This window comes from Gobio gobio, assembly GCF_949357685.1.
Source record: "Gobio gobio genome assembly, chromosome: 13".
Taxonomy (NCBI): Eukaryota; Metazoa; Chordata; class Actinopteri; order Cypriniformes; family Gobionidae; genus Gobio; species Gobio gobio.
Window position 1 is genome coordinate 25,095,279 of NC_137106.1, and position 286,789 is coordinate 25,382,067.

The following is a 286,789-nucleotide window of genomic DNA, read 5'->3' on the forward strand; positions in this document are numbered from 1 at the left end:
GTGTTCAAATACTTATTTGCAGCTGTATCATACAAATAAATTGTTAAAAAATCCTACATTGTGATTTCTGGATTTTATTTTTTAGATTATGTCTCTCACAGTGGACATGCACCTACAATGACAATTTCAGACCCCTCCATGATTTCTAAGTGGGAGAACTTGCAAAATAGCAGGGTGTTCAAATACTTATTTTCCTCACTGTATATATGACATAACATTATGACCCATTAAGTCCTGTAAGTTGCGAGGTGGGGCATCCACATGGATGGCATGGCAGGACCCAAGGTTTCCCAGCAGAACATTGCCCAAAGCATCACACTGCCTCCGCCCGGCTTGCCTTCTTCTTGCCCATTTTTCCTGCTTCTAACACATCAACTTTGAGGACAAAATATTAACTTGCTGCCTAATATATACCACCCACTAACAGGTGCCGTGATGAAGAGATAATCAGTGTAATGTTATGCCTAATAATCGGTGTGTGTATATATATATATATATATATATATATATATATATATATATATATATATATATATATATATATATATATACATACATACACATACATGATGAAGTGTCATCTAAAATAAATAAAATAATAATAATAAAATAAACTGACTAGAACCATTTTTTTTGCCATTAATATGGAGTCACATGCTTTATTTTGATGTATATTATTCTGTATTAGTGTAGGTCCATATGGTGAAAGTTTAGAAAATGTTTAGAAAGAGAATGAAAAGTTGCTTTGCCATCTCCTTTTTTATATATGATATGTCATCTGAGCTGTTGGACAGCTAATGCATTTGTACACGTCAACTAATTTGTTATATACGGTAACCAAGGTTCATAGGTTTGAATTCATCCTGTGTTATTTCCCAATTCCAAGTAAAAAATACCCATTGTGAAATGATGCCAATATTTCTCGCTCTGATACTCTGAAATAGGACAGACTTTCAGCAGGCAATTAATGATGCCATCCACACATCAGATTATCTTGAAACTTCATGGCAAGCTTTGATCTTCTAGAGGAGTTTGTAGTTTTCAAAACTTGATCACAAACAATAAAAAATCTTGAAGCCAGTAATTCATAATAACATGCCAAGAAAATCACCTAGTTTGTTTTCACATTCTCCGTCTGTCTCTTCCTCAGATGCATGGGAGGAGGCAGATGGCTGAATTAAAGGATGAAAGAAGGTTTAATTATGCAACTGAATACAAAAGGTGTGAGAGTCAATTTTAGATGTATATGTTTATTAAAGACCAGAAAAAAAACAGTATCAATATCAGTAGTACACTGTCCAATAAATCACAGACCTGTTAAACTAGGACATGTAGTATGTTTTCCAAACACTGTCTGGGACTGTTGTGGTCTCTTAATATAACACACACCTCCACATGAAACGCATATCTGCTAACAACACTTGGAACGCTTTGAAAGACGAAGTGTTTGTCGTTTATATTTAGTGCAGAAGACAAACCTGCCGGAGACTGTTGATATCTCCTAATGTAACACACACTTCCCCATCAAACACATATCAGCTGAAACACACTTGGAACGCTTTGAAAGACAAAGAGTATTTATCATTCTATTTAGAGCAGATGACAAACCTCTTTATCCTCATGTCTACTGATGCATCATGAGAAATAAATAGGCAACATACATCACATTTGTGCATGGCTACAAATCTTCTTCAAAGCACAAAGAACATGTTTGCACTGATTGTATTCAGTGTTTTCACAGCACCAGTGTCTACAAGGCCATCCATAGTCAGGGATGTAGATAAAACACATCGAATTCTAGCAAGCAAGGATTAAAACCTTGTATAGCTGTAAGGAAGCAGGACTGACAAGTGTATTTTATGTGACTGTGAGTAATTTGAAGTGGAAAGAAAGTAAATGGCTTGTGAAGGTTACTGTGCCCTTCATTGACAATACAAACACAGATTACTTGAGGGCAAAAAAAAACAGTGAGGTCCAAAACAGATGACTATATATATAGTTAAAGGGTTAGTTCACCCAACAATGAAAATTCTGTCATCAATTAAACACCCTCATGTCGTTCCAAACTCGTAAGACTTTAGTTTATCTTCGGAACACACGAGAATTAACCTTATTGGTTCTCGCAAAAGCTCAAATGTGCTCGTAACACATGAGAATGAACCTCATTGGTTCTCGCAAAAGCTCAAATGTGCTCGTAACACATGAGAATGAACCTCATTGGTTCTCGCAGAAGCTCGAATATGCTGCAGAACACACAAGAATGAACCTCATTAGTTCTCGCACGTCAATGATGCCTGAGCTTCCGTTTACCACAGCTGATGTGTGCATTGATGAATGTCTATATGTGAATAAAAGCAGGGTTGCCAACTTTTAAGGTCAGGTTGTGATTGGCACAAATATCGATTTCGATCTTGATTCAGTATCAATTCATATGTATATAGCCTACTGTACATCACAAAAAATAAGTTTGCCTTAGCATTATTTTAGCACTATTTTAAATGTTTCTTGGGTTAAATTATATGTGCTTGAATTCGTTAATATTCACTTTGAATATTGTGCTTGTATAAGTATCATTAAAAATATTAGGATGTAAGTTATTAACGTTTTAAAATTTCACATTTAAAGAAATTTAGTGTTTATTCAATCTAAATATTTATTCAAATGCAAAACCTAAAAATAAGTAAGCAGTTATGATCTGCAAATTCATTGAATCTGATTAGACCGTTAGCATGAGTGCAGGGGCGCAATGATATTAAGCAGCGGCTGAAAATAGTCCCCAGCGCTCCCTGTGTAAGCCGGTTGTCACGTTGGTTATGTTGACGGAAGTTAGCCTATTTTCAGGCGCTGTGTAATATCATTGCGCCGCTGAACTCATGGGACGGCTCAAAGCTCTTGATTATTACGCAGGAATGAGAGTATAGTTCCTAGCCATATCGGCCTAGAAAATCACAACTTTTCATTTTCCGTCGGTCTTAGTACGCAATGTAACTACATAAGAGTTAAGTTTTAAATAGGAAAAATATTGAAAGTCTTTGGTCATTTTTGAGCGAGAGGCTAACGGTCTAATCAGATTCAATGATCTATGCTAAGCTATGCTAAAAGTGCTACCGCCAGACCCGGAGATCGGCTGAATGGATTTCGGAAACGGTCAAACTCAACTGTTTAACTCTAGGGGAGTCGGAAAATGAGCCTATTTTCTAAAATAGTGGCGTGGTCCTTTAAAGCGGTATCAAGGGGACAAATCATATCATATGAATCCGGGTTGAAAAAACAAAGGAAAGCACGCTTGTCAGATATTGAAGCTTGTCTTAATCAACTTGAACATGTAGACTCCGCGGACCCTGACGTGCTCAAAGAGATTACAGCATTAAAGCTATAATTCAGTTCTTTCCAACAAAGTTAATAATATGCTATTAATAATAATAATAATAATAATAATAATAATAATATATAAATAAGCTCCCCTGATGCTGAGATTATTCAACCATTCTATTGACAATCAAGAATTTCCACAATCAATGTACAACGCCAACATTTAATAATTCTTAAAAAAGGGAAAGAGGAAATGGATCCAACATCATTCCGACCACAGCCCTTCTGAATTCAGATCTTAAAATTTTCATTAAGATCCCTGCAAACAGATTAAATAAATGTATAACAAAAATTATTTATTCTGATCAGACTGGTTTCATCCCAGGGTGCTTTTCTTTCTTTAATGTGAGACGCTTAATGAACATTCTATACTCAAAGCATGATTCTCTTTCGAATGCTGCCATCTTATCTCTGGACGCTGAAAAGGCATTTGACCAAATTGAATGGAATTATATTATTTCAGTGCTCCAGGAGTTTGACCTAGGAGAATCATACTCTCTATGGGTGAAAATGCTTTATGACAAACCCAGGGCCTCAGTGCTCACTAATTTTGATAAATCATCTCAATTCTCAATGCAGAGAGGCACTAGACAAGGGTGCCCACTTTCACCCTTTCTTTTTGCCATCGCTATAGAACCCCTCGTGGCTGCTATAAGAAATAACCCACTTATTTTATCTCCCAAGATATAAGGCCAGGTAGACCACCATTATATATCTCTATGCCGACGACATTATTCTTTATCTTGTCAATTCAGAACGGTCCATCCCACCCCTATTAGATTTTTTGGAGACTTTTGTAAATTTCTCTGGATACTCTGTAATTGGCAAAAGAGTGAATTCATGCCCGTAACTAACAATATTGATCCAGGCTTCATACAAAACCTACCTTTTAAAATCGCAACGGATAGTTTGAAATATCTGGGGGTCACTATATCAAAAAACTCTGAGGACATAGGCTATATAAATTTAACTACTTAGCTATGCTAGAGAGCTTGAAACGTAATATAGAAAGTTGGAGGACCTCCCTACTTTCTATGGTAGGGTGCATGAATGCAATCAAGAAGGTGACATTGCCCAGATTTCTATACCAATTTTTTTTTTTAAAAGCCTTGGATTCGATTGTATTGCCATTTGTGTGGGGCTTTAGAGCACAACGTATTTTTTAAACTATATGTATGTAATCCAAGGTCACCTTTAAGCCATCACTTATAGACGTATTTTTGTTCTGGTCGAGAGACTTGTACGTGGTCGGTAAATTCGCCGCATTCGCTCAACTAAAAGAGAAATTTTATCTTCCACCTTCACATTTTTTAGATATCTACAGCTGAGAAATTACGTTTGCATGTCTATCTCACACTTTGAACTACTCACAGACAAAAATGAAATATATAAATTACATTCTGCCTCTCCTGATGCCCCTAAATTGATTTCCCGTTTTATGGATGTCTTTACTAGTCAGCTCAATATATCTACCTAATATCTGAAAGATTCCTGGGAGAAGGTATTCAAATAATTGACAAGGACTGGATAGAGTCTATCAAGGTCATAAATACATGTTCAGTTAACTCAAGGCACCAACTAATTCAATATAAAGTACAGACTTAATTATTCTAGGGCTAAGCATAGCAAATTATACCTCTTCATCTCCTCCAACTGTAAGAAATGTGAATCTGCCGAAGGCTCCCTGGGACATCTCTTTTGGTCATGCCCGAAACTTTGAGTTTTGGAGTGAAATTATATATTCTTGTGACCTCTCCTCTCTCCCCAGCAATTGCTGTTTTCGGCTGGTCTGACTCTCTTCATGGCTTCGGCCATCAAATTCAAAAAGCTGTCCAATTTGGAATGGTGGTAGCCAAAAATTTTTTTTTGTCTAATATAAGGAAAATGGCATCAAAACCACTTTTTAAGTCTTGGCTGTCTGAACTCTCCACCACTTTGCATTTAGAGAGACTCAGACATTAACCTTTCTGGTAACATCGCTGGCTTCGAGGCTACCTGGAAACCCTTTCTTAATCATCTATTAAATATAAATGACAACAGGTTAAAGGTTTGACCCTTTTTATTGTTTGCATGATCGCATAATCACCATATTGCCCATGCACTGGCCTAGAAATATATGTATAACATGAATAAAATTTAAGGAACTGATGTAATTCAAAGGTTTTTTTTTTTCTTTCCTTTTTTCCCCCTTCTTGTCATTGTTTTTATGTACAGTTCTATGTTGTCTTAATGCCACACAAAAAAATCTTCATTTGTGTTCTCAAGATGAACAAAAGTCTTTACGGGTTTAAAAAGTATAATTAAATAAAAACAAGTACAATAAAAATAGGGTTGGGTACCGAAATCCGGTTCCAATATGGCACCGGTACTTATATATCCGGTATGTACCGGACCGAATCAGAACGCAGATTTCGGTTCCTCATTTCGGTGCCAAAATTCAAACGTGCTTTCGCGCTTTGGCTGCACCGAGCCAGAGACAGACGCTCAGCGCTCGTCACATCACATCTCATGACAACTATTCAGTGTTTTCAACGACATCATGTTTATTTCAGGTTTCAGACATTTAAATGTTCATAAGTAGGCTACTAGCAAAAAACACACACTGATGTCTATGAAAGCGGCAATGACAATCCTTTCAGACGGTTATAATTTGACTAACGTTACGTGTTTTATTCACATCAGATAAATGCACATTATATAGTAACTATATCGTTTACTCTATTCTTCTTCCAGTTCACTGGTCACTTACTTTCATGTATTTCGTGAGACGAGAATGAACTCAGTGTTGTAAATCCGACAGATCCGATTCTGAGGCGCAAACTAACATGGCGCCGCCCATTGCGCTTTATAGATCAACTAACACACATTGACTCACACATTTGAACATCAGATAAGAACACAGTTAAGAAGTTTGTGAATATTTTGAATAAAAAGAAAAAACGAAATAAACCCGATACAGCTGAGCTGTCAGTGCTATTGCGGCTGCTGTGTGTCATGTGAGAAACATGACGCGTCACCATGGAAACATTAAGGCGATGCGTTCAAAAATATTTAGCCAGAGAATATGATCATATTTCAAAATAAAGCTGAAGCTCGAAGCTGGTTTGTAGCAGAGCAAGAATACAGACGGCTGCTGTTATTACTGTAACTGTTTAGAGTTATATTAGGCTTGTTGTAGTTGGGTGGCTTAGGTTTTACTGTGAATTTGTAAATATGTCAATTATAATTTGTAAATAAGTAAATTGTGTTTTGTATTTATTTATATTCATACATTTAAGTATACATTAAACGTTTAATAAATGGTTCAATTTAAATAATAAATAAATAAATAAAAAGCCATTTAATGTCATCCACCTCGTTTGGTGGCCTTTTAAAAAAAAAAAAAGTACCGGTTCAGGCACCGTTTAGGCACCGGAACCGTTTTAAAAGTATCGGTTTGGCACCGGAATCGAAAAAAACCCAAACGATACCCAACCCTAAATAAAAATCAGTTTTACAATGTCTAGAAATAGTGAACAATCTTACATTTTTGCACATAAGCATTAAAACTTCTGTTTCTTTAGGCTAAAATAGGATTTTATATCACAGACCCCACTATATATGCAAACAGTACATTTTCAATCTTCAACATGAAAAATTAATGTGTATGATGCAAGACTTTGAAAAATGAAAATGAAAAATGCGGGGGAACCGGATGATGAGAGCATCATGGGAAAGTTTAAACAGACATCCTATTTTTCTTTAATGATATGAATCAGACCATCAATTCACACGAAGAAATACACATCTGTGTTTCTCTGTGAAGAAACTCTCCTGCTGATGACGTCTTGCAACCATGAAAGAGCCTTTCTGAACTGTTCAAAAATTCAAAATCTATTATTGAAGACTTTTACATTTTTCATACAGAAGGCGCCTAGAAAATGTTCATGTCTTTTCATCTGGGCCCATTATACTCACGTAGGCCTCTAAGCCACTTCTGACACATTTTAAATGCATAAAACATGCATGTCAGCATTCAGTCCTGACTCTGTTTCTAAAGAAATTGTTTTATTGGTTTGATGTAAACAATGCAGATTCTGTGCTTCAGGTATATTTTAATAAAGGAGCCTGCATGAGGAATCATCAGCTCATTATGGATGAAAACAACTCTATTGGGGAACTTGAGCTTCAGTCACAATCTGACTCCAAAGACAGTGTTTGTGATAAAGCGGATCGCAAACATGTGTCTGGTGACTGAAATAAGAAAAATTTTTTATTTGTTAATATTCTTCTAATAGAGTGGTGCAGGTATAACGTCCGTTTGTAGGCCAACCGGCAGTTAGCATCACACTGGTTCCCTCAACAAAAACCCAATAGGATTTTCCCATAGGCTTTTGGATTATCGCAAAAAAAACAAGCTCTGTGGTGATATTTACACGTTTTGTTTCCATCAAGATAATTTTCACAGTTGAGCACAACTTTTATGAAATTTGAAGCCTAAATGCAGTCGCCAGAAGTGAAAAGCTGAAGAACTACACCACGGTCAAACGACTTCAACATTTACCATCACTAAGCTTCAGTTATTCTTTTTTTCTTTTTAAATCCCAGAAAGTTTGAGCTAGACTAGTTTATAAAATCATAAATATAACGAGGCTGTAAAAGCGGACTGGGGTTACTTACTTACCTGTTCGGCGTCATGACGTTTAATCTCCCCGACGGGCGACGGCCTCTGTAGTCCCATTTAGCCACTTGTTCGCAACCGCGTTTTTCCAAGACACATAACAGCCCCTTAAGCTTAAACAAATCACGAGTGGGGTGATACTGATTTATTTTATGTCGTAGAATAAAACATGAAGGAGTTAAGCTTGTTTTCACCACAGACCTTATTTCAGCCATTTAACCAAAACCCATAAAAACACTCTATAAACTTATCAGTCTGAGATTTTTTTTTTTTTTTCAGTAAATAAAGCTCTGAATAGGAGCTTTCAGGAGCTGGTGGGCAACATAAAGACACTCAATTGGACCAGTATGTGAAACATGTTTCAACATGTAGGTTTACTAGCCAGAAAATGATCTGTGAAACTTTTGAGCAACAGGCTAAGTTAGTGTGTCAATGTCGCACAAAGTTCAACATTTATAGTCTCAAACAACACCACGGTGTCACTGGACTCTATTTAACAAAATCTCCACAGACGTCTAAAAATCCTCTCTGATCTAAAATAGACAGAATCTGCTTTCCAGAGGTGAGGTGTAATAAAGTAGGCCAAGGACTGCCACAGAAAATAGACTGAACACTGAAACTGGCCTGGATCAAATCAGGTCTATGAGAGAAAATTAAAAAAGGAGGTTAACTAGAATCTTCGAAGTCACGGGTGTCCCTGGGGAGTAATGTGAGGAGGAGCAGAGGAGGCCCCATGTGTGTGCACTGATAGGTGCAGGAACCTTAGTAGAGGTGGAGCGACCTCATCATTTTACCTCACTGGAACCACGCAAACGCCAGCTCGCTTATTTATCAGTCTGTCAATGTCAAAGAAAAGGTTTGTTTTAGCAACAGAGAATGTAATGCTTCAGTAACTCTGGTATTCAGGGAAGATCATGGGACTAAATCGTTAAAAACAAATTACAACCTAAAAATGTCTGAAGATACACCTTGTCTGTGAGCTTTTTATTTGGAACATAAATAATGCAACTTATTACAATGAACTGCACAACTACAAATTTAGTACTGTCGCACTGCCAATGCTGTTGGCGTCTGCATGATAAGTAACTTTTTATAAAAGCATCTGGTAAATGATTAATTATACATTTAAAGAAAGTCTTTGACAGTAGGTTTGGCCTGAGACACGATCACATGTTGGAAAATGTTTGCATCAGCTGCAGGTCTAGAGTGTCTTGGTGTTTTGTGTTCTGCAGTGTGAGTTTTCAGCTGTTGAGTGTAATGAGAACTGATGGCAAAAGCTTTGTAGTAAATCAGAAGAATCAGCTCGCAAGGAAAAAAAGGTTGGGGAAAACCCCATCCATACATTTAACACACTACTGTACTGTTCAAAAGATTTTGAAAAAAGATTATGCCCACCAAGGCTGCATTTATTTGATATACTAAAAACAGAAATATTGTGAAATATTATAGCAGTTTAAAATAACTGTTGTATTACGGCATGTCATTTATTCCAGTAAAATGTATTTTTTGATCAAATTAATGCATCATTGATATTCATTTTAAACTTAAAGGGTTAGTTAATTGTCTGGCTATCACCAGACCAAGCACAATCTTTTAAGATTGAAGACAAGACTGGGGAGTCTGCTCTGTATTTTCTACTGCGCAAGAGGCGTGATCAATGGGCATAGTTTAAATGACGTACGCAATGGAATAGTCCTTCAACCATTCAGACCAACGATCCATTGGATCTCTATCCGTCATCATGTTAAACCCGCTAATAGTGCGTAGTTTCAAACCTGTATGAATTTTGTTGTTCTGTTGAACACAAGATATTTTAAAATATGCTGGTACAGTGCATCCGGAAAGTATTCACAGCGCTTCACTTTTTCCACATTTTTATGTTACAGCCAGTAATCAAATGGTTGACAGTAGCCATTGACTTCCATAGTAGGAAAAAAACACTATGGAAGTCAATGGCTACCGTCAACTGCCTGGTTACCAACATTCTTTAAAATATTTTCTTGTGTGTTCAACAGAAGAAACTCGTACAGGTTTGGAACAACATGAGAGTAAGTGATGACAGAATTTTCATTTTTGGGTGAACTATCCCTTTAAGACTGAGTATGTCGCCCCCTGTGGGTGCTGATTGTCATCACACTGAACACAATACATGAATTATAATGCATTTTAAGCATTTATTTTCTGTCTTACGCACAAACAACAGGGAAATAGAATACCCTTATTTGACAAAAAGCTAACACACAAGTACACACAAGTTTCTGTCTTCTAAAAAAAATCATGAAAGTGCAAGACTGACTGTCCTGAATCAAAGCAAACTTGCGGCGTTTACTATGGTTAAAAATGTAAATGAAACCCGGCAGTCAGAATGAAAGAGCAGCACACACACATTTTACCTGTTACTGACAGGTACAGAAACATACGTTAGTATGTTTATTGCATGATATATAACGCTCTATATTACAGCTCTATTCACCCATTAGCATGATGACATTAATCAGATTTGTATTTGAATATAACTCCGATATGAAAACATTTGCACTGTAAACTAGTGTATCACTTCGGGAAATGAATTTTGTTGTGAAAGTAACTAGTACTAAAAGCATTTAAACAAATTCAGGATTGTGATGATTGAGAGAAAAAGTTTTGGATTTGAAACGCCAAAACATCTCTTATAATTGAATGTGTCAGACAGATGGTGGAAGGCTGCAGGCATGTCCAAAGTCCAAAACAATGTGAAAGAAATGAAAAGCACATTTTGAGTTTGATTCCCCCTTTTTAGTGAGCGATCATGGCACAAAAGCAATGTATGCATTAAAACAGCTTCTTGTTACACTTTGCAAAAGGAAAAACATCCTTCATCATATAAAACATCCTCAAAACTGGCTTACAGTCACACCCAGCACCACAGCACACATGCTATTCAGATTTTACAGAAACATTTACAACCTGCCTGACACAAGCAAAACCAAAACTAGTCCGTCCGTCCCATGTATTTCCTGAAGATAAACCACACAAATTATGAATTCCAACATGTTACACTTTTTGCTGAACCACATCAGTCTTCTGGCACAATATACACTTCAAAAGTCTGTAGGGTCGAAGGGAAAAATCATAGAGCGCTAATTACAACTTAATGCAATCTGAAATCTTCAGTGCACATGCACACACACAAAAACCCTTTAAATAGAAGAGCGTCTTGTTTAGTCTCTAAATGGAGGCAAAAAAACGTAACATCAGATCACTCATCAAAGCTGCTTCAAGTATAACAGGGTTGTATGAGGGAACGTGTGTAAGGCAAGAGATACACTTCTAACAGCTCCAAACTACACATCTAAAAAAACGACAAACTGGAACTGGGATTCTTCAGGAATCTTCTGTGTTTCATGGCTTGAATAATATGATGTGAAATTCAGATTGTTGATAAAGGATCTGTAAAGATACTAATGTCCTATTGAAATGAACAAAACAATGGTGAAACAGGAATTAGGGCTTAGATTTCACAAAATCTATGATGGAACGATGAAGGCTGAGATATCACTGATCTGCTGAGTATAAAGGCTATCCTTATGGACACGCGCACACACACACCCCCACAGACATTACAAACTCGGTCGCTCAGTGCCAGTTGGAGTGTGTATGCGTGTCCGCTGATGAGAGCTGAAGAGAACTGCTTTTCCATCCAGACGTGTCACAACAGCGCAGCATTGTGGAAGGACTGAGGAACGCAGATTAACTCCATTTATTCAGGGGGTTTATGGGGTTTCCATGGCAACGGTCCACAGGCACAGGCCTATTGACCCAGTAGATGGGAGGTGGGGGGAGGGAGAAGACTTAAGAACATAAGTAGTTAAAATTCTACAGTCATGTTTTGTATCTCTGCTTTGTATCTCAGACATTAAACTTAAGAGAAAAACAATCCATGCAGTTCAGCCTTACATAGAGAGTCTGCTGAGAAGGTCTGGATAATAGATTATTTCCTCATACTGATGTCATCATCCTTCAGAACGAATTTCTTCCTCAATGCTTCGGATATAAGAGAGGCAGAATCTTCCTCCCTCAGTGAGGTGCACCCACGGTTATATCTGAATAAAGTACACAATAACATTATTCACTAGATATTATCTATTATTAATAAAAAATAATTATAGTAATGATGATAATAATAATAATAAAGTTAGTAGCATGAACGTGAGTGCAACTTTGGACAGTTGGTGGTGCAAGAGGGATTGCGTCAGAGACTCTAAATTAGCTATGGTAACAGATCGGACTGTCCTCTATTTGTGAACCAAATGTCATAGCTTTCCTGTAAGCGTTTCTATGGGCTGCCATAAACTCAAGAGAAATAGTAGTAGTAATAATATAATATAACCCTTTCATATATAATAATGGTGTCAAATGATAAGGCCTTTACAGAAGAACGAAAACAATTCTAAACAACAGCGCACAACAAAAACCATCACATTTCTGCATAGTTAGTGTCATACTGGTGTTGAAACCGTGCTCACCTGTCCTTACTCATCTTCATGCGGTTCATGTCTTTCAGAATGTCCATGACATCAGCAAAGCTTGTCGATTTTGAAAGAGACACGGTGTCCTCCTCTGGCTCCCGAAAGTCCATAGTAGGGTGATCAAGATCAAAAGTTGCAGATGCTGTCATGGAAACTGGCGGCATAGGATCAGGCACCAGCTCTGACACATCCTCTTCATCCTCTTCCTCCTCCTCCTCCTCTTCCTCCTCCTCGGTGACATCACTAATGACAAAGGAGGCTGCGGGAGCAGGCTGGTAAGCAGCAGTCTCAAAAGGAGCCATGGAGAAGCCCACACTAGTGTCGTCAGGGGACAGCAGGTCAGGAGTGATGGGGTTCGAATCTAAAGAATTGGGTTCGAGTCAAAAATTGTATGAAGCACAACAGGTGTAAAGGACCTACATTCCTCTTAAGTATTAACTTGACAATGTAATAAAAATAGAACCCAATAGAAACTACATTATATAGAATAAAAGGAGCTTCAGTCAAAAACTCAACCTGATTCTGCAGCAACAATCTTGGCGATCTGGGCTCTGAGTCGACTCAGCTCATCTTGTAAAGCTGTGGAACGGTTTAGAGCGGTAACACCTGGTTTCCTCAGACCCTCGACTCGCCTGCCTTCTCGTCTAAAGTTGGGCACAGACGAGTTCCTGTGCATAACCAGCAGCGGTGTTGGCCTCCACTCATGCCTCAGGGGACGCGTGTCACTCCTGACAATCAGAAGAAAGCATTGGGATCAATTTTATTCATATTTTATCCACCTCTGGATCCTCAGATTAGAGGATCTACCAAATTCGGCTCTAAATCCTACGAAACACCATTAAAAAAAAAGCAGTCAAATAGGAAATCCAGTGCACTATATGAAGCTACATACACCGGCATGACAGACTTACCTCACTCTGGCATATGTCTCCTCCTCATCATCTGCAATCCAGGCAATATCTGCCAGCGTAGGCACCATTGGACCATCCAAAGAGCGCATTGGAGGAAGGCCAGGGAGTTCCTGTAGAAAACAAGCAGATAACAGCCATTCCTTTAGTTTTAACCCTTATCTATTCTGTCCTCTTTTACGGATTTCTTTTTTTCTTTTCTTTTTTTTATAAAAATGTTTCCTCAATAGTTCAAAACTTGGGGATTTATTTAGATATTCTATCTAAACAAAAACAAAAAAATTGACTTCATTTGATTAGTCTAAAGCCCTATTTGGACAGTAATTGTTTCTCACGTGGTGGTCCGTAAAAATAAATTTTGCATGCCACCTCAGTGATAAAACTTTTGGATGGTGATTTATTCACGGTGGAGTTTTGTGGGAACGCACTGCTCACGTGGTCAATAACATTATTGTATGCTGTAAATAAAATGTCATATGCTTGGTATAATAAGAATAAATGCATATTTAATTTAATAATAGGAAAATAATATCCTAATTATTTAAATCTGTTTAAAAATAGGAAGATATATAGACGCACATTATAGTTAAAATGGTTTTCTGTCTTGTATTTTATGTCAAAATAAAGGATGTCTTCCACATTGAAATGACCGGAAATAAGTTAATACAGCCTCTTATTTACATGACATAAACATAATGCTGCTTGGTTATTTTAACATATATAAAATTGCTGCTGTAATAACGGCCCCTTTCAAATGTTTACGTGCCTTCTTTTTATTTTTTTGAGCGGTGATTAAATATATTAAAAATACAATATAAAATACTTGAAATACATCATCTGAACAATGTTTTGAGGTGTGGTAACCATAGTATAAGCCGAATAATTGACTACAGGCCAGTGAAATATTGAAAAATAATGCACACCCTGGGTGTTATTTGTTAGGATTTTGTCCTTAAAACACCTTAGCTATATACAGTGGGGCAAAAAAGTATTTAGTCAGCCACCAATTGTGCAAGTTCTCCCACTTAAAAAGATGAGAGACGCCTGTAATTTTCATCATAGGTACACTTCAACTATGAGAGACAGAATGACTTAAATCCTGCAGTGCCAGACGTGTGCTTAAGCCAGTACATGTCCGGGCCCGTCTGAAGTTTACTAGAGAGCATTTGGATGATCCAGAAGAGGATTGGGAGAATATCATATGAAACCAAAATATAACTTTTTGGTAAAAACTCAACTTGTCATGTTTGGAGGAGAAAGAATGCTGAGTTGCATCCAAACAACACCATACCTACTGTGAAGCCTGGGGGGTGGAAACGGGACCAGGACGACTGATCCGTGTAAAGGAAAGAATGAATGGGGCCATGTATCGTGAGATTTTGAGTAAAAACCTCCTTCCATCAGCAAGGGCATTGAAGATGAAACGTGGCTGGGTCTTTCAGCATGACAATGATCCCAAACACACCGCCCGGGCAATGAAGGAGTGGCTTCGTAAGAAGCATTTCAAGGTCCTGGAGTGGCCTAGCCAGTCTCCAGATCTCAACCCCATAGAAAATCTTTGGAGGGAGTTGAAAATCCGTGTTACGCAGCAACAGCCCAAAACATCACTGCTCTAGAGGAGATCTGCATGGAGGAATGGGCCAAACTACCAGCAACAGTGTGTAAAAACCTTGTGGAGACTTACAGAAAACGTTTGACCTCTGTCATTGCCAACAAAGGGTATATAACAAAATGAGATGAACTTTTGTCATTGACCAAATACTTATTTTCCACCATCATTTGCAAATAAATTCTTTAAAAATCAGACAATGTGATTTTCTGGATTTTTTTTTCTCATTCTGTCTCTCATAGTTGAAGTGTACCTATGATGAACATTACAGGCCTCTCTCATCTTTTTAAGAGGGAGAACTAGCACAATTGGTGGCTGACAAAAACACTTTTTTGCCCCACTGTATTTCCTGAGCATAAAATCTAAATTTTTGTCCAACGGGTGGATGCATAGAACACTTCAGCCATCTACTGTCCATTACTGTCAAAGCATGACTTTGACTTGACATGAATTTATATTATATTTCTGTTTTCACCAGATGGCAGCAATCTGGCCCAAATAGGCTACATGATAAATTCTTGATTTACTTTGGCCTGGTTTCACAGACAGGGCTTAGATTAAGCCTTAATTCAATTAGTACATTTAAATAGCCTTTAAAAACATTCCTTAGAAAGAAAACATTACTGGTGTGTATCTTGAGACACAGCAATGACACTGACATATTTTAAGATGGCAAGTTGCTTTTGAGACAGCTTTTGTTGCTTTTAACAGCTCAAACATGCATTTTAGTCTGGGACTAGTTTAAGCCTGGTCTCTGAAAACAGGAGTTTATGTTTCAAATGATAGAAGAGTAGATTTAAATAAATGACAAATAACATCTAGATTTTTCGGTTTTAGTAAAAGATGATAAATTACATGTAAGTGAGTCCAAAAAGAAGAGAAAAATTGTTACTGCTTCAGGGAAATAACATTTCATAAAAATAAAATAAAAAGTTACACTGTTCTTTGTCAAAAATGTCTGCGAACAGCAAATGGGTAATTTCCCCCCACCCCCCAAAAGCTATGGAGGGCTAACTTACAACACTTCACTTTTCAATCTTTAACTCAACCACCTGATGATGCTTGTTTATATGAACTTTTATTCCCATACCTGGAAACAAGCCCTGGGACAGGGTTTAAGAGGCAGCGTAGAGCCGATTCGTCTCACCACACTACGAGTTGATCCATGTGGTTTATTTTGCCAAATAGGGATTACCTCCTGAAGAGCAAGTAAACAAAATAAGTACTTTAAAAATATATAAACACTGACAGAACATAAATAAAATAGCTCTTTTAGATGTTTGTTTACTTACTGCTTCGGTCTCCATTTTCCTGGGAGTGAAGAAAGAAAGCACCGGAGCCTTGGATTGTACAGTGGTGTTTTGATTATTATTATAGCACACTGAACATGTTCATCTGGAATGAGGGTTCCTTTGCCTTGAGAAAAAAAAAAAAAAACATCTATACTTTAAGTGCAACACTACTGTGAATGAAGATCAAGAGATCGTGTAAAATAGCACAGTGAATGATGTTTTTGCAGTTGCTGCAGACTGATTGCCTCCGTGTTAGTTTGTGTAAATCAAGTGAATAAAGTAAATAAAGAGTTGAGCAGTGCAAGCAAAGGAGTTTTATGACGCACAATCTCTATAACACATCTGATCTACATACGTAACGTGAACTTAAGTAACGTTAATCAAAGCAATAAATCAATAAGTAAATGAACAGATAAGTGAAATAATACAATTATAAACAAGAGTTAAAAAAGGGCAATTAAATGAACAGACGAGTATGGTTACTCTTGAAAAGAGTAACAGGGCAAATTGGGAAAATTAACAAATACAATAAAACCTAAATGTAAACAAATCAAAGGCGTCCTGTGACCCTCATTCCTTTTAGCATCACAGCTAACAAACGACCTCATAATGTACTGCTGCTAATTATGCATTCAGAAAACATGTAAGACATACCGTGTGTGATCAGATTAGTTCGGTTTATTTTTCTGCACTGGTGCAGAATACTGTGGTTTATGTGTCGTGAATGTCTGGGTTTCCCCTCTCCCTGATCCGTTAGCCGTGTAGCTGATAGCCCTGCGCGCCCCCGGCGAACTTTGCAAGCCGTGCATGAGTCGGAAGTGCGTGTGGTAACATCGTCCTGTGATTGGTTCGAATTCTGCATATATTACCTCATTATCCGGAGCTTTTAAATGCAAAATAAAAGTCCTCTTGCACACAAAGTTAAAATATACCGCGTTGAAACGAAATATATGTATATGTATATTCATGTAATTAGATTTTAGATTGTATATGCTTACACAATTAATTCTAAATACAGACGCATTTGGTTTATTTACATTACTATATACATAAAAATCAAATAAAAGTCACCTTGCAGATGGAAGTTAATATACTTGCTTGTCCATACTGCACTGAAACAAATGTAGATTTACAAATTCAAATATATAGAGGGAGATATTTTCAGCTGGGACATTCTGAAACGACATTTCGACTGTAATTGGGAATTTAAGTGAAAGTAAACGAGTTTAATCGTGCGATCCTGTGCTCTTATCTAATGACTGGTGACAGATTCACTGCAGAGGCATCAAAACACATGACAGCGCATCATGCGGAGCTTCCCGGTCAGATGGTAGTTATATGGGATCATTAAAGACCAAGGTAAGATGAATACACATATTTGGTGATTTGTAGATGTTTGTACCTCTAGTTTAGTGCCAAGTTTAGAGAAACACATAAAACACGAGCACAATGAGTGGTCCATCAGTGGATGCTGCTGAAGGATATTAATCGGGGCAGATTATAATGATCTATCAAGGATTCCGTAAATATATTGTTTATTAATATTGTATACATCTATTATTGTGGCTTATAGACATATAAGTGCGACATTGTGATGCATTTGGGGCCTGCAGCAGCACATATACAATATCAACAATCCACATCTTGTGCTGTGATCAGGGCCTGATTATTGCTTCGACATTAAATGACTGAATTCTAAAAGTAACTGTGAGCATCTGTTGTAGATGCTTTAAAAACAAATCTTTGATGAATTACATAACTACTGGACCTAGATATTTGTTGTAATATTGGGCTCAAGTAGGCCAATTTGCATGAATTTGCTAATATATGTCTTCTGTTAGAATGTATGCATTTCCTAAATATTAAATGGCTGTTTGTGGGCCGAAAGAGGTCGATTTGTTTCAGCTTTTTTGGCATGATTTTCTTTACAAAATTGCTGAAGCATATACATAGTAACTGGATTAAAATAATACAGAAAATTAAATATTAGTAAATAAAGAGATACGACGAATGGTACAACTTAATTAAAAATACATAATATAATACAATTATATAAAATGTATTATTTATAATACATTTCTGTGTGTGTGTGTGTGTGTGTGTGTGTGTGTGTGTGTGTGTGTGTGTGTGTGTGTGTGTGTGTGTGTGTACAAAACAATACTTGTGTATATGATCTTATTGTACATATAAAAAAAATGGTTTGTAAAATTTAAACCACCCATTACAGCACCCTCTTCCTCTCATATTGCAGGTTTCCTGTAGAGTACAGATAATGCTGATAAGGATGGAGAAAAGGAAGAGGAAGAATTCCAGATGCCGACACAGCAGTGGGCAATCGTTACATCACTGATTCCTGTACTGGAAAGGTTATCTTTTTGACTGGTCAGTTCTCAATCTCATCAGTGAGACCTCATGGACCACAGAGCTCAGAGAGACAGGAGCAGGGCCAGCTACTTTGGGAATGTTAAGAATAGGTAAGGTTTTGTTGGGACTAAATGAATAATCATTACTGTGTAGCTTAAGCTCAAAAAGAGACCTGTGTTATCTTATCTTTAGACTGGGATCAAAGCTGCCAACTGGAATATCTCAGCCTCCAGGCTTCATTACTGCCCAATGTTCCACTGGTGCTCAGAGTGTGCTGGGGAAGAGTGTTGGGCAGGAGTGTGTCAAAGGACATCACCAAATCCGAAACCCCAAACTAAGACAGTACTATCTAAAGGGTAAGAGGATGACCATCAACAATAATTGACAATTAGCTTCTGATTTATAAGGCAAATAACCTAACTTTTTTCAGTACTGCATAAAGGGTTTACACACATGAAATGTATTGAAAAATTAGTAAGGGTGGAAATTTTGGCTTTATCTCAGTCGGGCCTTGATCCTATGCAGTTTGCTTATAGATCAGGTAAAGGAGTGGAAGATGCCACTTGTACCCTATTAAATATGATTTTAAAACATTTGGAAGGCATGACAAATATTGTACGTTTGCTCTTTGTTGATTTTTCCTCTGCCTTTAATTGTGTTCAGCCCCATATTTTGGCTAAGAAACTTAGACTCAGCCATTGTGTGTTGGCTGGTGGATTTTTTTAACCAACAGAGTCCAAAGAGTGTGTTTTAATGGTGTGTTGTCTAATGCATTGTTATTGTCCACTGGGACACTTCAGGGTTGTGTTTTATCCCCTCTTTTGTTTTCTTTATACACTGATGATTGTCGGAGTGTTTTTGAGGGAAGACACATTGTTAAATTCGCAGACGACTCGGATGGGAATCATGGTCCAGTGGTTGATCATTTTATTCAATGTTGTGAGGATTCTTTTTGAGATATTAATGCTTCTAAAACAAAAGAGATGTCCATTGATTTCCGTAAGAAGAACTCTGTACCTGTGCTACCTGTTGTCATAAAGGGACATCAAGTAGATGTGGTCAAACAGTATAAATATTTAGGGACTGTACTTGATGATAAACAAAAAATTGAAGCAAATACTGATATTATTAGAGGAAAAGCTCTTCAGCGTATGTATTTTTTGAGGAAACTTCGAACTTTTAATATTGATGTTTCTTTTATGAGAATGTTTTATTGAATCTGTCTTAAGTTTCTCTATTATTTGCTGGTATGGTAATTTAAATGTCAGGAATAAGAGTAAGTTGACTAGTATTGTAAAAATGTGCAGCAAGATTGTTGGAACTGATCTAAGGACCATTACACAAATTTGTGAACATAGGGTGACTAGGAAGGGCCAGTTAGGCCTTTCTGACGTTGCCCACCCATTGTGCACTGAATTTCTACTGATCACCAAATCAGCATATTAGAATGATTTCTGAAGGATAATGTGACACTGAAGACTGGAGTAATGTTGCTGAAAAATCAGCTTTGCCATCACAGGAATAAATTACATTTAAAAATATATGAAATACAAAACATTTATTTTAAATTGTAACAAGATTTCACAATATTACTGTGTGTTTACTGATAAATCAATGCAGCCTTAGTGATATAGCAGTGTGAAGCCAATCTTGGAGTTTTTACACATGCATTGAAAATCACAACTGACATTATTTAAATTGGTGATGATTTTTATGAATAACATACTTGGATTCAACTGTGACTCGCAAACACACAAAGTTTAAAATGACAGTTCCTGCTTACTAAACATGTTCAGTGTGATTGTAGTTTAAACAGCTGAAGAAACAAACTGAGAAACCAACACATCTGCTCTCACTCTAGTTACTTGTTTGCAGTTTGAACTGTTTTTGCATCTATCTTCATAGAGGCAGCATTTCCAGTCAAAGATCCAACAATGAAGACTTTGGAGTCATGCAGAAACAATGAACATGGAGTGAGTAACGTTTTTAAGCTTATTTACACACTCAATCGGCCTTCAAGTTCCTGTTGATAAATTATAGAAGTCTCCATAAATATAACTGCCAACATTTTCATATCTTGCTGTCATATACTGATAACTTTAGAACAAAGGTCACTGAAACACCCCATGCTGTCTATTCGAGCTTTAAATATCTCTAATGAAACCATTTGAGTGGATATTTCAAGGAGAACATGGAAACTTTACAGCAAATATAATGGGAGAATTCCGACCGTGAAGGCTTTGGTAACTGAAATTTGCTTATTTAAAATGAATGATTAAACTAGGCTAATTTGATGACCCAGCCAAATGTTTTGTTCAATATCAAACTGTCTTTTCTCTCTTTTCTTCTCATCTCTTAAAGTTGATGTCATTTAGTTTCTTGTGTGCAGTAGGGAATATTGTTTGAATTGTATTCCACACCCTTGAAAATACAGTTTATTGTGTTCGTCATTATTCAAGCTTCACCAGATAAAAAGTGTTACAAGAACGTAAACAGTTTTCAGATTCTCAATTAGACTTTTCTGCCATTTGAAACAGAACTAACATTAGTTTTCTATTAAGCGTGCTGCTGGGTTTAAACAGTTTCAATATAAAAGATTGTCAAAGTGCTGAACATCGGGCTGTTGGTTTAAAGATAAAACTATGCAAATGATTAGATACCAGTGTAAGAACAACAGACTTTTGTGTGGAAAAGTCATATTTGCATGTCTGGAAACAGTCTGTAGCAAAGCAACAGGGAATGAAGAATTTGAGTTTGTACAATCATATATTACACTCTGAGCAGAGTTAATTGATTTGTGTAACATTTGTGGAAAAAAAAGTCCAGATTTCAGTTTATAGTGAGAATAAAATCACAAGTAGAGGGCAGAATTGTTTTTGCAGAGGTTTTATGTTGTCCCTATGTACTTTTAATTATACATATTAATCATAGTATATACTTAATTCGTATTATAATTGATTTTATTATACAATACCATTCAAAAGTTATGTTTTTGAAAGAAGTCAGTGAATTTTTTAATTTTTAGCCGTTTTTAATCACGTTATTTTAAAGAAAGTAGCAGTTAAACTCCTATTCATTTCGTTCATATAGATCTCTCAATTGGGAGACAAGCATGACAAAGAAAAATTAAAGCTGCGAGCAGCGATGACGGGCCCAAGCCGGTGGCACCGCCACGCCGGTGGCATCAGCATAACTGTGCACGGCAGGCAATATGCATTTAAACAGGATAATTTTTTTAAATCGCTCGAATATATGTCACATTTACCGCAGCAGCTGGTGCCACTATCACCACAAGCCACACCCATGATGTCATTTAAATGTAGATGATTTTTAATGTCATGGGATGAAATAGATCTCTTTCAAATATGTGAAAAGTTATCTTTTCCTGCTCAAAATGTTATAAGTCCAGAAGGCCAGTATTTAATTCAAGGTATTTGTATAGTTCTTTTTTTACTTATTCACAAGTGATAGTTATTTGTGATAGTCTATGATATGAAAGGGGTAAATTATCATCATCAAGAGAGAAAGGCACACACACAAACTCACAGGGTGAGAGAGAGACCCCACACACACACACACCCAGGGTGAGCCTGAGAGTGAGGGGGGAGGGGAAGGACTGAGAGAGAGGCAATCTGCACATTGAACAAGATTCACAAGATTTTAACAACAAAAATAAATAAAATCTAAATGGTGGGAGAAAGTTTTTTTTACTTCAATCTCTGAAAACATTATTTTGAATATATTTGAAATCACAGATGTTGGGTGATGAGAATTGTAACTCAAATATAATTTAGAAAACTAGTCCTGTCTGAATAGTGATATGTCAGTGAGATCAGCTCGGGCGCGCACACCGTCTATGGGTGATGTCACGTATTTTGCGAAATGCGCAGTTAGGTGATGTGTCGCCCTCCACACGTTGCGAAACAGACTCCGAAATGGGGAAATGTAAATTTGCGGACTCCTGGTTGGAGAAGGATGAGTTTAAACAATGACCGCAGGGTTTTTCTATGGTTTTTCCTGCATAGCGGCCGCCTCCGTCACATTTCGTGCCACCTCCGTCTGTCGACAAAACTCAAGACAGGCAGTCACTTGCTCAGATTAGGCATGTCGTGGTAATTAAATAATCATCAGAAATATATATTGTCACATGATCTTTCAGCAATCTTTATTAGTATTTTATGATTTGCTAGTACAAAGTCATCTAAAGCCATTCCATAGCTGAATGTCTTTCCTCCGCTGTAGCTGTCCATCATTCTCCGTTCAGCATTCAAACTGCGCGTCGTGTTTGGTTACAGTCAGTCAGCTGCTCGGTAAAGCTCACTCCAAGATGATATATTCCCGTTATAATACTTGATATGCAGATAAAATAATTTATCTTCCTGGAGTTTATCTAGCGGTTTCTGAACGATGTTGTGCTCCCTACCCGGGTGACAACACAAGGCATCACACGCACAATAACCGGAATTTAAAACTGTGAAGAAACCGACCGATATACATAGTAGACTAGGATTTGTGCGCTCAACGCTCATCGTTTCTTTATGCCGTGAACTTTTTAATGTGCACTCGCGGTGCACTGCGCCCTCTGACTCCATGTTGCTTTAAGCGCATCATTCTGCACCCGGGATGCGCATAAGCGCATTGTGCCACGCTTTCATATATTTTCATAGTTTTGTGCACTTAAAGATGATTAAAAAAAATCTTGTTCTCACGTATCTATCATATATTTGTTGCCCCTTTACAGAGCTGCACATTACGTTTACAATAAACTATAAATCTTGAAATGTTATATTATTTGTGTAGGCCCATATAATTATTTACATTCATATATAATTTAAATATAAATTGTTTTTTTTTATAAATGTATTTAATAAGAACACAAAGTAATTTGTACCTTTTCATTAACATTTTTAGATTTTATAAAATTAGTCCAGAGATGTTTTTTCAAGAATTACTTTTTGTAATTGCAATTTTTTTTAACTATCCACTCACCTAATTTAATATATATTTTTGTTATAGCTTATGATTATATATTTTTATTTTATTGCTCAACAGTAGTTCTCATCGCCGATGAGGTCTTTAAATATTTTGAGAAGGTCTTAAAAAAGTATAGTATAGTCATTCCGTTTCATGTTGACCGAGTTTGGTGGTACTTTAGTTGAGTATTTGTGCACATTTATGTGTGTGCGTGTGTGGTCAAACTGCAAACACAAAACAATTCACAATTATTATCTAGTAATGTTCACATCACCAAATACGTTTCTAAAACATTGTAACATCAGCTTTGTGTACTAAGCATTAAACTTTGTTTAACTAAATGCAACATATTTTACAGGCAATACAAACTGTAAATGTCTAAAACAAAACAAATATATAACATATAGGCGTTTAGGCGCTAATCGCAAATAGCGATCTTCATAGTGATACACAAACCATCACAAAATAACAACATAACACTACTCACCACGCTGGGAATATAATGTAAGATAATAGTTTTAGCTGGAATTATTAAATGTTCAAATCTTCATTTGAGATCAACATGGCTTTCTCACTCAGTTCTCTAAGTTCAGTTTGTTTTTCCCTGCACTTCTTCCTGCACGATCACATCACTTGCGCTCACCGGAACAACGTCCTTAAAGGGGCAGCACCCAACATCAGGGATTACCAGTCCACACACACACACACACACACACACACACACACACACACACACACACACACACACACACACACACACACACTCACACACACACACACACACACACACACACACACACACACACACACACACACACACACACACACACACACACACAGACAAATCCCTGAAGAGATGGAATGTTTTTTTTTTAATCCTGTTTCAAAACTAACACAATGCTGCCATCTTGTGTTCATTGAGGGGAGGGCACACACAGGCACAATACATTATACAAATAAATATTTATAAAATATATATATATATATATTCATCTGAAAAATAGTATAGTCATTTAAAATTAATCTAAGTTCAATTGCCAAACATACAATCTTAATTTAATTGAAATCAAAATATGATTTTACAAGATATGAGACAATTTCTGTTCCCCTTTTTTGTCCTTATTTAATCCCTCGCCATGGCAACACCGTTTGAGATATCCAAAATCCGTTCACATTTTAGCATCTTCCGTATCTTTGTTTCATGTTGACCGAGTTTGGTGGAGATTGAATAAATCGCCTACGAGGAGAACGTAAAAACTCAGACCCCGATTTAACCAAAAATTCACCTTAAAACCAAAATATCTGACTTCCTGTTGGTCGGAGCTAATGACTGTAAATTAGAAAGTTGTCCGGCTCAAAGAGAAGAATATATGTACCGAGTTTGGTGACTGAAGATAAAACTAACCCCCCCACTTTTGTCAAAAGGTGGCGCTAGAGAGGCCCTCATCCCCGCCCATTTCTGATGCTTTACCAATGTGTACTGACTGACATCTCTGATGTGTGTGTTGAGTTTCAAGCAGTTTCAAGCAATTTCAAGCATGCTAAGAGCCTCAAAACAGCCAAAAGATTATTAAACTTTGACACGTTGCCATGGCAACAGTATTTGAAATTTCAGGAATCCATTTCATACGTCTCTATCTGTCATGTTTTCACATTATACTGATGAAGTTTGAAGTAAATGGGGTGAAAATAAGATGGTGATTCAAAGCATTTTTGAAAGTGACACACTTCCTGCTGCCAGTTGGTGGCGCTATAACTTTGACTCACAAAAGTCATATCCATGTGATCGGCCTCTTACAACGAACACACAGCTGAAGTTTCATCCAAATCAGTCAATGTTTGCTGACGTTATAACACACTTCCTGTTTCCCTTTTCTCGCCATAAATTCGTTGCTTCGCCACGGCCAAACCATTTGAGATATCAAAAATCCGCTCGCAATTTAGCATCCTGGATATGTTCTCTTCATGCTGACCGAGTTTGGCGATGATCGAAACAATGGCCTCGGAGGAGTATATTAAATTCCAGAGCATGGGTTTTCCGAACAACCGATTATAGCTCACTTCCTGTTGGGCTGACGCATAACTTAGAGCACGAAAGTTGTTTGGCCCGATGAGGTCTATATGTGTACCGAGTTTCATACATGTACGTGCAAGTGTGTTTGATATATGGACCAAGTTTTCAGACCCCACTTAAGGGGGCGCTGTCGAGCCCCCCTGCCACGCCCGGGTACCAGCTTCAGCCCGGCTCTGATGGCCGCGCATTCCGACGCCTGTGCGAAGTTTCAAGAGTTTTCGAGCATGTTAAGTGCCCCAAAAGTACCCGAGAAGTCGAAAAAAAAAAAAAAAAAAAAAAAAGAATAATCTGAGGAAGAACAATAGGGCTCTGCGCCCTTTCAGGGCTTGGGCCCTAATAATCTATTACAGGAAGTTAGACTGTCCTCCTGGGATCCTATTTGCATGAATTATGCATCTTTGTGATTCGCTCATAGTTTCTGGGTGCTGTGAGTCCAGTCATCTGATGTCACAGGGCTATGAATAAGGAAATGAGTGGGTGTACAGCAGTATGGAAAGAAGGAAGGGAAGTGAAACTGCTGTCAGTGTGACAATGTCTTTCCTTATACACCACCTCAAACAGTTACCCAAGAACAAGGTCTCAACTTCTACGGCGACAGCTTCTGACCCACATCCAAGACAAGAGGATAGCTTTGATCCTGCACTTGATATTGGTGTTGTGGGAACTGCAACTCTTGTGTCTCCTTCCACAGATGCGGAATATGACAAACTGACGGTGAGAGAGTAATAAATTGTGTGTTTACAAACCATGGCGCTTAATGTGGCTTAGGGTGTAACCATAGTGAATACAGCTGGTCATTAATTCCTAGTTTAAGTTCTTTGTAATGCCAGTCAAACTGTAATGTAGTGACTCACAGTGGCTTCTCTTCCACTGTTTTGTGTGATGTTTATTCATCTCTGGTAGGACGTGGAGGCTGTTCCTTTACCTGATGGAAATGTGTGTCTATTGGCTCTTCCGTCTGAATGCTCTCAGGGGGAGGGACCAGCCGCAATGTCTTGCCTCAAACTGTTCTCCCGTTACATCACAGACAGAAAGGTGACAATGTTATGTTTATGTTATGCTTTTCTATATTCCCATATTCAACGTCATTTCTGACTTTCAGTTTTGCTCGTCTCTCTCTAGGGTGTGGTCTCTGGAATATTACTGGTAACATCCAATAAGATCTTCTTTGACCCTCAGAAGTCTCACCCACTTGTCCAGGAGAATGGCTGTGAAGAATATGTATTCTCCTGCTCTGTGGATGATCTTGCCTCAGTGTCCTTCTACACTGATATCTCTCACATTCACTTCAACAAGACCACATACAGGTGCTTTACTGTATATAATGTATATAATGTAATGTGTAATAGATAATGTGTGTTAGGGGTTGAACGACTTCAGATTTTGTAAGTTGAAATGTATGTGATAAAAGTTGAGTCGACGTCAACTAGTCACTGATGACGTCATTAACAAATAAGTCTGAACCTTGAGCTGAAACTCTAACACGGGTTATAACAGCTTATGGTTATCAGTTATTTTGTCTTTGGGTCGTTATATTTCTCATTGAATTCTCCTCGTTCAAACGTTCTAAATCAGATAAAGTAGCACAGTAAAGATTACATTTAAGCGATTGCATTAGTGAGAGTGCGATTGTGTGCATTACAATGCAGCAGAGTTTAGAACGGCATACATTGAGCTGTTTAAAACATACATTTACCCGATCAATTGTGAGCAATTGTATAATCAAACATATCTTTTGCGCTCTCGGATTATACATTTATTTGTCACTTTAACTGTTTGGAAACGGAGCGTAAAAGTGGACTTCAACGATTTCTTATCCTGTTGCACCCTCTATAGGCCATGATCAACGATTAGTGGCAGAGTATTAAAGACTAGTCTGTGCAACCCCTACTGTGTGTGTGTATATATGTATGTATGTATATATATATATATATATATATATATACATATACATATACATATACATATATATATATATATATATATATATATATATATATATATATATATATATATATATATATATATATATATATATATATATATATATATATATATATATTATATATATATATATTTGTATATGTATATATATGTATGTGTATATATATATATATATATATATATATATATATATATATATATATATATATATATATATATATATATATATATATATATATATATATATATATTATTTGTGACAATTTGTTGCAGACCCCTCAGCACCCCCTAGGCAACTACATTTTGGTTGTTAATTAAACAGTGCCTTCCCATCATTCACTGCACATACAGGACAGACACATTGATCTAATTTTTCTTCCAGATGTAACAGTTGTAAATCATCAAAAAACAAAACACACAGCCACGAGAAAACCCGTCAGTCAGCATTAGAGGCCATTCCCGCTCCCGTGTCCTCCATTTTACATGATCTGACAGTGACTCTGGATGCTGAAGAAGAGGATGAAGTAGTTGGAAAGACTGGGGACATGTCCGAAGCTGAGAGACAGCTGACTTTGGAGTCTGGGGGAATGCTAACAGCTGCTGCTGCAACTTTCTGTTGTGGAGGACCAGACAGTGTTCAGAGAGGAAACAAAGAACACACAGTCAAATCCGAACAGCAATCATATTTGGAAAGACAGCTGTTAGGTAATCAAGAATTTTACTCAAGAACATTGACATTTCACTTCTTGTACTGACAATTCTTCACTTGGTTCATCAACTTATTCATCTCTGTTCACTCATTAGGTCCTTGCACTTCTACATCTAGTAGTGGTATTAACGGATCTCTGATGTTTGTGAGAATTCGACAGAAACTACAGCATGGGAAGAAAAGGGCTTTCTCTAAACCTAAAATTCCTAAAAGAGACGCCTGGTTCACCATGCAGCAGGAAAGGTACTTAAGCCTTATGTAGACTATACACAGTCTGCTGGAAATGAACAGCGAAACGTTTTAATAATGTCCTGCTGATAATATCATAGCACAAGCTGCTTCATCTCACTTTCTTGTTCCTTCTCTCTTTCTGCCTGTGATTTTGTGCTGTAGGTCAGACGAGCTGTACGCTTACATGAGCCAGCATCGACCAGACCTGTGCATCCTGGAGGGAGGTGAGGAGGACGAAGCAGAGCGTGATGAAGAGGATTTTGTGCTTCTCGATGAGGAGGAAGAGGATGGGTCTCCACGAGGCCAGGCCGGGGAGGAATGGGAGGTCAGTTATTTACTAAATGTATGGCTTAAACAAATTTACATTACATTTAATTGTTTAGCAGATGCTTTTATCCAAAGTGACTTACAAATGAGGAGAGAAATAGAAGCAATCAGACAAACAAGGTAATATAAGTTATGCAAGTGCTGTAACAAGTCTCAGTTGACTAGCACAGAACACAGGGTTTTTTTTTATAAATAAAAATAAAACGAATGTAACAGTTAAGTTAGTTAAGTGCTGGTCTTAATTGGTCAGGATCTTCTGGAAGAGATGTGTCTTTAGACATTTTTTGAAAATGGCTACAGACTCGGCTGCTCGAATTGACATAGGCAGGTTGTTCCCCCAGGTGGGAACGGCCCAGGAAAAGGTCAGTGAGAGTGATTTCGTGCCTCTTTGGGATGGTACTACGAGGCGTTATTCACTTGCAGACTGCAAGCTTCTGGAGGGTGCGTAAGTCTGAACAAGCGGGTTTATTTGTTGTAGGCAAGCCAGTACAAACAGATGAAAATTAATTGAGAGAATACACAGGAATAACAATCGAACTGAAGTGAAACGAAAAAATGCATGTTTTGGTTATAATATGCAGTGGATGTTTCCCGCTCACTTTAATGATGCTAAAACACTTTGCATGTGTAAATGCAGACATGTTAATTCACTGGTTGAGCTCTTAAAAGAGAAGTCATGTTCATAGGCTTGTAGTGTTGCTTCTATCACAACCAGATCACTCACACCCTGCAACATCTCAGTCACAGTTAAAAGTCACTGTACTGTTTTAGGCAGTACATAAAGTATTGAATGAAAAGTGTTTCTGTTGCTTCATGAAAATGTCTGAAATATCTGTGTATTTGACAAATATTGCATCTAATCCACTTTATATCTGATAAAGTACGCAAACACACAAACAAAAACACAAGCATCACTACGGGAAGCAGAAAGTGTCTGATTTCAAGTCTCCATTTTAAACTCCTCCCCACCTGCAACTGGCAGATGTCGCCTGTCTGTGGAAGCCTAGTGTAGTTTAGCTCAGACACACCTAATGATTTCTGTAGGATTATGTGACTGAAGACTGGAGTAATGGCTACTGAAAATTCAGCTTTGCTTTCACAGGAATACATTACGTTTTAAAATATATTAAAACACAAAACAATAATAAATAAAAAAAATTAATAATAAAAAAAATCTTACCAAACCAACAGTAGTTCTTCATGTGTTCATATAATATGAATAAAACAAATGTTGAACATTCATAAGGTTTTCACACAGCTACATCTGTAAAACTACAATTTGGAAATTTCAGCTCAGTTATGTTTATTGGCAGTAGCCTAGTGTTGTTTTGGTGGCACTTCTTGTATACTGAACAGCTCTATTTTTTCTGTAGAGTGGAACATGGTCAACGTATCAAAAAAATAGCTTGTAGTTGTAATTTTTTGTGGAAAAATATTTATAAGTACTTGGATGAAGAGACCTCTCATGTCAATCTTTGTAATAAAAAATAAACACGCGCACGTAGCAGTGACGTAATCGCAGCATCGTGCGCGTCGCCGCGTTGGCTCCAGGGCAATTTATACTTCTGCGTCGAGTGCACGCAGAGGGTACGGCGTACCCTACGCATAGACGCGTTGGATACGCCGTACTCTGACCCTGTAGTCTGCAGCCAGCCCCTAGTGATAAAAGCCGCTCTCTCACTGCTGCTGATATTCCGACATGAATGTACAGATTCTACACAACAAGCTGCTTCTTCTTCGGCTGTTCTCTTGATTACACCAACATGCCCGAGGACACTGCCTACTAGCCATAGTTGCCATGTCCGCGTATAACACGCGACTTTGGGCTTCTTTTTTTGGCAAGTCGCGTTAAAAAATCACGAGTCGCGGGTTGCGGTTTTTTGGGCTTATTTTAAAAAATGTGGTTGCTTGTTAGGAAAATATAATAAGCAACTTCGTTTCTTTACATTTATGGTCGCTGTTTTGTCCAATACATTGACTGACACTGTCTTCTCACAGCTAATAGCCATTCAGTGCAACGATACAAGTGCTGTAGTAATCCGTCCTTTTATATCCCGCCTCCTTCTCCCCCTCATTGGAGAAAAATCGCGTTCAACGTGCAGGCATGTGACGTTATAAATGCACGTAATGATAGTCAGTAGACATAAATAGACGTATACATTTTTACAAACAATAGCACAAGCAGAGATGGAGAGGAAAGAGGGAGGAGAGGCACCTAATTTAATTAAAAAAATATTTTTGTGTATGTAATGTATTTAAAATTACAGGCTATTATAAAAAAACAAGTCTATTAATAATAACAGTAGGTATGGTTCGAATTTATTTTATTTTAAATATGTGGCTATATTGCAGCGCTCTACGTGCTTGTGTCCCAATGTGCACACTTTCCATCCTAAATAGTGTGACATTAGTAATTGTCAGTACTATTTAGGGCAGATAGTGTGCACAATGAGATGCAGGGCTTGTCTTTTTCACGGTTTGCAGTGTGTGTGTTCACTACTTACTGCCCCTAATATGTGTGCACTAACTCCGACTATGGGTTACCATAATTGGCCTCCATGTCACTCTTCACTCTCCAAACCTCTTCTGTTCACAGCTGATCGGAGGATATTGTGTGTCCTTTATTGGAATTTGATGATTTTTATAAAATCACATCTGTTTTTGCTTTTCAAACTCTGAGAGGTTTCAGTTTAATATGTTGCAGGCTCATTTATTGATAAAAAAATTATTTATTATAAATAATAAATAATATAATAATATTGGGCTTGTTTTGGGCTTGTTTTTGAAGCTGCGGTTGCTTATTTGTCTCGCGAGAGTTGGCAACACTGCTACTAGCGTCTGCATGTGGAATTGCACATTGACACAGACAACAGCGCAGAAGTATAAATGCTCACGACGGCGTCGGCTACGCGCGTAGCCGGCGTACACTACACTCGACGCAGAAGTATTAATTGGCCTTCCGGCCTCGCGCGTTCATATCTTTTAACAGTCTATGGTTCATACGTCTCAATTTTTCGCAACTTATTGAAAATGAATGACTTCGAGAAAATAGTAGCGGACCAAGTCCGTCGACACAGGTACCTCTATGATCCGAGTATGCGCGATAATACTGACATTCAAATGATTAAAAATGCATGGAACGATATCGCCGCTGCCACGGGAAAAGACGAAATGGATTGCCGTAAAGCGTGGAAGAATTTAAGAGACAAGTTTGTGAGGATCAAGAAGAGGGTCTACACAGGAAGCATTGATCCAAGTCCATACACGATCTTTACGGAGCTGGGATGGTTATGCCAATTTGTTAAACATCGGGAAAGAGGCCCAAATGAAAAGGTAAGAAACACTGTTTATTTTATTTTTCAATCGCTATTTACATTAATGCATGTATGCTGGCATCTTAGCTACCTGTTAGGCCTTTATTTTTGCCTCGAAGTCTACCATGTTGTCTTGTACCTTTTTTTCCCCCTGCATGATTAAAATGCGTGCAGCCATAGAGTCAGAGACGACACTTGTGAACCTCATTGTGCCTTACACTTTTTTCTCTTTCAGTAAATTCGTAATAGAAGTACAGACATTTTATTTCATTTTATTCTGTTTCGTTTTGGCTTTAATAATAAATTATTTCAAAATATATTGGTAGATTGTATACATGTTTGTTCAGTACGTTTACAACATGTCTTTAAAACCTGAATGTAATTATTGTTTCTTCATTAAGGATATATATAAAGTGGTATCCGTTGAGGAAAAACCGAAGACAAACAACTTCCCAACCTCTCCGCCATCAGGAACATCAGAGACTGTGACTTTTGGCAACCCTTCACCCCTGCCCCTCATGCAATCATTGCCACTTTCCCCCACACCATCCACTCTTCCACCCTGTCTGTCACCCAAACGCAGCTCCTCGCCCTGTTCAATTTCAGCTTACCCTACCCCAAGCATCTCATCCTGTTCTAATGCCTCACCATCTTCTACTGACTTGACGCCTAAGAGAATGTCTACCACTGAAGAAGCCTTACTAAAGATACTGGAGCAGCTGGACTGGGAGAGGGAAAGGGCCATGCAGCAGGACACTGAAGATTTCAGATTTGCTGCTGTGATTGCTGACATGTTGGCAAAAATTGATCCTCAGAAGAAGCCTGAGGTTAAATTTAAGATCCATCAAGTACTGTATGAAGCTGTGCAAAAATCCCAAACATAGACTGTATCATGTTTTCACTGAAATTTATTTATATTTTATGTAAGTTTATGTAGTACCTAAATGTATAGTGAATAAAAACTTCAAAATTCAACTGGAGTTTTACTTTATTCATATAAAAGTTATTGTAAAGCCGATTCTGTGTAAATGTAGAACTAAAATGTGAAGACAAAATGAACCCACAGGTCAAAGAATATTGTAGATTTTAATGCAATAGAGATAAATCCGATGCATCAGACACGGCACACTCTGAAAGCAATTTGGTTTAAACCTGTCCAGTGCTTCACATTATTAAACTAGAAACTACAGTAGATGAACATGCATTATTTATAGGTGTAGTTTAAAGTGGGTTTACTGGGGTGAACAGGAGTCGGTGAAATGGAAATATATTGAACTGTAGTGTATTTACACATGGCAGTGTTAAAAGTGTGTGTGAAGTTCATGGTTAATGGTTCTGTATATGTTTTAGTGTGTACATTCACTAGTGTTCAAAAGGGGGGTCAGAAAGAAGTCTAATGTTCACCAATTGCATAATTATTCCTGTCATCATCATCACGTGACCTACTAGTGTCAGTTACGTTGCTTCCCTGTCATTCACAAATCCTTTCCCCTGGCCTCATGGGATTGTAAAGTGTCCATCGTATGCACACTTTAGAATCTTGTTGACGGAAGTAGTAGGTCATCCGGGTAGGCCTACTCTTTTATGAAAACTGAATTTGGACATACTTCTTTTGTCACATACTGTTTTTTACTTACTTTATAGTAGGTAAGTCTGATTGGTTCCTGTTGCATCTGCAGCCAATGAACTTGCTGCTCAACATTTAAAGGTGTAGTAAATGATTTCTGAAAAGCATTGTTGATATTTGAAATCAAACAAACTTGCTCCTTTCATTTCTCCACCAAAATGCACGAACACGCAATGTAAGCGTGGATGTCTCTTTATCGTAGCAAAATAAAGTGAAGATGACACACAAAATGACAAGGAAGAACAATAAATGAACGTAGTACAAAAGCAGATACAAGCAAGAGTTCGTTGTTAGTCGCCAACAGCAGCACGCACTCAAAATCAGTGTTACTCGTGTAACAACAGCGCAACCTCTGCGTCTGTTTTCAGGCATTCCCACTTGGGTTTCTCCAGCGCTGGAAAGCTTTTCTAATATTAACGCAGGTCCTAAAGCTCTAGCCTGATCATAACCCTTCTTTTTCAAGTGATATTCCTCTGGCCATTTCTGTTTTGCCTCTCATCCATCTCTCTTCCAGCAGTCTTTCTTCAAATCTCCCTCTTGCTCACTCTCTCCTACCCCCATCATGAGTGGATACTCCCCCTACTGCTGATTGGCTACAAGTTTGTTGTGCCACTCAGTCTGATCCATTTTCAGCAGTGTTTTTCAGAAATCACTTACTGCACCTTTAAATAGCTGGTTAGTGTTCACTATAGCAGTTTGCAGCATTCTTTCAGAGTTCCTCTGAAACGCTCCACCTGTATAGATCTGCTACACGTAATTTTATATATGCTATTTGTGCAGCAGCAGTATGTCTTATTTGCTCACAGCAGCGTATTAGTGTATGTATTGGCAGTAGCAAGTTCCTGTGCTTGATCTGCAGAAGCAGCAATAATCTACAACAACAGCAATAATCAGCAGCAGCACAGCAGATCTGTGCTTTCAAGACCAAATACATTAAAATTGTCATATCCATTATTATGCTAAAAATCTTCAGTTTTTATGATAGAAAGGTCTTTGTAAATTTTTGATCAATTTAATGCATACTTGCTGAATAAAAGTATTAAAATCGTACTGACCCCAAACATTTGAACGTATGGGTGGGTGTTTGGGTTGGTGATTCATACACACATTGTTCCTGTACAGATGGTGACAGTGGAGGAGAGTGGGCTGAAAGCTTCTGTCTCTTCTGAACCAGATGGTTTGTGTAACATACTGAAGCAGAGTGTCATACTGGATGCGCAACAAGTTAGAGAGGTCAGTACACACACCCGCTTCAGATTCAGTATACACTTATGCATAGTCATTCTGGTGGCCCTGTGTGTTTAGTAAAATATGTTGTGCGTCTTCTCTCAGATCTCAAGAGAGCTGCCTCCACGTACGATCGCACGCACATGGCAGCTGTCCTACAGCACGGACAAACACGGGGCAAGTCTCAAGACTCTTTACAGGAAGCTGGCCGCTACCGACTCACCTGTGCTGATTCTCATCAAGGACCACAACCAGCAGGTCATGCATTATTTCATAGCTCTGATCACAGTGGACATCTGAGGGTCAAGGGTCACTGTTCATATGATTTAAATTCATTCATATAAATTGAAATATTCATTCCACTTGTAATTCTGACCTAAGTTGGACGTTTTGGTTTTTAAAAAGTGTATTGTTATTTGAGTGGTTTTAATTTCCCCTCAGATTTTTGGGAGCTTTCTCTCACATCCTCTGCATCCCAGTGATGTATTTTATGGCACTGGAGAGACCTTCCTGTTCCTGTCTCACCCACGCTTTAAGGTACACATAAAGACACATTTGAGCAAATGTATTTAGGTTTATAAGATCAAATTAAAATCTTAATAGGATTTTTTTTTTTTTTTACATTTAAGTGTTTCCGATGGACTGGAGAAAACTCTTTTTTCATCAAAGGGGATTTGGACTCTTTTGCCATTGGAGGAGGAAGGTACATATCATTCTGCAAGATGCCTTTATAATGCAGAGCTGCATATTTATTAAACCTTTTATTTTAGACTTGGTAAGATTAAAACTTTCAAATGTGATTTGTAAAAGTAAACTTTTATTTGTCTCTTCATTTCAGTGGTCACTTTGGTCTATGGGTGGATGAGAGGTTGCTCTTGGGCAGAAGCAGCCCCTGTCTCACCTTTAATAACTGCAGCCTGTCTGAGACAAACGACTTCACGATTCTGGAGTTAGAAGCCTGGACATTCGGCTGACATGTGCTGTAAATAATCCAAAACATCACGATTTAGTAGGAAATATGGCCATTAAAAAAACTAATCGTCCACAGTTTACTGACAACTGTAAATGAAGAGAGAGAGACCCTGCAAACTGTGTGAACTGCGAATATTCTTCTAAGGGGAAGTTGAAAGGAGTTTTGCACCAGTGGATGAAAGCTCACCTATCATCTTTACCACCATGATGAAAAAAGACTTCATCTTGTGATTAAGATGCATTTGGGTTCATTTCATAATTTAAATGAGTGCACTCAATGTTCATCATACAGGAAATAATGTTGTCTTAAGGTGAATTCTGGGACAGAATGGAGTACTATCTGCCTAAAAAAAAAAATCTAAACTGTACGTGTTTATACTAGTGAGGTCGATCATGGATTCCATATCATTACTGCAGCGCTGGTTACAGTGTGAATGTTATTGTGATGAGGAGCCTTTTTTATCCGTATTAATTTAGGACTCAACACAAGTAAGGTACGCCCTGACTAAATGGCACTGATTATAGCCTCACCTGCTGTTAGTGACCAAGGCATCAGCTATACACAGTGGCTTAGGCATTAGTTTGAACCCTCAGATACACTTTCACACATGGAAAAGATTTCTCATCGATCAAGCCAAAACACAACCAAGACTGAAATGACTTTGGGTTAAATTCCACATACATAAACATCACACAAACCTCAGTTGCATGTTGTCATGCCTTTCTTAGACATTCACATAACGTCTTAAGCACTCCTGTGTATGGGTTCCTAGCCTGTAGGAAAACTTTCTTTCTGTAAATAACTCTTACAATGGTGATAACATCAGTGATCAGTTCACAAAGATATCTGTACAAAAAATAGCTCTAAAAAGTGTTAACTTAAATTATAGTCATACAAGACCAATGCAATATTTATACATGCGAAAATGTGAAAAAAAACATTACTCAATCCTGAAAGTGTTCATTAACTTGTTACCTAATAAACATCAAATTAACAATAACACTGTTTTATTTATTAAAAAAGCACATTGTATCTATTTGACAATGGTAGAGAATTGCATTTACACAAGCCTGCAGTTACAGGGAAGTTGCACTACCATTCAAGTTTGGGGTTGATAAAAAAAAAATTGTATTCTCAAATTAATCAAAACTTAAATTTTTAATGCTACAAAAGATTTCTGTTGAACTTTCTACTAAAAGAATCCGTAAAAAAATTTAATTCCAAAATATTAGGCAGCACAATGGTTTTCAACTGTAATAAATCAAGCAACAAATCAGCATATTAGAATGATTTCTGTAAAATAATGCGACACAGAAGACTACTAAAAATGTATCATAGAAATTGATCAAATAAATTCAGCCATTGTGAGCATAAGAGATTTAAAAATCATTTAAAAACATGACAGACCTAAACTTTTGAACAGTAGTGCAAAAGTTAATTCAGCTTCAATTGCAACATATAGACAAGATTGAATACTATGCCAAATTACATTATAAATATATTCTAATGTTCCTTCCTGTTTCTACTTTGGTCTTCAGCTTAAATGTGGTTGAAAGAATCAGACATGAGTGCATGTGAGTTTTTTGCATCATATTTAATATTTAAAAGAGACAAAAAAAAGTGATGTTTCTAACCAACCATTATGCATCACCCTTAGAAAAAAGTGGATTTCAGTCGTGATATATTACAGCCCATGGCAGCTTTCCTGCAGCTGTGTAGTTGAGCTGAAATCCAAAGCTTTGCTTTGTGTGTATTTTAGCATAGTGCCAGTATTCTGTTGAGACAGAAAAGCAGGCGTTGCTTCCACAGACTTAAACAACAACATCAGGCCAGGCCTCACCCTGATTGGGCTTTCAGACAAGACCATCACAAACTGCCTAATTGCGGAAGCCACAGCCAGCATAATTCTATCTCCTACAGAACCATCTGGAATAAAAAAAATTATGCAGCAAAACAAGTGGCTTTGTATGTAATAAAACCAGTATAAAAGTTGTTTTATCAGATCAGTAATAATACATAATGCTGTTTTAGTTCATTAATCTGCGCAATAGATCAGACTAATGGCATTTGTCACTCAGGAAGTGTTAAATGTGTACATAAACGGCAAATTTCTATATAAAAATATATATGACTTAATTGAAATTGTGTATAGCTAACACCACACCCTGGTTTCATTGGGGAGACAAACCACACTTGTGACCGTAGTGACAATTTTTTATATTGTGCATTTTTACATGCGTCACACTAAGGACCATGTACAAGATATGGTCACCAGCTGCCTTCTGAATGAAGAAATTGCGTCCGCTCCTCCGCATACCGTTCCTCAAAGCAGACACGGGGGAGTAGAGCGGATATCAGCACTTCCTTTCTTTTCCCATGTATATACTCCCTTCAATTCTCTCTGATGTGCACTGATTTTTCTGGAGACAGTCTTTAATCAGTTTTATGATTCCAGGTAAGGTCTGGCCTTTTCAAGTCCTTCCTGCAGGAAGCGAATGTATGTGGAGGTTGAAGGATCCTCAAAACCTGCTGAGAAACTGAGAGTTGGTCCCTCTTCCTCAGGTTTCATGGATGTCTGGTCCAGGAAATTATTAGCATTGATGTGATGGACCTGGAGAAGTTACAGCATATTCAACAAAGCAATTTGATTAAGAGAGGTTGGCACAGACTAAATAAGCTGGATAAAACATTTTTTTATCTAAAGCAGACTCACCACAGTGCCATTGGGCAGCGCCACCATCATCTCCACTGGAAAAGTATACATTTCCAAATGCAAACGAGCCTTTTCACTCAAACCCAGATTCTTTTTATTACCCTAAATTAAGAAAAAGCACATAATTAGCACTGATACGCGTCTAAAATTATACGTTTTCATTTTGGCTTTACAATATACATCAGCTAAATAAAAAAAACAAGCTCTTCACCTGCAGATCCTCCAGCTCTTTGACTAGAGACCAGCTGCTGATGAAGCTCTGGTTGAGTAAGGCCAGAATGGGCGAACTCTCGAGGACTGTCTCCCGAAGAGTCCGCCCCGAACCTACCAGAGATGAGGAGAAACAGAAGTGTACAGAACGCAAATCAGTGAAACATCTAATATAGTTGAAAGAACTACTCTAGCTTTAAAACACACTCCGACCAATGATTAACACTTGTCAGAAGATCTACGTCATGCTGACTAGGAATGCAGCAAAAGGAAAATTCTAGACTGAAATTTAAAATGCTTTTTTTTTTTATATATCATTGTATTAATATTAGACTTCAATTTAATGCAGTCATTTTAATTATACTGAATTTTTTTTTTAAAGCATGCTAATAAAATAAAATAACCACAATTTTATTGAAAGTAACTGGACAGAAAATATATTAATATTAAATATCAATATATCATTCTTTATTCAGTTCTATGCAACAGAATCAGATTTAACATTTATTATTTGACCAATTATTATGTATAGTCCTACAAAGCTATTATTATCAGAGAGTAGCGGGGATTCATCTTCGGCAGACAAAATTTCTGTGCATCCCTAATGCTGACACTTAATTGCTGAATTTAGCTCTTCCAGCAGTATGTATGCTTTGGTATAGCTGACTATGGGTGTCTTACCTCAGCATGACTGGTCATCCAGGGCTCCCCAGAGCAGGATTGAGTGAACCAGCTTTTTCTCAGCATCAGCTCTGCTAAAGGCCTCACTGAATGGAAAATATGGCACCTTCCAAATAGAAGACCCATTGATGCGATTGACATGGAGTAAAAAAAAAAAACAATGCATGAATAGAACGTTCACAATTAGAAGCATTTGAAATATAGATGCACTCCTAAAAATAAAGGTTCTTTAGTGCCATCCATGAAACATTTCCATTGCACGAAAGGTTCTTTGTAGTGGAAAAAGGTTCTTTAGATTATTAAAATTTCACTCTAAGAAACAAAAGTGGTTATTTTACAAACTGTTCACTGAATGGTTCTTGACGGAACCCTTCTTCTATGACATTGGTTGGTATGAAAACCCCCTCTTGAAACGTTTATTTGTAATGTGAATTCATTTCAAGCTGACTTTAACCAAGCATTCATTCAGTATTGCTGCAGACTTTTAAGAACTGATTTCAGGGGTTTAAGTATACATTTGTAATTCAAAATGAGGTTCGGGATTTAGCACCTTTTTAAATGGGTACATTGTAACTTCCAAGTGCCTTGATGCTTCTTCTCTGCTCAGCTCGCCACTCCAGACAATCTCCTCAAACACAAACTGGATGGGCTCACCTCCCTCCCCTCGGCTGTCAAGCATGTTCCCTTGCTCGTCATAGATCACTGAGGGAGTGGAGGGTCCTGCTGCCTTGAGCTCCATCTGTAAACATATATGGCCCATTTACTTTATGCATCATGTTTTAGCTAATCATGCAAGCTGCAAAAATGCAGCAAAATGTCAGTGGAAGCAGTTTCAGCATTATGCATAATCAAGTCAAAACCCTGTTTTGTGCATAATCATCAGCTCTAACCTGAGGCAGGTATCCAATATCCACCTCCATGTTACTGCTCTCGCTGGCGCCATACAGCCACTCCATGTCCACATTCAGAGTTCTGCCATATAAAACACAGACTCAACTGGGTGTGCACGATAACGGTTAAGCTGATAATCCCATTTATTTTGCTCAAATGATAATTGCAATTATTAATTATATGAATGAACACACGCTTCATTGTTAAAAACTAAAACTGAGAAATAAATTCATAAAATTAATAATTTTCTCGTGTGGAGCAGTTACGATGGATAGATGCACTTTTATGGACTTCAAAAACGACCCATCAAGTCAATGCCATTATAAAGCTTGGATTAGCCAGAACTTTTTTAATATAATTTTATTCGTCTGAAAGAAGAATTTCATATACACCTAGGAAGGCTTGAGGGTGAGTAAAATTCTCATTTTTGGGTGAACTAACCCTTTAACATGAAAGCTTGTGGGGGCTTGTTACCAATGCAAAATAATGGAAAAGTCAAATGAAAAAAAAATTCTGGAAAAAAACCCAGCGGGCAAAATGCACATGCAATAATGTTTAATCAATTGAGAGAAACAGAAATGATGATCATGATTAACGCAGCCCTACACTCGACACCTGAAAAGTGATTATTCTTGCAGTTAGGAATAGCGGAGGGAAGACTGACTTGTCATTTGGGACGTAAAGGTGAAACTCTCGGATGTGAGAAGCATCTTTGGAGAGGATGATGTTACCAGCAAACTGCCCAGGAGAGAACCAGAATGGAAAGTTGGGAACATCATTTAGCTGGAACTCTGCATGGATTCTGTAATTAGTAACACAATACCATCAGAATCGGTTGGAGGCTTACAGGTAAAATAAAGTTAAAACAGAAATTACAAAGAAAATCCCATTTATTCTAGATGACTTAAAGCTTATTCTAGCATGGCAGCATATTTTTTTACTCACCTGAAAACAATGTCATAATAAAAGTCACTAGCAGCCCGTATACAAGCCACAGCTCCCTGTGGAGCGAAGCGGGATTTCACAAAGGGCCGCGGATGGAACATGCTCAGCAGAGAGTGGATCAGCACCTGCAGAGAAATTACACAATCACATCACCCATCTATAAACTACAGAGATTGAATCAATCTCCTTCTTGATCAAAATACCCTTCACAACCTCAGATCACCTATTATTCAACAATTTGGTTTGGATAAATCCAATTGATATTAAATTAAAATTGTTTAGAAGGTGTGAGCACCTAAAATCACTGAACTAATTTCAAAATGTTAAAAGGTATATTTGTACCTCTTTGCCTCGTGGAGTGGGAGGGTGATAACGGTTATTGGGAAGGTAGCCAGTGAAAATGTTCAGTTCGCTGGGAACAATCCACCAAGTGTCACCCAGGGCAGATTTACCACTGGGTGGCAGGAAGACCTTGAACTGACTGGCATAAAACGTGGATGAAGGAACGGCTGGACGTTTCCAGGACCGCAGCCCACTAAGAGAGCTGTGTGAAACCTGATGAGAAAGACACTGCACTGAATTTACCTTATAAAAACCCATTTTGAGAATGTACCTTGTAATGGGTCCTTTTTATATTTTATATATATATATATATTTTTTTTTTAATCATCAAATAAAATTTTTATAATAATTAAATTAATAAAAACATTTTAATAATTCCTTATTACTTTGAATTGTTCTTATCACTGGTAATATAAACACACACACACACACACACACACACATAATATCATAATCATAATATATATCATCTTTTTTAATTCATCCCTGTCTGTTTATATCATTGTTTAGTGACAAATGTATGAATAATGAAGTCTAATTACCCCTAGAAAGCCATCTTTGCTCTTAGTCATGCTTTCCAGCAGTAACGGTTGCATTTTAGCATGCAGGGTCAGCGTCTCTCCATTTGGGTCATGTGGTATCTCCTCTTCAAACTCTGGAGGAGGTGTCACACCTTCAGTCAACAGAGATGTACATCAGGCATTACAACGATGAAAAATGCATTTTTCATGCATGTTAACTTCAATAGACTATATCTGCCTGTGAAAGGATGCTAATCCTCTGCAAAAGAACAGACAGGGCAAATAATACCTGTGAGTTTTTCTGCAATAGGTTTGAATTCCTCTGGACTCAGGTAAAGGTCATGATCGGTATCCAGGGATGAGAAGAAAAAGAGTCCATCTGCTCCCAGAGCCTTCAATCCAGCCTCCTACAATAAATACAATCAAAACAGAAAAGAAACCTCAGCACCCTGCACTGTAAACCCTAACACTCAAAATAATTAATTGGTGTGAGTAGAGCCAACTCAAATTAACAAGTATTTTGAGCTTTCTTTTTCTTTCGAGTTCTTAAAAATGACTAATTAAGTAATCTGAATTGTTTAATTGTTTTAAGTTTTATGAACTTGTTTCTTTTCATTCAGACCAACTTAAATTTAACCAAAAACTGGACTGGGATTTCTATTTCCCAGCATGCTTTGCCATGACAATCAAAAGGGACAGTAAACTTAAGTGGTATATTATGTTTTTTTTTTTTGCAAGATTAACGTTATAGAAGAGTTTGTTATGTTGTTTTTTTATGTGTAGGGTTACCATTGTGGAGACGAATAGAGCATGAGCTTAGTTTGAGAACAGATATATGTTAAAAGTATTATATTGCTGTCCTCAATCAGCAAGTGCTATGCTAATGCTACCAACGCGTAGTGTAACCAACTAGCAAGGTGGCATTTATTAAATTAGCTAGTTAAAGCTAGTCAGGTTTCCACTACTAAAAATTAGATTACATTATATTTTTAAGTTAAATGTATGAATTAGCTTATTAAAATATTTTAAGTTCAGAGCAATTAAAATGTATGATTAGCCTACAAAATAACAAACCTGCAAGTTCTGCTTACCTAAATTCTGCTTACCCACCAATTATTTTACCACATGATGTAATTGTCTTCCTATGTATTGTAATTTAATGTCCCAGTTATCAGCTGTTTTTGCATGTTTTAATAAAATGTTATTTATTACTTGTTATTTTACACGACTTGACTTTGAAAAAACTACTCGGACCGATCCAGTCCGATTCGTGGGGGATTAATTTAGACAGGTTCTGTTAACCGGTTCAACTGATTCATTGAAAAGATTCGACTCAAAAGAACAAAACCATTCGCTTGGAAAACTGAATCCTTACCCCAAAGGCAACCAGACACAGTGATGGCTGCGTCGATTTATTTTTAACTGAATTCCTGACATAGGCCTACTTTTTATGTTGTGCCTGGGTTTATTTATCAGTCTGAGAAGGAGGGCAACCTGGAGAATATCTAATGTGTGAAGGGACACGGAATTAACAGTAATATATGAAAAAAGAGGGGGGTTGGTGTTCCAACAATCTTGCCCAGCTGTGGCAATTACAACCCTTGTAAAACAGCGGGCAACTGGAGCACCAGATGTAAGTTTACTGTTCGCAAATAACAAAAGAGGACGTGGCAAAGGTAGTGCACGTCTGTACTGCCAAATCATTTACACTTTAAACGAATATTAGAAGAGGGATGTTTAAAATGTAATAAACGGATTGTATTTTAGCCAGCTAAGGACAACATGTGGCATGAACAGCTACAATCACGCAATATCTCTCGTATGGCTCTGAGAAGCATCCCTCCTTCACGGGTCAAACTGCAAAGAAATCCGGAAAAAACTGGTATTAACTTACATGTCGTTTCACAAGCTGGATGTCCTGGTAATATTTAATGCAAAAGGCAATGAAAGGAACAGCAGCGATAATAAATAAAGTAAAGAGCTGCTTGAAACGTGAGCGGGCGCGTCTGCTGGATGGAGTCGCTGGATGATCAGCCGTTGGATCTCCAGCAGTAGTTTTATCTACGTCTGCGGCCATACTCTAATAAATGTCTCTATCTGCTCTGTAAATCACTGCTGGGCCACAAAAATAGCCCAGGGTGAAGACAACACTCTTAAGTGAAATCACACTGTAGTCATGGGTTCGTCTCCAGTATACAGTGAGCCGTTACATTGTAGCGGTGCAGGAGGAAATCACTCCTGCTTCTTCTCCTAGTGGATCATGATTCATGTCTGACGCTCTTAAAGGGCCAGTGCGTACATGCCCAACTCTTTGGGTGTGTGATCAAATCTAGTGAGCTGCCTATATATAGACAACATTCGGAACGTGGCTATGATGCCGAAAATGCTGTCTAGATAGGCAGCCGAGTAGGTTTTGAAACAGCATATAATGTAAGACCATAATTATACGGTTCGGGCTAAAGAATGTACTGGCTCTGTCTTTTTGTCCTTCGTGCTGCTAATAGGCCTACAGCAAAATATTCGCAGCGTAATGTCCATGATAAGTGCATTTCAACCACAGACTAGTTGTTATATTGCTTTTAGTTAATATTAAGTGGGAACAGAAGAACTTGGTCAATTCTATTTTTAAAAATTAAGAAACAATGAATAAAGGACATGGATCTGTACATTACAACTGTGGTAACTCCAACCATAATGCAGGGTCCCACACTTTAATCTGTTAGATTAGACTTTTTAACAAATATAGGTCTCTTTTCACAGACAGGGTTTAGATTAACCCAGGATTAGGCCTTAGTTCAATTAGGATATAGAAGTTTTTTTGTTTTTTAAATGTGCCTTTAAAAAAAAACATTACTGGTGTGCATCTTGAGACCAAACAATGACTGACATATTTGAAGATGTATCAAAGTAAGTTAATTTTAGTTAAAACAGCTCTAACTTGCATTTTAGTCTGGGACTATATTAAACCTTGTCTGTGAAACCAGGGGATAGTTTGCTGGCATGGATTTCATTTTATATTATACATTTAAATGCCATCGTTCAAGAAGAGCACATGACAAACTAGTGAATAGGTGGAAAAAAGACATTGGTGCAGTGTAACAGTTACAGTGGAGAGGTTTCTGAACTACATTTGAGAGGAGACAGCAATGGATTTATCATTTTATTTCAGCTCTCTTAAAGCACATTTAATTAGTGTATATATAATTATATATACACACACACACACACACACAGAGTAAATATTGTTATTCTTACAGTCCCAGAAGGTTGCTTGTTGTAAGCAGACTTTAACATTTTAATTTTACAAGTGTAAGAACGTAATCAGCTGTTCCAGGACTTCTACAAAATCAAACAAATTTACAGAGAATTGCCAATGAATATTCATCAAATATTATATCAACTTATTTTAACTTGTGTGCTTCTCTCTCTCTCTCAAACACACACACACACACACACACACATCTCAGACCAACTCATATATATATATATATATATATGAGTTGGTCTGAGTCCAGACCGAATGGTTTTACTCAAAAGTCCATAGATAGGTAGAACAAAGTCCTTTTTCAGTCCATATCCTCCTCAACCTGCTGTGTGTGAACCTCTATGGTTTTGTGTGGGACGTAAGAGCCCATTCCTGCTGCACGCTCTGCCTCAGCCTGTGTATATGGCTCGTCCTTCAGCTTTTTCAATCTTTGACCAAAAATAAATAAAAAATTATTAGGAAGGAAGTCTGAACAACCAGGGATACATTATGGAGCTTTTAGAACTAGCATCAATCTAATTCTAAAGAGGTTATCTAGAATCTGCTCACCGTTTTTTATGACCTTTGGTCTTGAAATGCTCTTTCATGGTTTTCAAATCAACAAAATATCTCCTGCAAAAAAGGAAGAAAAAACATTTCAGGTGTAAAGCTGAATATTGTGTGTGCGCATGCTGTTTTTTCCAGTAGTGGTAAAGTGTTACTTACGCACAGTGCAGACAGTAATGCTGGGCACTGCCTGTAACATCATGATTTACATCTTGCTTTAGTAACTTAGCAGAATTTGCAGGGATCATGTCTGCATGGATCTGGTCAAGGTCCTTTGTCCTGCGCTTGGTCTTCCATGTCTTGGCAATATGCATCTTCTTGCTACTTTTGTGGTTTCCTATCTGTTTGGACCTACCCATGATCTGAAAAAACAAGAGGAGAAAATACTTTTCAAATTTCTGAAGTGAGTTTAGGGAGTTGTGAACTTCTTGACAAATGTCAAAAGTTTTGAAACATGAAAATGAAAAAAAAAAATGAAAATTCTGTCATTAATTACTTACCCTCAAGACCTCCGTTCATCTTCGGAACACAAATGAGGATATTTTAGTTGCAATCCGATGGCTCAGAAAGGCCTCCATTGGCACAATGCACGTTACACTCTCAAGACCCTTAAAAGGTACTAAAGACGTCGTTACAAAGTCCATCTCACTACAGTGGTTCTACAATAACTTTATGAAGCGATGAGAATAGTTTTTGTGCGCAAAAAACCCCCTAAATAACGACTTATATAGTGATGACCGATTTCAAAACACAGCATCATGGAGCTTCGAAGCGTTATGAATCAGTGAGTCGATTCAGCTGTTTGAATTGCCAAAGTCACGTGATTTCAGCAGTTTGGCGGTTTGACACGCGATCCGAATCATGATTCGACTCGCTGATTCATAACGCTTCGAAGCTTCATGATGCCGTGTTTAGAAATCGGTCATTACTATATAAGTCGTTATTTAGGTTTTTTTGCAAACAAAAACTATTCTCGTCGCTTCATAAAGTTATTTTAGAACCACTGTAGAGAGATGGACTTTGTAACGACGTCTTTAGTACCTTTTATGGGTCTTGAGAGTGTACAGTGCATTGTGCCAATGGAGGCCTTTCTGAGCGATCAGATTGCAACTAAAATATCTTCATTTGTGTTCCGAAGATGAACGGAGGTCTTACGGGTGTCGAACGACATGAGGGGAAGTAATTAATGACAGAAGTTTCATTTTTGGGTGAACTAACCCTTTAAAGGGATAGCTCACCCAAAAATGAAAAAAAGAAAATATGGGTGAGCAAAAATGGACCCCATTGACTTCCCCAACAACAACAAAAACAATGTAAGTCTGTGGTGACCATTAACTGTCTGGTAACCGACATTCTTCAAAATAAATTTTGTGTTCAGCAGAAGAAAGAAATTCATACAAGTTTGGAACCACTTGAGGTTGAGTAATTTTCTTTTTTAGGTGAACTAACGTTATACCTTTAATCTGTCAACAGAAAAGTTGAGCTATCAAATGTCAGAGCAACACATTAAAAAAATTAAGCTCCAGTCTGAAAATTAGCTAAATGGGCTCTTTCCTGAAAGAGAAAACCAGTTCGTATGACAGTATCACTCGTGATAATGATAAACAGAAATCAATTATATTCAACAAAAACAAAACATGTTTACATGATTTTCTATCTCGTAATAAACGCACTTTCAGCAAATTGACATTATGGATCTGTATAGCAGAAGTGAATATGTATAATTATTACTTTACTCACGTTAACGCGCTATTGCCTCACCTATACACCATACACACGTTGGACACTCGCTGGAATAACTTCCGGGTCGGCAGAGTGCTCGTGTAATGTGCGCGTTCACCTCTAGACGGCAGTACAGTTCGCGAGTCAGATGAAGCACGCAGCATTGTTGTTGCGTCGTTGCTATGGAGATGTCAAGAGTTGTTGGAACAGCTTTTACTAAAACAATTTAAATACAGCATAATGTCTGGTAAATATATATTCATAGTATAGAATACTACAATAGACATTCTGAATATAAATGCTTGTTACTTGCTGAACAACATAATCGCTTTTGTTTGCTGTTACTTCAAGGTATAGAAGTCTCATTGGTTTAACTTTGCTACTCTTTGTTGCAGAGACTACAACAATTAAAATATCTTATATTTTTCCAAATGGAGACAAATATGGTGAGTTAGCTTTTGACGTGTCTGTAAATGTTCACTGTTATTCCATTAAGTTAGTTAAAAAGATGTTTATTTGTTTGTGATTAGAGGGCGAGTGCTCTCGTACTTCAGATGGTGTTGAAATAAGAAAAGGGTCTGGCACACAGACATCAGCCTCTGGACTTACATACACTGGGGAATGGGGCAATGATAAGGTGTGTGTGGAATATGATTTTTTTTTTTTTTTTTTTTTTTTTTTAACTATTAAAATATTTAAATATGTGAAACAGTCACATGTGCACTAAAGCTCTGTGCTCAGTGACATACTGGAGCTTCAGTCATATGATCTCATTTCATAGCCTACTATTATTAATGCTTTTATATCAGTTTTGAGCGCATTATGCAGCAAAGTGCATTAAATGTAAATGTAAAAATAAAATATTTTACGGAAGCACTTTAGAATATGGTCCGTCATTAATAGGTAACTATGCAGGAAGTAATGCAGGACTACCGGTATATGAGTAGTACTGCATTAACACTTCAGCTGCTGCTACTATTAACTAATATAGAAACAAGCTTAACTGATCAGTAAGTAATATCAAATTTAGGACTAAGATAGTCCCATATTAGGTAATCAATAATTACTGAATGAGATTGCCATCACTAAGAACTAATAAGTACTTATGACAAATGATAAAGAATTACTAATTAATTACTAATCACAACATTAGCGTGTCTGAGATGTGAATAATTGTCTTTTTTTTACTCTTAACGTGGTCATAAAATGCATCATTATTTACTCAAGTGTTACATAGGCACTCTGCAGATCTGGACCATTATTTAATTTAAAGTGAAGAACATCCTTTTCACTTTAAAATAATGGTCCAGATCACTAGTAGTTCTTGAAATTTCTCTTTTTTTACTCTGAATATAGTCATAAAATGCATCACTAATTACTCAAGTACCTAGTAGTCGCTCTTCAAGGACTACTAGTGATCTGGACCATTATTTTAAAGTGAAAAATATGTTTTTTCACTTTAAAATAATGGTCCAGATCACTAGTAGTTCCTGCAGAGTGACTAGGTAACCCTTGAGTAACTAGTGATGCATTTTATGCCTCTATTCAGAGTAAAAAGATTATTGATTACATCTTAGACACACAATAATGTTCTTTGTAAATTGTCAGTTTGTTAATAGTTATTAATGAGGCTAATCTCATTAACAAGGTACCATCTCCTAAATTTGATATTGTTTACTGATTAGTTCAGCTTGTTTCTATATGAGTTAAAAGTAGTAGCTGAAGTGTTAATGTAGTGCTTCTTATTAGTCCTGCATTACTTCCTACATAGTTACATATTGATGACGGACTATTATCCTGAAATGTTACCTATTTTTACTTATCATAATGCGTTTTTAGTAATTATGTCTTGGTTGCTGTTGTTATGGCCTGCAGATGAATGGCAAAGGAACTCTTACACACCCATCAGGGGCAATTTACAGTGGCCTTTTTAAAGACAACATGTATCATGGCAAAGGAACTTACAGATTTCCTGATGGGACAAAATACACTGGAACCTTCAACGACAACAGGTGATACAATATTAAATCAGTTTTTGGTCTCAATGACAACCTGGTTGTATATGCAAATATATGCACCGCAGGATTACTTCTCATTTTCATGAGAAAATCTCAGTTTAAGTCAGAAAATAAAAATGTAAAAAATTTTGTTTTTGTTTTTTGGCAGATTAGAAGGTGATGGGGAGTTCACAGATTCACAAGGACTTGTGTGGACTGGGATGTTCCATAACAAAGCAGCACTGGGACTGAAGCTCAAAGTCAACATGTGACGCACAGATTGAATACAGTGAAACTCTTCATTTTCTGCCCCTTTTCTGAATTAGATGGCACTCTAAAACGTGCTGTATTGATTTTCATGTATTTAATCACTGGAACAAACGTTTGAAGCACTGAATTATTAAATAGTGATAGTACTATATGAGCATTTTATCGAGACTATAAAGTGAGCATTTGAGCCAACCTGTGGCAAATCACTAAGAATTATCGCTTGTGAAACTATTGAGAGAGATTTTAGATACACAGTGATGCATTGCCACAGCTAGCAGGCCTGAGGCATTGATGTGATCTGTTATACATATGAAATTACTTCAGTTCCAGGAGCATCCACTGAACATCAAAAACACATGTTCCCACACACTGCACTTCAGAAAGAATCAATACTTTGTTTTGTTCAAAGGGTGAGAGGAATGTGATTCTCTGTGTACTGTTCAGCCATTGGTGGAGTGCATTTCCGAAATACACGAGCATGCACAAGCAGCCCAGCTCATGACTGTGATGAGAAGTCAGGAGTTGTGTAAGAGCGTGAAGCTCAATTTCCTGTCCTCTGGAGTGAAAACGTGTTTACTGTGGATCAGGAGAGCTCAGTCCTGCTCCTAGAGACCTACCGCCCTACAGGCCACTTCTAATCCTGCTTTAAATAAACCTGAAGCTCCAGTGCGTTTGATTAGACTGGAAGCTGAATAACATCTTTGTTTTTGTTTTAGTTGTTTCATTGTTATACCTTAATTAAATTTGGTATGACCCAATGTTCACTTCTGAGTTTACGACAATCATTTTCTGGGTGTTTTTGTTCATATGTCTAGTGGATCCTTTCCAAAGCTCATACAGAGTTCATTGTAAAACGGAAAATTGGTCGTAAAGGTTGAAGAGGAAATTGAATCGTCTGATTTTGAGCCATAAAAATGCTAACAGCCGTCTCTATCTTTCTCCCTCTCTCCCTTCATCCATCCACTTACAGTAAAACAAGGCCTCTTTTTGTCTTCAACTTCATCAGACTCACATGTTTCAAAGAGGAGGGGAAGAGATAGGTGGGACAGATGAGAGAGTGAGAAAGTCAGAGACCTCTCATGTCATTTCTAGCCATTTCTAAACTTAGAAGTAACATTTCATCAGCTTGTAAAATTGTTAGTCTGAGCAAAGAAACTCTACTAGGAAGGATCCAAACCACAGTACCTGAAACAACAATCCTGGATTTGGACCTGGAAGACCATCAGATCATGGAGAATGGCAAAATAGAGGGTAAACAATATTTTCTTTTCATTCTGAAAAAATGCTCAAATCTTCCATCAAGCTTCTTTATTTACATAAAAAATGTATCATTAACAGTGACGTCCACTTCACGTTCAACCAATGTCTCCTCTTACTTGCATGTTTCTGTCAGCTTCTGTGTGATAAAGTCTCTGATACAGTTTCTGTATGAATGCGTATGTTTGTGTGTTCTTGCAGGTACAGGTAATGACATAGATGCTATAGACCTTCAGGTAATCTAAATTGCTCTCTCTTTCTCAAAATAGATTTAAAAATAGTGACAAAATAGAATTTCAGTTCACTACTCCTTTTAAGTATATTGTTTAAATAATTGCTAATTCTAATCACACACACTCGCATAGATTACAGCTGTTAAGAAAGTAAAAGTCATTGAGACAATGAATCACTAATAGGAAGAGTGTGACTGAACTCAGGCCACATTTAGTTTGACTCTCCCTAATGCTATTGAGATTGACCTGGATCTCCTGTTTAACCTCCATCTCTTTTTTTCCTTCTGTCTTCTCTCTCTTATTGAGTCCTGGTGACCTCTGACTCCTTGTTTCAGTTGCAGGCAATGTGGGTGGAGCTAAAATCAGGAGTTGGAAGTGTGGTCGAAGATTTTGCCACCCTACGGCAAACCTACAGCCGACTGGAGGAGAAAATCTCCACCTATCAACAAGAAACGAATGACAAGATCCTGTCTCTCAGAAACACACTCAACACATTACAGGTTCTAACACATATTATGTTACTTAAGACAAGTAGATAAGCACACTACCGTTCAAATTAAAAAATAAAAATGTGTTACTGTTTTTACACTATTTTTGCTCAAATAAATGCAACCTTGGTAAGCATAAGAGACTTAAAAAGCAACCCCTAACTTTTGAATGGAGTGTATTTCATATACAAATTAAATTAATCTACTTTTATAAATTAAATGAAAACAATAAATAATACTAAAATAAAGTTAAAATAAATTGCTGTGCTTTTCTAGAATTAAAAACATGTTTTTTTCTTCTTTATTTTCATTTAAAAATGTTGCTCATATATTGGTTATATTGTCTTTTTTTCATTTTGTGTGTGTATGTGTGTGCAGGAAGACATAAGTACAGCTCAAACGCAGCTCTCTGAGGTCCAGAGCAACCAAAAAGACCTACAGAGGGACCTGGACATCATGATGAGCACACAACACAGGTCATACATAGCATCTGTTAAATTGCGTAATATTCTTTTACAATTTGTGCTACAGTATATTTAACATTAAATCAAAAGCAATATAGCAAGCTGGGCTTTCAGCCTGTATTCAAAATATATAAACATGCTGGATCATTGACAGGAAAGGCTCAAAGAGGGAGGGGTCATTGGATAGCCATGCCTCTCTGAACAACCAAACAGAACTCACTCTCATTCAGCATTACATCAGTAGCCTGTCAGCCAATCCGAGTGAGTATAACAATTTAGAGACGGATGTCTAATGAATTCTTTTTTTTGTACTAGGCTATATTAAACACGTGTCTAACAACCATGAGCTAGTCAGAAATGATTGCATGATAGTGTATAAGAGGACTACAGGTTGTGTTTGTTTGGTTAGACTCTTATCCTGAGCATGACCTTCAAAAGAACTCTCCAATTTGGAGGGAGAAAAACAACAGCAGAGATCTGAAAGAACAAAACAACTCTACTATAAGTGAGTGATATGCAGGGAAATACTGTAGAAAGTGAAAATGCTTCTATTTTGCATTTGTCATAACAATGAAAGAACTGAAAAATGTATTTTTTCAGGTCAGAGGCAGACGGCAGCACTGGAGCTTTTGGAGTCTGAAAGAGTGTATGTGTCGTATCTCTCACTCCTGTTAAAGGCCAACATCAGTTTTAACGGCTCCGAGAACATCAGCTTCAAAGATAAACGGTAACTATGTATCACTCTCACACATTTAGAGTTAAAATGTGGCTCAATTGATCAGAATTCACCCAACAAAAGTATGCAGATCATTGCACAAACAACAGTGCTGAACAGAGACTGTAAATGTAATGTCTATGAAACAGGATAGTTTGAAGCAGATTTTGGTACTCATCAACACATACAGTACACAACTACATATTTTCTTCTCTCATCTGTTGTTGATTTTAATATTTTCACACTTGATGAAGAGAATACAATGTAAAACAGTGTTTTGAGGCGCATCATGTTGCTTTATTATTCCCTTTTCTCTCTCTCAGGCCTTTCCCTCCCTCTCTGCGTTTCTTGATTCAGCAGCATCTGGAACTCCTGCACCTCCTCCAGGAGAGAGTTCTTAAGAGCCACTGGCAAGGCATTATGGGAGATGTATTTTTAAGGCTCACCAGCAAAGAAGTAAAATATTATAATGAGTGAAAATGAGCTACAATTACCATCTTACCTTCTTCTGTAGTTCACGATGTGTGTTTTGCAGAGTGATTTTCTGGACCATTATGTATCGTATCTACGGGACTTGCCAGAATGTTTGACGGTTGTAAGTCTGTTTTCCTCTTCAAAATCAGGCAGCTTACTGGAGGTATGCATGCATACACTACACACAGATGTTTTATGTTTAATACATACAAAATAAAAAAGACTTAACACTTATATGCTGATATTTGAGGCAGATTTAATAGTATTACGTTTACATTATGTTTATATGAATGACCTTAATCAGTTTCATTTCATTTTTTGCCAGCTGTCAGGTTAACATTAATGGTAATAATAATTACAAACAATAATATTAAATGAATAAAATTAGATTATAATTATAATATTAATCAAAAAGTATTTAAATAATAATACATATATAATAATTAATTATACTTAATAATGTTTATTTAATATTTACGCATTTAAAAGGTGTTATAATATATAATAATAGAACATTGAAATCATATTTTTAAATGGTTTCTAAAACCAGATCATTTAGATTTTAACACATAAAACGCATGTTTAGTTTACCTGGCAAAAATTGAGATGAATCTACATAGCTGCTTTCTAATTTGCTGTATGCATTCGAACCCAGAGTGACATCACAGGGGATGAGACACGTCCATCGCTGCACTCTCTGCTTTTACAGCCTGTCCAACGTATCCCAGAATACCATACACTCTTGCAGGTAGTCAAGACCCATCTTTATTGTCATACTCACAGCATTGTATGTGATACATGTTTGATGAAGTGACACTTGTGAAATCACCATGGTCAAGTATTGCTACGTAAAAACTGTCCAATCAAGAAAATGCATGCTGTATGTATGTGTCCATTTGTATTTCCTGTGTTTTACAGAGTCTTCTGCAGCAGACTGAGTCAGAGCATCCAGACTATTACCTGTTACTTGTGTCTGTGCAACAACTCCGATCTTTCATGACCCAGTACAGCCATTTACTACAGCACAACCAGGAGCTCCTCACACACAGCCATGCCCTGCGTGAACACACACACAACCTGTGTACACACCAACAGGAGCACCCCTCACACACCCGAAAGGAGCTAAGCAGGTAAGTGCAAAAGAACAAATATGTGTGTTTTTGTGTTATAAGACTTACTGGGTCTTGTTTTTTCATGTCAGGTCTACAGTGAGACAGCTTTATAAAGTCGACTATGAGAAAAATTACAGCAGCAACAGTGTACAAATGTGAGTAAATAGATGCACTAACAATATATCACAAAATGATCTCTCTGTGAATTTATGGGTGTTTCTTCAAATTCAGACACTTTACCATGCCTTCATTAATTTGGTACTTTTCAAATGCGATTTATGAAAAGATTTGACTTCTTTACCCCTTTCCCAGAGCTGATATCATAATGTATATAAGCTAATATAATTAAAATATAATAATCCATCATTAAAATATGAATTACATTTAAAACTATTATAATTTAAACAAAGAGTGAAAAGAATATAAACTATTGTATTGTATTAAAAAAAAAATCATTTTTATAATACAAAACAAATGTCTTTTCCACATTTGTGGTGTAATTTCCAACACAGAACATTTTCCTGATAAATAATGTTCTTGCAAAAGTTGGTGAACTACTAAACAAGAGTCTAACTAAAGAGTGTAAAATTCGAGAGGCACATTCAAAAGATTTAGGATTAGAAGTTTAGGATTTGCAAGAAAGGAACTAATACTTTTATTAATAAAGTATGCATTAATTTGCATGAATGTGAGAAAGAAAATTAATATACATATTAATGTTTTACATATTAAAGGAGTCATGAATTGAGAAACTTTTGATATATAAAGGTCATCTTAATATAAGAATATCCTGTAAGTTCCTGTAAGCTAAAAACTTCCTTATTAGTCAAAGAAATGCTTAAATTATTGACAGCTGGCTCAGCAAATGATCAATCTGCGAAATGTACTTACCTGTGATGTCAGAGTACGGTAAAACGCCACCTCGACCGAAGAAGACGAACGCCTAATTCTGTAGCCCCGCCCACCGATTTGTGCCTGGCATGTTAGATAAATAATATAGGCCTACGTGGAGCTAAACCAGATCGAACTTCCAAGCAATAAAGCTTATGGCAAGTTTGAAACATGCCATAAGCTTCCTTCGGATTCCAAAATGCATGGTTGAACTTTATTTTTAATGAAGATCCAGGACACTTGAGGAAGACATTGCATTTGTCTTCCCCACGAAGTCTCTTGTAAACAAGAGACTGGATTTGCAGACAGTATGAGATTAAAAAACAATGCTGTGGAGATCTGACAGGAATGATGCAACACAATTATGTGAGTAAAACATGTTTTTTATATGTGATAGTATTGCATTGTTACATTTGATACCTACTGATTATGTACGTGTCTAACTAAACATAACTTCCACGCTGTCACAGGCTGGAGTATCCTGGTTCATGTTGTTGGTTCATGGTCCGGCGATTCGTGATCAGACTCGAACATGTATGGCCCAGCGCTTAAAATCTTAAATAGTGAAATACACGTGCACGGTTCACGATTATATCCACCGATCGGGCCGGCCAAGTAATACAAAATAATATTCCAATTAATTGCGGGTGGATGAGAGATAAATCATTGTGTTTGTTTGATAAATACATTTTTTCCGAGCCCTGTTGGTGAATCATTTCTGTTGCTGTTTCTCCACATTGGAAGTTTTCAAAACAATTCCTCACGTGTAAGGGATCCGAAGCTCATTATAATATGCAAAACTGTTATCCAATCATAGCAGTGGGTGCTATACTTCCAAGTCTAAAGTGCGGCACGCCCATAAAAACAGAGCGTTTCAAGAGCTTGGCTCAAAACCAGGGTAGAAAATCGTCTCGGTTACGTATGTAACCCTCGTTCCCTGAGGAGGGAACGGAGACGTACGTTAGTGACTAACGAATGGGGGTTTCGCCTAGAAGCCAATTACCTTCGAGGTGTTTAACAGCGCCCAATGGCGTGCCAATGCCATGGGCATGCGGAATTTGCATGCGTGACTCCGCCGTGGGGCAGCGATGCAGCGTTACCGACCCGGACAAGGGAGGCTGTTGGGCGTCCCGGTGTGGGGGTGCGGTTAACTGCTGCGTCCTGACAGAGGAGACCAGGGAAGGACGCACGTTCCACTGGGGTCTGCTCTGCCAGGAGGCTGGCGACAGAGTGGGATGCGAGTGGCGGGACCCGTGGGTGGCGCGCACTGACATCACTGATCTCTGGGGGCTCAGGGATGGGAGTGTTAATTCTTTCTTTGACCAGATTAGGGTGCTGCTGACCCGGGGGCCAGCAGCTAAACAAAGGATTCTCCCCCGGCCCTCCACCGGGGGAAGGAGTGGTCCTGCTACCATCTCCTCGAAAGAATTTCCCATCCCTGAGCCGTCCGTCTCAGGAGCGCCGCTTGGCCTGGCGTTTAGCGGGGCGCGGGGCGGCCTGAGGGGACTTGGACGCCTTCCTACGGCTTCCTCCGCGACCCGGCCCGGGTGAAGGCTGCTGCTTGGACCGGGTGGGAGGGGCGGGAGCCTTAGGAGGGCGTCCTCGGCGGCGAGCAGGCTGAGGCGACTGTGCCGGCGGCTGGGTGGAAGCAGCAGCTGGCCGCCGGGGCAGTACATGTTTTAGAGCCTCAGTCTGCTTCTGGGCGGTTGAAAACTGTTGGGCGAAGTTTTCAACCGCTCCGCCGAAGCGGCCAGCCTGGGATATGGGGGCATCGAGGAAGCGTGTTCGCTCGGTGTCCCGCATATCGGCCAGGTTTAGCCAAAAATGTCGCTCCTGGACAACATTTGTGGACATCACTTGACCCAGGGAGCGTGCGGTCACCTTCGTCGCCCGGAGAGCGAGGTCGGTGGCGGCACGCAGCTCATTTAAGAGCCCCGGATCAACTCCACCCTCGTGCATGTCCCCGAGGATCCTGGCCTGGTAGACCTGGAGGATCGCCATGGCATGCAAAGAGGCGGCAGCCTGCCCCGCAGCTCTGTGCGATTTCACCACCAAGGTTGATGTGAATCGACAGGCTTTGGAGGGGTGCTTAGGGTCGCCTCGCCAGGTCGAAGCGCTCTGAGGACACAGTTGCATCGCAACAGAACGTTCAACCTGGGGGACCCCAGTGTACCCTTTGGCCGCGGCCCCATCAAGGATGGAGAAGGCGGAGGAGACTGCAGACCGGTCACGGGAAGACAACGGGGACTTCCAGGACCGGGCAATCTCCTCATGCAGCTCGGGAAAGAAAGGTATTGAGGGCGGGGACTGACGTGAGTCAGCGCGGGCCCCCAAAAACCAATCATCGAGCCGTGAGCGTTCGGGACAGGGCGGAGGGTTCCACTCTATCCCTAGACTCGCGGCTGCCCGAGACAGCATGGCTGTCAGCTCTGGGTCCGACTCGGGCAATGCTGGCGCGCCCGAAGGCGGCAGCACAGCCGAGTCATCATCCTCAGAGGACTCGAGCCCACCTTGTGATGCGGTGACCGACATCGCATCATCCTCTGGAGCGCCAAACGAAATGCGCGGGGGAGCCGGAGCTGGCCCCGCGATTTCAGCCTGAACGCTCACGGGTTGCGGAACGCTAGAGGGAGGTGTGGCCCGAGGCATGAGCGTCGGGGCTTTGTTCCACACCGTAACCCTCAGGTCACCCTGACCACCAGCCGAAGTACCGGCCACGGGGGGCACGGTAGATCGGGGTGTGGTTGAGGGGACTCTCACTTCATTACGAAGATCCTTGAGTCTTGACCGCAGGACCGCGATGGTCATGTTCCCGCAGTGGGAACATGACTCATCCACGAACGCTGCTTGAGCATGCTGAACGCCCAAGCATACCAAGCAGAGATCGTGCCCATCAGAAGAAGTCAACGACCGGCCACACCCAGAAGTACACGGGCGAGACATCCTGAAAAGGACGTGCCACGTGTAAGCTCTTTTATGAGAGGAAAGCTTCGCAGAGACGCCGAAGCGCCCAGGGACCACACACCAGCTGTCAGACGGACCACTGCGCAGATCAGCAGGCAGGCAGTATGCGATCACTGGAACGCGCCGTAGATCCAACGCCTCTGGAAAGCTGCTCGTCTCGAAGGCTTGACAAAGACTCAGTTGTAGGCTTGAAGGAGTGAAGAGGTTCTCTTGGCTCCAAAGCAGAAACATAATGCGATGTTGCCAGCGTACTTCCTTATATACCCACGCGGTGGGGCGGAGTTACGCATGCAAATTCCGCATGCCCATGGCATTGGCACGCCATTGGGCGCTGTTAAACACCTCGAAGATAATTGGCTTCTAGGCGAAACCCCCATTCGTTAGTCACTAACGTACGTCGTAGTGACTGAACGAAAGGGAAAGCCTATTACTTATTCATTATGTTTTTGAATGTAAAAACCACGCAAACATCATAAGTTGACCTCAGACAACAGTGTAAAAAGAATGTAAAAAGCCAGTTCATGACCCTTTTTAAGCCTAAAGTTTTTTTCTGTATTTTTTTATCAAATAATTGCAGTCTGGATAAGCATTAGAGACTTTAATGTCTCTTTCAAAAACATAAAAAAATCGTACCTATCCCAAAAAATTTTAATGATAGGGTATGTATGGACCAATGAATAAAATAAAATAATTTCAACTTTTTATCTCAATTCTGAATTTTTTTTTTCTTGCAATTGCGAACTTCTGGCAAAGTCAGAATAAAAAAAAAAAGACAATTCTCAGAATTGGACTTTATAACTCTATCTCGCAATTCTGAGGTTTTCTGTGTTTAAATGCACAGTTACCTGACAAATATTTTTGAGTACTCCCTCCGTGCGAGGAAGACCCGTTTAGATCTGCTCTGGCGGGTAAAACATCTAGAGAACGCCCTCAAGTTAGGCCAAGAAGATTTGTCTGTAAGGGTACTGTCTGAAAACACAGTTACCTGACAAATATTTTTAAAGTAAACCTGACTCTCTATTTTCTTCCACCCCAGATAGGGGATTTCATCTTTATTTTTATTTCCTTTTAATTTCCTTTTAATTCCTATTATAACTATTATACTATATATATTTTTATTTTATTCACTTATAACTATTTTAACTTCATTTCTGTGTAAAGCACTTTGAATTGCCACTGTGTATGAAATGTGCTATACAAATAAACTTGCCTTGCCTTGCCTTGAGGGGGAAAAAAGTCAGAATTGCAAAATGTAAACTCGCAATTGTGAGAAAAACTCTGAATTGTGAGATCAGTCACTATTACCTTGGCAAAAACAAGGTTCCATTGGTATGTTAAGAAAATAATGAGAAACAATGCCTGTAATTGAAAAAACACCCTAATACATTTCCAATTTGTCTTTCTATTTAAGTGATCCTTCTCGACGTAACAAACGCTACCCAGACTATGAAGCAGTGCCCTGTCACTATGATTCAGAAATCCCGTCCCCTGTCTCCTTCCTGTCCGACTCTGACTCTCGCCACAAAGCTGTCTCAGTTCCTCTGCGCAGCATTCCAGAGACAGAGGGAGCAGGATCTGCCCGCACTAATGCTCTGGGTGCACTCTTTCCCTACGGAACCGGAGACTATCGCTGCTCAAGCCCATCTCATTCCTCTGACTCCAGCATTGATATTGCCTTTGTGCGCTGTAGTCCTTCCAATAGTCCACCTCGACAATCCCACAGTAGGGGGCGAAGTGCTGGGGGTGCGGTTTATAGGCCCAACAGGGCCTGTGTGTCACCTGACTCTGCAGACATTATGAGACCACGTCCTCTACAGGCAGTGCAGAGAAAGAGCAAATCACTGAATGGCCTGCAAATGGACAGTATTGATAGCCACACTCACCAGACAAAAAATCCTGCCCACCCGAGGCTGGAGCGTCAGTCAAGTGGCAAATCAAGATTGAGACCCAGCAGTCCAAAGCACAGATATGAGACACACACTGACACAGAGGAGCAGCCACGAATAATACATCAAAAGGTACACACTCACACATATTTACAATTTAACACTCAAACACACATAATTGACCATTAGTGGTAATTAGCTACCACAAAAAAAATCCTTCAGAACAACTTCATGCCAACCATAGAAATAAATACTTAGATTCATTAGCGGCTGTTCCTATGGGCCGCTATATGTAGGCCATCACACAAACCTGCCTACAATACTCTAGCAATTGCATAGATATGTGCAGAAAACTCAGTCCATAACAATTAAGAATTAAAATGAAATGTTATTTGAATAAGTATGCTTTTATTTAATTGCAAAGTGTGTGGAAGCTCATACTGCTTGTTCCTCAGGATCCTAGAAGCCTGGTGTGGGAGGAGCTCCATTTGAGGGGTGTGTCTGATGACTATGATCACACCCCTTTGAGTGAACGTGGGAGGAAAGAAGGAAAAGGATTTAGGAACTCCTTCAAAAAGCTCTTTAAGAAGAAGTGAGTTAATAAGAACAGGCTGTTTTACTTATACATACTGTACTCACATTTAAAGCCATGATACTTTGTATGCATGTCTCAGGTCTAGTGGTGACGGAAAGGAGAAGACAACAGTAAAAGCAGAGTGCCAGAGCAGTGGAGATCTGGAGTCCACCAAAGCCCCTCACACAGGAGACATTGACAGAGGAACTGCTGTTTAAACATTTTTACATTAGAGGTTCTCAACTGGTTTTGCTTCAAGGCACAGATGAACATCAAGGGGTGACCCAACACTTTTTGGTCTTTAGTGTTTGGTCTCTAAATATCTCTTAAATGTCGATTGTTTCATGCTTTTTTTGTTGTTTATTATACACAAGCCACCCAAATGACAGATACATTTGTGCCACAGTACAGTAGAGTTTGACTGGAAGCAAAACCTTTGCTGTCGGCTGCAAATGGAAAGTGTTTTCTATTCCCTTTTAGGATTGTTTTTCCTGGCTGTTCACAATTAGAATAGACCTGCAAGGCTATAGCAATTTTTTTGGTCACAACCCCAGTTGAGAACCACTGTATTACTCAAAAACACACAGCTGCTTGATAGCATCATTGAACGTTTCTGATATAGCACACAAAACATTTTGCATGATAAATACATTTTCAATATAATTTTGGGCAGAATTTTGAGAAACAAAGAACATCTTGCATTGTTGATGTAAATATATACGCAAACTTATAAACAAACAGGCACACTTATTCGGTTTATGCTGGGGTGCGCTGACAGTATGCAAAACTATTTCTGATTAAATGATATCATAACTCTATTTAATAGATATTTATCTTAATTACTCATAAATAAAAAATGTTTTGAATACATTTTGTATACTTTCCAAACAAAAAAAAAAAAACAAAAAAAAAAAATCAAACATTACATGTACATACATTTAAATTGCAATGTAAATAATTAAAATAAAGCACAAATAGTAATATTTTAAGATAAAATGTATTTTTGAGTATAATTGTGTGTATGTGTACAGTCAGAATTATTGCCACCCTTGATATGAACAAAGAAGCCTGTGAAAATAAATCTGCATTGTTAATTATTTTGATCCTTTATTTAAAAAAATCTAACCTTCTATTGAAGTAAAAGAATTGAAAATGGGGAGGAAAAGCTCTATGAAATAAATATTTTTCTCCAATACATGTTGGCCACAATTTATTAATTTATTCAATACTTTTTGCCACTTCCTTTTGCTGAGATAACAGAGGGTCTTCTATAATGCCTGATGACTTTGGAAAACACCAGACAAGACATCAGAGACCATTCCTCCATAAAGAATCTATCCAGATCCTTAAAATTCCCAGGTCCATGTTGGTGAACTCCTCTCTTCTAGTTGTCTATAGGGTTCAGGTCAAGGGACTGGGATGGCCATCGTAGAAGCTTCATTTTGTGTTGATTTTGATGTTTGTTTTGGATCACTCACGATCCATTATAAGATTTCTAGAAGAGGCCGTCAGGTTTTGATTTTTTTAATCTGTTGGTATTTGATAGAATCCATGATGTGAAACATGTATGTGAACAAGATGTCCAGGACCTCCAACAGAAAAATAGGCCCACAATTTCAAAGATCCAGCAGAATTTTTAAAGTGATAGTTCACCCAAAAAGTTTCAGTGTCTTCATTTACTCACCCATTTGTTCACAGTTGTTCCAAACCTGTATGAGTTTCTTTGTTCTGTTGAACACAAAAGAAGATATTTTGAAGAATGTTGGTAACCAGACAGTTGACAGTAGCCATTGACTTCCATGGTCAATAAATACTATGGAAGTCAATGGCTGCCATCAGCTTGGTTGCCAACATTCTTCAAAATATCTTATTTTGTGTTCAGCAGAAGAAGGACAGGTTCATACAGGTTTGGAACAACTTGAGGGTGAGTAAATTATGACAGAATTTTCTGTTTTCTCTAACTGTGGGCATGGGCTACTTTTTATTATTGTATGCACCAAACCCATCAGGTGGGTTTGATGGCAAAAAAAACTTTTTCTTTTTCATCTGACCACAGAACCCAGTCCTGTCTGAAGTCCCTGTAGTGTCTGGCAACTGAATATGCTGGAGTTTGTTTTTGGATGACAGCACATGATTTATTCTTGAAACCCTCCCAAACAACATGTGGTAAAGTAGTTGCTGTTTGATTTTGTTCTTCTTTTTTTTGGAGGGCTTCAGACCCCAAAACGCAACTAATCTCTGCAATTCTCCATCTGTGATCCTTGGAGAGTCTTTGGCCACTCAAACTCTCCTCCTCGCCATGCATTAAGACAATATACAGTGCATCCGGAAAGTATTCACAGCACTTCACTTTTTCCACATTTTGTTGTTACAGCCTTTTTCCAAAATTGATTAAATTCATATTTTTTCCCCTCAATTTTACAAACAATACCCCATAATGACAATGTGAAATAAGTTTGTTTTAAATCTTTGCAAATGTATTAAAAATAAAAAAACGAGGGGAAAAAAAATCACATGTACATAAGTATTCACAGCCTCTGTCATGACACTCAAAATTGAGCTCAGGTGCATCATGTTTCCACTGATCATCCTTGAGATGTTTCTATGGCTGAACCCCAAATCGCCCCCTAAACCCTCAATCACTATTCCCTACTTTAGTCCACTAATACAGTTCACTCGAAAGAGTGAATGAAAACAAGAGAGCGAATTCAGACAGCCGCTGTGTGTACATCGGCTGTACACTCGTTATTGCAGTGCAATGTGGGATAGAATGAGTGCACTCAATAACGTCCACTATGGTTTCGGACACCACTACAAATGGCTGTCCCCTCAAACAGTGCCCTATTTAAGGGCATAGGGGCGATTTCGGATTCAGCCTGCAACTTGATTGGAGTCCACCTGTGGTAAATTCAGTTGATTGGACATGATTTGGAAAGGCACACACCCGTCTATATAAGGCCCCACAGTTAACAGTGCATGTCAGAGCACAAACCAAGCCATGAAGTCCAAGGCATTGTCTGTAGATCTCCGAGACAGGATTGTATCGAGGCACAGATCTGGGGAAGGGTACAGAAGAATTTCTGCAGCATTGAAGGTCCCAATGAGCACAGTGGCCTCCATCATCGTAAATGAAAGAAGTTTGGAACCACCAGGACTCTTCCTAGAGCTGGCCGCCCGGCCAAACTGAGCGATCGGGGGAGAAGGGAGGTGACCAAGAACCTGATGGTCACTGTGACAGAGCTCCAGCATTTCTCTGTGGAGAGAGGAGAACCTTCCAGAAGAACAACCATCTCTGCAGTACACCACCAATCAGGCCTGTATGGTAGAGTGGCCAGACGGCACATGACAGCCCGCCTTGAGTTTGGTTTGCCAAAAGGCACCTGAAGGACTCTCAGACCATGAGAAACTAAAATGATCTAGTGCGATGAAACAAAGATTGAACTTTGGCCTGAATGGCAAGCATCATGTCTGGTGGAAAACGGGCACCACACATCACCTGACCAATACCATCCCTACAGTAGCATGGTGGTGGCAGCATCATGCTGTGGAGATGTTTTTCGGTGGCAGGAACTGGGAGACTAGTCAGGATCGAGGGAAAGATGAATGCAGCAACATATAGAGATATCCTTGATGAAAACCTGCTCCAGGGCACTCTGGACCTCAGACTGGGGCGAAGGTTCATCTTCCAACAGAACAACGACCCTAAGCACACAGCCAAGATAACAAAGGAGTGGCTACCGGACAACTCTGTGAGTGCCCCTGAGTGGCCCAGCCAGAGCCCAGACTTGAACCTGATTGAACATCTCTAGAGAGATCTGAAAATGGCTGTGCAACGACGCTCCCCATCCAACCTGATGGAGCTTGAGAGGTCCTGCAAAGAAGAATGGGACAAACTGCCCAAAAATAGGTGTGCCAGGCTTGTAGCATCGTACTCAAAAAGACTTGAGGCTGTAATTGGTGCCAAAGGTGCTTCAACAAAGTATTGAGCAAAGGCTGTGAATACTTATGTACAAGTGATTTTTTTTATTTTATCAATTTGCAAAGATCTCAAACAAACTTCTTTCACATTGTCATTATGGGGTATTGTTTGTAGAATTGAGGAAAAAAATAATGAATTTAATCCATTTTGGAATAAGGCTGTAATATAACAAAATGTGGAAAAAGGGAAGCGTTGTGAATACTTTCTGGATGCACTGTAGACACACGTCCTCTTCCATGCAGATTCGTAACATCTTTAGTTGATTGGAACTTCTTAATTATTGCCCTGATGGTGGAAATGGGAATTTTCAATGCTTTATTTTCTTACAGCCACTTTCTATTTTGTGAAGCTCAATAATAATGCTGCACATCATAACTGTATTCTTTGGTTTGACTCATTGTGATGGATGATTAAGGTAATTTGGCCTTTCTGTTTCCTCATATTTATACTCCTGTGAAACAAGACGTCATGGCTGGACAATGTTCCTAGTCACCCTAGTGTGCTAAAAAATGTAAATACGAATGGGAATACTCATTTTACTCTTAAGAATTTCTAGGGGTTGTGGCCAATTAATTTATTTCACAATGTGATTTCCCCCCACGTTCAATTGTTTTGCGAATCTAAAATCTTTAGATTTTTTAATGAAAGATCAAAAGGGTAAACAATGCAGAGTTATTTTCACAGCCTTTGATTATATTTACCAAGGGTGCCAATAATTCGGACCATGACTGTATATGTATTTGACAAAAATAACAACACCATTCAGTTGCATTTTATACTTTTCCACCTTGGTTTAATGTGTTAAATCTCATAAAAGAGTTTCACATTTGAAACAAAATATTGGCTTTATACAGTCTGTAAAACTCAAATTATTTTACACTATATACAAGACATGTGCATCACATTACACAAAAGAACGATGCTGTAGTGGACATTGAGTAGTTTGACACACGCTCTGTACTCAAAGCATCCAATAATCACATTTGTGACTCTTTCAAACATACTGAGTAAAGGTTACTGGAAATTAGGCTCAGAAATGGTTTCATTCTGGTCTTGACAAAATCAGGATCATGGACCATGTGACAAGACCAGGGTTTAAAACTGCTGTTAGAGAGATACTCTTTTTTTCTTTATAATGGCGCATGATCTTATGTAAAGTTTTTAAATGCATGTTAGAGGTAGAGACGACATGCTAAATTTGCGCATTCAGCTAAACAAAACATGATTTTGTTATTTAAAAAAAAAGAAAAAAGGAACAGTTAGTATTCAGATAGGACACCATACAAACTGATGCTAGAAAGCGTCACAGACTACAGCTACATTCTAGAAAGAGCTCTGTTTCTATCTTCACCTTTCATATTTACACATACTGCATTCATAAGACATTTTTATCTCTAATCGGTTTTCAATGCGCCTGATAAATAGGTTCTTTGTCTGTTATACTCTACTATTGACATCACAGGCTGTAAGTGCGCACTCACTCATTAACACACACGGCACGCTGAGAAAAGCACACATGAGCAAACGTATTGTGCAAAACTTCAATAACAGTGCTTGGTAATGAAAAACATGACACTTGGCTTTTCTGCATAAATAATGAAATATAAAATCTTTAAAATCACTGCATTCTCATTAAGTGGCTCATGATGGTATATTAAACATGATGCTGTTACAGTATAGGGCAGCACAACCAGTCTAAGAATAATATTGCTGTTCTGTATGTGTACTTTTTTTGTACTGGAAATGAGGAATTAAGGATATTACAATAGTCTGAATGAATTATATACTTTATAGGTTAAAAAATTATATTGGCTGCACTTAATTTCATCATTCAATGCTTAATCCACAGAGGCTGTGCTAACAAAATAATTCACATAGTTCATAATTTATAAAACAATAGAAATAACTGCTCTAAGGTTCCACTGTCTGTTCCTGTGCTGTTAATAATGAAATATGGAGCTAATTGGAATGATGTGGCCACATAAAATGCTTTTATAAACAGAAAGCAATATTTCCGCATGCTGATTTTGCATCGGGTTCAAGTCACATAAAGTCACCGAATCGACCAGTAGAAAGCTGCTTGGTTTCAAAGTGACTACAGTGTGAGCGGTGCTTCATGCTTCCCTAAAATGGACCTTTTTGCTCACAAAGTTTCGCTAATGTGACTGCACTTTTGAGATAAAAAAAAGAGGTGCCATAAGAGTGAATGAAGAGATGAAGAAGAAAAAACAGTGAGTTGGTTTGATTTACAGGTGTTGCACCGAATTCTGTGACCATAGTAGGCGCTGTTTTGAGCTAATCCTAACCCTAACGTCACTACATTATGTGTACCGTCACATAATTAGGTTGGTCACAAAATTCGGTATAACAACGGTTCACACAGAACGCATTTTTGTGTTCCACTGGGTTGTTTTTAAATTGTTTTTCTATGTAAACAATTGTGAACTGTATTATTATGACACAGAGAGGAGCTGTTTACAAGGCTGTGTCACTGCAGTACTGAAAGCTACAAAGCCAACAAGATGGTTCAACACCTGCAAATCATGCCAGATATAAAAGCCAACTGTTGTACTAGACTGGTGTGTTTTTACATTAGTTATCTCAGTTAAAGGGTTAGTTCACCCAAAAATGAAAATTCTGTCATTAATTACTTACCCTCATTTCGTTCGACACCCGTAAGACCTCCGTTCATCTTCGAAACACAAATGAAGATATTTTAGTTGAAATCCGATGGCTCAGACAGGCCTCCATTGGCACAATGCACTGTACACTCTCAAGACCCATAAAAGGTATTTAAGACGTTGTTACAAAGTCCATCTCACTATAGTGGTTCTACAATAACTTTATGAAGCGACGAGAAAAGTTTTTGTGCGCAAAAAAACCCTAAATAACGACTTATATAGTGATGACCGATTTCAAAACAATGCATCATGAAGCTTCGAAGCATTATGAATCAGTGAGTCGATTCAGCTGTTTGAATTGCCAAAGTCACGTGATTTTTGCGGTTTGACACGCGATCCGAATCATGATTCGACTCGCTGATTTATAACGCTTCGAAGCTTCATGATGCATTGTTTTGAAATCGATCATCACTATATAAGTTGTTATTTAGGTTTTTTTTGCGCACATAAACTATTCTCGTCACCACTGTAGTGAGATGGACTTTGTAACGACGTCTTTAGTACCTTTTATGGGTCTTGAGAGTGTACAGTGCATTGTGCCAATGGAGACCTTTCTGAGCCATCGGATTTCAACTAAAATATCTTCATTTGTGTTCCGAAGATGAACGGAGGTCTTACGGGTGTCGAATGACATGAGGGTAAGTAATTAATGACAGAATTTTCATTTTTGGGTGAACTAACTTAAACTGATGGCTGTGTATCAGTGGGTCTCTGTCAAGCTTAGTTTGCACAGTGTTGAAATGCAGTACAAAACAAAATCTTAAAGGAACACGGCACCTTTTTGGGACTTTGGCTTATTCACCGTATCCCCCAGAGTTAGATAAGTCCATACATACCATTCTCATCTCCGTGCGTGCCATAACTCTGTCTGACGCACTCCCCTCTAGCCTAGCTTAGCACAAAGACTGGAGGTAAACAGCTCCGGCTAGCCTACTGCTCAATAAGTGACAAAATAACGGCAACATTTTCCTATTTACATGTTGTGATGTGTATAGTTACATCGTGTACCAAGACTGACGGAAAATGAAAAGTTGTGATTTTCTTGACCGATATGGCTAGGAACTATTCTCTTATTCCTGCGTAGTAATCAAGTAACATGGGTGCAGCGGCACAATGATATTACGCAGCGCCTGAAAATAGGCTAACTTCCGTCAACATAACCAACGTGGCAACCTGCTGGCACAGAGAGCGTGCTGGGGACTATTTTCAGGCACTGCGTAATATCATTGCGCTTGCGGTGTGTGTGTCAGACAGAGTTATGGCACGCACGGAGATGAGAATGGTATGCATGGACTTATCTAACTCTGGGGGATACGGTGAATAAGCTGAAGTCCCAAAAATTTGGCGTGTTCCTTTAAATCTTAAAATTTTAAATGGTACTATACCAAAGATTTCATGTATAATTGGAATTTAATTTAGGATTACTGGATTTGTTCATCTTAACCGTTACATGCTATGTGAATATATAACGCATATTAAACAGTCTACCTATGTCTGAGTGTGCTGCGTTCACACCATGTCGTAATGGGGGTTGTGCGCAACAAATTTCCGTATTCTGTAACACAGATTGCATCGCTTCCGTTTCAGGTCTTTTGTATGTGCTTCATTAAATATAGAGCGGCTTTAATGAAGATGCTTTCAAAAGAGCGAGCAAAGATGAGCATAACCAATGTCCATCGCATAAGCACATTGTTATCTAAAGATGTTTTTATTTTTCTTCTCACTAACATTCGGATATTAAAATCGAATTAACCACCACCAATAAAAATAACTTGCTAGGTTAGCTGATTACTTTAAAAAAGTCCATGTCAGTTCACTTTCTCCGACAAGCGGATGTGATGAGAAAGCCTTTTACCGTAATTTTGAGAGATGACAACATGTGACTAATTGAAGCTGTATACATCTGGGAATTATCGACTAATTACTAATTCTACGAGGATGTAATTACGGTAATTATGACATGGCGTGAACACACCATTGTACTAAGGTATCGATTTTGTATCAGTACGAGGTTCCAGGGGCTGGTATCATACTGAACCAAAAATCTGTAGTGTTTTATTTCAGCTATCTTTGTGTACGTTTTTCTGTAGTGTTGTGTTCCGTAGTTCATAAATGAAAATGAGGTTTATAAGTCTCAGGAATATGAACTTCGTTGCGTGCATTATTTTGTGTGTGTTAAGGCAGTGTTTTTTCAGAAGCTGTTCTCGTGGCCTGCGAGGATGTACAGATTACTTTGAGCCGCGGGGTCTTCCGTCGGTTTGCTTTCCAACACCACCACTCTGAAAAAGACAGAGAAATGTTAATGAGACCATGCTGAATGTGGCTCTGCTGTGGTATCGTGTATGTGTTGGTGAGCTCTCACCTGTCTGCACCCAGCAGCCTGTAGATTCGCGAGTTATCAGCGATCTCCTGAGTAATCTAAAGCAGAGGACATCAGTTACAAACTACACACATATTGTCTAAAGGTACGGTCACATTTACCGTTGCCCTGTGAAAATTTGTGGCCAAAATCCAGTTTATTGCAATATGAATCTGCGTTTCGCATGCAGGTTCATGTACAAGTTGGTCTACGTGAATTTGCCACATTGACCAACAAAAAGCTGTTTGGTTTGATAGCGACCTAGTGCTTCATGAATCTCTCCACGTTGTGACTGCACCTTAAAGCTAAGAGCACTAGTTACCAGCTATGAATGTATAATCTAGTTCACTGCTTCTCAACTGGTGGGTCACGATGCTGTGAGCACCATCAAAATCACTGTTGTATGTTTTGGGAGCCACTTGATGACAGCTGTAAAATCTGTGCCCTGAAGCAAAACTATTTGAGAACCACTAAGTAAAAAATTCACAGGCATACCATACCTCACTGTTTTTAAAGCTTCGCCCTTGCATTCCATGCTTCCAGAACGCCAAAACACTGTCTTGCAGACAGACTTGAAAAAAGACAAATTAATTAAAATTATTAATCAAAGCACACAATGAATTCTCCCCTCAGTCTTGATTTAATTTAAAGGTGCACTATGTAACTTTTCCGTCCACTAGAGGTCGCCTGTTCAAAACAAAGGCATAGTTTGATGACGCCAGGTTTGAGCGCAGAATCTTGGGACATGTGGTCTTCACCTCACAGCTGGTGGAAAAGAATCGGGATAGGACTCGGGCAGAAATCATGTTTATGGATCCGATTATTTACGTTACTGTAGTATGAAGCAGAGCAGGACCGAGTGTTGTGGAGCTGAGCAAGGCCGCTGGAGCGATTGTTAATGAGAAGAGCGGCGGGACTTTTATTATGATACAGGCGCCGGCGCCACTTCCGGTTTTCCACTAATGAGTATGAGGTAACGCAGCTCTGTTTATCATATTAGACACATCTGAGTGTGTTGAAAATGATATTATGACGTTACTCTGTGCGTTCGCTCGGTGGCTGCTATGACACTTGTTCACACTGCAGTGAGAGTAAAGCGTTTCTGCAAAATAAAACCGGAAACCGAGAGTAACGCAGATATGACGCAATTGACACACGTCCCGGTTCCTTGGTTAAAATAGCAATTTCTCACGATTTACAAATAGTTGGAAACATTTGGAATATTTTAAGTACTTAACTGAACAAAATATATAACACTGGCCTAGTGGTTTTTGGATATTTTTTTACATAGTGCACCTTTAACTTAATTTAAAACTTAATTTAGTTCTTACCTATTGCCTCAATCTGGAAGTTAAACGTAAGCTCAGTTGACAACTTCCGGTTGGATTTTAACCTGCCCTGTAAATTCACCAACTTTATACACCCTGCAAAACATAGAAACAAATTATAATGCAGTGATGACTTCCCAGAGATGGAACTGATGGATGGAGAAGAAGAAAAAATCAAGATCCTGTGCAAATGCTTGTTTGAACATGAATCTGTGCTACAGGTGCTGGCAAATTTCGAAATAAATCCTGTGTGAATTCAGCAACCATGATAACTTCAACAGGAGGCATTAGAGTGGTGCAGGTATGACATCACTTTGTAGGCCAACTGGCATTTAGCATCACACTGGTTCCCTCGACAAAAACCCAATAGGAGTTTTCCAAAGGCTTTCAGATTTGAGCAAAAAACAAGCTCTGTGATCAACAATTTATAGACAACTTTTATGAATTCTGAAGCCTAAATGCAGTCACTAGAAGTAAAAAGCTGAAGGTAGGCTATTAACAGGCTATTAACCACGGTCCCACGGTGCCTCTGTAGTCCCATTTAGCCAGTTGTTAGCAACTGCCTTTTTCAAGACATATAACGGCTTAAAAAAATCACGAGTGGGGTAATACTGATGTATTTTATGTTGTAGAATAAACGTGAAAGTATCTTGTGTTCACCACAAACCTTATTTCAGCCATTTAACCAAAAACCCATTCAAAAAACCCATTGACTTTGGGACGATGGCACCGGAAGTGGTAAAATGCTAACTCCACGTTTTGGCTTACAAAGTGACATCATACCTGCACCACTCTATATCAGGTTAATGTAAGTGATTTTAACCCACACTGTGCCTAAAACTATCCCTTACCTTTAACACACAGTTGCTTTTATAAAACAATTATAATTAGTAAAATCAAGTCTTCCAAATAATATTAATTGTTGTATATAAATATATACATATTACAAAATGTAAATAATATGCATTTCATTATTATTGCTCTTATATTTAAATTGAATATTATTTTAAATATAATTTTTTTCCATAAATATTATATTATTCATTATAATAAAAATAAATATATTTTATTTACTTACGATCTAAGCACACAAGGACTGTGTCTCTCTCCAGCTGAGTTACATGAATGACACATGTCTGAGGTGTTTCTGGAAACACATAACACAACAAGGGTTCATACAAGCAACAGTCTAAAAGCTCCAAACATTTTGTTTTAGCAATCCAAACCAAAATCTGATTAAGATTTGAACACAGTGAGACTCTGTGATACTGACCTGACTCTGTGAACGCGGGGGTGGCAGCATTGGGATCAACGGTGCCAAATGTGACCACCTGATCAGGGTGGCTTCCTTTACTGACTGCCACACAAACCACTGGATAATGCTGCTCAGGAACCACCAACATCTCAAAGACTTCTAATGGACACGGCAGGGTGAGGTCTATGCTCTGGACAGACACAAACACACAGGATTATACTAGATACTGTAGATGTATAGATAGATTGGAATTGTGTTTCACAACATCTCACTTACCTTTATCAGCATGAAGCGCTGCATGGCTTCCACCCATTCCAACAGCATTACGCTGGACTGGAAAGCTCCACATAAGTACTTATGACCTGTGTATGGGTTTCGCACTATACATACAAATACAAAAGCATGTTGAGAATATTTACTATTTATGTGCAAATCCTAACAAATGTGCAGTGTTCTGATCATACAATTTGGTAGGCATTTCAACACAGAACATAAGAATGCATCTATACTGACCTACACAGCATTTCTGACAACCCCTTGTATCTGGTATTTTATTGGACACGGTAAACTTTCTGAAAGAAAGGCATTACACCATGACTAAAATGCAAAATGGTGAAATTGAATAGGATGTGCATTTCACTTGAATGAAAATATGAAATATAACAGAATAAATTGTTTTAGATTAGTCTGAATCATACCGTGGGATGATTTTGTCAGGGAGTTTATGTGTTGGTATGGCAACAGGTAACTTCTGCATCTGTCGAGCTTGCTCAAAGAGGCCCGTCAGGTTGTAAGAGTACAGCTGAGATGCTTTACCTGTGGAACACACACACACACGTGCATAGAATTACATTATGATAAAGCTAAAGCATTAAAATATCCTTTCCTTATTGATTTTATCTCACCTGATATAGAAAGTAGCCAGTTGTTCATTACATACACCCATGTGCACCTCCGTGGAACCAGCTGCATGTGATTCAATGAAAAAAAAAAAAAAATCATATATACATACACACACACACACACACACACACACACATATATATTACACTGATGAGCCAAAACATTATGACAATCAGTTCTCGTAATGGTAACAAACATGCTTGATGCAGGAGAAATGGGTAGGAATTAAGAGCTGAGGGACTTTGATAAGGGCCAAATTGTTATGGCAACTCGACTGGGTCAGAGTATCTCTGAAACGGCAAGGTTTATGGTTTGCTTCCGGTCAGCAGTGGTGAGTATTTACCAACAGTGGTCCGAGGAGGGACAAACCACAAACCGACGACAGGGTGTTGGGCGCCCAAGGCTCATCAATGCACAAGGACAACAAAGGCTATCCCGTCTGGTCTGAGCCAACAGAAGGTCTACTACGGCACAAAATTGTAATGATGGTTATGGAAGGAATGTGTCACAACATACAGTGCATCACATTCTGCTGCATATGGGGTTGCGTAGCCGCAGATCAATCAGAGTGCCTGTGATGACGCCTGTCCACTGTCGAAAGCGCCTTCAATGGGCACACGAGCGTTGGAACTGGTCCTTGGAGCAGTGGAAGAAGGTTGCCTGGTCCGATGGGTCCAATTTTCTTTTACATCACGTGGACGGCCGTGTACGTGTGCAGCGATTACCTGGGGAAGTGATAGCACCAGGATGCACTGTGGGACGACAAGAAGCGTGTTGGGGGGTTGGTAATGCTCTTGGCAATGTTCTGCTGGGAAACCCTGGCTCCACCATTCATGTGGACTAAATTTGATACCACCTACCTAAACATTTTTGCAGACCAAGTACACCCTTTCATCAAAGTGGTGTTCCCTGGTGGAAATGGTCACACAGCACACATTGTTCAGGAATGGTTTGAGAAACCTGATGAAGAGTTCAAGGTGTTGCCCTGGCCTCCAAATTTCCCAGATCTCAATCCATGTGTGGGATGTGCTGGACCAACAAGTTCAATCCATGGCGGCTCCACCTTGGATCCTACAGGACTTGAAGGATCTGCTGCTAAGGTCTTGGTGCCAGATACCACAAGACACCTTCAGGGGTCTTGTAGAGTCCATGCCTTGGCGAGTCTGCGCTGTTTTGGCCACACATGAGGACCAACAGTATAATGTTTTGGCTCATTGGTGTATAATATATATATATATTCAAAGTGCTAAATGCAAAAACATGTTTAGCTATTTTGCCCGTCAAAGTTATTCCTGACCTGTTCCATGGAGCTCTCATGAATTTCATTCAGATTGAGGGTATAAATTCCTTCCTCTGCACCAAAAATCAAATACTCATCTGAAAATGAGTCACAAGAGAATCTCATAAAACTGACAAGAACCATAATTATGTAAGAAGCATTTGATTTGAGAATGCCTGAGCTCTGCCTGTGCTGTTTCTCACCCCTGGTGTTTGGGTTTATCCAAGAGCAGGCACAGTGAATCTTCAGGGGACAGCCATTAAACACTTTAGAGAAACAAGCTCCCATCTGCAGAGCAGAAAGAAAGATCAACATCATGGCAACAGAGCTGAGTTTGAATGGTCCAAATGTAGTTACTATGATATCTGTTTTTCATACAGGTGTGTCGATATTTTCAGTGTCTTATAGTGTGTATGAAAAAGATATAGCAAGATAAAGTAACAGAAAGAGGGAGAGCTGGATGACTCACATGTACTTTAGGGGTTGGTGGGAGGCCATTACAAAACGGAAGCTACAAATAGAGAAAGAGATAAAATCTGTAAGATGCCATCACGGTTTATTAGAGCAGCATATGATTTATTAAATAGTTTTTCCTTGTTTAATCAGGGAATCGGAACAACCCTAATTATAACAACAACATAATGAAAGAGGCAGAGACATCTCCCTTACTGGGCATCTGAACCATTTTGATGAATTTCTATGTTATTTTTTTGAATAAAATTAGGAAACATTAAATAAAAAGGAACATTTTATATATTAAAAAACATAAAAGTTAATCAAAATAACCACAAGGAGATGAATCATACCTTTAGACTAGATGAGGGAAGGGAGGCCAGTTTTTCTTTATCTCCATTCTCCTGAACAGAAACTCCATTACCTGCACATAAACACTCACATTGTATCATCTGTCCTTTGAAAACTGAAATCACTTCCAATTAACAAAGACACACCTATGTAAATTAGGCTCAATACAGACGGGCGTCTATTTGAAAAACATAGCTATTTGGCTGTTTTTGGTTGCACTGTTACTGCCTGCAGAAAGCAATTTGTGTACATTTTCTATTAATGCAGTGGTAATTCATCAAATGATCAAATAATGGTGAAGAGAATCATAACTGGGCATTTATCCAGATGCACGATTTAGTCAAACACTTTCTTCATTTTAAAGAGCTGATACAGCATGGGCATGTTTGTTACCTTATTTGCATAATTCATTAAGTTAATTGTTAATGAATTGTAAAACAACACATTCTAACTACTAGGCCACACTAAGTAGCTCTCAACTAAACTACAGTAAAGCTACAGCTATCTATGTTGTGGGACTGAACTAATGCCAAAATGTCAGTATTCAAAAGCACAAGGAACAGAGGAAGACTGGCATGGCTGTCTACCAATCACAAGAGAGCACGCTCAAGTGGGCGGTGCTTAGCTTACTTTGTAGTTCTTGTTGTTCTGCATGAAGCCATTCCCAGAACCTATAAATCCCATCATCCCCTGCTGGCTCTGTCTGAACGAGTTCAGATGGTTTGTTACCTAGACTACTACGCCTGTGTGGGGGCAGGCGAGGAGGTGGCGGTCTGGGGGGCACACAGGAAGCAGGCCGAACATGAGGGGTGGAGCTTGCAGAAGCTGGACAACGTTTAATGGTCCCTTCTCCGGTATTGTCCTCTGAGGCGGTACTGCTCTGTGCAGGAGACAGAAGCTTCGGCTAAGAAGTAATAAAGAGAAAGCGTATGAGTTACACATTCAGTCAAAAGTCTGTGAGACAGAGAAGTGTATGTGTATCTTTTACCTTGGGTGGCAAAGGAGGTGGTACTTTAGGTCTCATGGTTGAAGTGGAGTTACAGCTGTAGGCATAGACGCACAAGAGCATATTGTAATGATTTATAGTCACACTGCCAATCAAGACGTGGTAACACAAAAGGACGCAAGGACCAATGGCACAGTTTCTTTTGACAGTGGAAACGCATACAGGGATACAATCAGATGAAGAAAGAGACCATGTACAACGTCAAAAACAGTAAAGAATTATTACCGGCAAGCAAGAATGGTCATGTGGACACAAGACACACAAAAATAGTGCTAAATATGCTCAAGTCTAATCTACCTAATCCAGAGCAGAGGTTGGGAATATTATTAACTTCTTAGAGTTTACTCTAACACAATGTGGAATTGTCCTCAGCTTCAATCATTCAACATGACTGAAAATAAAAGTGTTTCTGCATGTCTTGTGCTCATCAACAACTTATTAAACAAACCAAAACAAATGTCTGATCAAATTCCATGACTGAAACACTAATCAGATTCAACACAAAACATACACAATAATTCATTCACTGTAATAGATTTTTATAACTAGATTTTGTGAGTAGAAAATGTGAGTGGTGCTTGTCCCAGCAAAACTAATCGCCACAATGCTAGGGTGTTCTTGTGGTTGCCAGGGTGTTGCTATGTTAGGTGCTTGTTAGGGTGTTCTAAGTGATCGATATGTGGTTGCTTACATTCAAATAAAATCCAGTCCTAAATCTTTTTACGATACCCGGCTTCCTCCTTCAAAGTAAATCTATGGGATTTTTTTTGCCCATTTTATCGTCTGGCAGACAAAAATTTTAACTCTTATAGTGTAGAAAAGTAATAGTATATGCAATTGTATTGAAGTAGGCATGAAACAGAAATTGTGACGTATATTAGAGTTAAACAGCTTTTCAAATGAGGACTTGATTTGACTTGATTTTGTCCATCAGGAATTGATTGGATTGTTGTCGTTTTTGTTGCCAGGGGAAGGGCAAATCAATGTTTTTGAGTAATGATTATGAAAGCTCATGACAAAAATAAATTATGTGCACTGACAAATTGCAATATCCCATTAAACATTAATACGTCCAACCATCTAATAAAGCAAAATACATACTTAATATGGTCGTAGCTAACCATAAACTCATAAATTCATAAAAGCAAACACAAATGCATATTTTCACAAGGATCATGCATTTGTGCACCAGCAAGCAACTTCAAACCAGACACACTACAAAACAAACCAAGCACATCCATCAATCTCACATCCGGGAACACAGACAGGAAATCACGGATGATCACAGGTGTTTTTGAACGATACACATCTCACATTACATCTTCCTCTCACTTACTGCAAATCATCACCTTCATCCTCCTCCTCATCCTCTAAATGTGTCACATGACCCCTGAGAGAGATGAAGAGGGTGAGGCTAAGAAGGTATAGCAGCCAGAGAAGAATGCAGAGAACGCACACACACACTCTCAGCAGTAAGAGCTTCTCAGTGCCAAGCAGAGGAGATGAGACTGCAGAGGTGATTAATTTGCATAGCAGGTTGGCTGACAAATCAAAAGTGACAGTGGGAGGGGCTGTACCTTTGATTGAGCTCCTCAGCTACAGATTTTAACAGACTCCTGAAAAATAATGAATAAAAGAGAGAACTTGTTATATATGTACACAAACATATTAGTATAAACTTGGGATGGGTTGCAACACCAAATTGACGAGCGACTAGTCAACTAGTCATCCAACAACAAAACTAGTTGATTAGTGAGGTCGACAGGTTATCTTTCTCTAATTTCTTTCTTTATTTTTAGTTTTGAAACTATAGATGAGTCATGATGGAAGACTAGTTGACCAACAACTGATTATCGAGACCGGCTAGTTTTAGACATTTCTAATTTCGATTTTGTTTTTTAAATTAGGGATTGGTCACAATGGATGCATAGTCCACTAGTAATCCAACAACCAACAATTTGATTAGTCAGGTAAACTAGTTTTAGACAATTCTTTATTAATTCAATTTCAGTTTTGCCATTTTAATCTAGGGAAGGGTTTAGACTAGTCTTCTATCAACTGACTAGTTGATCAATGAGGTCGATAAGTCTAAGACTATTTCTTATTAATTTATACATTTTTTACTCACAAACAAAGAATAAAACACTCACTTGTTATTTCCCAGAATGCTTTGGGGCTCTAATGGCAGATCCTACATGAATCAAAAAGACAGTCAGACAAGTCATTCAAACAAACGGACTAAATGACAATAAATCAATGACAGAGTGTCACAAACCATCTCATGATGCGGTTCGGTCTCCTTCCTCAGAGGTGGATCGAACTTCACCTTATCAACTGGAAGAGGGCCACACACAGACTTCAGATTTCTTTTTGTGCTTATAAGTATTCTGATAATTCTTGTGTTTATTTCAGTTCAGTGAGTCGAGGGCTGCTTGACACATGACTTACAGTTAATCTCAGACAGAGTCTTTCCATCACGTGAGCTCCTGCTAGCTGAGCGGATTCGATGTGGAACAGACACGGGAGACTGCAAACAAAGAAACCACAAGTAAAGTTTTAAATCTTGAAAGCTAAAAAGGCTTAGTTGTATGCACACCTTTTCTGAATATCCGTTACAAGACCCTAATCTTTCCTCAAGACAACACCGCAAGCCACTGCCGTTACGTGTTAATACCAATAAACTCACATGCGGTCATATACACACACAATCGCATATGCACACTGCAGCATTGGTAACTGGACACACTTGTACCTGGCAGCTGGCAGAGCCAACTGTCTGCCCTCACTTAGGATCTACATCTAAAGAAACAACCAATTCAAAAATCAGTTCATCTCAGTTTAAAACCCTAACATGGTTTCCCACTGGTTAAAGTGTAAAGAAAAAGTCAAATATATGGAGTTACCTCTGGGTCAAGGTCATCCTCTTCTGCATCACTGTGTGTGCTGTGGTCAGGGTTGTTGGCTTTGTCCAGTAGCTCAATGGCAAGAGTCCGGCTAAGCGGCTGAGTAACAAACGGGTGCTGCAAAAATTGAAGTGATGCAATGAAACATTATTGAGCAATGGTGGCTCAATGGAGGCAATCATATATGTTCTCTAAAGGAAGGGCAGATTACCTGCAGTATTCTGTCAGCCGTTGGTCTCTTCTTGGGATTTTTGGTCAAAGCCATTTTCACAAAGTGATGGAAATTATTTGTCCTTCATGAACCAAAGCAAACCAGAAGAGTTTTTCAAACGTAAAGAAAAGCTCTATTGACTACATTTGTGTTGTTTACCACAGAAAACAATGAAAAAAATGTAACTAACATTTGAATAGTTTGCCGTTATAGTAACAAACTTAGAATTGAAATAAGCAAATATCTCTTCATTTAGATTTTGAGCGATAAATCATCTTTTTTTGAAGTAGGAATACTTTTCTAGATGAATGACCTTTTGGTTAGGAGTTATATTTTAAATAATTTACTTACCACTTAACTTTGTCTTTCAGCTTAGGGGGTTGGAAACTGCTTTTGGTCATTAGGAAGAGTGCTCTAAAGGGGAAACACAACAGAGAGGACCAAAGTAAGACAAACATGGAAAAGAGGGAGAAAGCTAGTGTCAACATCCTAAATATGTCCTGTGTAATATATATTAACTGTGAAATGATGCAATCATTTAGCAGAATCTGACACCCATTGTGCAGCAATGAACTGCTCATGATGGAAGACATAGGACACACACCTCATGGGGTGCAAGTCGAACATTGGCGGCTCCAACTCTGCCAGCTCAATAGCTGTGATGCCAACGGCCCAAATATCACACAGCTGATTGTAGCCCCCTTTCCTCTCGACTGCGGCCACCTCAGGTGCCATCCTGCAGAGAAAGACATATAAAGAAAGAAATGATATATATGTGACTACAGTGCAATGACTAAAATCAGTCTTTTAAAAATAGAATCCTATCACACAAGAGACAAAATAGGACTGACATACCAATATGGAGTTCCGATGAAGGACTTTCTCTTTGCTAAAGTGGCTGATATCTGAGCCGAAACTCCAAAATCAGCTGGAGAGAGACAAACGAAAGGTGTGAGAGAAGAATTCAATAGTTATGCTTAAATAAAAACTCCCAAGTCATTCATATAACTTTTTTTTTACCTAGCTTAACGTAGCCATTGTCCGTCAACAATATATTTGCGCCCTACAAAACAAGAGTAGAGCCACAGTGAGCGATTTTGAAAGATAACGAATCCTATTAATTTGATTCAGAATCATTTAGACCAATTTGAGAAAAAGTTTGACCAATTAATTGAACAAATACTGAATATTAATTTAAAATGTCCATGATTTAAAAAAAATTTAATTCCCTGACATTTCCATGTTGTCAGGAATGGCATTTTCCAAAAAGACACTTAATTGATCTGTTATTTTTGCATTATAACATCCGTCAAGTAGGACATGAGTGATAATTGTCAACACAGAGAAGAAGGCCATTCCTTAAAGTGAGATTTAATTGTATTTGAAAGTCCAGTTTGTACCTTTATATCTCTGTGGATCTTGCCTTTGTTATGGAGATAGTAAACACCCTGACATGAACAAAAAAATCCACATTACCAATTTAATCATTCAAAATTGTCACACATAAGTACTTTTACACATTAGTAAATGTGTGTATATACCTGCAGGGTCTCCCGACATACATATGCAATCTGGGATTCTGACAACGGCCCGGTAACTGAAGACAAAGATATACATGTATATAAGAGAACAGCTCAAGATGATAAATGCATTATAATGTTTTGGAATTGGTAACAATATTTACCATGGTATATATCCTGGAGCGAGCCTCCACCACAGTATTCCATGCTGATCCATAATTTATCTCTCCTGAAACAGGGATATTAAGGCATCAATTATCAAGTCTTGTCAAACCATTTCTGGCCTCAACAGCTTAAAAGAGGTGCATGTTGGGTTGTGACATGTACTTCAACAGGTAGTGAAAAATATCAACAATTAAAAAGAGAGAAACAGAATATACACTACCATTCAAAGGTTTGGGCTCTGTACAATTTGTTTTATGTTTTTGAAAGAAGTATCTTATGCTCATCTTATGCTCATTTTATCAAAAATACAGAAAAAAATATGAATATTGCAAAATATTTTAAATAACGGTTTTCTATTGTAATTTATTTTAAAATTTAATGTATTCCTGTGATGGCAAAGCTGAATTTTCAGCATAATTAGTCTTCAGTCTAATTCAGTCTTCAGTCACGTGATCCATCAGAAATTATTCTAATATGCTGATTTGCTGCTCAAGAAACAGGTTTTAGGATTCTTTGAAATTTAAATCTTTTGTAACATTAGAAATGTCTTTATTTTTTTTATCAAATTAATGTGTCCTTGCTGAAAACAAAGTACACGTCAAAGTGCTCTCCTGCAAATCAAATCAATTCTTTCAGGAAAAACAAAAAACAAATCTCACTGACTCCAAACTTTTGAACGTTAGTTTAATGCTAGTAAAACATAACAGTGTTAATTGCAAAAAGGAAAGAAAAAAAAACTGCTGACATTTAATGAACAACCAGATTCTCCTGTATTACATTATACACTGAATAAAACATATTAATTGAAGCCAGAGACACAAGGGCGTTTGATTGCATGTGTGTACATGTACCTGAGGTAACTGCCAAAATATGCAACAATATTTGAGTGTTTACAATCTTTCATCATAATAATCTCCTGCTGCACCACGTCAAAGTCCTCTCCTGCAAATCAAATCAATTCACAAAATACTTCAGTAAAAAAGTTGGAAAATGAAGCAATGTTGCAAACTGAAACATGGAAACAGTTCCATGTTGGAAACTGAAACTGATGAAAACAGAATGGAATGGAAAACTCCATTTTGAGTTCTGTGCTCAAAATTGAGTGATCACACTGCCTGTATTTGCAATGCATGCACATTCACACCATTACAATGCATGAACACACCATACTTGTAATATTTAACTATTGAAGTATAGATGGATAGTGATAGGGCACTAAGTACCGGTGGTTAAACAGCACTGTGTGTGCAGCAGCGCTGGCTTACCTGGTTCTAGTTTGATGACTTTGATAGCAGCCAGTTCTCCAGTGCTGACATTACGAGCCTGGAAAAGAAGAGCATTAGAGCTGTGATTCCATAAGCCCAACATGCGTACAATAACACATTCAAGTGCTAATGCCAAATGCTAACTCACTGATCTTATAGTTGCTCTACTCATTATTAAATCCATTAGATATAATTATTATACATGCTGTATGGATCAGACCCACATTTAAACATCAATCTGCTGCAACAATTAAAGATTGCAAAAGAAGTTTGCAATTTCTGCACCACTAGTCCTCCCATCTACCATCGTTTGGACATACAGACGGTCCTACTTGTTGATTACTGTTGACTGCAAAAACAAAAAGCAATGTTCAAAGCTAAGTTGTTGCGATATTTTGGAAAAAATAACACATAATTGGAATACATATAGTTCTCTCTGAACATTAAGCTGGCATTGGAGAAAGTATTTTAACTAGTGGCTAATGCTGAGAGCAGAAAATACTATTTAATAATTGTATTTAATTATTAAAATTAACTACTATACATGTTTATTTTTATACATTATTATACATTATTTTGGAAAATAAAATAACTTAAGAATATTTGAGAAGAGAAATAGTTTACAATCCAATAAGAAGGTTGATGTAGACTAGTAAACAAAAAAACATGGTTGACCATATTAAATGTTTCTTAAGCACAAAATCAGCTTATTCAAATGATTTCTGTAGGATCATGTGACACTAAAGACTGGAGTAATGGCGGCTGCAAATTTAGCTTTGCCATAACAGGAATAAATTACATTTTAAAATATATTCAAATAGAAAAATTTGAATATTATTTAACATTTAAGTTAATCCGTTTATCAAATAAATGCAAATAAATGTATAAATAAATGTAATGCAAATAAATGTTTATCAAATTTAGTGAGCATAAGAAAGTTCTTTCAAAAACAGAAAAAAAATCTTACTGACCCTAAACATTTGAACGCTAGTGTGTATATACAGTCAAACCAAAATGTATTCAGACACCTTCAACATTTTCTCACATTATTACAGTTTAATAAAGTATGACAAGAACTCAGAGTAAAACTGTGTCAGAACAAATTCACCGTGATAATGTCAGATAGCTTTGATAGAAAGGTAATACCAATTTAGGTCAACCAATTACCAAGCAATGCTTAATTTTGTGGTGTAAAAGGTCACATTAGCAATTAAAGAAAAAACACCTAAAGGGGTACTTCAGCACTGGAAAGATGAATGTGTATTTAAACTGGGTTATTTATGTAATTATTTATGTAATTTATGTTATTAGAAATGTGAAATTATTTTTGAATTTGGTGCCTTCTAGACTGATAAAAGACAGAACATGTATTTTTGCCTCATTTGGATGAAAGACAACAACTCCCAGAATGCTCTTGCTTCCGCTGCCCAACGAGGCCACTTCCAAAGCCACGGCTACTGGTTATCACTTGCCCACCGTGGTTATGAATGCCAGAGGTCGAGCCAAGCGCATTTACATTCTGTGGGTGAGATACCACCTCCCTGTGGGCAGGTTGAAAACATGCGGAACAGTTCCTTATACTGGCTGTAGTCTCTAGGCTCTGGCCAAAAAATCCTCTGATAACGCAAAATGACGATATTTGTGTCATCGGAGGATTTTTTTTTTCAGAAATAAAATGCATAATTCTCTCGTCTCAGGGGGACATGGGGGGGGGGGTAATTGGAATATGATAATTGGAATATACTAACCGGGTTTCTACTTCTACTAGCAAGCTTAATGCTAAATCACTGAGGTAACATTTTAAGCAAAATATGGTCAGGTCAAAGTGTCTGAATAATTTTGGTCCCATATGTTTTATCAATTTTATTGGTAGTCCACTGTATGAAGAATTTTTGGGTATAATAGTTCACAGTTTACTTTATTTTGCTATCCTCAATTACATAAATTACCTATAAATGAACTATAGTGTCCTGCACCCACTAGTAAAAAATGATATCTGGTCTGAATAATTTTTGCTTTGAATGTATATCAGTAAAGAAATATTTTTCAGGATTTTCTAGAATACACATCCACAGTATTTTGCATGTTCTCTCGCAAGTTAACGCACAAACACACACACAAAGGCCTCATCTATAAAACTGAACTGAGAGACATCTGTTTGCCAAACAGAAGTGAGGATGATGTCATCAGAGAGACACAAAGAGAAGGGGAGATTTTCCAACATTTTATCAGAATTTAATTCAGCATTCCAAGTAATATGGAACAGAGGCAGCTGAAATGTGTGTGTTGATGTTCACAGCGCTGTGATGGCTGTCATAAGTAGGACAAGGAGAACATCAAATAACTCTCACATGCGCACACACACTTGCACAGGGCCTCTCCAATCACAGTGAGGCATTTCACTGTTCTGTAATAAATAAGCTCAGGGCTGTGAATGCTTTTTTATTAAAATAGTTTTTAGTAAAAAGTAGGAGGAACATACATAATCAAATAATTACATTGCAATAATAAACCAGATTTTATTACCAACTAATAGAAAGTTAACTGAATTTGTGAAACGCTCATATTTTCACACCACTGGGTAGAGCCGAAGTCCAATTTCACGTCTGCTCTCTATTATTATTTTGCTTGACGGTTTTGTTATTCTGGTCCTACATTTTAGACATGTCAGATGAACCCATTCATTCTCCACCTACAAGGCTCTGGAGTGAACGTGCATGAATTACATGGCATACACCCAACACACACTCTAACCCACACACACTGTAAAACACCAGGAAGAGGGAACAATTACGAACAAACAGGATGGACATAGTTGTGGGCAAACACACTCACACACTTGCAGTTTAAAGTTCAGCCACTTCCTGTCACCAGAGGAAGTCAGACACATTTAATGTTTCTCAAGAAGATGATTGCACTTGCCCTCCCCCTTAGATACTAAACACCTTGCAACACCCCTTAGTAGTGACCATCTGTCACTGCACAGTCTCTTTGCAGCATATTGGTCTATTCTTGCCTTTGTTTATGTCACATAAAGAGATGCAGGACTTTGAGTTTGACAGCCCTGCTTTGGCTCTCTCGGGTGAAACAGACCTGCTAGGCCCTGTGCATTATGGAAACAAAGATCTCTAGAGCCAAAGCTCTCTAGAGCCTTTCGGGATATTATTACACCATATGCGAGGCGCAAAATTGCTACAAAACACAGATACTGTGGTCCAGCATAAACACACATCTGTTGTCCCCGCTTACACTGGTTACATTGGTCAGTTATGTGGCTGCGTCTTAATCCCTAGTGAGCTGCCTACCTAGACAGCATTTTGGGGCACCATAGGGGCATTCGGACCGTTTGGAAAACGTATGTGATGCCCAAAAATGCAGTCTAGGTCGGTAGCTTTCTAGTTTGTGATACCCAGTTGATCTCTACCTTGTACACATCTCCATAGGTTCCGCTCCCGATCCTCTGGATCAGCTCAAAGTCTTCCTGTGGGTTTCTGCGCGACAGATCCAAGCTTAAATTCATTGTGCAAGTCACCGTTTGCGCCTCCGGTTTATGTACGTGTCCCCGGTGTCAAAAACGGGAGGGGGGTGATGATCGCAGAGACATTCAGTAACGGAGAGATATGACGGTCCAGTCTCACCGAACTACAACAACATGGCCTCCTGCGCATGCGTATTGCGCCGGACACGCTCGCAAAGTGTCACAGCACACGCACTGAAGATGGAGAGAAATTTGTGCATATAACAAACCAGAAAGATTTTGAAAACGTAAGCCACGCTTAAAATGCATCAAAGTTATTTTAGTAGATAGCAAATATCTAACCAAATAATAAATTTTTATTTATTTAAAGAAAGGTAGCACAAGCATATTTTTCCAATCAACTTATTTTTAAACCAAAACATAACAGTTTTAAATTATAATAGATATTGGCCTCACATACAAGGTTTAGATTAAACCAGGATTAGGCCTTAGTTCAATTAGGATATTTAAGTAGCTTAAATAACTTTAACCAGTAATTAGGGGTGTGCGCATCTTGAGACAAAACAATGACACTGACCTATTTTAAGATGTGTCAGTGAAAGTTGCTTTCAATTAAAACATATCAAACATGCATTTTAGTCTGGGATTAGCTTAAATCTTGTCTGTGAAACCGGGGGATAGCCTATTGTTTAAATTTGAGACTAGTTTTTGATAAAAGGAACATGTCAAGGACAGCTGTTGTTTTCAGTAATTGAAAAAAAAAATTAGCTGAAAAACTTAAACGTAAAAAAAAGTCTACATTTGAATAATGTGCACACCTCACATCCATACACACCACAATCGTATTACAATCACTTAAATTAGTTGTAAAGTTATTTTTAATAAAAGACAATATAAAGATCTTTTAAATAGATTTTATTAGCATCCTGGTCATTTGTTGTTAATTCTGACTGTCCACAAGCATTTCAGGGTGAACTTATTTCAGTGCGAGTGTGCTTGAGTTTGTATTTTGGTGTAGGTGTGTATAAATGCGTCTGTACTGCCCAGACTAACCTTGTGTGTCCTCTGTGCTTGTAATGAGCTGAGTAATAACGGTGTTTTTGATGTTTCAGAATTTGATTTGTTAAACGTTAAGGTTTTTGGTGTGGCTGTGCTGTCATTGTGTGTGCTTGAGGGGTCAGTGTGAGCATTGTTTGTGTCTGAGGAGTTTAAGTGTTGGTCGTGCTTGTGTGTGCAAATGGTCTTCTTAAGCTGTGCAGAAAGCTGCAAACTCAGCAACAGAACAAGATGTCCACCAACACGAATTACCCTGCAGAAAGAAAAACACAATGACTATAAAACTACAGCCCAAAAGCATAGAAACTGGCAGAGAACCAATACACATATGCACAAAGAATGCACCTCTCCATTTCTCTCAGTAAGTGTGGCAGGGCAGTTGACATGTCAGAGCTGCAGCTGAACTTCCTGCCAAATGGAACATCACAGAGCACAGCATCAACCACCCCATTTGCAAGAGGGATTTCTGAGGAACAGAAAAAATATCTTAATAAATGAAGGAGATATGGCTCTTTTCTTTCCAAGAAAATTATTGTTTTAGTGCAGGTAGGCAGTGCTTTGCAGTTGTCAGGGCGTGTCAGGATGTATATAAAGTCACCATGAAATCAAAATCAACAATTCTTATTTTATTTTGTTCTATTATAAATGATTTATCCGTGTGCATCATTATTTTTTTATGTTCCCACATAATCTTTAATCAAAAAAACTTCCCCTCCCTTTTGCAGCGACATCTCTTCTGATGATATGTTAACTGGTGTGTCACTCACATGAGATCACATCAAAAGCAAACCACAACTATCCAATTAATTCCCAAAGAACAAAATCAAGTCCCGCCCTACATTTTTTTTCTTGTTCAAGAAGCCATTTCACTTGGATATCCATCACAATAGCAAAGAAAAAGACTATCGCAACTTCCATTTCATGCTGATTTTAAAAGTGAGTGAAAAGTGAAGTGACATATAGCCAAGTATGATGTTCCATACTCGGAATTTGTGCTCTGCATTTCACCCGTCCAAGTGCACACACAGCAGGGAATATTGAACAGACACCGTGTGAACACACACCCGGAGCTGCGGCGCCCAGGGAGTGAGTTGGGGTTAGGTGCCTTGCTCAATGGCACCTCGGTTGTGGGTAATAAGAGTGGAAGAGAGCACTGTTCATTCACTCCCTCATCTACATGCATTCCTGACTCATTCACTAAATGTTTTCTACCCCATTTACATCTGTAGTTATCGCTGTCCACTTGTATACTTATCACCCGAGACAAATTTTAATAATAGATGTTGACTAAACGGGGTCAGTGAGGATGAAAGAGGAGAGAGTTTGTCCAAACCCATGGCAGAGGAACGAAGTAGCTGCACTCTTCCTTCCATTCCAGATGCTTTCAAGTTCTCTGTAGCTTTCTGCAACTGTGACGTGTCTGTATCCATGCCTAGAAATACAGCGTTCTGAACACACACGCACAATGTATACAGTCAGACGTCAATTCTGTGTGTAAAGAGCTGCATGTGGAGTTCGGCGTGGTGTGTTTACGTACAGAATACTCCTGAGCTGCTTCCAACAACACAGCTCCAACTCCACACATTGGGTCTAAAATCACACAATCATTCAGCTGTGGAGAAAAAGACAGAAAAGAGCACAAAAACTATTAAAAATTGTGTTACTTAAAGGGATAGTTCATCCAAAAATCATTTACTCATTTACTCACCTGCAAATTGTTCCAAACCTGTATGAATTAATTTCTTCTGCTGAACACAAAAGACGATATTTTGAAGAATATGGGTAACCAATCAGTTGACAGCTGCCATTGACTTCCACAGTATTGGAAAAAAATACTATGGAAGTCAACTGAGTTCCATCAACTGTTCAGTCACCGACATTCTTTAAAATATCTTCTTAAATGATGAAAGAATTTTCATTTTTGGGTGAACTATCCCTTTAATATTAAAGTATTAATATTAATTTTGATTTTGAATTTGATCTTTAATATGAAATTATATGATGTATAACTCAAAATATTATATCTTTATATTTAAAAAAGTATTTATAATTCATTAGAATTAGAAAGACATTTAAACACTGTTGTTTTGAACTTTCTTGTGAAACGTACCACAGATGCCACAAAAAATATTTAATTAATGGTTTGTATAATAAATATTTCTTGAGCACCAAATCATCATATTAGAATGATTTCTGAAAGATCACGTGACACGTAGACTGGAGTAATGATGCTGAAAATTCAGCTTTGCCATCACAGTATGTTATATCATATTTAATTTAAATATATATCAAAATAGAAAACACTAATTTTAAATTGTAATAATATTACTGTTTTTACTGTATTTTTGATCAAACTGGTGAGCATAAGAGACTTCTTTCAAAAACATTTTAAAATCTTGCCAACCCCAAAGTTTAGAACGGTAATGTATATTTGACATGTCAAGCCAAATACACATTTTCTTTCAGTTTTCTTGTCAAGATAAGGACTTGCCAGGTATAAATTATTTTCCCACCCCTCACCCCAAGAAACTGGATATACTGTTTTAATGCTGCTAGTTTAATGATTCTACCATGTGTGTGAGCATTTGCCTCTTTAAACTTCATTCTGGACCTCACCTGTTTAGGGCAAAGAGAGGTCATGGCCCAGGCTATTGTAGAACGCAACCCGTTGTGTTTCATATAAGAACGACTGGCCAAAGGATGCCTGAAGAAACCACACACACTGAATTAGATCTTAAGTTGGTAGACTTTCAAATGTTATACGGTATGTAAAGATACTTACTTCAAAAGAGGGATACCTGCAACGCAATGGTCATCGCTTAAATACACATTCACCTAGTAACACAAAAAGACAACAAAGAGAACTGTAACATTTAAAAGGTAGTATTGTTTTTGCAGTATATGCTTTATGCATGAACATTTGAATTCATGTGGTTTAGTATGTGTTTATGAACTTATTTTATTAAGTGAGTGTGCATACCTCAAGAACAGGCTCTCTCAGGTCCACCTTCCACCCAAGATGTTCTTTGATGGCCATCCCAATGATACGACTCAGTCTCTGAAGACACACACGCAACCACAATAAAAGCCTGTTCACACCAAAAGTGATAACTATTAAGTTAATAATAACTATATTAGTGTCCACACCAACTGATATATCGTTTGGATTATTATAAGCACATGCTGTAGTTTTGTCGTCTGCCACTTTAAATGCTCAATCTGTTTAAAGCCGGATGGATTATGAAAATATCATTGTGAAAATGATTCCAATGATATCATTGCTCTGTGCCGTTATCGTAATAGTTGTGGTGTGCTATTCTTTTACATTTAGAATGATTTTTAAACCTATATTGTCGTTGTGGTGTGAACAGGCCTTATCTATAAATCAGGTTTATAAATCTATAAATATATTTGTCTATATACAGTCAGGTCCAAATCTGAGACCACTCATTTCACATTTCAAATGCATTTTAATGCATATTATATTATCTGCATAACAAGTAGAATTTATGAGAATTTAAATTAACCTAATTAATCATTAACATATTTTTTTAATCCTTAAAGGCACTCTATGTAGTTTTTTGCCGCTAGAGGTCGCCGATTCAAAACAAAGGCGTAGCTTGATGACGCCGAGATTGAGCATGGAATATTGGGAGTTGTAGTCTTCACCTCACAGCCGGTGGAAAAGAATCGGGACAGGACGTGGGCAGAAATCATGTTCATGGATGAGATTATTAACGTTACTGTAGTATGAAGCAGAGCAGGGCCGTGTGCTGCGGGAGATGAATGAGGTCACTGAAGCGAGTGCTAATGAGAGACGAGCGTGACACAAGGTGACAGCAGTGGAACTTTTATTATGCCACAGTCAGCGCTTCCGCTTCTTCCGGTCAAGCGTGTGTGGGGTAACGCAGCACTGTTTTATCATATTAGATACATTTGAGTGTGTTGAAAATTGTTATAACATTCGCTCCGCGGCTGCTATGAGACATTTGTTGCACACTGCAGTAATCCAAATCGATATTAGAATATCATATTAATAAATGCTGGATGGCTTGTGTTGATAAATAGCATGCAATTAATTTTAAAACATATTGTATGATGGAGAAAATGCTGTATTACTGTACCATAATTCGTTTTCTGTCTATAAATGTCTCCAAACAGCTGTTCCCTTGTCTAATAAAACATAGAATATATTTAAGCATCTTTGGTGCGGAAATCGAGGGTAGCGCAGTTATGATGTTATTGATAGGCAATGCACGGACACAGTCCGTGACCTGGTTAAAATGGCTTATTTCTCTGGATTTAAACATTCTTGGAAACATTTGGGATAATGTAAGCACACAAGTCAACAAAATATATAACACTGTTCTAGTGGTTTTGGGGTATTTTATCTTACATATTGTGCCTTAAAAGTGTCTATTTATTATCAGATTTAGATTTTTTTTTTTACCCGGACTACACATACAGAACACATGAGACTGTATTTTGAAAAGAATAAAAATTGCACACACACACACCTGAGAGGTATAAGAGCGGGCAATGACTCCACTACAGCGGCAGCACACTCTGAAGGATGGTGTGTGCTGACACGACTTATCCATTTCATTTTGTCTTTTTATTAAGTGTGTGCTGGAGGTGAGAGTGTGTGTGGATTCATCTGCTACAGTCAAACTCTCCTCCTCATCTTCTCTCCTTCTCTTGTGTCCACGCTGCTGGCTGCACTGAAGCTCTTCCTGTAGGGCTGTCCAGGTTAACAGGGTCTGCTTCCAAATATCTGGATCTCCCACCACTCTCTGCTTTATAACAGCAGCTGCCTTTGCTATTAAAATAAAACAAGAGAAGATCAGTAAAATGCGTTGCCTAACTTGGCTATAATGTAGTAAATATGACACAACTGAAGGCTTTTCGCAGACTGCAGACTGGCTAAAACCAAATGTGATTTCATTAATGCAAATAAGACTGAAGGTACAGCAAGTTCAACTCAAGTGAAGGAATGAACAATGGGAAGAGTTTGTTTGCCGGAGCAGATTTCTCATTCATAGTCACCTGGGTTTTTGGGAAGTGAAATGGGTTCAGCTTTGTGCAGAAGTAGAAACAGCCTCTCTGCAGACTTGAGTTGTGTCACAGTGTACAGATCAGCATTGCAGCAAAAGAACACTCTACCTGGAATCTGCTCCACCTGACACAGACATAGCACAAAACACTTTATCAATTATGGAGGAGTGGATCATGGCTGTAATATGCAGTGAAGCTTTAGATCAAATCTATCTAGTCAATTATGGGCTGATCTTTGTTCGGACCCCTTTAATTTACTTTTATGTAAAGGATGCATCGCTTACATTAAACGCACTAGTGGCTGTCTGATGATTGATAAGATTGGAGGATATCAGTTTCATATAGCTGACATACTTTTGCATAACATTTATGTCATGCAATAATGAATAATGTCATTGAAATAAAGGGTGATAAACTCACTTGAGTAGCGCAGAGTTTGTGTTGTACCTCCTTGGCCAGCAGCTCCTCCATCCCCGCGCCTGCAGTGCAATAGAAGTGCCTCGTCATCACCTCAAAAGAGTGATTTTTTTGTTGTTGTTGTTTAAATGAACGAGCACTATTACAATGTTACAAATACAAGCGGCATGCAGCTGTAAACACTGCTTTACTCTTCCGGGTTCACCAGTCTGTCAAAATTAAACCTCATGCCATTAACCGACTTTCTAAATATAGATATGATAGATATAGGCCTACTATCTATGACTTTCGATATTTATTTTATGAATGTCTTCTTTTTTCTTTTTTGTCTTAGTGCTTTCCTAAGTCTGTTTTCTTTTATTGTATTTTTAGCTCGAATTTATGTTATTTATTTATTTATTTTTTAAAGCACTTGCTTCATGGAAACCCTTAACTGCAAAGTAATTTTAATTTTTTTGGAAATACCTAGTGTGTTCATGAGTTTATTTTCCTTGTTATTTAGGTTTCTGTTTTTCCCGCTTGGATATTTGTTTTTCTCCATTTTTTCTCATTTTGCATTTAAGATCCTGTCTAAGTCTTTTTCATGATTTTATAAAAAATATATATATATTGTAAACCGTGTCGTGTTATTTTCCCCGTACAGCCGAAACTTTTACCTTGACATTCTCAGTCAGTAAAGATTTTTTTTTAAGGTTTACAGCGCCTCTCGTGGCCATAAAAGCAACTTTTTTTTAACTCGCATGTCATAGAAACAGTATTTTAACTCTATGATGCATGTCAAGAAACTTGAAAGTGATGTCATACCAAAGTAGTTGCATGAAGTTAATTTATTACAATTTATTATTGCTGAGAAAATATCCCCTGACCATAAAAGGTACTTCTAGAATGGAAAAAACAAAACAAAAAAACATCTGTAAGGGACAACTTTTATATAACAACGATTATAAACATGAAACAAACCACATATCAAAAAATGAACAAACTAATGGATTCAGTCAACCACAATTCTTTATATTTTAAATGTCCATCGTTTTGTTGTTGTTTTTTCCATCTAAAAACCATCATTTTTTGGAATGTCCACAGAAAGATGTGGGGGCAATGTATGTCATTCTGCTCTACTTCCTTGCCACTGCAGTCAGCTGGTCCCTGATGCGACCCAAACCGTCTATCATGGTGTCCAGTGTCTCTCTGCTCAGCTCCATTGTAATTGTGGACTCACTTGGACCGCTGCTAATGCACGGAGTGTCCTGGAGCTTAGGCAAACACATACACAAGAGTTGTGAGAGGTATTTTGTAGGATTATTAAAAACATTCAAGAAATATGGACTACCAAATATTACATAAATCAAAATAAAGTTTTAAACCAATGTTGTATTCTTATTTCAACTGTTGCAAACCAATGTTTTAAACTTATTTCAGATAACTATCTTTAATTAGACATATCTGTTGGTAAAATAGTCATTTTAAATTACAGCACTGAATATGTCTGCATCTTACTTTCATTTGCAGCAGACAGGTTGGCACTGCCATGCGACTCAAGGAGTCCGAAGCAGTTTTCATGTCCACTCGCCACTCCATATCCACCAGTTTTGGCAGTGAAACTATAAAAAAAAAAAACTTCATAACTTCACAGGTCTACAATGGTTTCTGTATGGATCACAAGCATAAAATACAATATCATCAAACATCTTGCGAAACAATGACAACTTTGATGAAAAGAAATCGCACTTACTTTGACTGGACAAAGCATCATTTCTCCATGTGACACTGAAAACGTTAACACCAAAGTCAGGTTATACACTTGTCTGCAGGGTAAATTCCTGCAGTTCATTTATTTGAAGAACTAAAAGAAGGTTTAAAAGAAGTATCCACCTGTTTTCCAAGAGAATTTTGGTGATCAGATTCTTTAGGTTTGAGTGGAATGATTCTGGGAAAATTGACAAGATCTGTTCGGGAGAGGCTAGATTCTGGTACACAACATGATGCGAGAGTGTGTGAAAAGCTGTCAGCAACTGTTGATTAATAAAATAAAGGATGTATTAACAACAACAGCATTTATATGATTTTGTATGCTTTACAATGAACATTGACCCATTCAATCCCACCGATAACACCTGTGACAAAATTTATTTTTGAGTTTAAAGCATCTGAAAAGAGCTGCTAATTAATTTTTTCGAAGGTATCAACTATAAATGAAGACGAAAACCGTCTTGAAATTGTGAACATGACATGATCAAAGCTGCTTAATTTCGGTTTGCCCCTCTGAAAATTCAACTACCATAGTTACATATAATGTGTAATACATAGCCTATCCCAGATAGCAAAAAATATCGGCACGGCTTCTTTTTGCCGCCGGCCCTAAGCTGTCGGCTATAGGTGCGTCCCGCTGGCGGTGATGAAACGTTTGCCGCCGAATACGTCACTCCCATTTCTTGCGAGATGCCGCGGCCGACTAGCCGGCGGGCCGCCGGCTTCATTTTCTCTGGCGGTTGCCTCCGCCTAATGGACCGCGGCCGGCTGGCGGCAAGCCGCTGTGAAATACAAGGATTTCTACTCTCAAATTCGACCAGCCACGTTGGCTATGTTTGGCTTGTTGGGAAATAGAGTGGAACTGACAGCATTTTAACTAGTTCTCACATTTGAAGCGATTATAAAATCATAATAGCCTATATGTGAATTATATCAAATATTAGTTTTTTTTGCTCCAAAGCCATTAGGGTTTATAACAGATTCTTGACTCTTGATTCCATGATAAGGTTAGGTTTAGGAAATTACATTTAAATTTTCACTTGATTATTTGCATGTCGAGTGTGTTTAAACAGTGTTGGTCAATTTGACCCATAATGGATGTAATACTTTTTTTTTTTTTAGCATAATAGGAGGGTTAAGAAAGTTTGAAAGTTCATTTTAGGATAACACTTATTTTTGTATTGGCCTTTTTTCTATTTCTTTTTGGACTGACTTTAAAATAGACATGACAAAAAATTAGAACTAACTTCATGACATTTTACTTTGTTTTCAAAACCCATATTTTTCTGAAAAACAAAAATATATTATTAATTATTTAGGAAAAATTCTACATTCATAAGACAAGAATAACTCAAAAGAAGCCCTCTAATATTACCTCTTATAAAGCTGATTTTTACAATATTTGAAACCCTCTCAAACATGAGGTCGCAAAACAAAAAGCTTACAAAAACAGAAACCTGAAAGCTTTTCAATTTCATGTGACTGCCTTAATATTATAAAGTATTTTCTATCTCAGAATTCTTATTTTTATTATTTATTTTATATACAGTGTTACATTTGTTGTTATTCTTTGTTCTACATATTCGGAACTGTACCACAATGCTTTATTATTTTTATTTTTCTCTCATTGTACTTTTTGTATTGTACTTGTCTATACATGTACTAATTTAAATAAAAATAAAATAAAAAAAACAGAGAAGTACCTCCACCGGCCGAGAGGGGCAGTATACTTAAAAAAGACGGAAGACAAACCGGTAAAACATACAGATTTACCAACAGCGGCCGCTCATCACATGGTTTTAGTATTTGAAGAGAGGAGATCAGAAAATATCCTCGACTACGAGCGTTTAAGTAAGTACATGTTTCCTTTTTGTGTCACACAATATTATGTTCATTTTTGATGTATATACCGGTAGGTTGTTTTAATTAGTTTGTTCAGACACGCACGCTGATATAGTGCACAATACACAGTGTTAGCTAACACGTGCTGTTTCGCCTTTTTTACACACTGAGTTCAAGCATGTTCTACATGTTAAAATGTATCTAGCTACTGTAGGTAAGTTAGCCAAAGCTTTACATCTAGAAAGACTTAAGTTTAACTTTTGGTGTTTTCTAACAAAACAGAATGATGTATATAGGTTATTTAAATTATTTTGTTAGTCCGAACAAGCATGCTGCTAACGTTAGGTCAGTTTTAGCAAGTGTTAGCTAACATGTGCTGTGTTGCTACTGTTCTTCTAGCATTTAAGGTCATTTATGAGTTATTTCTCTGAACTGCTGTACTTATTATGTTTGAGGACAATGCAGTTTACTTGAATCACTACACTGAATGAATACATTTTACTGTTCCACATTTGGCTGACCAGTTTTTCCCCCCACAGCATAGCTACTGTATATTCTGTATTTAACGTTAATGCGGTTTTGTTCACATTTTCTTGCAGATACCTTGACCAGAGCACAATCGGTTATCTTCATCCAAGAGACCTATTGTTGGACAATCGTTTCGGCTTTCAAGGTAAATAAATTGTTAGTCACAATGTCTAGTTACTGGGCTATAAGGAGAAGAATATTGAAAGGAGTTGAGATGGACAAACAGGAAATTGCAGATGTTGGAAACTTTAACAGTATGGAAAATTGTGCCTGTAGTTGTTGATATATATATATATATATATATATATATATATATATATATATATATATATATATATATATATATATATATATATATATATATATATATATATATAATAATAAAATATTTTTTATGTAGATTTCCAGAATGAGAACCAAGCCCTGAGGGAAAGCAATGCACGAGCAGGTGAGAACATGCACTCTTTCTTAAATTTTACTTTTTTGACTGTGATGTAGGTCCAAAATTACCAAATGCCTTTCATTTTGTAGCTTCGGATGACAGCGGCTCACTTCATGAGCAGGTGAAGCAAGTTGGGACAATGTTGACGACGTTTGCTCGTACTGGGCAATCAGGTACAACTTGCAAACAACACCTGTGGTTGTTGGTTTAATTCCCACTGGGGCCACCTGTACATGTAGTAGACCTAGTTGTAAATGTCATAGTTTAGTAGTTGAGGGACCAGGACTGACTGCTTTATTCTTTTATTCTGTGAACCCCTGTAGGTGCAGATCAGACCCTAATGCTGCGACGTCTTGGAGAGTTTGGCGATGTTGTGCATAGCATGGACAACAAAATGGACACTATGCTGCAACATTTCAGTGCCAATGTGTCTTTTGGAGAGTTATCCCTGCCAGGGGGTCTGTTACTCCCCCTAGACAACCCATTTGGCGTTGCTTGACAACAGTTTGAGGCAGGATAAAGAGCTCCAGTAAGTGTGCTGATTTTGTTTATAATGCTGTAGGGTAATCTAAAAAGTAAAATTTAAGATTGTACACTGCATATTCTACAGTCTGAATCACAGCCTGTCACATTTTTATATTTATGTATGAGAAGCTTCAGAGATATGTAATTTGTAACACTTTTTTGTATTTTCAGCTTCGGTTTTTGGCAATCAAATGTGGGAGGGACCTAAAGACAACCGTGTGGCGAATGCTTTAGAGTATCTTCTCTAATCACCTTTCCATTAATACAACCTGGACGGGTGTAGGGGATAAAGCATGTTTTAGAGACATGTTCCTGAAGACCATTGTTCAAAGTAATATATATATAAATATATAAATTTGTTATATATTTAAGTAGATGTGTGTGGCCTTATGACATTCACATGGAATGACAGATCTGTATTTTCTACAGGAGCCATCCGGAAGAACCCGGCGACCCAGGATGCCACTGATGAGGCGGTCCAGGTTAGCGCTATGCGTTACCTGAAAGGAGCATCTGATCGTGAAGGTGGAAAAAGACGCCGCACAGCTGAGAGGGACCCACAGCCGACCTCTTACACCTAGGCTGACTACTGACACCTGGAACCCTTTCTTTATCCTGCAGTCAGTAACATCAAGACCCCTAAAGAAGCCAGAAGTTTCAGGCTACACTCACCCAATCCACACTGTTCACTGTGGAAATTACTTTTTTTTTATTCCCTGTGACCCTGCCTTGAAGGCAGCTCCTTGGATAGATATGGGATGGCGAGGTTGTTTGTCCTTTATATAGGCGCACAAGAAATCACTGAAGATAAGCCAATTTGCGCTGCCTCATTCTGGAGGTCGGGGAAAACCGGAGAACCCATAGTCAGGCTTGTTATAATGTTCTGTTCTACTACTGTTCTATTCTTCTCCAGAGCTTTACTCTAAATTATTACCATTTATGCTATTGTTAGAAATGGCTTGTTAAATGTGATGTTATACCTCGATTTATTTGGTATCCTGCACATTCTTTGGTACCAAATATCCTCATTATTTGATATAATATTTAATGGTAATTCTTTTCATCCCAGAGCTGACCTATTTGTTATTAACAAATATTGTAAGTGTTATAATTTGCTTGTAAGGCTGTTTTTTTTTTTTTTTAAACCAAAATTTAATTGGAAACATGCAGGTTCTTTAGTAAATGTTTTTTGTTATTTATAGGCCTATTTAAGCTTATTTATTGTCTGTTATATTTAATTTATATTATCTTGTATCATTGACAGTTAATGTACTTTGAAATGTGGAATAAAAATGCCAAATGGGAATTTATCTGGTTTGTTCAATTATTATCCATCATAAACTGCATGTTACAAATATATGAATAATAAATAAATATATATATTATTTATTACACAATAAGCGGAGGCAGATCGTTCGAAAAAAGCGTTTGCCTCCGCCGGGCCGCCTTCTGGTATAAAGGCGGCGGAACGGCGGTTTGCCTGCGGGCCGGCGGCGGTACGAAGGCGGTAGGAAGCCGGCTGCCGCTTTTAAAAAGCGGCTGCCGCCGGCGGTGCGCCGTCAAACATGTTTGCGATTACGCAATTCTGACGCTTCTACAGCCGCCGGATCACCGCCGGTGGTCCGCCGACTCATTGCTATCTGGGATGATCACAGTACTTGTAAAGATGCCAGTTGGAACATCTGTGACCATTAAACATTTAGAAATATTGAGTAATTATAGTTAATATAGGGCATTATAGTAATATCCATGTATTTATTCTTTCCTTTGAATATCGTAAACTTTCCCCCCTTTTAAAAAAAATATATTACATAGTTGCTTTATTGTTTGCATCTTTCTTTTGCAACAAACATAATAAAACACATAGTTTCACATTAACATCTGAGTATACATCTGGTATTTTAGCTGGGAATTACATGGCATGACCCACCTGCATCGCTTCACTACTGGACACAGACAGAGAATTAGCAGTTTTTTCGATTACAGACTGACGCTTGGAGGCTCCGGCTGGGAAACTCTCTGCGCAGATCTGCCGCACAACATCTTTAGACGGAGCCTGAATCAGTAATAGTGGCAGAATGAAAGACTATTCAATGTACTCAACAGAAACTGACAAACTACATATGAATGAGTAACTGATCGTATATTCTGTTGCATACCTTTAACAGCAGTTGTAAGGCAGTAAACTGATCCTCGGTAAGAAAAGCCATGTTTCAGACGCGGTCACGTGAATTCAGGACACAGTCATGTCAAAATAAAAGACCCTACGTCGAAGAAAGGAAAAGAAAAAACTATCCATATGTCGTCAAAACCATGGTCAAAACTAATAGTTTGTGTACATCTCGTGACAGTTAATCAGTATGGGCTGTCAGTAATCAGTATATATTTTGAAAGGCTTCGGTTCTAAATAAGTACAAAATGCTCCAAAAGCTTTTATGATAAACAAGCTACAACAGCCAAAGATATTTTGTGCAGCTTGTCATGACCACATTCAAATAAAGTTTAGTAAGGTAAAGTTCACCCAAAAGTAGAGTCATTAACACACCTGAGTTGTTGCAGACTTGTATGACTCTCCTCAACAAAATATATTTTGAATAACTATATTTTGAACCCATATTAACAGGTCACCATCAACTGTTTGGTTACTGAGTTTTCAAATTGTGTTATGCAAGTCAATTCAGATCAAGCTAATCCACATTAGGAATTACATATAATGAAAACATGCCCAGTAAATGTACCTAGGTTATTCAACAGCTTGCTGAGTGAGCTTTTTTGAAGCAGTGTTTAAAGAAAAAAAACAAAAAACAAAGGGGGAACCATTTTGTAGTCTGCCATAAGAAACCAGTCAATGTAGTTACCCACTTGAAGAAATAGCTGTTTTAACTAAAGTAACTTTTAGATTGGAATGGTGCCACAAAAATAATTTTTGCTGCATTCACCTGCGATTGGAATTAATCGCAAAAAGAATTTCCTAGGTAAAAATTGTCTTCGATGAGTTTGAAATCACAACTTCAGAAGTGGGAATATCCCATTTCCGATAGAACATGAAGGCAGCATAAATCAGGACAGTCAAACCAATTATATCTTTATTAATCAAACCATATATATTAGGAAAAAAGGCAATAAGAAACAACCCACTCAAGACAATAGTTTCTATAAACATTTATTTTGACTGGCTGCAGGAACAGCTCAAACAAGAACACCATACTGTTTAAGAACATCAGTGTATTTGGCGATCTTGCTTTCAACGTTCTTTTCTGCCTGCTTGGTGAGCTTGATCTCTAGTTTCTTCTTGGAATAGCGCAGCTTGGCCTTTTCCTTCCTTTTCTCCTCCAGGGTAGCGGTGATGGCCTGGTACTTCCAGCCAACTTCATGGGCCAATCTTCCAAGCAGGGCAAACTAGAGAGAAAGAAATTAAGTTACAAGATTGTTACAAATTTAAAAATGTTAAAGACCAAATACGCAAAGCCCATAAATCTATGGGGTTTCAAGCATTCTGAACCTTATAGCCAAGGTAAAACAAGGAATATTTAATATCTGCTTTGTCTCAGCTGGTAGTGCATGAAATTGACTCATGGTCGTTAAACTCATACTTGCTGTGGAAAAACATCACCGACAAAAAGCAAACTTCAAATATAATTGAACACCAACATCTAGAGAGGTCTCAAAAAAAAAAGTCTCACTTTGCGTGTGGGCTTCAGACGCACAATCTTGAGAGCAGCTGGGACGACCATACGCTTTCTCTGTGGAGCACAATCAGAGATTAAATAAAAGGAAGGAAAAAGAAAGACCAATTTCTAACCCCAGGAGGAATAGTCTCAGATAAGTTTAGGTGTTTTCTCAGTTGATACTCAAACAAGGCAGTGATAGTCATCATCGACAGTATTCATCTGTGAAATACTAAGTTGAATCTGAAGAAAAAGCTACCTTGTCATATGGAGGAGGGATGCCATCAAAGACCTTCAGCCTGTCCAGAGCGGCCTGACCTCTCTTGGTTTTGTGTGGGAGCATACCTGTTCAAGAAATTCAACATTGCAATACTTTACCCATCCATTGAAAGAGTAGCTAATCACAGATCATCTCCGTGATATTCAAACTCAGTAGTCAGATCCGTAGATTGTATCATCAAACTGGACTCAGATTCGGGATAAAGGTGTTCATCATTGTTTGAAGTATAGAGACTGCAAAATGTCAATGGAGATAAAAATAAAACGCACCCCTTACTGTCCTCCAGAAGATTCTGCTGGGGGCTCTGAAGTGATATGGTCCACGGGAAGGGTTGGTGTTCATCCTCTTGCGGAGGAAGGCCAAATACTTCACTGCACAAACACAAACCACCCCATTTAGCGCCACACAATTCAATAGTTTCACATTGGTCTGTCAGTGTACTTAAAACCAAACATACTTATAGGTGGTCAACAAACTTACGTTTGTTGCGGTAGAAGTTTCCAGAGATGTTGATACCCTCACACCGCACCACCACAATTTTGTGGCCTGTAAACAAAGCACAAGAATTACTACTAAAAAGATCAGCTTTATATAATAAATAATTAAATAAAATAAAAACCCTGCTGTTTAAATCCATGCATAAGACAGTTAGGGTAATTTGAGGGCAAGTAAACAGTTCTTATGGGTGAACTGGCACTTTAGAACAAAACTTGCTTTATTTGTCATTGTTAAACGTGTTATGTGGTTGCTATATAAATTATGCATAATTACATTTATATAGCACAAGGTTGTATGCATAGTGCATAAGTACACAGTAATAGGGACACCTTAAAATAAGGTGTAGCCAAAAAATAACCTTAACCTCTATAAATTCTGAAAAAGCATAAACATACCCAGCAGCACTTGCTTGGCCACAATAGCGGCGAGGCGACCAAGTAGATGGCCTCTGCCATCAATGATCAGAACCTGTGAAGAAGTGAAAACAGGGTTGTTTTATTACTACAGAGCTGACTATTAAGTGTAATTGCTTCTATCAAAACAGCTTTTTGTCTCAGATGGTAGTGCATAAGTATTCTCATGGTCGTTAAACTCGAATACTCAATTGTGGTTGCAATCTAATCATCGACAAAAGCACATCTAACGTCATTCATGTGTTATTTAACATATTACTACGCCATCAACACATTTTCTATAACGTTACATTTTATGGTTAACGTTACATAGGAAAAAGACGTGATTACAATGGAGCAATGCTTCATACCATTTGCGCCGCTTGCAGTAAAACGTATTTTAATTAATGTTGACCTAAACGCTTCAAAACCAGTACATTCGTCAGTATCAAAACATCCTAAAATATATAAGTAGTTCATTTATAGAGTACCTGAACATTGACAGCAACGCTAGTCCGGTTTTACAGCACCACGAGTGTTAAGATCACTACAGGCCTGCGACTTCCAACAGGACATGATGCGTGATCAAATTTCTTTCCCAAAAATCGGAGTTCTACCGTTTAAAACGGACCCCAAATAACGCAAACAGCGGCAGGTGACGTTACCTACACACTAGCCCCAAAATATCACATTCCCTCGTCGAGGAAAAGCGAAATATTGTAATGTAAATCGCACCAGTCGAACGCACCTTATTGAACCGGTCCGCCATGATGTGGAAAAGAAAGACACGAGGGGCCGCCCGACGTAAAAGACAGGGGCATGGGCGGGGCTTTTTGTATCGGAAATGACGTACCAGACTCGCTGTTCTTGAGAGGACGTTTGTAATCTGATCATTTAAGTCGGCTGCCATCAGCTGGAGCTTCAATGAGCTACAAGGGCTCGCTATACTTGAATAGCTTCTAAAGCAGTGTTTTTGAACCTGCTCCTGGAGGTCCAGCCTAATTTAACACACCTGATTGGCTAATTAGTGTTAAGACCTGAGGCCCGTTGCACAAAAGTAGAATTAAGACATCCAGGATAAATGACTGAGCTGAGCTCAATGAAGCCAAAACAAGTGCATCCAGGCTTAATTGGTTGCACAAAGACCAAGCCAGGATGAGCAGACACGGATTCATCAAGCCAGGTTAAACCAATCTTGGATAGGTGCGCGCTCACGGCTCACTCAAATAGACCCGCCACCGATCACAGATTCACTGATTCACCATGGCAACTAGAGCGGCGTACTTTTCCCCGTTGGAGGCACAAATCCTCATGGAGGCATACGAGGAGGTAAAATACATAATTAAGAAGAAAGGCAACACCGCCACAGTGATAAAGCAAAGAGAAAAAGCATGGCAAAGTATTGCAGACCTCCTGAATGCGTAAGTAGTGCACAATTACACACTCACCGCTCCGCTGAAACATCACAATTACAATCCAAATAGTTAATTCACATCTCCAAAAATGCAGTTGTACACTGATTATGAAACAGTTTAACTTTTAATTGAAATGGACAACAGATACGAGTGAAATTGTGTAAAGTAACCCCATCACACTGTATAAGGCTTTGATAAATTATTAAAGGCTTACATAATTACTACGCTCAGTAGTAGGCTACAGTTTAATCTTAACCGTTGTACTCAGCTTCTTATGCTGTCCACCGATTTTTTTTGTTTTTTTTTGGCCTCTTATGATGTTTGTGCTGTATACTGTGTGTAATACAAGTTTGCAGGGAGGCTACTGCATCCATTCATTTGTCTGTTCAGTTGATGTGTGTGGATTTGTCCTGCATTTATTTCAGTGTGCAGACAAGCGGGGTGTGTTTTATATATATATATATATTTAATCTCTATCTTTGAATGTGTATTTATCCTTTTGTTGTATAATCCTTTTGTTGTATTGTTGAGTCACTGTGTGACTTCAGTTTCGAAAGGAGCTGATGGTTTACCTGCTTTGTTTTATCCTTATTCAATAAAGGAACCTAATGTTACACTTTGTGTTTTTATATTTATGTGGAATGTGTATTTTATACGGCCGAGTATTAGGGCCACACTGAGGAAGAAGGAAAAAGTCATACATTTATGAGGCTGGTTCTTTCTGCGGAAAAGATGCATATTCTTTTTACAGTCCTGATACTTATGACAATGTGACGCTGATGTGCCAAGAGATTAAGTATGTCCTTGTTTGTGAAACCATACTGAAGAACAATTCCACGAAATGCCCCACAGCTGTCATTTTAACAACCGTCTTCCTATAAAACAACGGGTTACAATATTATGACTTAATTTTTCGAAGTCTGTGACTTTTCTTTTTTTTCCTCTGTGGCCCTAATATTCTATCATTTTTATATATAGCCTTATAGTCTATGGGAAACCGTAAATTATCTAATGATAGCAACATCATCTAAAAATCATAATTTATCCAAAATGATTGAAATTATGATCACAAACGTTTAAATAATGACAGTGGGTCTAGTTATATGTGATAACAATGTATAGTGGGCAGTAGAATAACTATTGGTTTCCGTTTGTGGTGACTGCTGACTGACATAAGGGATGAGATTAAATAGATCCTGGAATTTAGCCTGGTCTGGAGCAGGCTAGCTCCACAGAATAAATCTCCATGGTAATTTATACCATAACATCCAACTGCCACCCTATCCAGCTTTAGTGCAACCGGATCACGGATAAATTGAGCCAGGATCACCAAGATATCCCGGCTTAATCCCTTATCCTAGTTTTGTGCAATAGGCCTCTGAAGTGGGTTGATAAGATAATACTAAAATGTGTGTTATTTAATTTGGTAGACTTATATAAGGTAGGATCTGGAGCGACTTTACCAACTCACAAGGTGCATGGAAGCAGACAATGTGAAAGATGCAAAAAAAAAGGAATCCAGCAACACTTGTGGTAAAGGGGAGCTTTAAAAAAAAAACAGTGGGGCTTGAGAGCCTTCTTCAGGGTATACAACAGGTATGATGAACACATTTGAAGTTGTTCTTACAATGTTTACGCATCATACCTGATGTATACAAGTCGAAACGCATTGTTATTAAAGCTCCCCTTCCACAAAAGTGTTGGATTCATTTTTTTGCATTTGGTAGACTCAGTTTATTAGATTAATATTGATTCTCAAATAATTTGCTGTTTTTGTGCAATATTAAGCATATTATTGATACCAATACACATTTGAGACACAAGTTAATGTTTATTGACAAGAGGAGAAACTGTACTGATTTAATACACATCATTTCAGTGTTTCAATCATATGCATTATAATGTGCTTTCATAAGTGAGAGCAGATATTACAGTTCAAGTCTTAATATAAATCATCCACAATTATTCAATCAAGTTTACAACATTCTGTGTGGGGCATTTGTCTATGAAATTTAGGTTCGCCAGTCTCAGTCATCATGTTTAAGTTTTCTGATTTTGCCCTCATGGCGACTGATCTCCTGTTGTAATCTCTCAATCTCCTTCTTGTGGTGGTCAATCTCATCCTGGTGGTGTCTTCTCAGAGCAGCTAATTGTTCTTGCTCTTTTCTCCTGTGAAAGTGATAGAGACAAAGAAGACATGCAGTTAAATGAAACATATCAGGCTTCCAATTGGTAAATAACAAATCCTTCTAAAGTAAAACAGTGCAATGGAAGACTGTGCAAGCTTTACAGCTGCAAATGACAGAATCAAATACTAAGAGGGCAGATCTTGCTGATACCCATGTAAGCAGTAGAGATCTAGCGTGAAAGATGAAATACAATGGGATTAAGCAAAACCACTCACTTGAAGTACATCTCCTCCTCAGCGGCCTGTTTCTTGCCGAACGCACCTCCTGCCTCCCTCACCGAACCTCCACCGCCACCTCCTTTCCCAGCACCTTTACCCAGTTCTCCTAGCTTTATCAGAGGGAGAGACAGGCACATATTGCACAAGACGGAATTGTTTATTACTCTACCAGTAATTAGTAACAGCTCCATAGATTGACAAACACAAATTAAGGCCAATATACAAATAAATTATACACATCTCAAGTATGAACATATATGAATACCATATACTGTAGATTACTACACTGTACTGCTCCATGAGTTTCGCAGTTGAAAGTACAAAGAATGTAGAAGTATCTTGAATGTAAACATAAGGGTCACAACAGAAGGGCAACCTGAAAGCGCTCTTGTTGTGTAATTACGTAAAACAGGTCCTGCGTTGACACGTTTTACCAACGTTATAACAAAGGGTCAGGGTCACGTGTATAACATACGCATTTATTCTGGAAACAGTTGATTGAATACATTGGCAACAAACTGACGTGCGTGCTGAACAGGCATTTGAAATACAGTGAAACCCTTCCCCCCCTTTAGGCTACGGAATATTAGGCTATTTTTATTATATCTACCTGGTCAGACGCCATCCTGATCTGTGTGGCCAAAACCTTCCTTATATTAGAGTTTAGAAACCTCGCCATTTTCTCTTCATGTGCTCATGCATGCTCTGACTGACATGAGCGTGCGCTCCTGTTTTACGTAGACTCAAAACAGGAACGTACCATTATCATAGCAAAATAGGAGAGTGATATGTAATTACAATCGTTGTTATCCAATGGTCATTTAGAAGTGAGTTTATTCTATTAATGGAAATATAGTACTAAAAACAACCTGCGAGCTTATAGGATCGATGTTTGTTTGTTTTCTTGTTTGTTTTTTAAGACACAATGGTACAGTCGACAATCGTGGGTCAAATTAAGCCTTTATGTATATCTATCTATGAATAGCCTATATATAAAGAGAAAATATAAATTCTTACAAAAAATATATAGCTTGGTCGAAATCGCCTAATATACCCTATAAACAGGGCAATATTTTAAGGGACCGCCATTGTTGTGGTGTCCGAAACATAGTGCACTCATTCTGTCCAAATTTGCGGTTTTTGCACTTATACATGTCCTGTGTATTTGACGCAAGTACGCGTGTTTGCTTACTCGATGGGAAAGTGTTTACAGAACTTTATTTTGTTTTTCAATACTTTGCATTTTAAAATAAACTTCTAAATGTTCAGTAGTCCCTATATCAATCATTTTGGGCGAACTAGCATTTTAAGGCCACCCATGAACATGTACCATGGTTTTACTACAAAACCATTATTTAAACCATGGTAACCACAAATAAACTAGTAAAACTGGTTACACAAATGGTAACGTTAATCAATCTACCAACAAAAAAAACATGGTTCCAACACTTTTACTATAATAAAACCATGGTTAATTTGTGGCGTTTTTCAGATCTGAGAGAAGGCTTGTTTGAGATGAGTGAAATCTGCGCAGAACCGATCACCGGTGATCAGCGCGAGATGCATTCCGGTTAGAAAAGTGTCCGAGGGCGGTCCGCCTTGCTCTGATGTCATGCTGACGTATGTCAAAAAACTCTCGCGAGCGAAAGGCGGATGTGTCGGATTCTGCAGTTGAGCGCAGCCGCAGCTGCTCTCCACAGACTGCGCGGAGCAAAAGCATGATGGGAAACGACTTGCTGACGACACAGCTTAATGCTTATTGGTTTAAACAACCGTGATGTATGGTTCTTTTTTTTTAATGTTTGATTTTAAAACTCTGAGATCATGTTTTTATGTGTGAATATTCCCAAACTCTCTAACAAAGGCGATCTCTCTGTGGGTTATGTGATTGTTGTCATATTTATATATATATATATATATATATAAAAACATGTATGTAGGCCTAATTAAAGTCAAAATGATTGATAAACACGTCTTTCGAATGGAAATAAATAACAAAAACTTTAGGTGTCTTGTTCATAATATTTATTTTCATATAAAAGTAACAGAACTTAAATTACATCCAGTTTATCAGCAACAAAGCGCACGAGAGTGAATCCCGCGATATCCGCCTTTGATCTCGCAGGTGTCGGATCCACTACGAGAAGAGAGAACTGTCCGGCTTGCCTGCACTTTTTTCACTCCTCCCCTCACTGCAGCCGCCTAGTCTCGTCTATTTTTTTACGGTCTATGGTCTCGGCTGAACTGCAGGCGAGGCGCATCTCAAACAAGCCTAGAGTCTTGCATAGGCTACTTAATTGCTTCCTGTTGCGTGCACGCGCTCTCAAGAGCTAAAGACCGCTAGTGTGGTTATTTGGGCCCTGTCCCAAAGGGCACATGTGCACTTTCGGTCTTGTGGACTTACAATGGCCGCTGCGTGCGCGTGTCCGTTAAGTCCACGAGACTGCAAGGTGTCCCATTTGTCATTTTAGGTCTCAGAAGGGTGCTCGCGAGCGCCCCATTTGAGGTCGATATGCGCCCTCGACGCGCACTTCTGCCGAGCCCGCTCTGGCACTCAACGGACTTCTTCCCGGCAGTCAAAGCGGCATTACGTCGTGGAAGTGCGGACTCAGAGGAGGGTGTGGCTCAATCAGCTCCCTAGTTCAGTAGTCAGGGTACTGATCAGGGAGTTAGCCCATTGACTTGATAAGTCCTGATCAGTGCCCTGACTACTGAACTAGGGAGCTGATTGAGACGCACCCCATGAGGGTTTAGGGTGCCATTTGGGACAGGGCCCTTGAGAGGCCACAATCTCACAATGCCACGTACGCAAGGCTAGATAATACCCATGATACAACGTGAGAGTCGCGTGCCGAATGAAAACAAAAGTTTATCTGGGGAATGCAATACATTTGTGAGAGAAAGCAAAAGCATTGACACATAATTTTTTCTCCCATCACCATTCCATTCTATTCAAACTTTGTTTCAGGCCCATAAACAGACTATACATATGTCCCTTTAGGGTCTCAAATGTATTTGTTTTTCCTTCTTGATCATTTTGTATACTTAAATGGTGTGAATAGAACAATGAATGAACCTGCAGAGATTTTATTTGTATACGTATACACACACACACACACACATACAGTGGGGAGAACAAGTATTTGATACACTGCTGATTTTGCAGGTTTGCCCACTTACAAAGCATGTAGAGGTCTGTAATTTTTAGAATGGGTACTCTTCAACTGTGAGTGACGGAATCTAAAACAAAAATCCAGAAAATCTCATTGTATGATTTTTAAGTAATTAATTTGCATTTTATTGCATGACATAAGTATTTGATACATCAGAAAAGCAAAACTTAATATTTTGTACAGAAACCTTTGTTTGCAATTACAGAAATCATATGTTTCCTGTAGTTCTTGACCAGGTTTGCACACACTGCAGCAGGGATTTTGGCCCACTCCTCCATACAGACTTTCTCCAGATCCTTCAGGTTTCGGCTTCCTCCAAAGATTTTCTATTGGGTTCAGGTCTGGAGACTGGCTAGGCCACTCCAGGACCTTGAGATGCTTCTTACGGCGCCACTCCTTAGTTGCCCTGGCTGTGTGTTTCGGGTCGTTGTCATGCTGGAAGACCCAGCCACAACCCATCTTCAATGCTCTTACTGAGGAGGTTGTTGGCCAAGATCTCGCAATACATGGCCCCATCCATCCTCCCCTCAATACGGTGCAGTCGTCCTGTCCCCTTTGCAGAAAAGCATCCCCAAAAAATGATGTTTCCACCTCCATGCTTCACGGTTGGGATGGTGTTCTTGGTGTTGTACTCGTCCTTCTTCTTCCTCCAAACACGGCGAGTGGAGTTTAGACCAAAAAGCTCTATTTTTGTCTCATCAGACCACATGACCGTCTCCCATTCCTCCTCTGGATCATCCAGATGGTCATTGGCAAACTTCAGACGGGCCTAGACATGTGCTGGTTTGAGCAGGGGGACCTTGCCTACGCTGCAGGATTTTAATCCATAACGGCATAGTGTGTAACTAATGGTTTTCTTTGAGACTGTGGTCCCAGCTCTCTTCAGGTCATTGACCAGGTCCTGCCGTGTAGTTCTGGGCTGATCCCTCACCTTCCTAATGATCATTGATGCCCCACGAGGTGAGATCTTGGATGGTGCCCCAGACCGAGGGAGATTGACTGTCATCTTGAACTTCTTCCATTTTTTAATAATTGTGCCAACAGTTGTTGCCTTCTCACCAAGCTGCTTGCCCATTGTCTTGTAGCCCTTCCCAGCCTTGTGCAGGTCTACGATTTTATCCCTGATGTTCTTAAACAGCACACTGGTCTTGGCCATTGTGGAAAGGTTAGAGTCTGTTTGATTGAGTGTGTGGACAGGTGTCTTTTATACAGGTAACGAGTTCAAATAGGTGCAGTTAATACGAGAACAGGAGGGCTTCTTAAAGAAAAACGAACAGGTCTGTGAGAGACGGATTTCTTACTGGTTGGTAGGTGATCAAATACTTATGTCATAGAATAAAATGCAAATTAATTATTTAAAAATCATACAATGTGATTTTCTGGATTTTTGTTTCAGATTCCATCACTCACAGTTGAAGAGTACCTATGATAAAAAATTACAGACCTCTACATGCTTTGTACATTTACATTTATGCATTTGGCAGACACTTCTATCCAAAGCGACTTACAGGGACAATCCCCAACATGGAGTAAAGTGCCTTGCTCAAGGACACACTGGTGGTTACCGCTGAGATCGAACCACCAACCTTCTGCGTATGAGTTCCATGGTTTAACCCACTGGACCACCATCTCTTTGTAAGTGGGCAAACCTGCAAAATCGGCAGTGTATCAAATACTTGTTCTCCCCACTGTATATATATAAAAACATTACATGGATATATAAAACAAGCTTATACCAAAGCTGTCGTGATCTTTTTTTATTCATAGTGATGCAAAAGTTTATCTTTCCAGTCAGTCAAAAACTCCAGATGTCAAAGACATATTCCTTGGGGATAAATATAAACCTACAGCCATATCACTCTAAGGATGTTACCGTTTAGGGCCAATTTTCAATTGGTAGGCATTTCATGGACTCTTCAAGACATTACTACTACGCTTCAAGCCATTAACATATCAGTCACAGTAAGCCTTTAGAGTCCAACATTTTGACAAGATTGCATGCAAAATCTAACAGCCATGTGTATTCTTAATCTTAAAACTCACGAATCCTTATAAACGCAGTTCCAAGCCACCAGCAAAACTGACACGATTCAGAGATTAAATTAAATTAAATTCGGAGGAAATTGGGAAAAAGATGTGACATGTTTCTACACAGTCTCATAGTAACATTTTTGTACACTCAGGCACAGAGAGAAAATTAACTAAATAAATTAAACAATTTCTAACCACTCATTAAATATTTTTAGTCACCTTTGCCCTTGTATGTTGCTAATTTTTCACAAAAATGTTTATATTTACACAAACTTTCAAACTATTTTGGTTTTAAAAGTAAAAAAAAAAAAAAAAAAAAAATATTTCCAAAGGTTGTCAAAGGAACTAAAATTGGAATAGACATTTTAGTAGGCCTTCTTGAGCCATACAAGTTCAGAATAGCGGTCTCGCATAACATGTCATTTGAACCATGAGCTTCATTATACTGCAGACAATCCTCATTCCAGTTTCAACAGACAGACATTATTTTAAATTCACTAACTGGCACTCAATATTAAATGTAAGAATCTCTTGGTTTCATATGGTGCTGAGGGCCCCCCTAAAATGTTTTAACCTCCTCTCTCACGTTCCAAGTGGATTACACTAAACCAAAGTGGGAATGCATGGTTCTAAAGAACAGGAGGGAAAATTCACAGCTAAAATGTACAATCGAATTAAAACAATCAAAATCATATCAAGAACAATTGCAAAAGGCATACAGAACCCACAGACTTAACATCTTGAACACGGAGTTGTCTGAAGCCATCTGAAAACAATTTAGACTTCCCTCAAGGGTGATAAACAAATGACAAATCCCAAACACTTAGGAAGAGGAATAGAAATAAAAGAGAAGGAAAGAGAGAGAAATAGGCATCGATATCAGAGGGCCAACAGAGGCCGGCGGAGACCCTTTCTTGGGGGAGCGAGTGGTGAACATGGCCCCCCCTTGGAAAGCCGTCAGTCTTGCTTGGGTCCAGTGAGGGCTCTGAGCCGCTCTAGCAGGGGAGGATGGGAGTAATGCCACATAGAGAACAGCCAATCTGCTACAGGGAAGCCCAGGTTGTCTTTATTGAGCTTGATGAGAGCGGAGTACAGCTCAGATGATCGGCCCATATTGCGTGCAAATGCGTCTGCCTGAAACTCGAACCTTCGGCTCAACACCGTCAAACAGAACGACAGCAACTGCAGAAAAAAAAGAAAGTGATCACAAACTAGATGTATTCGATTATTCAGAAAATGAGCATTGCTGCGTCCGAAATCGCATACTCGATTAGGTACTCATTTTGAAAAAGTAATTACTTTATGACTGCTAAAATGTATGTTCTATATATAACGTGAATGTGTGTAGTATGAATGTAATCCGGACGTGCAACATTCACTATGTTGTAATTGTCATGTGATCTACCAGCATCAGTAGCATCGCATCACTACCAGTCACAACTCCTCTCCTGTTGCCTCAAGGGATAGGTAAAGTGTTCGTTGTATGCACACATTTTAGAATCTCTTCAGAAGAAGTAGGTATTCTGGGTACTTTTTGCCTACTCTTTTATAAGTACTATGGATACTTATTTTGTCACATACCGTTTTTCACCTACTATATAGTAGGGAACAGTGTTCATTTCGTTGACGAATAATTTGTGTCAATTTTCGTCAACGACCTATTTTCACTGACGAAAACGAGACGATAATTAAATAAAAACTAGTGTTGGATGACTAAAACTATGACGAAAACTTACTGTCATTTTCGTCAACAAATAAAAAGGGTCGATTAGGGAAGAGATCCAGTCAGAACTGATGTTCTGTGTAATAGATGCGCACATTTAATTTGAACTTGCTGATCTAACCACTGGAAAACACGGCACTGTTACGCGCTCTACAGGCTCACCCCCGCATCCCCATTGTTTATGAACTAATGCTGATGAATAATGACAATGTTTACGATATTTATATAGTAATATGTTTTAGACGGTTGTAACAATGCATATTTTATCACCTGAACTTGAATGAGCTCCTGCAACTGCAATAGAGGCGCAGACGTTTCAAAATAAGAGTCAATGTGTATTTCGAGCTTGTTTATAATTTAAGTCACACATTATATATTCGGATTTGGTTACACAATAAACTGTATTTCCTTTCATTCCCATTTAATTTATAGTCAGGAGGAAAGACCAGTATTTGACACATATTCAATAAAGTATCAGGGTTATAATAGTTAACTAAAACCATTAAAAAAAAATTACTTGAAATTAAATAAATGTTAACAGTAATTAAAAAAATAAATAAACTTATTTGAAGCTTTACCTGATATGGCCTACTAACTAAAACAGAAATACAAAGTTATAAAAACTATATAGATGTTTTTAAAAAACAAACAAAAAGTGAATTGTGCTCTCTTTTGTGTATTTTTAATGTCAAAAACAAAATGATGTCAAAATTAAATGGAGCTTAAATGCTTAATGTATTACAATTGAACTAAACTCATTAGATTTTAGTCGACTAAAATCATATGATATTTAGTTGACTAAAACTAGACTAAAAATAAAATAATTCAGGTGACTAAAATATGACTAAAACTAAAGGGTATTTTAGTCAAAAGACTATGACTAAAACTAAATCAAAATTTGCTGTCAAAATTAACACTGGTAGGGAAGCATGCGATTTCAGATGCAGCCCATTTCTTTTCCAAATGTATTATAATGTCCTGCATAAATCATAATTTCTAATCAAAAATGTTTGCACACAGGTTAGCAAATGAGCCCACATGTATATTTCAGAGAGAAGGAAGGGGCAGGGGGAAAAAAAGTAAGATGTGTGTTACCTCATTGTAAGGCGAGAAGATAAACTGAAAGATGATCATCAGCCCGATAAGAGTCGGTTGGATGTCATGAAAACCAAATGCCATGAAGAGTTCTTTTCGACTAATCAGCACAGCAAAAAGGAAGAAACACAGGAAGGAGTTCATCTGTAAAGAAACGGAGACAATAACATCATCAAATTATGGCCCTCTTTTCATTTGCTCGTAAAAAGGAAGGAAATTGACACCAAAACAAGGATTTTCAGTGTTTTCGGAGAAATTAACATTGCAGAAATCAAGAATGTGCTGTGACAAAAACAATTGATATAGTAGCTTTAAGAAATATTTCCTTTGTGAAGACAAAAATTTAACAAAAAAAGCGACTCACTTGGCTGATGACAATGTTCTTGACTGTGTGGCCTAGTTTCCAATGTCCCAGTTCATGTCCAAGAACTGCCAGAACTTCTGAGTTACTGCAGCCCTGTTTCTTGTTCTAAATAAAGACAAAAAAAAAAAAACTGAAAACCCCCAACATTTTGAAACATTGAAAATAATTGGCTACATAATGCAGTGTAAGAGACACTTGGAAATTATGCAGTACCTACTTTTTGTAATATTGTAAGGGACTACTGTTTTTTTTCCTCACACTACCAATCAAAAGTTTAGGGTCTGTAAGACTTTTTTCATGTTTAATAAGTCTCTTACGCTCAACAAAGCTGCATTTATTTGATTAAAAATACAGTTAAAACTAATATTGTGAAATCTTATTACAATTTAAAACCGTGATAACAGCCATCAAATGACCCTTCAGAAATCATTCTTATATACATTTATTATGATTATCAGTTTAAAACAGTTGTGCTGCTTAATATTTTTGTGGAAACTATTTTTTTCAAGATTCTTTGATGAATAGAAAGTTCAAAAGAACAGCATTTATTTGAAATGGAATTTTTCTTCAACATTATAAATATCTTTACTTTAACATTTGATCAATTAAATGTGCTCTTGCTGAATAAAAGTATTTAAAAAATCTTGCAGAATTCAAACTTATGACCAATAGTGTAAGTTAGTGCAATACAGTAGGGATGCACCGAAATTAAAATCTGGGGTTGAAACTGAAAATTCAGGATGCACTTGGAAAAAAACTGAAAAAAAATATACATTAATAATTCAAAATTAACACTTAAAGAGCTAAAACTGAGTTGTACAAACATTTAAATTGCACATAAGGCTGTTTTTATATCCAAATTTTAATAACAATAGTTTCTACTCCAGTTTGTTGGTGAAATATAAATATTTAACTAAAACATAATGAAGACAGCACTAACAGGTTAAGTAAAAATATAACGAATATGCAATACAGAGCATATATTTAGCAAAATGTTCTTCTTTTATGGACATTTAATAGCTTTCTTGTAGGGCTGTCAACGAATATTCTAAATTCGAATATATATTCGAATAGTTTTTAAAAAACGAATTTCGAAGGTGAAAATTAATATTCGAATAAATAAAAAAATGTGGGGGGAAAAACGCCCGCGGTAGTAGAGGCGTGGCTGTCTGCTTTGCGAGTGGGCGCTAGCGCCTGAAGCCTTGTTTACTATGGCCTGTCTCCGCAGCGCGAGCCTCCGCTGACTGCGCGCGCTCCTCCCGAAACGGACGAGGTGTTTATACTTGACGCGCTCGCCGTTGTGCTTTTCTTTGAAACGACAGATGGCGACTCGGAGTAATTGATCTATAAACTATCAGGAAAAGCGTCGAGAAGAAGTGGGCTAATGTACACAGGTGACGATATTCATTTTAGCACACTTCACCGAAAACCACACCACAAAAGAATCATGTAAAACAGATCAAAATAAACCTTGATATTACTTGTGACATGAGAACAAAATGTATGTAGAAATGTAACGTTAACTTATACAACTCAATTTATGATATCTAAATGTTTCCTAATTTCACTAAACACTTTAGTGAGTTTTCACTTAGTTTCGTGAACTTTTCTTTAATAAACGGGCTTTTTTATGCTTTTGTAGGCTCGTTTTGTAAATATAAGCAACTCATTTGTATGTGCAAACTGGACCACCCTTACTTTGCATCGCCCGCCACAAGCTCTCTGTCTGCAACACGCGAGGCCATAACGGAGAAATTAATTTTGTTCATTTGTAAGGACGTGAGAGCGATCAGTGTCGTGGATGGGGCGGCTTCAGGGAGTTCTGTCAAGCAATGGAGCCGAGGTACTGACTGAATAGATATTGCATGAATGAAGGATAAATGCACGGCTTCCACTGGTTTGATTATTTTCCGTTTCATGTCAAGGAAAAGTTCCATGTTTAGCACAGCTCGCTCGGAGCGTTCAATAATATGCTGTAAAACTTATATTAATATTTGTTTCAATCACTGAATGAAGCCTGCTATATTTGGGACAAGAGTCGCGACCTTAAATTGCTTGCACAAAACTCTTGATCAGCCTCAAAATGTGTGTGTTCATTTAAGCCGTTATGAGCAGAGAGCGTGAGGGCGAGAGAGTGAGGTCTGCGGTCTTTAGCCATTAGTTGATTTACTTGTTTTTGTGTAGGTAATACGTTGTCAAATATGTTTAAACTTAAATAGACTACCTATATAAGTAGTTGTCTCTTTGTATTCATTTGTCCTGTTATTGACGTAATGCGCGTCATTGATAAAATGCGCAACCAGATGTTCGAATAGTTCGAATATTCGTGCTTTTTTTAGAGGGAATATTCGAACGTCATTTTTGAGCAATTTTGACAGCCCTACTTTCTTGAGGTAAATGTAACGTTACATGACATTGTAGTCTACACGCTGATTTACTGACGTCTTTCCCAGTTGAAACACCGATTGAACGGATTCATTTCACTGAAAATCAAGTTGTAATGTATATTTCAAGATACCTTCTGGCATTCACTCAAGATTATTTCGTAATTAGTAGTAAAGAGAGGAGGTGATACGTGCATTTGATCCTTGCTGCTGCTTAAGCTGATGTGGCTACATTGAACGGTCATGGCGTATTAAAGTGCAGCAAATTTCGGTGCATCACTACAATACAGCATTTTATCTAATTTGTTAGTGTTCTGGCTCCGACCCTCTGACCTTTGGTTTGGACTTGCTCTCATTGGCCACCGTCTCGTTCTCCTCTCCCGTTCCTGGTTCTTTCTCTTCAGATTTATTTAAAGGGGAGTAGTCCTCCAAAAGTGTGTCAAACAGTACAATGCGCTTGTTTTTGAAGAAACCATAGAAATAGGCATTACTGTGGGAAGATCTCTTTGAACCTAGAAAAGAGTGAACAGAAATATTAGGAGAAGGGAGAAAAGAGGGATAGATATCAAAACTGAGATAATTATAGTTCTATTAAAAGTAACAAAAATGAAAAGATTATAGTTTGCTGTACCTTCCACTACATAGACCTTGGTGAGGGGGAAGTGGATGGACTTTGACATGCTCTCAATCTCACTCTTCAGCTCTCCATCAGGCAGCGGAGTGAACTTATCAAACAGAGGGGCGATGTAGTCTGCGTAGATAGTCACTAGAATCTGTAGACCAAATAAAGAAGGGACAGTTCAGTTCACTTTTCCTCACGGACAACCCATGCAGCAAAAGCACTGAAAACTGACCAGTGAGACGATGAGTGTGAAGAGCCAGGCGTAGATGAAGAAGTAATCACCACCAATCTTGATGATGTAGAGGAGCAATGATGTCACTGGCAACAAAATACACTGAGTCACAGCAAACTTCTTGAGAGCGTCTTTCAGGAAGAAACCCAGCGTCTATAAGGAAGGGACAAATTAAAGAGATTTCAGTACATTTCATCATTAGTTTTAGTCCTGCTATAACTGAAAGATCGATACGAGTTAGACTTTATCAACCTGCTGGTTGAATCCATGCTTCTCTTCAATAACAAAAGTGTTATAGAGGCTCCAGGGAAGGCCAGTGAAAGCACTAAAGAGTGTTGCCAGCATCAGGAATGCCAAAGAATGGGAGATCTGAAGGCAAGAAGACCATTTGAAACAATATAATGCTTTCTGGATATGTTTAAAATAGCATACTAGTATAAAACGCTTCTAACCATTTCAGCAGCATTTAGTATGTACAGTATACAATACATTTTTTATTCATTTATTAAGGTGATTAGACTCCCAAAAATAAGGTTTTTGACAATTATTTTTACATAAATATAATAATTAACAAACATAATAAAAACAAACAATTATTTTACATAAAATGTAATTAAAATGGGAATACAACCTCTTTAGTTTCAAGATGTTAACGTTCCCTGATTATGCTATTTTAAAGAGTCCTAATTTTGTTTTGGACACCTCCTACAATAGGTTTACATGTATCCAAGGTCAAGAAACACTCTTAATATACATTACAGCTTCTCCTCGTTTCTCACAGTTTTAAGGATTTAGTCTCTCTAAACCACACCTTTCCGAGATCCAACTCTGCTCTTTATTTGTCAGATGGGCCAGCCTGTTGAGAATGGTCTACAGCATGGGTGGGGAACGTTGATCCTGGTGTTCAAACTCAACATCAGTTACATCACTTGCCCATAGTGGCACCGCCCCCACCGTCGTTTTGATTAGTTTTTTATAGTAATAAAATAATTTAGTTCAGTTAGAGAACAAACAATACAAATAAAAACTGAACATGAGGTGACTGCTTAATAAAGCATGATCCGAACGAGAGTCGCAGCACAGATCAGCAGCAGGAGTCCGATTTCATTTATCAAGAGAGCGAGCAGCTGACTGAGATGATCACAGAAGATTTGGTTTCAAAGCAAAATGTAAAAGCACCTATTTAAGGGAGTGTGACATTGTGCCGTTTTGTTGTTGTGTTTTTCATTAAGAATAATAGGCTAATGAACCCACAATTCAAGCAACCCACCCCGAATTGGCGCTAATTCTAAACCTAAACTAAAATGTGCACGACCACACAGAGCGCGCATTTACGGCTGAACCGCCATTCATTCACAGCCGCACAGAACGCGCATTTACGGCCGAACCGTCATTCATTCACAGCCGCACAGAGTGCGCATTTACGGCTGATACCGGTATTGCCACGCGTCGATTAACCGGAGAGAAAATTTCCTCACCGTCACATCCCTAATGTCAACACCACAAATGGAACTCTTCCAGACCGCAGTTACAAGTAGTGTTTGAGGGTGGGTTTGTTTGTTTTTATTATTGCCATACCAGCATCTATTACTATTTTTTATGACAAGATCAATGTACACTACCGTTCAAAAGATTTAGATTTTTTTTATGTTTAACGTTTTAAAAATCTTCTGCTCACCAAGTCTGCATTTATTTTATTTAAAATGCAGCAAAAACAGAAATAGTGTTAAAAAAATTACAATTTAAAATAACTGTGTTCTATTTTAATAAATTATAACATGCAATTTATTCCTTTAATGACAAAGAATCATTACTCCAGTCTTCAGTGTCACATGATGCTTCAGAAATCATTCTAATATGCTGATTTGCTGCTCAAGAAACATTAATTATTATTACTAATGTTGAAAACAACTGTGTACATTTTTTCAGGATTCTTTGAATAATAAAAAGTGAATTAAATTGATTAAAATACAACATGACAAAATAATAATAAAGACAAAAATATAAAAAAGACATCTATAACCTACCTCGTACTCTGGACCAAAACCAAAACGAGCCGTGAGATTCCCTGACATTTTCCAAAGGAATGGAATTCCTCCCAGGAGCAGTATCAGCTACAAAATAAAACAAAACAATAAAAAGAAAACATTCTTAGAGGAAGAGACAGATGCAAGTGAAGACAGGAAAAAAAATCTTAAAGAAAGTTAATTTTGCTGTGCAGGCTTAACCAGAATAAATCCACAAGGTGCACGATTTCACCCAGAGGACTCATGAGAAACGTGTAATTGAAACCTACAGATGTGAAATTGTCTGAATAGAAAACAGTGCATAATATATAAAAGATTGCATCATACTTGATAAAAACAATAATTATCAATAAAATAAATACATAAAATCACCCCACCAGGATGCAGTTTTACGTTTTTGAAATTTACAAGAATTTCTTTGGATGTGGGTTTAAACTCACCGTGCCCTCTGCCTCAGAGTAGAGTCCAGACCAGAAGCCAAAGTTGCTCTTGTCCAGCTGATAGAGGCGAGACTTTTCAAAGGTCTCTGAATCCATTATCTTGCCCAGCTCAGTGGGCACATGCATTGTAGTCCTGTAGATCTTCCTCTGTGAAAGGTAAAACGTGTCTTGGTGTTTATACAGGGTTTAGATTGTTCCTCTTTTCTGTATATCAAAATGCATTTGCACAAAGCTCTAAAAGAATATCATTTTGATTTTAATAATCAAAATATGCAAATTAGAATAGAAAATTCCACATGCATAAGTGACTGAATATAAATGCTTTCCACAAACAAAACAAAGCAATAAGCATATGCTCACCTGTCTGTAGGCGAGGTAGGCCTCCCAAACATACACCGTCCATGAGAAGACCAGGACAGCGTAAAAGATTTTGTCTTCAACTGGTAATGCAAGAATCTCCTGCAGCATTATTACGGCTTGGTAGTTATTTGTTGACACCGTTAATAGCTCGAGCTATCCAGTAATTCAGCAGTCTGCTCATTCAAGGCAACAAATAATCTTCGTACTTGTTACGACCCAATACGAGACTTGGACCATACAAGAATGTATGTGTGTTATGTCCATAAATTGGAAAAACTACATGCAGAGATGCACAAATAACGATAACTCGTGCTCTATCACTTCCTTTCCCATTCATGTGAAGATACGGTGTAACTAGAAACTGTGTTCGACCGGACACAAGAGCAGAACATGGGTTCCTAGTTTTGTAAATTAAAATGTACAATAATGAAGGTAGATGTACTGTGATAAACTGGATTTATTTATTTAAAAAAACACTACATATTTATATTATGTAAATTAGTTTAGCAAAACGTTTCCTTTACAGTCAAAATGTAAAGGAAACGTTTAAAAAATATACACGCAAAAGTCTTAGAGCGCTAAAAAAATACATCAAATAAATATTATTAAAGTACTCGCAAATGTTGCAATAGTCAGACACTTGCGAAATATAAATGTATACATGGGTGTGTTTCTTCACCTTTATGCAACAGTTATTTATTTATTTTTTATCCAGTACCAGAAGAAAGAACACACTTTTTAGTGTGTGACGAGCAACCGTGTCAGTGAAGAGCACGCAGGCTTGCGGGACAGTTGAAGAAAACAAAAAAGCAAAAATCACTGATATGAATAATGAATAATTGAATAATATATGAATAATTCCTTTTCACAATAGCATGAATAGAAGGCTACATCAGAACTGCTAGAGCAGGTCAAGCGAGGACGTTGATTTTTATTAAATTAGTATACAGTATCTTAATGTACCAAAGCTAAATAAATGTATTTCCCAAATGTGCTTTCCATAGATTTGTACTAAGTTACAAAAAAAGGACACATATACCCTCCACCCCACACATACTGCAGATGTGACAACAGTTAGTTGGCGATTTCTTTGTCAGTACTGTCGTTGCTTTGCGAGACGGGACAAAAACAAAACACTGAAGAGCAGCCTCATGGGAACAGCTCTGTGGCCGTGATTAGGGTATTATCCAGGGAGTGACCCTTGTCTGTCTCCATAGAAACTACAAAACACCCTGGATAAAGTCGCGCAATGGACGAAGATCAGTCTGCTGAAGAGGTAGGCTACTTACAAAAACCTAACAATAACTAGCATTATGTAATAGAGTTGTTATTCCTACTTCTATATGTAGTATAAATATTCTCTAGATTTTTTCATACATTTCATTTTTCATAACAAATTTATCCTAATAGGGAGACAATAAATGACACCTTGACCTTGATATATGCTGCTTGAAAGTTTGAACCCCTTGCAGAATCTGTGAAAATCCTGGATACGATATTTTAACATATCGTCCACAAGACAAAAAAGAAGCTGAATTTATAAAAAGTTTATGTGCCCTTGACTCTTAATACCGTGTGTCGTTCCCATTCCCTGGATAATCCACAGCTGCTTTCTTGTTTTGTTATGGTTGTTCATGAGTCCCTTGTTTGTCCTGAGAAGTTAAACTGCCCAATGTTCTTCAGAAAAATCCTCCAGGTCCTGAAAATTCTTCAGTTTACCAACATCTTTTGCATATTTGAACCCTTCCAGCAGTGACTGTATGATTTTGAGATCCATCTTTTCACACTGAGGACATTGACAATTGTTCTGAAGAACATTGGGCAGTTTAACTGCTCAGGACAAACAAGGGACTCCTGAACAATCACAAAAGAAAAAAAAACATTGATCATCCAGGTAGCGACACACAGTATTAAGAATCAAGGGTGCAACACTTGAACTTTTTTATAAATTCAGCTATTTAGTCTTATGGACTGTAAACATATTTTATGTAAAAATATTCAAAATAACATGCATTTTGTATGATCCCTCTTATTTTGTTAAAATTATTCACATTTTGACAGATTCTGCAAGGGGTTCACAAACGTTCAAGCAGCACTGTATATAACTGCGACCTTAACCATGTATTGCTTTCATTCACAGACCACATTTGTTGTGGACGAGATTACCACAGTTATCAAAGAAGTAAGAACTTACTAATGTGTAGACATTAAATCAATCTTCAACTATCAATTCAATTACTTTGACTGCATGAGTAAATATTTTAAAGTGAACATCGTCAATATTATTCATTGCAATCATGTATTATGGGGTCTTTTGACAACAGGCTGTTGAAAGCACCATTGGAAACAGCTCTTACCAACACAGCAAAATCAGCCAGTGGATGTCAAACATTGTAGAGTCAAGTCTGTGCCAGCTAACTAAATTAGGAAAACCTTTCAAATACATTGGTATGGTAACAGGCAATTTAAACTTCTTCTAAAATTCTTATGTAAACCTGTATGTTTTATCCAAATCCACTCTTCTGTTTGTTCGACCAGTGACATGCATCATACTGCAAAAAAATGGGGCTGGTTTGCACACAGCCAGCTCGTGTTTCTGGGACAACACTACAGATGGTAAGACATTGTTAGAACAGGCAAGTATTTCAGATTTGATTTCTTACTTTAAACTTGTGGATTATTTAAATGTCATTGACTTTTGTTTTCCCATAGGGAGCTGCACAGTACGGTGGGAGAATAAAACCATATACTGCGTAGTTAGTGTTTTTGGGCTTGCCATCTGAGGATGACCAACATGAAGGCCCGTCTCCTGTTCAAAGGTTTCTGAACCTTTTTGAAAGCCTCATAAACAAGTAATGATGTCCCGGTTTAATTTGTAACTTGAATAAATTCTTTTTTCAATTCTAAATATGTGAGTGTCTTTTCATAGTATATATATATATAAAATCAAACTAAACATAAAATGGATCCTGTGGAGTCATTTTCAGATATGGGTCTGATGTGTATAACAACAAGTAACAGAACATTTATTTTCTAAATCTTTTGTTCTTTTTTATTTGACCTTATTTACAGATATAAACATTCACAACTTAAACAAGTTACCTAATTCTGGCAGCAAAGAACCAAAATTGTATCAATGATATAAAAAATACTATGAAAGTCTCTCAAATAAAAAAGGTGGACAAGAGTTTTAACTGCCTTGTTGCCCAGCAGAAGCTTATGCTTTAGTTTCAGAGGGTAAGAGATCGAGAATGGTGGCAAAGGACTTTGGCCTCTCTAGAACCACCACAGGCTTCAAGAACTGAAGCTGTTTTATAGCTTGGTCACCACAGCCCCCTAAAGCCCTCTCCAAAATCAGACGGAGATTCTGGATAGAGGTACACTCTCCTTTAGAGATCAAGTGCCTCAGAGGGGATGACCGAAACTTGCGGCTTCGAGAGATGGGGGCTCCTCTCTGAGTGTTTTCTTTGACCGAACAGTTCCGTCTGAAACAATCCCTGCGGTGAGGTGGATCAGGCTTGAGACAAGGATTAGTAACTCCTGTAGTCCACGGCTTGTCATATTTGATCTCCTCGTCCTTCTCTTTAATGAACTTCAAGAATGAAGACTCAAAGCCCATTGGTTTGTATGTTGCAATGTCAAAAGCTCGTGGTGCTAGACTGTGCACTACAGGATCCTTTGGGATTGGTGAAAGAGGGGCTGGCGGTGGTGGTTCAGAGAGTTCATTCTTCCGTCTGAGGGGCTGCCGAGTTGGGGTGGGAACTGATATGGAAACAGTAGAAGGAATGTTAACAGATTTACTGTCTTTACCAGAGGGTTCAAATGAACTTTCATCAACAGCAATTCTGAGGGTAGAGGGTGGAGAGAGGTCAAGCGGTGGAGGTCGAATAAGAGGTGGTGCTGTTAACTCCGAGTCTGACCTGTCTTTGTGGCTTGGACTCTCCTCAGAAACAGGCTCTTCAGGGTTCCCGCTAGACTTTGGGGAGCCATTGAGCAAATCTTCAGCTGCAATAACCAAGCTTCTGTCAGGCTGTGGCTCCCCTGAAAACTCAATTACTTCATGTCCCTTAGATTCGGTTTTTATGGAATGGAGGCTCATTGGAAGTGACGGGCCACCTGGGGTCGCAGGCTCAGACTGATACTCCATCTTGAGGACACCATTTGGAATCCTTGTTAAATCAGGTATAGCAGACACAGCAGATTTCTTTTGTATAATCTCTTCTAACTTTTCAGCAGTGTAACATAATTTGTCCTTATTGTCAGTCAACTGTGACCGTGTAAATTTGTGAACCGCAGTGTAATGTCGAGTCAAACTACTCATTCTTGTTACTACCGAGTCACAGTTCTGTACCATGCATGGGAAGGCCACAGACAGGCAGCGGTCTTGGCACATCTGCAAAGCCTCCTCATGTGTTCGGAAGACAATCAGGTCAAATCTTTTTCTTTGTCTGATATTTTGTGGCTTAGGTACTGTGTCCAGCAAATCCTCTGCATTTTCTTCAGTCGACTCAAAGTTCTCCTCAGACGGAGTAATTTCCTGATCCTTGAGACAGCATCTCAAAGCTTGCTTGAGAGGCAGCTTTTGGGAATCTTTCGATGACTGGGACGAAGGTGAGATGATCAACTTCGTTTGGCATCCACTATTTGACTCATCTTTTTTAGGTGTACTCTGGAGACGCACGACAAGAGAATCAGATGGATCACAGTGCCTATAGAACACATGCTTTTTATAGCTCATTTTAAACTTGCTATTCACAGAAGTAGAAGCTGGATTCAGGGGAGTCTGGTTCTGGTGAAACTGACTTGTGTGACGCAAGAGGCTGCTGTTGAGATGGTAGGACTCATTGCAGTTAGCATAGGTACACTTGAACCTTGGTATGGGCTCCTCTGATGAGGCCATCTGTCTTTTAGGCATGTTCTTAGATTTGCAGGACACTTTTGATGTCATTTTCTTTCTGTTAAAGCTGTGCTCTTTACGGTAGTGTTTAGTAAGACTAGACAAGTTGTTGAACTGCTTTTCACATCCTTTGTGTTCACATGGAAAGCACAACTGTGAGCGGTTATAGTGATGCACTAATTGAAGGTGGCCAACAAGGGCATTCTGATTACTGAAGGCAGCATTGCAGTTTTTGTGCACGCAATGAAATGGTTTATTGTATTTAGTGAGAATGTGGCTCAGATTCCCTTTTGCTACCAAGCGGCGGCTTCCCCTAACATCAACCGTTTCGTGGTTTACATCAGCATCAGTTTCAGAAGGGACTTGCCTTTTCTCTTTAGCTTTAACTTGTCCATTTTTCCTGTCAAGTTTTTTTTTCCACAACTGATAATCTTGTTTTTGGCATCTCTGTTGCCAGAGGTGTTTGTCTCGTCTTTGGGTTTTAAGGTCATCCGTCTTCAAAGATTGTGACTTCTTCCTGTTCCTCATTTTAGATGACAACACAGGTGCTTTATCAACTAGCCTCCTTTTAAAAGAGCAGCTCATCTGTTCAACAACAGCTTTATTTATGTGATGCATGTGTATATAGTGGACCCTCAATTCTTTTTTATCTCTGTAGCTTTTGGAGCAGAGATGGCACTTGAAAGGCTTGAACATTTGAGACTGAAACACCTCCATCTTTTTCACCTCCTTCTCAGAGTATCCATGAATCTTAATGTAGTGCTGCATTAAAGCACGACTAGTAACACTCTGGTAGTGGCAACCCTTAGCTTCGCAGGTGTAAGGCTTGGTTGTGGCCTGCACAAGGAACTCACTTTGTGGTTGATCTTCCTCCAAGACAGAATCTTCAGTGCTATCGGGTGTTTTGAGAGGCTCAAATGTTTGAGACTGAAACACCTCCATCTTTTTCACCTCTTCTTCAGCGTATCCATGAATCTTAATGTAGTGCTGCATTAAAGCACAACAGGTAACGCTCTGGAAGTGGCAGCTTTTGGCTTCACAGGTGTAAGGCTTGGTTGAGGGCTCGCTTTGCGGTTGCTCCTTCTCTGAGTCTTTAATCTGGTCATGTGTTTGTGGCAATTCTGACATGCTCGGCAGCCTCTTTGAATCACTACTCGCTACATGAGATTTCACCTCTTTTTTGTTGTTTGCTGCTTTGGCAGGTGACCTTGCATTCAAGGTAGGCGTAGAAGTGCTCTGTGAATTACACGTAGCATATCTAGTGCTGGGAGATATAAGGCTTAGTTGACTCAATCCAAGCATGATTTCGGTTAATGCTGCACCGAGTTCCACATTTGAAAGGGTTGCATCACAATCTACGGACTCAGGAGGAGGCGAGATATCCTTTTTGTGATCAGATTCCTCTGTAGACGAATTTTTTGGAGTCATTTTCTTATCCTGGCCACTTTTATGCAATTCATTGGCTTGAGTCTTAGAATGCTTTGCTTGTACTTTCTTCTTGCATAATTGATCCTCCTCATTAAACTCACCTGGATGAGCAATTCTCAAGTGCTTCTGAAGTTCTCTTGCAGTAGTGAAAGTCTTTTCACATCTTTTTAAGCCACATGTAAACTTTTTTCCATCAAAGCAGACAGCAACACACGTCACCGATACCTTAGATTCACTGTTCGTCAAGAGCTGTGAAGATGAACTTGAACCACCCTTTTGGACACCATTCTCTACTTCTGCCTTTGACCCAGAAACCAAGTCACTTTCTACAACTGGGAGCAAGAGATTCCTTTTCATTTTTTTCTGTGCCTCAAAGTCTTTCTCTGTGAAAGTGATGTCATGAGTGGCCAAGTGCTGTAGAAATTCCCTGCGAGAGTAGAAAAATGTCTTGCACCCTGGGCTGGTGCAAGTGTAAGCTGCATCGCGGAAGTGCTGTGCCTCATGGTGGTAGAGCTGCCCAAGGTCACAATAAGAGAAACTGCAACCTTTCAACTCACAGCCATAGGACAAATGGAACCCATGACTATGCTTATGTGCAATAAGTTCATTGGTGGTGTCAAAACGGGAACCGCATCCTGTGACCACACACATGTAAGGATGATCTCCATAATGGAGCCACCGGTGTTGGCGATGGTGATAGGCAGTCATGAAGGTCTTCCGGCAGAAAGTGCACTTCTCCCGGCGGTCTTTCATCTCCAGATAATGTTTCAAATTGGGGTCTTCACCATCATGCTCATTTTTGATGTGTACACCCAAGTACTTAAAAAGTTTAAAATTCCTTGAACAGTTAGTGGCTGGACACTGGTAAACATCACGATCCTGTAATTTAAAGAATGTGTTGATGTAGTCAAATGTAATATAGTCATTATCTACTTGCTTATCAGGCACACTGGCAGCTTGCTCTAATATATGTTCTAATACGACAGGGTCATGGGTGGACTGATAGTACATGGCAAGGGAAGGGTCTAAAGGAATTTGACCAGGCTCTAGCTCATCCAAACTATCCTCCTTAAAATAATGTTGCAGGTCCACCTTCTTCTTCACTTTTTTCTTTTTCCAGTGACCCTTTGCAGGAATCTGAATGTGTTTTTTGGAGTGTGGCTCAAACTCCTTTCTACTTTTAAACTTTTGTCGACACACAGGGCATGTCCACACATCATTTTCCATGTGTTTTCTTGCATGGTGACAGATTCGTGTCTCAACCACTTGTTTATGGCATATTTGGCAGAAAAACATATCCTTCTGATGCTTGTCGGATCTCTTAGAGACATCTTGCGAGTCTTTTTTCTTTGAGACTTTTTGTCCCTTTTCCGTTTCCGTTTTTTCCGCTGTCTGCTCTTGCTCAGTGCTGCTAAATACATTAACCTTATATTCATTTTCTCCCTCTTTCCCAACCTCTTCATTCAAAACTGCTCCAAGATTACACAGCTCCTCAGGTGCTGCTTCATCCTCTACTTCTTCCTCAGGTTCCAGCCCCAGTAACTGAATGCAGTAGCGCTTCAATGTCTTCCAGTCCCAAAATTCAGGGTCAAAGGGCCAATGTGCTTTCAGAGAAAGTAACAGTTCGCAACGCAGGGAATTTGGAATAATGGCATTCTCCTCATCATATTTTTGATCAGGGCGTGTGTAGAGCTCCTCAAGGACATCAAAGGCTTCCTGTGCAGGACTTAAGAGGAATTCTGTAAGCTGACAGGCCCGTATCACCTCCAGATCATCAGGTAGGAGACAGACAACAGCTTTGCAGACCATTGTTTTTGCATCTACGTCCTCTTGCCTTGGAAGCCGAAGAGCCTTCACACACAGTTCAATTGATACTGCTAGGCCAAGCTGCATTGCCTGAAAAATACAATAGACAAAAAGTCAGAAACCGCTTGGTGTACATTAAAGGGATAACCAAATAAGGAGGGAGGAAACGGGTCTATTCACCTCTGTCTGAATTACACGAATGAGGAAGAGAAGATGGTAGATAGTCCTGGCAATGGCAGCAAACTGGAGGCACCGTTCAATAAATGATTCAAGGGACACATCAATTCTTCTCTGCAGTTTGCTCCAAAGGAGGGTTAACTCCCTGACAGACGCCACAGAAGAAGAAGAAAAAAAAAAAAAAACTTAATTAGAGAAGACATCTGAGCAAAAGAAATACACCCATTCATGGCCTTCACTCCACACGTTTACCTGTGCTAATATCTAATGCACCCTAGAAGATCGGCTCAGTACTGCATTGTCACAAAAGTCAATCATTTGCATGCAAAAACGAAACACAAATAACGACTTTATTCAACAATTTATTCTCGTCTGTGTCAGACTCCTATGCTGTTTGCGTAGTAAACAGTGAATCACTTCCAGGTTCTAATGCTGCATTCCAGGCAGGTTTTTGAGCCCTTAAATTACAACTTCAAACCACAACTCACGACTTTGTAGTGTTCCAGGCAAAGTCACGCCAAACTGCCTGAGCGCAAGGAATTGTGTGGTAGTTAGATGTAAACAAAGCATGGCGGACCGTACGGGGTGTATGCTCATTTACAATCATTTCTATCGCCAAAGGTGCTTACTCCTTGCTTATTTGAAGGAAACCGAGGAGAAAAACAGCGCAGACGGCAAGAAAAGCTGTTAAACCTTTTATTTTACGTTATTTGTATATTTGTTTCATAAACACTGCATCCGTAGGGGGCTGCCATTGTTGCTTCGCGGGCTATGTGACGTCAAAACTCGTAACTGGGAGTACATCTATCTAGTACGAGTTCACGGGTGGGAAGTCACGGGTTTGGCTGCCGTTCCAGTGCACTTTCACAGGTAGAAGGTTAGAAAAACACGGGTTCCGGGTTGCCTGGAACGCGGCATAAGTCAGAACGACAGCTCATTATTGGATAGCTCCTCCGTCAGCATCACACGTATGCGTCGTGGTGCTCACGTGAACAGCGTCAGCCAATGAGCCGGCGTTCTGACATAGAATCTGGAAGCAGGTTTGGAACAAAATGAGGACGAGTAATTAATGAAAGAATTTTCATGTTTGGGTGAACTAACCTAGGGTTGGGCGATGTCCCCTAAATTGGCAGTTGACGATGTTTACAGTAAAACATCGTGATGGTCGATGATATCGTCGTTTGGGGGGGGGGGGGGGGGGTGTAATTATGTAAATAGGTAGATAATATACTATATCTCTTTACATAAATACTATTTTCTACTTAAAACTATCATTTCGTTATTTTTACTAACCCAAATAATGAATCATCCGCTAGGTTGCACTTGAGGGGAAAAAAATAGGTTCCTTCCACTTAAGAGTTGAGCTCTTTTTTTTTAAATATATCTCTTTACATAAATACTATTTTCTACTCTTAAAAAAATTATTTCGTTATTTTACTAACCCAGTGTTTTGTATGTGAATGCTGTTGCAACTTGCACGTGAATATTAGCTACCACAGGAGTGAAGCACAAAGCTTTTAGCCTAGAAAGAAAATAATGGTCAGATAGCACTTTTTCATTCTGCTTTGCAATCTGGATCTGGTCACTCGATTTTCCGTGAATTTAACAATAGGCCCAGTCCATTTTATCCCAATGGACATGGACATCTCGTTTCTTTTCCTAAATCTTCACTCACGTCGCCATTTTCGCAAGGGATTATAATCGTTTCTTCCTTTCGTTTGCTTATAATTAAGTCTATTAACTATTCACATCCTTTACTGTGGTAAAGTATAAAAAGCACTGTAGGACGAATACCTTTTTACTTCAAACTTTATTTAACACAGTTTGTTCTAGTTATTAAACTTGGTTAGGCGCGTCAAGAATAGCGGTCTATTTGAAAAGCGCATTTCACACACACACACACGCCGCGGTGATTTTAGTTTCGTTTTCTCTGGCAGTGAATAATCAAACATTGCCTAAATGTCTTGCCCTTGTGGAAGATAAAATCCGCTCTTCAGAACTTTTACAACAAGTGTTGCCTTGCAACATCAGGAGAACACATGAAGATGAAGATATTCGAAAAGGTGTCTTTCCAGCTTGTGTCCCACATTCCTCTCAAAGCGCAGAGAGGTAAATGCAGGGAACAAATCTTTGCAGGGAAATAGTATGAATAAAATATTTTTCTAACTAATATTTAATTTTCTTATATTCTTGAGGTAACGATTATTTACTGAAAATCGTTTCAATGTTTTATAGGCTGTGTAGTTTCACTGACGGAAGTGCTAAAATAAACACGCATGCATATGGATGTTTCAGCCTCAAATGATTTCAAAATGTAGGCTATATAGGCTATATCTGGCATAGACTACAGTATTTAAAATAGCATAGGCTATATGCATTAGTTACATTCTCAATTTGATTTACAGAGCAATTCCTGCTAAGTTTTTAGTTTAACTACTATAGAAGAGGATTAGTGTGTGTCGCACTCGCAACGGGGGCGTGGCATCACGATGGTCGCGCTCCATCGTGATGTCGGTCAGCCATCACGATGGACGATGATATCGTCCATCGGCACAACCCTAAACTAACCCTTAAAATATGGTGGTAACTTCTAGTTTCAAAGAAAAATTATGTTTCTAACATCTTTGAAGCAGTGGTTTCTATGGGTCAAAAAACTTATTATGTGTAGGTGTGGCTCATGTATAAAGGCAAAATATTCATCAACTTGAAAACATAGATCCATACAATAAACTTCCAATAATGTAATTTGTTAATTATAAATGCATTCAAAAATGAAACCGTTTTGAGTTGGCCCTGAGTTATGGAAATTACATGTTGGACATTTATACACAGTGCACGCCAATGTAAAGACCATGTCTGTCCCCTCACAGCCTCATTTTCATCCATAAAAAAAAATAATAATAATAATAAATATGGCATCTACCCTGACTAAGGTCTAAACCTACCCGTCACATAAAACCAACGCAAAACGCACTGCCTTAGAAAGAAAGAAAATGTGTGTCTCTTCTGGTCCCAATAGGCTGTTCCCATTCACCAAGCTTCCCCGACTACCACTAATTAATACATTTATATCAATTTAAGTTAAGTCCCGGCCTATAACTTTTTATATTCGAAAAGCGTTTTCACTCAGAAACGTCACACTACATAAATCAAGTCGGCCATAACTTCCATGACCTTTTTGTCGTGGTATCGTTACCACACTAGTATACACACTAAGACACAAAGTCAATGAGCTTGTTTGACATGGAAATTTCATTTAGATCTCATTTACACCTGTATTAGCATTATCTCCAGTGATCTGTTCACAAGTGAACAAAGCTAAATACACAAAGACAGTCCAGTGTGTTTTGATTATAAAAAGGTCCTCACCAGGAACAGTACAAGCTGTCTTGCTGTAGCTGCTGTGTAAAATATGTGGTGCACAGGATGAAGGCTGTGCTCTCATCCCCCTCAGAATCCATGTTGCAAATAATGTCCAGAACATCTTTTGCGTCTACTCTAGAAATCTTATAGACAGAGGGAGAGATAGTAAAATAATTTAGTTTATTAACAAACACATCATGAAGTTCCAACCATAAGAGACAATCATTAAGTAAAATGTGTACTTTACCTCTAAAATAGCTTCCTCACTAGGCAGCATCTGGCACAGTTGGGTGACAAAGGTTTGGCGAAAAGTAGACTGATTAGGCAGGAGGCTGCAGTTAGCACAGGCTTTGTTGAGGATCAGTGCTTTCTCTACCTCCCCTACTTTCTCCAAGTGTTTGATCCGCATTTCCATAAAACCTTCTCCCTCCAAAGCAAGATAGGCATTCACTGTTCCAGAGAAAGGCAATGATAAGTAAACAGGTGACTGTTTTAATTTAGAGATCAATGTTGTTCTAAGCCAAGGTCTGACTTTAGACATAACATACTTTATTAAAACTCCCTTAAAGGGATAGTTCACCCAAAAATTAAAATTAGCCCATGATTTACTCACCCTCAAGTCATCCTAGGTGTATATGACATTCTTCTTTCAGACGAATACAATCTGAGTAATATTTAAAAAGTTCAGGCTAGGGATGGGCATGATTAATCGACGATCGATAATTGATCGTCAAGAATTTCGTTGATCACGTTAATTTGTTATCGATTAATCTAGCGCATTTTTTTATCTAATGCAGATTGCGTTGTGTAGTGTGAGTCTTGAAGCAATTAAATTAATTTCACTGTGTGGTGAAGTTCAATGCAAACATTGCGATGCCGTGTATAAGTACAACACGGCCACAACTCAAATGATGTACCACTTAAAGTGCATCCGTCCCTGGTTAATGTCGGTGGCAGTGCATCTTGCTCTCAGTCTCAACCTAGCATCAAGTCGCCGTTCGCACAGACTCAGAGCTGTGATGCACAACGAGCAGAGAAAATTACCCAAGGGCAGGGGCGTAAATTTCATCTAACAGTTGGGGGGGACAATAAACATGAAATTTCTCAAGAGCAATTTTTGAAGGGGACACAAATAATCCAGCCAAAATCGTACTTGTAAGGATATGTGTACCAAAAAAAAAAAAGAAATATATATATATAGCATATATATATATTTCGTACTTATTTGGCGTTTTGGTGTACTGAAAAATGATCTAATGTCCGTTTTTCTTTTCTCTGTCATTTTATCTGACCAACAACACAAAGCGATAGTTGTTTAAATGCGATTAGGTTCACCACGCAGGCATATTATAATTATTCAATTATCTTGCGTCCTCCACATAGTATAAAATACTATGATATTCAGATATTTAGATATTCAACTGCAGCAAGCCCTCTGATCTGCCACTTAACATTTTGAGCAAAACCCTACACTGACAGAACGGCCGTGCGCATATACTTTCGGATTATAATTAGCGCCAATTTTTTGAATTTGAGGACGGGTTGCTTGAATTTTGGGTTCATTAGCATATTATTTGTAATGAAATGTTTCTCAAAATGTTTCTAAACTTAAAACGCATTTTTTTGTCCCGTTTGCGTTTGTATTGTTTTACCACGTACACATTTATTTTAAGTATATATTGTTATATTATTTATAATACTTAGCATGGTTTTTAGGGGGGGGGCAGCCCTCAGATTGGGGGGGCCCTGTCCCCCCCGTCCCCCACGCGATTTACGCCCCTGCCCAAGGGATCTGCAAGTTCATTGAATTGGATATTCTGCCCTTAAGTATTGTTGAGGGCAATGGTTTTTGAGAACTGATACATTTATTGGAACCAGCATATCAAATTCCATCATGACGTACCATCACCAGACTGGTAGAAACTCACTACGAAGAACGAAAGCAGCTGCTGTTAAAATAATTGAGCAAAGCTGAGAGAGTTGCTCTAACTACAGACTGCTGGACCGCTTTAACAGCTGAGAGCTACATCACCATAACCTGGCAGCTACATCATTCGCCGCGTTTCCATTACAGATTTGCCCAAAACTTTTGCAATATTTTCTAAAGGTCGATAAAAAAATATTGCAAATTGACGGCGTGTTATGCGACGAAAACAATAATTTTCTTCTCGTGATAAGTCATTCCAAAAATTATGCTACATATGTTGTTAGGTTTATGTATATCCCAGCCACCGCGCGCCATTATTTTTAATGAAAAGAGACGCGTGTGTGTTATCCAAGCACTGATGGCAAGGAAGGCACCTAATACTTGAGCGGCACATAAGAGGTGTTATGATAAATTGTGGCATTTTAAATTCTATTGTTTTTTATGAGTTTAATAAAGAACTTTGTCTCGTCTTCTGTCCAAACATACCATCATCTGTAAAGAATGATCCACTTTGACGCATTGCCACATACAGAGACGAGCGAAAAGTTTGAATCTTCATGGTGGTGATAACTAAACGGTTTTTTTTACCACTTCGATATTTTGGCTTGGAATTTCGTTTGTTGGAAATATAAACTGAATTTAGAAATGCTTTTGAAATGAAGACAGTGTTTGGAGTGGAGTGCAAAATAATCTGTTCCCAGAATCCACGGCCTTTGCCGTTATTGTGAGTGTACACAAATAAAAGTAGAGAGTTTACTGTTTATTATAATTATGTCTTGCACTTATCCGTAGTATGGCTAGACATTATGGAGTATTGTGATTTGTTTCCGCGCTGTCATAAAGGAAAAAAATCCATCAAAAGGCGCCGACGACTTCGTTGGACAGAGGGTTAAAGAAAACGTAGCCTATTTAGTTTCATATAGTTAGGCTATGTCTAAATATCATATTTTTTTTTATTTCATATGTTGATTAAGAAAAGTGAGCAGCATGAGTAAACATCAGATGCGCATATGGACATGGATTCTGAGCACTTCGTTGAAATGTGTTTTCTAGAAAGTCTTTCTTTAAAATTAATTTTGTTTTGTATAAATCGTATTTTAATTTTGATCAATGTTTAATACACTATTTGCCTGTATATTTAATAAATAAGAAGCAAACCAAGATCGTCGGGAATGGATTGACGTGCGTAACTGGGCTGTTTCCTAGTCTTTGAGTAAGGCTGAAAGTTACGCCACTGCCCTTATTATAAAATATATGTCGTTTTAACAACATAAGATCTCGTTTTTACTTGAGTGGAAAAATAATATGTAGGCCCTGTGTGGGAGCAATGTGTGACCGTACCAGCTGACCTGAATGCGTTTCCATGGCAGTTTTGCAAAAATGTCCTTTTTCAAATTGCCTGAAAAACCACCTCGTTCGAACGTAAAAACTTTTTTGCGATATATGGGAGTTTTTGCAAAATTTAATGGAAACACGGCTAGTGATGCCTGGCAAATGAACTGCGGTCCTGTTCACAGAAAGCCTGCCAGTTTTGAGTTACATGTTGACAAAACCTGTCAGATCTAAGTATTATTATGTTTTTTGTTTAAGTTATTGTTTAACATGATTCTTTATTAGGCTATAATTATTTTGGAACAAATCTCTGTTTAGGTCTCTGTTTAAGAACGCCGGCCCGCAGCTGCAGGTTCTGCTGCTTTAGAGCACCGTATATGCACGCGCATATATGTTCGGTTTGCCTAAGTGAACGTAGTTTAACTGTCTGCCACAAGTTGATCTTGTAATAAAGGTCTCATCGAGGAAAAACACGCTGTATTTTTGTATTTATTGCATTTTTTAATTATAAAAGTTAAATAATTAATTTTATTATAATAAAGTTGATGATTAATCGATAGTCGATCGTTAATTCTCCCGACGATCGACTAAGAAAATGTAATCGAATGCCCATCCTAGTCCAAGCATTATTATAGCAGTAATAGTTGCTCTGTTTTTGAAGTCTATAAAAAATGCATCTGTCCGTCGAATAACGTGCTCCACACGGCTCTGGGGTGTTAATAAAGGCCTTATGAAGCGAATCAAACTATGTGTGTAAGAGAAATATCCATATTTAAAACTTTATCAAGTAAAGTTCCAGCCGATTACCTTCTGTGGAAAAGTGTTGAAAGTGCCTTCTCGCAATTCAAGATGCGTACGTGTTGTCATGATGAACGTACCTGGTCGCTTTTGTCTTTCGATCGGCAGAGGCACTTTCAACACTTTTTCCATAAATTGAATATGGAAGGCGGTCGGCCGGAGCTTTACTTTATAAAGTTTTAAATATGGATATTTTTCTTACACAAACGCATCGATTCACTTCAGAAGGCCTTTATTAACACCCCAGAGCTGCGTGGAGCACGTTATTCGATGGACAGATGCAATTTTTATGGACTTCAAAAACAGAGCAACAATTACTGCTATTATAATGCTTGGATTATCCTGGACTTTTTAAATAAAACTCAAATTTTATTCATCTGAAAGAAGAATGTCATATACGTCCAGGATGGCTTGAGGGTGAGTAAATCATGGGCTAATTTCCATTTTTGGGTGAACTATCCCTTTAAACTAGTAAAACTTCAGATAAAAATGTTTTACTTAAGCAATATTGTGTAATAAAATGTCAGCCCGTCCACATTGCTGAATAAATCAACAAAAAAACAAAAAGATAGTTTACACATATTGTGGGCATTATGAACAATAATATGTTACACACCCTCATCTGGGTCTGTGGGCTGACCAGTAAGAAGTGAGACCAGGACAGGATTATTCCAAGCTCCACCTTCACCTGTGATGTTTAGAAGGGCATGCAAATCTGTACTGCCATACTGCAGCATGGCCTCATGGGCCGCCTGTAAAGAGTAAAACCACACATTGCAAAATATATAATGAAAAAATAAAGTCTATAGCACCTGCCTGCAACTAGTGTCCAGAAAAATGCCACTATTTTTTCTGTATTGGTGATATTTTCTGTCCAGGGTGATTGTAAATTCCCAATGGGACATGTAGTCAAACCATTATTGCTGCATTCAAATAAAAATGCAAATGCATTGCAATTTATCAAGAAAATACATAAATATCCTACTACATGCATGTTATTTAAAGTTCAGCCTTAAAGGTCCCGTTCTTCATGTTTTTTTGAAGCTTTGATTGTGTTTACAGTGTGCAATATAACATGTGTTCATGTTTCGCGTGTAAAAAAACACAGTATTTTTCACACTATTTACTTATCTGTATACCGCTGTTTCCACTGTCCTAAAAACGGCTGGTGATTTCCTTGTTCTATAAAGTCCCTCCTTCAGAAACACGTAACGAGTTCTGATTGTGCAAGCGGTTCCTGTGCTGTGATTCGACCACAGCTTAGCGCACGTGAAAGCGGTTCCTGTGTTGTAATTTGACAGCAGCTTAGCGCACGTTGGAAAGGTCACGCCTCTTAACGGAGAGATGTATGCGTTCAATAATCTCTACAGCGTCCCTGGGAAAGCCAAACAAAGGTGATTTGACTCCTGGATGAAAATAACAGCGTCTCGATGACATGGCGATAAAAACACACTCAACGCAACAGTTCCTTTTCTCCACGCGACCGTCCGCTTCTCCACGTGGGACAGCAACAAGACCGCGCCCCCTTTTTCGCGTTTCTTTGTGGGCAGAGGTTAGTCTGTTCTACTGCTCTACTGACGTAATTAAAGAAGGAAGTACCAGGATGTAGTCCAAGCCAGCCGTTCGCTGTAGGCTTTGAAAGGGAACTTCTGTTAAATAAAATATCTCGCTTGGCATTGAACTTTGAGCTTTATAATTTTACAGGTATTATTTATGCTCTAACAGCAACATTACACACTAACTAAAGTTTGAACAATGGAATCGCGAAGAAGGGGACCTTTAAAAAGCAACACTCAGTTGTATACAAGAAGTCCCTGCTATGCCTCTCTATCCACAATAATGCTTTATTTAGGACTGAAATTAGGTTATTGAACTTTATTAGGTTCCCCTAATGTCCACGATAACAATTCTTTAAGGATCCAGAACATTTAATTTAGCCTCTTCTGTTCAGTCAAAATGTAACTTATCTATCTTATACAATAAATGAATCTCAAACTCAATCATTTGATCTTACCTGAACTGAACCATGGAACTGCAGCCAGGCTTCCAAAGGTATTTCATTTTGAGGCACAGACAACAACAATTCAAGGCAACTCCTGCAGATGATATACGGTTTTTATAAGAATAAGTGAGCCAGTAGACAACAGGACAGAATTTAAAATATGTTTATGAATGTTTGTGATACCATTTTATTTTGAAATACTAAAAATAGCACTTACAATGCAAGTCTTTTGAGCACAAGGGCAACATTTGGGGAGTCGCCTGTGAGATGTGGCCTGGCAGCAGCAAAACAGTTGATTGACAGACAGTAAACTTCCAATAGAGGCAATCCATGTTCCACTGAATTCCTGCTCCCAGCGTAATGCATTAGAGCCTACAAGAATAACCAAAATAAACAAGATCATAAAAATAATCAAGCCATTTTAACACCACACAAACAAGAATAAAGTCCAATTTACTGCTATTCGGAGGTCCAACAGATATTACAACACACTAATAAAAGTCTGTTAAAGTGTAACCTAAACTTCGTCTAAATTCATGCTGCATGAACCATTTTAACAATTTCTATGCAGATGTACACCACCGTTCAAATATTTGGGAACAGGATTTTTTATTTTTTTTATTTTAAGAAATGAACACTTTCATTCAGCAAGGACACATTAAACTGATTAAAAGTCTATTCCTCATCTTTAAACTTCCTATTCATCAAAGACCCTGGAAAATGCAGTTTCCGCAAAAATATCAAGCAGCACAACCGTTTTCAACATTTATACTAAAACAAGTTTTTTAAACCTTTCTTACTCATGGTTATAATTCCAAAAACGTGTCCGGGAGTAAGTTCAGTCAACAAACAAGGACAGAGTGCAGAATCCACAAGTCACCATGAAAACAGACGTTAAGAAGCATTCTTATATTTTATGGCGATTTACATTCACGGTCTAAATCGCCACCAACTAGGAGGTTGGTTGTGCAAAAAAAAAAAAATATTATCTAAAAAACTAAATATATTTGTTGTAAGGCGAGATTTATCATATGCAGTTACATTATATAAAATGTCCCATTGCAAAAGGAAAAAAAAAAAAAAACTATTGAATGCAGATTATTATTGAGATGAGATGATTAGAGAAATAATAAACATTGCTTTCAAAAAATAAAAAGTGAATATATTGTGGGAAATCTGACACACCCAGTGGAGCCTCATCAATAGAGCATGCAAGTGCTGAATAGCTCTGAATTAAACTAACCTTGTTGGAACATACATAACCTGTTCCGAAGCTGGTTGTGTTCAGAGAAGTTGCCATGTCTACTTTATAAAGTTACATAGCTTTGTCATCACAGAAATATATTTCAAATATAATCTATACTTCAATTAAAAAACAGTTACTTTGATTCAAAATAATATTTCCCAATATTACAGTTTTACTATATTTTTACCACATTAATGAAGCCTTAAGAAGCCTAAGAGCATAAGAGACTTCTTTCAAAAATCTTACGAACGCAAACTTTTAAATAGTGTAATTTTCATAGAATCTCCATGTGTCATCATCATCATAAACAAATGTAGCCTTGGTGAGCATAAGAGACAAAAAAAAAAATGTTACCCAGCCCAACATTTTTAATGAAAGTGTATTTTGCTCAAGCAACAAGACTAAAGGCCTGTTCACACCGGGACGATTTTCGCACGCGTTTAACGCCTCGTGACTAAACAAAGGGCACCAATGTGAGTGTGCACACCGACGCGCAAAACGGCAGGCGTTCGTTTTTTTATTTTGACGCGGCGCATTAAAAACTGGCCGACCAATGAGATCAGCGCTTTTGTTCACATGCCTGGAGCTGCTGAAGTGACAGTAAAACACGACTTGGTGGCGCTCAAACACAAAACGGTCTTGCCGAGCACACATTGATACGACGAAGAAGTAGTAAGTAGACAAAGAAGAAGATGCGCTGCTAGTGCTGCCTGCCAGTTAGCAAAAAGTGTGTGAATGGTTTTGGCCATAGACATAATCTATCTGTGGTTTTGGCAAGCACGTAAACACTGTCTCTCTTCTTCTTCTTCTGTGTGACAAGCGTGTGTCAGAAGCGTAAAGTGCCGCAGCACCACCTTGTGTACCGGGAGTGCCATCTACTGAATTTGCACGTTCACTCGGCCCATCGCCAGTGAAAATCGCTTGGGTGTGAACACTCAAGACGCATCGAAAAACGTCACGAAAAACGCTGGCGATAAGCGCGCCATATTCGTCCCGGTGTGTACAGGCCTTAAGGTGGATGAGGCCTGACTTCTGCAAAGTGCTGACATGGGTCTTTTATTTTGAGAGCCTGGCTTCAACATGTTAGCATACTGTCTCAACCGCAAACCAGGTGACAGGTCCACACAAGGGAGGATGTGAGGAGAAACCCCTGATACAACACTTCCACAGCACTCCATCTGTGCTGGGGCGCTCTGATTGGACCTTAGGGACGGAAGCAGAAGTAACTAGAGCACAGAGCAACTCTAGATAACCTCCTCATTCCTGATATACACATTCAAACTCTCCTTTCACAAACATCAAGCCTCAAGGATATTAAATCCCAAATGATATCTTATTATAGAGAACAAGAAAGGAAATGTCATGCCATATTTAACCTCTACAACTAAGATTAAGAGAGTTTCCCTCTGGGTAACCAAGTATAGCCCTGTTCACCCCAGAGCAGCTGGGATGCCGCCTTCCGAGACCATCACTTGAGTGAAGAAAAACTCATAGTGGTTAGATCATTATTCTGCTAATGACAAAAGGAAAAGCCTAAATAGTAAAAGCAGAACGTAGGACAGCAAGAAAATAGCAATTTGTAGTTTCAGAAGACTATAATATTGACCTCACCTCACTGGGTTCAATTTAACATAATTGTTAACCATCAACCTGCTTTAAAACAAGCCTTTTCTAAAGATTACAGAAATTTATTTTAACCACAAAACACAGGTATATATTAGTAGTAGATTAAGATTTATGGCAAGTGGCACCCTTGTTCCAACTTGTTTTCAACCAAAATGTGGGTGCTCTTTAGCCTAGAAATCTAGACGCACCCTAGCAGCAGAACGTTTATTTTGCCGCGAGTGTAGTCTAGCAACTCTCTGTATACCTGAGAGCTGGAAAAACCAAACTCTGGTCAGGCCAATCACAGTGTGTGTAGAGTCAGTGGGCGGGCTTAACAATGACAGCACGTCACGGCAGAGTTGTGGAGGTTCTGCGTGCTACTCGTAAACAAAGCTGACGAACAGCGGCCTTTTGAATCGGCTTTGGCCGCGACTCTGGAAGACTTGGAGTTAAGCTTTTCTTTGAGAAAAGAACGGCACTGAAGTAATTCTTAAGAAAAGAAGATATGTTCGAAGTTTTGCCTACCAGATACGGCGAAAGTCTATCAACTAACGTTAGCTCGGCTTCACCTTCTTCTTTGCTCTGGTTGGTTGTTGCGCTCATGGCGCCATCCAATTGCATGCAGAGGGAATTTGAAAGACAACCATTTATCCCGCCCCTCGGATTGAGCCCTGTCAATGGTGAGTTTCCAGACCCAACATCTTAATGTGGGTCTGGCTTGTCAGGCTAGGTGCTCTGGTGAAAGACAGAATTCTTTCTTGCTTCACAAACATCTGCCAATAGGTATTGCTTTCATTCAAATAGAAGAACCCATGAAGCACACATGAAAAGTGAAAACCAGTTCATTTATAAAATTTAGCAAATTAACAAAGAACTCTTAAGGCAGACACTGGTAGTATATGGCATGTGACATCTGTTGGACCGTTTGCCACAGTAAAGCTCAGGAAAAGGCCTTGCTGAGGTTTCAAATGTAGTCTGTTAAATTGGTGTGTGTTATGGCCAAATTACAAGACACAACAATGACAGATTAGCATCATGGTTTTAAGGACGCACGTCACACAAAAGTCTTTGCATGATTGACATGTGCTGTCACAAATAACAGTTTTAAACATGTGAAATACATTAATTGTTTTAACATAGTCCAGGCCTGAATTTCGTCTTGGAAAATCTTTTTTAACTTATGGTACATTTCACTCACCTAAATGTTTGCTCACTCATTGTATTTGTGTTTTTACAATGGGGTAATTTTGTTGCTCAAGAGTTTACACAACACAAGGAAGCTTGATTTGACTTGATTGAATGAAAAAAGTAGCACAAATACAGAACAGAAGATACAAATGAAATAAAAACGTCTACCACTAGTATTCAGGTACAGAAATACAACTGAAACTGAATAAAGTAATCAAATGTAAAATAACACTGGATAGCTTTTAGTCCTGTATAAATTAAATGCATAGATTATTAATCCAGGAGCACATTTTCCCCAAATTTTCTGAAAAGACTTGATCCCGTTATATGATGAACAGATTGAATTTAGAATTTTGTCATTTTGAACTTGACACGCAAGAACAAACCTTTTGCGAAAACTCAAACGTGCTGCGTAACACTTGACGTGTGAACCTTGTTGGTTCTCACACGTCAAGCGAACTTTCTCGAGCTTCCATTTACCATAAATGATATGTGTGAATACAAATCTAAATTCAATCTGTTCATCATATAAAGTGATCGTGTCTCTTCAGAAACTTTTTGAAGAGTCAGTGTCAGTTGATTAGCTGGACTGCCTTGAAAAGCTTTAACACATAATAGCTACTATTCTAATCAGGACTAATGTTACGGTAAATACATTAATTGTGATGAATCTCTTTTGTAGGACTAATAAGATTAAAGGTGCAGCAAGCGGTTTCTGGGAAATACTGTTGAAAATGTAGCTTATTTGATCAATTTAGCTAGATGTCTGTTCTGTGTGTGTTGAAAAGAAATTGTGTTTGCACACAGCCCTGGCTGTTTAAATAGGAAGATAAAAAAAAGTGGATGGCACCGAACACCACAACTCTCTTGTAGCCAATCTCTTATAGAGAAGAGAAAGTGAACAAGTGGGACATTTGTAGACTAGGAAGACTGTAAATAGAGATAACAGAGATATTACCACAGAGGAAAAGGTCAGAGGAATATTATTGGGAAAAGAAGGGTTACGATCAGGCCAGCGTTAAGGCCCACATTCGTGAAAAAAACGTTTAGAGAGATGGTAAAGAGCAGGAAAGCCTAAAAAAGGACACCAAGGATGCTTTATTTTAGCTAAATACGTGATTAAGATGTTTTACAAAACCAATATATGCGGTTGTAATGATTGAATCACAGATGATTCATCCATGCTTGAGTGAGCTGCCTGATGCGTCAGCTGTCAAGTCATTGCCCATGTTGCATAGCATTCAAGTTATTTTCAGGGGTGGAGGAATGAAGGCAGGGGTGTTTTTGCTTGAGTGTTGATTTCTAATAATCAACAGTTTTTCAGAAATCGCTTACTGAACCTTTAACGTAACAAGACTGAAATTTGCTTCAAAATATATATTCATATCAAAATATTGGAGAATTCACTATTTCGAGACAGTACCAAACATAATCAACATATTACAATAATATTCAAGTGGACTGGTTCCACAAAAACAGTATACATAAAAACTGAACTGAGACCAGATCACAACTAAAAAGGGATCTCAGTGTGAATGCAAAGAGAACTGGGTCTCTTAAATAGGGTCTGAGTTTGGACTCAAGAACTCAAACACTCCCAAGGTTGATTAGAAGTGACACGTGACAGGGGGCATCAAAGTTAGTAGAGACGAGAACATGCACAAAATAAACACAACCGAGCCCCACCCCACTAACGTGCTGTGCCCCCAGTACAAGATATACCTGTTCAAACAAAACATGCAAATGCCGTTTCAGCAGGCCCTTAAAACCAAATCTCGAATGCTTGATATTACAGAGCATAGATCCACAATCCTAAACACAAACTTATATCCGCATATACGGGGGGCAGGGGGGGAAGCAGTCAAACACGCTATGCACAGCATTAGCGAACTAACACAACCAAATATAGCTTATCATTATAAAATGCCAACTTAAAGCTTTCATCGGCTCTTATTTTGCTTGTCATTGGGCGTGCATGCCACCACAATTAGCTTGTAATAGTTTGCGTTTGCATGGCTTACTAAGCGGCCCACGCGTTAAGATCACATCCACGCATGGTCGGATGCAGCCACAACTTGCATCTGGTTAGCTAACGCGAGCCGCCACGGCTCTGAAACGTTGCATATAAACAATTCACATGCATGCAGCGTTTTCGACAGCGCGTACCTGGCAGAAGTTATTGCAATACTCCGTGGACGATTCTTCAGAAACGTCTTGCTGCCGAAGTTCGGCTTCGAGGTGCTGAAGGGTGGCTTGCAGGCTCTCCATAGCGAAAAATGTGTCCTCGTCGAGCAGCAGGCTGTGTCGGCCGCTCCAGTCGAGCTCCGCTTCTGCGTTCTCATCCGCCATGTTCACTGGCAGCCACAGCGCGTACGCACACATGCAGTCATGTGATGGTGAAGGGCCTCCTGCTCCAGGTGGGACCGAAGAGAGTGCAACACGCTCTCTCGCACAACACGTTGACCACCCTATATTTATTTTTTAACAAATTCAGGTGGATTTATACAGATATATTTATATGTTTCTATATCTAGATATTTTATATCTGTAAGTGTTAGTTCCTTGCTAATTCTTGTTTATTATACTGTATATTCGACTAAATTACTATTAATAAAATGGTCATCAAAATAAAAAAGCTCATAGTAATAAACGTTAAATAAACATCAACAAGAACACATTTTTTTTAATTCCCCTAGAATTCACTGAATGCTGGTTTATTATTAATTATAATCGTATACCCCCCTTATATAATAAAAAAAAAACATATTTGTTTGATCCTTTTCTTACAATGATGTGGGTTAAGGGGTTTACAATTTTCAGCAATGTTAATTTTTTTTCATAACAGGGTTACATAAAATGAAGGACATTTTATTTTTCTGTTATTAAAATTCGGTTTTTTTTTTGACAGACAATTTTTTTTAAGGGAGTGATACAGGCATGTATTTTAAACGAGCTAATAGCTAAGTTCATTTCTAATAAAATATAAAAACTAATGGTTTCACATGGAATTTCACATGGTTTTTAAAATATGTTTCACAAAAGTGCACCCTAATCGTGGAATGTGTGGAATGTGCTTTGAGTCCAGCTATGATTTACAGCTACGATTGTGTATTCTATTAGGCTGTAAGAATTCATAATATAATGATTCTTTTAAATTCCATCTAGAATTCATTGTTGTCACGTGCCGTGTCTCTGCTCCGTACCGACAGGGGGCGGTAGAACACTTTTTGTGATCTGGCAGAGCGATAATAAAGGTCCCCGGGTCTCCGGTTGCATATTGTTGGACACGGAACTCCGGATGAGCGCAGAAACTGGCGGTGAGAACCGGTTTAACTTTACCTAGACAAGACGAGACGATACATGTCCTCTCGCTGTACAGGTTGAGAGTCCGTCATGATCATCCATAGAGGATAAGTTAAGGTAAGAATAATGTGCCGCATTCGCTGTTGTCAAACCATTTAGATTACACGACAAAAACGTCTAATGACCAATTTTGTAACATTGTCTATGGCAGTAACTTACTAACTTTATCATTAGTGTTACAGCTTTGTCCTGAGATATGTTGTTCTGAGGCGTTGAGTGGATTAGGAACCACACCGGCTGATGACAGCCGTCTCGTGTCATAATGCCAAAACAGACGTTGACAGCTCGTGCAAAATATTTCCTCTAGTTGAGGTGCAAGTTAAAGGAATATGTCATCTATTTTCTCATCGTCGTGTTGTTTTAAACATGTATGACTATTTTTCTTAACATGGAACACAAAAGATGTTTGGCAGAATGTAAATCGTTGTCATTCGGTGTCGTTGTATGCAGAAAAGTGACTGTCATCTTTTACTGTCATTGTTTCTTTTTTTGTAATCCGATTAACAGCTCATTTTGTGTTCCACAGAGAAGAAGCAGTCGTCAATAACATAGCCTATGCAATTTTTAAATCCATATACAATTTATGTCTGTTTATCTCTGTCTGTGAAGCAGGAGGGCAAAAGCCACATGATTTGCTTTATAGTGGGATCTAGATGTTTGTATTATGTCATTTGTCTGTTCTGTGACATTACCCAGGACACTTGTCATTTATGCATGGCCTAATTTGCCTTCTCAACATCCCTATTTCGGTTCTACTTTATATAAAGTGTCTTTGACTACTGTACTTGTGTCAAAAAAAAGGCATTTATTGTGTTCATGTTGTATGCAAGGTTAGGGACAGGCTTGATTAAGTTTATAGGGTAGCAGTGGGGTCAGCAGTGTAGTTAGATGTAATTAAATAAATAAATTAGAGATGTATGGCACAATACCACATTGTATGGCTAAAAGTATGTCAATAATATAATACATGGCTTTAGCTATACTAGTGTGATTTCTGTGAAGACAAATCTTAACACAGCAGTCACCATTATGAAAATGAAAGCTGTTTTCTTTCAAGTTGCAAAAATCTGCAATATTTTACACAGCTAGTAGATTTAAACAATTGTTATTAATGTTATTAATATCAATGCAATGCCTTCGATTACATTTAAGTGGTCCCTAAAACACAAAACAGGGTTCAGCTGACAACTCCTTTTTCCAATGACAAATGTATGTGAGCCAAAACCTTTAAAGTCAGCATCCCATGGATGAGGCATGCTGATCTAATGGACACTGTTAGTAATCTGATTCTGACTAGAGGAAAAAACAAAATTAGGTCACACAGTAACCTACATACTGTCATGGTTGGCGTGTAAGTACAATAAAGAGATGCGTGACGCAGAACAAAACCAAGAACCTTTAATGAACACTTACTACACACTCACGTATAACATTAATGCAAGACACAGAACTATAAAAACAGAAGGCTTAAATACACAGAGGATGATCATTACCAGAAACAGGGAACAAGTGTGTAACTAATCAGAAAGCATGGAAACAAACTAGAACTCAGGCAGTTTACATGGACAAAAATACTCCGATATTAACTTGATTAAGACAATACTCTGATTAAGAAACCACCATGTAAACAGTGATTTCTAATTACCATAATCCGGCTAAAGTCATACTCGAAGTAAACACAAATTAAGACGTGGAGTATTCCTATTTTAGTCGTGTTATCGAAGTGCATTATTACATTATAGACATGTACACACCTTGATCACACTATTAACGTGTACGAGTTGTCGTCGCATTTTGCGACAGGATACATACATTACATACACGCAGTGGTCAACCGTTGGACGGCAAACAAGAGAGCATGGTTTGGCTTCAAGCAACTCTTTCCCACCAGTCCTTACTTTGTACTGTCATCCAGTACCTCCGAGTTTGTCGTAGTGGCAGAGGAGGCCAATTGCTGGAGAATTTTTATCTGTGCTTTGTCTATTTGCACGTATAGCATGGCAAATAATTAATTGCACTTGAAGCTTTCGTAAAATTTTAATATGAAACATACAAAACTGTATATGGTACCATAACGCAGACAAAATGTATTTTGATACGTGAAATTCTGGAGGGAACTTTGTCGTGTGCCATTAATCGATCTATGTTCTATAACATGTAAAACGGGAACATGAACAGAATATTCTAAAAGCAACTCATGTAGACACCTTAATCAGAATATTGTCTTATTCAGATCAAGGTCAATAATTCAATTAATGCTGTCCATGTACATGTAGTCAGTGACAATGAAACTAAATGGAATAAGATAATGAAACTAAACAATACTTACATGTGACAAACACTATCGTTCAAACTACCGTTCGGTTAAAAAAAATTTTTATGCTCTACAAGACTGCATTTTTTTATCAAAATATACACAAATATAATAATAATTTATTCCTATGAGGGAATTTTCAGCAGCCATTACTCTAGTCTTCAGTGTCACATGGTCTATCAGAAATCATCCTTCAAATAAAAAATAAAAAAATTAATGTTTATAATCATTATTGTTATTAATATTATCGCGTAGTAGTAAGTAATTATTTATGTTCTGTAAAATTATAAATGTCTTTACTGTCACTTTGGATCAATTTAATGCATCCTTGATGAATGAAAGTATTAATTTCTTTCCAAAAAAAGAGACATTCTTACTGACCCCAAACCTTTTAGCATATACTGTGGCTTATAGTCGAGTTTAAAGTGCACTCTTACCTAAACATAATCTGCACAGAAACTTTTTGATTCTGGAAAATCAATCTGAAAGTTTCATAATAGAAGCCAGTTACACAAGCACCAAAGTACACTGATGTGAATTTGGGCCAATATAATTTGAAAGATTTGCCTACTAGCCCACACACTGGAGTATTTAGTTTGCCTCAGGCAAGCAGACACGCTCACATGCACACGCACACTGTGTAAATGCTGATATGTCCTCTTTGAAGGGAGTGTAAACTGATGAGGAAACCCAATCCACTTCCTTTGTGCTCTCAGACAAACAGCACAGACTCAAAACTCCATGCATCTACTGACAAAAAAATCATACAGAAAAAGAAAATCATCCAAAAATATTCCAGATCCAGCCTAATCCACCATTTAAAAGTTTTTTTGAATGAAAAATAACTAGGATTGTGTTGTCCAGTACAATCCACAAAACCAGTCTGGGGGGATTTTTCTACCCCCATGATCAAACTGGAAAGACTGCTGAGCATACCGTCCAGAGATTAACTAGTCTATGTTTGTTTGGAACAGAAACATTAAATGTTTATTCTAAATAAAATAAAACATAAATAAAAAAAGATCATTCAGAGTATCAGAGTTTCAACCTATTACATGGTCCCAACACCTTTTTTGACCAATACATTTCCAGGACGTTTCTAGTCATTCAAGGATTTTTAAAGGGGTCATGAATTGAAAAATCAACTTTTCATTCAGCCTTTGATATATAAAAGTTAATCCTGATATAAGAATATCCTGTAAATTTCAGAGCTGAAAACTTCCTTGTTAGTCAAAAAAAAGTTTTTATTGACACCAGGCCCAGCAAACACGAGATCTCAGAATGTGCCCGGTTGTGACGTCTGAGTGTGGTGAAACGCCGCCTCAATAGTACGCCTGATTCTGTGGCCCCGCCCACCGACTCGTGGAGCTAAACTGATCGCGCTACATACCGAAGATAGCAAGATATTGCGCTGTGCCTGGTTGTGGAAGAACACAGTCGCTGCAAAAGCTTCCTTCGGATTCTAATACTGGAAATGTGATTGAACTTTTATTTTTAATGAATATCCAGCTCACGTGGGGAAGACATTCCACGTTTGTTCATTTCACCACGGATTTGTTTGTAAACAAGAGACTGGATTTGTAGACAGGATGAGATTACATGAATGAATGAAGCAACAAACTTATGTGAGTAAAAAAAAAAAATTTTATGTGATAGTATTGCACTGTTACAGATCAAATACAATGTTACATTGTGTACATGTCTAATTAAACACAACTTACCACTGTCACAGGGCTCGCAAAGCCCAACGTCCCGGGGCTATGTGTTTTCCAGACGGGCTACCAATACATATCATCTTAAATAGTGAATAACATTCCTTTCTTGATGTGTGTTGTTCACTCTCTTGACTTGATACTTGAAGGAAAAATACAGTCGCGGAAGTTTTGATCATGCTGTCTGCAACGTACTTGGCACGCGTGTGCGCCCTGTGGGACGAATCATTCCGGGAGCCGAAGCTCATTAAATATGAAAATCTTATCCAATCATAGCAGTGGGCGTTTACTTCCAAGTCTTCAATGCGGTACGCCCATAAAAACGGAGCATTTCTTGAGAGAGGCTCATTACCAGGGCAGAAAATAGCGTATTACTTATCATGTTTTTGAATGTAAAAACAATGCGAACGTCACAAGTAGACCTCAGACAACAGTATAAAAAATGTAAAAAGCCAGTCAATGACACCTTTAATAATAATAATTTGTTACATTTATATAGCGCTTTTCTAGGCACTCAAAGGGCTTTTACATAGAAGGGGGGAATCTCCTCATCCACCACCAATGTACAGCATCCACCTGGATGATGCAACGGCAGCCATATTGCGCCAGAACGCCAACCACACACCAGCTGATTGATGGAGAGGAGACAGAGTGATGAAGCCATTCGTATATATATATATAAAAGATGAACTCATTGCAAAAATAGGAAACACATTAATTCACTATAGTAATTTCAATCACTTTTTCCCATAATGTTTAAGAATTTATTCAAGCCCATTCCCATCACAATTTAGATTTTTTTTTTTCAAGGTTGTACATGACTGTGGAAATCCTGCTTTATTAAGTTATTTGTAATTATTATATTATTACAGTAATTCCACTGAACTAAGTGCATCAGTAAAGGCTGGAATAGATCACATGGCATTGCATCATACTTTTGCCAAATTTGCAAATGGTGACACTACCAGTCACAACAACAAGTCGTTCTGAACACAACAAACTCAAGGAGAAACATGCGCAACGATGTGTGTTCTAAAATCAGGTCAAATGATCAAAAAAGGTTGAAATCCTTCAACTAAATAGAATCTTAAGGTCTGTTTCCACCCACCTATTTTTATGCACCTTTTGGGATATACTGTTGGGGTAACAGTTTAGGACCTAGGACCAGTAGTGAAAAAGGAAGACCTAGACTAGAGTCAGGAGTGTAATTAATGAAAGAGAAATTTACTGAAGAATAGTTTGCAGTTTCATCAGCAGAAGCCAGCTTCAAGTCTCTCAAGGAGTTCGTAGGCCGCGCTCCCTCTACCAGCCTCTCGTACATACAATATCTCAACAGTTATACTGTTTTCAAGGTCTAGCCACGTCATTACTGCCAGGTGGATGATTCTGATTGGCTCAGAGAAAATGGACAGTCATGGTAAATTTCCACACATCGTCAGTTAATAAGATTCACGTGTACATCTATCACTTGTTGACGCTTTCACCCCGGAATTAGGCACGTAATGACCTTCTAGACTCTGGAGCAGGCGCCAGCTCTAAGGATGCCCGTAATCCACCTCCAATACTGATCTGTAACACGGAATACAGCGCACATACACCGATACACAGTCTCTCCAAGGTTGGAGTTGAGCTCTGGTCCAAACCAGAAAAAGTTTTCCATAACATACTGATAACATGTGCTTCTCTCTCAGTGAGAGGTACAGACAGTAGTACAGGCCATATTCATTCAATTCTTTAGGGTTTCAGTAAATGGAAATATAATATAAAATGAAAGACAAATCTATATTTCATCTCTGGAAGCCGAGCTAAATGAGCAATCACTGTTACTGCACTCCTGTCGAGTTCGAGGAGTGTGATGCCTCCAAAATCCAAACACACGACAGCATGTTCTGAAATCAAGCGTTTTGACGAAACATCACACATCCCTAGGTCAGACCCTCGGTCACCACTCAGAGACCAAAAATAAACTTTAGAAAATATAAAGGAAGAAACAATCAGTGGTTCTCTTGATTTAAGCAAAATCATAACTGGAAAGAATAATTAAAATCATATTAATTATATAGGAGGATAAATATTGATTGAGGCTTTGATTATAAATTTAATTAGGATATATATTTAAGCGGCAGTGAATCTCAGAATCCAACCTTTCAATACCATAAAAAATATTTTTTGCACAGCATCTGAAATGCTGTTTTCTGAACTGCCTGAGCAAAGTCTGTCTTCAAAGTGGTTCAGTATAATTGCACGACTGCGTTCCCAAACACCTGTTTTGTCTGCATGCTCTGAGATGCAAGTAATTTATTATATACAAAAACGATTATATTACGGTGGCTTCTCCTACTTTTTAAGTGATATTTAGCGCCAGTTTATCAGGAGATGAGAATTTTGTTCTCTTCGACTCATAGGATGGAAATACTTCATTTGCATATGCAATGTTCCCATTTTGTGCACGAGTTAAATTCGCAACTTTGGATGGAATCATAGCTGTAGTCTGATGCTAAAAATCATCGTACACTATGCGATTTATCTGTGAAATCTGTCCACTCAGACTGCCCATAATCTGCAGACTCTTTAAACAACTAGAGTTGCCTCCTCAAATGGGAACCAATCTGTTGCAACAATGTTAAAAACACAAAATTCTCCAGAATGGTATTGTATGCTGTCAGAAACTTCTAGAATCAAGAAACATGAGGGAAAAGTGAATTTTCATATGACCACTATTATTGATTTTCATTATTGCATCACCGTTGTACTCTACACCAGGTTAATGAGTCTGTAGACAAACAGTTAAATATTAGTAGCTGTTGTTACTTTAACCAGCATCATGTGAGACCTGTCCAAACCTTTGAGGTTTGAGAACTAGTCAATGATTGCAGGTCATTTTGCTGCTTGTGCACAAGCTAAGAAGTGTTACTCTTTTCAGCTTTCTTTAAACTGTGCCCTAGATTTAGCCCATGAATGAAGGGGGTTGCATCTAAAGTGCTGGTAAATAATGAATGGGCTGCTCTCTGATCTAGCAATGCTGACTACTTTAGCCTGAAGCTTGTCACATGTATTTTACTTTTGTATTATTCTTGCTTTTTAGTTTAAAATATACTACTAAACCTACTGCCAAGTAGTGCACTGTTATAAGTATTAAATAAATTCAGATGCGGAAAAGAAACGTGAGAGCTGATACAGTTAAAACTATTTGAATCTAAATGTTTGTTTTTAAATTTAAATGTTTGGTGCTAGTGAATTTGGCTGCTTTATTATTTGCCTTGAGCATTTCATGGTGCAAACGTGTATAAATGTCTAATAATAATATCTACTAAGATATGTGTCTATGCCAATCAAAAGAGATGATTGTGTCGGCTTAAGTGAGGTCATTTGGTATTTTTCATTTCATATTTTTTTCTGAATGAAAGCTGATTTTTTTCACATTTTGTTCTTGATAAATAATGATAATAAAACATTCCCATGTTTTCTATAATTGTCTTTTTTTCTTTAGGGGTGTGTGTGCATGTGGCCGCAGGTGGCGCAAGAGGACCATGGAGCCCGATGTCATCCGTCTGTACTCTTCTTCTCCCCCTCCACTGGATGAGGCTGGAGAGGAAGAAGAGGAGGATGAGTTTGGTGAGTTTGGTGAGTTTGGGGGTTTTGATGGCGGAGGAGTGACGTCCAGTATCAGCTTCTCAGACATCGACACGCCTACAACATTCAACCAATCAAATGCGCTGGAGGAATCTCCACCTGACCTGTACATCAAATCCATCCAAAATGTTGTTGTATCGGAGAAGAGTGCATGGACTAACGAGAGGAAAATGGTAGGAGAATCAATTAGCAGTGTCGAGAATGTCACAAATTTGGCGTCCATCAATCAGAGGGTGCCCTCTGCTGAACATGATCAGAACTCGCCCTCAATACTTCCTGATGTCCAAATCAACAGCACAGGCGATGGACACATCCTCAGTAACGGATACAGTGAGTCTTGTGCAAATTCTGAGCAGGACAGAGCTCTTCCCACCTGCTTACAAAGCACCGACATTGAAGTACACTCTGGACTGGACATCAACGTAGCTGATGTGTTAGACAGAAACCAGTTAATTAACCAAACGGACAACCTGAAAGACTCAAACAATCACTCATCCCATAAAGAAGCATTTGAACCTGGAGAGACAGAAGTGAGACTATGTGGCAACTCCCAGTTGTTAAGTTGTAAAGATACACAAGAAACTGAAGGTGAGCATAAACAAAGGGAGAACTTTGTTGTTTGTGCTCACACAGGCTGTCTGGACGGGTCTGCGGACTGTGATGACCTAACTGAAGCAGAGGCGGCACCCTCCATGGACGTGGATATAATCTCTGACACACAGCTAAGTGGAGACACAAGGGAAATTCATGTATCATTTGCAAAGGAAGAGGTGGAAGAAGATGAGGACATTGAGTTACCCGCAGACCCCACGGCCGACGAGGATTTTGGTGATTTCAGAGATGTAACTCAGGGTTTTGCAGACTTCAGCCGGACTGAATCTATAACACAGGAAGGATTTCCTGAATTTGTCACGGCAATGTCCAGGTGCTCAACAGATGATGAGTTTGGTGACCCAGACACCCTGAAGGACTTCAAGGAGGACGATGAGCTGGCTGAGGAAGCAGCATGTGATGAAGGAGCATTTTGTTCGGAGTTGCCTCCCAGTGACAGTTTTGCCGACTTTAGTGCTGCTCCATTTGGTGGAGTGGAAGTGGGAGGGCAGGACAACTGGACTGCATTTGGACTGCATGAAGGCACGGAAGAGAATCAGGATTCATGGGCCACATTTGGGGAGGAACAGAGTACTTACCTGGGTAAAAAAGAACAAGATGTTGAGACTTCAACAGCGCCCTCTAGTAGTGACCTCCAGGGTAGCACTGTGAGTCATTTAGATTTTAATCACGAGTCATGAAATTCATTTTTGTTCAAATGAATTGCAGTTTGATTATAGAATTTAGTCTGGTTGAAATCAAACCATATAATTGCATGTAAAAAGTTTAGATGAACTGCAACCTGAGTTTTCATCTCACAGGGTGAGTTCAGCTGCAAATTACAGCATCTCTTCAGAACCGCCTTCCCTTCAGACATCCATCCTGAGGTCACTGAGGTCCTGCCCCTCCACAAATTCCTGCAGGCTCAGGATCCTCAGGAGCAAGGCGATCCAAGCAGCTTTTTGGCACTGGAGTAAGAGCCTCATCTTGACTGATTTTTTTTGCACTCCAGAATATAGTCGCATATTTGGGCTCGCTAGTATGAAAACCTATCCTCGATGTAGAAAAAAGTCTTTATATCTCACAATTGTGACTTTATTTGTTCTAATTGTGAGTTCATATGTCACAATGTGACTTTATTTCTTATTTTAAACTTAATAGGAGCTCCATCCATGGCTAGTGTTTAAATATATCCTGTGTGTTTGTTTTGGCTAGCTCCAGAGAAAGGTCTTGATTCATTTTTCTTTCTGCAGGCATTCATTGGCCTTGTGGCGCCACCTTCAGGAGATCCATAGCAGTCATGGCCTTAAATTCAAGTGGGCAGGTTCCCATAGCAACAGAATTCTTCTGGATTGCCTAGGAATCAGGAATATTGTGAGTTCTTGAAAGTACATACCTCATATTTCTAGTTAGTAAACACTGATAAACAGACAGTCACACAGGGTTTAATGCTGACTAATCTGCACTAACTTTTTTTTACTATTTTATTTGATTTGACTTGATACATTTTTTTTTCATATTCCTCTAATAGTTGTTCACTGGAGACAAGCAGCAGCCAGTGATCGTGCCTATGTTTGCTGCCGGACTGGTGAGTGAAGTAAACCCTGAAAACATAATATTGTAAAATATTATCACAGTTTACAATAACCGTTCCCTATGTTAACATATTTTAAAATGTAATTTATCCCTGTGATGGCAAAGCTGAATTTTCAGCATCATTACTCCAGTCTTCAGTGTCACATGATTCTTCAGAAATCATTCTAATATGATGATTTGCTGCTCATGAAGCATTTCACACTATCAGTTGTGCTGCTTAATGTTTTTATGAAAATCCAGATTAAATTTTTCAGGATTGTTTTATGAATAGAAAGTTCAAATGAAATGGTGAATTTAGAACATTATAATTGTCTTTACTGCCTTTTGATCAATTTAATGGATTGTTGGTTAATAAATGTATTAATAATTTTCAAAACGGTAGTGTATATCAACCTTTTTTATGGTTTTTGTTTTCACCAAACATCTGTCCGTTCTTCTCAGGGAATGCTGGAACCCACCAAAGAGTCTCAAAAATCTCCAGCCTCCCCTGCACTTTCCCCTTCTGCTCCTGTGGAGAGTGGAAATATTCTATGCACTCAGGTGAGAAGTGCAGACATACACATAGATATTAGTTATCTAGATATAAAGATACAGATATATTAGGGATCTAATCATCTTTCTGTAATTCTTGGATATTCTGTCACACTTAAAAGTTGATTGAAAAGTACTTTGTATGCTTGCTAAACTACATTTGTTGTGCTGCAGATGGCGTCCTCTTTGGCCATTAGTATTGACGGTACGTCTTTTCGCCGTGCCTCCTTCTCTAGAGTTCAAGAAAAAGCCACTCGCCACTCACGGCAGAAATCCTACTCCTGATGCTGCCTCGCTTCTCATCCCTGTCTGAGCACTTCCTTTCTCTCTCACGACACTCTTCTCCATTTTTCAAACTTCCTGTTCCCTTCACAATTCACACACCATTTAGGAAAGTTTCTCTCCTGTATGCTTGTTTTATCAGTGTTTATTTAACACTTAACTAGCATTAGCAGAACATTTTGAGAAGTACATTTTATTTATGATCCAAAGAACGGGAAACTCTTTTTTTTTTTTTTTCAGTTGTTTGTCTTTCTTCTTTTGCTCAAAAGTGAAACACTATTCAGTCATCAAATATACAAATCAGTTCATCTCAGTTCCCCTTTGATATATTAGTTTGTGTTTACATCTTGCCTCTCTCCCCTCTTGTTCTGCATCTGAAAGTCCAGGGGGGGGTATTCCAGAAAGCAAGGTTAACTTACCGTCACATATACCTTGAACTCTCGGTTGATTAACCCAAACCTTGCTTACTCGAGGTATGCTGGTTCCAAAAACTTTCTGCCAACCCAGAGTATGTTAACCATGAACACACAAGACATTCTCAACAGAGCGACGAATCGATGATTCACAAGATTCATTTACATAACCTACTTAGTGTTCATCGCCACCTATTTGGTGGTTGTGCAATAATTTTTTCATTCTCTTCGTTTAATAAGTAATCTTTATTCACTGAGAATAAGGATTATATTGTTTGTTTGATGATAATTAATTGAATGCAGATCCATGTGTGAGATGACAATAAAATAAATAATAAATATATTTGAATTGAATTAACATTTAAACATTACCTTGTTATAACAGTGCTTTAGAATGAATATATAATATTGTATATTATATAACTGTAACTATATAACAAATTTGGTTATACTAATATAACTATATTAATTATATAACGCACATCTGAATGCCTCTTAAGCAAACTAACCCTGGAACATAATCTGTTCTGGATCAGGTTATGTTTAGAAAGTGAGTTGCTATGGCTACTTTCATACCCTGAAAGTTACCTCGGTTTTTGGAACCGAAAGTTAAGGTTATCTGCTTACTTACTCTTAAACATATATCCAGGTATGTCACACAACCTGCTTTCTGGAATACCCCCCAGGCCCATGTCACTATGTGGTCCACGCTTGTATACACAGAGGATGAAGTGTACTACCTCAGATTATTAGTATGCAGCTTCATATTCAGTTGTTTATTACCTTGCCAATATATGCAAGACTTAACTTAAAGAGGACTATACCCAATATTAAATATGTTCTCAGTTGTGTTGTCAAATGTACAACCGATTTAGTCCCTGTGCACCAGCTACTCTCAGGTTTGACTAAAAATAGATCTTTTTTGGAATAGCTGACCTTACTGCTGGTGCTTACTTGAAGCCATAGCACGCCTTGGCTAAAATTAAAGAGGAAACACCACCACATTTTCAAAGATTTACATACAGATGCTACAACAGAAGCTGTTTTAAGGTTTAATAAGGTGGTGATTTATGTTATACAGTCTATGTTTATGTATAATTCAGTTTTTCCTTCTTTCCTTGCGTTCTCAAAACCCACTGTGACTGGCAGTGAAACCTTCATTTATGCACTTTGTAGACCAACTTAACTTGCAAACTGTGATATACCGCTTTTTCTCAATCTTAAGGGGATATTCTGGGTTCAATACAAGTTCAGTCAACAGAATTTGCGGCATAATATTGACAGTTACAGTTGATTACCACAGAAAATAATTTCAACTCGTCCTTTCTTATTTTATCTTTTGCTGAAAAAAGCGAAATTGTGTTTATATTTTGTTTTTAGACACTGTTTTTTAAGGCTTCCTTCCTTCTATTGCAATTGCCTTGATGGTTTGCTTTTTTATATTGAGGGATAAGTCAAATATTTTCAGTGATCATTAGCATTATGCCACAAATGCCAAAATTAAATTGTATGAAGAAAATTCCTATAACCAAAATTGTCAACCTTGAGCTCTTTTTCCGGATAGTATTTTTTTCCAGTTATGCTGAACCAAATCTTTATTAAATCTGTCAATAAATATATTATACTGCAGTATGACTATAGTTTCTCTATTCTGTTTAATCTCTTGCTTTCATCTCCTGTCTTATCTTTACCTGCTTCGTCACTCCTAATACAATTTCCTTTGTGCTGATGTGCCTTTTTCTTTACATGCTGTTACACATGTGCACTGTACCGTTCAAAAGATTGGGGTCTGTAAGATTTGCACACAAAGGCTGAATCTATTTAAAATATCAAGTGATATTGTGAAAAATTATTACCATTATAAAATAACGTTTTATATAATAATAATTAGGGCTGTCAAAAGATTAATCGCGATTAATCGCATCCAAAATAAAAGTTTGTGTTTACATAATATGTGTGTGTCCTCAGTTAATTATTATTTATATATAAATACACACACAAGCATGTATATATTTAAGAAAAAAAAATATTTTTATATATAAAACATTTATATTTATATATATTATAGATTATATAAATGTAAATACAGTATATACATGCAAATATTTCTTAAATATATACATGAATGTGTGTGTATTTATATATAAATAATAATTAACAGAGTACATACACATGTATTATGTAAACACAAACTTTTATTTTGGATGCGATTAATCGCGATTAATCTTTTGACAGCCCTAATAATAATATAATCATTTTAAAATGTCATTTATTCCTGTGATGGCAAAACTGAATTTCAGCATCAAATATTCCAGTCTTTAGTGTCACACGATCCTTCAGAAATCATTTGAATTTGCTGCTTAAGTAACATTTCTTATCATTATCAGTGTTGAAAACAGTTGTTCTGCTTAATATTTTTGTGGGAATCTTAACTTTTTTCTAGATTCTTTGATAAATAGAAAGTTTAAAAGAACAGCATTTATTTGAAATAGAAATCTTTTGTTCCAATGAAAAAGTCTTTACTGTAATTTTTGATCAATTGAACACACCCTTGCTGAATAAAAGTATTAATAAGGCCCCAAACTTTTTAACAGTAGCGTATATACGTCTGTTAATATATTGTGAATATCCTGAACTACTAACAACAACACCCTAAACCTCCCTGTTTTGCTGTCATTGCTGTGGCTCTCATGTGAAGCACAAGATGGTGGAATCTCAGGGCTAAATTTGGATTATTTTGGGCCTGTGGATGTATGTAGCTCAGATAGTGAAGCTGACACTCCGCTACCAGGTCAGAACAGAAAGGGTTCATCTCGGTGAAGTGACTGGCTTGCTGTGAAACCTTCTTTCCTTCCTTTTCCCTTGTTACTGTGATTTCAAAATCAAATTTTAGGGAAGCTTGTCGTCTTTAGCATTTGTTTGTACTCTAGTGTTCTGTCCCTGATTTCCTCTCTCTGGACTTGCTTACAGTATCTGCCAGTGTGAGTATCTCTGTTTTTCTGCCTTTTATCTAATGCACTATTGAGAGTGATTTGCTTCTATTTGTCTGGGAAATTCTTACTAAGAAAATAATAGTCTTGCATGACCTTTTATATTATTATTTTTTAAGTTTTTCTACTGTACCTAAGATCCTGTTTGTGTAGTTTCACAGTCGTATGATGAACTGTAAGTTTTAAGCATTTGAATCAAAATGATAACTGTGAATGTATTTGTGTCTTTAATCTTTTAAAATATTTTTTTTCCTGTTTATTTAGGTGTTGATCCAGAGCTATATGAACTGACTACAGCTAAAATTGAGAACAACACCACTGGTCGCAGCATTACAGATGCATTTACAAAACTCATGGAGTCTATGGAGAAAACCAGAACAACAGCCAGGTTAGACATATGCATGCATGAACACACAGACTTTTAGCATGCCTTAACATGTTGAGCACAACTACATGGCTCCTTTACAGATAGAGGTTTAGAAAGGTTCAAATGGGGTACGATTCTTCTACATTCTCTGAGAAAATGCTCTTTCTGTGTGTGTTTGACAGGAGGCCAGAAAAAGATGAAAAGATAAGCGAAGAAGCAGCAAAGGTCATCTCTCTTCTCCCTGACCTGTCCTTCATGCAGGCCAGGGTTCTAATGTTCCCCTCCATTCTAACTCCGGCAGCCAATCACATATAACCAAACACGGTATCAGCCAATTACCTTTCAAAGAGTTCAAAGTCATTGGTTTCATTGAATCAGTTTATAGACGGCTACAAAAAAAACGGATCAAGTCATTGTTTCTTCCCCACCAAAAAAATCACATTTAATATAATAACTGGACCTTTTAAAAGCTCCCTGTTTCTTCACTCCTGCAGTTATTATAGGTTTTTAAGTGGATCGAATCGCCCTACTATGTGTGAAAATGTTCCTGCTTATTTTTTACAGCAGGAAAGACTTAACTTCTGTCTTTTATACACAGTATTTAGCATATTCACCTTTTATGTCTGATAAATGTGTTTTTGTTATGATTTTATTTTTGAGTGTTTGTGAAAATGTGAGTACTTTTCACTCAATGAGGTGAAATGCAGAATTGCACATTTTACTACTTGAAACCAGGCAGAGCCATCAGGAATGGGTAACTTCGGTCCTGGAGGGCCACTGCTCTGCAGAGTTTAGCTCCAACTCTAATCAAAAACACCAGAACAAGCTAATCAATGTCTTCAGGATTCATAGAAAGCTTTTTATCAGGGTTGAAGCGAAACACAGCAGGAAGTGGCCCTCTTGGACCGAAGTTGCCCATCCCTCATGTAAGTGAATACTGACCCCTGGTTGCTATATAAATATATACATACATGCACACACACACACGCACATACATTAATGATTTTCTGTATTGTTTTAAATGTCTTTAAGCTCAGAGCTTCCTTTAACTCACTTGTTACCATTTTTATGCTCTTGTTAATTTAGTATAGCATCTTCTTACATCCTTTCTTTTCTGCCTTTAGTTGTTTTATTTAATTTATTTTCCCACAACTGACAAGCACACGAGAAAATATGATATTATCATTTAATTTTTAGAATTTCAATAAGGGAGCTGCTTATATTTCTGTCTGCTTTTTTATTTGTGATTTGGTTGTTTGTCTTATTAATGTCTTGTCACTGTATTATTTTTAAGGTGGATCTTTTGCACAATCTGATATTATATGAATATGACAGCAGTGCTATGATGTCTTAAAGAAAAGATGGAAATAGTGTGCACTGTTCCTGTGGAAAAGAGTGTATAAAGGAATTTGTGTCTTTGTCTTCTGTTGTAAATGTGTATTTTGAAGTTTAACAATAAAAAAGGCAGATAAACCAGTTATTCTTTTTTATATGGTTTCATTGTATAAGATTTGCTCGGATACTGTTTGTGCTAGACAATCTGAAACGAATAGCTTCTCTTGGGATTTCTGTATCATGAGGGAGCTGCTGTTTCCAAAATTTCTCTTGTATTTTCTGTATGTACTTTTCTCCAGTTTGTAGGCTACGCATTAGTGCTACTATATCAGTTTATTTCTCAATCTTTTTTTTAATATGTTAAATATCTTGTTCTCTCCCATACGTCTCTGCTTTTTCTACGCCCTGCCATTATTCTTAATGTGTCGTGCAAATAACAAACATGTTTCTATTCCAGAGTGATTTTTCTCCCCCTGAGGGAAACCTAGATTGTTGCGCAGATAGGCTACATTAATTACAGCTTTGGAATGAGAGCCTCTCTACTGGAGAAATGATACACAGGTGATCAGAATGCTTTTTGAATTCTGAATGTTATTTAAACATGATCCACAAGCGTCTTTAGATTGCGGTTACTCTGATCTGGAGCAGAATGAGTTAACCCGTTCATCTACGCGGACTAAACCGAGAGCTGCTCCTCACCGGCTGCATCGCATCTCGGTCCGGTGATCATGTCCGTTAATGGAAACGAGGAAGCGCTTAACGACAGCACAGAGATGCACCAAAGAGTGAGTTATTGTGTTTTTCTTATTTTGTATACGTGTACATTTTAAACGATCATACGACACATCTGTCAATTTCCACACGATGTAATGTAACGTTACGTGATTATCTAATGATGACCAGTCTCTTTTTGAGACTCGAATCATAGAGCAGTCATAAACTGATTTTCAGGCGTACATTCTTGTTTATATGGTTTTTATAGATGTAATGTGGAGCGCAGAAGACAGATTGGTCTGATACTGCAGTGTCTCCCCATGACGCAGAAGCGGAATTAACTACACATGTCCGAGCGAATCGTGCTTTTGAGTCGGATCTTTTAGTTCAATCGACTGAATCAGTTCAACAAAAGAAAACGGTGAAAATGAAAGTAAAAATGACAGCGTGTCAACGCGGATGAGGAACATAGTTACAGCGTTTTAAAGCAAAGAGGTGTAATTTAATTTAACATTGCTTTGTTGTACATGCAAATTATAGGTTCTAAATGACTTTGTTTTATGCGCTATATCATGGTTGCAATAAATTGATACGAGACACATGAAAATAACAAGCAGTCGTCTACATGAAATGTAAAAAGCTTCTTTATTAACCTCATTGGGACGTTTTAACGCGTGTAAATATCAGTAAATATGCCACGCGATGGCGTCGTTCCGTCAGGACGTAAAATAAATTGTGAATCGAGTTTTGAACCAGTTCTTTAAAACGAACAGTTCAAAAGAACCGATTCGCGTGACCGAATCGGACTCCCCATCACTAAGAAGCAGCAACAAACCGCGTAAATTAAAAACAAAATGTAAACCCTCAGTTGTAATTGTAAGTTGTTATCACTAATTGATTTCTTACTTTAAAGTATTTATTGCATAAGGCTGCAGAAATACAACATGCAACCAGCGTTATTTCCCCCACCGGTATGCCGACAACTCCTGCCCTTTGCTGTACCACTGTTGTCGCTATTTGAGCGACTTCTCAACTGTCCAATCACAGATTTGTTTTGTGTAGCTTCTCAGACGCTGATTGGCTTAGTGAGCTGAGGCTTGCTGCTCAAAAGGCGGGGCTTGTCGGTAAACTGGTGGAGGAGACAAATATCACGAGCAGCCTCTGTCAGCCTGTGGCCGGCGGTTATAAACGCTGCGCGTCGGTGCACCCGTCATGAAATAAAGCTGCGGCAGAAAAGACCGTGTTTCCCGACCGAGCAGCAGGACTGTTCGTTTAAGCGACGGATTGTAACCTTGGTAGAAAACTCTTTTTCTTTCTGTGTTTTTTTGTAGATTATACATTCACAGCCGTTAAAACCAATGTTCAATCATTTGAATTTGCATAAAAGCTTATTTGATGTTATGGTATAATGCTTTATAATCTGATGTTGTAATTTAAATTGTCTTTAAATATAATTTAACGAAGAAATGACATTTTATATAATCGAATGTTGCATATAAAAGGGCAATTTGTTGGAAAGTTTGTCTGAGGGACCGTGTAGCTCCAGGCAGGTGCTGTGACAGAGGGAGGCGCTTCCTCAAACACACAGAAGATATTGAATACCAAACCATTTCAGCTGCTCAAAGTTGCTGTGTTGTTCCGAAATTGTCAGCTGATTTCCACGTTGTCTCCATTCGAACGGTTCCTGTGTAGACAGTTAGTTGTCTTTTCACATCATCACCTTAAATATTCTGAGAACAGTTTAAACTATAAACTCAGTCGATGACAAATAAAGATGCAAGAAATTAAATCCTTTAAAATCGTCTACATATTCTCGGAAAACTAATCTTTGTGCTATTGTTTTTTATATAAATAAAAAAAAATGTTTAAAAATTATACAGTTCTACAAATATTTATGTAATGAATCTAAAAATTTACCAAATACTTTGTGCTTGCACCTGTAGTGTATGAGTGTAAACAATGTAGGTCCTATACATTTTTTTAATTTAAAAATAATTGTAGGCCCACACAACTCATTTTCTAGGTTTTCTCCATTTTGGTCTTGTCAGACTGATGTGTCAGCCTTAATGAGACTTTTAATTTTTATAATCTTCAGACAGTTACACATCCAAAACTTTTTTGAATTAAAGAAGCCCACAAATATAATTTTTTTTAATTGAATACATTTTTGAATAACACTATTATAATAATAATAAAACACCAATTAGCATTGATTATTGATCAAATGCGCTTAATTCTAAGTCATCAGTCTACCTTTCTTCAGGACAGCCTTAATGCAAAGATAAGAGCTTTGGATAGTATTTTCTGTGTTTTATGATTTAAAAATTTGGGATTAAGTTTGCAGAGATTGAGTGAGAGTGAGCAATTCTGTGAAAAGAATCAGGGGCTGGAGAGATTACCGATTACAATGTTGATGACCCAGTTAGCTCCATCGGGAAAGGGCATAGGGCCTACTAAGTTACAGAATCAGAGCTGTTGCTAAGAAACAATATAAGGATCAGAAATGAGGCATCATATTTTGTTTTGTGTTTACAATATAAGTCATGAAGCGCATGACATTGTTATAGACCAGTGTTTCTCAAAAAATGGGTCGTGGAACGTTTTGAGATGGTAGCAAAGTGTGCAAAGGCAAAGTCAAAGGTTACGTTCACACTGTACATCTTTGGGATTGACAACCGCATTTAGTTACTGGTGTGAGTCTCGAAATGTCTCATTCATACATCAACTTACAGCGTCTCGAATACTGTTTGTATGAACATGCAACGGGAGTCAAGAATGTATTCAGTGACCAAAGTAATATCAAAGATGGCGACGTCCATAAAACTGAAAAGTCTTGTCACTTATGACACGACAAGAGTCCAATTGACACACATTTGAGTCGTGTATAGAACACAAAACTGACGGGAGCCGGAGAACAGTGACTGGATCTAGAAACTTCAGATGAGACACAGCTCATAACCGAAAGTGAAACCACACACGAAACCCCTTAGCAGAGCGGCTCTTTCACAATGTATGACGTGACAGACAACTAGTTGTCCAATTCTGTTCCGTTACCACAGCACAGTTTTTCTGAGAATGCGGTTGTGAGTCCTGATTGTCCTCTTAATTGTGCTCAGGGGTTGGAGCAGGTTCTGGAGCGAGTTTAGGAGGGGACTCTGGATTGTGCTCAGGGGTTGGAGCAGGTTCTGGAGCGAGTTTAGGAGAGGACTCTGGAGTGTGCTCAGGGGTTGGAGCAGGTTCTGGAGCGAGTTTAGGAGGGGACTCTGGATTGTGCTTAGGGGTTGGAGCAGGTTCTGGAGCGAGTTTAGGAGAGGACTCTGGATTGTGCTTAGGGGTTGGAGCAGGTTCTGGAGCGAGTTTAGGAGAGGACTCTTGTGCTCAGGGGTCGGAGCAGGTTCTGGAGCGAGCTTAGGAGAGGACTCTGGATTGTGCTTAGGGGTTGGAGCAGGTTCTGGAGCGAGTTTAGGAGAGGACTCTGGAGTGTGCTCAGGGGTTGGAGCAGGTTCTGGAGCGAGTTTAGGAGGGGACTCTGGATTGTGCTTAGGGGTTGGAGCAGGTTCTGGAGCGAGTTTAGGAGAGGACTCTGGATTGTGCTTAGGGGTTGGAGCAGGTTCTGGAGCGAGTTTAGGAGGGGACTCTGGATTGTGCTTAGGGGTTGGAGCAGGTTCTGGAGCGAGTTTAGGAGGGGACTCTGGATTGTGCTTAGGGGTTGGAGCAGGTTCTGGAGCGAGTTTAGGAGAGGACTCTGGATTGTGCTTAGGGGTTGGAGCAGGTTCTGGAGCGAGTTTAGGAGGGGACTCTGGATTGTGCTTAGGGGTTGGAGCAGGTTCTGGAGCGAGTTTAGGAGAGGACTCTGGATTGTGCTTAGGGGTTGGAGCAGGTTCTGGAGCGAGTTTAGGAGAGGACTCTTGTGCTCAGGGGTCGGAGCAGGTTCTGGAGCGAGCTTAGGAGAGGACTCTGGATTGTGCTTAGGGGTTGGAGCAGGTTCTGGAGCGAGCTTAGGAGAGGACTCTGGATTGTGCTTAGGGGTTGGAGCAGGTTCTGGAGCGAGTTTAGGAGAGGACTCTTGTGCTCAGGGGTCGGAGCAGGTTCTGGAGCGAGCTTAGGAGAGGACTCTGGATTGTGCTCAGGGCCTGACTTGCTTGATTTTGCTAATACAACAAGGCGAAGGCGATTTGTTGTTGTGGTAAAAATTTACCACAGTAAATTCGGGAATTTAAATCTTGGCGGTTTCACAACAAGAAGCTGCACAATGTTGTGACATCATTGATTCTAACTGTGAGTGACGACACGCTGACCATTGCAAGATGGCAGGCGCGCCGACGTGTCTGGGACGGTCGAATGTGGCATCTACGTATACATATCTATGGGCTGGAGACTCTGACGTGACAGCCATGATGACTGGAAGCTCTGGTGCGGCGGCCATGATTGCTGGAGACTGGCGGTTCTTTGAAAAAAATTAACTCTATGGTCGACTCAAGATAAGCAGAAGAGACAAGGGAGCTTGGGATGGTCTCACTGTAGTCTAGACAGGAGAATGATGAAACTGGTGATTCTGGAATGAAGATCTGAATTGGGAGCATGGAGGAGGTTGCACTGCTCCCGGACAGGAATTACCACTTCACCAATGGTTAAGGAAGATCCACTCATCCCCAGCACCATGTCCAGGTAATGCTATGCTAGAATCCCCAGCTGGTATCCACGACGTGAAGGGTGGGTCCAAACCACTCCAAAACAAATCCATCAGTTGATTATCACAGGTAGTTAGATGGCGGTATTATGAACTCCTCCACATATGACTCGATATCCCGGCTGTTCTGAAAGATGGAGCACAGAGCTGCTTCGTAAATAACTCCCGCTGGGTTCATGTTGACGGTCTGGTCTATCTGTAACACACCAAACTATATATATATACACTGGTATATCAAGAGAGAGAGAGAACGACTATTATAGACAACAATGATTTCATTTACACTTTGGTCAAAGCTATATTTGTAGCAAATTGTGAATATCTCCTGCTTAATTTTCGCTTTAAAAAAAAAAAAGTAAGCTGTTTTGGCTACGTTGCTTTGTCAAAATATTTATTTGGAGCTGATTTTGTTCTCTTTGTAGAGTTTGGAGAGCGGTACTATGAAGACTGACTTGGAGGCCGGGAGTTGCAGCTCTGCAATCCACTGTCGTGATGTGTGTCGCTCATATGGGAAACTTAAAGTCCTTAACAATCTCAACCTGTCAGTACCTCCGGGCCAAATGTGAGTCCAGCATTTTCTCTTTCTAAATGTGATTACAAATGTCTACAGGTTTCACCAATCTTGCATGTTCACTTTAAGCAGGAAAACATGCCCAAATGCTGACATGATAGTCATGTGACAGGTCATGTACATACATTCATATGTCTCCCCGCCTCATCCCTTGGGCGCTCTGGAATAGTAGCACAACGAAACTCTAAAATACTCCATACTGAGGTGCTGGAGAATCTTAAACCTGGCCTTTGTTCTGTGAATGTGATGTTGCGATGCTGCTGCAGTGGCAGCTTGAACTTTCTTTTGTTTGCTCTATACATCAAAATTCACTGATCTTGCATCACCTTGTCTGACTATCTGTCCTTTTATCATCTGTTTATGATCTACTGAAATGCTGATAAGTTTTATCAGAGCCTTGTTCTAAAACCTTTAGTTGTAATGACAGATGCATTTAGCTGTCTGTCAGAGCAGAAGTGGATCAAATCATGTTTATAAAACTGCATCTTTCTGAATTTCCATTCAAAAAAGGCAGACAGTAGTTTGAATGAGATTTTAGTGAAAGGGAAAAAAGGTTTTGTGCCACTTTTAATTATAACTCTAGTCTTGTTTTGATGATGGAGTGTTCTGAAAAGCTAGTAGATCTTTTGCTGTTCTCGGCTTGATTTCTGTGTCTTATTTTAACATTTCTCACTTCCTATTCCTTAATCCCCTCACAGACATCTGAATCACCCACATATCTTTTCAGCATATGAGTCTGTATTATGTTGCTTATTTATACATTTATTTCAAATGTCAAAAGTTTGGAGCCTGTACATTTTATTTTGTTGTTGTTAAAAAAAATACAGTAAAACAGTCATATTGTGAAAAATTATTACAGTAATTATTATTACAGTACTATTACAGTACAATACTGTTATTACATTTAAAATAGGCCTAACTCTTTTCTATTTGAATATATTTTAAAATATAATTTATTCCTGTGATGGCAAAGCTGAATTTTAGCAGTCATTACTCCAGTCTCCGTGTCACATGATCCTCTAATATGCTGATTTGGTGCACAATAAACATTTTCTTATTATTATCAATGTTGAAAACTGCTGTTCTGCATAGTATTTTTGTGGCAGCCGTAATATTTTTTTCTTTTTGCAGGATTCTTAATTGAATAGAAAGTTCAAAAGATCAGCATTTATTTGAAATAGAAAACTTTACTTGCTCAGTGGCGCCTTTAGGATTTGAATTATTTATCATACTAGATGTTCTGTGGAGTATTGACTGGATCTTTGGACATGTTTTTTCCACCTGTCTTTAGTTATGGGCTGCTGGGGCCAAGTGGCTGTGGGAAGACGACGCTGTTGAAATGCATTGTAGGAACTCTAAAGATCTCTCATGGTCATATCACAGTGCTGGGGAAACCACCAGCTTTCCCAGGACATGAAGTGCCAGGAAGGATGGTGGGATACATGCCACAGGTGAGAGATGAGGAGAGTCTGGTGTGTACCCACAAAACCTAGTGTATGATTATTCCAACAAGTGAATCCTCTTGAGTCTCATATATTTTTCTCTCTCTGTTTTTTTTTTTTTTTCATTCTATCTGCCTTTAGGACATAGCTCTGTACAATGAGTTCACTATCAGCAACACACTATGGTTTTACGGTCGAATTCATGGCCTTTCATCTAAAGACACAGAAGCCAGGATTAATTTCCTCATCGACTTCTTAGACCTGCCGCAGAAAAACAGACTTGTGAGAAATCTCAGGTAGAATGACTTGAACAATTAACCGTTCTCTTCTGAAAGTTCTCACGCTTCCTCTATAGGGGTCTTATAAGGGTCAAATGGGCATGTGACTACAGTTGGTTTTATTTGGACAATTACAGCTGAAGGAATCTAAAAGTTGGGGATCATGCAATACAGGACACTTGTTTAATGAGTGTTTGTTCACATTTACAGATAACTGACATAGGTTGGCAGATGATGATGAATTAAAGGGATAGTTCTCCTAAAAATGAAAACTACTCCATGATTTACTCAACCTCAAGCCATCCTAGGTGTATACGACATTCTTCTTTCAATACGGAAGGCGGTCTGCCGGAAGCTAGATATTTACTTTATAAAGTTTTAAATATTTAATATTTTTCTTACAAAAACCCATCGATTCGCTTCAAAAGGCCTTTATTAACCCCCTGGAGCCATGTGGATTACTTTTATAATGGATGGATGCTCTTTTTTGGGCTTCAAATTTTTGGCTGCCATTCATTGCCATTATAAAGCTTGGATTAGCCAGGACATTTGTTAATATAACTCCGATTGTATTGGTCTGAAAGAAGAATGTCATATACACCTACGATGGCTTGAGGGTGAGTAAATTATGGGATCATTTTCATTTTTGGGTGAACTATCCCTTTAATTCCGCAGTGCTTTGTGACTGTTGTGTGTCCACTGTTTGGAGGAAGTAAGGTTTATTATTATTAACATTATTTTAAAATGAAACAAAAGTCCTATCTACACAGAGAAGATTGTCTTTCACTAAGCCAGAGGAATGTGCAGCACGAGACGTTTAGTTCGGTGCAAAAAGGCAGCAAGTGTCCTGTTGTCCTCTGGATGAAGTCTGTCTGGTTTTGTTTTCATAGCAATGAGCTGGCACAAGACAGGGCTCATCCATCTTAAAAGCAAGACAATTGCAATGAAGGTCTTCGAGATTACACTAGTTTGTTAGTCAGTTTCTCCTTGACAGGTCCAGTTAGTTAAGGTGGAGTTCTGGTTGGTCTTGTGATGTCTTGTGACTTATTTAATCAATTAATATAGCCTTTTAGTGTAATAGTTGGCTGATCAATGTATTCACAATAAGAAGCATTTCCTGTGCCAAATATTGTTTATAAAACTTGCTTTTGCAATTGCTAGTGAGTCCACTTCTCCACACATCAGTTTTAGTTAAATAAGGTCCAAAGAAAGCTAAGGAGCGTACTCATTTCATGAGAATAGAACACTTTATGACTTTATATTTTATAGTTTTTGTTATTACTTATATTTTTTGCTACCTGTTCATTTTTATCTTTACTACTTATTTTTTATATTTGTATTTATTTATTTGAATACAATTTCTTTTATGCATATTTTTTTTTTGCACTCACTTATGCAATTTCTTTTAATGTTTACTATAATTTAGAGCTCGTAGAAAAACACATTTCATTGTAAACAAGTACAGGTGTTTGCAATGTTGTTGCATGTTTTACAAATAAAAACTGACATCATTTATTTTAGTTTTTGATGACAGTTCATAACTGATCACTTACATACATTTATATTCACTTTGTTCAGTGGAGGCCAGCGCCGGCGTGTTTCTCTTGGAGCTGCTTTGCTTCAGAACCCACAACTTCTGATATTGGATGAGCCCACTGTGGGAGTGGACCCTGTTCTGCGGGCCAAGTATGCACTACATACCTCTATCTCAGTATTCATCCATCTTTATCTTCCACAGCCTCTTCTCATCACCTTTACTAACTCTCCAATGCACTCGTTGAACTACTAGCACTACCAGTCTGTCTCTTACGTGTGTGTGTGTGTGTGTGTGTGTGTTTGTGTTGTGGATGAACCTTGTACTGCATTCTAAAAACATGACTGAGGTTGTAATCCTGTACCACTCCTTTCTTTCGTTCTCTCAGACATTTCAACGTAACATTTTAGCTTGCTTGTATAGCTGTGCCATTCCTCTTGACATTCCTCTTAAATTAAAGGCTTTTCCAGTATCTGTTTGTTGCAAGCAGGACGAGGCAGAGGGACCGTGAGAACGGGGCGAGGCCGGTGACGTGGATGACGGATAATGAGTGCCAGCTGCGTGCCACACCGGCCTCGTATCTCTCACGCCCTTGGCCTCGTCCTGCTTGCCACACTGTTGTTCATTTTTAAAACATTATAATTATTCAATAAACCTCTTAAAGGTTTGCCTCAGTGCATTTGTACTACAAATACCTTTTCACAGTGCTTAATGGCTAACAAAGTCGACTCTTTTGCATGCTTTTGTTTGATCTTTTCATGTGAGTGCATCCTAATTATATGGCATGCTTAGGATTATCCTGCTATGTATAGGCTCAAGATTCCAACCCATTATAACTCATTATAAACTTTTCAAGAAAAGAAGCTTTATGCTGCAAGTTCTCAGACAATCCCCGTTTATTCTTGAGTTTGAGTAATTAATGAACAAAAGGAAGTAAAGAACATGTAGGAGTAGTAGCCACAAAAGCAAGGAGTCTGTATGGGTAAAAAGAGGGTCACTGTGTCACATACTTGCATGGTTAATATGATGCAGCAATTACTGAGCAGAACATAGATGCAGGTGTGTAATGAAAACTACTAAAAATTTTTAATATATTCAACCACAGCCCCATGAATGTGATATCAGTGGCTTTATTACTTCAGAATGTTTTATTGATTCAAAAGGTGACATCTAGTGTAATATATTTTCTATATTTTTATATTTAGTTTTTAAGATCAATTTTATGCTGAGATCACATATTCGGTGTGACTCTGTTGAACCCTGCTGAAATCCTCTTACACAACAGACTATGGGCCAAGCCTGTGTAAGCCTGCAACCATTTTGGGGAGCTTTGCTTTGTAAGATACTAACCTATGCATTGTGTACTATGCTAAGAGCCTTGAATTACAACATATGCACTATTGTTCAAAAGTTTGGGGTTGGTATTCTTTTGTTTTTATTGAAGGAATAAATCGACATATTGTAAAACATGGAAGATGTCAACGATCCCCAAACATTCCCCTCCCTAGTCAGATGATAGTGACTAAAGTCACTTTTTTTATTATTTTTTTTTATATCAACCACAAAAGTTTTGAACTGTAGTTTAAATCATGGCATATTTTACCCTATCATTTTTTTTTTGTTGCCATATTGCTCTCAAAATAATTTGGGTTCAAATCTCACCTATGTCAATTTCTGATCACATGTCAGGTGTTAGCTTTGTCGTTTCATAGGTTTGATTCCCAGGAAATGTGTGTACTGATAAAAAGTATATGCATGAAAGGTTGCTTTGGATAAAAGCATCTGCCAGATGCAAACATGTAAATCTCATAAAGACAGATGTCCCATTTTAAAAAAAGCACCACACTCATGCAACAAACTTTCCACTTCTGCAGGATATGGCAGCACCTGGTAGACATTGTAAGAGGAGGACAGGTGTCCGTCATTATTACAACACATTACATTGAGGAGGCCAGACAAGCCAATACGGTAAGATACCATTCTGAACTAACCTACAACAAACCTGTATTAGAATTCACTCTTAGTTAAAACTGACCTTCTCAGAACTCACTCCACATGATGCTGTGATAAAGTCTTGATATAATTAATTAGTAGTGTGTGTGTGTGTGTGTGTGTGTGTGTGTGTGTGTGTGTGTGTGTGTGTGTGTGTGTGTGTGTGTGTGTGTGTGTGTGTGTGTGTGTGTGTGTCTGTCTGTCTGTCTGTCTGTCTGTCTGTCTGTCTGTCTGTCTGTCTGTCTGTCTGTCTGTCTGTCTGTCTGTCTGTCTGTCTGTCTGTCTGTCTGTCTGTCTGTCTGTCTGTCTGTCTGTCTGTCTGTCTGTCTGTCTGTCTGTCTGTCTGTCTGTCTGTCTGTCTGTCTGTCAAACAGAAAAACACTCTAGTCAGTATTACTTATACAGATTTCTTTCTGCAATCCCTTATTATAGTTGTGGTTAATTTGCCATTCAAATGTACTTTGTAGTGTGGCTTATTACATAATAGATTGTGGTAGAAAGTACAGGTAAGCTTTTATGTTTGAACTAGCAAATGTTTATTTACACTAAATGCTGGTATTGAGACCACTGATAAACATGTTTCTTGCAATAATTAGGGACATTACTCTGTATATCTTTAAAACAGCACTGGTAGACGTCAGACAACACATTCTAGGAGACGAATCTGTGAAGATTTAAGTCACCTGACTCTATTGTTTAATTTCATTTCTATTCTAAGTGTTGTTTTACCAGTTTGTCTTGAGGTCAATGTGTGCGTTCGGAATAGTGCATCATTGTGTGCGACTCTGTAGCATCAGTCTGATGGTTACTACATCCTGTTTAGTCACATGAACAAATAACACACAGTGACACCAAAGACACAATCATAACATGCTTATTTACAATACACTTACATATTCACCCAGAATAGTGATGTGAATTCCTAAATATGAGAACTATTCCTTATACAACAACATGACCCACCCTTTTCTCTGTTTAGTGTCTCTCTCATTCTCTACCTCTAGGAAATTAGATCACAATAATTTCTTCTAGTCTTTCTTTTGCTTTAGCCTCGCTATGCTGTCCACATTAATTTATATATCTGTTCCTGCTTTAAGTCAGCAATTGTGTGTACTTGAATTAAACATGACTCTCTTCTAAGCTATGAAAGAGCAACTTGTGAGCAATTAAAATCTCTCTGTTTCTCTCTCTCTCTAGGTGGGTTTGATGAGGAATGGTCGATTGTTAGCTGAAGGTCCCCCAGACAATGTTATGAAGCAACACAATGCAGCAGTGAGTACACACACACACACACACGCACAAAAACACACTTCACATGCATGTACATGCACTGTTTCGGTATGATTCAGACTTATCAGATGTATTTGTGTGTGTGTGTGTGTGTGTGTGTGTGTGTGTGTGTATTAGACTTTAGAGAGTGCGTTCTTGCAACTTTGTGAGAACTTTGATCAGATGGGCTCCAAACAGAGTCCGCAGGGCCATCTGCTGGACAGCAGCCCGTCTCCAGACAATATGAGAGATGAGAGCAGAGAGCCCATACTGAGAAAGAGCATACCAGAAGACATACCTAAATATAAAGGTACAACAAAGAGGTAGACGTTCACTTGCTCTGAAATATGCAAAAGCTAAACTAAAACTGAAAGAGAGAGCCAGTTTTGTACAAGATAGACATGTCACTGCTTACATGTTTAGAATAGCAAACCTTGATCACCATTGCAACCGATGCTTGCGGTTTAAATGTTCTTGTGTCTCCGCAGCTGATTGGAAAGTGCGAGTCAGACACATCGTACCAAAATGGCGCAACATTGCAGCGCTGATGATCAAGACGATGGTTCGCATGAGAAGAATGCCAGGGTAATGATATCCTAATAATCAAATAGATAATCTAAAAAGTTCAACTCAAATCTGTAATTTGTGTATGTTCTTCTGTTTTGTGCTCAGGTCCCTCTGTTTCCAGTTCCTGTTACCTGTAATTCAGATCTGTCTGATGTGCCTGTGTATTGGTGGAGACCCCAAAGGCATTGACGTGGCTGTGGTCAATAATGAAACTAGTCCCAGTGCCTACAGTAGAACATTGCTGTCCTTCCTTGACAACACAAGTGTCTACCAGGTACACACTCATTTTTTTTTCAAAAGCAAAATTTACACAGAAAAGCTACATTTATCACAATAAATCTGTAAAAAAGTTTTACAGGCTCTTGCTCTCTCACTTCCTCTTTTCTCAATTTCACTTCAACAAATTAACAAGTAACAAAAACTATTTTATAAATAGTCATGAGAAAAACTGTACATTTATTTTCAGTGTTGCAGTTGTCCTGTCTCCTTTCTGCAGGTGAATTTGTCTCATTCTGAAGCTTTTGCTGGTATCCGTAATGGGGAATACTGGGGTGTCATAGAGTTTGGGGAGAATTTCACCAGCTATCTAACCAAAAGGTGAGCTCCAGTCAGTGTTTCAGAACTTTGCAATGTTAAACCTGAAAGAACGTGTTTTGTTTTGATGCTGTGACCATCCATTGTGGTAAACTCATCTTGAGAAAGGTACTTATTCTCAAAGTCAAAATGCAGACTTGGTTTTTAGCAAGTGTTAAAAGAAAAAACGAAAGTGCTGGGTAAGTTACTAGCGAAGCTACCAACTGTTCTACAGAATTAGCTAAGGTGAACTGAAAGCTAACCTTTGTAGTTGCACTACAAGATGCAAGTAGATCTAGGCATTCATCTAAACAAGGTGACGTGTCAGGTGACAATGACTGTAGCAGAGAGAATGATGAGAAGAGTGTTGGGAGAGGCTGCAGGAGTGAATAACAGTGTTTTTAAGGGGAGAAAAGCAGGTCCGTCCTGTCTTTCTGTTTCAGTCTGTCCATCTGTGTCTCTGACATTTTTTTGTACACCTCTGTCCCAACTGAAGCCCTTTAAATGTCACACACAAACTTTGCCCTTGTCACAAATACACTGCCCGAAAAGTTGCTGTTTGGATTTAAATAGGCAAATGCTTAGAGTTTACGATTGGATCATTTTTGCAGTGATTATTATGTTTCTAGCATGAGATATGTTTGGCAACAGGTTTTCTAACCCTAACCCTAAGTGTGTAGCTTTTCATTTCTTAAATATAGGTAGGAAGACACATCATGGCCATATTCCAGGATGACCGTGTTGAGTAAAGCATCTCTTTACATAACATTTATTTCCATCAAGAGGTGCATCAATTTTTGGTCAAGATCTTGTATTGACATTGGTATGTGCTAAAGAGTGCTCGACTCCTGCAAAGACTTTCAATGAAGGTCTGGACTCAGAGGTGCCAATTCATGTGTGAAAATGATTCTTCATGCTCACTCCCAACCATTCTTTCACAATTTGAGCCTGATGAATCTTGACATTGTCATCCTGGAAAATGGCCATGATACGCCTTCCTACATGGTTGTTTAAGAAATGAAAAGCTATTTGGCTTGATTTAGTGGGCTTACAGTTATCATGTCCTTTACAAAATCTGCTATTTGTTAGAAGTTCCAAGGTAATCAAGGCACTATGTGATAACACAATTGTGTTAAATATGTGGAAGGCCTGGTCCATTATACGTATGATTGAGGGCAGGGCTGGCATGTCTTCTCTGCTGACTCCCATTTACAACAATCCAGAGTTTATGCCTAGCCTTTCAGATTCCGGTTTTAAAGTTTGGCACACTCATGGGTTATGTAGACTTGGTGATTTGTTCAATGAAGGTTCTCTATTATCTTTTGAAGATTTAGTTATAAAATACAATCTGCCCAGATCCAGCTTTTACAGATTTCTCAAAATCAGAGATTATATTTTTAAAAGTACTGCCCCTGTCACTAACCCCTCTATGTCGGCTATTGAGAAGATTCTCTTAAATCCCCTATTGAGAAAGCAGATCTCTTGATTTTATAACACCCTTAAATGAAGTGGCGAACACCCAAGACCTAGAAGATTATGGGAGGGTGAGTTACAATTGACTATAACAGAAGAGGATTGGGAGTGGGTTTGGAGCCAGAATAAGATCTCTGTTTGCAAAAGGGCCAGAGCTATTCAGATCAGGATTGAGCATAGAAAGCAAATCACACTTCTCCTTAGAAGTAAATTTGAGCCAAGCAATTCTCCATTTTGTCTTAAATGCAAGGTGGTAGTGGGAAACTATATTCATTGTTTTTGAGACTGTTCTGTAATTAGAATTTGCTGGTCAAAAGTGGTTCAATATATGAGTCAAATGTTTGGATTAGTGTTACAGCTGGACCCCTTGCTTTTTGATCTTCCAATTAGACATTTGCCAAACAGATTCAATAGATGATTATTTGACATCCTGGCTGCTGGGAAAAATATATTGTTATTCTGGATCAGTGATAGACCCCCATCTTTAAAAGGATGGCATAAAATTATTAGATAAATGATTTCATTAGAATTTATAACATGCATTACTCTCTTGCCAACTGAATATTTCCATCAGGTCTGAAACCCATATCTTGATTGTATTGATGCTTCTTTAAGTTTTGTTTTGGTTGTTAATGGTTGAAATGTTGATTAAAAAGAGAAAAAGAAATGAAAAGCTCGCTCCATCAATTAGGGTTAGAAGACCTGTTGCCAAACATTTAACATGCTAGAAACACAGTAATCACTGCAATAATGATTCATTCATAGACATTTACATATTTAAATCCAAACAGCAACTTTTTTTGGCCGGACAGTGTCAACAGCTACTTTAAATGGTAAATTTGTTGAATGATGTATAAAGCTTTTCTTATTATTTTTGCGTGTGTGTGTGTGTGTGTGTGCAGGATGTTGCAGCCCAGAGTCTCCAGAGATGTGGTTGAGGGAGGATCCGTGCATGTTTGGCTGGATCTGACCAGTGAGTTTAATTCAATTGTAGTCCAATGAATATTATTCAGCTTTTGAACTCACATAACCTCATATTTCTGCCACAAGAGGGTGTCCTTTATGCCTTCAATTACATCTTGGTTTAACTCATTTGTATTGAATTTTGCATGCATCTTTGTACAAGAAGTTGGATTCAAAATACCAAAGAATGTGTCTATTTTGCATGTATATAATTTGTTTTATTTTAAATGATATGATTAGCATAATTTGTGTAGGGCAAGAAAATTAAGCAAATTTTCAACATTTCAGACCGACAGGTTGCCCTAATGTTACAGAAAAAACTCCATGAAGCCTTTGAGGTGAATAAAATTATTAGAATTATAAAATGTACATTTTAAGCTTTTCCCCATCATTCAAACACTTCCAACTCTTTTCCTTGTTCTTAAAGGCTTTTATTGAGAAAAAGCTGGGGAGTTTATCTTACATGGTGGCCGTCCCCATAAAAGTGAGTACAGAGTGATGATGTTCTTAATCTTTTTGTAATATTTAAGAATTTTTAGATTTCAATTATTTCAATTTATTGTAGTCTTATATTTCTCTCCATCCCATCTTTCTCTTTTTTGCCTCTATATGTGCCCTTTTGATCACTCTATCCTTTATTTGATCTCTTATCTCGTCTTTGTATTTTCTTTATTCTTTTTATTTCTTTCTTAAAATGCCCTTCTTATTTTTGATTCATGTGGTGTTATAGTTTGAAAAACCTATATATGGCAGCAAGGACACCGATTTCACAACATTTGTGACGCCGGGAGCCGTTTTAAGGTAAACACGCATACGTACAGATGCATAAATACAAATATTCCCACGTGTGCACATACACCATTAATGCACACTTACAGCCAATCATAAGTTTTACTAAAGTGTCCGATAATGCTACTGAAACAAGATGGACCTCTTTACAATATCACCTTTCTCTACTTTATTTTCTCTTTTTAGCATCACATTTTACCTGGCAGTGGGGTTGACCGCTCTGTCCTTTGTGTTAGAGAGAAAGGAGGGGCTGATGGACAGGTGCTGGGTGGCAGGTGAGACACCTCACATCCACCAGATGGCCATTATTTGAAACATTTTAGGGGTGAATTCACTAAACAATTGCGGCACTTTTGAGCAGGGCACTATCTAGAGTATCTGATGCCTCAGTGCAGGTTGTTGTTGTGGGCCCTCCTCGGTAGAAATCACATTCCTCAAGAATCATAACCACCTTTCTTCCCTCTAGCGACGGTCCTGCTTTTGAGTATTTCGGTCTTATTTACTAACCACCTGCAAACCAGGTGAATAAGCACTATGACTAATCTATTTAAGTAGAACCAACCTGCAGAGTGAGAATTTTTGGTATGTTTTTGCGATTACCAGAAATAATTTTTATTGAATTCAACCCATACTTTCATCAATAATTAATGAATGAGCAGTTTTAGAGATTTACCTATAGGGGGAGCTGATCACCCATAGCAACTAAAAGCATGAGCAGCAAAGGAAGTTACTTGGTGAGCATTTTATAGTATATGTGTGTATATATGTTTCTGTGTGTGTATTTCTCTAAAGGTGTAAGTTCTCTGGAGACCATGCTGGCTCACCTCTTCTCACAGCTATTTGTCATCAGTATTCAGATAATCCTTCTGCTGATCTTCATCCTGCTGGTCTTCAAAGTGAGTGTGTGTGTGTGTGTGTGTGTGTGTGTGTGTGTGTGTGTGTGTGTGTGTGTGTGTGTGTGTGTGTGTGTGTGTGTGTGTGTGTGTGTGTGTGTGTGTGTGTGTGTGTGTGTGTGTGTGTGTGTGTGTGTGTGTGTGTGTGTGTGTGTGTGTGTGTGTGTGTGTGTGTGTGTGTGTGTGTGTGTGTGTGTGTGTGTGTGTGTGATTGTGTGTTTGCCAGCTACATGTTTATCTCTCATTAATACTTTATATGTATGTCTCAAGATTCAAGTTCTCTGTGTGTATACAGCATGAATTAGATGTAGTGTTGAATCGGTGTGTGTGCTGTTTATTTCTGTTTGTAAGTGAAGGGCTAATTATATTTAATACTAACACATACATATATTAACATTCCTGTCTCAAATGCTGCCCTCAGCCTTTGCCGTCCTTCGAGTCTACACTTGGGAGACATACCACCAGATAGGCCCTGTCCCAAATGGCACACTTCATGTGGACTTACAATGGACACTGCGTGCGCGTGTCCGTTCCACGAGACCCCAAGGTGTCCCATTTGTCATTTTAGGTCTCAGAAGGGTGCTCGCGAGCGCCCCCTTTGAGGTCGATATGCGCCCTAGATGTGCACTTCTGCCAAGCCCGCACGCAGCGGACTTCTTCCCGGCAGTAAAAGCGGCATTACGTCGTGAAAGTGCGGACTCAGAGGAAGACCATGAGGGTTTAGGGTGCCATTTGGGACAGGGCCATAGACTGTTGGCTTGTAGTCCACTGTAAAGTCTTCACACAAGACCAAAGCAATCTTTAAACCTAATCCCAAGTCAAAGAGCCAATCAGATCCTCTCATCTTGAGTTTCAGAAAGATTATTTCACCAGAATAAGCTTTCTTTTATTTTTCTCCTTTTATCAACTAAATCATTATAAATATACACCACTGTTTAAGATATATATACTGTTGGTCAGTAAGATAATATATATATATATATATATATATATATATATATATACATACATACATACATACATACATACACACGTTTTTTTGGAAGATGTCTCTTATTGAAAAGGCTGCATTTATTTGATCAGAAATACAGTAAAAACAGTAATATTGTGAAATATTACAATTTAAAAGCTGTTTTCTATTTGAATATATTTTAAAATGTAATTTACTCCTATGATGTCAAAGCTGAATTTTCAGCATCATTACTCCAGTCTTCAGTGTCACATGATCCTTCAGAAATCATTCTAATATGCTGATTTGGTGCTCAAGAAAAATGTATTAGTATCTGTGTTGAAAAGAGTGTTGAATACATTTTTCCTTTCAGGATCTTTGATGAATAGAAAGTTAAATAAGAACAGCATTTTGATATAGATTTGTTTGTAACAATGTCAAAGTCATCACTGTCACTTTTGATCAACTTATTGCATCCTTGCTTAATATTAAATATATGAAGTATTAATTACAAAAAAATCGTACTGACCCCCAACTTTTTAATGATAGTTTATGTGTATATCAGTGGCATGCAGTGTTCTGAAATTAGGAAGCAAATATAAGTTTCATTAAAAAAAGAAACAAAATACAATTATATTTTGTATCTTTTTTTACATTTAATTTTTTTTAAATGTTCTATTTATTAAAACCAAGTATAAATCTTGTCAAGTTAGTGTTTTCAAGCATTTTTACATTTACTGCATTACATTAACGGCATAATTTACTGCATTTCATTAACGCCATCATTTACTGCATTACATTACACGCAATCTTTTGTTCATTCAGACTGATTTGCGAATGCGGAACGCGCACGAAAATCAGAGGCAGGATTTATCGCACGAACCAATCGTAGCGCAACGGAGGCATTGCCTTTCACATGTCTTTTTCCCATTCATTCTCAATTACCCCTCCATCAAACCCAGTGCATGCTTTAGGGGTCTGTTAAAACTCAATGGGCTCAGGGGGGCAAGAGTTTCCGCTTTAAAGGGATAGTTCACCCAAAAACGAAAATTTGATGTTTTTCTGATTACCCCAAAGGCATCCAAGATGTAGGTGTCTTCGTTTCTTCAGTAGAACACAAATTAAGATTTTTAACTACAACCGTTGCTGTGTGTCACTCATATAATGCTTGTCAATGGAGTCTAATTCTATTAGAGTAAAAAAACATGGACAGACAACTTCAAATTAAACCCCGCGGCTCTTGACGACACATTGATGTCTTAAGACACGAAACGATCGGTTTCTGAGAGAAACCGAACGGTATTTATGCAATTAATTTCACCTCATATCAGACGAATGCTTCAGCTCTCCAGACTGCCATCACTTCCCGTGAGTGAGGTCAAAATTCCGGCCGGGTCATAGATAATATGTATACGTAGATTCCTCATTCGAGCGATCCACGCCATGATCCACGCAGGCACTAATGAGGAATCTATGAATATATCTATGACCCGGCCGGAATTTTGATGGCAGTCTGGAGAGCTGAAGCGTTCGTCTGATATGAGGTGAAATTAGTTGCATAAATACCGTTCGGTTTTTTCTCAGAAACCGATCGTTTCGTGTCTTAAGACATCAATGTGTCGTCACGAGCCGCGGGGTTTAATTTGAAGTTGTCTGTCCATGTTTTTTTTACTCTAATAGAATTAGACTCCATTGACAAGCATTATATGAGTGACACACAGCAACGGTTGGAGTTAAAAATCTTCATTTGTGTTCTACTGAAGAAACGAAGACACCTACATCTTGGATGCCTTAGGGGTAAGCAAAAAAACATAACATTTTCGTTTTTGGGTGAACTATCCCTTTAACTTTACCAGAGGGTGTTGCTGTTGGACAGTGTTACTTTAGAAAAACAAGTAGTGTATACACTTTTTAATGTCACATTTGCGTTGTTTTATTTTTGTAATATGGATTATTTTGAGAAGGCACTGCCTCCCTTGCCTCTTCAGAGGAAACGCACCTGAGAATGAACTTACAGACATGGCTAAATCCTTAAATGCATTGAAATTCTAGATACTTTCAGATGTGTTGACCTTACAGGCTTAAGCGACTTCTAGCTCATGTTGATGTTCACAAGCATATCAGGACTGAGCAGGGCTGTTGTCAGGGGGATTTAGGATCTGTGAATTGTCCAGTGCTCTGTAAATTTTAGAAACAGCTCTGGGACATCATATAAATATATTTATTAATAAATAATTCCTTTCTTCGCATCTAGTGATTTGTGCTTGACCACCACAGCAACAAAGGGATTGCTTTGGTAACAGATCCAGCTGTAGATTAGAGATTCTATTTCTGATGTGTAACTGTAGCAGTGAGGACGCTACACTGACTAGCGTGTGCTGTGAAATCAGCCAATAAGAGCTAAGAGCTTCACACAAGATACTCTTCACACTTGCTTAAGATTTCTGGGATTGTAACATGCCAGTATGTACAGATCACTATCAATTTGAACCACTCTTTAAAAACAACCTATTGTTAAATATTACACATATGTATTGTTTTTGCAACGTAATGTTAAAATGGTATATTTGACTCCTTAGATCAGGGGTTTGCACTGGGATTGAAAAATTTATCACCATGTTTCTTATGTCCATCTCTGTCTATTGCAGATTCCTAATGAAGGCTCTCTGGCTTTGGTGATCTCGTTGATTGTGCTGCAGGGAGTGACGGGAATCTCCTTCGGGCTGGTCATCTCCTCTGCTATCGATGACGAGCAGTCGGCCAATCAAGCGGCTCTTGGAGTATTCTACCCCAACCTCATCATTAGCGGTACACTGTCATCTCACAGATGTTAAAAAATGTATTGATGGCATGATTTACCTTTAAACCTCACACATCAGTACTGATGCAGCCCTCTATTTTAAGACTGTCTGTCATTTCTCCCTACACCCTAAAATGGTGCAGTCCAGAAAATATAATAAGGGCTATTTTGAGGGCCATACTATCTGGGTGTGTCCAGTGAATCAAATATTGGATTAATAGTGGAGCGGAATAAACTGAGTGAATGATGATTGATGGATGAGATCAAAATGGAAAGGAAATATACATGATTATTGTAAAGAAATGGAAGGAAATTCTCCTTAGTGAGATCTTTACCACCCTTACCGGTCATAACTCACATTAACGCACCAAATATGGTCAAATTTATGGTCTGCTGAAGTTATACAGACACACTGGCAACTACTTAAAATATACACACATAGATTAAAGTTTTACATTGATTAAATTAGTCTTTTCTCTGTGCCTCTATCTACATCCTGTAGGTGTTATCTGGCCGGTTGAGTGTATCCCGTATCCTCTGCGTTATTTGAGTCTAGTCCTGCCCCAGACCTATGCATCTGAAGCCCTGCGCTGCATCATGTACAGAGGTATGATTTAAAATATAGCACCAATACCAACATTTCAGTAGTCCATACAAGTATCACTGAGATCCTCAATGTCAATTTCAAAAAATGTTTGTGTGTAAATAGTATTAGTACATTTAAAATTATGCTTACAAATATTATACATTTATAAATATATATATTAATAATATAATAAAAATATAGAGACATTAATATTATTAAATAATATGCTTAGACTTAAAATATTTCTTATCAAGTATTATATACTTTACGTTATTTTAGTTTATTGTTATAATATAAATATATAATATATGTACTTTTTTATTTGTTATTTTTTAAGGTTTTTTGATAAAAGGAAAACATAAATGTATAATTTATTTATAATTTATTCATTTATAATCAAATGTTTTATAAATATATTTATAATTATTTTGTCAATAATTATATTTATTAATATACCTATTATTTGTACATTTATTATAAATAATATGTATATAGTGTCAATATATTGACACTTTTAAGTTGCCACTCAGGTCTGTTGTTTTGGTACTTGTGACATCCTTAAAGGCGGCTGTAGATGACGGATGCTGTGTAGTGGTTGTAGTAGTTGTTGAGTTGCATGCTTGGTCCGGGTGGAGTCTTCTCACATTTCACAATTATTGGCAACGGGGCGTCTGTAGCGTGACTCTAGCCTCGTATCACGAACCTCAAAGCCACTCTCCTACCCGCACACTTCTGATGTCTAACGTCTCTTCTGTGCTGTGTTCAGCCGACACGCACACAACAATCTTCTATGAAGTCCCACTCACCTAACATTTTCCCTCTGATACAAACATCTTGAGTTACAGTAGACTTCAGGACACCTGACACACTTCTATCTCAATTATTCACAGAGCAGGAGGAGCGTCTGCCTCCATTCCTAAATTAAACACACAGCTTCCCTGCTGTTTACCTATCAACATTGCACACAGACAGGAAATGCTTGGTTAGACGAGGATGCCACACAGTTGAAGTTCAAGTTCAAACGTATTGAAGTTGATTGTCTGTACAGGGTAGATCAGAGCTGAGACTGGTCATGTGACTGGAAATCTGCAGACTGTACACAAACATGGCTTTCCCCTTCATTAATCTACCTGAGCCCTTTTATGATAATGGTTTATGATTATGACATCACATCAACATCGCTCGGGAACAGTGGTGATATTGTTAACGAAAACTGAAAGTATTAAAAATTGGTTTCGTTCATTGATATAAAGCTTAAATTGAATCATATAAATATTAAACAAAAAAATGTAACTTACAAAATCTAAACAACTAACTAAAAAAAAAGTCACAAACTTAAATAAAAATTAATTAAAGCTAGGTGTATATATTTAAAAAAAATAAACATGACAAAACCATGTAACAAAATTACTAAAACTTTTCACCAAAAATTTAAATAAAGACTGAATATATGAAAATGAAATCTAATTAAAAATACCATGAATATGAATAATACTAAAAAAACACTGCTCTGGGAGGAGTCATGATTAAAAATGGATACAAATATTTAATGTAATTTCAATTTTACTAACTATTTGCAGAGCCACTATCTACATAAAGTTTAGCTTCCCTAAATGTTCTCCTCTATCATATGTAGTGTTGGACCATCTGATTGATACTAGTGAATTGGTTTGTTCAGATGGTTTATGCAAATTAACAGATTCATAAAATGGGGCTCCCACAGATTAAAGAATAACCTTATTTCCATGAATTTGCATTGAATAGTTATCTGTTACTGACCCTATTCCTGAGTACTGATTCTCCAATTTTGCATTCAGGTTGGGGTCTGTCCCATATGATGGTTTGGCGAGGCTTTGTGGTCACTCTGGGCTGGAATACATTCTTTCTTATGCTAGCAACGGTCATTCTCAAGCTGAGAACATAAGAGGCTCTGCCCAAGGAAAGGTGCTTCAGATTGGGTAAAGTGGTGTCCGGCAAAGCCAAACAAAATATTGACACATGGAAATGCCAAAATGATCCTCTTCTTTAATATGCCATTCACCCAAAAGGACCCAAGGACCACCAGCATGAAACTCAGGGCATTTCTCAAGCAGATAAGAGAACCATTCCAACTTCTGTCAGGTTTACTGACAATGTGACGTATAACGCTCATTGTGAGCTTCACATGGGCTTCAGTTATTTTAAACATCCATCAAAGAAGAAAGAAAAGTATTAAAGCCTACTGTTGGAACTTTCCATACTCGCTTCTTTTTTTCCTGGATTATGTAATGCATCCTGAGTTCAATGACTAGGTCTTGTGTGCCTGCGTTTGTTAGGGTGCGTCTCAATCAGCTCCCTAGTTCAGTTGTCAGGGTTCTGATCAGGGAGTCGCCATTTTAAGGGCTGTCTCAATCGCAAAATCCTTCCAGTGGACTGAAACGTTCGCTCCCTAAAAAGTCACACAATGCTCAGTGAAAACTACATTTCCTCCCTGGAAATTCTGACGTGTGTTAGATGTTTTTTTTAAAAACAAATCATTATTTAATTATATTTCAGCATAAATTTACATCGCTATACAGGTAATGAACATAATCTAGCTTACATTTCTAATAAATTATGGCTGAAATGTAGCTGGGATATGTATTTATCAGAATATACTTTTAAATAACAAATAATGTCAGAAAGATATCTGTGCTGCTGTTCATAAATACCAGTGACATTGTACATTGAGGGAGTTGCCATGTGTTGGACATGGAGCCATCAGTGTCCAAATGTGTAGTGAGTCAGGGTCCTTACTAGTGCCCGAATTTGTGACCACGATAAACTGATTCATGCCCTAGGGAGCTGATTTAGACGCACCCTTAAGTGTATGCTCCATTTGCTTATTCTGTGCCAGTAAACCCTAGATTGGGTACAACCAGACGTCTACATTGCTTTGGTGAAGCCTGCAATGTTGCCTACCCTTGTCATCCAACAGCGAGGATTCTTCACTGGGTACGGTTCACCCTTTGCATAGTAGGGTTTTTGAATTTCCAAATTGCTGCTTTTTTCTTTTTTTTTAGAAAATGAAAATGAAGGAAAAACGACAATGTTTACATTTGAGCACATAGCAGGCCAAAGTTACACCTGCAAGTTGAACTGAAAAGACAAGTTTAGTCTCTTATTTTAGTATGTATTATATTTGAAAGACAGCACAAGCTGCATTACAATGCAAGCCATATATATGCTGATTTACTTGGAATGGTGAGAATAGTTTGATGAATATTTTAGTGTGCAATATTTGACAAGGAGAATGCATAAAGGATATTTTAAATGGATTATTGGTTTTGGGTATAAATATTAGGTGTGTGTGTGTGTGTATCACTGTTCTTCTTAGACAACCTTTTTATTGTTTGGTTTATATTTAAGCCTCTACACCACAGCCAGACTGACCAAATCTAGGCCCTGCTTACTGAACTGAAAGACTTTGCAAGCTACTAAGAAATTGTAGTGTTTGTTAAAACAACCTTTAAATTTGGTTCCACATCAAATCAGATAACTGTATTTTGAACAGTTAAAAACCAAGTTGAATTTGTGTAATTCTCTTTAAATACTGTAAATGGCTAATTAAACAGGAAAATGCTACTGTTTAAAAACTGAGCAAATATTTAAAAATTATGGAACATTGTTTTTTTAATTCATTGTAGAAATAATGAGGCCCACAATAAAGGCTGGAATTTCATGGCATGTTTTGATAGAACGTAGGCTGACAGTTGATTTTAGAACTAGAGCCTTGTTGATTCTGGATTTTCTGTGTCTGGCTCCGGTTGAGGCTTAGAGACAAATGTTTGGCAAAGGTTTGTTAAGTTCTGTGCCATTTTAAAAGGTCATCGTGTCACATCTATACACACACAAGACCATTATTTGCTACCTCTTGAATTGTTGCATAAAAAGCCCTTATATGTGTGCATATTCACATGCTCTTGGTGTAAAATGATCTTTATGGAATTAATGACTTCTTTTTCAATAATAAACCTTTTTAATAATATCTTATTTGACTAATGACTGTTATTTGTATAATTGTTTTAAAAAATAATGTTTCCACCACTCACTCTTTTAGCTCTTGCATTTCTGGCAGCTTTTCTCTTTCATTACCAGACCATTATTTCAATCTCGGCATGGATGAAAAAACATCACCTGCAGCTCAACCTGGCAAAGACTGAGCTTCTCGTCTTCCATGCCAATCCGACTATACAACACAACTTCACCATCCAGCTCATCTTTGATTACCCCTTCAAGGTCGGTCAGAAATCTTGGAGTAACCTTTGATGACTAGCTGTCCTTCAAAGACAGCAGGTTTGCACTGCACAACATCAGGAAGATCAGACCATTCCTAACAGAGCATGCAACACAGCTTCTCGTCCAGGCCCTGGTCATTTCTAGGCTTGACTACTGCAATGCGCTTCTGGCTGGACTTCCATCGTGTGCGATCAAGATGCTTCAAATGATTTAGAACGCAGAAGCACATCTTGTCTTCAACGACCCCAAAAGGGCCCATGTCACACCTCTCCTCATCTCTCTGCACTGGCTACCACTCGCTGCTCAAGTTCAATGTGTTGACACCTGCTTACAGATCCACCACAAACTCAGCACCCGCATAGGCTACTTCGTCTCGCTCCTACGAGTCTACATCCCCACCAGAAGCCTTCGCTCGACAAAGGAGCGACGGCTCGTGGTACCACCACAGAGAGGCATGAAATCCCTTTCCAGAATATTTTCATTCACTGTTCCTTCCTGGTGGAATGATCTCCCCACCTCCATCCAGACTGCAGAATCACTGACAACATCTCTTCCATAAGCAATTAACCTCAAATTAAAAATAAATAAATAAAAAAACTCAATTTTCCTCTATTCCCTCCCTATTCTAGTTTATGCTACTCTAAACAATGTCCAAAACTTTTTTGCCTCTTCAAGACGGATCACTTTCTGTAGCTTATTCCTCAGTTGTAAGTCGCTTTGGATAGCGTCTGCTAAATGAATAAATGTAAATGTACATTTCAAATCTCCTCTGGCTTCAAAAGCTTCTCAAGATCGCTCAAGTTTAAAGGGTTATTCCTGGAATATTACAGATATTTCCCACTTTTAATGTATCACTGTAAACACATTTCTTTATTTTTTTTAACTGTGGGACCAATTAAATTCAGAGTTAGACAGGTTTCTGGGTCAACATATTTTGTTGGTCCTGGAATGACATTCCTGTACAAAAATGTTGTCCTAACCATAAACCTACCCATAAGTTATCCCTAAAACCAGATGGAAAAGATAGGGGAAAAACACTGATGAAGCACCTAACCCTTTGTCTGGCTATCACCAGACCAAGCTCAATTTAAGATTGAACATTGGTCTGGGGAGTCTGCTATGTCTTTCTACTGCACAAGAGGCGTGATAAACAAGCATAATTCAAATGACTCTGTATGCAATTGGATAATCCTTCAACCAATTAGACCACAAGAGGCGTGATCAATGGGCATTGATCCATCGCTTCTCTATCTGTCATCATGTTAAACCCGCCAATAGCGCGGCAGGTGGATTAGCCAGTCTGTGCTGCAAAAATGTAACAGAAGCAGTAGAAATTAATGTACAGGTTTCCAGACTGAGTTGCAGGGCGAAATCAAATCGCCGGCAGAGCAGGCTGGGTTTGCCCAGTCTACCTAACCCTGGTTGTAAGCCTAAAATTCTGATTGGAATGTTGTTCTAGGATCAACAAAGATGATTATCTAGGAACTTGTTGCACTTGGTAAAATCAGGTTCTGCAGGATAATGCCAAAGATGCTACTCATAGACTATATAAGTTCAAAATAACTATTCCAGTAACTCCAAGCACAGCTGTGTGAGATGAAGGTCAAAGCTCAGCTACACCCAAAATGCTGGCACACCAATAAACAAAGAAGCCTATTGGATCTGAGATTTCTAGTATTAATCATAATTGATATCTACTGATGTCAATATGGCTGGTGAGGTCAGACTGTCAGATACATTACGTCAGGTAATGCTGCTGACATAATGTCTGTAGCGCTGAACTTCCAGCTGGTTTGGAAGATTGTGTAAGATGTGTATTGAAAACAAATGAGGATTATTAATGTGCTGTCAAAATGCTAATTCGCAATGGATTATCTCATTCTGCTGTCAGAAACTCCCAAGAACAGTTTAAAATGTTCCTCTGTATTCCTCAGTTCTAGGAACGACTGGAAAAAGACCCATTCTCCCATATCAAATGTCATTCATTACAGGAAATCAAACACCACACCCAAGTTACATGATCAGGATTCAAAGTTACTCATGAAATACACTCGACCCATTACTGGAAGTCAGCTGATAAGAATAGATTGATTACTCTGGATTTTATTTATAAGAAAAGTGTTCTTATCTGCTTATCTAAGAAGAGTTCTGGGTAAAATATTCTGGTTTAATAAACATACATAAATTTCCTTCACAACAACATTATCATTATATGAGAATCGATACAACTTTTCATAAAACCACAGTGGTCGAATAACTATATATCAAGAATGTAAACTGCATAGAAAAAAAACAGTTGTAAAACAGTGTTTGGTGTCTAAGTGACTATGACATCACCAGCAACTCACCAAGTGAAATCAAAGTCTATAAATAGATTATCTACCAGTATCTCACTGCTGTGTTAGGGAAGGTTTGGATTTAGGAGAGTAAAAGACTTCTGAGAGAGAATCTACTGCAGCTCATCATTATTTTATTAAATATATTTCAGAAAGAACTAAATGTACTGAGGCTTTATTTGCACTCTATGTTGTAGGCTATTTTTAGGCGCCATTTTGAAACAAGCTCCATGCAGGTGATCTTGAATAAAGTATTTGACTTGTGTGCATCATGATTCTTTTGGTTTGTTTCCCCATAAGCATTCAGTAAATATATTTTCATACATGGTTACAGTCACCATGACAGTCAAGAAAACAATTTGAACACCAGCCCCCAAAACAGTGGGCAGTTTGGACATCTAACATTTGGTTAAGACCGAGTGTGATTATTCACCTTATTCATTCTCTGTCCAGCAGAGCTCTTGTGTTTTGGATCTTATCAGGGCAGCACTAAAAAGCAAATCGCCTTTCTGGTAAAACAATCAGCCGTTGGAGTCATTTGCTGTGGGTAGTCACCATCATATGAGGAAACAGCGATGTTCTTTCCTGCATTTAAAGTATTGTGCCAAGTGCTGAAGAACACAAATAATTTAAAGGCATAATAAAAATAATACTCTGAGTCAATAAAAAGGTTGCAGTGGTGGAAGAAAGCCTTCAAAATCATTAGTGTATGAAAAAGAAAAAATAAGAGTGTCTGTGTCATACAGATGAGAACTGTAGAAATATAAGTATGATGTGTCAGAGTAGTTGCCATGAGAACATCAAAACAGACATCAGATTTAAGCAGACATTAATCTAGACCACAGCTGAAAATGCGTGCATGCTCGTGTCTGTGCACTGACAAACTACTAACCACATTGCAGCAAAAGTTGTGTAATGTTTGCTTGTTATGTTGATCCATCTGGCTTACATTGTTTTTAGGCCGTGATAAAAATTTTAAAAAAATGTCCCTGTTTTCACAACATTGCTAGCCTACGAGCTATGAGCAGGCTTGGGCTAGAGTTGAAGGTGGATGTAAGGATACTACCAGATCATGTCTGAACAAATCAACCTCTGGAAACTCTTTCCCAAGCACTGAGTTATATGGCACTAAATCATGTCTGTGAATGTTATCTAGACCAGGACTAGTCATAATGTATCTGCTTTTAACGTGCAAGGAAAGTCCCTATCAGGTGGCAGAGAGATTATTTGATTGCTTTGAGGAGTATGTTAGGCAGTTGATGAGACATATCTCCTTGACAGCAAAAACATGCACAATAACTAAATTAGTTTTTTTTTGATGCACTGACTAGCCTAACACTCATAATACAGAATAATTACAAAATATCAGAACATATACACTATATTGCCAAATGTATTGGGACACCCCTCCAAATCATTGAATTCAGGTGTTTCAATCACTTCCATGGCCACAGATGTTTACAATCAAGCACTAGGCATGCAGACTGCTTCTACAAACATTTGTGAAAGAATGGGTCGCTCTCAGTAGCACAGTGAATTCAAGTGTGGTACCATGATAGGTTGCCACCTGTGCAATAAGTCCATTCATGACATTTCCTCACTACTAAATATTCCACTGTCAACTGTTAGTGGTATTATAACAAAGTGGAAGCAATTGGGAACAACAGCAACTCAGCCACCAAGTGGTAGGCCACGTAAAATCACAGAGCGGGGTCAGTGCATGCTGAGGTGCACAGTCCGCAGAAGTCGCCAACTTTCTGCAATAGTCAATAGTTACAGTCCTCCAAACTTCATGTGGCCTTCAGAAGCTCGAGAACAGTGCTCAGAGAGCTTCATGAATGGGTTTCCATGGCCGAGCAGCTGCATCCAAACCTTACATCACCAAGTGCAATGCAAAGCGTCAGATGCAGTGGTGTAAAGCACGCCGCGTGTTCTCTGGAGACGTGTTCTCTGGAGTGACGAATCACACTTCTCTGTCTGGCAATCCGATGGATGAGTCTGGGTTTGGTGGTTGCCAGGAGAAAGGTACTTGCCTGACTGCATTGTGCCAAGTGTAAAGTCTGGTGGAGGGGGAATTTGACTGGCCTGCACAGAGTCCTGACCTCAACCCGATAGAACACCTTTGGGTTGAATTAGAGCGGAGACTTAGAGCCCAGCCTTCTTGTCCAACATCAGTGCCTGAGCTTCTAGAAAAATGGTCACAAATTCACATAAACACACTCCTGTATAGTGTGTATATTTTTTGGTTTAATCACATAAGTTACCTTTAGCAGCACTGTCTATGAAATGGTCTGTGGCTGTGTAGTGTCCCTATGCCCCCAAACCCCCCCTCAATAGCCCACTTGGACAGGTTTGGAATTTTAGCTGCTTTTTTTATTTTGTCTACATGGTCTCTTTCGTATTCCTTACTCTTGCAAAGGCAATACACTTGACTGGGCCTGACATCATGCATTCATAACCATTAAAAGAACAATCCCATAACATTCTTCCTGTTCACAATTATTACTCATTAAAATTGCCTAAACTTGTTTTCGTTAAAGGCGTTAGAGAACTTGATTGTTGAGTCATGTTTCATTTGCCTTTCCAATTCTCCATTCCTAAATAAGGCAGTATCGAAAAACAAGAAACAACACAATTGTCTTTGATGACAAGTTAATCAAGGGTGAGCAACACTCAATTCAGGTTTCAAATAACTAAAATGCTACAAATAAATAAAAAAAGTTTTTATGTAGGCCTGTATTTACACAGAAATGTACACTGTCTGCCTGTGTTAGGCTATGAATACCTACCTAATAACTTAGAGCCTTACTTCGTTGATTTGTTTTACTATGTGATACAAATCAGTTATTGTTTTCTGTGGGCATGCGTGCAGTTCAAATATGAGATTTGCTGCAAGATACAGTAGCTAGCGTAGCCTACATGTGCTACCTAATCCTGGCTCAGTGCTGAGAACTACATTACCCACAACCCTTTTCATCCGATCAGTGACGCGGCAGGTTTTTTTCTCCGCTCTTCTAGTCGCGAGCCACTACAACACAAAACACCACCGTGACCGTCTGTTTACAGTCTCTCTAGAAGCAGCGGGCGGACAACACCATTTTACAGGCATTTTTTTTTTTAATTTCAGTCCTCTGTTCTTCTTCCGAGCCCGAGACTGTCTGGGATCAGAGCACATACAACGGCAGAACAAAAATATGTTTATTTTAATTTTGAGGAGAAGTCTCAACACCTGCCTTTGTTAGCAAGTTAGCCTCGCGTGTCCTTATAGAAGCCCCCAACCATTATTTTGTTATTTATTTATTTTCTCAATTATATTTAATAATTTATTCAGTCAGCCAGCAGTTGTAGCTAAACCTGTGCTAACGGAGCAGCTCTTTGTTCGTGCCTCGGAAAAAAACACACCAGCACCTCCGTGAGTATATCTCATATACACTAACGTAGAAAAATAAACAACGATGCTGCTGTTTTATAGAATACCATTTATTTCTTCTCTCATTCTGCCTTGTCTTTCAGCAATGTTGTCTGTTTTGTTATATTTTGTTTGTAAATCTTCTTGTTATCATGTTGACTTTAATCCTAATAATAATTTTAGTAAAGCAATATATTGTTTTTATTTCATCATTCAGTATATACATGCTCAGCTTATTTATTTCTGTTTATTATATTGTTCCAGTCTATCCAATATACTGGCATAGATATGTTTTGTTTTTCTAAAAGCTTAGAATAAATATGTGTAACTGAAGTACATTTTACATATAACGTTACCATTTATCAGTGCAAAGAGGTGTCATTTATTAAATTGTATAGGCCTATATTATATTTCAGGTATTCTGTCAGATACATACAAATGATGTGACATTATTTGCCTCTTGTGTTTTAGCCACTAACTTCACAACTGTTCATGCTTACTCGACATGTCCAAGAATAACCTAGTATTCTAGCAGTCTATATTACATGTCAAGTCCAGTGAATGACAAGAAGCCCTCATTTTCATTTTGATGTGATTGTGTAGACAATGGAGATTTATACTAATTGAGAAAGATGTGCACTCCATATACTTTATGGGCAGAATTTGCATTGGCTTTTGTGGGCTCGTTACAGACGTGTTATTGTTCTTTGCTGATGCATTTAAACACTCAGAGACATTTGCATAGGCAGACTGAGCATCTGGTCCGACCCAATGTGGCCTTTGTCCCGTTCTCGTGCTGACGTCGGGATGTCAATCACCCCCCACCGCACCCCACCCCCTTTTTGGTACCAGCCGGTGCTGTGCTACATCTGAATTATTTATTAGAACAATCAATGGATTAAAATGCGTTAATACAACATTTACTGTCACTCCATTGTTTCTGCTGTCATATTCATGCATGGTGATGAAATGAGAAGCTTACAGCTGTCTAATAAAGTGTGCTGAAGTTTGAAAAACTTCTTTTGTCAGGTGAATAGAGAGACAACAAAATTTTAATGTTTAATTTTAAGCCTGTCCAGTAAAAACATGCATATCGTACCATTTTAATACGTTAACATAGCTTATGATGCTTAAATGGCAAAGCCAAAATAATAATCCTTAAAGGGATAGTTCTCCCAAAATGAAATTTACCCATGAATTACTCACCCTCAAGCCATAGGTGTATATGACATTCTTCTTTCAGACGAATACAATCAGAGTTATATTAAAAAATGTCCTGGCTCTTCCTAGATTTATAATCAGTAAATGGCAGCCCAAAATTTGAAGCCCAAAACGTATCCATCCATTATAAAAGTAATCCACACGGCTCCGGGAGAATTTATGAGAAAAATATCCATATTTAACACGTTATAAAGTAAAATATCTAGCTTCCGGCGGACCGCCTTCCGCATTCAATTTATGGAAAAAGTGTAACTGACGCAACAATGACGTCAGACGTAGTGCTACGTAAGCGTTTTGAACTGCGCGAGGCATTACACTTTCTTCGTAAGCTGAATATGGAAGGCAGTTGGTCGGAAACTAGATATTTGACTTAATAAAGTTTTGAATATGGATATTTGTCTTACTCAATCGCTTCGATTCACTTCAGAACTTCGATTGTATTTGTCTGAAAGAAGAATATCATATACCTAGGATGGCTTGAGGGTGGGTAAATCATGGGATAATTTTTGGGTGAACTATCCCTTTAATGATGTATACTTGTGCATTATGTAACATTTTATGTAATACATTTACAGGGACTTTGAAACATTTACCTACATGTTTAACTTTGTTTGACATTTAACATAATTGTTAGTGTAACATATTTGTTTACATTTAAATTAAAATTAGTTTGAAATCAAATCAAACAATAATTTCTAAAATTATACAATTTCTAAAATTAGTTTTTTGGTGGTTTGACCACCTGAGTGAATTCAGGTTTGTGCTTTGTTAGATGAACTTCACCTTGGGCTGCTTAGTTGGAGAGCTTTGCAGAGCATTTTCTTGCAGTTAACTTCCTGAATGCTGGCAATACAGTGGTGTTGTTTTCTACCCTAATAGAGGTAAAGTTCCTTGTTTGTAGATGAGTTTCCAGTAAGAGAGAATATTGTTCCTTCTGTGTTTGTTTTGCCTTGATAAATTACCAGGGACTCATTTCCAGCCATTTCACTGCTTTCCTTTAAACAAGAGCATAGGATACCACTTGACACTTTAGGTTGTGCATTTTTTTTGCTGTACTGGTGATTTGAGTATGCTGTTTGTCTTTGTGTACATGTCACCTTATGTAACGTGTATTACATGTATTCCCTCAAGCATGGTAGCCGCATTGACTCTGCTGTAGTGTAAAATGATCTCAGTCTGTATCACTTTCAGTGTCTTGTGAGACTGCTGGTCTAGGATTCATTTTTAGTCACTGCATTAATTGCGAAAAACTGTTTCCTGTATCAGCAGAATTCTAATGCTGAGCTCTGGTCTGTTCTGGTCTGTCATTCTCTATTAAAGATTGCAACGTGCAGTTTAACTTTTTATTTGTATTTTTTTTCTTTGATCTTCTCTCAAAGTTGACTTGCTGTCGTTATGATACATTTTCTGTTTACTAGGTCTACATGTTTGGGAATCGATCTTGCGAGACGATTTTAGGGAGGCATTAGAACGCAGCATTGAATAAATTCCTCTTAAAATGTCAGTAGTCATTGAATCTATAACTTCCACCTGCTTGCCACTGAATTTTTTTTTAATAATGAGAAACTCATCCAGTGTGTGGGTTTACAAATCTTTGAAGGTGATAAAACCCATGTGAAATTATGCGAGATGTCGCCCACTTTTTGACTGATCACTGTACTTATACATTCTAGTGATGCACATTTGTTTGAAGAATGAGCACGGTGCTTTTTTAGAAACTGTGCCAAACCTCCACATTTAAATAGAACCCCCGGAGACCTTCAACCACATTAAGTGATGACTGTCTATTTATTTAATGTTGTTGCAAGTGTACCAGCATCATCTGGATCTACACAACTGCAATGTGTTTCATCAGAATAATTATTTGTCACAAAATATGTAGTGTGTATATTCTTATATGTATATTATAAGATATACATTACTGTTCAAAGGTTTGGGCTCTGTAAGTTTAAAATGTTTTTTTTGTTCAACAAGGATGAATTGAATTGATCAAAAGTGACAGTAAAGAAAGCGTAAGCAGATCTCAATTGTTTTAAATTGTTGTGCACTAATGAACATACAGCCATTATATTCCTTAGACAGGCCGCTTTGAGTTTATACAAAGTTTTGATGATGACGTATATTGTGGAAACTAGGTCAGACATTAGGCACCTCAGAGGAAAAGGATGCAGGAAGAACTCTCTCTCTTTCTCACATGCTTGGCTACTTCAACCTATTGCGTTTGTTTGTTGTTGCAGCACCAGAAAACTGAGGAAATTTATGCATATTGTATTTAGAGTTCTCTTTACGTTCCTGGTGTTTTGTTTAATTCCTTTTTCTGTAAAGGAGGTGACAGTAAAGACTTTTAAATTGTTACTAAACAAATCTACTTCCTATAAATGCTGTTCTTTTGAACTGTCTATTCATAAAATAATGGTTTCCATATAAGCAGCACAACTGTTTTCAACACTGATAATAATAATAATAATAAATGTTTCTTGAGCACCAAATAAGCGATTATTAGAATGATTTCTGAAGGATCATGTGACACTATAGACTAGAGTAATGGCTGCTGAAAATGTAGCTTTGCCACAGGGAATACGTTACATTTTTAAAAGTTATTTTAAATTTCAAAATATTACAGTTTTTACTGTATTTTTGATCAATAAGAGACTTCTTTCAAAAACATTAAAAAATCTTAATAGTAGTCAAGGTGACAGATTCAGAGAAGTGACTGTGTATGTATTTTAATAGGTAGTATGATCTCTGCTCATGTGTATCTGTTGAACTCCATTTAAATTCCGTTACCTGACATACCAAATAAAACCTGATTCTGATAATATGTCCTGCTGACTTTCGCTTTCTGTGCGTTCAGCTAAATTCTGAGCGGTGTGTGAAAGATGAGACTGGTCATGTGACCTGAAGGACACACACCAACCCCCATCACAGGCCTCTTTCCCCCTTAACTTCCTTTGGGGAGAGCCAGAGCTGATCACTATGGGCTTTAAATGAGTTATTGTCATGGAGACTGAGGGGTCAGCCTCTGCCAGTCAAAGCTGAAACCGGCAGAATGATGAGCTCTGCCATACAAAGTATCTGGTGCTTGCCTCACTGACAGGATCCTTTCGAACTGCTCTAAAGTATATCTTAAAACCAGCTGACTGACATTTAAATTAGTGTTAGCATATGGACTACTATGAAGAATGACTTGTTTCCTGTTTAGACAGCCATATCTAAAGAGCATCCCCCAATTTAATGTATCATTGGGATCATTTGACAGTTTCTTGGAAGAGTGAATTGTGCTCCCTATAAGTGGTTCTTTAGATGTGTATTTGGAAGGCTAGCCTTTGTTTCAGATGTGCACACATCACCTCAAGTGCGTGGAGAGTCAAATACCATGTGTTTCATGTACATATGTGTTTGTGTCTGCATGGTTAGTTCATTGTCACAGTCCAGTCTGTTTGTTTCTCTCTGGTTTCAGTGCTCATGTCATTGAATAATTAAAAAGCTCTTGAAATTGAAGCTCAGCCACTCCTCTCTCCTGTCCTCCCTCCATCTGTCTGTTCTGTTTTCGTTTAAGAAAGCTTGCCGTTTCACTGTGTCGTGTTCAGCTTGAGTGTTGTTCGTAACTGTTTCTTGTTCCTAGATGATTATCTTTAGCTTTATATTGCTTCCTCCCCTTCTCTCTATCTTTTTGTAACAATGATTGATTTCAAATTAAGTTCGATGTGTGCAAAGTTTGTATTCAGATTCTAGTGAAAGTTACTACTCTGACTTATGCTAAAGACTATCTGTTTTTAGACAGGTAGATCGCCACAGAAAAAATAGGACACTCACTTGCTCACACTAAGTGCATTTATGTTCACTTTAAAAGTTTGATTTCTATATAGTTAAAGCAATAATTAATTAATAATTAAAGCAATTTTTTATTTAAAATGTGAACTTATTACCTTGGGCATTTAGAACGGCATGTCACGTGTGAGAAACTACAAAAGAGATGCAAGTGCAGTGGTCAAAGACGTCCATCTAGTGCATATTTACATAGGAAAAACAATGAATCAGTGCAAAATAAGTGCAGAACAAGTGAAAATCATTAAGGTTTGGAACTACATGAGTGTAAGAAGATTATAGAATTTTAGTTTTGGAGTGAATTATCCCTTTAAGGAAACCATCAGGCTGGTTTTCAGTCCACCTGACCCCAGTTTAATGTATTTTAGTAGGAGGCATTTACTTAAGTTTTGCTGCCCTATCAGGCATTGACTTTGCAGGCCGTGTTTGTGCACGAGGTACCTCGCGAAACTGTTTTTGGACAGCGTAACGGTTTAATGATCTACAGCAAAATAGAGCAAGGCAGCTTTGGTGATAACTAAGAGAATTTTTAATTCCTACAATAGTATTTTCTCACTAGAAGAAATAACATCAAAAGTGGAAAATGTTGGTCAAAAACGTACATTTACACAAACTGATGACCAACCACAACTTTCCGACGGCATCTTTTATTTATTTTTTTGCTCAACTGTCAGAATGGAAAGCACAGGATTATGTGATATCAAAGGGAGCGAAGGATACTATGCTGCCTTCAAAAATCGATATATTAATCATATTTAAGTTCCACTTGAATGCTCCTCGACAAGGTGGTCTTGTCACATACTTTATTGTGATTTATCTTCTAATTTGTTTTTGTTTACATTTTTTAAATATCTGTGAGTTTAGATATGTTTAAGCTCTGCATTATCTGTCTTACTAAGGAGGGACTCCTATTTTGATGGGTATTATAGTCTATGGAGCAATGCGGGTAAGGAAATGGAGAGCTCGCACTCGCAGTTTATCGGAGTTGTTTTCATATGCAAAGTTTTTACAGTTCATTATCACCCCACGAAAAGGCATAATGTCTGTATATGTTTGTTTACTGTTAGTATATATAATGCAATGGAGAAGAGAGAGTTTGTGAATGAGACGTTAATGCTCACTTCTTATGCTTTGTGTGTTCAGCTCTTACAGTGAATTTTTTTTTTTTAGAGTGAAAAAGGATGCAATAAACTTCATAAACCGTCAGTTAAGTTCGGCCATCAATCGGACGGGATCCGCTACATTCTGAGTCCAAAAACAACTTGGGATAAGGTTTTCACAATGACGCTGTCATTGTAAGACAGTTAGCAACTCTGTTTGTTTGTCCGAGTTAGCAACAGTAACTAAGGGGGGGCGGGCGGGGCTTACCAATAGATCAATTTTGGAGTAATTATTTTGAGTCAATCTGCATTTGAAGAATTTGTCAAACGTCTCAGATGTTAAATACATAAATGATGTATATGGATAAGTTACTTACGGTCAGCATGTGAGATGCCTGAGAGCCATTTAAACTACTCTTTTTGAACAATTTAGTACCAAAGAACACACAAGTTTGCCTCACTTCCAGAGCCTGCATGGTATGTTCCTGTGTTCCTGTGTGTGCACGGGAGGGTGGGGCATTGCAGAGGTCTCTTCCTTTGTGGTGTAATCGTTACCAGATGGAGCGGTGGGTGTGTGTGTTAATGCACACCCCTCCTTTTCCTCACCTCACAAATTAAATCGAAACACACATTCAAAGAAATCGTCGAGAGCTGGCTGGTGAAATTGTGGTCGTATTCTTGGTGACAGACCTAATTGCCTCACCTGACCCATTTACATCTTACACTCTCAATTTGTTTGTTGGTAAGCTTGAAGCTGAGAGCTTGTTTTCTTCTGATCCTCTATTAAGCAAACACACAGACTGAGCTGAGACTTTATAAACGGAGTTTAAGTCAGATTCCATGCGCTCTTTGTTCTTTAAAGAAAGCTTTAAGCCAATTAGGCTGCTAGCTCAGTGCTGGGTGAATGGCCTTGGTGAGGTAGTGTGTGCGAGTGATCCAAACGGTACTCTGGAGATTACCAGCCTTGTGGAGCGTGTGTCAGAATATGGTCAGTTTAATTCTTTTTTCACCTTAGAAATACTTTTTCAACACTGACTGTTGTTGATTAGTTCTCATTTGTTGATCACTTTCTCAGACATCAGGGTTTGATTGTTTCGATTAGCCACAGACCACAGGCATCTTTCCCATGAAGCTAATACATTTTAGTCTGCTGTTTTCATCTTTCATTTCTCCTCTTTCTCAACACCCTCTTCATTGTTTCAAAACAAGACACTTGCTCAGAAGTTTGTACAGTGGTGAGATTTTTTTTTTCAGTCAAAATTCTTTCATTTACAAAAAACCCAACACGATTTGTTGTTCTGTGGGGCATAACCTACAAAAGGATCACATAAAAAAGCGGCCACTTGCATTTCCAAAGTGTGTATGTAGGGTCAGCCGTTGTCCCTTGCCCTAGAAAAAAACTCTGTTTTAGACGTTTCACAGCAGCATGTAGGAAACGTTTGATGTTTCTCTTGCTGCTTCAAAGGCCTGTTGTTCCTAGCTACAATTTTTCTCAAGCTTTGATTTTTGTTTTTCAGCAAGTCTCAGGTGACTTGAGGCCACTCTTTGCCGATGCGTACGTGTCTGTCTGGTATTTAAAAGGACAGTTTCAACCTAAAACTAAAATTCTGTCATTTACTCACCCTCATCGCTCCTCGTTCCAAACCTTTATGCCTTTTCTTCTGTGGAACATAAAAAAGATATTTTGAGAAATGTCTTATTTTACTTATTTTTTTCAGTGGTAACCAAAACTGATTGGTTACTAACATTCTTCAAAATGTTGTCTTTTGTCTTTCGCAGAAGAAAGAAAGCCATTCAGGATTGGAATGACTTGAGGGTGAGTAAATGATGACAGAAATTACATTTTTGGGTTAGCTGTCCCTGTAAAATGCTTTGTCTTCATATGTAGGACTGTTGTGCATTAATACGTATGGTGTTTCTTGTGCATTCTTATGCATGCAGGCTCCTGGATATCTGATTCATCCCACCATATCTCTTTTTCACCATCTGCGCTTTCATCTTTAGCTCAAATTCATCATTATGATGATGCTGTTCATCTGTCTTGGTCAACAGTGTTGTAAATAGTTGTAAATGTGTTGTAAATGTGATTCAAATAGTTTTCAGTGTAGAGTGGTGGAAAGGTAATGATGTGGTAAGGTCTGGTGTTCCTGCCCAGGTGGAGGTCACCTGCTTCCTTTCAGCAGTTTTACTGTGATCAAACCACATGTGCAGTCCAGTTTCTCATTAGTGGTGGAATGTTTTTGTAATGTGTTCATTAGGACCCTAGTCAGTCTGTGTAGTTACTTCATGGATTTTGTGACTTGTTCCGTGTGTTGGTATTGTTTTCAGAGACATTTGCACTCTTCCAAAACCGACATACTTGCTGTTCCAGAAGTTATGTTTGCAGCCTTGTTTTAGCTAAATTGTAAGGCATCATCACATGTATCCATTGCAGAAAAGACAATCCCTGAATGCACTGTAACAAGCTCCGTGAAAACATTAGTAGCTGTGTCTTATTTCGCAGGATGTCCACCTCCATTTTTTCATACTGTACATTATAATTTTGTGATGCTTAAATTCTCCTGTAGCATTTTAAAATTGATTTTACTTTTTTTGTGTATTTACACAAAATAATTGTACAGAATTTTATTTTTCAGAGCCGTTTGAGAGATGTGTTAGATCTTGAAGGCCAAAGACTTGTATTTGTATAGACCCTTTCCTGAGCTTTAAAAAAAGATTGAAATGTCACCCAGACTGGAAGTTTCCTTTCACACGGTTGTGTACAAATCCAGACAGCTTTAATTCGTCTGTGGTCGGCCATGCGTACGGGTGTTCAGCGGGTGTATATCGCTCGTCTGGTCTCTCTGCTGTGAAGCAGCTGCACACCCAACATGCTCCACTTCAAACTCCCATCACCCACATGTGGCGCTTATGTATCCCACAGACCAGATGCCCATGCTGGATGCAGATGTGTCTCTCCCCTCTGGTTCCTAACTTCTCATTTCAACCACCTTCTCTACTCTTGGATCTATTTTAGACCACAGATGCCACCGATACGTCTCCCTAATTTCTCTGTGGGAACGGTTTAAGCTTCCACATCCTACCCACTCATGAAAGGAGTTTTCCTCACCGTTAGGCTATAATTCAGACCTCCCCTGACAGCAAAGTGACTAGAATCTAAGATTGTGATTCAGCTGGAGTCTTAAAATTCTCTTTTTAATCACAGAGATGGCACCTTCCCACCCCCCACAGAAGCTCTCAAAAGGGAGTCTCCTAAAGAAGCAGTTTCTTTCCTTTAAATCTGAGATTTTGGTGGGTTTTTGTTTTATTTTTTGCACATGGGTAATTCCATTTTTCTCTCTTTTGAATGTGTAAAAGTGACTTAGTGATTGCTAAGCTTTTGATACAGACTGAGTCTGGTTTTGAGTCTGGTTTTATTTGCTCTGTTTAATGCAGTAAAATCAGGTGTGGATTCTAATGAGCTTAATTCTGCGTGTTGTGTGTGTTTGCTTGGTATGTGTCTGAATGCATGCAGGTTGTTTCTTAGGGTGTTGCCATGAGTTGAATGGGAGTTGTCTGAGCACACGAGGCTTCAGGCTGTGTACCCAAACACGTACATCTCTAAAGTTTTACAAGTTTTGCAGCCAATAGCACATCAGTGTTCCTAAACTGTGTGTAAAATTATTTGAGGAATGAAGACAGCTCATCGTGTGTTTACAGTTCAAACGGTTTCTGGGTTATGATCTGGGATCAGGGGCTCATATCATATTCTTCACGGTCTGAAACCATGTTCTGTGTGGGAGATAAAGGAAGGGTTTTGTTCACAGATGTACACTGTGACTGAGTTTTATATTCAGACAGTCAAAATGAAGTCAAAATCGATAATTCTTATTTATAATGGAATATTTCTGTGTTTGTTATTGATTTATCGATGCACAGTTGCACACCATCATAATTTTTTATTTATTTAATAATGCCTCTCCTCCAGCAACCTGTCACTTACTTGAGATCGCAGCAGTTAGCAAACAACAATTATCCAATTAATACCTGATGAAGAAAGTCAAGCGCCGCACTTCTTTTTTTTTTTCTCATTTGATAAGCCGTTTCACTCGAAACCATAGACCATTGCAATTTCCAGTTCAGGCTGTCTTTAAAGTAAAATGTTTACCAATGCTGTTTTGTGGTTAGCGCATACTCCAACGCTTTGAGTCATAGTCACATCCTACTTTCAGCATGTCCTGATCTGATTTTCTAAGCATTATCTCTTATCCTCTCACCACTATCCCATAGCTAAAAGTGAAATACTAAAATGGCTAAAATTAAAACTAAAATAAAAAATAGAAATATAGATAAATAAATGTGCCAAATGTCCAAGAAAATAATACATTTCTTTCCTTAAACTGGAAAAAGATATGGCTGTAATAATCTTGCAAGTTGATGGTTGTAAAACCTGTTTTTTTATGACTACAGTTCATCATATAATGTTTTCCAGAAAAAAAAATCAGGAACTAGCTAGATTTTACGTTTGGTGGTGCAACTGCAAACCTCAGCACTGCTGTGCTATGGTGTTGTGGGTGAGAGGGTTTAAAAAAAAAAAAAAAAAAAAGGGTTGTTCTGGGTCATTGCTGACGTCTTAAAGTCAGAGTTGCCTACCAGTTGTAAGTCATAAGGTTGATCACTTTGAAAAGTGACAGCACACATGTCCTCAAACCGCATTAGCTACTTGAGGTATCATTCATGTCTATAGCACAAACACTGCAGGATGAGGTGTTGTACTATTACAACTATTAAAATCATTTTTGTTAATTGAAATAAATCTGAAATAAAATAGTTATTTGATCAAAAACTTAAACGAGTTAGAAATGTCTTTCTTTGGCAACTAGCCAAAATAAAATACATTTGTTGAAAAAATGACTCCAATTAAAACTTTCTATAGAAATATAGAACAACACATAAAAAATTTAAACAAAAAAAAATGGAAAGCTAATGGAAAATATTAATAAATACTATAGTTGTGGATGTCCCAAGCTGATCTCAAGGATCAGTATTGGGACTGGTTTAGGATTTTTTTTATTTTTTTTAAAGCTGCGGTCTGTAAGTTTTGCCTCTGTTTCGCCATCTCTGTTTGAAAACCTGTTATCATTTGTATGTTATCATCTGTATATGAGTTGTGCTTTGGCGCAGCTCCTCAACGCGGGTGAATCTAATGTTTTGAGGAGTGTGTGCGGCTTGCTGTCAGTCACCGCACCAGTGTGAGTCTTGGAGTATGACCTAAACAAGAATTTTCACCTTGTTGTGTACTTGCTCAAATTGATTTTGGATCATTTTTAACCAAAAAAAGTTACGGACTGCAGCTTTAACTAATTGGTCTCAACTGCCCTAAGCTCGATCCTTTATTTTATGTCAGCTGTCACGCAGGTGTTGTGCACTAGGTAGCGTAATATGCATCTTCAAGTGGGTTTGCCAATTGCCATTAAAAGTTAAAGAAGCAGCTCAATGTTGGGTGCGTAAATGAGGTCTGTTCTAGTGTCTCACACACACGTTCTAGCTTCCGTGTTTAGCATATCTGATCCGCACTTTTGTAACAAATCACTCAGAAGTCATTTATTTACTGCTTATTTTTATCTGCCATCAGACTGCTTGAGATGTCATTGCCATAAAGCGTTGCTATATGGGTTGAGTCTTGATTCAGACTGACAGACAAGCTTCATGCTTTCTAACCTTCAGCCCACTTTTTTCTTTTTTGTTGCAATTATTCTGCTTAGCGTACATATAAAAATGCAAGAAGATTATATCCGTAGTAACCATATTTAGAATTTTGATAATACAGTCTGTTTATAATGTCTACCATTGTAACCGATGTTTACATCAATGTCTTGTGTATATATACAGTGTCTCTTTTTATATAATAATTTTTTTTTTTTTTTAAGTGCGCACACAGAGTAGCACAGACAGCACGCGAACACCAAATTCTGTTCTCTTCCACATCTATTTGTGCTTGAATTCAAAATGCCCGTCTTGGCAAGTATCCTTGTAAACCCAGTCACTTATGGCTTACGTGAACATAAACGATTGAGAAAGAAAACTGATGCATATAATTATATTTGATCAGTGCATTAGCTCTTAAAGTGACAGCAGCCTAATATACCCTCTGCTATCTGCATTCAATCAAACAACAAAATTAGAAAGAGAAAATCACTTTTATAGCATTAACAGAGATTAATTATATTTAATTCATACAGTGAAAGAGACTATGCAGTGGTGTTTTACATTTGATTATTCAATTACCTTAATACGTTTAGACTTATATGGAAAAGCACTGTTTATTTAATTTGTATTTTTGTTCTATTGTATTTATCTATGCTTCTAATTGTTTATTTTCTATGCAGATTCACTCCCCTACAAAATCAAGCCAATCATTCTAGAATGATGCATGTTTTCCACAGAGCTATTCAATCTTAAACTGTTTTCATATTGCAATATATATCGCAGAAAAACTGTTTTTTTGTCAATATCAGTTTTTTCCAATATCGTGCAGACCTGCTATAAATATAATTACTGTAGTGATTGTTTTGAAAATCTGTAGTGTATTTTTTTTTTTTTTTTTGCATTTGAGCCCTTTCTCCTGAGAAACACTCTGCACAGCCCTGTATAAAATGGATTGATTTTAATAACTTTAATGTACTTGGCACCCAGCACCAGGAAAATGCAAGCATCAGATCGGGACTCTGTATCGACAGATGCTCAATATTCAATTACTCTGATCGGGGACATCCCTAACTATAGTAGTATACTGCTATGGACTGGCTTTCCCCTGCCTTTGGCCTAGGATACTGGGATAGGCTCCAGCCCGATGACCTTTCAGAGGTCATATAAGGAAGAGAGAGATATATGAATAATACTAAAATATCACCGTAAAATATAATACTTGGAGTTAGGGTTAGGTATGAGCAATTTAAAAGTGAAGCTTGCTTAAATTGAGTTCAGTTGGAATTTGATTCAGCATGCACATAGTGAAATCACATCACGCTAATCTGAAGAGTCCATATTAGAGTAAAGTTATGGAAATTAAGCCAAGCTGCCGTGGTTACTGGGCCTTAAAACCAATCTGAGCCATAGTAATGAATCTCTGTGCACTCCGAATATTTATTATGAACTGGCTACTCTCTTCTCACCAGCACTGAAACAAAAGATTAACTATATTTAGTATTTTTTATTTTATTTGTGAAAGCCGTGGGCTGAGAGTTGTTGACATCTCAACTATGAAATAGTCCAAGCTTTTTGATCAGTACTCGGGAGGATGCGCCTGTCTCATTCTCAGTCACAGTTCTGTTCAGGCTTAACGTTAACCCGGTCTGTCTCGCTCCTCATGGGGTCGGGTTATTTTTCAGGTCATTATACAGAGAGGCAGTGCGAGACAAATCAGGACAAAACAGCAGGGGTGTGTGTGAAACAGGGTGTGCATCTGTCCTGTACTGTATTTTGGTACAGTTGCTGACTGTATTATAGCTCTCTGAACTAGTAACTGTGTGTGTCTGTCTGTGTCGTTATTTAGTGTCTGAGGTAAAACTGTAACCATGTGAACCTTGGGTGAAACCGTTTCTCTTGGGTTTCATGAAATAGAAACACTTTTCCGCAGTGAGATGAGAGGTGCAGATATCAAAAGTGTTTTTATTTGACTGATTTTGTGTGGTGGTTTTGTGTGTGAAACCGAGAGAGATGGAGGAAAGGGCGAAATATCTGAGAAATCTGCATGCATGAGTGATGCATAAATCTGATGACCTTATAAAAGAACCAACTTTGTTTTCTCTCATTCTCCCATCCTGTTTCCTTTCGTTTTCTCTCACTTTGCAAATTACTTCAGTGGTTTTAGAATGATCTGTTGTGTAAAATTGCAACAAAGGGATCATCAAGTTTGTTGCTGTGTAAATATATTTAGCTGGTTTGTCCTCTTAATATTACTGGCCTGATACTAACTGACACACAAATGAACAAACTACACAGGTTCATACTTTCTTTAAGAAGGTAGGCTGGCAGTAAATGTTGCTTAACACTCTTGTCTGATGCCTTTTTTTTGTACTTAAGTCTTTTACTTTTCTTTTTCCTTGTACTATTGCTTTCTCACTTTCTAATCTCTTACTCACAGTCTCTCACTCTTTCTCTGTTTTAGTATAAGGGTCGTGCGTAAACGGTGTGATTTCTAAGAACAGGAAGAACTGCTGTTATTATACTTTATGGTACAATAGTGTGACAAATGGTCTCTGCCTGTGGTGTAGGAAAGGATGTGAGTAGTGTTGCCATGGAAAACACCTCTTTCTTTTCCTCTGTAAGCAGCATTGATTTCCTGTTCTGTCATCACTTGTAAAACATGCAGATTATTAGTCAACCTTCTTTTCTCATTCCATCCATTCTGCTATTTCTAAATATGTGTTTTGGATATGCATACTCAGAATAATGCTATTCATTGTGCACATTGAAGCACCTTTACCCAAGTGATTTGCTTTAGAGCTAATCAAACAGTGTCATGCTAGCATGTTCCAAATTTCCTTGATGACCTTTCATTGTGTTAAACAGTTCATGAATTGTATGCTATGTGGCTGCTCCAGTGGTAAGTCATTTTCTACTGATTTTTTTGTGGTGGACAGCTGGACACAAGGTCTAGAGACACATTTTGAAAAGGTGAACTACTTTTAACTTGAGCGCCGTGTTTTTAGAGAGCTGTTTCTAAAAAGTATGCTAGATGGAGATGCAAGCACCGGTCAAATATGTAATTCTACTGTTTTTACGTTTAAAAAAAAAAACAATGGTAAAGCAGTGCACTGAAACAGTGACTGCTTAGTTGTCCTAAAGGTCATTTTGCCCTGTTAAATGAGAAGTTAACAGCTCCGGCTAACACCTGTTAGCACTTCATGTGCTGTGGATGTCATTTAGACCACATGCCTTGATGGTGTTATCAGGATTGTGTATATGGGGCAGGTGTTGATTTTGTATCAGTGTGAGGAATTTATCAGTGCAGTGGCCCATTAACGCTCATAGTCCTTGTTAAAGGTCCCATGGCATTAAATTATCATTTTATGAGGTTTTTCAACATTAATATGAGTTCCCCTAGCCTGAATATTGTCCCCAAGTGGATAGAAATGTTGATCGGTGTAAAACCCGAGTTCTGGCTGTCTTTCTCTGCCTTTGAGAAAATGACAGGCCAGACGAGCCAATCCTGAAGTCTCCTGGTTTGACGTCCAAGCAGGAACGGTTACCTCCCTTTCCCCCGCCCAGAGAATCTGGCACGCCCATGCAAACGCTCGAGAGATCATTACTTGTGAACAAGTGAACGCTGGCAGTTTCTCAGTGTTTGGATGTACAAATGAAAACAGAAGTCTTTTTTCAGTTCCTTCTGATCTGTGATCAGTGATTTCTGATGTGTAGCTAATTATTTATTATTCCTGCACATGCAGCTCTCTCTCTCCAGACAGAACGGTGTTTTCTATCTTGTGAGTCAGTGTTTTTGTACGTCCTCGTCGCGTCTATCGGTTCTAAAATGTGCATACAGTCGGGAGTTTCTGCTCAACATCGGCAGAGTCAGATCTTTAGAGATAAACTTCACACACGCCGAAGCTCGGGCTGCACTGACTCGGCCTTCAACATCCCCGACCCCCAGTACTGCATCTGGCCCACAGCGGAGGCACCAAACGCGGACTGAGATTAAGCAGAAGGGGGTAAGCGTGAGCATATCCGGGCTAGCCAGCTTTCCCAACAATAAACTGGATTACATTCGATTACTGCTGTTGTGTCTTTGTTTGCGCTGTGTACTCAACGCGCGTCACTGACGCTTTTATTTTATTTTAAATATAATGTTATTATCAACACTTACTTTTAACTCGTTCATCTCGACAGCTGTAATGGTACTTTGCATGTGTTACAAAGTTGGTAATAATGATGAAGACGGACTCGGTGTGACTGGGACTCGTGTTTATTCAGAACTCTCAGATACAAACACAATAAACTCGCGCTGACAGACAGCGCTCTCATAACTCAGTAGTTACTATAAATAACTTTGTTAGCAATCGCTCAGTCTCCGTGATGTCCAGTTCGCGAACGAATCATTCTTTTGAATCGGTTCTTTTTAGTGAACCGAACCAGTTCACCAAATCGGACTGAATCGTTCTAAAGGGTTCGCGTCTCGAGTCAGCGCTGATCCATAATTTACTAAAGTTACTAACTTTCTGACATGAGTGACAGTCCCTCCGACTAGAAATAGACTAATAACCTGAAGTATATGCTGTAACTACAACAGTTCAGACATGCTGAGAACTGATGTGAAGTGAACTCAGGTCCATCCGTCTCTCTGGCAGCAGCTCGTGCCTGCTCGTCCCTCGTAGACCTCGTTAAACCACGCCCCCTCCGCTCATTTAAAATGCAAAGATGTCAGCCAATCACAACAGTGGGCGTTTTTACTGAAGTCTCACAGCAGACACGCCTCTTGAAGCAGGGCAGTCAGCCACATGGCAAACAGCAGTATAGAAAAAATGCCTTTTATTTCTAAATTATGACATTTTATGATGTAAAAGTCATACTAACAATATAAGTACACCTCAGGAAACATAAAATAATAGAAAAATGCCATGCCATGGGACCTTTAAAGTATTATACAGGGACTGTATGACCACATTCTCCACTACATCCTTAAAGTAAGTGACTTAAAGGTCCAGCAGTAACACACACATTTTAAGCCCATAGCAACTGTCTGGTATGTGGGACAGAGATTGCTGTGGGAGTAAGGAGGGAGGTGTGAAAACAGAAGACTCTCTGGATGTAGGGATGGAAAAGGGTGAGAATCCCCAGAGTTGCTGGTGTCGCTGTTTAGGGACAAAGAACGAGAAGATGGACATGAAGAGACACAGCTCCCATGTATACCAATTAGCTAAGTTGAAGCCAATATGGAAAAACGTCACAATTGAAGCCTTGTAATTGATTTCACGTTTCTGGTCATATTTCTGAAATTGATTCCAACAATTTTATTTCTGTGCTTTTTTTTGCTATAGTTGTGATGAGGGTGCTGCTATTCCTTTATATTTAGAACGAATTTTAGAACTCCATCTTTGTCCTTATCTTCCTTTGTGTGAACGGCGTATTAGGCTGTGCAAGCTAATATTGTAGATAATGTTAATTAATAGCCAACTGGCTATTTAGGTATTGTTTTAGCAAACTTGTATTCATTCGGTCTCCATTGTAGTATAATACTGATCGGATGGGACCTCCCTTAGTAACACATGCAAATGCTGTCTGAATTTTCAGGGACAAAGCTCTAAAATCACAGTTTAATCGAGGGTCAATTTGGCCAGGTTTCACAGGAAATATACATAAAGACCTACAGTCTCAACTCATATTGTATGATATTTCTTTTTGATAGTGAGATTATAAAATTGCTCTCAGTTAAGAAAAATATTTCCTAGGTGTTAAGCTGCGTGAGTTTGTTTGCATTTAGCTGATCACCATCCTTTCTGTTTGTCCTTTACATCTTGTTAGCAACCTCTAGTACATACCATACTGTAAGTCAGGATACAATGAGGAAGAGTGTGGTTAAGACCGTACTGTAGAATATGGGCCACCGTACATCACTGAAGCAGTTTAAGTGGTGCCTGCCTGCTGCAATTTTATAATTCTTTCCTGTGGTTTACTAACCTAAATGATATGTCAGCTAAAGGCACTTACTAAAAATAGCCACTCAACTGTTCTTACAGGTTTCTTTCTGTGTTTTGTACAGTTGCAGTGATGATGCGGATGATGATGGTGATGAAGAGGAGACAGAGCTGAGAGCTGAGTGTGTGTGGTGGTGTTGCGTTCACATTGGGAGTGGAAAGAACCCCCTCCCCCACACACACTGCATCCATGTTCTCCCCCGATCAGGAAAACATCTCCACGTCGTCAACCAAAGTGCCAGTGAAATACGGAGAACTCATTGTGCTCGGGTAAGGCCTTCTGACCTTTTGACTCTTGTCTTGATCAACAGGCGTCCTCTGCCGGAGTTAATACTCAGTGACAAACTTTGCATGTGCATACTTGTGTTTTTCATGTGTGTTTCTGAAAAAAGTCAGCTGCCATGAGGTTTTGATGGTTGGTGTTGTTGTTAGTAACGTCATTGTGGGCAAAATGTGAGGGTGATGCATGTTTAAGGGAACAAAGGAGCCCTCAGTTAGAAAACAAAGTGGTTTTCAATGTGGTGTCGGAGTGTCATAATGCACTTCATTGACTTTCATTTGCAAAACAGCCTATGTGATATGCTACGCTATACCATCGCATGACCGACTGGCGTCTAAAAGAGCTTTTTGTGTATTAACTTCTTTGATTAGATGTTCTCAGGGGACATGGATTTGATTAGATTCTCATCCTAAGCGCATGGAGGACTCACCTCCATTATTGTGTTGAGTTATGGGTGGCTGATCTAAGTGTTGTGTTACTGCTAAACTGTGGCTTTAGCTACCTTGTGTTTAGGGTTGCACGATGTTTGCATGCAGCAAACAGCTTCCCATCATTGTAATGAGAAGCGCTTATCAACAAAAGAGAAGCTCTAAGGGCTCCCTGCTTTTTTCCCTGAAAAGAATTATTATTAGTAGTAGTTCTTGCCATAGGAAAAGCATCACTATTACTATTCTGTGGGCTTATTATTATTATTATTGCTTTACAGTCATATTGATATAAAATTGCCAAATTGTACAGCCCTACAATCAAGCACAGCAAACCTGGATTTTTTTTTATTATTGCAGTTACAGTTTTTATCAGAAAAATCCCAATTAGATTTCCCCCAAAATTGTTTAAGCCTACTTGTGTGGATGTTTTGTTGTTGTTTTTTTCATCTTGGTAGAGATGTTCTGTTGAATTTTTTTGGGAATGATATTTGTTGGGTTTGGTTACTGAGCTTCTAGCTCTGACAGAGCTCTCTTGAGCTTATAACCTACATTTGACCACACACTGTTCCATGAGTCAGTCTCCTGATGGGCGGCTCATTTTCCTCCACCACCACCTTGTTTTCCCATGGCTTTTCACTCTCTCCTACCAGCAACAGCTGATACTGAAAGACCTCATTCATCTTCACCACTCTTGGGTGCTTCCCTCCCTCTAACTGTCGTTCCCGGAGTGTTTTCTAGAGGAATGCCGTCCTAGACGAGAAGTCGCTGCTGCGGAAATACCCAGCCCAGTTCTTGTGTGTGTGTACATGCATCATGTTTTCAATCCATGAAATTCCCTTTTCGTGCTGACTCACTGTTCTTCAACTTAGTTTTTTCCCCATGCATCAGTTAGTGAAATAATCGCAGAAAAAGTATGTCGTAAGGGATGTGTATATTAGATTTAGTTAAGCTCAAGATGTCACCTGGTGGAAAACCCCAGATGTCTTCACTTTTCTAATCTCCATGTAAGAGAGAGAGAGAGTAGTTTTTTGAGAAGGCTCAGGAGAAATAAGAACAGTCAGTCAGCTTGTTTAGCTTGATTATAGAGTATGTTGCATTTAATGTGGGTTTTCCAAAATATGTTGAGAATGCACTCGACAACGTCAGTGAATGCCTTCAACGAGCTTATGTTAAAACAATCAGAGACTTAATGAAGTCCATTGTTGTGCATTTAAAACCCAAACCCACACAATGCCAAAACACACAACATTTGAACTACATCACATTGCAGACAATGTGTCTGTGTGCTGTTTCTGGAGCACATGGGCAGTGAGTAAGTGAGTGGAGGTCTGAGAGGAAACCTCCACAGAGCACATCACAATGCACAGTAGCTGTAGTGTTCATGATAGTTAATGTAGTGCACATAGGCAGGGCTCTACGCTAACATTTTTCTTGAGGATTAATTAAAAAAAATTAGGAGCACAGTCAAAAATTTAGGAGCACTTTCTGATCAATAACACTCATTCCAATTATAACTTTCCCATTACAGGACTATCTTTGTCCCTTTAAATTAATGTCCTGGGGCATTTTTACCAAACATTTGCATAAACTTTAGGCGCTCTGGCGCTTAATAAACATAACTGCACGCGTCTTGCGGAAGAACATTGCAGCCGGATCTACTTTTCTCTGTGTGTGTCTATGGTGAGTCACACAGGGACTGTGCTCCTCCGCAGCGCTGCGAACCAAACTGGAATAAAATAGTCAGAATATAAACACGTATTATATGTGTACCGTAGTGATTCAGGGTAAGATAAAAACACGGTTTGGAAAATGGATTCATGATGTACTCATTCATATATACATCTAGTATTTTTTAAACACGAGAAAAGTTGTGGACTGAAGCTGATAGCCTAAAGATTAAAGGAACTGTATGTAAGAAATGTATTTCAATTAATCATAAAATGGCCCTGATATGTCACTAGACATTAAGAAATCATGTTAATTTCAAATATTTATATCACTGACAACGGTTGTCCGGCCAAGATATTGTCATTTTAAAAGTGAAGTTGCAGCCCTCAACTGATGTTGATGTTGACATGTTGTGTCATGCCTGAAGCGCCACCCTCCACCTATCTACCAATCACGAAGTCAGTAGTGTTTCTGCATTCGGGTTGCCAGCTCTGCTCTAGTTACCACAGCTGCAGCTACAAACTTTTTGGATAAACAATGTCTAACTTTACGAAACCTAAACGACCTCGTTATGAATCAGAAAAACGTCGTGACAGTGTCCGAAATAAAACAAGGATTTGAGATGCCTTTGAAAGATAGAGACGGCTGAAAACGGAGAATAATTTGAAGACTGATGCCAACGTTGCTAATTTTCTCCTGGACCGGTAACTTAAGGTTCATCTATGTTTGGCTAACTTGTACTTAATGTAAATGGACATTTCAAATATTCATGACAGTCGAACAAAGTTATGCATGTTCGTGCAAAGTAACGTTAGGTTAGCGCAGATGGAGGAGGTGGGTCATTGAATTGAAAAGGTAACGTTAAGGAATTGTTTGGTAAATAAAAACGGCGAGTCGTCATTGCTAACATTAGTAATGCATTATCAGAGCCCGTTTCTCTCTCATTATGCTGGGACGCTGAGGAAAACAACATTAGCACGCCTATTAGCACTGTGTAAACGTATTTGAGACAGTAGCCTAACGTTACCTCAGTAAAAATGATTCCTCATTCGTTCTTCGCATATATAGTGGACAAAACATGCTGCAAGTTGACCTGTATGACCATTGCTAATGTTATTTAGCTTTGCTGTAATTTTACTATAGTATTTTTTCATGTGGGAATGTACTGTCACATACGAGTGTTCATATTTACGATTATATTTGGCTAATCGCCATTAGTAAATTTTTGCGATTCATAATTACTTCACAAAACATCGCTCTTGAAGCATAAACATAATTAACAAAAAGAAAAAAAACTTACTGTGTACGACTCATCACTTGCCATTGAAAGCTCCTTGTAGCAGCCTACGTTCCTGCTGCCTCCTGCAGCCTATCTGGCAGCCTCGAGTCAGGGGGAGGGGGAGAGGGGATACACCGCTCTACAGTCATTTGAAAGTGATTGCAGTACCAGTTTTGGCCACAGTCCTACATACAGCTCCTTTAAATCAAGAACTGATACAGGGGATTTTTTAAATTATTATTTAGTAAGTCATTTTTGGTGGCATTTTTGCCCCAAGCCCCCGGTAATTTCCGACCTTGTTTATGATAATCCAAATGTGGTATTTCTAGTTCATTTGGATTTGGCTGCAAATAAACATCAGCGCGAGGCGTCTGGTAAGTGTGCATGGCCGCGTCACACCCGTTTCACCTGGTAAACTATCTATGAAGTTTAGTCCGTCGCACACATTTTTTGCACATACTCTGCTGACAGAAGGCATGACAAGCAGTCGATCGCAGAACGAAACGCAACTGTTGCTCAGTCAGTGTTGATGCACTTTGGCAGTTGTAGTTTTTATTCCGATTGTATTATAGGCTACATTTATTCATGAGAATCGATCGGGTCACTCGCACCAGTGCGCCTAAATATTTTTTCACAGTCGCACGCAGTAATTTTCAGGTGCAAATGCGCCCAAAATGGTCGCTATGTAGAGCCCTGCATAGGCTTCTTTTTGTAAGTGATAATCCATTTGTTCAGATCTGGTATTTGTCCATTGGTTCCTTTAGTAATGTCAACAGAAGTGTCAGCATTACACCACGATACAGTGAATGACATTGTGGAAATGTTTCTTGGGCACCAGCATATTAGAATGACCTCTGAAGGATCATGTGACACTGAAGACTGGAGTAATGGCGGCTGAAAATTCACGTGCCATCACAAATAAAATACATTTTAAAATATATTAAAATAAAGTAATTAAAGTCAAGTCAAATGTAGCCTTGGTGAGCATATGAAACTTCTTTTAAAATCGTATTGATCCCAAACTTTAAGATGCATACTACATTTACACAAACAAATATACACATTTATATATGTGCTGTGTCAAAAGCTCCTCGTTCACTGTTCAGTACATAGTCAAAGCCATAAATGAGTGAATTTGGACCGTTACGGACACTACTGCCCTTGCTACATTTTGTGCCCTCAGTTATGAAAGAAACTACTGAGACACATTTTCATAGATCACATTTTGAACTGAATTTCAGACCACATAAATGTGGGACCGCCAAATTGCAAGGGACATGAAGCATCACTGTTGTTATTAACTCATGATATGAAATCATGATAATCCAGTCTCTTTGGAATTTGGATACTGACCACCTGCACATGGTTGCCCTGCTCATGTTCGCCTCCATAACTGTTATCAGCCTTGTAATAGGGATGTGACGGTGAGGAAATTTTCCTACCGGTTAATTGATGTGTGACAACACCGGTAATACCGGTATCACCGGCGGAGGCTTTTAAATCACTAATTCTATCTAACCGAAAGTAACATGCACACGACCGCTCTGAACTGAAAACGCGCCAGTGTTGCGTATTCACACACCGTGAATGACAGCTCGTCTGTAAATGCGCGCTCTGTGAGGCCATGGGTGCGTCTCAATCAGTTCCCTAGTTCAGTAGTCAGGGCACTGATCAAGCATTGATCGGTCTATGATTGAGATGCACGCCATGAATGAATAACAGTTCGTCCGTAAAGCCTCGTTTATACTCGACGCGCCCGCTCGAGCGCGAGGGTGCGCGCGGCAAAAAGAAATGCGCGCAGTCAGCGTAGCGGAGGCTCGCACTGCGGAGCCAGGCGAAAGTAAACAATGCGCGCTCTGTGCGGCCGTGCACATTTAACTTTCGGTTTTGAATTAGCGCCAATTCGGCTGCGGGTTGCTTGAATTATGGGTTCATTAGTCTATTATTTTTAATGAAAACACAACAACAAAACAAATGACAAACTCCCTTAAATAGGCGCTTTTACGTTTCGCTTTGAAACCAAATCTTCCGAGATCATCTCAGTCAGCTCCTCACTCTTAAATCTGATGAATGACTCCTGCCGCTGCCGAGACTCACGGTCGGATCCTGCTTTATTAAGCAGATACGTTCAGTTTTTATTTGTATTGTCTGTTCTCTAACTGAACTAAATTATTTTATTACTATAAAAAAATAAAAAAGACGGTGGGCGGTGCCACGGTGGGCAAGTGATGTAACCGGTGTTGAGTCTGGACACCGGTAACACCGGCAACACCGACTATCGTAGCAAGCCTACCTTGTAACCTAGAAACTGTTGCCATGGGCCTTTTCAAGTTCAGTATGTAATCACAGTTAAATATATATTTTAATGAAGAGTGGATCTTGAACTTTGTGACTCTGGAATGTTATTTGTGTGGAGTTTTGGGATTAGGTTTTAGTTCCAGATAACAACCTAAAGGGTTGTTTGCTTTTCCTTAAAAAAGTATTGGATCGAATATCTACCGTACAGCTTTTGTTTGATTTTGCTTTTGTGAGCGCTGGTATCTGTTTTGTTCACCACCTGTTGCCTGTGGCTGAATTGATGGTGGAATAAATGTTGTGAGCAGGTGTTTTCAGTTTCTCACTCCATCTCTGTCTGCAGGTATAATGGCTCTCTACCCAATGGGGACCGCGGCAGAAGGAAGAGCAGGTTTGCACTCTTCAAAAGACCCAAATCCAATGGTGTCAAACCCAGCACTGTACACGTAGCCTGCACCCCACAGGCGGCCAAGGTATACACACACACACACACACACACACACACGCGCGCGCGCACACACGCACACACACGTACACATGTTCTGGGTAAGTTTTGAATTAAAAAACTAGGTGGGTTTGAGCTGTATTGGAACCGGGTGTGTCCACTCACACATCTGGATTCTGTTGAGCTCATGAATGACCCCTCTGTGGCTCCCTCACAAACACACATTTACATACATACTCACAAAGAGCTCTCAGCCTTTTTTCCACAGTCTGTTGGACTCTGTAAACTTTTGCTGGCGGAATTTTTTTTTTTTGTTACCAAATCTGCCAAGTGTTGTGCATATATATATATAAATTATCCAATATTATAATTATAATTATCCAATATTATAATTATAATTATCCAATATTATAATTATAATTATCCAATATTATAATTATATTATAATTAAAATATAATACTATGTTTAATAATATAATATTGTAATGTACAGGTGCTGGTCATATAATTAGAATATCATCAAAAAGTTTATTTATTTCACTAATTCCATTCAAAAAGTGAAACTTGTATATTATATTCATTCATTACACACAGACTGATATATTTCAAATGTTTATTTCTTTTAATTTTGATGATTATAACTGACAACAAAGGAAAATCCCAAATTCAGTATCTCAGAAAATTTGAATATTACTTAAGACCAAAACAAAGAAAGGATTTTTAGAAATCTTGACGAACTGAAAAGTATGAACATGAAAAGTATGAGCATGTACAGCACTAAATACTTAGTTGGGGCTCCTTTTGCCTGAATTACTGCAGCAATGCGGCGTGGCATGGAGTCAATCAGTCTGTGGCACTGCTCAGGTGTTATGAGAGCCAAGGTTGCTCTGATAGTGGCCTTCAGCTCTTCTGCATTCTTGGAATTCTATGGGGTTAAGGTCAGGCAAGTTTGCTGGCCAATTAAGAATAGGGATACCATGGTCCTTAAACCTGGTACTGGTTGCTTTGGCACTGTGTACAGGTGCCAAGTCCTGTTGGAAAATGAAATATGCATCTCCATAAAGTTGGTCAGCAGCATGAAGCATGAAGTGCTAAAACTTCCTGGTATACGACTGCGTTGACCTTGGACCTTAGAGAACACAGTGGACCAACACCAGCAGATGACATGGCACCCCAAACCATCACTGACTGTGGAAACTTTACACTGGACCTCAAGCAACGTGGATTGTGTGCCTATCCTCTCTTCCTCCAGACTCTGGGACCCTGATTTCCAAAGGAAATGCAAAATTTACTTTCATCAGAGAACATAACTTTGGGCCACTCAGCAGCAGTCCAGTCCTTTTTGTCTTTAGCCCAGACGAGACGCTTTTGATGCTGTCTGTTGTTCAAGAGTGGCTTGACACAAGGAATGCGACAGCTGATCCCATGTCTTACATACTTCTGTGCATAGTGGTTCTTGAAGCACTGACTCCAGCTGCAGTCCACTCTGTGAATCTCCCCCACATTTTTGAATGGGTTTTGTTTCACAATCCTCTCCAGGGTGTGGTTATCCCTATTGCTTGTACAATTTTTTCTACCACATATTTTCCTTCCCTTCACCTCTCTATTGATGTGCTTGGACACAGAGCTCTGTGAGCAGCCAGCCTCTTTTACAATGACCTTTTGTGTCTTGCCCTCCTTGTGCAAGGTGTCAATGGTCGTCTTTTGGTCAACTGTCAAGTCAGCAGTCTTCCCCATGATTGTGTTGCCTACAGAACTAGACTGAGAGACCATTTAAAGCCCTTTGCAGGTGTTTTGAGTTAATTAGCTGATTAGAGTGCGGCACCAGGTGTCTTCAATATTGAACCTTTTCACATTATTCTAATTTTCTGAGATACTGAATTAGGGATTTTCCTTAGTTGTCAGTTATAATCATCAAAATTAAAAGGAATAAACATTTGAAACATATCAATTTGTGTGTAATGAACAGTGTTGGGAATAACGGCGTTACAGATAAACGGCGTTACTAACGGAATTATTTTTTTCAGTAACGAGTAATCAAACGAATTACTGTTTCTCTCGTTACAACGCCGTTAGCGTTACTGAGGGAAAAAAATGCGGCGTTAGTCGCGTTACTATAATTGAGCTCACTGAAGCGCTTTTCATCCGAACAGGCTCTCTGTCAGTCGGACCTACAATGTGTGTGTGTGTGTGTGTGTGTGTGTGCGTGTGCGCGCGCACCAGCCATGCGTGTTGGGGGTGGGTGCGGTGGTACACATAACTGATGATGATTGGTGGGTGGGAGACAAGGTTGAAGTTGATAGGTTGAGTTCACACCTATTTTTTTTCACGGTCTATGGTTCACACACACACACACACACACACACACACACACACACCTATGACGCACACGCATATGCACATTCAGCGATAGTCCAACGACTTCAAAGGTAGCTTTCGCAAATTGGAAGTATAAGCGCTACTTTTCCCTCGTTGAGGTGAAAGGTAAGAATATTTAAGTAACGTGCAACTTATGCCCAGGAAGAAAGAGTCTCTCCACGCCGGTGGCAAGTGATTCTGAAGCGCCTCACATCATCATATGCCACAAAATTAGTGGCTAAAAACCCAGGTGATAACGTGAGCTCCACTACCACAGGAAAGTATAGTACTGATAATATTTACACAATATTTACACTATAGTAGGCCTACTGATAATATTTACAATAATGCATTGAATTTGATAGGTGTCTCACATTGTCCCACAGCAACATTACAATAGTGCACATTAATGTACAATGTTTTATAATAATAATTTATTCTATTTAGTGTCCAATTCATTCATTTAACATATAATATTGGGGGCATCCAAATTATTTGACATATTTGAACATTTGAAAGAAAAAAAAAGTAACGCAGTAATTACTTTCCCTGGTAATTAGTTACTTTTATAATGATGTAACTCAGTTACTAACTCAGTTACTATTTGTAAGAAGTAACTAGTAACTATAACTAATTACTTTTTTAAAGTAACGTGCCCAACACTGGTAATGAATGAATAAAATATTCAAGTTTCACTTTTTGAATGGAGTGAAATTAAATCAATAATAAACAAATACATTTTTGATGACATTCTAATTATATGACCAGCACCTGTGTATATAATTAAAAAAAAAAGTTACATAATAACTTTAGTTATTTATATAGCTGTAAACATTTTCTTTTTCTTTTTAATTTCATTTTCTATTATGGCAGTAGGTTTATTGAGGTGTGTGTTTTTGTTTATTTATTTTTTTATTCTAGTCATTTAGTCATTTATATCTTGGGCATCTGTATCTTGACTTTAGCATGTTATTTATCATCTTTCTTCCTGTTTCCTTAGGCCATAAGTAACAAGGATCAGCACAGTATTTCCTACACATTGTCCCGAGTACAGACGGTGGTGGTGGAGTACACTCAAGACAGCAATACAGATATGTTTCAGGTACAGACTGCTGACTGAGCTCTGCTGTCCTTTTTGGACTTCTTCTTGGACTGTGTTCAAAAGCGTCCATTAATCTTACTACTCAAAGTGTCAGTCTGAATTAATGCTGTCACTAGGCAGAAAAGAGGTGTCATCTGCGATCATCTGCTTTGATTGTGTATCTCCTACAATGCTTCTATAATTGTGTACATTGATGCAGGCTTTCAAATTTGTCTGCAGTGTTTGATGTTTAATCTTTCTCTGCATCTCAGATTGGCCGCTCAACTGAGAGTCCTATAGATTTTGTGGTGACTGACACGGTTCCCGGGAGTCAGAGTAACTCTGACACTCAGTCAGTTCAGAGCACCATATCTCGCTTCGCATGCAGGATCATGTGTCAGCGAACGCCCCCTTACACCGCCCGCATCTATGCTGCTGGATTCGACTCCTCCAAGAACATCTTCCTAGGGGTGAGAGTGCGAAAGTGTGATTTGAGCTTATATAAAGAAGACAGGGCATGAGAAACTGGCACTACTTATGAGCAGCATAAACATCTGATGCTAGACCAATATGTCCAATTCTCTAATGAAAACTGATTTGGAATCAGAATAGATTTTAATGTGCAGGTAGCCTCTTTCTGAAATCGGTTATCAACCTCATGAAGGATTTGAATGTTGTATTATCTGCCTAGTGATGCATAGTGATGTTAACATTTATTCAAAGTTCTGAGGTCTTCATTGAATCTAAAACTTGTATCATAATGTTTTTAAGGGCTTGTTTACCCAAAAATTAAATTTCGATCATCTCATCTTCATGTCATTCCAAACTTTCTTCTGTGGAACATAAAAAGATATTTTGAGAAATATTTGTATTTATATATTTTTTATTTATTTATGTCCATACAATGAAAGTCAATGGTCTCCAGTGTTTGGTCCAATGTTCATTTAGTTCCACTGAAGAAAGTAATTCAGGTATGGAATATAGTGTTAAAAAAAAATTACAGAATTTTCCTTTTTAGGTGAACTATCCTTTTAATCGTTCAAATTAAATTCTAATATTTGTTTTTTCTTACAGGAGAAAGCAGCAAAGTGGAAGACATCGGATGGACATATGGATGGTCTGACTACTAACGGTGTGTTAGTAATGCATCCTCGTCACGGTTTCACAGAGGACTCCAAACCCGGCGTGTGGAGAGAGATTTCGGTGTGCGGAAATGTGTTCACCCTGCGAGAGACCCGCTCGGCTCAGCAGCGAGGGAAAATGGTCAGTGCTCCTATTTATGGAGTGATATTCCAGACAATATTTAAAAGGAATTGCAAATTGTATTTGCAATTGCATTTTCAATTTGTGCACGCATACATTGTGATATAATGGATACAATTTGATATAATGGAAACATTTCCATTTGAAATTGGGAAGACATGTTACATACACATAATGGAAACACAAATGCATAATTTGCAATTGCGGTTGGATTTTCCTTTCTATCACAACGTATGCGTGCACAAATTGAAAATGCAATTGCAAATACAATTTACAATTCCTTTTGAATATTGTCTGGAATATCATTCCATACCTGTTTGTGATGATCCAGTAAATACTTTTTTTTTAATCACATTTTTTAAATTATTTTTATAAATCTTATCACCGTTACCATAGTTAAATGGTATTGCATAATTTCTACCAGCTGACACATTTCTACCGCCAAAGGGTATATACAGTGGGGCAAAAAAGTATTTAGTCAACCACCAATTGTGAAAGTTCTCCCACTTAAAAATATGAGAGAGGCCTGTAATTTTCATCATAGGTACTAGGGGTGGGAATCTTCAGGCACTTAACGATTCGATCCGATTCCGATTCTGGGAGTAACGATCCGATTCCCAAAACGGTTCTTAACATACATTTTTGGTAACTAATTATCCTGCTGTGCAAACACATGAACCTTACATTTTAACCAAAATTGGAGCTAATATGTGTTTTGTTTTTAGTTAGAATATCTGTTTGACAGTATTGCCATATTAAAAATGATTATGAAGATTTCTTTCAGTACTTTTATTTTATTAACAAAGCTATTTTCAAGATTAACAAGCTCTGAATGAAACATAAGCCATATATACAATTGCAAAGAACAATCATTAAGAATGAAAAATTGTCACACTTAGTTGTAAATTGAGAACTGTTTAGTTTCTTTAGAACATTTTTACAAAAAATGTCTTTAAAATAAAAAAAAAGTTTACTTTGGTTAGAGCCACAAAAAAATCTTTAAAATATAGGCTAATGCAGAAGAAAAACAACTTTAGCGCTCGCTGAGAAGCCAAATTTCAGTGTGTGCGCATAACATCTCACATGAGAAACTTGCCGAGCTGCAACAGTAATGTTAGAGACATTTAACGAATCACTCGCCAAAACGAAGTCTTTGTTCAGAATTTTCCATTCGTTTGAAACATTGTGCAGTAGTTCAGCAATATTTGATAAGTCATTCCAAAAATTATGCCACGGATGTTGGTAGGTTTATGTCCCGGCCACCGCATCGGAGACATAGGAGTGTTATTAATCATTAATGGCAAGGAAAGCGCCATATAGCTTACTTGAGCACCACTTCGTTATTTTGGCTCAGAATTTCGTTTGTTGGAAATATTAACTTAATTTAGAAGTGCTTTTTAAATTAAAAACTTTGCATTTAATAGGCAAAATACATTTTTTAAATGGAGAGGCAGCCGCAGCGAGCGCAGGCACAGAGCGGCCAGAGAAACGGAGTAGCGACTGCTGTAAGGCGTTTGAGCAAAACTGCGGAAAAACTGCATAAAACGTGTGGGTGTTTAACCCTCTCACCGGGAAAAGTGTCCCCACGGGTGCGACGCCCATGAGCAGGTCGTAGTTTGTCAATTTTATCTTAAACGAAGGCCATTCACCAGCATACGAATGTTCGCCGGTTGGTTCTGTTTGGCCGGTGACCGCTCGCGCAGTGATGAAGTGGCCGTTTGAATTGAACACAGAATCGATTCTGAATTTTTGAGAATCGAGTCTGAATCGTTGGATAACGAATCGCGATGCATCAATGCATCGACCTTTTCTCCCACCCCTAATAGGTACACTTCAACTATGAGAGACAGAATGAGGAAAAAAATCACAATTTATTTGCAAATTATGGTGGAAAATAAGAATTTGGTCACCTTCAAAAAAGCAAGATTTCTGGCTCTCACAGACCTGTAACTTCTTTTAAGAGGCTCCTCTGTCCTCCACTCGTTACCTGTATTACTGGCACCTGTTTGAACTCGTTATCAGTATAAACACCTGTCCACAACCTCAAACAGTCAGACTCCAAACTCCACTATGGGCCCGTCTGAAGTTTGCTAGAGAGCATTTGGTAATCCAGAAAAGTATTGGGAGAATGTTATATGGTCAGATGAAACCAAAATAGAACTTTTTGGTAAAAACTCAACTTTGGAGGAGAGAATGCTGAGTTGCATCCAAAGAACCCCATACCTACTGTGAAGCATGGGGGTGGAAACATCATGCTTTGGGGCTGTTTTTCTGCAAAGGGACCAGGACGACTGATCCGTGTAAAGGAAAGAATGAATGGGGCCATGTATCGTGAGATTTTGGGTAAAAACCTCCTTCCATCAGCAAGGGCATTGAAGATGAAACGTCGCTGGGTCTTTCAGCATGACAATGATCCCAAACACACCGCCCAGGCAACGAAGGAGTGGCTTCGTAAGAAGCATTTCAAGGTCCTGGAGTGGCCTAGCCAGTCTCCAGATCTCAACCCCATAGAACATCTTTGGAGGGAGTTGCCCAGCGACAGCCCCAAAACATCACTGCTCTAGAGGAGATCTGCATGGAGGAATGGGCCAAACTACCAGCAACAACTGAGACTTACAGAAAACGTTTGACCTCTGTCATTGCCAACAAAGGGTATATAACAGTATTGAGATTAACTTTTGTTATTGACCAAATACTTATTTTCCACCATAATTTGCTAATAAATTCTTTAAAAATCAGACAATGTGCTTTTCTGGATTTTTTTCTCTCATTCTGTCTCTCATAGTTGAAGTGTACCTATGATGAAAATTACAGGCCTCTCTCATCTTTTTATGTGGGAGAACTTGCACAATTGGTGGCTGACTAAATACTTTTTTGCCCCACTGTACCATCATGCTGCCCAGCCCTATTGGGGACACATACTCTGTTTGAAATCATAGGGCCATAAATATCAGCTAGTGTTTATGAAGTAGCATTTGTGGAAGCTGTAATGCGATGAAATATGGTATTCTGAAATTTTTCTGTTAAACAATCATATGGTTCCCTGCAAGACGGGACGTTGGAGCGTGCTGGTGCCATTGACCAGTTGCTCTGGGACGCTGTTGCCTCAGTAACGGCCCAGGCGAGATGGTTTTGCCCTGTCCGGTGTAACACAAAGCTGTAAGATGATCTGGAGTTGATTTGTTAAGTGCGTCAAACCAGAGGCCCAATGACAACTACCATTTTCAACACTTTCTTCCCGTGCTCAAGCCGAGTTATTATCTTTAGTTGTTATCTGGACAAATATAGGCAAGTGAAGACTCCTAGATATGCATGGGGCCCATGATGTGTTTGGCCACATTGAGGAACACAAATCAAACTGCTTATGTATTCTTGGTGCACAACTTAAACACTCTCTCTGATATGCATGCACTCACAGTCCAGAGGCTTAGAGGCGCCCCATTAATCTGGGTTGTCACAGGCAGAACAAACACGCTCCTGATTGCTGTTCATGTCCTGCTCTTGAGGAGTCCTGCTGATGGCTCAATGCTGGCTAAACATGGATCTAATGCTGCCTCAGTGCTGGGCAAACACTGCCCGACTGTGCTGCTGTGGAGAGATGTTCGGCTTTACTGGCTCAGAACAGATGGTTTAAACCCAACTGCTCAGACTCTGGCCTGATGCTGTTGAAACAGTCAAGTAGTTCAGAAGTTTGGACATTTATCACAATTTTCCAGTCGGCACTTTTAGTGCTGAACACATGCAGGATTTGATATTTTGTGTGTTGCTCCAGTGTGCAAAAAAAAAAAGCATATTTGAGTTGTAGATTGACTTTCTTTTCTAAGCTATAATTATGTATGCTACTGTGCAAAAGTGGGGTTTCAGTAAGATTTAAAAAAAAAAAAAAAAAAGAATACTTATTTAGCAAGGATGGATTGAATTGATTAAAGCTAAGAACTTTTGCATTGTTACAAAAATGTTCAATTTCAAATAAATGCTTTGTGACACTGAAGACTGTGGTAATGGGTGCTGAAAATAATAAAATATAAAACAGTTATATATATTTATATTTAACAGTTAAATTGTAAAAGAGAAGGTTTACAATTTATTTTTCACTGATTTACAGAATTTTTGATCAAATCAATGAATCCTTGGTGAAAAACTCCTTTAAAAACATTTAAAAAACTACCCTAAATTTTGAACAGCAGTTTAATAATAAAAAAGTATAATTGTTAATAATATATATTATACTGTACTAGTAGTGTGTGTATATACTAATTAAATATATTTTATAAAAATATATGTATTATTTAGCATTATTTATTGCTATTATAATTGTATTATTGTTTAATGTTTTTATATTCCTATAATTTCTAGTGTTTCCTCATTTGTTTACATTAATATTATTAAAATAATACTGTATGCAGAACATGTGAAATGTGACCTTTAAATGTTGAGGGCAACATATTATATACACACACTTGCTCGAAAACAAAACTGTCGTATTTGCACTGTGACATTCACACAACACAGCTCAGACACAGACTGCACAATTTACACACATGGTGTCCATACAGGTGTGTGTGTGTGTGTGTGTGTGTGTGTGTGTGTGTGTGTGTGTGTGTGTGTGTGTGTGTGTGTGTGTGTCTCTAATGCAGTATAGCGAAGGTCAAACTGAAGGCGGATCAAGGGTGGCTCTGTGAAATATGTCGCAACCCTGAATTATGTGACTCCAGGATGAATGCGTGGATCATTTTGGGTATTTTACACATCTTTTGTCTGTGTGAAATCACACTGACAGACATCTTAAGCAGTAAATAGTTAGATTATTATAACAATTTTTTGCAAGAACGAATCATTACTGCACAGAGAGTTTGTGGGGCTTTACTGCCCCCTGCAGGCACACTTTGCAACTCTGCATCTACTGATAAGATCTGCCTTGATTTGATTTAATCACACAGAATTTGTGTTAAAAGCATGCATACGGGCTCTATTTATAACTCAATACTCTTCTCTTTGCTCTTTTGGCATCTCTTTCTCTTTGTAGGTGGACAATGAGACTCAAGAGTTGGTGGACGGCTCTTTGATTGATCTTTGTGGAGCGACTCTCTTGTGGCGTACAGCTGAGGGGCTTTCCCGCACCCCCACTGTCAAGCACCTGGAGGCGCTCCGGCAAGAGCTGAATGCAGCTCGTCCCCAGTGTCCCGTGGGTTTCAACACCCTCGCCTTCCCCAGCATGCGGAGGAAGGATATCGTGGACGAGAAGCAGCCCTGGGTCTACCTAAACTGCGGCCATGTTCACGGCTATCACAACTGGGGCAACCGCGACGCAGAGCGAGAAGGAAGGGAGGGCCGGGAGCGGGAATGTCCCATGTGTCGTGCTCGTGGACCATATGTGCCGTTGTGGCTTGGCTGTGAGGCGGGGTTTTATCTGGATGCAGCCCCTCCCACTCATGCATTCAGCCCGTGTGGCCACGTGTGCTCAGAAAAAACAGCAGCTTATTGGAGTCAAATCCCTCTTCCTCACGGAACGCACACCTTCCATGCCGCATGTCCTTTCTGCGCCCAGCAGCTCAACGGTGAGCAGGGATACATCAGACTGATCTTCCAGGGGCCCGTGGACTAAACACACCTGCCTATGACCTTTGCCCCAGTAACCCCATTCGACAAACATTAGTCAGGCGTTTCTTTCTGTTGTTCCTATAATTTGGTTTTATAAAGATGACATTTTCTGCGCTCTCAGACTGTTTTTTTCCTCCCTTTCTGGTTTGTAAGTGACCTTTATACTGCTTTTTCGAATACAGAGAAAAACAAAAATATATATTTTCAAATAAAATTATAATAAAAGCAACAACAAAAAAATGAAAAGGAAAAGACCTCTTCGGAACAGCAGAGCACATGCACACCCACGTTTGAGCCTTCTGATTGGGTGGTTCTGCTCGTCATTTGAAGTGGTGGACGTGGCCATTATGGCTGTGTACAGTGTTTATTTGCTAACAGTAATACTCAGCTTTAGAGAGGCAATATACCATTCATGTGTTTATGATGAGCTTACAGACGAGTCTATCTGTACTCAATTCATTCAATAATTCACAGCATTTCACAAAACAAATACATCTAGATTACAGATAACCATTTTCCATATATGTCTAACTTAAAAGAATACTTAATGTTTTTTATTTATACACTATCAATGTTTATCAAAGATAAAAAAATAATAGGTGTGTTTTTGGGGAGATAAGTTCTATGTAGTGTTTTTTGTTTGTTTTCTGTTTCCCTGTCTTTATTGTAAGTCTCTTCCACTTGTCGTGTTCGCTGACATTCAGATTTTCCCTCATTTGTTATCATTTATATAGGCTACATATGATTATGTGAGTGAAATCTTCTCTGCAATAGTGAACCAATGAGGTCATGCTCAGAGAGACGTTCTCGCTGAACTCCAGAAAGCTCCAGAGGCCTAAAAATCTTCACCTCCCTTTAAGCACAGGCCAAAACCACATGCCCCATCAGCGATTATGCGCGTGTCAGCGAGTGTTTGCAAAAATGTGTTGTTCATAAGCGTGTTTGTAAGGTCCCTGTTTTTTGTTTGACCCTTTTCTGTGTAGATGAGTTTAGTTATGTTTCTTATTTGCTTTTCTACTCGGGTCATACTACGATGTGATTTTGTTTTGTACCCAACAGCTATTGGGAACTTGATTAAAGCAGAAAAGGTATTTTTCTCTAGTTTAAAAGAAACTAAAGAAATAGTTCATGCTTAAACTACTGTTCAAAAAGGTTTGGGGTTAGTAAGATTTTTTTTTAATTTTTTATAAATTAATACTTGTATTCAGCAAAGACACAAATTGATCAAATGTGACATTAAATAAATGTATAATGTTACTAATATATATATATAAAAAATGTTTTAATTATTATTTTTTTTTTTTATAAATGCTGTACTTTGGAACTATTCATCAAAGAAATCCTGAACAAACTAAAAAAATCACAAAAATATTAAGCAATTATAAGCAATGTTTTTTGAGCACCGAATCATAATATTAGAATGATTTCTGAAGGATTATGTGACACTGAAGACTGGAGTAATTGCTGCTTAAATTGAATAAATCAAAGGAATAAATTACATTTTAAAATATTCTAAAACCGAAAACAATATCACAATATTATTGCTTTTACTATATTTTTTTGATCAATAAATGCAGCCTTGGCGAGCATAAGAGACTTTAGATACATTAAAAAGTCTTACTGACCCCAAACATTTGAATGGTAATGTTTTGACTTTCTTACTCTGTGGAACACGCAAGGAGATGCATATAGCAGCCCACGCGTCTCTTTTCCATACAGTAAGTGGACAATGGTGTTTTTCAGTCAATAAAAACTTGCGTGTCAGTCTTTACCTCACAAAGCTATCATGACATCCCTTGTTCCCCATCCACTTTTATTCTTTGGAAAAGAGCAGCTGTGACATTCTTCTAAACAACGTTTTTTTTCTTCTATAGAAGAAAGAAAGTTGTATAGATTTGGGATGATAGTGTTTATTTTTTCTTCTATTCTTTCAGCAAATTTTAGGTCCCCTCAAAGAATGAACCTCTATGTGTATGTATATGTGTGTGAGTATGCTAATATATTTGAATTTGATGTAATTGTAATGATGTTTTTGACTTTGGTTTCATGTAGTACATGCTGTTGTATGTACTGTGCGAATGTTAAATGTGCTGTACTGTTACGTGTAAGAATCTGGAGAGCATTCGCTGAGTCTGAACGGTTGAGAATCCCAGGACTATGTGAAGTGGATTCTCGGCCAGGCTCGGCTTCCAGGGATTGTTCAGTTCTTTCTGTTCTGAACAGCACCCAGACACGGCATACTGGTGCAGTTATCACCTCAGGGAGTTTCCTCCATCCTGACCACCAGGGCATGTGTTCATGAAGTATTTCAGATCCAGACAGCTGGTCTGGGGTCTGTTGCATGTGGGAGATTTAGACTGCTCAAAGTGCTACGAGCAACTATGGAGCTTGATCCCACAACAGACATATTAGCCCTTCACATGTGCAACACCCCCCCCCCCCTTTTTTTTTCTCTCTCTCCAAATTTGAGGATGCTTTATTAGCAAAATAAATATCCTTCATCTCCTCCTGTGTGTTTTTCCAAGTATTAAACACAGTTGATTTGACACATTTGACTTTTTAAAGGGCATCACTCGTTTGTCTCTGTAGAGACAACAAGTAAAGGGCTTTTTCATTTTCTGTTTATATGTTTGAGTTCTTTGACACTTTGGTCTAACTGGTCTGCTTGATCCGTGTGTGTGTGTGTGTGTGTGTGTGTGTGAGAGAGAGAGAGAGAGAGAGTGTTTCACGGTGTTCTGAAAAATCAGAATGCGTTAAGGCAAGTGCTGAGAATGTTTCTGATCTACCATTTTGTACCAACTTTAAACAAATAAAATCTTAAAAAGCATGTTCAGTATGTCTGGGTGTTATGTTTTTTCTCTCATGGTCGCATGAGGCCAAGATGATCTCTTACCTTTATATAATATACAAAGATGAGATATTTATCACCTCAATATTGTTTTTTAAAATGTTTTTAAAATTGTTTCTTAAAATGTCTCATTCACAAAATGAATGCTGGTTAATATATCAACAGACTTCACCTACACCAACCTAAGTTTCTGGTAAAGAAGTTTTTAAGCCGGTCACTATTTGAATGTTTTTCTTCTTTTTTTTTTTTTGCACTTTCTGTCAGTCTTTGTGACCCTTAAAGGGGGACATATTACACAGCCCCTTTTCACAAGAAGTAATATAAATCTCTGGTGTCCCCAGAATGTGTCTGAAGAATACCCCACAGATCTTGTTTTATAGCATGTCAAAGTTGCCCCTATTTTGGTGTGTGTCCCTTTAAATGCAAAATAGCTGCTGCTTCCCGCCCCCTTCCAGCTGCTCCTTGTGCGGATATAATAAAACAGGCGAATCTCACGCCCGTTTCACACATAGGCCTACTCCGTTTGCAGTGCGTATGCGGTATGTATTTTTTTCCGTACCCATGTTAACGGATTACAGCTTTCACACTGCGCGCGGATGCTGTCCGTCAGTCCGTTCCAGGTGCGTCTGCAGCAGTCCGGCGATCGTTTCCGTACCGAGTCTATTTTTTGCTGTGCTGCACTGCGGAATTAAAGTGACAGCACATTGTTCGCTTTAAAATAAACATGTACTGACACGAAAATCTAGTAATTTTACCACAGATGTATGTAATTTAAAATATACTCTGTTTCAAAGTCAACACATGGCTTATTTTTTCTCGGGTAGCCTAAAGCAAGGAAACGACACCTTACCTGGCATTTAGGTTAAAAAAATTGAAATAATGAAGACCACGTACGTTCCTGGAGGTGGAAAAACAAAGGTCTTTATGACCTGCTTTTAAAAGGGTTTAAAAACGAAAGAAAAGACGAGAGTCGGCTGTTTCTATTGTTAGTTTCTAATTTAAAATGTTTATAGGCTATAAGTTATATTTCAATGTTTTGCCACTTGTGTGAGCTAAAGTATAGGCTATATAAAGTTATATAGCCTAGGCTATATAAATATAAAGTAATGAATTGAATAAAACGTTGTTTAAATGTACTACGTTAAAACGTGACATCTATGAAAGTGTAAACAAAGAGAATTGCAATTCTGACAAGCCATGTTCAGTAACAACTTTTGGATTTGAAATAAAAATAATAATGAATAAATGCTGTGTTTGTGGTATACAACCGCGGATCAGTTGCGCGCTGCAAACGCAGCATACGAAAGCACAACAGCGCGTGCTGCTCCTGCACCGCATACGCACCGCAACACGCACCGCATACGCACTGCAGACGGAGTATGTGTGAAACGGGCGCAACACGCACCGCATACGCACTGCAGACGGAGTATGTGTGAAACGGGCGCAACACGCACCGCATACGCACTGCAGACGGAGTATGTGTGAAACGGGCGTCACTCAGCCAAAATGTCAGAAATATCTAGTTGTGGAGTGCAGCCTTGCATGTGTAAAATTATTTGCGCAAATATATATAACATTTTAACGACATTCTTCGTCACATTTCTTTCAAAAATTAAATTACACCATGGTGTCCTCAGTGGCTCAGATGCTGGGAGTTATGGTCGTTTGATTATGATTGGGGGGGATTATTAAAAAAAGTATTGAATGGATTTTTACCATTATAAGGCCCTTTCACACTGAACGCGATTTTGACGCGCGAATAATTCGCGCAATGGTTTTATTTTTCGATCAGCTGTATGTGCAATGGGTGCTTCCACACTGAACGCGAATGTGCTGTGGCGAAAAAACTATGTTTATTTTTTTCGTTTCGATGTCGATTTTTTTTTAACACTCGCAGCGACAGAAAAGGCTTAAACCAATCACATACAAGGAAACAAAGGTGACGAAATGTCCAGTTGATGTCACTAGCCATTCAATCAACATTAACCTTTGCCAGGTATCGCATTTCTCACGAGATTACAGCTGTAACTTAGTTGTGTTTACAGCTGTACAGATGCAGCTGTGTTTGCCCACTATAGGCTACAGATTACGATATTATAATCAATACATTGATTTTTTTTTTTTTTTTATCTAATTGTGTCCGCGACTATAGAAAGTGAATGTGTTTCCGTCAGTACGACTGTGGCACTTAAATGTTTACATTGTGACTCAACTGGAAACACAGCAGCTCCGGATCGAGCCGTTCCTGAAGTGTGTGTGTGTGTGTGTGTGTGTGTGTGTGTGTGTGTGTGTGTGTGTGTGTGTGTGTGTGTGTGTGTGTGTGTGTGTGTGTGTGTGTGTCGTCAGATGCGCTGCTACCGTCTCTGTGTGTGTGTCGTCAGATGCGCTGCTACCGTCTCTGTCTGGAGGAGCTCCTCAAATTGTCCCACGGACATTTGAGAGTAAGTTCGGAACCGGCCATGCTAAAGTTTTAGCTCCTGTACAAGATTAGCATACTCCCCTTCAGACTCTCTGTTCTTTAAGACTGGGTACACCTAAAGCCTTCTTCTCTGTCTTTTAAAGAAAATTAAAAGCTCGTCTCCACTGAATGATTACGTGTCCGTGTTTCTCAGCTGTCGCCGCGAATGTTTTGGAATGTTAGAGCTCTGAAACGTCTAACTCGCGTCGCGGCTGATGTGAATGGTTTTAACGCGAACTTTTCGCACACGAAATATTCGCTTTTTCCGCTTCACTTTTTCGTTATGCGTCCGGTGTGAAAGGGCATATAGGCTGGTTGCTTACACACGCTGTGGACACACGTCTGTGTTCAAACCACACCTTATAAAAGTGAATTTGGCATAATAGGTCGCCTTTAAAGAAAGTTACATCGTTCCGCCAATAGGTGGCTACCAGCATAATTTCTGAGTTTCTGAGGCAGCGTAACGATTTAATGATCTAAGGCCTAGTCCACATGTACACGGGTATTTTTATAACCAAAGTTTTTCCTCCTCCGTTTTAAAAAACAATCGCGTCCACACAAGCACAGTTTAAAAAAAATCTCTGTCCACATGAAAACGCAAAACCGCGCTATGATTGGCTGCTTGATTTCCACATGGGTCCCATCCACGGCACCGATGCACTGAGGGATGCCATGGGCTCAGTGAAACCCTTCTACAAGTTTACTTTGGAATCAGTGACACTGACAGGTAACTGTAGGGGCAGGGCTCAAGTGGACTGAAGCTTCACACACTTGCCTTACTATGTTGTATTTTTGTATTCTGGCGCCTCTGTTCTGCAATACAATGAGATAACTGCGCATGTATCTGTATGTAATAAGCGCTGTTAGCAGAGTTATTAAAAGTTACGTCCGCCATTGCATAGACTCCACTCATGTATAAACAAAAGCGATAACGGCGCACAATCTGATGTCAAACAAAGGAGAGAACGGCGCACATTTCGACTTAACAAGCCGAAATCTCCGGTTTCACCGTCTACACGACAACGCTGTAACCGGAGTTTCTAAAAAACTTCACCCTGGCCGGAGTTTTCAAAAAAGTCCGGTTTCAGTATCCGGATACTGCGTTTGCGTGTGGACGAACAGCCAAACCGCGTAGAAAAAGCTGCGTTTTTGAAAATACCCGTGTTCGTGTGGACAGGGCCTAAGTAACGTTAAAGTTACAGCAAAATAAAGCGAGCTTTGGTGACAACTAAGCAACAGTAATTTCTCGCTAGAAATGAAATAAGAAGTAATTTACGTTGGTCAAAAACGTACATTTACACACTAACTGAGATTACCAACCGCAACTTTCAGACGCCATCTTTATTTTTTAGCTGTCTGTCACGGAATGGAAAGCACCGGACAGTGGGATGTCAAAGGCAGCGAAGGATAGTTGCCTTCAAAAATCGATCAGATGAAGGCATCTCAGGTGACAGGAAGTGAAGCCAACGTTGGATTCGGAGTCGGACGTGCCTTGATGTCTCAGATGTCTCCCCTCTCGGCCGAGGTAACGTTACCTCGGAGACCTGCAACGTTTAATGCTGTGTGGGTCCATGTCGAAATATGTTCGTTAGCGGCAAAATATATAACCAAAATATAAGTTACTCAACATTAACTTATTATTTATAGAACTGTGTTATAAAACAATATAACACTGACGTATAATACTGTTTAACAGAAATGTTTACAGAGAGATGGAAGTAAAGGAAGAAATAAGGGTAATTCCTGGTGTTAGGTGCCATTTGGACATCATAAAATTTAGAAAATCAAAAAAAAAAAAGTTGTGTAATCATGATACAGATTAGCTAATAAAACGTTTTTGATATCTTCTGCAAGTATCGATAAGTGTGCGGGATATCCTTTAACTTTGGAGATTTTTTGATTTTTTTATCCTATGTACCTATTAGGAATAGGCCTACTCATGATTCTGATTTACGGACATTCTGTAGATTTTCTCAGACAACTTATGTCCCTTTGTTCCTTTAAGATGGTGATGAATTGAGAAATCTCAGAATATGTCGACCACTGACGTAATAAGATGCAGAAGCACCGCTTCAAGCCCGCCCACCGACTCGTGGAGCTAAACGATGCTGGTTCCAGCTCACGTGCATAATGCTGCGTTCACACCAAACGCGAATAGAGCGTCAAAATCGCATCTACCGCTTCTGGTTTGACACGTGAACATTTTGAATCCCTTCGCGCGTCCAATTCACTGTGGATTCAAAATGTTCAGGCGTCAAACTAGATGCAGTAGACGCGATTTTGACGCTCTATTCGCGTTTGGTGTGAACGCAGCATAATAAATTGAGCGTTTGAAGCGAAATAGACACGCGTTCAAGGCGCTCCAGGAGAAATATGTCATAAAACACCACTCTGCCTCTTTTCATTTTCATTAAAAATATATATTAACCAATCACGAGCCCTGTACAGGACATCAGAGCCAGCGGCAAACGTCAGAAGGACTAGCCGAGGAAAGGCTGCTCTCGCCGGGGTTAATGAGCGCTGAGTGGCCGGTGATCGCCTGGATCTCAGAACTCTAAAAACGCAAGATTATAAATATAAAAAAAATAGGCGCTCTCTTTATAAATAAACCACAGATTTGAGCTTTAAGCAACTACATTCTCACCTGAAAAAGTCTTAAAACCTCATTTTGTGACACAATAGTAGTATTTTTAAATTATGTATTACCACTTGACAGCAGCATGCAGGCTCCTGATTGGTTAACGCGGCGCGAATTAACGCCAAAGTTCAAATTTTTCAGCTCGGGGATCAGGCGCGAATTCGCTTCAAACGCGTAAATGCACAAAAAGCACCACTCGCGCGTATCGTGCAAGACGCTCAATTCGTCTATCGCACCACAGGACCTCCAGACGCGCGTCAACGTGCCTTTCCATTGACTTAACATTGAAATCACTCGCTCCTGACGCTCTATTCGCGTTTGGTGTGAATGCAGCATGCGCGTTTGTTCGCTTCATTTCTCCGCAGAATTGATTGTAAACAAGGTACAGGTCGAGACTGGATTTGCAGACATATTGATATTAAAACACAATGCTGTGCCTTCTATATTGGATCGGACAGGAATGGTGCAACACACTTTTTATATGTGTTAGTATTGCATTGTTACAAATCGTTTGATATCTATTGATTATATACCTTAGCATGCTGTCACAGGCTGGAGAAGGTGTTATTGGTTCATTCGTGATCAAACTCGGACTTGTAACGCCAGCTCATAAAGCCCAAAGTCCCGGGGCTATGTGTTTTTCAGACGGGCTATCACCGGCCTGCCGACAGGCTGTAGTGAAATAACATTCCTTTCTTGGGTGTGTGTGTGTGTGTACGGTTTGCGGTTATATTCACTGATAATCGGGCGAGCCAAGTAATACAGAAATAACATTCCAATCAATCGTGGGTGGATGAGAATCATTGTGTTTGGTTGATAAAGATATTTTTCGAGCCCTGTGAGCGTTTTCCCACACACTTTCAAAACAATTCCTCACGTGTACTGACAGGGGAGCTGAAGCTCATTAAATATGCAAATCTTATCCAATCCTAGCCATGGGCGTTTATTTCGAAGTCTTTAGTGCGGCATGCCCATCAAAACCGAGCGTTTTTCAGAGAGCCTCAAAACCAAGGCAGAAAATAGCTTATTACTTATTCATCATGATGTTTTTTAATGTAAAAACAACGTGAACGTCATAAGTTGACCTCAGACAACAGTATAACATTTTTTTAAAAGCCAGTTCATGACAGATGACACCTTTAAAAGCATATCAGGCATATATAATGTTTCAATTGTACTTTCTCACAAACGCATAATTTTCATTTTTCGTTTTCAGATACAAATGCCTCAAAGGGGTTTTGTTCACTTTTTTAAGTACTACATAATTGATACTCCAATGCATTTTCATTGTCAGTGATTTATTAGTATTTTTTGTTGCTATTTTTATGAGATTATTGTAAAAAAAAAAATGCTTAAAGGAGTGGACAATGTAATAACAGGGTGGGCAACTGGAATAAAAAATGGATGGATGGATGGATGATCTCTCACATACAACAAGTTACAATATTACTTTAGTTTGAACTGGATTTTGATAGGAAAAAATATGTAAAACATTACCAAAGAACTTTAAATACGCTAATACACTAAATACACTTCAAATGTATACATACACTAAAGGATTATTAGGAACACCTGTTCAATTTCTCATTAATGCAATTATCTAATCAACCAATCACATGGCAGTGGCTTCAATGCATTTAGTGGTGTGGTCCTGGTCAAGACAATCTCCTGAACTCCAAACTGAATGTCAGAATGGGAAAGAAAGGTGATTTAAGCAATTTTGAGCGTGGCATGGTTGTTGGTGCCAGACGGGCCGGTCTGAGTATTTCACATCTGCTCAGTAACTGGGATTTTCACGCACAACCATTTCTAGGGTTTACAAAGAAGGGTGTGAAAAGGGAAAAACATCCAGTATGTGGCAGTCCTGTGGGCGAAAATGCCTTGTTGATGCTAAAGGTCAGAGGAGAATGGGCCGACTGATTCAAGCTGATAGAAGAGCAACTTTGACTGAAATAACCACTCGTTACAGCCGAGGTATGCAGCAAAGCATTTGTGAAGCCACAACACGCACAACCTTGAGGCGGATGGGCTACAACAGCAGAAGACCCCACCGGGTACCACTCATCTCCACTACAAATAGGAAAAAGAGGCTACAATTTGCACGAGCTCACCAAAATTGGACAGTTGAAGACTGAAAAAATGTTGCCTGGTCTGATGAGTCTCGATTTCTGTTGAGACATTCAGATGGTAGAGATGTTACCACTGTGCAGGCTGGTGGTGGTGGTGTAATGGTGTGGGGGATGTTTTCTTGGCACACTTTAGGCCCCTTAGTGCCAATTGGGCATTGTTTAAATGCCACGGCCTACCTGAGCATTGTTTCTGACCATGTCCATCCCTTTATGACCACCATGTACCCATCCTCTGATGGCTATTCCAGCAGGATAATGCACCATGTCACAAAGCTTGAATCATTTCAAATTGGTTTCTTGAACATGACAATGAGTTCACTGTACTAAAATGGCCCCCACAGTCACCAGATCCTCAACCCAATAGAGCATCTTTGGGATGTGGTGGAACGGGAGCTTCGTGCCCTGGATGTGCATCCCACAAATCTCCATCAACTGCAAGATGCTATCCTATCAATATGGGCCAACATTTATAAAGAATGCTTTCAGCACCTTGTTGAATCAATGCCGCGTAGAATTAAGGCAGTTCTGAAGGTGAAAGGGGGTCAAACACAGTATTAGTATGGTGTTCCTAATAATCCTTTAGGTGAGTATACATAACTTTTACAATCACTATGCACACTCTCAGTGTCCACTGTTAGGTCTTCTGATTTAACAGGGTGGACACCAACAGAGTGTAAAGTGTAAAGTGGACATTTTGACCTAAAATCCGCCACTGCACCATGTCTGAGCAAAAATAAGCTAACATAGAAGGTTTATCAAATAAATATATTGTATGGGTTTTAAAATTGCAATTATTTTTATTTTTCTACAAACTTTTTGTCATATTTCCCTTAACAGAGTGGACATGTTGAGGTTGACCATATACAATTTGAAAGATAAAATTTGTCAAAACAGACAAAATAATAGAGGATCTCTCACACACTTGCCCAAGTTGTTTTCTCTCCAAAAATGGCTTTATGATGTGTCATTTAACCTTTCCAACTTTCATTTGAAAGCAAAGTAGTCAAAAAGAACAGAGTGGACAATAATGTGAGAGACACGTTAAAAAAATCTTCATTGTTAACATTGTAAAATGTTATAAAAAAAAAACCATATAGTAAGTATTATATTTATCATGAAAATGGGATACGCAGGCCTGGGAACAGGAAACCATTTTATATATGGTGGTTCAAAATTCTGTAAAAAAAATTTGAATCAACTTCAATATGCCTAGAATTCAAATGGTGTTATTTATGACTAACACAGCTTCAAAATTGATATTGTTCAACATTTTAAGGCAGTAAGATTATGATCTTAGGACTGGGGACACAAAAGGCCAGGAATCCCACAGAATCCCAGGAATGACCCATAAGCAGCTTTGTGAGAATGTATCATTTTCTTTGTTGTGTTGTTTCTAGAAGAAGGAAAAAAACTTTATACATTTAATTTACTGCTAGAGTGTTGCTCCCCTTCTATGCAGTTCCAGGTCTTTATTGCGGATTATTTTTTGGAATACTTTCAACCATTCAGTTAAACTCTCATTGCCTTCAGGTGTGTGAAAGCGCTTTGCAACAGGGTGGCCACAAGGTGGCAGAATAAAAAAGACTTTTCCTAATGTTTTAACTTCTTTTTTTTTCTCAAAGCTGTTTAAAATTTGCAGTCTAAAACAAAACTTTCTAGACTAATATATAAGAGATTTGTATGTCAGTACACTAATTAAAATATCCCATCCTAAACGTAAGGGTTTAGTCTGGATGGGGAGGTGATATCTAGTTCAGTTGACCCCAGAATCAGATGGTGAATTTTCTGGCATTATAATCTGTCGAGTCAGAACATAGTCAAGCAAGTTTGGAATAGCAGAACTAGGCTCACATTTCTCACCAAAGAGCCTTTTTTTGAGTGTGTTCTTAGTTTTGATAGGTCTGTACTTACATAAGTGGTCTCTCTGTCAGCAGAATGAGGGCAGCAGCCAAAATCAAGTCATGTGACGTCCTCCAGGGATATACAGTACTACAACAGCAGAGTGTGTGATGGAATAACGCAGATGTGAGTACAACCCAAACTTCCCACCAAATCTTTGACTGTGCTACTTAAGAGACAACCCATAAAATAAGATTAAAAACTGCATCAAGTAGCTTAATTATGTACATAGAAAACATACAAAAACCCAAACTGGATTAAACTTGGATGCTTTTCCAAAAAAATAAGTATCATTTGAGTATCTCATTGCCGGGCCGAGTGTCCTGGTTTTCGTTAATCAAAATATGGTCACCCTAGATTAGTAGCAATATGACAGCAGAAGTGTCTCATAGTCTACTTAACCCTCTGGTGCTCTTCGGTCATTTCTGACCGGAAAATTTTCTGTTTTGAAATTCTAAAAATCACAGCTTCATCGGAATGATATGAAACTTGGTGACTTGATTGGCATTAAGACTGTGAACACACAAAAAAATAGAGGGCATGATTTGAGCATGCTAATTGGTCGTAAAAAAAAGTTTACCTGTTCGGTCACAAATGACCGACCATTGGAAATGAATGGGAAATCTGCAAAAACACAAAAATTCACCAAATTTACAATCTACAAATCGGCCACAATGCTGAAAAAAAGTAATCAGGAGTGTGATATTGACACATCCACTCACATACAGACACACACGCACACTTGCACGCACACACACACACACACACACACACACACACACACACACACACACACACACACACACACACACACACACACACACACACACACACACACACACACACACACACACACACACACACACACACACACACACACACACACACACACACACACACACACACACACACACACCTATGAACCACTGTGTCTGTAATACAGAGCAAAGTTTATGGAATGTGAAATCCATTCAATAATTTAGTCATAATGCAGAAAAAGCTCACAAAAGTGAAGGGGTGACACTCTAAAATTTAGAGTCTAAATCTTCTCTCTCTCTCTCTCTCTCTCTCTCTCTCTCTCTCTCTCTCTCTCTCTCTCTCTCTCTCTCTCTCTCTCTCTCTCTCTCTCTCTCTCTCTCTCTCTCTCTCTCACACACACACAAACTGTGCACTTGGAAGCTTAGGCTTGATCCTTTGCATCTTTCTGAGCATTTTTAAAAACAAAATACATAATTCACATAAAGTGTTATAATTGAATGAATGTTTAAAAAAAATAATAATAATTTGAATAAAAAAAATGGGTAGTAAAATGCTTCCTTGCTTTCTCTTCCTAACACAATGATTAGGTTTAATAATGATAATTAATAATAATTATTATAATCATAATGTTAAAAACTAACACTTTAAATCACTATTTCTAACAAACAAAAAATTATCTAAAACTTTATAATAAATAGTCTTTGATATTGTTTAAATATATTCAAATCCACCTAAAAAAAAAAAAATTAAATGTGTTCAAAAGAGAACTAGGGAATTCACAAGCTTCTCCATAGAGACCTCTAGTGGTTACACCCATGGTTGCATGTTTCCATAAATAATTCCAACAGAGGGCGCTAATCTGCCTTCAAAAAAATATTTTGAAGGCACAGACCCTATTATAACCTGAAATACTGTAAAAAAAAATTGTTTTTATAAAAAATTTTTTAAAATTATTTTCAATGTCAAAAATAGACCATAATTAGTGCATACATATTAATAAGTACTATCAAATCATCTCAAAATGCAAAAGAAAATAGAAAAAATATTATTGAAGAAAAATAAATTACATTGGTTTTACTGGGGTGGAGGAAGTTTAATTTTTGGGTGTCCAATCACTTATGACCGTGAAGATAACCAAATGAACCCCCAAATGAAGAGCACCAGAGGGTTAATCATCTTTATACCTTCTTCTTTCCTTTCATGTGTTCATCTTTTTCCATATGAGCCCCTAAAGCAAAATGTGTTTATCAACATGTCAGCAATTGTCCCCATAACCCTCTTTACTGACCTGAAACAACAAGATCATGAAAGCCCCATATAGTTGTGCTGAGTTAACGGTGGGTGTTTTAAATGGATATTGATTTTAGACGGATTGTTATTATTGGAGCAGCATTGTGCACAATCACAGAGGCAGTTGAATTAGGATGTTTTTTGCATTTAATTTGTTGTTTGTGGTAGATGCATTTACATGTCAACAATAATAATATTAGCCCATCACAGCTATGAAAACAAGCAACACATTTCACCAAAGTGTAATGCAAAAAGGATAAATCACTCTTGTCCGGAAAATGTGTAGATACCCAAGTCACTCCTAGATAATGAAAGCACTGTTTGTTTAATGCTTGTAATCTTTCTTTTTTTATCATTGCCTTTTTATAAGCTATTGTAAATTTAGATGAAAATAATTAATTTGCAATTTTTTTACATGCAATAATACATTTTAATTACATTTTATAAATACATTAAATATTTAAAGTAGCTAAATGGTTAAAAAAAAGTGTTCAGTAGGTTTCATGGTTCATCTTTATTATAGAAATTGGTATCGTATTTCACTGGTATTAGTAGCGATCACTGAAACACTAACCCCTAGTATGTATTGATAAAAAACTAGAGGACAGAAATCATTGTGATACAATGAGAATTCACTCGAATCATAAGGACAATTAAGATTCACAATTCTAAGTAATAGAGGCTATTTGATTTCAAATCAATTTTGAAGTAAATTTGTGCTATTGAATGAGGTAAATTGCCTTATGCATTCCTGTGAAAATTATTAAATGTTTTTTTCCTGGTTGACAAAACCTCTACTAACTACTATTAACTACCACCAGACTCTGGAAAGAAGCTGTGTGGTCGTCATACCAGAGCAGGATCTGTCAGACCCATTTCCTGTTTTTGATCTTGTGACACTATTACACGGTGTTCGCCAAAATAACATTCCCATCCCCATGTGGTCATGTTGCGGAGCAAAATAATGTGACAGGAACTGATTTCAATCCAAAACACTCGTGACACAAATGGATTTTTAAAAAATGTATCCGTATTGTACTCGTTTCCTTATTTTATTTAATTATTATTTTTTTTACAATTAAATTACCTTTGCCATCATCTAATGCTTTCGTAAAGTTAATTTTTAAAAACAAATCATTTAATAACACTGTTAAATGTATCTTTAGCAAATCTCATAATGAATATCCATTTTTTATACTATACATACAATCTCAGGACCTCTTTGATCCTAAATCACCAATGTGTGTGTGTGTGTGTTTCCTGCTCCGTGTGCAGGTTATTAAAAGCAAGTTTAATGCTTGGCTGCTTTCACATTAACAGACCAGTGGAACACAATAACCCCCTGCCTCCAGGGAGTAAAAACACTGCTGCAATGGTAGACGCTCTTTTTATTTTATTTCCCTTCCTTGTGCACATATTTGTTCCCATGCTTTCTTATTCCTGTTCATTATTTGCTGTACATAAGCACGTGGGTTTAATTTCCAGTGAAATCCAGCTTGAGCAGAAATGAAGCTATAGGAAGTGATAGTGTTCCGTTTCATATTGCACTTTATTCAGTTCCATAGAACTATCAGGATCTAGAACAGGTTCTAGAACACAAAGACGGAACCATCAGCCTTCACTGTCGCAGAACGCTTATTGCTTTGCACTTTTTCTTTCACATTTTCAAACAAGTAGAATAGAGGATGCTGGCCCTGAAGGGTCAATTCAATTTCAGAACTACTAAAGGACAGAAAACGAAAATAAAACACCCCACACACACACAACTACTACAAAACAAATGTCTCTGGAATGGTGCGGAAGATGTATGGTGTCTGTGAGTGCTGTGATCACCACTGATGGTGGCTCTGAGAGTGGCAGGTATGTATGGGTCGGTCATGTGATTTGGCATCCAGGTCATGACACAGAAGTGTTGGTGCTCTAGGATCGTTGTTTTCCAGACACTTTAATTTTCCACCATGATGGAACTGGCCGGAAAGTTGATTCTATCTCCGGGGTTGGTTATGATGATGAGGACAGTGGCAGGTGTGGATAAGTCATGTGATTCTGCATCCAGGTCACATGACGCCAAGGCTTCAGTGGTCCAGGATCCGAAGGTTTCCAGACACTATTTTGTTTTCCAGCATAGAGCCAGCCGGAATGTCGATTCGGTCTCCATGGTTGGCTATGATAATGACTGTTCCCTAGTGAGGACAGAAGAATAATCAGACTGTGTAACATCCTGCAAAAATGTCTGATTGCAGAATTTAAGATGTTCCTTGCTCTTACCTTCAGTGAGACGTGCTTTCCGAAGGTCACATCACCAGACACCGTCAGGTGATCCAGCTCTAGCATGTCTGGAATGCTCTCGAATCGTGTGAGATATTCCTGAACCTGAAAGACAGAGAAAACTGGATCAAGGCTTGCTAAGTTTTAGTTAGATTGGAAAATATACGTCTGTTGTGAGTGATCTTTGTGGATTTCTGCCTGTACACACTGTGTAGTATGAGAGGAACACCATGTGTTTTGAATGGATCATTTGTTGTGAATGCATCATTAGGTGCGGTACCTTGGTAAAAGAGCTGCCCAGTTTGACGTGAGGAGTTGTGGGAAACTCACGCCTCTCGCTCATGGTCAGAGACCCTGCCTCCAGGCTGTACAGATTGGACATAACCAGTAGGAGGTCAGATGTGGTTTTGACAGGCAGGAAGCGGCTGCGAGGCACGTTGATGCCCAAGGCGTGATCAAAGCACTTGATGGCAGCACCCACCGCAGTCTCCAGCTGAATGACATTCAGACCCCCATCTAGAGTCTGAGAGAGAGAAAGAAATGATTTTAAACAACAGTTTTGTAACTCACTTAAAATTGTCAAGAAAATGTTATATTTGTACATCACACAGTCAGTGTCATAAATTTACTCATTTGATTAGTTGATTATATTAATTTTAATCTTAAAACATATTTATATGCAGGTTTTTAAAAAAAGAAAAAACAAATTTTCAGTCTCAGTCTTTTATATACCCCACTGTGAACGGATTATTGAAAAAGTAAAAAAATGTAGGGTGTTGACTTGGTTGTATCCATTAATCGAACTACACGAGTCAGGCATTCATCACCAGAGTTGTCACTCCATTTATGACATTTTGATTAAAAATTACATAGTGAAAAAGGAAATGTATGCATGCATGAATCGTTCACAATAACATGGATAGCATGCATTTAGAAAACAGGTTGGGTGAATTTTTATTTCACGCCGACTTAAATTTCATAGTATTTGTTAAGTATTATGTATACCTGCTCTATGAAGAACAAAAAGTGATATATAATGGCACAGAGGAAGTGAGAGGTATCACTGCAAGCACTGTGAAGGTGATCTTGGTATCACACAGGCAGAAAAAGTGAAAGGTTGACAGGGACAGAAGCGGGAGGCACTGGATGTAAAGAAATCTAGAACGGACTCAAATTTCTGCTTAATAGGTCTCGCTGGATGAGAGTCTGGGCCTTAGGGGGAGAAATTGTGCTACAATAGGAAGCTCTGCTAAACTGTGTACTACTCCACACAGACACACACTTAATTGGTTATCTAAATGAGTGCGTACCATCAAATTCTATTGATTTTATACAATGCAATTAAAATTATTACACACTACCCCCTTTGCACGTTTATACTGTGTCATAACCAGACGCAACCTCTTCTGTCTTAACCAGCTTCATGTGTGGAGAGGACAAATTATTTGTCACTTGTAGACTGAAAATGCTGCATTGCGTTTGGTTTGGGCACAGTGATAGAATTAGAACAATAACAATTGTATTTTATGTATCAGTAGTTTTTCCAATTGAGGAGGTCCTTGAATGTCATCAAAGGAGTTTTATGCTCATTTCTAAGGATTTTGTCCCTAAAGTATATCTATATAAACTGACACACACAAAAACAAACCTCATCTTATGTTTACCTTTCATTTCTTTAGTCTCCTGTCATGAACTGAGAACAGAAAACCCAACCGAAATGGTTTATAAATTACTTTTTTTGTCAGTTGGAAAACCCTCTGATCATACACTGAAGCCTTGAACTAAACCCCGAATTATCAACTCAAATGAGATATGCTATAAAACAGACACTCATACACAGTCTCCACAACATTAGCTTGTTAAAGTGCTTGTGTATAGCATAGACTATAAAATAAAGATGGACGGCGCATCTCTGCTTCCTTCCACTGTAGAAAAATATACCAGAAACAGTCATTGCCAAATATGTCATTCGGAGTCTGCGCAGTAGTGAACCTAAGTGGAGCTGTGGTATCAAGATCCCGCCCATACTTCCGCTTCCGCAAACGCAAGCACAGTTGTCAATTATGACGTTACACACAGTTTTTATAGCATTAAATATCTAACTAAACCCAAACTTATTTAGCTAATAAGACCTTGATTAGATGGTTCAGGTGTGTTTAATTGGATTTGGAGATAAACTCTGCAGGACAGTGGTGCTGGTGTAAAGGGTTTTGTAAGTGGGTTTGATTCAGAAGTGAACGCTCTGCAAAGGAGACTGCTGAAGGTCAGTGTTACAGGGTCCCATGTGGCCTGATAAATGAATCCATGTCTCACCTAGGGTTTCAGAAGTGGTAGTGAGAGGAAGGCCAGGGAAATAAAACAGAGATTTCCAGTGCACAGCTATAAATAGTGCCTTACAACAAAACTAAGAGTGACTGTTGGGGAAAACAAAGATTTGACAAGGGAAATTAAAACAAGAAATTAAAGGGGTCATGAATTGAGAAATCAACTTTTCATTCAGCCTTTGATATATAAAAGTTCATTGTGAATATCCTGTAAGTTTCGGAGCTGAAAACTTCCTTGTTAGTCAAAGAAAAGGTTTTATTGACACCAGGCGCAGCAAACGCTCGTTCTCAGAATGTGCCAGGCTGTGACGTCAGAGTGTAGTGAAACACCCTCTCAACAGAAGAAGAACAACGCCTGATTCTGTAGCCCCGCCCACCGACTCGTGCAAAAAAAATGACACATGAATAACATGGGCCTTCGTAGAGCTAAACTGATCGCGCTACCGAGCAATAAAGATGTCAAAGATAGCAAGATATTGCGCTGTGCCTGTTTGTGGAAGAACACAGTCTCTGCAAAAGCTTCCTTCGGATTCTAATATTATGAAAGTGTGGTTGAACTTTATTTTTAATGAAAATCCAGCTCACATGGGTAAGACATTACGTGTTTGTTCCTTCATTTCACCGTGGATTCGTTTGTAAACAAGAGACTGGATTTGCAGACAGGATGAGATTACATGAATGAAGCAACACACTTATGTGAGTAAAACATGTTTTTTTTATATGTGATAGTATTGTATTGTTACAGATCATTTGATATCTACTGATTATGTGTACGTGTCTAACTGTACATGACTTGACGCTGTCACAGGCTGGAGAATCCTTTATTTGAGGTATTGTTGGTTCATTGTGCTGCGATTCTGGATCAGACTAGAGCATGTCTGGGCCAGGGCTCGCAAAGCCCAATGTCCCGGGGCTGTATTTTCCAGACGGGCTACCAAAATGTAAGTTGAGAATCTTAAATAGTGAATAACATTACTTTCTTGATGTGCGTTGTTCACTCTCTTGACTTGATATTTTAAGGAAAAATACAATCGCGAAAGTTTGGTCATGCTGATTTGTCTGACTCTGCAGTGAGACTTGTGCGTGCGTGCATGCTTGCGTGTGTGTGTGTTAGTGATGCACGGTTTGTGGTTATATCCACCAATCGGGTGGGCCAAGTAATAAAAAATAACATTAAAATTAATTGAGGGTGGATGAGAGATCAAACAAAATCTTTGTTTGTTTGATAAAGACATTTTGCGAGCCCTGTGGGCGATTCATCATTCAGGTTGCCGTTTTCCCACACTTTCAAAACAATTCCCCACATGTACTGCTTTTGATATACTGTATTGTTGTTGGTTCTTTGCCTTGTGTGATGATTTATCTATTTTGTGAAATTGATATGTGTATTTTCTCTTCTTTGTAGTTTCACACTATTCATGATTAAACTTCATAAATTGCACCTCCGTGGAGTTTATTGTGGAAGTGTTTAGCGGCTGGATAGCTGGATCAATTCAAACAGTGAGGCCAGTGACAGTGAAAAGATATTGCATTTCGAAGGACTTTGATAAGCATGATGAAGCTGGATGTCTGCAACCACATGGAGCACCTATCAAGCTACTAGCAGCAATGCACAAAGCAGTCCTGAGCACATGTCAGACACTTACAGCCTGGCCAAATACCTTGCACGCAGTCAGTTGGTAACTTCTGGATTGAATTCTTTTGATGATAGACCTATAAACTACTGGGCTTGGCGATCATCTTTTAAAAGTACCATTGCAGACCTTGACCTTAAGCCAGAGGAAGAGATAGATTTGCTCATCAAATATCTCGGAAGAGAATCATCTGAACAGGTACGAAGAATAAAATCAGTGAATATTAGGCACCCTTTTAATGGTTTACAAATGGCTTGGGAGAGGTTAGAGGAAATGTATGGCTCATCAGAGGCAATTGAAAGAGCTCTCTTCTCTAAATTGGAAAACTTCCCTAAAATATCAGGTAAAGATCTGTATAGGCTGCGTGATCTTGGAGATCTGCTTGCAGAGTTAGAGGCAGCCAAGCTGGATGGGTATCTTCCTGGGTTGTCCTACCTTGACACCGCTCATGGATTGAGCCCGATTGTAGGAAAACTTCCTTATAATATCCAAGAAAAATGGATATCGTATGGATCAAAGTACAAGAGAGAGCATCTTGTGGCCTTCCCACCATTTTCTGTGTTTGCCGACTTTATTCGTTCAGAAGCAAGAACAAGAACAGACCCCAGCTTTACCATTTTTCATTCAGCACCACAAGAAAAAAGGGAAAGATCAGATAAATTCAGGCAAGCTTCTATAGCTGTGCATAAAACCCAAGTTAACATGTTTGAGACAAGAGATGCTACGGACAGGATAAGGACTGTTGACCCTCAGCGATTCTGTCTCATCCATGACAAGCCTCATCCACTAAAAAGATGCAGAGGCTTCAGAGCAAAAGTCTTGAAGATCGCAAACAGTTTCTTAAGGAACATTCAGTATGCTTCAGGTGCTGCTCCTCTATAGATCATATGGCAAAAAACTGCAAAGCTCAAATCCATTGCACTGAATGTGATAGTGATCATCATGTGTCAGCTCTACATCCAGGTCCAGCACCTTGGAGGAAAATCATCTCTCCTGTCTTAGAAGATGGCGGGGAGGAAAGAGAATTATTCGATCAAGAGGTAACATCAAAGTGTACTGAAGTGTGTGGAGCTGGAGTGAGTGCCAGAGCATGTTCCAAGATTTGTTTGGTTAACGTCTATCCTGTGGGTAATAAGGTAGAATCCAGAAGAATGTATGCAATTCTGGATGATCAGAGCAATCGCTCATTGGCAAGAACAGAATTCTTTGAAGAGTTTCAAATCAAAGGATCTTCTTTTCCATATTCACTCAAGACATGTGCTGGACTAAAAGAGACCACAGGAAGGAGAGCAAGGGGCTACATTGTGGAGTCATTGGATAAGAGTGTAAGCCTTCATCTTCCTACACTGCTAGAGTGCAATCAGATTCCTAACATTCGTTCTGAAATTCCTACTCCAGATGCAGCGTGTCATTTCAGTCACCTCAGGGATATTGCTGAGGAAATACCAGCCCTAGACCCAGATGCTAATATTCTCCTTCTACTTGGCAGGGACCTCATTAGGGTCCACAAGGTCCGTCAACAGATTAATGGTCCACACAAAGCTCCATTTGCTCAAAGGTTAGATTTAGGATGGGTAGTTATTGGAGATGTGTGTCTGGGAGGTGCTCATCGACCTGCTCGTGTAGATGTTTTTAAGACCTCCATACTCGAAAGTGGTTTCCAGCTGTTTCTGGCCCTGTGAAAGTCAGTTCCATGTAAAAGAGCAGTATGGCGCCAAGCGAGAAGCTAGGCCAATCAATCTTTGTTCGTACATCCAGAGATTACAAGCTTGCACTGTCAGTGGATGATGCCAGGTTTCTAAGCATAATGGACAAAGAGTTCTACCAAGATGAATCCAATGGCTGGGTGGCTCCTTTGCCGTTTCAAGTTCCTAGAAGAAGGCTTCCAAATAACAGAGGGTATGCTTACAACCGTCTTTCCTCACTTCGTCATACTTTGGACAAACGTCCTCAGATGAAAGCTCATTTTCTTGAGTTTATGACGAACATGTTTGTTAACGGACATGCAGAAATTGCTCCCCCACTCAAGAAAGACCAAGAGTGCTGGTATCTCCCTTTGTTTGGTGTTTATCACCCGTAGAAGCCAAACAAGATCCGTGTGGTCTTCGACTCCAGTGCACCTTATGATGGAGTCTCCTTGAATGATGTCCTACTTAAGGGGCCAGATCTTAACAATAACCTCCTGGGAGTGTTGCTAAGATTTCGAAGGGAGCCGGTTGCGATTGCCGCTGACATTCAGCATGTGTTCCACTGTTTTTTAGTCAGAAAGGATCACAGAGATTTTCTGCGCTTTCTCTGGTATCAAGACAATGACCCAGGTAAAGAAATAGTGGAGTACAGAATGTGTGTTCATGTGTTTGGCAATCGTCCTTCTCCTGCTGTTGCCATATATGGTTTGCATAGAGCAACCAAAGAGGAAGAAAATAACTTCAACAGTGAAGTGAAAGAGTTGGTTGAGCACGATTTCTATGTTGATGATGCTCTGAAATCCTTCCCCACTGAAACAGCACCCATTAGTGTTCTGAAGCAAACTCAAGACATGCTTGCGGTAGCAAACCTTAGGCTACATAAAGTAATCTCTAATCGACCTGCAGTAATTGAGGCATTTCACCCTGAAGATCGGGCTGTGGATTTCAAAGATGTTGACCTCTTCTTTGAAGATACCCCAGTCCAGCGTAGTCTAGGAGTGTCATGGAACTTGGCATCAGACACATTTACTTTCCAAGCTATTGATGATAAGAAGCCATTCACCCGGCGAGGTGTACTGTCAACCGTAAACAGCTTATATGATCCATGTGGTTTCATTGCTCCTGTTACCATCAAAGGCAGGCTGTTGCTGCGGGAACTCTCAATGCAGGCCGAAGACTGGGATTCTCCATTACCAGATGACATAAAACCCGAATGGATCAGATGGAGGAACTCCTTACAAACCCAGCAAGATCTAAAGATACCACGTACTTACTCATCTTTTCCTACTTCAGAGGTTCAGACAAGAGAATTGTGTATATTTGCAGATGCATCCATGAAAGCTGTTGCCGCTGTAGCTTATCTGCGATCCACATCTCAAAATGGCCAAATAGATACTGGTTTCGTGTTTGGAAAGACAAAGTTGGCACCACGGCCAGAGCTGACTGTTCCAAGATTAGAGCTCTGTGCAGCAGTTCTAGCAGTTGAGATCGCAGACATGGTTGTAGAAGAAATAGGCTTGCAGTTCAACAGTATCCAGTTCTACACCGACAGTAAAGTTGTTCTTGGATATATTCATAATCGCACAAAACGCTTTTATGTGTATGTGAACAACAGAATCCAAAGAATTCTTCAGTCATCTACCCCTAGTCAATGGAACTATGTTCCCTCCGATGTCAATCCTGCAGATCATGGGTCAAGATCTGTATCAGCTGACTATCTCAGTAGCACAAATTGGCTTACAGGGCCAGACTTCCTTTTGAACTCTCCACCCTTAAATGCCTTGCTTCAAGAGAACCATGACCTTGTTGATCTTGAACTGGATCCAGAAATCCGACCACAAGTGATTTCATGTCTAACTGCAGTGCCTAATCAGTTCCTGACTCCTGAGCGTTTTGAACGCTTCTCCAGCTTGAGTAAGTTAATCAGAGCGATCGCTCATTTAAGCCACATTTCCCAGTCATTCTCCCATTTATCAAAAGAGCCAAGATGTAGTGGATGGCATCTCTGTAGCAACAGTCCCACAAATGAGGAATTGGAAAAAGCCAGGATTGTGATCCTAAAGAGCGTTCAAAATGTAGCCTATCCCAAAGAGCTAAGTGATATAAAAGCAGGAAGCAATCTCTCACCTAAAAGTAGTATACAGAAACTTCGTCCTGTTCTGGATGATAAAGGTCTTCTGCGTGTTGGAGGCCGTATTACTCAGGCAGGTCTTGAGAAGGAAGAATGCAATCCTGTGATCGTTCCTGGGAAACATCACGTAGCAAACTTGCTTGTTCGACACTACCATCAAGCAGTCAAGCATCAAGGAAGGCATTTTACTGAGGGAGCAATACGAGCAGCAGGGTATTGGCTGATGAGTGCCAAAAGATGCATTGGAAGTCTACTTAACAAGTGTGTGACATGTAGAAAGCTTCGTCGTCCTACAGAGCTCCAGCAGATGGCAGACTTGCCTGCAGAAAGACTCCAAGTGGCTCCACCCTTCACATATGTAGGAGTCGATGTATTTGGGCCATGGCAGGTTGTTTCTCGCCGCACCAGAGGAGGCTGCTCCAATTCCAAAAGATGGGCAGTCATTTTCTCATGTATGTGCACAAGAGCAGTGCACATTGAAGTGGTAGAGACATTGGCCCTCATTTATCAATCTTGCGTACACCAATTTTCCAGCGTACACCTGGCGTACACCCAAAACCACGGTGACTTTGAGATTTATCAATATGGACGTTGGCGTACCGCACGCTCAAATCCTACACCAGCTCAGGAGGTGGTGTACGCACGTTTTGAGTTAGTGCGAAAATGCGCAGAAAAACAATTCCTAACACCACAAAACGCACTGACAAAGATATGCTATATTATGACCCACTGTAACAACAACAACAACAACAACAACAACAACAACAACAAATAAAGCCCTATTCGCACGGGATAAGTATTATCTGGGGACCTCGTGTGATTTAGAAATTACTCCCCCACATCTGAATTTTGCGTGGCGCATTCGCACGAGATAAACTGTGATTTTACTCGAATTTACTGACTTATCTCCCGGATATGATGTTACTTGAAAATGTTTTTTCGTTAGGCCCTATATATAGCTGTATGAAATTATAAACAGTCGTATAGATATAATTTTGATTGTTTTAGTAATACAAATAATTTCGTATAATAACAATATACGACGGAAGATTCAGTTTCAAAGCTAATGTAAAAGTGCCCATTTAAGCGAGTTGTCATTGTACTGTTCTGTTTTTGTGTTTTTCATTAAGAATAATATTAAACACACCATTCAAGCAATTAGGCTACTCCCAAATTGTGCTCATTCTAAAGTGAAAGTAGTAGTCTATAATCCGCGCGGCCGCACGGGAAGTCATAACGGTGCGCATTATATGCAGCCTATAGCTCCATTCTTCGTGAAAGATAAAGATAGAAATGCGCACAGGACACAAAAACCTTGCAAAAATTATATACGATCCGCCTAATCCCGGCCAAATAGATGCCGATTCGCACAGGACTAATATTATCACAGGACCTCGGTGTTCGGCGAAATATGGTAGGTCATTTGCGGGGGAATTTTTACTTTACATATTACAGACATGGCCGATTTGCACGGGATTAAGATCACAGACGTTCTCTGCAATTATTACAAATCACCAGAGCTCCCCACATCCCGTGCGAATAGGGAAGTAATTATAAACTTAAGTGTTTATTTTTGTGCAACATGGACTTCAATGTTTAATTTGTGTGACTTTACCAAAGCATTTGATATGTATTCCTCCAGTTGCGAGCCTGTGCGCTTTACCTGACGTTGGTTAGGCCCGGTTAGCTGCGCACGGACTGGAACTGAACATAATTCTGACTGACAAAATAATAAAAATGACATTCTTCTTCTTTTAAATAATAATAAAATAAATAATAATAATAACGAAATTCTTCTTCTAAATAACAATAAGCGTCATTAATAATACAAATCATAATAATAATAAGAATCTAACAAATTGTCATGCAATTATATTAATGTGAATGAATGGTACTCCACATCACATCATCATTACTATTGTACACCCGAATACATGTGATGTGATACGAAATTAAATGCATATTATTTCAAAACACGTGCTGTAAAATAATTAATTGTGATAGGTAATTTCTCATCCAAAAAGCTATTTAAACTGGATTTCCACCGTACACCTTTTTGTGGGCGCCTTTAATCCCACTCTTTAAACTCCCAAATAAAACAAAACTTTTTTTTTCCACTTCCCTGGTGATGGTCTCGATCTCCACGTCAGAGAAGTTTCGCTTCATTGCCGTCTTCCGAGTGTCCATGGCGTAAAATGAGGGCGTGGGGGAGGCATGAGACTTGAATATATAGGGGCGTGTTATTCTAATGACGATCGTTTTCAGCACGGCATTTATCAAGGGCAGGTTTTGCGTACGCCTGGATTTCAGAGGTGCGCACAGCTTCATAAATCAGGCGGTGAGAGGAGTGTAAGCATAATCTTACGCCAACATATACGCCCGTTTCTACGCAAGATTGATAAATGAGGGCCATTGAGCTCAAGCGGATTCATTAATGCTCTACGACGTTTTTTTGCAATAAGGGGACCTGCTAAGCAGATACGCTCTGATTGTGGCACAAATTTTCTTGGAGCATTGCAGGAGCTCAAGATGAATAAAGAAACTTCAGGCTCTGGTCTTCAGAAGTATCTACAAGAACATGCTTGTACATGGGTATTCAACCCTCCCCATGCATCACATATGGGAGGTGCTTGGGAAAGGATGGTGGGTATAGCCCGACGTATTCTTGACTGTATGTTGCTTGAAAGAAAGTCCCTGCATCTCACACACAACGTTCTTGTAACCCTCATGGCTGAAGTGTCTGCTATCATTAATGCACGCACTCTCGTGCCAGTATCTTCGGATCCTGAAGTTCCTTTGATACTCACCCCTGCTATTCTACTGACCCAGAAAACCTGTTCAATTCCTCCGCCACTTGGCGAGTTTACCGATGAAGGTCTTTTTAAGGCTGAGTGGAAAAGAGTGCAAAATCTTGCAGAAACATTTTGGACAAGATGGCGCCGTGAGTATCTTGCCACTCTACAGAGTAGGCAGAAATGGCAAGACAAGCCTTGCCTCAAGGAAGGCGACATTGTGTTAATGAAAGATGGCCAAGCCAAGAGAAATCAGTGGCCTATGGCCATCATTGCAAAAACACTACCAAGCAAAGATAGTCTTGTGCGAAAAGTAGAGCTGAAATTTATCAGAGAAGGCATGCAGAAAACCTTTATTCGCCCTATATCAGAAGTGGTTCTACTTTACTCCCCCTAAAATATTATAGTTAAGATGGGGTCTTTACATACCCCAGACGGGGAGTGTGCTGGACTTTAAACTTTGGTTTATACAAGGACTTTTATTTTGATACTTATTTCTGAGTTTTCCTATGGTTTCCTGTTTAAAAGAGGAAGTATGCCATATTTCTTGAGTGCTTGAGTTGTGCAAGGTGCTCCATGTGGTTGCAGACATCCAGCTTCATCATGCTTATCAAAATCCTTCGAAATGCAATATCTGTAAGTTACTTTGTTTGATTTGTCTAGTGAACATTATGATTACTTTATTGCTGTGTTGGTAACCTTTGTAATATAGCATTTAATTCAGCATGTTTGTTATCTTTTCTACTCAAGTTTGTAAAGTATGAGTCTATGCTTTTGATATACTGTATTGTTGTTGGTTCTTTGCCTTGTGTGATGATTTATCTATTTTGTGAAATTGATATGTGTATTTTCTCTTTTTTGTAGTTTCACACTATTCATGATTAAACTTCATAAATTGCACCTCCGTGGAGTTTATTGTGGAAGTGTTTAGCGGCTGGATAGCTGGATCAATTCAAACAGTGAGGCCAGTGACAGCGGCACACCCATAAAAACCGAGCGTTCCATGAGAGAGGCTCAAAATCAGGGTAGAAAATAGCCTATTACTTATTCATTAGGATGTTTTTGAATGTAAAAACCACGCAAACGTCATAAGTTGACCTCAGACAACAGTATACATTTTTTTTAAAAGCCAGTTCATGACCCCTTTAAAAAAATTTAAGTGTCTGTTGGTCTGAGAGCTGTTAATCCTTACATTACATTAATTTATGCATTTGGCAGACATTTGCAGGACTCTAGAGGTCGACCGAAAAAAAACTAGCGGTCGACCGATTCATCGGTTTTGCCAATTAATCGGCACCGATAGCTGATTGGTGGAACAATCGGTTATCGGCAAAAATCCACACCGATAGTTTTTCCGGGTTGCATTCATTGCTGGAGCGGCTGAGACAGGTGCGCTGTCATTACACAGTAAGAGAGCTCTGAGAAGGGTCTGTTAGCATTATATAGCACAAGAGCGGTCTCTAGGACGGAGACGAAGAGCGCTGACACATCAAATGCACTTTTAAAATAGAACACTACGGTACTTGTTATAAATCATTATAAAGTAATTAATTTCTTGACTAGACGCTGCATTAACAGGTAAATAACAGCAGTGTGTATGTTTGTCGTCGAGACTGAGAGGACGCTAACATTAGCAGTACCTCAAGCAGGTAAAACAATGCGATAAAAATACACGCAAGTAGGACCCAAATTTTGCATATATAAAATTAGTCATGTGAGAAAGCAAACTGTATCGCCATGCTGTGACAGAAACATAAACAAAGCAGAAGCGCATTCGTTTTTTTATTAGATAATCTTCTTCTAAAAAAGCAGACTGTTTGGATTTGTATGAAATGGTAACACTTTACAATAAGATTCCATTTGTAACATTAACAAAGGTTAATAAATGCTGTGGAAGTATTGTTCATGTTAGTATGTTAATTACAACATTAAATTGAGTTTAAAGGGGCTATATGCGTTTTTCTGAAATTTAAACTTGCGACTGACACCTGTGGCCAAAAAACAGAACTGCTCTCATTTTCTGCTCGCTCTCGCAGCGGTGGTGACGTCACATCCGCAAACAGCGCGGGAAAAGACGACCCGCCAGAAAATAGAAAAAATAGGATACAGGCTTATAGGTGCACCCACTGTGAGCGGACAAGGTGTCAGTATGCTCATCAGGAGATGTTTGAGTCATAAATGGTAAAATAAAAAGGCTATTGTTACGTTTATTTTGGGGAAAAAGTTGCATATAGCCCCTTTAAATTTGTATCTGTTAACCTTGGTTAATGCACTATGAACTAACATGAATGATCAAGGTAAAATTGTATTGCTCATAGTAATACATGCTGTAAAAACGTATATTGCATAATGCATATAGTTCATGTAAGCGAATACATCCTTGTTGCATAGGGACTTGCATAGTGTTACCTATGAAATGTACACGCATGTTTCTAGGTTATAGCCAAAGAAACAAATTTGATCTGTAATATTTTAATGTTTAAATTATTTTCTGAAGAATTTGTTCCTTTAGAACTCCTCATTTTAATATTCACATGTATATGTTTTTAATTTTAGCACATTTTCATGGATCAGTACAGTTTTTTTTATTTCTTGTTATAAAGTTCAGCACTGTTTTACTTATGTTTTTTCATCCAGTATCCATTTTAAAAACTATCGGTCGATTAATCGGTTATCGGCAAGTGCGGTCCAACCTAATTATCGGTATCGGTAAAATCCACTGTGGTATTTACATGGACTCTAATAATCCGTTTGTATTTGGAGTAGTAGCACTGTCGAAATACAAAACAAAAGTCACATGATGACCATGTCAATCGAAATTAATTGGCCAAACCCAATTCAACTTTTGTTCGGATTGTAAGGGGTGGTTTAAACCATTTCTAATTAATTCAATAGGACATTTACAGATGGACTGAAAGCTGAACTGGAAAGTTCAGTTATGGAAAGGACATAGAAATGTCGTAATGATGTATAACGTACGGAACAAGCTGTTGTTGTTGAATATAGCATCATAAATGACTGTCATTCTAAAAATCTCCTTCCACTCATCGTCTGTGAAGTGGACCAGGACAACATTGTCCCAAGAGTCCTTGCTTCAGACTCTTCAGACATCCACAGACGCCTTGTTTTTTTACTGCTTGATAAATATAAGCAGCATGGCCCAAAATAGAAAACATATTAAGTCTGCTTTTTAAAACAAAGAAAAGAAGCAATGGTAGGAGAATAGCTAGTATGCGCAAATAGCATGAAACTGTATATTTGTGCCATGTGCGCATGTCAAGAGATCAAATCCAATTTGAAGCTTGTGGCATATAAACACACATCTACCCAATGTTCAGATTCATCAAGCAGAATGATTTCATTCTGATCTAAATGAAAAGTGTCTATATAAATGTAGCTACTAGGGGTGTAACGGTACACAAAACTGATGGTTGGGTTGGGTACGTACATCGGTTTTGAAGTCACGGTTCGGTACAGCAGTTTTACAAAATTGCTTTTTATTTATTTTTATTAAACAGTGGTTTACTAAAAAAAAAAGTGTCTGTCCTTAAATGAATTAAATTATAACAAAGTTTATTGAAGATATTGCTGTAAACTAAAGGGAGCCCTTACTTGCACATTAATATTAAAGGTTAACAATAGAGCCCAAACTATTAGCCTAAATTCAGCTGCTATTTATTTTTAGGTATAATAATCAACACTCAAATAACATAGTACGCAAACATGTAAATTTCACATAAGGCAGTTTTTGCAATAACTTCTAAATCTAATTATAAAATAGTTTTTTTCCTCCAATTCGTTGTTGAAATATAATAATTTATACACAGTGGCTGTCATTTTCATGACATAGAAGAAATTAACTGTTAACTGTTAAAGATTGCATTCGGAAACCGTTCGGTACACGCGTGCACCGAACCGAAAGCCCTGTACCGAAACGGTTCGGTACGAATACGTGAACCGTTACACCCCTAGTAGCTACTGTCAAAATTTTTACTAATTACTTAGATAAAAGACTTATAATATGTAATATCCTGATTTTCCACACAAGCTGCAGTTTCTGCAAATTTTTACAGTTAGACTTTTCCTACCTTAGGGTTTACAATGATTTCCAGGTCCATGGCATTCTGTTCCTGTAGTCTCTTTATGGCAGATAGGGAGATCCACAGGTTGTTGGTGTTGAAGATCTTAAACTTGGTCACGGATTTGAATTCATCAACATGAGCCTTGGGAACCTGGGCGATCTCCAGTAACCGAAGCTTACCATCATACTGAATGAGCGTACCTCCCTAGACAACAAAAGCGTGCAACATTCAATGAAAATGCAACAAATATAAGCCTTGTTCCCCACAAATACACCTAATTTATGTATATGGCATGAACAAATCTTTTTAAAAGCTGAGCTAAGCATGTAAGCTGAATCAATTCAACCTGGCCATTTCAATGAATTGATTCAAAACTCTTGTGGCCCCACTTTATATTAGGTGGCCTTAACTACTATGTACTTACATAAAAAAATAAGTACAATGTACAATGTACACCTTTGCTGATATTGAGGTGGGATACGGGTAGGGTTAGGGACAGGTGGTGGTATGGGTAAGTTTAAGGGTAGGGTTAGGTGTAAGGGAAGTGTACTTACACTTTAATTACATATGTAATTACAGAAATTACAGATGTAATTACATGCAGGTATTTTTTTAAATGTAAGTACAATGTAAAAACATGTATGTACACAATAAGTGCCTTGTATGAAATTATTAATTAAAATGTTAGTACATCGTAGTTAAGGCCACCTAATATAAAGTGGGTCCATTCTTGTTTCAATGATTTGTTTTTGCATAATTAGTCCTTTGTTTAGTAATAAAAAAACAGCCTGGAAAACATGCCTTTATTATTTTTTTGAAATATTTTTATAGCTCTTACATAAAATTTAAATACACTTGGCACTGATTAAAAGTCACACTATTGTTTTGTACTTCTGCACGGTATTACTCATAAATAATATCCTCTCACCTTCACATCTGCTCTAGTCTTGTCTGTGACCTCCATGATAAACTCACAGCGTTTGCCGTTTGGCTGGCTCACCAGGTGATTCAATATACACAGGTCTACCGTTGCGCCCAGGTTATCGATATTGGAGACAAAAATATATTCCTTTCCTTCAGCGATGAGCTGATCCAAAAGACCAGAGTTATAAAAGCTGGCGTAAATGTCACCATGTCCAGGTGGATACCACACATCTGCATTCTCTCCTGTCATAGCCATATCCGTTGCGACCGGCAACAAAGACTCCTTATTTATCCTTGGATACCTGGGAAATTCAGAAAAAGAAAGTCTGAATTTCTAATATTTCTAATATAGATGCATGTAATACTGAACATCACATTTGTTACTGTCCATATAATTATTGTTAAATAAATATATATAATAAAACACTACTTTTCATATAATATAAAAATTATATTCATTATCATATCAAAACAGAAGTCATAAAATAGATAAAATCATAGTATCATATCCTCTTTACAGAAAGAAAAAACACTTCAAGCCTTGTTTATTTCATTGGCATGAAAAATGCACTGCTTATGCAAATGTGTTATCAGAGGAGCTATAAAATCTTCTCTGGCTCCTGCATTTCAGGCTTATTCAGGTCAAATGAAGCCAGGGAAAATATCTGACATTTTATGTAGCCTTCATCATCCTCCTCTTCCTTTCATAACATGGTCTCTTCCACAAGCCTCAGCTTCAACCGGGACTGAATTTGTGCCATCTTTCAGCACTGTATTCTGAATAACACATGTAACCGTATCCCACGAGCGTCTGTTGTTAGCTTTGAGATAAATTTCAGCTTTGACGAGTCCATTAAATATTAACGTATCCCCATTATTGCTTAGAAACCTCATCAATCTTTAACTTACAAAACTTTTAAGTATTTGCAGGGTAAGGGTCAGCAGCATACATTATGAAGGTGAAGAAATTCATATATTTGTGGTTTGTGGTCAGAATGATTACTATGAGAAGTCCGATAAATCAACAAAAAAAACCTCCCTTCTCTAAATATAAAAAGTATGAATAAACGTAGAGGCGTCATGGCCATGCACGTGAAAATTTTTTTTTTTACATTTGATAATTAACCCTTTGAAGAGTACGATCATACTGTGATTAGAACTTCTAAATTTAAATCTGCGTTTACGGATGCGCTCAGCGCTCGCAGTGTTGGGTGTAACTAGTTACTAAGTAATTATTTACTGTAATTTAATTACTTTTCCCTTGAACAAGTAAAGTAAGGGATTACTCTTATTTTTGTGTAATTTAATTACAGTTACTTCACAAGTAATTGAACTAAATACTGTGTATAGACTGTAGAACAATTAAATATCATACAATAGTGGAATTACCATCCAAATTTAAAGTCTAACTTTAAAATGCATGTTTTTATCTATCCTTCTCACATTTGCAATACTTTGGTCAGTTGATAAGAATAATTGATGTAGTTTTATATTATGTATTTGAATGAAGATTATGTCATTAAAAGAGCCATTTCATGTCTATCATTGAATCGCTTAACTCAAGGTTGATATAGGATTTGGAAAGTAATTAGTAATAAGTAATTAAATACTGTTTGGAGAGGGTCATTTGTTCAGTAATCTAGTTACACTTTTGAAGATGTAATTGGTAACTAGTAACTAATGGAGGACTTGGGTTTGCAGGACTTCAAAGAACAGCCTCTGATTCACAAAATACACTGTACAACGCCATGATATGGTACAGTTTGCCTTGCAGTGTCAGTGCTTTTGCTTTGTTTGTTTCTATAAGCTACAAAATACGTCGACTGAACAGACCCCCCCAAATAAAAATATGCATGACATTCCTGAATAAATTACACATATATTTATACATTTTTTCTTTAGGTTTAAGTTTGTATTATTATAATTAGCTTTATTTAAAAATAAATGCAAGTCTATTTTATATTAGGTTAACGTGTGTGTGTGGGGGTTAATACCTGCTCTGGTTGAAAGTGTGTATCTTGACTCTGTGGTGCGTGTATTTCTGTAAGATCTTCTTGGTGTCTTCATCCGTATTGAAAGAGTTCATTAGCACCAGTGGAACTTCAGCATTATATGTTTTATTCAAGTGCTGAAGAGACAAAAGAAAACAAATTAACTTACTAAAAAACACATTATCAATCAAGTTAACAATGACTGTGATCCGACAATGTCTCTCATCAATACTATTTCAGTACAATACAACTTATTGGTTTGAGAGGTTCAAAGTGTCTGAGACACTTTGGCAGGTTAATTACATTCTGCAGCAGATTCTGTTTTAGCTGAGAGAATCTATCATTTTAAAGGGGTGGTAAACCACGATTTCACTTTTCTAACTTTAGCTAGTGTGTATTGTTGCTGTTTGAGCATAAACAACATCTGCAAAGTTACAACGTTCAAAGTTTAAAGCAAAGGGAGATATTTGCTTTTAAAGAAATCAATTTCTAAGGACTACAGCAAACGGCTGGTAGGGACTACCAGACATTCCTCCAGGGTTGCTGACATCACCAGCCCCAATATTTACATAAATCCCTCCTCCGAGAATATTAAATAAGGGGGGGCGAGGCCATTTTGTTTCGCCGTGGGGAAGCTTTGTTGTGGTTAGTAGGCTGGAGTGTTGTTGCCGCAATGCAGACGAAACGCTGTTATTTTCATCCGGATTGCAGGTCCACTTTGTTCAGCCTTCCTAGGGATGGGGGTGTGTTGCAGTGCGTTTAACATACAACATGTTATATGTATGTGTGTATGAGACAGCGGGGAACAGGTCGCATTTGCAGCAGATATATGCTGCCCATCATAAATCAAAGCACGAGACAGACAGGTGTCGGAGTAGAAGACCGGAAAATTTGACATAATGGACAATATTCGTCTGTATTTGCAATAATTACGGGCCACAACCTGTAAGTATGATTTATTTTTCGCCGATGCGTTTTCCTGTAATAGTTCGTATTGTTAATTGTACGTTGTAGCAAGGAATGCACAGATGACAACGCTGTTCTGCAAACCAGTCTGTTAAATGCTCATTCATACTTAACATTATCCGACAAACACCTAAACGTTAAACTTTTTTTTAAATCTCAACAGCGAACTTGGAATTAGTGTAAATTATTCTTTGATTAGAGCTTTTATGTATTGTTTATCTACAGGCATGCTAAACATGGTTCTGTGTTTGATTTGGCTACTAGTAAAGCCAATGTTTAGTGTTTGTTTTGCGTTAATAGTTCTTGCGACAGATATTTGGCTATAATCGTTCTAAAAATACAAAAGTAACAGTGCCATTCAGTAGCGATCACTATAGATTCGCAGTCTTTACTCTTGAGGACTGAACAGATTCTGCTCGATCATCACTAAAATTGTCGGGGTCTGATTCGGGCTCAAATTGGTATGGTTTTATTGACGCCATTGTTTCTAATACTACCCAAAGCACAGTCTACCGGTAAAGGTAAGGGGTGTGACGTTTCCGACAAATGTGCACTAGGCGGTTAGCGAATCACAACACACTGGGCCAGCTAACCAATCTGAGCCCACTGCGTATTTTTGAGGGACCGGCTTCATAGAACCCGGAAACCATCAGACCGTTTTTACAAGGAGGGACAGAGCAGTGTAGAATAAAGGTAAAATATATGAAAAATAATGCAATTTTTTAAAAACGAAGCATGAACACGTTACAGTGCACCCCACAAACACAATCAAGCCTTCGAAAGAATTTGTTTTACCACCCCTATAAATAATAAAAGTTATTATTTTAACAGCAATGCTGTAAATGTGTGATCTTTAACGCCAGAGTCAAGCTGACAAAACACTGTCTCAGATGGACGTAGACATCTCTCCTATCTAATCTCGACAGTTAGACTGATAAACAGAGTCAATATTTAGATCACAACAGAAGTATTAGGTAAATTGGCCAATATCAACAGTACTGCAATAAACAGAGTAAATAAAAAGATGCCTATTTTTGGACCAAAGTTTAAGCCTAGTCCTAGACACCAGTTTCAGCAGTAATTCTTAAAATATTCAGATAAATTTCAGAAACCCTTTACTAAAAGGAACATGTCCAAATGCCTTTTAACATAGCACAAATCGTACATTAACTATTTTGCGTTCATTAAGTTAAAAATGGAGAAAATCTAGCAAATTTAGTCACACAATAAAAAGTTGAATGATTTATTTTTTTAATGGTACCTGTCCAAATAACTACAAAGTTCTTACAAAAATTATTCATGGCATATTATTCCTCTTTAAGAAACTGTTGAATGTGTTGACCGATTTTAGGTCAGTTTCCTGTAATGAATGTATGCCCATAAGTTCTAGCCAAAGAGAAGCCAAATGGTATAAACTGGCCTAAGGCCTTGCTAAAGGCCTGCTAATCACAGAATTGACAGCCTGTATTTCTGTGGGAGAAGGACAGATTACCCATTTACATGTACTAATTTATTCAGTGAGCAGGATATCTGACGACATGAGGCAGGTAAATGGTCTGCCGAAGAGACACTGAGCTGAGTGTTCTTCAGCGAGGGTGTCCCACAGGGCTCAGTATTCTGCCCCTATCTTTTTTCCCTCTTGCTCAGAACACAGCCCTCTCTGTTTTGGTTTCACCCTAAGTTCTCTTTCATGCACACTACCTACAGTCCATGGCACTGAGAAAAATAACTAGCACAGAGCCTGTTGCTCCTGGATTAAAATGCTCACTCTGTATAAATGAAGGAATGTGCCTGTGTTTTACAGCTGTAGATGAGTATAGCAAGAGAAGGGAAAGACAGAGGAACATATGTTTGTGATTTAAGACCTAAGGGTGGAGGTCTGTTTGGAACTTTCAAAAATCTCTCAGACAGCTGCAGCTTTTTCCACAGCTGGAGTGATTTATATTTCATTCGGTTCAAATTTGAGAAGCTCTCCTATTTGAGATGCATTTAAAAGAGACAATAAATGAATGCATGTCCTCTACAGATAAAAACACCAGAAGGATATTAGAAAGACATAACCTTTCAAAATGTGCTATGAAAGAATTTGCTACATGTTTAAACCAAGGGGTCAAAGTTTAAAGTGGCCACTTTAGCCCCTGCTGAACAACTGTCATTGAGATGAATGGGAAGATATTATAGACCTACATGGGCAGTACTGCAAGCTTCTGGTGTCATGTGACTAACCTCGATCTGTTGGACGGTCAGATCCAGGAAAGTGTTCTCGTTACGGACACTAATGAGGCTCTTGGGCCCTTTGCAGCCCATGCTGGTTCCCAGACCTCCATTCAGCTTCACCACCACAAGCTTATTCAGACTGTCTGCTATGTTGTCCGGTATACCCTTCACCTTAATCTTATCGTATGGCTGGATCTGAAACAAAGACAAGAAAGAGAAACAACTGTCAGTCAGGGCATACTTAAATTTTTTTATCAGCATCTGGAGGTTTATATTATAAGGACTGGAGTTACATTCAGTGACTACACTGAAGTTTCTAAATTTCATCCAGATGCTGTTGCTATTGGTATGTGTGCCTCATCAGATTCATCTTCTGCAAAAAAATCTGAGGGGGTCAGAGGTCAACTGTTGAGGTTAGTGAGCTGTTATGATCATGCCTGCGGTCAGTCTTCAAGAATCATAGGATCAACTTACAAGCACTCCAATCATCCACCGCACACATTGTGCAAGCATAACATTTCTCAGAGACAGAACAAATGGCCATGTTTAACCGAATAAACAGTCCGACTGCTGGATCAATAAGGCAAGGGGGAGAGAAAAGGGAAGGAGAGAAGAGAGAAATATTTATGTTTTTGAAAGGAAAAACCTTGCTCATTTCTCTTCATAGAGCATCACCATGAGACATCACTGATGAGTCAGATACCAATAAAATATCACCACACACACACACACACACACAAACAATCAAACACAAACATGAAGAAAGAAAAGGAGAAAGATCTTTAAATCTACATCACACACAGCCACATTTCCATGACATAAACAAACAGACAGATGGAGAGGATGATGTAACCAAGGTCATCTTGTTTGTCAGGGAGAAATCTGTGTAAGAAGGGGGTAAAGAATTAAAGAAACAGTGATCCCCTTGCTCTCGAATGTTCACGGACTGGCTTTGATCGATCCAATATGGTGGACGGCTTACGTATAGCGGCCCATAGAAACAGCCGCTAATGAGGCATCTATATCTATGCGGCCTACTGTGTGTTTATTCAAATAAAAACATTCATCATGTATTTTCATCATGTTATTCATCATGAGGCATCTTTACACAGCCGAGTTATGGCGGCTCTAAAGCGGCTCTGTGTCTGCTTAAAATTCTGTGTAAAGACGCAATGCTGCATTAAAGCAGACTTAAAATATGCCGGGTCTGATCCACCTCGGCCCCTAGTATCAAAGGCTATGCTGAAACAGCTTTGATTCAGTGTAAATGAACGCGAACTTGTGCCGCCTTAAACTACCCTATTGTCATGACAACTGCCTGTACGTCAGCTCACGCTGCGCGAGAATCAAGAAGCAGGAGACAAACCATTAGGAATTAAGATAAAAGAGTCCTGTCCTCACATTTAAATTGAAGGGAATTGGGAATTGAAGATCGGAATTATATTCATTTTGCGGAGAGGTGTAAGACCTTAATTTTTATTAGTTTAGATTGTGTAGCCCGTTTGGTTTGCGAGCAGCATCAGCCTCATCTTGTCAAAAATGCCCCTTTGTGGTGGTGGTGATAGTAGGCTAAATGTTTTAACTAACATTGTGATGCTTGAAGTGTTTTATATCTATGGATTTTATTATAGGCAAGACAAGTCCAGTGTTGATTTGACAGGCTAAATTGATCAAACATGCGGTCGGCCGCTTGATCGTCACTTTAAAAAACAAAAACTTTAATTTAACAAACCAAAAAATGCTTCAAACATTTTTCTAAATTGACTTAATAAAGAAACGAAACGAAATATAATTACTTTTACATTAAAAACAACACTGAACTATTTTAATGGCTGCAACAATGTGTCGCCTAATAGGGAGGATAAAAAAATAAAATAAAATAAAAACCACGGGCTCCAGCTGGACTCAGGCCGAAAATTTTGATAAGCTGTCGGACACGGGCTGGGCTAGGGCCTAGATTTGTGGCCTGTGTAGGGCTCTAACTCACATCGTCAAGCAAACCACCGTCGTGTGTAATAAATTGGCATTTCCCATTTGTAATCTTCCTTTTAAGAGTCTGGCAGATAAACGCACTGCAACATTTCCCTCAGATGGGTTATGCTTAACCCAGTCGGCGTCACTGTGATTGTGCATTGTAATAGTATATTCCAAAAATAATCTCTTTGAGAACGATAGGCTATTTGATATTAGATTTGATATTTGCTTCTGATATATCTGCTGTCATGAAACGCTATCATTGTTCATTTGTTGTGACTGCTCCAAAGTGACTTTGTTTCTTTTAAAAAAACTTTCGTCCACTTTAAATCCTTGCGGTGATCTAGCCGTAATAATATATATATTTTTTTATAGCATTTGTTCAATCAGGCACAATTTTATTACGAAATATAAAACAAGGCTATACCATAGCCTACAGGCCTATACAGAATCATGACAAACATCAAAAGCGCCAGCACGTAGAGGAAAATAATTTAAATTTCTGTATTTTTATTTTATTTTTATTTATTCCATTATTTTATAACACTTTGTTAAAACTGTTGAAATGTTCAAAGCATTGTTCCCCGCGATTTTCATTCCTGTGTAAATGCATTTATGCCGCTTCAGAGACTCATTAAACGGTCTGTGTAAATGCAAATTTTTGTGATGTTATGCCGCTTCAGAATCGGTTTCTGTGCCACGTCTGCTGTGTAAAGATGCCTATGTTCTTCCACAAACTGTGAGGACAGTCTATCCATGAATATTCAGCCACATTGCTGTAGAATGACAGGTAGAGTTGAATATTATATTAAATTTCACTTTTATCACACGGCATTCTATTGTACTAGCTGGCAATAACCTACTATGTAAATATTGCCATATTCAAATAACATAGTATTCATGTCAATCCAATGCATTTCAAATAATATGAATTGCGGTTTTGTAATTGGGTTCATTGTTTTGATTGGCTCGGTTAATTCCACTCTACTGTGCAATGAAACTAGGTCATCACATCAGTCAACTGTGTATTTAAAAACAGCCCTGAAAATGTATCTTCTCTGTATTGACTTGACTGCATTTTTATAATGCATTTTTATGGCCAACAAACAAACAAAAATGGCAGGCACATTCATAATGGCATCCTTTAATACTCCTCATGTAAAATCATTCAGCATGACTATGTGTTATAATGTGAACGAAAATATTCAGTAGCATTAAAAACAGAGAGAGACAGAGCAGCATATCTCTGTCTCTTTTGTTGATATAATATAAAGATCTGAAAACAACTCTTCTGGAACCATTCAACACACTAACTGGCCTTTTTGCACTAAAGAAAATAGCACTTACAATTGCACTATTGCTCTACTACGCTACTAGTACTTCCACAAATTTGATATGGTAACATTACTTGTATTATTTCCTGTTTAATTCTGCTTGTATCTCACATTTTGGATAAGTGTTTGCTAAATTAATAAATGTGATTTTATTTGTTTATCAAAAGTCCTATCAATCCTGCCTCTACCAGGTGGACTTGTGTCCACCTGCTTATTGTTCACCAGTGAGTCAATGGGCCTTATTGATGAAACATGAGCAGAACAAATTTCTGTGTAAATCATATATACAATAATTTGTCTAAACTGTAACAATTAATTTAGTGCGTTAATAAACATACATTATGCACAGATTTAGGATTCAGACCGAAACTTGTTCTGCTCATGTTTCATGAATAACACCCATGAATGAACCTCTGATTAAGTGTTGTTATTGTTGCGGTCATGTGGGCTAAGTATTATTTCTCTAGTTTTTAGTGTGTTCTCAAATTAAGTAGCATATAAATCATTGATCCTTTCCTTTTGAGACCGAAAGTCAAGATGGACATGTATGTAAATGAATTGTTACTTCAGACGTTATCTGTAATGTTTATGGTCTCTTAGGGCAGGATAAGCGATATAGAAATCATTGGTGTGATGGGTGTGAAAAAATTTATTTCTTTGTGTACAAAATTATACAGAAAATATTGAGCATGAATATATATCTGGGATAACTGTCATAAATGTATTTGAATATACAATAAATATTACAATACATACAAGCCTCTATTACTATTGCACTGTATTGTATTAAAATCAGGCTTGTGCAAAACAATTTCAGAATTGGCCTCCATTCAATTCATGAGTTGGAATTTGAGTTGAATTGACTCTGCCCCACAGGAAGTTGAATTTGAATTGGAATGACAGGGAGTGGAATTAAATTAATGTCAATTCAAAGAAATTCCACACAGTCACACAACAGAAAGCATGTGTTGAATCTCACATACATCCAGAGTTAGGAAGGTTACTTTGGAAATGTATTTACTTGCTGTTATAAGTTACCCTTTATGTGGTTTGGATTACTTTATTTGGATTACTTTATCAATGCAAAGCAATTTCCTTTCAATTTGATTAGTAACTAATTAAATTACACATTTTACCTCAGTAATACAACTAAATACAATTACATTAATTTTGTAACAATTTCATTACACGTAACTAGTCTCCTCAACCCTGCATACATTTTGTTCGAAAACATAGATAATGATCAAATTCTTTAAATAAATTACCCCCTCTTAGTATTGTTTCAATGTTATTTTCATTTCAAAGTAATAAAATAACACAAAGTTGTTTTAAATGCAGTTATCATTCCTTCCCATGCAAAACTCACCGAGCAACACTGTTGCATCTAATTCTCAATATCTCCTCAAATGTTCCACACCAATGTTCCACAAAATTACAATTACAATAAATCAAACTTAATTATTTGTTCTGTGACTAGAGCTTTTAACATTCATTGCTCGAGGAAAATATTTCCTGTTAATGTAATCTGTACAAGTAGTTCAAACTAATATAATTTATAGAATATGTAATGCAATCATATCTGATATATACTGTAAAGCTTCATTATTACGTACTTCACTTAAAATATGTAAATTAATTTCTTTGAATTGTTATTGAATTTCAATTCTGCTTCCTTTAATTCAAATTCGAGTTGTAATTCTAGATCCTGTTTTTGACATCAATTCAAATTCAAGAATTTAATTGGAATTCAGGAGTCATTCTCAATTCAATTCTGAATTGTGCACAAGCCTGCTTAAAATCCATGGTTTACACAGTGTAATGGAAGATCTCATTGGATTGCACTTCGATATGACCCCAGCTTTGTATTTATTGAATCTTAATGCGAACAGTCTGTTTAAAAAAGATGCAATACAGCTATTTGTTGTCCTGGTATACTTAGCTAAAAAAAGGCATTTTGTTACTTTGGTCTAGATGCAGTCAGCTTTCACTTCTCTGAATAAGTTGTGAAGCGCTTGTATTATTTCTTGATGTATTTTTGTTGACAAACATCTACTTATAGATGAACCAATAAAAAGCTACAGGTCAGCTCAAATTCTATAGCTTTTTACTAGCATGACAGTTTGCAAATAAATTAAGTGTTATTTGTATATTTTGTTTAGCTAAGTATTTATTTGAACAATGTTTAAGTCATTATCTTTACTGCTTTCGAAGTACACACTGTTAATGAACACACAGCGGAATCATTTACAGTTACTAAAATAAAAACAATATTATATGACAACATAACCACAGTGAATAACTGTACATGGAGAATTAAGTTATGTGCGCATGCCTCACAAAGCATATTTAGATTTCAGAAGAATCATTGGTAACAAATGTAACAAATGTTGAGGTGTCTTGTTCATCAATTGATTTGATATTCGCTACTGTAATGAAAATGGACACATCTTTTAACTAGTAGGATAAATTCCCAACTTTAAACAAATAAATAACCATTTAAATGTGTAGGACGTTTGTGCTGTAAGAATGTACAGGGAAACTTAGGATATAAAAACGCTCGTAATGTAGCTTTCACATTAAAATCTGAGGATTTCCAATTAATTCAATAGATTATGAGGGAATACCAATATGGTGGCATGGCTGATTTCATGATGACCAATCCAGTCATTTATATAGATTAGGGGTTGAGTCAGATTGTTGAAATGTTGTTTCTGGGTTAGCCACATTCCATTTGCTCAAAACACAAACCTGTTCACACATTCACAAACACACACACACGGATAATAAAACCTCACTGTTCCCACAGCGTCACAAGACCAGAAACTAATTAGCTCAGTCAGAAAGCCACAATTACAAGTCTGTTCGTCTCAGAAGCACATTAGAAGAGCTTCTCCATCTTGCAGAAAGAGAGGCTGATGAACAACTACAGTGCTTAAAGGTTCACAGAAGTAATACACTGCATTTGAAGGTGAAAATTACCTTAAAAACACAATTATTTTGGTCAATTGAGGCAGGAAGACTCAAACAGGAAGGACAACATTCCCTTTGGTATGATTCAGATGCATGCAAATTATGAAAGTCTGTTTCCTTTCTGTTTTGTCTGTACTCCAAATTGCTGTTGTATAATCTACAAAGAAATTAATTTGTACTTCTTTGTATGTCAGGTTTCACCGTTCTGTCGGGATTAGTTACATAATGTTATGAGTTTAATACATGCTTGAAATTTATATACAGTATATCATGTATTAATCTCATGACATTTATATGCCACATTCAAGCATGTATTATGACTAATCCTGGCAGATTTAAATTATGAAACAATGACAATTTATTTCCAAGACCACATTGTAGTAATGACTTTATGAATTTCTTCACTAAAAAAATCGAAAGCATCAGAAATACAATTATAAATGTACAACCTTTGACAGCGTTTTATGATTCAGCCTCAATTATCACCCCTGAAGAACAACTGCAGTGCTTTACAACCATAGGACAGGAAGAGCTAAATAAACGTATCATTGCTTCTAAACCAACAACATGTTTATTAGATCCAATACCAACTAAACTACTGAAAAAGAGTTACCTGTAGCAGAAGAGCCTCTTCTCAATATTATAAATTCATCTTTATCTCTAGGTCATGTCCCAAGACCATTCAAGATGGCAGTTCTGTCAGATCCATTAAGTCAAGAACACACATGACAATACAAATTATTTAGAATTTTTTATTGAATTGCAATCAGTTGATGAATTCTGAATTAAATTTTGTTTTTGGCGGTATGGCTCTGTTCAGGGAGTCCTCTGACCTTTCATGAGCACCATGAAATAGCAGAGAGTCAAAGGACAGCAGCAGCATTAGGGAACGCTCAGACAGTTTAGGACTGGGAGAGCTTAACTATTCCCCCTATGAACAGAGCAGCAACAATGACATAACAAATGCCACGTTATACACGACAGGAGGAGGTGGGGAGGTGGTGCGTTGCAAAGCAGCGAGCATCAAGTAGTAAGAGCGAACTGAATCTGCTTATAATAGGTGCCCTGTTTTTAGCATAGCCATTAGCAGCGAGGGGAGTTGAAACAGCTTATGCAAATCAGCTGATGAGACCGTGGTGTTGTCAATCACGTTAGCAGCGTCTTGACTACTTGGTCTGCCAGAACTGACGCTGATGCTCAATTTATTAAACCTCTCATTAAGAAACCACAACTAGATCCAAAATAATTAGCAAATTACAGACCCATTTCAAATCGTCGATCCATTTCTGTCTAAAATACTAGAAAAAATTGTGTCTGCTCAATTGTGCTCCAACTTGCACGAAAATATCCAAGAAAAATTTCCGTCTGGATTCAGACCCCATCATAGCACAGAAACTGCGCTCATTAAAATCACAAATGACTTATTCTTAGTTGCATCTCAATACTAGTTTTACTTGATCTTTGTGCCGCATTCGACACCATAAATCATAAAATACTCTAGATCTTCTACAAAATTACACTGGTATTCAGGGACAGGCATTAAAGTGGTTTAAATCGGATCTATCAGATCGTTACCAATTTGTCTATTTAAACTGGGAAAAATCTAAGATAACGTCTGTAAATTATGGAGTGCCGCAAGGATCTGTGTTAGGCCCTCTGCTATTCTCAATATATATGCTGCCACTTGGTAATATTATAAGAAAACAAAGAATTAGTTTCCACTGTTATGCCGATGATACTCAGTTATACATTTCAGCACGACAAGATGAAATCACTAAATTATCCAAGCTGTGTTAAAGGTATAAAATATTGGATGACCTGTAATTTTCTCCTATTAAATTCAGATAAGACTGAGGTATTACTTACTGGACCAAAAACCTGTACATAGAATCTCTTAGAATATAATTTGGACTTAGAAGGATATTTCAAATGTTAAAAAAACAGCCGTCTTCCAAAAACATTGCTTAGCTATGGAACATGTAATCTGTCTCTGATGCGGAAAAGTTAGTTCATGCATTCATGACCTCTAGACTAGATTACTGTAATGCATTACTAGCTGGCTGTCCTGCCTCCTCAATAAACAAGCTACAATTAGTCCAAAATGCAGCTGCTAGAGTTCTTATTGGGTCAAGAAAATATCACAACACCAATTCTAACATCCCTACACTGGTTACCTATTAAGTTTCGTATCAATTATAAAGTATTGCTACTGACCTATAAAGGCCCTATACGGTTTAGCTCCTGTGTATTTAACTGATCTTCTATCGCCTTTAACCCATCACGATCTTTAAGATCACTAAACGGGATTCTGGTAGTACCTAGGATATCTAAGTCCACTAAAGAAGGAAGAACGTTTTCATTTTTGGCACCTAAACTATGAAATAGCCTTCCTAATAATGTTCGGGGCTCAGACTCACTCCTCCAGTTTAAATCTAGATTAAAGATGCATCTCTTTAGCCAAGAATTCACATAATGCATCTCATAACCTTGTACTCCAGTTTTATCAGTGCACATGATTGTCTTTGCTTTGAACAGCAGTTACGCTAATTATTTTCCTGTTCTGTTTTATCTCGGGACGCCCATTCCGAGGTAACTAGAGAGTCTGTCAGCTCCAGTTTGAATCCAGCCCCTCATAAAGACTGCAGATGACCAACACCTGTGAAGAGACGACTCACGCACCCATGCTAATTTCTATATACCCTAATCATTAACAGTGTTGTGCAAGTTACTTCTAAACTGTAATACATTATAGATGACTTGCTACTGTAATTTAAAAGTAATTCTTTACCTTACAATGTTACTGTCTCAGAATTGTAATGTTACATTATTCCTGTATTACTTTTGAGTTACTTTCACCAAAATAACTACAGAAGTAGACCTTAACATTAAAAAATGACAATGTACTACAGAGCATTTTACATCCAGTAGAAGGCGACATGATGTAGCATAATGACTCTGGCCTATCCAGGCTACTAACAACATAGCATATAATTGGCAAAGTGAAGGCTCAAGACAATGCAAGAAAGGATGACGGACAGAATTAAAAACGATCCAAGTCTGTTAAAAGTATGGTAGCGGTAAAGTGATTATCTGGGAATAGCTTAAGGGTCTATTAAACACAACTGTACGAATACAGAGTTTAACTGATGTAAACTCTAATTCCATGACAAGATGCACATTTATTCTTTTCTTATTGTTGTCATTATTATTTTATTCTCTTTGAATTCAAGAGGTTCACTGCACAACACAAAACAGTCATGCACAAAGTGCTATGCTAGTGCTATTTTGCGACGTCGATAGTTATTTCGGTTTTAGACAAAGGTTGCATTTGACTGCATTTGCATTTGACTATTACGTTCTACTTGTCCTTATATCTGACAAACTCGAAGTAATGGGCATACGTCCATCTCACGTATGTACAGTAAGACAAGCCATCTTCATTCATTAAGTCTTGTTTATACTTTCGTTTTTCTCTGCAGCGAGAGCGTCCGCTGACTGCACGCGCTTCGTCCATTTGGGGATGTGTTTACCCATCATATATGTGCATTTCTGAAATGCATAGTGTGGACAAATTGTTGTTTAATGATCAGTGTTTTGAGAGTAGCCTAACGCGCTACAAAAGTAATGCAATACTCACTTTAAATTGTAATGTAGACGTATGCATTTTCTGTGAAGCTGCTTTGACACGATGTGTATTGTGAAACGCGCTATACAAATAAATGTGAATTGAATTGTATTGTATTGTATACAACAAACATTAAGTCACAGTTGCATTAATCTTTAGTAAGCAGAGCAACGAATCAACAATACTACTTCTATGGGTTTGTTAATACTGTGCATATTTACAGATTTTAAGATGATGACGACAGGAGTATTAGCGTGAATGAGATGAAATGTCTTTGAGAGATGACCGTAGTGTTGCCGTTTATGATAGACATGTCCAGATAAGCGTACAGTGTGTGAGCAGTGCGTCTTATCAATATGAATCAGCAGATCAGGTCTGTGTGGCCGATGATTTCCCCAGCACATTGTGAAAAACACTGTTTCAAACACCGAGTTTGATCATGCACAACTGCACCAAACAGACACGGAGAAGGATATAACCAAGTTAAGCACAGTCATTTCAATTTAATTCTAAATGTAGCTCTTAATTAGAGCTTTGTTTTCTTACCAATAAATCACCAAGACAGTTCAAACATTTCATGATATTTAATTTGTACAAAGACTTTGATTTTTGACCTGGTTCTTGTCAGGCTCAGCCACTGCTGAGAAAAAAAAAGTTTACCCAGTGTAAGGGTGAAATTGGTCTATCAGGTTTTTGAAGTGGGCTTGTGTGGGAAATGTCATGATGAACTCGACATAAAATCTGGGTAAAAGGTTCTTGGTAAAAGTTCCAGTGACTTGATATTTTTACACCACAAATATGTCAATCAGTAACTTATATTGAGTATAATATATCTAATGGGATGACATAGGTCATTATTACAGCAAAGAGGTGGCATGATGTTGCAGGGTCCAGAGGTTATGTGGCAAGTTCTGGCAACAGGCGAAGACTGGTTAGCTTTTATACACCCATCAGATGTGAACAGTGAACGAGCACATAGAGCCCATCCCTCAGTTCCTCATCCCAAACCAAACAAATTACAGCACTTACTGTACATACTGGAGGAATTTTCAAGTAACAACTTTGCCTTCTCCAAATATCCTTACATTTATATGCACACGTAACAGTCTGTCAACTTTTCTTTTTAAGTCTGAAAGAAGTTGGAAGGAGCTTAGTTTTAGTTCTTGTCTTGTATGTGCACTCAAAACAGGAATTTATGGAGTGATGTTTTTAATATCCTGTTCAGATAATCTTGCTATATGCTGCAGACTATAGCATCAATCATTGCACAAGCAGTTTCATAGTAAAGCCTGCATGTGGTTCCTCAAAGAGCTAAAAGGCTTGCGTGTGGGTTTCTGGCTCTTAGAGAGGATTGCATAATCATTACAGACCCAGAAGAAAGCAGGCCGACACTGGATTCTTTATGTGAAACACAAACACACACACAGCCAAATCAAATTAGGAAACACTTTTGTTCATGGTTTGTCTTCCTTACACTCACCCTTGCCCACAGACACTAATCAGTGTTAAAGCTTTATTTATAATTTTCCTTGCACACACACAATCATTCACACTAGGTCTATCTACAGGCTAATACTGTAAATCTAACTGGACCCAACGTTTTTTTTCTTCTTTGGATACTTAAGTACAAGTGTATGAATGTCGAATCCATCAAATTAAAGGTTTCCCCTAAAAATTTTAAATTCTGTCATTAATGACTCACCCCCATTTCGTTCCAAACCCGTAAGACCTTCGTTCATCTTCGGAACACAAATTAAGATATTAATGCGCAAAACAAAACATTTTTTGTTAAAGACTTTATTCACTTTTATATATATACTTTTGTTTTGTTGCACAAAAAGTATTCCTGTCACTTCATAACATTAAAGTTGAACCACTGTTTTCACATGGACTATTTTGACAATGTATTTACTACCTTTCTGGGCCTTGAAAGTTGCAGTGATGTTGCTGCCTATGGATGATTGATTTCATCAAAAATATCTTTATTTGTGTTCCAAAGATGAACGAAGGTCTTCCGTGTTTGGAATGACATGAGGGTGAGTAATTAATGACACATTTTTCATTTTTAGGTGAACTAGCCCTTTAATTCATGCTGGAATGTGGGAAGCTTTTAAATCACAGCTGGCTGAGCCTGATGCGATACTAATGCCCTCAGATGAGACTCAAAGCAGAGGCTCTGAGTGCTGGCCGCCTCTCTGTTTTAATACTTGAAGTGTGTATAGACATACTAGGCTTGACTTTCTCTGCATATTCAGTTTATAGGTCTACAATCAAAGTAACCAAATATGGGCTAAATTAATAATACAAGCAAGTGTAAGAAATAGGCTTGTCAATCGCTTATCTTACCGAGTCCTCAGGGGGCCTGTTGATTTTTGGCCACTCTACTGAAGGTCCCTTCACCTGCAGAAACCGGTGGAATAACTTCCTAAAGCCTTCAAAGTCCTTCTTAGACACCTGGGGAAGAGAGCAGGCAAAAAAAAGAATGAGTTATTGAGGACTGTCCTTCCAGTTTTCCCCTTCTGAGAAACAAATAATACATTTTCAGTACTTTTTGATATTTGACATTAGAGAGATATTTTCAGAATAGAGTCAAAATGCATTTTTTCAATCATCAGTACTTAAACTTTTAATATTTGCCTTTAAATTTAAGGACATCAGCTTTATAATAATAATAATAATAATAATTCTAGCCTAAACAATTCAGCATAAAAAAAACAACCTGCCAGCATTACTTTCTAATCCTGTTCTGTACAATCTGGCAATTAAAACTTCTAAAGGCTTCTGAAATAATTACCACCCTGCTGTGAAAAGTCCTCAGGCCTGGTACTCAGGCCTCTCACTGAGAACATCATTAAAAATAAAAACCTGTTTGATGAAAATCCATAAAACTGAGAATTTTAAAGTTAATTTCTATAGCTCTGTATTTTAATCAAAGTGTAACTTTGATAATTAAACCTTGAAAGAAAATATACAATATTCCCTCCCTATTCTATCTTATGCTACTCTAAGTAATGTCCAAAACTTTTTTTGCCTCTTCATGACGGATCGCTTCCTGTGTTCCTCAGTTGTAAGTCGCTTTGGATTAAAAGCTTCTCCAAATATCTGCTAAATGAATAAATGTAAATGTAATAATATGTTTATCAGGATTTCAGTAAGTTGGCTCTCTCAAGCCAACTTAAATATTGACTGAAGAGAACAACAGTCAATATAAACCAGATAGTATTTATTTAGGTTTGTCACAATACCAAAATACCACCGATACCACTTCCAGAAAATGTGTATGATTTTTGATACCGCAGTAAAACTTGCATATTACAATCGAATATAATATACACTACGGTTCAAAAGGGGCAGTAAGTACATTTTAATACTTTTTTAATCTCAAATATATATATATTTTTTTAAAGAAATGTATACTTTTATTCAGCAAGGATTGTATTACATTTAACATAAGTGACAGGAAAGATTTTAAAATATATTTTAAATATTTACAATTTACAGTGCTTTTGATATCCCTACTTAAAAGGCAGCTACAATGTTTCCATCTGTAAACTTATGACTTCTATTCACATGACCTTATACTTTATTTGAGCTAGCAGGGTGTGGATTTTAATACGTCATTTAACAGTAAATGTTTAGGTGGGATTATGGGAGTCTGTGTGTAATGCTGAGGGAGGGGGTGACACTAGCGGTCAGCATGTGTCATGGTGATGACGGGAAAGTCTGATTATTACCATATGGTGCTGAGGAAAGGCTGGGGTGAATTGCCAAACAGCTCAGAGTTTTACTATCTGACCTGCTCAAATTAACCCATAACTGAGACTTTCAGTGTAGCTGAAGAAAGAAAAATGAAAGAAGGGTAAAGCGTAGGGGCTGAAGAAAAGCCAGAGAGAATGAGAAAGAAGATACATCATGATGAAGCTAGTCTCATGGTTGCAATGAAATCTCTCCCGTCATACTGGCACGTCATTCATATGCTGATGGCACCCAAAGAGGGTTCCTCTCATTTCTCATCTTTGCCTCCTTGTCCTTTCTATATGCACTAATGCTGTGAGACTATAACAAATAAATGATGATTTCTATTTCTAATTAAAAGTGCACTCACATGAATGAAAACTCCTGCCATATCTGTAGCCTAATAAAAGCTGCTTTATTTAACATGGAGCAGGTCGGCTCTTGGTCTGACATGTTGAGATCACATAACCAGCCAAATACTACTCGCTTTATCCTGAAGAAAATGTATCATGGTTTCCACAAAAATATAAAGCAAAATTATAAAACAAAATTACTCTTTTTTATAAATCATAATAAAAAAGGTTAGCTGAATTGAATGTGTTTAATTTTGTGTAAGCTTGTATCTCACCTCAGCGTCTGCCCCTTTGGCCGTGCTTAAGAGTTTCTCCAGCTCAACGTGCATAGAGCTCTCCAGCTGCTGTCGCATTACTTCCTGAAATTGTGCCATTTCGTAGATGTTGCTCGGTAACTCTTTACTCAGACCTACAATTGAAACCACACACCTTAATGTTAAAGTTTCTTACATTGTCTCACATAATTTTGATGATTTACTCTGTGGAAAATAGTACCAATAAAGAATATAGTTGATGTGTACAAACTTTAATTACAGATAAATGTCCAAATCAGTGATAATATGTCCATATGATAAGGAAGCGGACAGCTGATACTGATAATTGTATCTGCCTTCTGACCCAAAATGAAATACCAGAAGACATGAAAGCACAGATATGTTATCATCATTATATTTAAAGAGTGTAAAACACATCACTGGGCTTGGGGTTCATTTGCTGTATCGGCCATTAACACTGGCTGTTCTGTAAAGCCCACTTTATACTTCTGAATCGAGTGTACGCCGTAGCTACGTTGTAGGCTGTGTTGCACACGTAGCCTTCGATGTACACTGACATGCACCTCTCCAAAAATGTAACAACGCGTCAATTCTACACGGACCGCAAGCGCTGTGATTGGCCTGCCAGAACCCCCCCCCCCCCCCCCCCCAATGCTCCCTCGGCATGTGTAACTGCATGTCGATGCAGACAAGGACACAGAAGTATAAAAGAAAATCAACGGTAAGCCACGGCTTAGAGGCTACGGTACAGGTCCGACGCAGAAGTATAAATCAGCCTTAAGGTGTGATTTAAGACTTCCCTGTTCCAGCACAAACACACTCCTTTATCCTTGAGAGAGAGAGGGTACAATAGAAAGGTTAAACCACATTATGTTTGATAAGGTCTATTCAATAATAGATTCTGAGCTTGAGGTAGGGGCATGAGAAACAGTTTAACTGCATTCCTTTAATAGGGGCCAAGCACTGAATGTGCGAATACACCTATTGAAATCGTTAGCGTTCCTATTATTATTCTTCTTCTTCCGCCAAGGGAGCCTATGGCAGCCCATAGAACCATTTGTGGGAAAGTTGTAACAGTTTGACATTCTGATAGAGGACAGTCCCAACATTAAATACACCAATTTTGTTGTCTAACTCATTCCCTCTAGCACCACTACCTGTCCAAATTTTCACTCATATTTATGCGAATAACTTTTGATCCGTAAGGCCTAGCAACAAAATTATTTTTCTGAGCTCATGACGATTTGATTGTAATTTTGCGTCATAAAAATGTTCCCGCCATTTTGAATTATGCGAAACTTGTTCTAGACAGTTTGTCCAATTTTCACCAAAATTGAGCCAGATCATCTTCAGACAATGTTGACAAAAAGTTATGGAATTCAAGTTGATCCATACAACCGTTCGCAAAAAACGGGCAAACAAATTTTACGTAGAGGTTGTGAAAATACACTTAAGGCGATCTCTCTTTATCGTATATAGCTATATCGTATTCAGACCAAATTTGGTACGTCCTCACAAGCATAACCCGAGGTTGCTGCACCACCTACTGGTCCGGAGATATGAAAAATGGCTATTTTTGCAGTTAACTCCTGAATGGTTTGGGATAAAAAAATTGGTCTTTTTAGATTTGGGGCGACATGCCCAGTTGAATGATATCCAACTTTACGGTATAGGCCATTTTGAATTTTGTGCTAAATGCTGCATTTTAAGAATGCATGAATGGATTGTTGGTATGGGTCATCAGCACAGTGCCCTGAAGGAGCCTGAGAAGTTTCGGACAGGCGCCACCTAGTGGTAAAATCTATTTTTCAAACGCTTATAACTTTGGCTGTGGTCAACTTATTTTCACAAGAGTAACTTTTTTGTCTCCTGAATTCTTGCCGAGTCCAACGATATCAAACATGGCAGGTTTCAATTTATGGTTTGTGCAGCGTTGTGATTTAACGCTTAAAAACATTTACAAATATCTTTGAAACCGTTTGTCCAATCGAGATGAAACCAGCGTAGGAAACATGGAATACAAGTTGGTTAACTAATTGGTTTAACCCAAATGTCAAAATTTTGATAGGAAGTGGCAAAAAAAAACAAAAACAAAAAAAAACAAAGTTGTCCACGGGTCATTTTTTATGTTGTTATTGATATAAATGTCTAACTCTGAAACAAAATGAGATATTGACACCAAACTTGACACGCATATGTATGGGCTCACTCTCTCTATGGACACATAAAAAATGGTGGGATTGTGCCTATAGGTGGCGCTATAATAGAAAAAAAATATGAAATTGCCATTGACTTAAATAGAGGTGTATGATAAAAAAAATGCTAGGCCTTTGTTTTACTAACGCTTTAGCACATCATTACGAAACTTGGTATGTATCTTTGGCACCATGCCCTGATGGTACTCAAAAGGTTTTGAGTTGTGGTCAAATGTTATAATGAAATTTACAAAAATGCTAATAACGTTTGATTAAATTAGCCTATTGTAACGAAAATGATCATAATACATTCCTTGGGTCATGCGAGAACATAGATACTAATTCTGCCATATTAGGCCAAACTTGTTTTTGTCAAAAATCCGATTGACCAAAATCGAATTGTATCATCTTCAGACAGTGCCGACAAAAAGTAATGGATTTCCTGTCGATAGACAATACCGTTTTCGTATACCTCGGCGACAAAGTTGAGGCATTCTGCCAAAATGATTCTTGAGGCTGTATCTCTGCAATGTTTTGACATACTAACACCAAAATTTGCATGTGTCATTGTTACCTTACTCTGACCACACCACATAAATTTCTTAACTGTGCCACCAATTGGTCAAAAGAAAAAAATGTATTTATAATTTTACAGCTATTTTGCCTAAAGTGATCTTAGGTCTTTAATGGCTCATTGTTGCAGTTGGTCTGACACTCCCAGTCATGTTGGTATGTCTTATTGTCTTCTTTCTGCTTGGCCCTGATAATGGCTGCTTGCAGCTATATATACATTATTATTATTATTGGCCCTTACAACTCAGATTCCCATAAGACAATAAGTTGAATTCCGACTACCTGACTGAATCCTGCTCAACCAGATTTCATCTGTATACACCCAATTTAATTAATTCTTCTGCCAGTGTGCTAAAAATATGCTTTATGCCGAATGTCACATAAACAAACAGGAAAACCGGTCTCATAGCAGGTCTCCATCGGCACAACACCAGTGGTGCCAGTGGATTAAGGGAACTGGCCATGACCAGCGATGGGATTAGGAAGTCAGGCAGAAGAAGATCTCCGGATAGGACCGGTGAAGACAAGGATTCCAGGGTGGGGACTTGGGTGGGAACTGGATCCGCGGACCACAGATCTATCAGGTCTACGTCCGCTTCTGGCTCCAAGATGGACTGACCCACATGCGTCGACTCCGGGTGTTTGATGTTCTCCGGCTCAGGTTCCTGGATGAATGCCTCAGACTTGCAGGCTGTGAGGGAGAGGCCGCCATGTCAGAGCATCCAGAGGCTAAATACCTCAACATCTGCCGGTTCTCGGGGAGGAGAAGACACCATGCTGGTGAGTCTATGTTTGTTTCTTTACTCGTTCTTGATGGTCGGTTCTTCTGTTACGATATGGTGGTTGTGGAAAGGACATGACGAAGATGTTGATGTAACACAAAGTCTTTAATAAGCAAACTCCGAAAGAAGATTCACAATCACGTAAAACGTAAACGACAAGGGACTGAACAGAAAAGGGAGTATAAATACACAGGGTAAATGAGGACACTAAACAGGAACAGCTGGACTAATCAGACACCATGGCAACTAATGAGAACTAATACAGACGAGTTAGAAAATGAACTAAACTGAGCATAACTGTGACACCTTTAAAGAAGACAGTGATATTAATCAGCTAACATGATTAGCAGGGGTTATTTTGCATTAATGACTGGCTGACTACATTATTTCACGTACACAGCTATTTACCAACTAAATTAATAAAAGGACATGAAATAAGCTTTAATACGTTTCATTATTTGAGAAGAATGACAATGGAGTGATGCAAGGGGTATCACACACTGCATAGAAAGACAACTGTACATCCAGAGATCCAAAAGTCTGCGCCTTGCTTTAATGCTTTTATTACAAATAATACTACGAGTATATGAATTTGATTGAAAATGTACAATTGTATGTTGCTCTTTGGACCTTAGCGCTTGAGCTCAGACTCTACAAGTTTGTGTAAAACCTGATGATCATATTCTCTAGCATGATTTGATATTGATCTAAAATAAGTAAGAACATCTGATCATCTGTACAAAAGAATCATCATCAGTGACAGTAAAGCCATTTCTAATGTTCAAAAATATTTCTATTTCAAATAAACACGGTTCTTTTAAACATTCTATTCATCAAATAAACCTGAAAAAAGTATCATGGTTTCCACAAAAATATTGTTTTCAAAATTTATTAGAAATTATTCAATTTCTAAAGCACCAAATCAACATATTATAAATGATTTCTGAAGGCTCGTGTGACACTAAAGACTGAAGTAATGGCTGCTGAAAATACAACTTTGCCATCAAAGTGATGGCAAAATTTCATTTTTCAATATATTAAAATATAAAAAAAGTTATTTTTCAATTGTAAATGTTTTTACTGAATATTGAGAATATAATAAGAGACTTCTTTCAAAATTATTTAAAAAATCTTACTGACCCCAAACTCTTGGTAGGCCTAAGTAAGTCATGTTTCTTAGTATTATATAGCTTTTTAATGCTATTTAAAGCTTTTTAATGTCCAGATTATTTTAAATATTTTCCATGTTAATTTTTTTCATACTGACTTTTGGATCTCCGGAAAAGTGGATGTCCACATCCAAAACGCTGTTGAACGCAAACAGTCAGTATCCCCTATAATCATGTTTAATGTAAAATCTATTTTAAATTGCATACACTTTCCGGGCAAATGAATAGCTGTCAGAGAACCAGACCTCTAACAGCCAAACCAAAGCAAGGAATGGACCGACTGGTAAGTCTGGAAAGATCTAGAGTTTACAAAATGCTCTCTATACACCCTTCACTTTCTGTAGAGCCAGATTCCAAGAGCAACTTTTCCAGTCTATTAGTCAGCATTGACTGAAGGGTCCATTCAGCTCTCACTCTCATCAGAATTCAACTGACAGCTTATAAATGGTGCAGTGAGATCCAGTTGATCGCTAGGTATCGTCTAATTAATTAAGATATATTCAGAGAACTATTACAACCTTAAAAGTACTTTATAAAAGTATAAAAACAAAACCAGGATTAATGAATGTTCTTACCTTCAACGTAAAGCGACATAGTGCTACAGTATCTGTCCTCTAAACTCTATGAAATGCAGTTCGGTTTAATATCACAACAACAATAATCCTGTTTTTCTGTCATGGGAAGAAGAGCAACATAGAAACAATCCAGTCGGGATGTGAGGCGTATTGGTATTATTATTATTAAGACAGAAAGTCAGCTGATCGGTTCTCTCATTCTGTTCGAGAGCGCTTTCCTCTGGCGTTCACGCGATTTTAAATGAACCATCTCTCTCTCGCTCTCTCTCTCTCTCGCTCTCTCTCTCTCTCTCTCTCTCCCCTCTCCTCCCACTGACTATCAAGTAACGCAGGGTGAATAAACGACTGCCTCGTCGACCTTTACTCGCGGGCGCATTTATTGCTCAAAGAAGACGACGTGTTATATTAAAAGGCGAAGCAATTATGTGTATCTCCGTGTGTGTAAATGTGGGGCTTGCACTTGTGCTCAGCCCCTTTAGTCTGTCATTATTCAACACGTCACATTAGTCCAGTCGTACTTCCTCGATCACGTCCACCCGATCCTGGTTGTGTCTTGGGATCATTTTAAAGATTTTGAGACCACAATTTGTTTAGTTTAGGGGGAAAAGTGGTGTTCTCCTATGCGAAAACCTAGCAAACGCTTAACGTTGTCTTTGCATCAAAAAACGGCGACTTTTAGAAATTATTTAGGAGTATAGGAACACGGAGGTGGTTCCACGGTGTTAAGGTATTATAATTGCACTGCGAATGTGAAAGTAGATTTTAAGTGTCTTACTCTGAAGGCTGAATGATGCTGTCGGGGAGCTGCTGAAGGTTGTTCCGGAACAGCGACGTGTTTCCCTCTCTGACCAACCAACTTTCTTCTCTCAGAAACAGCAGTGCGGGGTCACTGGAACACTGCGGAAGTGCTTCACTAAAAACATTGCTTAACACACCCTGAATATCATACGTTTAATATGGTTAAATTTCAAAGAGCTGCTTAGAAAACCAAAATTATATACGTCACGTGTCATTCATTTTTTTCTGGTAATTATTGTGATTTATCCCGGTTACTTAGTCTTGATGAATGGTGATTATGAATGAATCTGTATTAGTTCACACTCAGATTGTAACAAGGAACAGTGGGATATTTTAATTTATGAATTAAACAAATGCAAGCTATGTATTACCAGCGTTGGTGTAGATTTAATTCCAAAGCATAAAAAAAATGCAAAGGGAAAGAAATGTAAACTCACAGTAACCAATGATAGCGCTGCATTTCAGAGCGGAGCATCTCATTGGCTGAGTTCAGTCGGGCCGCAGTGTTGCCATGTCCGTATACTAAAATATGACTTCGGGATTCACTAATAAGTATAAACTATCAAGGGTTTCGTTTTTTCCCCAGCTTATCCGTAGAATACGGTCATGTTTTGGGGTATCTAGTGCATGGGGTCCTTAGTACAATAAAACACCACATACCTTAATTATTATTTAAAAAACAGAAAATATTGGGGTAGTTTTTCTATCGAGATTTGGCAACACAGTCGACAAGGCCACGTCTGCAAACTCACACC

General features: G+C 38.3%; 20 protein-coding genes and 1 long non-coding RNA gene across 32 annotated transcripts in view; 9 read left to right on the forward strand and 12 right to left on the reverse strand.

The window, feature by feature from the left end:
• Positions 1 to 10,192: 10,192 nt before the first annotated feature.
• Positions 10,193 to 17,154, reverse strand: mtfr1l (mitochondrial fission regulator 1-like). 2 transcript variants are annotated; one of them, XM_079833922.1, is made up of 8 exons: positions 17,004 to 17,154; positions 16,350 to 16,473; positions 16,148 to 16,255; positions 13,452 to 13,561; positions 13,057 to 13,268; positions 12,538 to 12,901; positions 11,969 to 12,114; positions 10,193 to 11,822 (listed from the first exon to the last, which is right to left on the reverse strand). In XM_079833922.1, exons 2-7 carry the CDS (start codon positions 16,362 to 16,364, stop codon positions 12,003 to 12,005), a joined length of 921 nt encoding a protein of 306 aa, XP_079690048.1. In that variant the 5' UTR covers positions 16,365 to 16,473; positions 17,004 to 17,154; the 3' UTR covers positions 10,193 to 11,822; positions 11,969 to 12,002. The 2 variants fall into 2 exon arrangements, with proteins under 2 accessions (XP_079690048.1, XP_079690049.1); XM_079833923.1 differs by having other exon boundaries at positions 10,193 to 11,862; positions 17,004 to 17,140.
• A 253-nt stretch (positions 17,155 to 17,407) lies between these two features.
• LOC307135946 (oxidation resistance protein 1) lies at positions 17,408 to 37,105 on the forward strand. Its single transcript, XM_079832676.1, has 15 exons — positions 17,408 to 17,708; positions 18,601 to 18,823; positions 18,906 to 19,069; positions 20,619 to 20,686; positions 26,323 to 26,475; positions 26,665 to 26,796; positions 26,884 to 27,068; positions 28,088 to 28,410; positions 28,510 to 28,657; positions 28,808 to 28,970; positions 35,036 to 35,146; positions 35,246 to 35,398; positions 35,582 to 35,677; positions 35,770 to 35,843; positions 35,979 to 37,105. The coding sequence occupies exons 2-15, from the start codon at positions 18,762 to 18,764 to the stop codon at positions 36,112 to 36,114; spliced, it is 1,968 nt and encodes a 655-aa protein (XP_079688802.1). The 5' UTR covers positions 17,408 to 17,708; positions 18,601 to 18,761; the 3' UTR covers positions 36,115 to 37,105.
• On the forward strand, positions 31,832 to 33,259 carry LOC307135948 (uncharacterized protein). The gene is made up of 2 exons (XM_079832678.1): positions 31,832 to 32,305; positions 32,688 to 33,259. The coding sequence occupies exons 1-2, from the start codon at positions 31,859 to 31,861 to the stop codon at positions 33,168 to 33,170; spliced, it is 930 nt and encodes a 309-aa protein (XP_079688804.1). The 5' UTR covers positions 31,832 to 31,858; the 3' UTR covers positions 33,171 to 33,259.
• On the reverse strand, positions 37,104 to 44,689 carry selenon (selenoprotein N). The gene is made up of 12 exons (XM_079832677.1): positions 44,311 to 44,689; positions 42,706 to 42,823; positions 42,438 to 42,568; positions 41,896 to 42,108; positions 41,554 to 41,678; positions 41,273 to 41,410; positions 40,608 to 40,689; positions 40,268 to 40,456; positions 39,718 to 39,823; positions 39,038 to 39,150; positions 38,827 to 38,928; positions 37,104 to 38,724 (listed from the first exon to the last, which is right to left on the reverse strand). The coding sequence occupies exons 1-12, from the start codon at positions 44,491 to 44,493 to the stop codon at positions 38,557 to 38,559; spliced, it is 1,668 nt and encodes a 555-aa protein (XP_079688803.1). The 5' UTR covers positions 44,494 to 44,689; the 3' UTR covers positions 37,104 to 38,556.
• A 392-nt stretch (positions 44,690 to 45,081) lies between these two features.
• On the reverse strand, positions 45,082 to 48,048 carry znf593 (zinc finger protein 593). Of its 2 annotated transcripts, XM_079832625.1 has the most exons (5): positions 47,968 to 48,048; positions 46,387 to 46,589; positions 46,231 to 46,293; positions 45,934 to 46,109; positions 45,082 to 45,888 (listed from the first exon to the last, which is right to left on the reverse strand). In XM_079832625.1, exons 2-4 carry the CDS (start codon positions 46,584 to 46,586, stop codon positions 45,983 to 45,985), a joined length of 390 nt encoding a protein of 129 aa, XP_079688751.1. In that variant the 5' UTR covers positions 46,587 to 46,589; positions 47,968 to 48,048; the 3' UTR covers positions 45,082 to 45,888; positions 45,934 to 45,982. The 2 variants fall into 2 exon arrangements, with proteins under 2 accessions (XP_079688751.1, XP_079688750.1); XM_079832624.1 differs by having other exon boundaries at positions 45,082 to 46,109.
• A 141-nt stretch (positions 48,049 to 48,189) lies between these two features.
• On the forward strand, positions 48,190 to 50,218 carry morn2 (MORN repeat containing 2; the record flags this gene model as incomplete). Its single annotated transcript, XM_079832747.1, has 5 exons — positions 48,190 to 48,196; positions 48,345 to 48,395; positions 48,480 to 48,586; positions 49,825 to 49,961; positions 50,116 to 50,218. 5 exons carry the CDS (start codon positions 48,190 to 48,192, stop codon positions 50,216 to 50,218), a joined length of 405 nt encoding a protein of 134 aa, XP_079688873.1.
• A 573-nt stretch (positions 50,219 to 50,791) lies between these two features.
• On the forward strand, positions 50,792 to 62,470 carry arhgef33 (Rho guanine nucleotide exchange factor (GEF) 33). Its single transcript, XM_079833018.1, has 15 exons — positions 50,792 to 51,467; positions 51,675 to 51,709; positions 52,042 to 52,206; positions 52,573 to 52,670; positions 52,813 to 52,919; positions 53,068 to 53,163; positions 53,259 to 53,385; positions 53,697 to 53,829; positions 53,909 to 54,010; positions 54,503 to 54,595; positions 54,766 to 54,977; positions 55,049 to 55,114; positions 60,226 to 60,832; positions 61,156 to 61,292; positions 61,375 to 62,470. The coding sequence occupies exons 1-15, from the start codon at positions 51,296 to 51,298 to the stop codon at positions 61,490 to 61,492; spliced, it is 2,268 nt and encodes a 755-aa protein (XP_079689144.1). The 5' UTR covers positions 50,792 to 51,295; the 3' UTR covers positions 61,493 to 62,470.
• Positions 62,471 to 69,629: 7,159 nt separating this feature from the next.
• Positions 69,630 to 86,609, reverse strand: map4k3b (mitogen-activated protein kinase kinase kinase kinase 3b). Of its 2 annotated transcripts, none has more exons than XM_079833032.1 (32): positions 86,357 to 86,600; positions 82,933 to 82,990; positions 82,519 to 82,609; positions 81,667 to 81,731; positions 81,524 to 81,579; positions 81,383 to 81,430; positions 81,003 to 81,045; positions 80,838 to 80,910; positions 80,587 to 80,718; positions 80,334 to 80,396; positions 79,983 to 80,064; positions 79,772 to 79,888; positions 79,317 to 79,395; positions 79,144 to 79,202; positions 79,019 to 79,059; positions 78,446 to 78,484; positions 76,851 to 76,905; positions 76,493 to 76,766; positions 75,865 to 75,935; positions 75,528 to 75,569; positions 75,262 to 75,346; positions 75,077 to 75,156; positions 73,782 to 73,842; positions 73,575 to 73,692; positions 73,390 to 73,448; positions 73,153 to 73,256; positions 72,895 to 73,066; positions 72,700 to 72,768; positions 71,625 to 71,717; positions 70,794 to 70,864; positions 70,297 to 70,352; positions 69,630 to 70,213 (listed from the first exon to the last, which is right to left on the reverse strand). In XM_079833032.1, the coding sequence occupies exons 1-32, from the start codon at positions 86,450 to 86,452 to the stop codon at positions 70,126 to 70,128; spliced, it is 2,640 nt and encodes an 879-aa protein (XP_079689158.1). In that variant the 5' UTR covers positions 86,453 to 86,600; the 3' UTR covers positions 69,630 to 70,125. The 2 variants fall into 2 exon arrangements, with proteins under 2 accessions (XP_079689158.1, XP_079689159.1); XM_079833033.1 differs by having other exon boundaries at positions 69,654 to 70,213; positions 76,592 to 76,766; positions 86,357 to 86,609.
• Positions 86,610 to 87,306: 697 nt separating this feature from the next.
• On the reverse strand, positions 87,307 to 93,914 carry thumpd2 (THUMP domain containing 2). Of its 2 annotated transcripts, XM_079833007.1 has the most exons (11): positions 93,743 to 93,914; positions 92,942 to 93,000; positions 92,513 to 92,645; positions 91,984 to 92,285; positions 90,447 to 90,524; positions 90,249 to 90,301; positions 90,083 to 90,170; positions 89,004 to 89,078; positions 88,800 to 88,914; positions 87,812 to 87,932; positions 87,307 to 87,719 (listed from the first exon to the last, which is right to left on the reverse strand). In XM_079833007.1, the coding sequence occupies exons 2-11, from the start codon at positions 92,990 to 92,992 to the stop codon at positions 87,392 to 87,394; spliced, it is 1,344 nt and encodes a 447-aa protein (XP_079689133.1). In that variant the 5' UTR covers positions 92,993 to 93,000; positions 93,743 to 93,914; the 3' UTR covers positions 87,307 to 87,391. The 2 variants fall into 2 exon arrangements, with proteins under 2 accessions (XP_079689133.1, XP_079689132.1); XM_079833006.1 differs by lacking the exon at positions 93,743 to 93,914 and having other exon boundaries at positions 92,942 to 93,279.
• On the reverse strand, positions 93,266 to 100,275 carry commd9 (COMM domain containing 9). The gene is made up of 6 exons (XM_079833008.1): positions 100,184 to 100,275; positions 99,955 to 100,080; positions 94,811 to 94,950; positions 94,671 to 94,705; positions 94,436 to 94,539; positions 93,266 to 94,191 (listed from the first exon to the last, which is right to left on the reverse strand). Exons 1-6 carry the CDS (start codon positions 100,232 to 100,234, stop codon positions 94,054 to 94,056), a joined length of 594 nt encoding a protein of 197 aa, XP_079689134.1. The 5' UTR covers positions 100,235 to 100,275; the 3' UTR covers positions 93,266 to 94,053.
• On the forward strand, positions 95,250 to 99,333 carry LOC307136209. The gene is made up of 7 exons (XR_013817752.1): positions 95,250 to 96,538; positions 97,129 to 97,202; positions 97,458 to 97,505; positions 97,589 to 97,672; positions 97,823 to 98,028; positions 98,196 to 98,355; positions 98,454 to 99,333. It is a non-coding gene; the product is annotated as an uncharacterized lncRNA (long non-coding RNA).
• Positions 100,276 to 101,171: 896 nt separating the features above from the next.
• rpl13a (ribosomal protein L13a) lies at positions 101,172 to 103,660 on the reverse strand. The gene is made up of 7 exons (XM_079832263.1): positions 103,611 to 103,660; positions 102,866 to 102,938; positions 102,453 to 102,518; positions 102,242 to 102,343; positions 101,952 to 102,037; positions 101,708 to 101,767; positions 101,172 to 101,423 (listed from the first exon to the last, which is right to left on the reverse strand). The coding sequence occupies exons 1-7, from the start codon at positions 103,629 to 103,631 to the stop codon at positions 101,214 to 101,216; spliced, it is 618 nt and encodes a 205-aa protein (XP_079688389.1). The 5' UTR covers positions 103,632 to 103,660; the 3' UTR covers positions 101,172 to 101,213.
• A 2,428-nt stretch (positions 103,661 to 106,088) lies between these two features.
• atp5if1b (ATP synthase inhibitory factor subunit 1b) lies at positions 106,089 to 108,142 on the reverse strand. The gene is made up of 3 exons (XM_079833760.1): positions 107,295 to 108,142; positions 106,682 to 106,794; positions 106,089 to 106,446 (listed from the first exon to the last, which is right to left on the reverse strand). Exons 1-3 carry the CDS (start codon positions 107,361 to 107,363, stop codon positions 106,305 to 106,307), a joined length of 324 nt encoding a protein of 107 aa, XP_079689886.1. The 5' UTR covers positions 107,364 to 108,142; the 3' UTR covers positions 106,089 to 106,304.
• A 3,167-nt stretch (positions 108,143 to 111,309) lies between these two features.
• Positions 111,310 to 121,502, reverse strand: zmpste24 (zinc metallopeptidase, STE24 homolog). The gene is made up of 10 exons (XM_079832812.1): positions 121,136 to 121,502; positions 120,776 to 120,922; positions 120,336 to 120,422; positions 118,561 to 118,677; positions 118,309 to 118,461; positions 118,086 to 118,227; positions 117,788 to 117,966; positions 115,071 to 115,175; positions 114,707 to 114,850; positions 111,310 to 113,070 (listed from the first exon to the last, which is right to left on the reverse strand). Exons 1-10 carry the CDS (start codon positions 121,241 to 121,243, stop codon positions 112,846 to 112,848), a joined length of 1,407 nt encoding a protein of 468 aa, XP_079688938.1. The 5' UTR covers positions 121,244 to 121,502; the 3' UTR covers positions 111,310 to 112,845.
• A 775-nt stretch (positions 121,503 to 122,277) lies between these two features.
• On the forward strand, positions 122,278 to 123,940 carry dynlt1a (dynein light chain Tctex-type 1a). The gene is made up of 5 exons (XM_079832927.1): positions 122,278 to 122,411; positions 123,276 to 123,317; positions 123,460 to 123,583; positions 123,674 to 123,751; positions 123,848 to 123,940. The coding sequence occupies exons 1-5, from the start codon at positions 122,385 to 122,387 to the stop codon at positions 123,916 to 123,918; spliced, it is 342 nt and encodes a 113-aa protein (XP_079689053.1). The 5' UTR covers positions 122,278 to 122,384; the 3' UTR covers positions 123,919 to 123,940.
• Positions 123,941 to 124,193: 253 nt separating this feature from the next.
• On the reverse strand, positions 124,194 to 145,288 carry rlf (RLF zinc finger). Its single transcript, XM_079833905.1, has 8 exons — positions 145,071 to 145,288; positions 139,083 to 139,237; positions 138,878 to 138,959; positions 137,480 to 137,615; positions 133,054 to 133,256; positions 132,813 to 132,949; positions 129,447 to 129,588; positions 124,194 to 129,356 (listed from the first exon to the last, which is right to left on the reverse strand). The coding sequence occupies exons 1-8, from the start codon at positions 145,284 to 145,286 to the stop codon at positions 124,353 to 124,355; spliced, it is 6,075 nt and encodes a 2,024-aa protein (XP_079690031.1). The 5' UTR covers positions 145,287 to 145,288; the 3' UTR covers positions 124,194 to 124,352.
• Positions 145,289 to 146,133: 845 nt separating this feature from the next.
• Positions 146,134 to 162,175, forward strand: aftphb (aftiphilin b). Of its 3 annotated transcripts, none has more exons than XR_013817819.1 (10): positions 146,134 to 146,324; positions 153,784 to 155,185; positions 155,339 to 155,490; positions 155,771 to 155,891; positions 156,049 to 156,105; positions 156,555 to 156,653; positions 156,819 to 156,849; positions 160,594 to 160,717; positions 160,879 to 161,431; positions 161,608 to 162,175. XR_013817819.1 is itself a non-coding variant. In XM_079833906.1 (9 exons), the coding sequence occupies exons 2-9, from the start codon at positions 153,824 to 153,826 to the stop codon at positions 161,009 to 161,011; spliced, it is 2,079 nt and encodes a 692-aa protein (XP_079690032.1). In that variant the 5' UTR covers positions 146,134 to 146,324; positions 153,784 to 153,823; the 3' UTR covers positions 161,012 to 162,175. The 3 variants fall into 3 exon arrangements, 1 of the variants encoding a protein (XP_079690032.1); XR_013817820.1 differs by having other exon boundaries at positions 160,879 to 161,219; positions 161,589 to 162,174; XM_079833906.1 differs by having other exon boundaries at positions 160,879 to 162,175.
• Positions 162,176 to 162,464: 289 nt separating this feature from the next.
• abch1 (ATP-binding cassette, sub-family H, member 1) lies at positions 162,465 to 188,124 on the forward strand. Of its 4 annotated transcripts, none has more exons than XM_079832255.1 (20): positions 162,465 to 162,592; positions 167,858 to 167,997; positions 169,298 to 169,457; positions 169,590 to 169,744; positions 171,305 to 171,412; positions 173,135 to 173,228; positions 174,450 to 174,524; positions 174,660 to 174,831; positions 175,010 to 175,106; positions 175,194 to 175,362; positions 175,585 to 175,685; positions 178,037 to 178,107; positions 178,386 to 178,435; positions 178,525 to 178,581; positions 178,828 to 178,898; positions 179,073 to 179,161; positions 179,679 to 179,782; positions 183,377 to 183,536; positions 184,031 to 184,135; positions 185,932 to 188,124. In XM_079832255.1, exons 2-20 carry the CDS (start codon positions 167,876 to 167,878, stop codon positions 186,036 to 186,038), a joined length of 2,067 nt encoding a protein of 688 aa, XP_079688381.1. In that variant the 5' UTR covers positions 162,465 to 162,592; positions 167,858 to 167,875; the 3' UTR covers positions 186,039 to 188,124. The 4 variants fall into 4 exon arrangements, with proteins under 4 accessions (XP_079688381.1, XP_079688379.1, XP_079688380.1 ...); XM_079832253.1 differs by having other exon boundaries at positions 162,486 to 162,816; XM_079832254.1 differs by lacking the exon at positions 162,465 to 162,592 and adding an exon at positions 163,923 to 164,040.
• Positions 188,125 to 193,715: 5,591 nt separating this feature from the next.
• peli1b (pellino E3 ubiquitin protein ligase 1b) lies at positions 193,716 to 228,865 on the forward strand. Of its 2 annotated transcripts, XM_079833040.1 has the most exons (8): positions 193,716 to 194,119; positions 202,045 to 202,081; positions 212,006 to 212,210; positions 218,234 to 218,363; positions 221,694 to 221,795; positions 222,047 to 222,244; positions 222,849 to 223,037; positions 228,064 to 228,844. In XM_079833040.1, exons 3-8 carry the CDS (start codon positions 212,131 to 212,133, stop codon positions 228,640 to 228,642), a joined length of 1,278 nt encoding a protein of 425 aa, XP_079689166.1. In that variant the 5' UTR covers positions 193,716 to 194,119; positions 202,045 to 202,081; positions 212,006 to 212,130; the 3' UTR covers positions 228,643 to 228,844. The 2 variants fall into 2 exon arrangements, with proteins under 2 accessions (XP_079689166.1, XP_079689167.1); XM_079833041.1 differs by lacking the exon at positions 202,045 to 202,081 and having other exon boundaries at positions 228,064 to 228,865.
• A 13,925-nt stretch (positions 228,866 to 242,790) lies between these two features.
• On the reverse strand, positions 242,791 to 286,119 carry ugp2b (UDP-glucose pyrophosphorylase 2b). Of its 2 annotated transcripts, none has more exons than XM_079833559.1 (10): positions 286,012 to 286,119; positions 279,943 to 280,076; positions 277,926 to 278,033; positions 265,686 to 265,871; positions 262,497 to 262,630; positions 260,507 to 260,804; positions 259,585 to 259,782; positions 245,208 to 245,450; positions 244,928 to 245,032; positions 242,791 to 244,842 (listed from the first exon to the last, which is right to left on the reverse strand). In XM_079833559.1, exons 2-10 carry the CDS (start codon positions 280,039 to 280,041, stop codon positions 244,735 to 244,737), a joined length of 1,479 nt encoding a protein of 492 aa, XP_079689685.1. In that variant the 5' UTR covers positions 280,042 to 280,076; positions 286,012 to 286,119; the 3' UTR covers positions 242,791 to 244,734. The 2 variants fall into 2 exon arrangements, with proteins under 2 accessions (XP_079689685.1, XP_079689684.1); XM_079833558.1 differs by lacking the exon at positions 286,012 to 286,119 and adding an exon at positions 285,237 to 286,004.
• Positions 286,120 to 286,403: 284 nt separating this feature from the next.
• The window catches only part of mdh1ab (malate dehydrogenase 1Ab, NAD (soluble)), a 4,999-nt gene continuing 4,613 nt past the window's right edge, over positions 286,404 to 286,789 (reverse strand). The window contains exon 9 of the mRNA XM_079833548.1: positions 286,404 to 286,789. This exon is cut by the window's right edge and continues 1,044 nt beyond it. The gene's annotated coding sequence lies outside the window, so the exon portion shown is untranslated.

Excerpts from the sequence above, each read along its gene's own strand:
- thumpd2 (XM_079833006.1), bottom strand. The coding sequence starts at position 93,028 with ATGACGAGGCACTTCTATTGCACTGCAGGCGCGGGGATGGAGGAGCTG. Across the intron at positions 90,302-90,446 it reads TGAGAGAGCCTGTTCTTGAG|GTGAATGTGTATTTAAGCGA; the intron begins GTATGCACACTC and ends TTGTGTTACTAG. Across the intron at positions 89,079-90,082 it reads CCTCTCTTTGCCCTAAACAG|CTGAATGATTGTGTGATTTT; the intron begins GTGAGGTCCAGA and ends TTTTCTCCACAG.
- aftphb (XM_079833906.1), top strand. The coding sequence starts at position 153,824 with ATGGAGCCCGATGTCATCCGTCTGTACTCTTCTTCTCCCCCTCCACTG. Across the intron at positions 155,892-156,048 it reads GCCTAGGAATCAGGAATATT|TTGTTCACTGGAGACAAGCA; the intron begins GTGAGTTCTTGA and ends TTCCTCTAATAG. Across the intron at positions 156,850-160,593 it reads TTTGGCCATTAGTATTGACG|GTGTTGATCCAGAGCTATAT; the intron begins GTACGTCTTTTC and ends CTGTTTATTTAG.
- peli1b (XM_079833041.1), top strand. The coding sequence starts at position 212,131 with ATGTTCTCCCCCGATCAGGAAAACATCTCCACGTCGTCAACCAAAGTG. Across the intron at positions 218,364-221,693 it reads GCACCCCACAGGCGGCCAAG|GCCATAAGTAACAAGGATCA; the intron begins GTATACACACAC and ends CTGTTTCCTTAG. Across the intron at positions 222,245-222,848 it reads CCAAGAACATCTTCCTAGGG|GAGAAAGCAGCAAAGTGGAA; the intron begins GTGAGAGTGCGA and ends TTTTTCTTACAG.
- LOC307135946 (XM_079832676.1), top strand. The coding sequence starts at position 18,762 with ATGGACCACAGAGCTCAGAGAGACAGGAGCAGGGCCAGCTACTTTGGG. Across the intron at positions 35,399-35,581 it reads TCAAGGACCACAACCAGCAG|ATTTTTGGGAGCTTTCTCTC; the intron begins GTCATGCATTAT and ends ATTTCCCCTCAG. Across the intron at positions 35,844-35,978 it reads TTTGCCATTGGAGGAGGAAG|TGGTCACTTTGGTCTATGGG; the intron begins GTACATATCATT and ends TCTTCATTTCAG.
- rpl13a (XM_079832263.1), bottom strand. The coding sequence starts at position 103,631 with ATGGCGGACCGGTTCAATAAG. Across the intron at positions 102,939-103,610 it reads TGGCGGACCGGTTCAATAAG|GTTCTGATCATTGATGGCAG; the intron begins GTGCGTTCGACT and ends ACTTCTTCACAG. Across the intron at positions 102,038-102,241 it reads CTTCTGGAGGACAGTAAGGG|GTATGCTCCCACACAAAACC; the intron begins GTGCGTTTTATT and ends TTTCTTGAACAG.
- rlf (XM_079833905.1), bottom strand. The coding sequence starts at position 145,286 with ATGTGTGCGTACGCGCTGTGGCTGCCAGTGAACATGGCGGATGAGAAC. Across the intron at positions 139,238-145,070 it reads ATTGCAATAACTTCTGCCAG|GCTCTAATGCATTACGCTGG; the intron begins GTACGCGCTGTC and ends TTATTCTTGTAG. Across the intron at positions 138,960-139,082 it reads GTGCTCAAAAGACTTGCATT|GAGTTGCCTTGAATTGTTGT; the intron begins GTAAGTGCTATT and ends TATCATCTGCAG.
- mtfr1l (XM_079833922.1), bottom strand. Across the intron at positions 12,902-13,056 it reads GATTGTTGCTGCAGAATCAG|ATTCGAACCCCATCACTCCT; the intron begins GTTGAGTTTTTG and ends CCAATTCTTTAG. Across the intron at positions 12,115-12,537 it reads ATGAAGATGAGTAAGGACAG|ATATAACCGTGGGTGCACCT; the intron begins GTGAGCACGGTT and ends TACTTTATTCAG.
- LOC307135948 (XM_079832678.1), top strand. The coding sequence starts at position 31,859 with ATGCTCACGACGGCGTCGGCTACGCGCGTAGCCGGCGTACACTACACT. Across the intron at positions 32,306-32,687 it reads AAAGAGGCCCAAATGAAAAG|GATATATATAAAGTGGTATC; the intron begins GTAAGAAACACT and ends TTCTTCATTAAG.
- map4k3b (XM_079833032.1), bottom strand. The coding sequence starts at position 86,452 with ATGAATTTAAGCTTGGATCTGTCGCGCAGAAACCCACAGGAAGACTTT. Across the intron at positions 75,347-75,527 it reads CACCAACCCCTAAAGTACAT|ATGGGAGCTTGTTTCTCTAA; the intron begins GTGAGTCATCCA and ends TCTGCTCTGCAG. Across the intron at positions 70,353-70,793 it reads GAAGCTTTAAAAACAGTGAG|ATTACTCAGGAGATCGCTGA; the intron begins GTATGGTATGCC and ends CCTCTGCTTTAG.
- commd9 (XM_079833008.1), bottom strand. The coding sequence starts at position 100,234 with ATGGCTTTTCTTACCGAGGATCAGTTTACTGCCTTACAACTGCTGTTA. Across the intron at positions 94,951-99,954 it reads CCAGTAGTGAAGCGATGCAG|TTGCTGACAGCTTTTCACAC; the intron begins GTGGGTCATGCC and ends ATTAATCAACAG. Across the intron at positions 94,192-94,435 it reads CCTGTCTGCTGCAAATGAAA|CTCCAGGACACTCCGTGCAT; the intron begins GTAAGATGCAGA and ends TGTTTGCCTAAG.
- dynlt1a (XM_079832927.1), top strand. The coding sequence starts at position 122,385 with ATGGACGAAGATCAGTCTGCTGAAGAG. Across the intron at positions 122,412-123,275 it reads AAGATCAGTCTGCTGAAGAG|ACCACATTTGTTGTGGACGA; the intron begins GTAGGCTACTTA and ends TTTCATTCACAG. Across the intron at positions 123,752-123,847 it reads CTGGGACAACACTACAGATG|GGAGCTGCACAGTACGGTGG; the intron begins GTAAGACATTGT and ends GTTTTCCCATAG.
- atp5if1b (XM_079833760.1), bottom strand. The coding sequence starts at position 107,363 with ATGGCGAGGTTTCTAAACTCTAATATAAGGAAGGTTTTGGCCACACAG. Across the intron at positions 106,795-107,294 it reads TCAGGATGGCGTCTGACCAG|CTAGGAGAACTGGGTAAAGG; the intron begins GTAGATATAATA and ends CCTCTGATAAAG. Across the intron at positions 106,447-106,681 it reads GAGGAGGAGATGTACTTCAA|GAGAAAAGAGCAAGAACAAT; the intron begins GTGAGTGGTTTT and ends TCACTTTCACAG.
- arhgef33 (XM_079833018.1), top strand. The coding sequence starts at position 51,296 with ATGTCATTTCTAGCCATTTCTAAACTTAGAAGTAACATTTCATCAGCT. Across the intron at positions 51,468-51,674 it reads GGAGAATGGCAAAATAGAGG|GTACAGGTAATGACATAGAT; the intron begins GTAAACAATATT and ends GTGTTCTTGCAG. Across the intron at positions 53,164-53,258 it reads ACAAAACAACTCTACTATAA|GTCAGAGGCAGACGGCAGCA; the intron begins GTGAGTGATATG and ends GTATTTTTTCAG.
- znf593 (XM_079832625.1), bottom strand. The coding sequence starts at position 46,586 with ATGGGTAGGTCCAAACAGATAGGAAACCACAAAAGTAGCAAGAAGATG. Across the intron at positions 46,294-46,386 it reads CATTACTGTCTGCACTGTGC|GAGATATTTTGTTGATTTGA; the intron begins GTAAGTAACACT and ends CCTTTTTTGCAG. Across the intron at positions 46,110-46,230 it reads ACCAAAGGTCATAAAAAACG|ATTGAAAAAGCTGAAGGACG; the intron begins GTGAGCAGATTC and ends TTTTGGTCAAAG.
- abch1 (XM_079832253.1), top strand. The coding sequence starts at position 162,760 with ATGTCCGTTAATGGAAACGAGGAAGCGCTTAACGACAGCACAGAGATG. Across the intron at positions 162,817-167,857 it reads GCACAGAGATGCACCAAAGA|AGTTTGGAGAGCGGTACTAT; the intron begins GTGAGTTATTGT and ends TTCTCTTTGTAG. Across the intron at positions 178,899-179,072 it reads ACGCCGGGAGCCGTTTTAAG|CATCACATTTTACCTGGCAG; the intron begins GTAAACACGCAT and ends TTCTCTTTTTAG.
- zmpste24 (XM_079832812.1), bottom strand. The coding sequence starts at position 121,243 with ATGCTGCAGGAGATTCTTGCATTACCAGTTGAAGACAAAATCTTTTAC. Across the intron at positions 120,923-121,135 it reads CCTACCTCGCCTACAGACAG|AGGAAGATCTACAGGACTAC; the intron begins GTGAGCATATGC and ends TACCTTTCACAG. Across the intron at positions 114,851-115,070 it reads AGAACATTGTCATCAGCCAA|ATGAACTCCTTCCTGTGTTT; the intron begins GTGAGTCGCTTT and ends GTTTCTTTACAG.
- ugp2b (XM_079833558.1), bottom strand. Across the intron at positions 260,805-262,496 it reads CACACTTTCAACCAGAGCAG|GTATCCAAGGATAAATAAGG; the intron begins GTATTAACCCCC and ends TGAATTTCCCAG. Across the intron at positions 245,451-259,584 it reads AAATCATTGTAAACCCTAAG|ACTCTAGATGGGGGTCTGAA; the intron begins GTAGGAAAAGTC and ends TCTCTCTCTCAG.